This window comes from Leuciscus leuciscus (assembly GCF_965113295.1).
Source record: "Leuciscus leuciscus genome assembly, chromosome: 20".
Classification (NCBI taxonomy): domain Eukaryota; kingdom Metazoa; phylum Chordata; class Actinopteri; order Cypriniformes; family Leuciscidae; genus Leuciscus; species Leuciscus leuciscus.
This window is the reverse complement of record NC_138744.1, coordinates 24,697,803-24,986,160: the sequence shown is the minus strand read 5'-3', so window position 1 is coordinate 24,986,160 and position 288,358 is coordinate 24,697,803. Positions and strand designations below refer to the sequence as shown.

At 41.1% G+C, this 288,358-nt stretch overlaps 4 protein-coding genes and 3 long non-coding RNA genes across 13 annotated transcripts; 3 read left to right on the top strand and 4 right to left on the bottom strand.

Moving 5' to 3' along the window:
• Positions 1 to 27,888: 27,888 nt before the first annotated feature.
• On the bottom strand, positions 27,889 to 29,769 carry LOC309484630. The gene is made up of 3 exons (XR_014200930.1): positions 29,658 to 29,769; positions 29,325 to 29,404; positions 27,889 to 29,128 (listed from the first exon to the last, which is right to left on the bottom strand). It is a non-coding gene; the product is annotated as an uncharacterized lncRNA (long non-coding RNA).
• A 16,046-nt stretch (positions 29,770 to 45,815) lies between these two features.
• colec10 (collectin sub-family member 10 (C-type lectin)) lies at positions 45,816 to 58,280 on the top strand. The gene is made up of 6 exons (XM_082150474.1): positions 45,816 to 46,078; positions 52,581 to 52,652; positions 54,997 to 55,068; positions 55,687 to 55,740; positions 55,906 to 56,001; positions 56,615 to 58,280. Exons 1-6 carry the CDS (start codon positions 45,964 to 45,966, stop codon positions 57,010 to 57,012), a joined length of 807 nt encoding a protein of 268 aa, XP_082006600.1. The 5' UTR covers positions 45,816 to 45,963; the 3' UTR covers positions 57,013 to 58,280.
• A 217-nt stretch (positions 58,281 to 58,497) lies between these two features.
• Positions 58,498 to 65,715, top strand: mal2 (mal, T cell differentiation protein 2). The gene is made up of 4 exons (XM_082150502.1): positions 58,498 to 58,635; positions 58,924 to 59,094; positions 62,208 to 62,378; positions 65,238 to 65,715. Exons 1-4 carry the CDS (start codon positions 58,516 to 58,518, stop codon positions 65,307 to 65,309), a joined length of 534 nt encoding a protein of 177 aa, XP_082006628.1. The 5' UTR covers positions 58,498 to 58,515; the 3' UTR covers positions 65,310 to 65,715.
• An 8,718-nt stretch (positions 65,716 to 74,433) lies between these two features.
• Positions 74,434 to 109,065, bottom strand: enpp2 (ectonucleotide pyrophosphatase/phosphodiesterase 2). 2 transcript variants are annotated; one of them, XM_082150290.1, is made up of 25 exons: positions 108,961 to 109,065; positions 108,340 to 108,442; positions 104,420 to 104,575; positions 103,172 to 103,297; positions 101,709 to 101,769; positions 101,172 to 101,269; positions 97,243 to 97,322; positions 96,228 to 96,347; positions 92,972 to 93,027; positions 91,894 to 91,959; positions 91,523 to 91,595; positions 91,134 to 91,242; positions 90,913 to 91,038; positions 90,345 to 90,376; positions 89,793 to 89,920; positions 87,485 to 87,569; positions 87,290 to 87,377; positions 86,472 to 86,641; positions 85,209 to 85,344; positions 83,869 to 84,008; positions 83,624 to 83,759; positions 83,204 to 83,281; positions 78,982 to 79,114; positions 76,115 to 76,268; positions 74,434 to 75,294 (listed from the first exon to the last, which is right to left on the bottom strand). In XM_082150290.1, the coding sequence occupies exons 1-25, from the start codon at positions 108,976 to 108,978 to the stop codon at positions 75,124 to 75,126; spliced, it is 2,643 nt and encodes an 880-aa protein (XP_082006416.1). In that variant the 5' UTR covers positions 108,979 to 109,065; the 3' UTR covers positions 74,434 to 75,123. The 2 variants fall into 2 exon arrangements, with proteins under 2 accessions (XP_082006416.1, XP_082006417.1); XM_082150291.1 differs by having other exon boundaries at positions 85,209 to 85,254.
• A 3,895-nt stretch (positions 109,066 to 112,960) lies between these two features.
• taf2 (TAF2 RNA polymerase II, TATA box binding protein (TBP)-associated factor) lies at positions 112,961 to 176,373 on the bottom strand. Of its 2 annotated transcripts, XM_082149493.1 has the most exons (26): positions 176,063 to 176,372; positions 175,839 to 175,893; positions 175,278 to 175,438; positions 174,436 to 174,554; positions 166,965 to 167,106; positions 162,320 to 162,551; positions 156,915 to 157,099; positions 151,651 to 151,764; positions 149,067 to 149,166; positions 148,887 to 148,972; positions 148,641 to 148,776; positions 148,294 to 148,448; positions 147,178 to 147,292; positions 146,922 to 147,031; positions 146,674 to 146,739; positions 136,083 to 136,335; positions 135,150 to 135,290; positions 132,756 to 132,866; positions 132,347 to 132,540; positions 125,912 to 126,051; positions 123,817 to 123,886; positions 121,428 to 121,537; positions 118,702 to 118,910; positions 115,611 to 115,769; positions 115,303 to 115,393; positions 112,961 to 113,831 (listed from the first exon to the last, which is right to left on the bottom strand). In XM_082149493.1, the coding sequence occupies exons 1-26, from the start codon at positions 176,110 to 176,112 to the stop codon at positions 113,554 to 113,556; spliced, it is 3,582 nt and encodes a 1,193-aa protein (XP_082005619.1). In that variant the 5' UTR covers positions 176,113 to 176,372; the 3' UTR covers positions 112,961 to 113,553. The 2 variants fall into 2 exon arrangements, with proteins under 2 accessions (XP_082005619.1, XP_082005620.1); XM_082149494.1 differs by lacking the exons at positions 115,303 to 115,393; positions 115,611 to 115,769 and having other exon boundaries at positions 113,646 to 113,831; positions 176,063 to 176,373.
• Positions 176,374 to 180,232: 3,859 nt separating this feature from the next.
• On the bottom strand, positions 180,233 to 188,857 carry LOC309484237. Its single transcript, XR_014200762.1, has 3 exons — positions 188,292 to 188,857; positions 181,651 to 181,738; positions 180,233 to 180,725 (listed from the first exon to the last, which is right to left on the bottom strand). It is a non-coding gene; the product is annotated as an uncharacterized lncRNA (long non-coding RNA).
• Positions 188,858 to 222,246: 33,389 nt separating this feature from the next.
• On the top strand, positions 222,247 to 227,647 carry LOC309484233. 5 transcript variants are annotated; one of them, XR_014200754.1, is made up of 11 exons: positions 222,247 to 222,470; positions 222,987 to 224,144; positions 224,782 to 224,811; positions 224,900 to 224,983; positions 225,069 to 225,122; positions 225,609 to 225,695; positions 226,562 to 226,600; positions 226,755 to 226,815; positions 226,983 to 227,076; positions 227,167 to 227,285; positions 227,393 to 227,647. It is a non-coding gene; the product is annotated as an uncharacterized lncRNA (long non-coding RNA). The 5 variants fall into 5 exon arrangements; XR_014200756.1 differs by having other exon boundaries at positions 222,987 to 224,685; positions 227,393 to 227,646; XR_014200755.1 differs by lacking the exon at positions 224,782 to 224,811 and having other exon boundaries at positions 227,393 to 227,646.
• The last annotated feature ends 60,711 nt before the right edge of the window (positions 227,648 to 288,358 follow it).

Here is a 288,358-nt window from a genome sequence, read left to right as displayed (position 1 = left end):
ATTAGTTAATTAGTTATTAAATTTAAGTTAATTAGTTTATAAGTGTATGAGATTAGAGTTTATTAGTTTAAATGAGTTTCATTGGCTAATATATATAGAATGGCAGTTTGATTTAGTTTTCAAGGGATTTAGATTTGAATTTTTGTCGGTTAGTGAGTTTGAATTTTTTTAGAATGCCCAATGTTAAGTCAATGGGAGTTTTTCCGAGTTTTGATCGTCATTTGTAGGAAAACCGTAAGTCCGATCAGTCTGAAAAGATATAGCAACTAACTTCAGATCAGTTTGATTGTCTGAGCCGAGTTTGGAGTATGTAGAGTTAAAGCTCTAGGGCGAGTTTGAGTCAACGGTTTCCACAGAAGAATAATAATAATAATATTAATAATAAGTTTAAATAGGATTTCAATATGTTGGCTTTCTCAAGCCAACTTAACTAGATGCGAAAGTTCGTCGAGACAAACTTTAAGTTGGCTTGAGAAAGTTTGGACCAGAACGTTTTTTGCTAGGCGGTTGCTAGGATATTTTGGGCGGTTGCTAGGGTGTTCTAGGTGGTTGCTAGGTGGTTGCTAGGCGGTTGCTAGGGTGTTCTGGGTGGTTGCTAGGGTGTTCTGGGTGGTTGCTAGGCGGTTGCTAGGGTGTTATGGGTGGTTACTAGGATGTTTTGTGTGGTTGCTATGGTGTTGCTAGGGTATTTTGGGTGGTTGCTAGGGTGTTTTGGGTGGTTGCTAGGGTGTTCTGGGTGGTTGCTAGGCGGTTGCTAGGGTGTTATGGGTGGTTACTAGGATGTTTTGGGTGGTTGCTAGGTGGTTGCTAGGGTGTTCTGGGTGGTTGCTAGGATATTTTGGGTGGTTGCTAGGGTCTTTTGGGTGGTTGCTAGGGTGTTCTGGGTGGTTGCTAGGGTATTCTGGGTGGTTGCTATGGTATTCAGAGCGGTAGATAGATAGATACACACACACACACACACACACACTCAAACAGACTACCTCGCTCGCACACTCACTCAGACACTCAGACACACACACACACACACACACACACTCAGAGTTTATGAGTTTAGAGTTTATAAGTGTATAAATTGATGATTTTATAAGTGTACAAGTTTTTGAGTTTAGAGTTTATAAGTTTAAATGAGTTTAGAGTTCAGAGTTTATTAATTTATGAGTTTAAGAGTTCATAAGTCTATGAATTCATGAGTTTATTAGTTAATTAGTTATTAAATTTAAGTTAATTAGTTTATAAGTGTATGAGATTAGAGTTTTTTAGTTTAAATGAGTTTCATTGGCTAATATATATAGAATGGCAGTTTGGTTTAGTTTTCAAGGGATTTAGATTTGAATTTTTGTCGGTTGGTGAGTTTGAAATTTTTTAGAATGCCCAATGTTAAGTCAATGGGAGTTTTTCCGAGTTTTGATCGTCATTTGTAGGAAAACCGTAAGTCCGATCAGTCTGAAAAGATATAGCATATAGCTGCAGATCAGTTTGAGTGTCTGAGCCGAGTTTGAAGTATGTAGAGTTAAAGCTCTAGGGCGAGTTTGAGTCAACAGTTTTAGTAAGAAGAATAATAATAATAACTAGATGCGAAAGTTCGTCGAGACAAACTTTAAGTTGGCTTGAGAAAGTTTGGACCAGAACGTTTTTTGCTAGGCGGTTGCTAGGATTTTATGGGTGGTTGCTATGGTGTTCCTAGGGTATTTTGGGAGGTTGCTAGGGTGTTCTGGGTGGTTGCTAGGTGGTTGCTAGGGTGTCCTGGGTGGTTGCTAGGGTCTTTTGGGTGGTTGCTAGGTGGTTGCTAGGGTCTTTTGGGTGGTTGCTAGGTGGTTGCTAGGGTGTTATGGGTGGTTGCTAGGGTTTTTTGTGTGGTTGCTAGGGTATTCTGGGTGGTTGCTAGGCGGTTGCTAGGATATTTTGGGTGGTTGCTAGGGTCTTTTGGGTGGTTGCTAGGGTCTTCTGGGTGGTTGCTAGGTGGTTGCTAGGGTGTCCTGGGTGGTTGCTAGGGTCTTTTGGGTGGTTGCTAGGCGGTTGCTAGGGTGTTCTGGGTGGTTGCTAGGGTGTTTTGGGTGGTTGCTAGGGTCTTTTGGGTGGTTGCTAGGGTCTTTTGGGTGGTTGCTAGGCGGTTGCTAGGGTGTTCTGGGTGGTTGCTAGGGTGTTTTGGGTGGTTGCTAGGATATTTTGGGTGGTTGCTAGGGTCTTTTGGGTGGTTGCTAGGGTCTTTTGGGTGGTTGCTAGGCGGTTGCTAGGGTGTTCTGGGTGGTTGCTAGGGTCTTTTGGGTGGTTGCTAGGCGGTTGCTAGGGTGTTTTGGGTGGTTGCTAGGGTGTTTTGGGTGGTTGCTAGGGCATTCTGGGTGGTTGCTATGCGGTTGCTAGGATATTTAGGGTGGTTGCTAGGGTCTTTTGGGTGGTTGCTAGGCGGTTGCTAGGGTATTTTGGGTGGTTGCTAGGCGGTTGCTAGGGTGTTCTGGGTGGTTGCTAGGGGATTTTTGGGTGGTTGCTAGGTGGTTGCTAGGGTCTTTTGGGTGGTTGCTAGGCGGTTGCTAGGGTGTTCTGGGTGGTTGCTAGGGTGTTTTGGGTGGTTGCTAGGGTATTCTGGGTGGTTGCTAGGCGGTTGCTATGGTGTTCTGGGTGGTTGCTAGGGGGTTTTGGGTGGTTGCTAGGGTATTCTGGGTGGTTGCTAGGCGGTTGCTAGGGTCTTTTGGGTGGTTGCTAGGGTCTTCTGGGTGGTTGCTAGGTGGTTGCTAGGGTGTCCTGGGTGGTTGCTAGGGTCTTTTGGGTGGTTGCTAGGCGGTTGCTAGGGTGTTCTGGGTGGTTGCTAGGGTGTTTTGGGTGGTTGCTAGGGTCTTTTGGGTGGTTGCTAGGTGGTTGCTAGGGTCTTTTGGGTGGTTGCTAGGCGGTTGCTAGGGTGTTCTGGGTGGTTGCTAGGGTGTTTTGGGTGGTTGCTAGGATATTTTGGGTGGTTGCTAGGGTCTTTTGGGTGGTTGCTAGGGTCTTTTGGGTGGTTGCTAGGCGGTTGCTAGGATGTTATGGGTGGTTACTAGGATGTTTTGTGTGGTTGCTATGGTGTTGCTAGGGTATTTTGGGTGGTTGCTAGGGTGTTTTGGGTGGTTGCTAGGGTGTTCTGGGTGGTTGCTAGGCGGTTGCTAGGGTGTTATGGGTGGTTACTAGGATGTTTTGGGTGGTTGCTAGGTGGTTGCTAGGGTGTTCTGGGTGGTTGCTAGGATATTTTGGGTGGTTGCTAGGGTCTTTTGGGTGGTTGCTAGGGTGTTCTGGGTGGTTGCTAGGGTATTCTGGGTGGTTGCTATGGTATTCAGAGCGGTAGATAGATAGATACACACACACACACACACACACACTCAAACAGACTACCTCGCTCGCACACTCACTCAGACACTCAGACACACACACACACACACACACACACTCAGAGTTTATGAGTTTAGAGTTTATAAGTGTATAAATTGATGATTTTATAAGTGTACAAGTTTTTGAGTTTAGAGTTTATAAGTTTAAATGAGTTTAGAGTTCAGAGTTTATTAATTTATGAGTTTAAGAGTTCATAAGTCTATGAATTCATGAGTTTATTAGTTAATTAGTTATTAAATTTAAGTTAATTAGTTTATAAGTGTATGAGATTAGAGTTTTTTAGTTTAAATGAGTTTCATTGGCTAATATATATAGAATGGCAGTTTGGTTTAGTTTTCAAGGGATTTAGATTTGAATTTTTGTCGGTTGGTGAGTTTGAATTTTTTTAGAATGCCCAATGTTAAGTCAATGGGAGTTTTTCCGAGTTTTGATCGTCATTTGTAGGAAAACCGTAAGTCCGATCAGTCTGAAAAGATATAGCATATAGCTGCAGATCAGTTTGAGTGTCTGAGCCGAGTTTGAAGTATGTAGAGTTAAAGCTCTAGGGCGAGTTTGAGTCAACAGTTTTAGTAAGAAGAATAATAATAATAACTAGATGCGAAAGTTCGTCGAGACAAACTTTAAGTTGGCTTGAGAAAGTTTGGACCGTAAAGTTTTTTGATAGGCGGTTGCTAGGATGTTATGGGTGGTCGCTATGGTGTTTCTAGGGTGTTTTGGGCAATTGCTAGGGTGTTCTGGGTGGTTGCTAGGTGGTTGCTAGGGTGTCCTGGGTGGTTGCTAGGGTCTTTTGGGTGGTTGCTAGGGTGTTTTGGGTGGTTGCTAGGATATTCTGGGTGGTTGCTAGGCGGTTGCTAGGGTCTTTTGGGTGGTTGCTAGGGTCTTTTGGGTGGTTGCTAGGGTATTCTGGGTGGTTGCTAGGGTGTTCTGGGTGGTTGCTAGGGTGTTTTGGGTGGTTGCTAGGGTATTCTGGGTGGTTGCTAGGTGGTTGCTAGGGTCTTTTGGGTGGTTGCTAGGGTCTTTTGGGTGGTTGCTAGGCGGTTGCTAGGGTGTTCTGGGTGGTTGCTAGGGTGATTTGGGTGGTTGCTAGGGTATTCTGGGTGGTTGCTAGGCGGTTGCTAGGGTCTTTTGGGTGGTTGCTATGGTATTCTGGGTGGTTGCTAGGGTCTTTTGGGTGGTTGCTAGGCGGTTGCTAGGGTGTTCTGGGTGGTTGCTAGGGTGTTTTGGGTGGTTGCTAAGGTATTCTGGGTGGTTGCTAGGCGGTTGCTAGGATATTTTGGGTGGTTGCTAGGGTGTTCTGGGTGGTTGCTAGGGTCTTTTGGGTGGTTGCTAGGCGGTTGCTAGGGTGTCCTGGGTGGTTGCTAGGGTGTTTTGGGTGGTTGCTAGGGTATTCTGGGTGGTTGCTAGGCGGTTGCTAGGGTCTTTTGGATGGTTGCTAGGGTCTTTTGGGTGGTTGCTAGGCGGTTGCGAGGGTATTTTGGGTTGTTGCTAGGGTGTAATAGGTGGTTACTAGGATGTTTTGGGTGGTTGCTAGGGTGTTTTGGGTGGTTGCTAGTGTCTTTTGGGTGGTTGCTAGGTGGTTGCTAGGGTCTTTTGTGTGGTTGCTAGGCGGTTGCTAGGGTGTTCTGGGTGGTTGCTAGGGTGTTTTGGGTGGTTGCTAGGGTATTATGGGTGGTTGCTAGGCGGTTGCTAAGATATTTTGGGTGGTTGCTAGGGTGTTTTGGGTGGTTGCTAGGGTGTTCTGGGTGGTTGCTAGGCGGTTGCTAGGGTGTTATGGGTGGTTACTAGGATGTTTTGTGTGGTTGCTATGGTGTTGCTAGGGTATTTTGGGTGGTTGCTAGGGTGTTTTGGGTGGTTGCTAGGGTCTTTTGGGTGGTTGCTAGGCGGTTGCTAGGGTGTTTTGGGTGGTTGCTAGGGTGTTTTGGGTGGTTGCTAGGATATTTTGGGTGGTTGCTAGGGTCTTTTGGGTGGTTGCTAGGGTGTTCTGGGTGGTTGCTAGTTGGTTGCTAGGGTGTTCTGGGTGGTTGCTATGGTATTCAGAGCGGTAGATAGATAGATACACACACACACACACACACACACACACACACACTCAGAGTTTATGAGTTTAGAGTTTATAAGTGTATAAATTGATGAGTTTATAAGTGTACAAGTTTTTGAGTTTAGAGTTTATAAGTTTAAATGAGTTTAGAGTTCAGAGTTTATTAATTTATGAGTTTAAGAGTTCATAAGTCTATGAATTCATGAGTTTATTAGTTAATTAGTTATTAAATTTAAGTTAATTAGTTTATAAGTGTCTGAGATTAGAGTTTATTAGTTTAAATGAGTTTCATTGGCTAATATATATAGAATGGCAGTTTGATTTAGTTTTCAAGGGATTTAGATTTGAATTTTTGTCGGTTGGTGAGTTTGAATTTTTTTAGAATGCCCAATGTTAAGTCAATGGGAGTTTTTCCGAGTTTTGATCGTCATTTGTAGGAAAACCGTAAGTCCGATCAGTCTGAAAAGATATAGCAACTAACTTCAGATCAGTTTGAGTGTCTGAGCCGAGTTTGGAGTATGTAGAGTTAAAGCTCTAGGGCGAGTTTGAGTCAACAGTTTCCACAGAAGAATAATAATAATATTAATAATAATAAGTTTAAATAGGATTTCAATATGTTGGCTTTCTCAAGCCAACTTAACTAGATGCGAAAGTTCGTCGAGACAAACTTTAAGTTGGCTTGAGAAAGTTTGGACCGGAACGTTTTTTGCTAGGCGGTTGTTAGGATGTTATGGGTGGTCGCTATGGTGTTGCTAGGCGGTTGCTAAGGTATTCTGGGTGGTTGCTAGGCGGTTGCTAGGGTATTTTGGGTGGTTGCTAGGGTGTTTTGGGTGGTTGCTAGGTGGTTGCTAGGGTGTTTTGGGTGGTTGCTAGGCGGTTGCTAGGATATTTTTGGTGGTTGCTAGGGTCTTTTGGGTGGTTGCTAGGCGGTTGCTAGGGTATTTTGGGTGGTTGCTAGGGTCTTTTGGGTGGTTGCTAGGGTGTTCTGGGTGGTTGCTAGGTGGTTGCTAGGGTGTTCTGGGTGGTTGCTATGGTATTCAGAGCGGTAGATAGATACACACACACACACACACACACACACACACACTCAGAGTTTATGAGTTTAGAGTTTATAAGTGTATAAATTGATGAGTTTATAAGTGTACAAGTTTTTGAGTTTAGAGTTTATAAGTTTAAATGAGTTTAGAGTTCAGAGTTTATTAATTTATGAGTTTAAGAGTTCATAAGTCTATGAATTCATGAGTTTATTAGTTAATTAGTTATTCAATTTAAGTTAATTAGTTTATAAGTGTATGAAATTAGAGTTTATTAGTTTAAATGAGTTTCATTGGCTAATATATATAGAATGGCAGTTTGATTTAGTTTTCAAGGGATTTAGATTTGAATTTTTGTCGGTTGGTGAGTTTGAATTTTTTTAGAATGCCCAATGTTAAGTCAATGGGAGTTTTTCCGAGTTTTGATCGTCATTTGTAGGAAAACCGTAAGTCCGATCAGTCTGAAAAGATATAGCATAAAACTTCAGATCAGTTTGAGTGTCTGAGCCGAGTTTGGAGTATGTAGAGTTAAAGCTCTAGGGCGAGTTTGAGTCAATAGTTTTGTACAGAAGAATAATAATAATAATAAGTTTAAATAGGATTTCAATATATTGGCTTTCTCAAGCCAACATAACTAGATGCGAAAGTTCGTCGAGACAAACTTTAAGTTGGCTTGAGAAAGTTTGGACCGGAAAGTTTTTTGCTAGGCGGTTGCTAGGATGTTATGGGTGGTTGCTATGATGTTGCTAGGGTATTTAGGGCGGTTGCTCGGGTGTTCTGGGTGGTTGCTATGGTATTCTGGGTGGTTGCTAGGGTATTCTGGGTGGTTGCTAGGCGGTTGCTAGGATATTTTGGGTGGTTGCTAGGGTCTTTTGGGTGGTTGCTAGGCGGTTGCTAGGGTGTTCTGGGTGGTTGCTAGGGTGTTTTGGGTGGTTGCTAGGGCATTCTGGGTGGTTGCTATGCGGTTGCTAGGATATTTAGGGTGGTTGCTAGGGTCTTTTGGGTGGTTGCTAGGTGGTTGCTAGGGTATTTTGGGTGGTTGCTAGGCGGTTGCTAGGGTGTTCTGGGTGGTTGCTAGGGGATTTTTGGCTGGTTGCTAGGGTCTTTTGGGTGGTTGCTAGGCGGTTGCTAGGGTGTTCTGGGTGGTTGCTAGGGTGTTTTGGGTGGTTGCTAGGGTATTCTGGGTGGTTGCTAGGATATTTTGGGTGGTTGCTAGGGTCTTTTGGGTGGTTGCTAGGGTCTTTTGGGTGGTTGCTAGGCGGTTGCTAGGGTGTTCTGGGTGGTTGCTAGGGTCTTTTGGGTGGTTGCTAGGCGGTTGCTAGGGTGTTTTGGGTGGTTGCTAGGGTCTTTTGGGTGGTTGCTAGGCGGTTGCTAGGGTCTTTTGGGTGGTTGCTAGGGTGTTTTGGGTGGTTGCTAGGGTATTCTGGGTGGTTGCTAGGCGGTTGCTAGGGTCTTTTGGGTGGTTGCTAGGCGGTTGCTATGGTGTTCTGGGTGGTTGCTAGGGTGTTTTGGGTGGTTGCTAGGGTATTCTGGGTGGTTGCTAGGCGGTTGCTAGGGTGTTTTGGGTGGTTGCTAGGGTGTTTTGGGTGGTTGCTAGGGTATTCTGGGTGGTTGCTAGGCGGTTGCTAGGGTCTTTTGGGTGGTTGCTAGGGTCTTTTGGGTGGTTGCTAGGGTGTTCTGGGTGGTTGCTAGGCGGTTGCTAGGGTGTTATGGGTGGTTACTAGGATGTTTTGTGTGGTTGCTATGGTGTTGCTAGGGTATTTTGGGTGGTTGCTAGGGTGTTTTGGGTGGTTGCTAGGGTGTTCTGGGTGGTTGCTAGGCGGTTGCTAGGGTGTTTTGGGTGGTTGCTAGGGTCTTTTGGGTGGTTGCTAGGGTCTTTTGGGTGGTTGCTAGGGTGTTCTGGGTGGTTGCTAGGTGGTTGCTAGGGTGTTCTGGGTGGTTGCTATGGTATTCAGAGCGGTAGATAGATAGATACACACACACACACACACACTCAGAGTTTAGAGTTTATAAGTGTATAAATTGATAAGTTTATAAGTGTACAAGTTTTTGAGTTTAGAGTTTATAAGTTTAAATGAGTTTAGAGTTCAGAGTTTATTAATTTATGAGTTTAAGAGTTCATAAGTCTATGAATTCATGAGTTTATTAGTTAATTAGTTATTAAATTTAAGTTAATTAGTTTATAAGTGTATGAGATTAGAGTTTATTAGTTTAAATGAGTTTCATTGGCTAATATATATAGAATGGCAGTTTGATTTAGTTTTCAAGGGATTTAGATTTGAATTTTTGTCGGTTGGTGAGTTTGAATTTTTTTAGAATGCCCAATGTTAAGTCAATGGGAGTTTTTCCGAGTTTTGATCGTCATTTGTAGGAAAACCGTAAGTCCGATCAGTCTGAAAAGATATAGCATAAAACTTCAGATCAGTTTGAGTGTCTGAGCCGAGTTTGGAGTATGTAGAGTTAAAGCTCTAGGGCGAGTTTGAGTCAACAGTTATTTACAGAAGAATAATAATAAGTTTAAATAGGATTTCAATATGTTGGCTTTCTCAAGCCAACTTAACTAGATGCGAAAGTTCGTCGAGACAAACTTTAAGTTGGCTTGAGAAAGTTTGGACCAGAACGTTTTTTGCTAGGCGGTTGCTAGGATGTTATGGGTGGTTGCTATGGTGTTGCTAGGGTGTTTTGGGTGGTTGCTAGGGTGTTTTGGGTGGTTGCTAGGGTGTTTTGGGTGGTTGCTAGGGTATTCTGGGTGGTTGCTAGGCGGTTGCTAGGATATTTTGGGTGGTTGCAAGGGTCTTTTGGGTGGTTGCTAGGCGGTTGCTAGGGTGTTCTGGGTGGTTGCTAGGGTGTTTTGGGTGGTTGCTAGGGTATTCTGGGTGGTTGCTATGCGGTTGCTAGGATATTTAGGGTGGTTGCTAGGGTCTTTTGGGTGGTTGCTAGGGTCTTTTGGGTGGTTGCTAGGCGGTTGCTAGGGTATTTTGGGTGGTTGCTAGGGTCTTTTGGTTGGTTGCTAGGCGGTTGCTAGGGTGTTTTGGGTGGTTGCTAGGGTCTTTTGGGTGGTTGCTAGGCGGTTGCTAGGGTGTTCTGGGTGGTTGCTAGGGTGTTTTGGGTGGTTGCTAGGGTGTTATGGGTGGTTACTAGGATGTTTTGTGTGGTTGCTATGGTGTTGCTAGGGTATTTTGGGTGGTTGCTAGGGTGTTTTGGGTGGTTGCTAGGGTCTTTTGGGTGGTTGCTAGGCGGTTGCTAGGGTGTTTTTGGTGGTTGCTAGGGTCTTTTGGGTGGTTGCTAGGATATTTTGGGTGGTTGCTAGGGTCTTTTGGGTGGTTGCTAGGCGGTTGCTAGGGTGTTTTGGGTGGTTGCTAGGGTCTTTTGGGTGGTTGCTAGGCGGTTGCTAGGGTGTTTTGGGTGGTTGCTAGGGTCTTTTGGGTGGTTGCTAGGCGGTTGCTAGGGTGTTTTGGGTGGTTGCTAGGGTCTTTTGGGTGGTTGCTATGGTCATTTGGGTGGTTGCTAGGGTGTTTTGGGTGGTTGCTAGGGTCTTTTGGGTGGTTGCTAGGATATTTTGGGTGGTTGCTAGGGTCTTTTGGGTGGTTGCTAGGGTGTTCTGGGTGGTTGCTAGGTTGTTGCTAGGGTGTTCTGGGTGGTTGCTATGGTATTCAGAGCGGTGGATAGATAGATACACACACACACACACACACACACACACACACACACACACACACACAAACAGACTACCTCCCTCACACACTCACTCAGACACACACACACTCAGAGTTTATGAGTTTAGAGTTTATAAGTGTATAAATGTATGAGTTTATAAGTGTACAAGATTTTGAGTTTAGAGTTTATAAGTTTAAATGAGTTTAGAGTTCAGAGTTTATTAATTTATGAGTTTAAGAGTTCATAAGTCTATGAATTCATGAGTTTATTAGTTAATTAGTTATTAAATTTAAGTTAATTAGTTTATAAGTGTATGAGATTAGAGTTTATTAGTTTAAATGAGTTTCATTGGCTAATATATATAGAATGGCAGTTTGATTTAGTTTTCAAGGGATTTAGATTTGAATTTTTGTCGGTTAGTGAGTTTGAATTTTTTTAGAATGCCCAATGTTAAGTCAATGGGAGTTTTTCCGAGTTTTGATCGTCATTTGTAGGAAAACCGTAAGTCCGATCAGTCTGAAAAGATATAGCAACTAACTTCAGATCAGTTTGATTGTCTGAGCCGAGTTTGGAGTATGTAGAGTTAAAGCTCTAGGGCGAGTTTGAGTCAACGGTTTCCACAGAAGAATAATAATAATAATATTAATAATAAGTTTAAATAGGATTTCAATATGTTGGCTTTCTCAAGCCAACTTAACTAGATGCGAAAGTTCGTCGAGACAAACTTTAAGTTGGCTTGAGAAAGTTTGGACCAGAACGTTTTTTGCTAGGCGGTTGCTAGGATATTTTGGGCGGTTGCTAGGGTGTTCTAGGTGGTTGCTAGGTGGTTGCTAGGCGGTTGCTAGGGTGTTCTGGGTGGTTGCTAGGGTGTTCTGGGTGGTTGCTAGGCGGTTGCTAGGGTGTTATGGGTGGTTACTAGGATGTTTTGTGTGGTTGCTATGGTGTTGCTAGGGTATTTTGGGTGGTTGCTAGGGTGTTTTGGGTGGTTGCTAGGGTGTTCTGGGTGGTTGCTAGGCGGTTGCTAGGGTGTTATGGGTGGTTACTAGGATGTTTTGGGTGGTTGCTAGGTGGTTGCTAGGGTGTTCTGGGTGGTTGCTAGGATATTTTGGGTGGTTGCTAGGGTCTTTTGGGTGGTTGCTAGGGTGTTCTGGGTGGTTGCTAGGGTATTCTGGGTGGTTGCTATGGTATTCAGAGCGGTAGATAGATAGATACACACACACACACACACACACACTCAAACAGACTACCTCGCTCGCACACTCACTCAGACACTCAGACACACACACACACACACACACACACTCAGAGTTTATGAGTTTAGAGTTTATAAGTGTATAAATTGATGATTTTATAAGTGTACAAGTTTTTGAGTTTAGAGTTTATAAGTTTAAATGAGTTTAGAGTTCAGAGTTTATTAATTTATGAGTTTAAGAGTTCATAAGTCTATGAATTCATGAGTTTATTAGTTAATTAGTTATTAAATTTAAGTTAATTAGTTTATAAGTGTATGAGATTAGAGTTTTTTAGTTTAAATGAGTTTCATTGGCTAATATATATAGAATGGCAGTTTGGTTTAGTTTTCAAGGGATTTAGATTTGAATTTTTGTCGGTTGGTGAGTTTGAAATTTTTTAGAATGCCCAATGTTAAGTCAATGGGAGTTTTTCCGAGTTTTGATCGTCATTTGTAGGAAAACCGTAAGTCCGATCAGTCTGAAAAGATATAGCATATAGCTGCAGATCAGTTTGAGTGTCTGAGCCGAGTTTGAAGTATGTAGAGTTAAAGCTCTAGGGCGAGTTTGAGTCAACAGTTTTAGTAAGAAGAATAATAATAATAACTAGATGCGAAAGTTCGTCGAGACAAACTTTAAGTTGGCTTGAGAAAGTTTGGACCAGAACGTTTTTTGCTAGGCGGTTGCTAGGATTTTATGGGTGGTTGCTATGGTGTTCCTAGGGTATTTTGGGAGGTTGCTAGGGTGTTCTGGGTGGTTGCTAGGTGGTTGCTAGGGTGTCCTGGGTGGTTGCTAGGGTCTTTTGGGTGGTTGCTAGGTGGTTGCTAGGGTCTTTTGGGTGGTTGCTAGGTGGTTGCTAGGGTGTTATGGGTGGTTGCTAGGGTTTTTTGTGTGGTTGCTAGGGTATTCTGGGTGGTTGCTAGGCGGTTGCTAGGATATTTTGGGTGGTTGCTAGGGTCTTTTGGGTGGTTGCTAGGGTCTTCTGGGTGGTTGCTAGGTGGTTGCTAGGGTGTCCTGGGTGGTTGCTAGGGTCTTTTGGGTGGTTGCTAGGCGGTTGCTAGGGTGTTCTGGGTGGTTGCTAGGGTGTTTTGGGTGGTTGCTAGGGTCTTTTGGGTGGTTGCTAGGGTCTTTTGGGTGGTTGCTAGGCGGTTGCTAGGGTGTTCTGGGTGGTTGCTAGGGTGTTTTGGGTGGTTGCTAGGATATTTTGGGTGGTTGCTAGGGTCTTTTGGGTGGTTGCTAGGGTCTTTTGGGTGGTTGCTAGGCGGTTGCTAGGGTGTTCTGGGTGGTTGCTAGGGTCTTTTGGGTGGTTGCTAGGCGGTTGCTAGGGTGTTTTGGGTGGTTGCTAGGGTGTTTTGGGTGGTTGCTAGGGCATTCTGGGTGGTTGCTATGCGGTTGCTAGGATATTTAGGGTGGTTGCTAGGGTCTTTTGGGTGGTTGCTAGGCGGTTGCTAGGGTATTTTGGGTGGTTGCTAGGCGGTTGCTAGGGTGTTCTGGGTGGTTGCTAGGGGATTTTTGGGTGGTTGCTAGGTGGTTGCTAGGGTCTTTTGGGTGGTTGCTAGGCGGTTGCTAGGGTGTTCTGGGTGGTTGCTAGGGTGTTTTGGGTGGTTGCTAGGGTATTCTGGGTGGTTGCTAGGATATTTTGGGTGGTTGCTAGGGTCTTTTGGGTGGTTGCTAGGGTCTTTTGGGTGGTTGCTAGGCGGTTGCTAGGATGTTCTGGGTGGTTGCTAGGGTGTTCTGGGTGGTTGCTAGGGTCTTTTGGGTGGTTGCTAGGCGGTTGCTAGGGTGTTTTGGGTGGTTGCTAGGGTCTTTTGGGTGGTTGCTAGGCGGTTGCTAGGGTCTTTTGGGTGGTTGCTAGGGTGTTTTGGGTGGTTGCTAGGGTATTCTGGGTGGTTGCTAGGCGGTTGCTAGGGTCTTTTGGGTGGTTGCTAGGCGGTTGCTATGGTGTTCTGGGTGGTTGCTAGGGGGTTTTGGGTGGTTGCTAGGGTATTCTGGGTGGTTGCTAGGCGGTTGCTAGGGTCTTTTGGGTGGTTGCTAGGGTCTTCTGGGTGGTTGCTAGGTGGTTGCTAGGGTGTCCTGGGTGGTTGCTAGGGTCTTTTGGGTGGTTGCTAGGCGGTTGCTAGGGTGTTCTGGGTGGTTGCTAGGGTGTTTTGGGTGGTTGCTAGGGTCTTTTGGGTGGTTGCTAGGTGGTTGCTAGGGTCTTTTGGGTGGTTGCTAGGCGGTTGCTAGGGTGTTCTGGGTGGTTGCTAGGGTGTTTTGGGTGGTTGCTAGGATATTTTGGGTGGTTGCTAGGGTCTTTTGGGTGGTTGCTAGGGTCTTTTGGGTGGTTGCTAGGCGGTTGCTAGGGTGTTCTGGGTGGTTGCTAGGGTCTTTTGGGTGGTTGCTAGGCGGTTGCTAGGGTGTTTTGGGTGGTTGCTAGGGTGTTTTGGGTGGTTGCTAGGGCATTCTGGGTGGTTGCTATGCGGTTGCTAGGATATTTAGGGTGGTTGCTAGGGTCTTTTGGGTGGTTGCTAGGCGGTTGCTAGGGTATTTTGGGTGGTTGCTAGGCGGTTGCTAGGGTGTTCTGGGTGGTTGCTAGGGGATTTTTGGGTGGTTGCTAGGTGGTTGCTAGGGTCTTTTGGGTGGTTGCTAGGCGGTTGCTAGGGTGTTCTGGGTGGTTGCTAGGGTGTTTTGGATGGTTGCTAGGGTATTCTGGGTGGTTGCTAGGATATTTTGGGTGGTTGCTAGGGTCTTTTGGGTGGTTGCTAGGGTCTTTTGGGTGGTTGCTAGGCGGTTGCTAGGGTGTTCTGGGTGGTTGCTAGGGTCTTTTGGGTGGTTGCTAGGCGGTTGCTAGGGTGTTTTGGGTGGTTGCTAGGGTCTTTTGGGTGGTTGCTAGGCGGTTGCTAGGGTCTTTTGGGTGGTTGCTAGGGTGTTTTGGGTGGTTGCTAGGGTATTCTGGGTGGTTGCTAGGCGGTTGCTAGGGTCTTTTGGGTGGTTGCTAGGCGGTTGCTATGGTGTTCTGGGTGGTTGCTAGGGTGTTTTGGGTGGTTGCTAGGGTATTCTGGGTGGTTGCTAGGCGGTTGCTAGGGTGTTTTGGGTGGTTGCTAGGGTGTTTTGGGTGGTTGCTAGGGTATTCTGGGTGGTTGCTAGGCGGTTGCTAGGGTCTTTTGGGTGGTTGCTAGGGTCTTTTAGGTGGTTGCTAGGGTGTTCTGGGTGGTTGCTAGGCGGTTGCTAGGGTGTTATGGGTGGTTACTAGGATGTTTTGTGTGGTTGCTATGGTGTTGCTAGGGTATTTTGGGTGGTTGCTAGGGTGTTTTGGGTGGTTGCTAGGGTGTTCTGGGTAGTTGCTAGGCGGTTGCTAGGGTGTTTTGGGTGGTTGCTAGGGTCTTTTGGGTGGTTGCTAGGGTGCTCTGGGTGGTTGCTAGGTGGTTGCTAGGGTGTTCTGGGTGGTTGCTATGGTATTCAGAGCGGTAGATAGATAGATACACACACACACACACACACTCAGAGTTTAGAGTTTATAAGTGTATAAATTGATAAGTTTATAAGTGTACAAGGTTTAGAGTTTATAAGTTTAAATGAGTTTAGAGTTCAGAGTTTATTAATTTATGAGTTTAAGAGTTCATAAGTCTATGAATTCATGAGTTTATTAGTTAATTAGTTATTCAATTTAAGTTAATTAGTTTCTAAGTGTATGAGATTAGAGTTTTTTAGTTTAAATGAGTTTCATTGGCTAATATATATAGAATGGCAGTTTGAATTAGTTTTCAAGGGATTTAGATTTAAATTTTTGTCGGTTAGTGAGTTTGAATTTTTTTAGAATGCCCAATGTTAAGTCAATGGGAGTTTTTCCGAGTTTTGATCGTCATTTGTAGGAAAACCGTAAGTCCGATCAGTCTGAAAAGATATAGCAACTAACTTCAGATCAGTTTGATTGTCTGAGCCGAGTTTGGAGTATGTAGAGTTAAAGCTCTAGGGCGAGTTTGAGTCAACGGTTTCCACAGAAGAATAATAATAATAATATTAATAATAATAAGTTTAAATAGGATTTCAATATGTTGGCTTTCTCAAGCCAACTTAACTAGATGCGAAAGTTCGTCGAGACAAACTTTAAGTTGGCTTGAGAAAGTTTGGACCAGAACGTTTTTTGCTAGGCGGTTGCTAGGATATTTTGGGCGGTTGCTAGGGTGTTCTAGGTGGTTGCTAGGTGGTTGCTAGGCGGTTGCTAGGGTGTTCTGGGTGGTTGCTAGGGTTTTTTGGGTGGTTGCTAGGGTATTCTGGGTGGTTGCTAGGCGGTTGCTAGGATATTTTGGGTGGTTGCTAGGGTCTTCTGGGTGGTTGCTAGGCAGTTGCTAGGGTGTCCTGGGTGGTTGCTAGGGTCTTTTGGGTGGTTGCTAGGCGGTTGCTAGGGTGTTCTGGGTGGTTGCTAGGGTGTTTTGGGTGGTTGCTAGGGTATTCTGGGTGGTTGCTAGGCGGTTGCTAGGGTCTTTTGGGTGGTTGCTATAGATACACACACACACACACACACACACACACACACACTCAGAGTTTATGAGTTTAGAGTTTATAAGTGTATAAATTGATGAGTTTATAAGTGTACAAGTTTTTTGAGTTTAGAGTTTATAAGTTTAAATGAGTTTAGAGTTCAGAGTTTATTAATTTATGAGTTTAAGAGTTCATAAGTCTATGAATTCATGAGTTTATTAGTTAATTAGTTATTCAATTTAAGTTAATTAGTTTATAAGTGTATGAAATTAGAGTTTATTAGTTTAAATGAGTTTCATTGGCTAATATATATAGAATGGCAGTTTGATTTAGTTTTCAAGGGATTTAGATTTGAATTTTTGTCGGTTGGTGAGTTTGAATTTTTTTAGAATGCCCAATGTTAAGTCAATGGGAGTTTTTCCGAGTTTTGATCGTCATTTGTAGGAAAACCGTAAGTCCGATCAGTCTGAAAAGATATAGCATAAAACTTCAGATCAGTTTGAGTGTCTGAGCCGAGTTTGGAGTATGTAGAGTTAAAGCTCTAGGGCGAGTTTGAGTCAATAGTTTTGTACAGAAGAATAATAATAATAACTAGATGCGAAAGTTCGTCGAGACAAACTTTAAGTTGGCTTGAGAAAGTTTGGACCAGAACGTTTTTTGTGTGGCTATGAAGATTTTAGGCCATTACTTATTGGCTGCTTGATAATATAAATCCTCTGAGGGAGAGAGAGAGGCAGAGAAACGCAGGGGTGTCAGGCCCTTTGGAGTGGTGTGTGTGAAAACGGCAGTTGGGATTCAAATGTTTTTAGAACTCCCCATGTTAAGTCAATGGGACTTTTTTGGCCGCTTTTTCGTCCGCTGTGTGAACATCGTACACCCGATCGCTTAGAAAAGATATAGCACACCTCTCCTCAATGAGCCGCTCGATTTGACACCTCACTCAGGGGTCTGTGACAAACGGTGCGGGGCGCATTACGCGCCAAACTTTGTGTGGAATAATAAGAATAAGAATAATAAGTATGAGCGACAATAACAATAGTGTTGCTTTGAAAAAGCACCACTAATAATAATAATAAGTTTAAATAGGATTTCAATATGTTGGCTTTCTCAAGCCAACTTAACTAGATGCGAAAGTTCGTCGAGACAAACTTTAAGTTGGCTTGAGAAAGTTTGGAGCAGAAAGTTTTTTGCTAGGCGGTTGCTAGGATGTTGCTATGGTGTTGCTAGGGTATTTTGGGAGGTTGCTAGGGTGCTCTGGGTTGTTGCTAGGGTGTCCTGGGTGGTTGCTAGGGTCTTTTGGGTGGTTGCTAGGCGGTTGCAAGGGTCTTTTGGGTGGCTGCTAGGCGGTTGCTAGGGTGTTCTGGGTGGTTGCTAGGGTCTTTTGGGTGGTTGCTAGGTGGTTGCTAGGGTCTTTTGGGTGGTTGCTAGGCGGTTGCTAGGGTGTTCTGGGTGGTTGCTAGGGTCTTTTGGGTGGTTACTAGGCGGTTGCTAGGGTATTTTGGGTGGTTGCTATGGTATTCTGGGTGGTTGCTAGGGTCTTTTGGGTGGTTGCTAGGGTATTCTGGGTGGTTGCTAGGCGGTTGCTAGGATATTTTGGGTGGTTGCTAGGGTCTTTTGGGTGGTTGCTAGGCGGTTGCTAGGGTATTTTGGGTGGTTGCTAGGGTATTTTGGGTGGTTGCTAGGCTATTTTGGGTGGTTGCTAGGGTCTTTTGGGTGGTTGCTAGGCGGTTGCTAGGGTATTTTGGGTGGTTCTATGGTATTCTGGGTGGTTGCTAGGGTCTTTTGGGTGGTTGCTAGGCGGTTGCTAGGGTGTTCTGGGTGGTTGCTAGGGTGTTTTGGGTGGTTGCTAGGTGGTTGCTAGGGTATTCTGGGTGGTTGCTAGGCGGTTGCTAGGGTCTTTTTGGTGGTTGCTAGGGTCTTTTGGGTGGTTGCTAGGCGGTTGCTAGGGTGTTCTGGGTGGTTGCTAGGGTCTTTTGGGTGGTTGCTAGGCGGTTGCTAGGGTGTTTTGGGTGGTTGCTAGGGTCTTTTGGGTGGTTGCTAGGCGGTTGCTAGGGTCTTTTGGGTGTTTGCTAGGGTGTTTTGGGTGGTTGCTAGGGTATTCTGGGTGGTTGCTAGGCGGTTGCTAGGGTCTTTTGGGTGGTTGCTAGGCGGTTGCTATGGTGTTCTGGGTGGTTGCTAGGGTGTTTTGGGTGGTTGCTAGGGTATTCTGGGTGGTTGCTAGGTGGTTGCTAGGGTGTTTTGGGTGGTTGCTAGGGTATTCTGGGTGGTTGCTAGGCGGTTGCTAGGGTCTTTTGGGTGGTTGCTAGGGTCTTTTGGGTGGTTGCTAGGGTGTTCTGGGTGGTTGCTAGGCGGTTGCTAGGGTGTTATGGGTGGTTACTAGGATGTTTTGTGTGGTTGCTATGGTGTTGCTAGGGTATTTTGGGTGGTTGCTAGGGTGTTTTGGGTGGTTGCTAGGGTGTTTTGGGTGGTTGCTAGGGTGTTCTGGGTGGTTGCTAGGCGGTTGCTAGGGTGTTTTGTGTGGTTGCTAGGGTCTTTTGGGTGGTTGCTAGGGTGTTCTGGGTGGTTGCTAGGTGGTTGCTAGGGTGTTCTGGGTGGTTGCTATGGTATTCAGAGCGGTAGATAGATAGATACACACACACACACACACACACACACACACACACACACACTCAGAGTTTAGAGTTTATAAGTGTATAAATTGATGAGTTTATAAGTGTACAAGTTTTTGAGTTTAGAGTTTATAAGTTTAAATGAGTTTAGAGTTCAGAGTTTATTAATTTATGAGTTTAAGAGTTCATAAGTATATGAATTCATGAGTTTATTAGTTAATTAGTTATTAAATTTAAGTTAATTAGTTTATAAGTGTATGAGATTAGAGTTTATTAGTTTAAATGAGTTTCATTGGCTAATATATATAGAATGGCAGTTTGATTTAGTTTTCAAGGGATTTAGATTTGAATTTTTGTCGGTTGGTGAGTTTGAATTTTTTTAGAATGCCCAATGTTAAGTCAATGGGAGTTTTTCCGAGTTTTGATCGTCATTTGTAGGAAAACCGTAAGTCCGATCAGTCTGAAAAGATATAGCATATAACTTCAGATCAGTTTGAGTGTCTGAGCCGAGTTTGGAGTATGTAGAGTTAAAGCTCTAGGGCGAGTTTGAGTCAACAGTTATTTACAGAAGAAGAATAATAATATTAATTAACTAGATGCGAAAGTTCGTCGAGACAAACTTTAAGTTGGCTTGAGAAAGTTTGGACCAGAACGTTTTTTGCTAGGCGGTTGCTAGGATGTTGCTATGGTGTTGCTATGGTGTTGCTAGGGTATTTTGGGAGGTTGCCAGGGTGTTCTGGGTGGTTGCTAGGTGGTTGCTAGGGTGTCCTGGGTGGTGGCTAGGGTGTTTTGGGTGGTTGCTAGGCAGTTGCTAGGGTCTTTTGGGTGGTTGCTAGGCGGTTGCTAGGGTGTTTTGGGTGGTTTCTAGGGTATTCTGGGTGGTTGCTAGGCGGTTGCTAGGATATTTAGGGTGGTTGCTAGGGTGTTTTGGGTGGTTGCTAGGGTATTCTGGGTGGTTGCTTTGCGGTTGCTAGGATATTTAGGGTGGTTGCTAGGGTCTTTTGGGTGGTTGCTAGGCGGTTGCTAGGGTATTTTGGGTGGTTGCTAGGCGGTTGCTAGGGTCTTTTGGGTGGTTGCTAGGGTGTTTTGGGTGGTTGCTAGGGTATTCTGGGCGGTTGCTAGGGTGTTCTGGGTGGTTGCTAGGGTGTTTTGGGTGGTTGCTAGGGTATTCTGGGTGGTTGCTAGGCGGTTGCTAGGGTCTTTTTGGTGGTTGCTAGGGTCTTTTGGGTGGTTGCTAGGCGGTTGCTAGGGTGTTCTGGGTGGTTGCTAGGATGTTTTGTGTGGTTGCTATGGTGTTGCTAGGGTCTTTTGGGTGGTTGCTAGGGTCTTTTGGGTGGTTGCTAGGCGGTTGCTAGGGTGTTTTGGGTGGTTGCTAGGTGGTTGCTAGGGTTTTTTGGGTGGTTACTAGGGTGTTCTGGGTGGTTGCTAGGCGGTTGCTAGGTTGTTTTGGGTGGTTACTAGGATGTTTTGTGTGGTTGCTAGGGTATTCTGGGTGGTTGCTAGGCGGTTGCTAGGGTCTTTTGGGTGGTTGCTAGGGTCTTTTGGGTGGTTGCTAGGCGGTTGATAGGGTGTTCTGGGTGGTTGCTAGGGTGTTTTGGGTGGTTGCTAGGGTATTTTGGGTGGTTGCTTGGCTATTTTGGGTGGTTGCTAGGGTCTTTTGGGTGGTTGCTAGGCGGTTGCTAGGATATTTTGGGTGGTTGCTAGGGTGTTTTGGGTGGTTGCTAGGGTGTTCTGGGTGGTTGCTAGGCGGTTGCTAGGGTGTTCTGGGTGGTTGCTATGGTATTCAGAGCGGTAGATAGATAGATACACACACACACACACACACACTCAGAGTTTATGAGTTTAGAGTTTATAAGTGTATAAATTGATGAGTTTATAAGTGTACAAATTTTTGAGTTTAGAGTTTATAAGTTTAAATGAGTTTAGAGTTCAGAGTTTATTAATTTATGAGTTTAAGAGTTCATAAGTCTATGAATTCATGAGTTTATTAGTTAATTAGTTATTCAATTTAAGTTAATTAGTTTATAAGTGTATGAAATTAGAGTTTATTAGTTTAAATGAGTTTCATTGGCTAATATATATAGAATGGCAGTTTGATTTAGTTTTCAAGGGATTTAGATTTGAATTTTTGTCGGTTGGTGAGTTAGAATTTTTTTAGAATGCCCAATGTTAAGTCAATGGGAGTTTTTCCGAGTTTTGATCGTCATTTGTAGGAAAACCGTAAGTCCGATCAGTCTGAAAAGATATAGCATAAAACTTCAGATCAGTTTGAGTGTCTGAGCCGAGTTTGGAGTATGTAGAGTTAAAGCTCTAGGGCGAGTTTGAGTCAATAGTTTTTTACAGAAGAATAATAATAATAAGTTTAAATAGGATTTCAATATGTTGGCTTTCTCAAGCCAACTTAATAATAAGTTTAAATAGGATTTCAATATGTTGGCTTTCTCAAGCCAACTTAATAATAAGTTTAAATAGGATTTCAATATGTTGGCTTTCTCAAGCCAACTTAATAATAATAAGTTTAAATAGGATTTCAATATGTTGGCTTTCTCAAGCCAACTTAATAATAAGTTTAAGTACAATATCAGTAAGTTGGCTTTCTCAGCCAACTTAATTACAGTAACAGATTGTTTTGGCTTTACAGCAGCTCTAGGATAAATTTATTGTCCAGCTAAAGTTAGTTTGATTGATTCACTTCCGTTGCGAAGATCATTAGTTATTAATTTAGGGGCCGCTAACATGACACTATTCTATCAGAAAACCCTCAACGCGCTCCGGCCGCCCATCTGCACAAAACACTCCCGGAAATAGGTTCCAAGGTGCAAACGATTATCAGTTATTTTTATTTTTTATTGCTTTAAACAACAAAACAATACAACATACAATTTTAGAGCCAGGGGAGCAAAGAAAACACATATAAAAATAAAATAAACAATAAACAATAATAAATCACAAGAATACAAGACCTTTGCATCAATCTAAGATTTTGAAGACAGTATATAAATTGACAGTCTTAATAGCTTTTCCATTAGTACTAGAATGAATGATTATCAGTTATCTCTGCACAAACACCGTCGTCGCGCACATGCGCATCACGTGTTCAGTGCGCGTTTGAATGTGTGCAGGCCTGTAGTCCTACTTTACAAATCAACCCTCAACTACTTGTCTGGCCTTAAAAATGTATAATACAGAATTATTTATCGTGTCCGCGTAGCCACGTGGGGACTCTGTACAGATCCTTCATCAGATCTGGATACAGCCTGGATCCGGCGGACTGCGGTAAACCTCGGGATAAACAGAGAGACTAATATTAGCGTAGACGCCATCCTTCTTATGATGTAACATTGTTCCCGGTTCCGGCTGACCTAAACTATGCTGCCTAACATTGAATTATTGAAGTTTATAATGTGTTATGTGTATACTAGGCCAAAGATATGTGTTTTTAGTCTAGATTTGAACTGAACTTGATCTGCTTCCCGTACAATGTTGGGAAAACTGTTCCAAAATTTTGATGCTAAATAGGAAAAGGATCTACCGCCAGCAGTCGATTTTGATATTCTAGGTATTATCAACTGGCCGGTATTTTGAGATCGCAATAGACGTGAAGGACTATAATGTGTTAAGAGCTCACTCAAGTACTGGAGACCTAAACCATTTAGTGCTTTGTAAGTAATCAGCAATATTTTAAAAGCTATATGATTTTTAATAGGGGGCCAATGTAGTGTTGACAGAACCGGGCTAATATGGTAATACTTCCTGGTTCTGGTAAGAACTATAGCTGCTGCATTTTGGACCAGCTGGAGTTTATTTATTAAGCGTGCAGGGCAACCACCCATAATATCATTACAATAATCTAGCTCTGATGTCATGAACGCATTAACTAATTGTTCCGCATTTGTCATTGAGAGCATATGACGTAATTTACATATATTTTTAAGATGGAAAAATGCGGTTTTACAGATACTAGACACGTGACTTTCAAACGAAAGATTGCTATCAAAGAGCACACCCAGGTTCCTAACCGATGAGGAAGACTTGACAGAGCAGCCATCAAAGTGTTAGACAGTATTCTAGGTTATTACGTGAGGAAGTTTTTTGTCCAGTAATTAGAATATCTGTTTTTCAGAATTAAGTAGTAGGAAATTACTAGTCATCCAGTTCTTTATATTAGCTAAACATTCCGTTAATTTTGTGAATTGCTAATGTGGCGATATAATGGGCAAGGCGTTTAGAATCACACTTTAATTTATACCCGACTACGCCACCCTGGTGGAGGGCCAGGGAAATACTCCAAAAAAAAGACACACAGGTAAGTATTACCACTGAGGGCAAAGATATAAACCAGTGAGAACAATACAAAACATACTTTATTTTATTAAAACATCATAAACATCACTAAAAACTCACACCATAGAAAAATACTTCTCCAGGGCCAGTCTTCACAGGAACAAGGCAGGCCGGGCGCACTCGAGAGGTCGTCCAAACCCACTTAAATTCACCCCAAATCAGACTGCAAGGCACTGCAAGGCAATTGTGTCAACACACATCACACACTGTGAAGCACACGCCTCTAGACAAAGGCAGCCGACCTCCCCCGTTCCACATCGAATCCCTACCGGCTCCTGGAGACACAGAAAAAGGATTAGCTACTAATTATATTATACTATATACTATATATAAAAAAATTATACTACACAAAAACCACCAACCCAAATAAAATATACAAACACAAAAATGGCACGTCGAGTGAGTCCCAGCCTCCTGACCAAGTATGGCCAAGCAGAGGGCAGTGCCTGTATGGTCACCAACAGGGTCCAACTCAAAAAAACTTTTACAATATTAACATAATAAATTGCACAAAAGAAAACCATAAATTAATATGTAGTAATATTGAAGAAAAAAAGAACCCCAAAACCATAAAAAAAAACTAAAAACAAATAACCAACGAGCAGTAGTTGCAAAAGAAATCCAACACGACAAAACAAGAAAAAAAAGGTAGCAAAAATCCCCAAATCAAAGAAAACCCCAAAGAATACACACTTAGACAATCGAGTCAACCATAATACGCCATATAGCAGTAGCACGAAGCACGTACTGGTTGACCCCAAAAGCAACCAACCTGCTAAGCTTTACGCTCAGCACAGCTGTACGAACCCACAGGAATTGACAATAAGTAAACCCAATAAGCCTCCTGCAACATCTTCACACTGGATAGGATTTTACAGATGGGGAAGTTCCTTCTCTCTTTAACAACAAAACACTGAACGTTAAAGCAGGGCTCAGTAGTTTCGGGATTTCTTCGCTGTATTCTCGCTATTTGCTCGCAGGTTTCTCTCTAGAGCTCCCCCCACAGCTTCGGAATAGATATTTGACAACACTGTTGTAAAAACTCGTTGGCGATTCTCAGACACCATGGCTAGTAGATCAACGACATCAAAGCAGATGGGACATTCTTTAAAACGTCTTCTTCATTCGGGTTCGAACAGCGTGAGGGAGCGCAATAATGACAGCATTTTAGCAGATTTCTTTTGGCCGTAAAGCAATTGTTTACATCGCGAGACCTGGTATCACGCGATACTTCCTGACGCGGCGGCCGGCGGCCCGCCGGCTTAAAGTTGCAAGTGCGGATTTTCCGCTCACGGGCACCACCCCGCCAACATTTGTATATGGGGACCATGTGGGTTTGAAATGGGCTGAAAAATGGGCTCTGTATGGGATTGTCCGCGGGTTCCATAATGGCCCCATGTTAATTGCCCAGATGGATTTCATGTAGGATTGCACTTGGTACTAGGTGGGACCTAAGTGGGCAACATGCACAATACCCATCTCGGTCCCAGCTTAAACCCACCAACATTTGTATATGGGGCCCATGTGGGTTTGAAATGGGCTTAAAAATGGGCTCTGTATGGGATTGTCCGCGGGTTCCATAATGGCCCCATACCAACTGCCCACATGGATTTCATAAAGGATGGTACTTATAAACAGGTGGGCCCCAACTGGGCTACATGCACAAGACCCATCTTGGTCCCAGATTTAGTTTTTTAGTGGGTACTACAAGGTTACTATATGGGCAGAAATACGGGCTGTAAGTGGGTTTGTCCATGGGTTCCATGTTGGCCCCAGCAACTTACTCATTTAGGTTTTATGCAGGATTTCACAGGGCTTTAGGTGGGGCCCAGCTAGGAATCAAATGCATGTGGCCCAACTAGGGATCATCTGGGTTCCATCTAAATGAGTAGCAACACCACACAAACAAGTTTTAAAGGGTTACTTCACCGTTTTTTCATATTAAACTATGTTATTCCCTTAACTTAGACGAGTTGATACATACCTCTCTCGTCTCAGTGCGTGCACTAAATCGCTGTCTTGCGGCGAAACTTTGTTAGCACTTAGCTTAGTCCAGTTCATTCAATATGGGCCAAGCAGAGAAGCTACCAAACACCTCCACGTTTTCCCTATTTAAATACAGTTACTCGCGTAGTGTAACTCGACCTAGGACGGTGACACAAAACAAAACATTGCGCTTTTCTAAGCGTGTAAAATGGATAACTATATTGTATGGCGGAATACCATAGCAAGTGCTTGGAAGCACTTCGACTTCGGCGTAGTAATATCTTCACTAGAGGGAGCGGGGGCCGGTGAGAGGATTTTTCACGAGTGAAGATATTACTGCGCCGAAGTCGAAGTGCTTCCAAGCACTTGCTATGGTATTCCGCCATACAATATAGTTATCCATTTTACACGCTTAGAAAAGCGCAACGTTTTGTTTTGTGTCACCGTCCTAGGTCGAGTTACACTAAGCGAGTAACTGTATTTAAATAGGGAAAACGTGGAGATGTTTGGTAGCTTCTCTGCTTGGCCCATATTGAATGAACTGGACTAAGCTAAGTGCTAACAAAGTTTCGCCGCAAGACAGAGCGATTTAGTGCACGCACTGAGACGAGAGAGGTATGTATCAACTCGTTTTAGTTAAGGGAATAACATAGTTTAATATGAAAAAACGGTGAAGTATCCCTTTAAAGCATTAGAGCACACAGTGAGATTGAAATCTTTTCAAATTTAAATTTTATTGAAATTACCCATCATATTATGCTATATTCTGAAATTCCAGAGACAATATTTAAAGAAGCAGATTTATGTCAGATTAAAGAGTATGTCTTTAAAAGTTATATACCTAATTGTTAAAATACATACTTTTAACCTGTATTTGACCCAGTCTTTACTGAAAGCTTTGAACGTTTGAACAGGAAATAAATTGGGGACAGTTAGAAGAAGCAGAAATTATACATTTATCAGTACAGCTTACACTGCAGACAGTCATTTGTGCATTCTGGACACTGTCCTCCATCTCTTGTCCCAGACTATTTTGAGAGTTCCCTCTCAGTTTCTTGCCAGTTGATCTGTGCAGTCTTCTTAGGAGCCTCTGCAAAACAAATTCGTTTTTTTAGAGATTATGATTTTAGAGAAGTCATGTTACTTACACATGTCACAATACCTTATGAAAGAATAACAACTTTTACTCAGGATAAAAAACAAAAACAGCATTAAACTTCAATTGGAATGGTCATGGAATTGGAATGTCACTTGAAGGGCATTTGGGAAAATCAGAGAATTACTGTTTATTTATTCAGAATATTCTGATTTAATTTTGTATTAATAAAACCAGTTTATAAAGTATGAATATGCGATGTGTTTGAAAGCATCAATTCATTCATTGATACAAGTTAACCATTAAAAAAAATATAAACAAAAATAATAAGAATACATTATTTGTCTCAAGTCATTTTATATTAGGTAGTTTCTCACAATCAGATTTTCAGTCCATGATAGAATGGGCCGACAAAATGATGCATAATTAAAGTATTTAAATTAGTTTTTATTGCTAATGATTTATGATTGCTTTTAAAGTAAAAATATAAAAATATTATTCTTTGTGTCTTTGGAAAATAATTGAGGTGATCACAGGTGTGGATGATTATTACATTTCCAGGATGGCTCCACTTAAGAGTCACAGTTTTAATAAGTCAGAATTAAGTTAAAATGAGAATCCCAATTCTTTTAGTGTTTCAGACAGAGATCACGATTCTGAACAGATAAAATAACATGTAATTGACTAGAGGTTCTGACAAATGTTAATTTCTGCAGTCGATTTAAAATGTTTAATCAAAAAAAAAAAAAAAGTTTGAATGAATGATTTAATGACTAAAATACGCATTTCATTACTGGATGAATCAGCGTTTTTGAACGAATCTCTAGAATTAATTATTAAAGTTTCAAGTGTCAAGTTTCTTGCAAAAGTTTTTTTAAAACAACGGAGGAGGGTTAGTTTGTGACAACAGCAGGATGACGACGAATGGGGTTTCGCTTAGAAAGCCTGTCATCTTCGAGTATATAAAACGAGCCTATGGCAATGAAATGCCATGGGTCTGCGGAATTTGCATTGCGTAACTCCGCCCCACCCTGGGGGTATATAAGGAAGTACGCTGCAACATACAGATATGTCTTCGCTGAGGAGCCGAGACTGAACTCAGGCGTTCCAGCGTTCCAGCGGAAGTGGCAGGGAGACGTAACGTCTCCGTTCCCTACTCAGGGAACGAGGGTTACATACATAACCGAGACGTTCCCTTTCGTTGTCACTCCGAGTTACGTGCTGCTTAGCCTGGTGTCTGGCCAGCTAAGGGGCGGAGACGGGCAGTGCCGCCCTCCTGCATCCCCCTCCAGCCCGGGGCCGGTGAAGGCTCGAGGGGAGGAGCCAGTAAATACACGGGCGAACCGTCTTGAAAAAGACGTGCCGCGTGCAGCTCTTTTAGAGAGAGGAAAAGCTCAGCAGAGTGCTGAAGCGCCCAGGGAGAAACACACACACTGTCGGCAGATCACTGCACAGATCAGCAGCAGGCAATGCGATCTCGCTGGAACACGCCGTCACACAAACACACTGAAGAGCCGCTCGTCTCGTAGAGTGAAGATGATACAGAATGGCTTGTAGGAGTGAAGAAAACTCTTGGCTCCGAAGCGAAAACATATCTGCATGTTGCAGCGTACTTCCTCCAGGGTGGGGCGGAGTTACGCAATGCAAATTCCGCAGACCCATGGCATTTCATTGCCATAGGCTCGTTTTATATACTCGAAGATGACAGGCTTTCTAAGCGAAACCCCATTCATCGTCATCCGACGTAACTCGGAGTGACAACGAAAGGGAACTGCATATTACGTTCACATCAAAAGATTAAATCAGATTTGAAGATTGTGACTTATAAATGCACATTAACCCGATGACTTACCATTCAAACAAAACATTTCCATGTAAATGTGGGTACTGACAGCAACAACGCAGATATAAATGTTCACTAAAATTACACGGAGAATACACGGTATAAAAATAAATAAAACTTGCGTGCAAATTAATTAATGTAATGCGGAACTAGATACGCGGGTTCTTTAGGGACACTTAATCTGTGTAGCCCCGCCTTAGCTCTGAAGCAGGCTGCGATGTAAAGATTGCAATGCTGGAATATGTTGTGTGTGTGAGAGAGAGAGAGAGAGAGAGAGAGAGAGAGAGAGAGAGAGAGAGGGGCGCGGGCACGATCAAAAAGTCACAAAGTGCTTACTTAAATTTGTGTGTGTGAGAGAGGTGCGATCGAACAGTGTAAACATACTCCATAATTTTGTTTATATAGGACATTATTCAAACTGCAAAGTGTTTAAGTTATTGTTAATGAAAATTTTAAGGAAAACAAAAATATTAAAGGTCCCGTTTTTCCTGTGTTTTTGAAGCTTTGATTGTGTTTACAGTGTGCAGTATAAGGCCCCGTTCACACCGCAAGTCTTAATGCTCAATTCTGATTTTTTGCTCAGATCCGATTTTTTGATTGGCTGTTCACATTACCTTTTAAAATGTGACCTATATCTGATTGCAGTGTGAACTGTTTGAGGTTTCAAACTAACCCGCATGCGCAAAAGAACAATAACAATGACATCAGACGCAGCACGCGGTTGCACTAAAGTTCGGGAGGTTATGGAGGAAGTAAGCATATTCACATTTACAGTGCTATCCATAAGTTTAGACACCCATGCTAAAGTTGACTAAAAAGAGGAATAAAAAAAACATCTTTTGGAAATTGAACCTAATGCCTTAATTTAAGAAATTAGGAAAAATCCAACCTTTAAGGACACCAATTTTCTTTGTGAATGAATAATGTATCGTAAATAAATAAATAAATAAATGTTCTTCCTTAAAATATAGGGTGCATAAGTTTGGACACCCCTATGTTAAATTCCCATAGAGGCAGGCAGATTTTTATTTTTAAAGGCCAGTTACTTCATGGATCCAGGATACTATGCATCCTGATAAAGTTCCCTTGGCCTTTGGAATTAAAATAGCCCCACATCATCACATAGCCTTCACCATACCTAGAGATTGGCATGGTTTTATTTCAGTTAGCCTAATAGCTGGTTTGATTTGCATTGAGAGATGATCTTATGGAAAGTACTCCATGCCAATCTCTAGGTATGGTGAAGGCTATGTGATGATGTGGGGCTATTTTAATTCCAAAGGCCAAGGGAACTTTATCAGGATGCATAGTATCCTGGATCCATGGATTCTTTCAGATGAATACAATTGGAGTTATATTAATAAACACATTGACGCTTCCAAGCTGCATAATGGCAGTGGATCGAAACTCATGGCCTTGCTCCAGAAGGGCTTTATTAACCCAACCCCATAGTTAATATAACTCCAATTGTATTCATCTGAAAGAAGAAAGTCATATACACTAACGATGGCTTGAGGGTGAGTAAATCATGTGGTAAATCATGGGGTAATTTTCATTTTAGTGAAAATTACTACTACTCTAAGTCAATTATGTAAAATCAAATTTTGTAAATTTGATTAAATTAAGTCACATCAAAACACCTCACACATAACAAAAGGTTAATGGATCCATACCAGAAGTGACAGTGCAATCCTCCACCAAATTGCCAGTACTCATCTGGATCCTTGGTCAATCTGGGGTGGGCTGATAAGTCCTTAAAAAGAAAGATTTAATTTGTACCGTTCCTTTAAACAATATTAAATAAAATTTAAATAAAACACACACACACACACACACACACACACACACACACACACACACACACACACACACACACACTGTGAACACACACCCGGAGCAGTGGACAGACGTTTTTGCACATACATGTCATGTCACATCACACAATTGTAGCTTTGAAAAAAGCAAATTGGTACACCAAAATCAAACAGACCATCTAATATTTTTACCTGTAGCCACATTTATCCTGTTATGACACGTCTGAGGGTCTTTCCCTTGATGTTCTTTAGTGAACTAAATAAAGGACTGATGATGGTGGTGACATGTTCTCCTTTTTTTTCACTTTAGACAAAAGACAAAAGGATAAAAAAAGTTACTCAGATTTGTCACTGGTAGATGAAATGACTTTTGATGATGAGAATAGCCTAACACTTTTAACTACATAATATATTAATCCCAATGTAAGGGTTAGAAGCAATGGTTAAAATTGACTTGCATCTTACTGAAGTTGATAATCGTGGTGGATTTGTCTCTCTGTTGGGTGCCTGTTGTCCCCAAAAAATCTTCTTCCAGTGCTTGAGATATATATCTATATGTAAATGACTGTTTTATCAGTCACTTACTCGTTCCACTTTAGCAGAATCAAATACACTTAACCTCAGCACTACTTCCAGATAACTAAAGTGCATTAAATACAACATTTGTTGTTCTTATTGACTTTAAGTATATGTTTTAGGATACCAAAGTACAATTGCAGGGTATTTATATTAAGTACATATATCTAAATGCATTTGTAGTAAACTTAGCATAAAATAAATGTTTCAAATATATTTTAGTATTTTTTTCCAATAGGGTTTTCATGTGTTTGAGTTTTAAACTAGCTGACAACACTGACATCAGAGGCTTCAGTGCTAATACGCTAATCGCGATTAGCATCTTACTGTAATCAAATCAATGGTACACACGTAGGTACACACACACACACACACACACACACAGCTGCAGGTTGTAGTACGTCCGTTTTCCGTGAAAGTTAACTTACACAGAACATTTCTGGGAAGTTAATGAACTCCATTAACACACGATTTGTTTACCTGCATATTATACCATGAACTATATTAACATTCTTATCTACTTATTTTAATGTAATACCTAAACGTTTAAATATATATTAATTGATCTCTGTTTTTCTAAAATGATAGTGGATATAACTTATAGGACATGAACACGAAACATAACTTTACATAACGTTAGGCCTGTAATAGAGACTGAAAAATGTTCTCTTACCTGATATCGCCAAAATGTTTGCAGGACTCACACATCCAGACCGACCTTCCTCTGTGTTCACATATCAGCTTCTGTTCTTCTCCGTTTCCATGCCACAACGCAAATTACATTTACATTTACATTTATTCATTTAGCTGACGCTTTTATACAAAGCGACTTACAATTGCTATATATGTCAGAGGTCGCACGCCTCTGGAGCAACTAGGGGTTAAGTGTCTTGCTCAGGGACACATTGGTGTCTCACAGTGGATTCGAACCCGGGTCTCTCACGCCAAAGGCATGTGTCTTATCCATTGCGCCACCACCCCTAAATTAGTTTAAAATAATAATTTAACAGGCATAAGGAAAGACCGTAATCTTGCCGAGCAGTAGCACACACACGTCGTCATCAACACAAACTGACGTATTTTCAAACTTGACCAGTAAAAAGGCGCGCACGGTTGTCATTGGCCAGTCATATTAACCAATCATGATCAAAGAAGCTGGAACAACCAATAGCAATTGTTCTCTTACGAGAGGTCTCTCGTACTTGCGTAAGTATCTTACGCTAGGGGAAAACCTCTTTTCCTCGAGATATTGAAGCCAAAAATTATCCTTAATTTTGCAATAATGTAAAACGCATTGCAGCAGCATGCAGACATGGGCGAGACAGCTCGCGCGCCCATTGGCTGCTCTGCGGCAACTGCACCAGCCTATCGATAGAGGCCCCTCATGACGTCAGAACCAATGAGGGCGCTTCGCGCCCATTACGTCATGTCCCGCCGAAAGCGGGTGGGGCCAGGGCTATAAATACGGCCCAGAGAGGCTGGTTTGGTCAGTTTTTCATCTCTTCAGCGGACTTCGCATCGCTGGATCCCGAGAGGAAGCCGCGCCGTCTGAGTCAAGCACCCAGCGGGATTAGTGCATCTGAAGCTGCTGGTCGACATCTCGCCGCCTTCAGTCGCCGTTTCTGCTGACGCTTTCCGGCGTACTATATCCTTTTATTGCTGTGTGTGTGTTCGCCGCTGCGACACGCACATTCTCTCCTTCTAAAAGAGCACGAAGCGTCTTTTTCAAGATGCCTCGTTCTTCCTGCGGCTCTTGCCGAGCTCCACTCAGCGACGGGGACCACCACGTCATCTGTGTTTCCTGCCTGGGTGAGGATCACGCAGCTATCGCGCTCGCCGAGGGCGGCTGCCCTCACTGCGAATTAATGCCTATTAACTTTGACTCTGTGACTCTGCGGACTCGCCGAGCATTTTTCCTCGAAGCTGCGCCCGCGCCTTCGCCCGCTGAACTGCCACGCCGTAAAAAGCGCCGCGCTCAGCGGGTCCCTGAAGCTCCTCCATCCCGCAAAAGCTCGCCGGTGCGCCTGCTAGCTTCGCCGCCTGCTTCACCCGAGTCTCTCACCGCCGGTCAGCGGCCGCTGTCTGCCGCCGCATCCGCCATTGAGGATTACGAGGAAGCTGTACGAGTGGAGGACGACAGTTGCTCTCTCCTAGCGTCGGGCAGTGAGGACTGGTCGAGCTCCGTGGACCTCGCACCATCTTCTCACCGGCCCTCTGGGAAAAGAGCCAGTATCGAGGCGGAGCTGATGCGTCTGCTCGAGCAGGCCGTCGAGAGCCTCAGCCTTGAGTGGTCGACGCCCCAGCAGCCTGCACTCAACCGCCTGGACGGTTGTTTTCTACAAAGGGAACGCGCTTCACATCCTTCAAGACCAGCTCCCTTCCTTCCTGAGCTTCACGAAGAGGTAGCTAAGTCTTGGAGCGCTCCCTTTTCAGCCAGAGTGCGTGCTCCCGTGTCCACAGCATTCTCCGTAGTTGACGGTGCTAAGGACAAAGGGTACCACTCTCTTCCTCCCGTCGAGGAAGCGGTAGCCGCCCATCTTTGCCCGCCCTCTGCTGGACGGCGTGCTAAGACGGCGCTGCCATCTAAAGCCTGCCGCTCTACCTCAGCTCTGCACGGTCGCGCTTACACCGCCGCCGGGCAAGCTGTCTCGGCGCTTCATTCAATGGCCATACTCCAGATCTTCCAGGCCAACCTTCTCCGCAAAATGGATGAGGAAGGACCGCGCCACTAAATCGCAGACAGATTCGCCGAGGTTCAGAAGACATCGCAGGCCATGAAACATTTCCTGCCCAAGCGCTCAAGCTCCGCAGCAGGTCGCTCAAAACAGCCGTCTGCTCGCAGCTCCCAGCCGCAACCCTCAGCTGCCGCCACCCCACAGTGCCGACAGACCAAGGATCAGAGACCGCGCTCTCGCTCCGCCGGCCGCCGCCCCCCGCCGCAGGGGCCACGGCCGAAGATTGAGGTAAAGCCTGAGGCCTCTAAGCCTTCCTAGCCAGTCTACGGAAGCGACGGTGTTCAAGTCTCGCTGCGGACGGATTTCCACCAAAAATTTTCGCTCGCTCAGTTCCAGAAATTGCGACTGTTCCAGCGTATTTCGCAGTAAACAAGTCGGCAGTACAGCCCGCTTGCCTGCACATAAACGCCGTTTTTACGGCGACCCAGATAAATCCCAAAAAGAGTGTATTTTCTGGTATTCCGGCCACGGCCGATGGTGTTATGAGTGTAGTACACATGCCCACTGCCCAGTGCCCATTCCTACACACAGACACGGCCCGCCACACACGGCCCGCACAAATAAAACCGACTCATGTCGGTTGTGCACCAAATGTAGTGATTGTGCCCACTCCCCAGTGCCCGCAAACACTACACGCTACATGTCTCACGGTTTCTGTAAAAACGAAACCAACGCACATACAGTCTGCACAAGCAGACGGTGTTCTCAGCGTCATGCATGGGCCCGTTGTCCCATGCCCTCATTCGCTCACAGACATATTAAACCCCACGGGGCTCACCACGCTGTGATCAGCGCGCCACCAGTCTCGCACGCTGCAAACGCGGCGCTCAGGTTACAGCACACTGTTGCTCTCCGCTCGCCACTAGATCGCGACCAGAGCCCAGATATCATTCTACCCCTAGCCACTCACGCGAAAGCGTGGGCAGAGCTCCCTGGGGTATCAGAGTGGGTGCTGAACATTATAGAAAGAGGCTATTCTCTACAGTTCGGTCGACGCCCGCAACGCAAAGCGGCGCGAATCGAAACTACGGTGAAAGAGGAAGTAGCACACCTACTTCGAGCCGAAATAGCGAAGCTACTGAGCAAAGGGGCTATAGAACCCTTATCACAAGCTCAGAGCGAAGGGGGCATGTACAGCAGATATTTTCTGGTACCCAAGAAAGACGGGGGTCTCAGACCCATTCTAGATCTAAGACGACTAAACAAAGCACTTCTGAAACGACGGTTCAGAATGCTCACGACCAAGAAAATCCTCTCGCAAATTTGCCAAGGGGACTGGTTCATGTCGATAGATCTGAAAGACGCTTATTTTCAAATACAAATAGCGTCACGTCACAGGCGATTTTTGAGATTCGCCTTCGAGGGTCAGGCATATCAGTACACAGTCCTGCCGTTTGGCCTATCCCTAGCACCTCGCGTATTCACGATGTGCATGGATGCAGCGCTCGCACCCCTCAGACTCCGAGGCATACGAGTGCTGAATTATCTGGACGATTGGCTGGTTCTAGCTCGATCACAGTCGGAGCTCATAGAACACAGGACCGTATTACTCGATCACCTCGAGAATTTGGGTCTCACAGTCAATTGGGTGAAGAGTTCGCTGTCTCCCAGTCAGAAAATATATTTTCTGGGCACAGATTTGGACTCGCTGTCTATGACAGCACAACTGTCGCCGCAGCGCAGACTAAGTATTCAGCGCATGACAGAGATTTTTCGCCACAACGCTTTGGTCCCGCTCAAAAAGTTTCAGAGGATGCTGGGTCTCATGGCTTCAGCATCCTCAGTGCTTCAGCTGGGTCTGCTTCGCATGCGCCCGCTGCAGTATTGGTTGAAAGCGCGCGCGCCGCGCAGAGCTTGGACCTCCGGTCTCGCGCGCCTCAAGGTCGATCAGAAATGCGTTGCAGCTCTGAAACCTTGGACAGTGACCGACTGGTACCGGTTAGGTGTAAGCCTGGGGACTTCCTCGAGTGTGAAGGTGGTGTCTACGGACGCCTCAACCTCGGGATGGGGAGCGCTGCTCGAGGGCAGACTGTTATTCGGCCAGTGGTCGGAACGGGAGAAGCTTCTGCATATAAACTGCCTGGAAATGATGGCAGTCGACAACGCGCTGAGGCGCTTTTGTCCCCAGATAAGAGGACACCACGTCTTGGTCCATTCGGACAACATGTCAGTGGTGGCTTACATAAATCACCAAGGAGGTATCAGATCCAGAATCCTTCACAGGCTGACGGAACGCCTCCTGATCTGGGCTCAGCACAATCTGCGCTAGCTCAGGGCAGCGCATGTGCCCGGCCTTCTGAATGTGGGGCCAGACAGACTGTCCAGAAACAATCTTCCAGCAGGAGAATGGTCTTTGCACCCGCAGACAGTCGAACTGCTGTGGAAGACGTTTGGCAGAGCGAAAATAGACCTATTTGCGTCTCAAGAGAACGCTCATTGTCAGGAATTTTTCTCCAAGAGCAGGGACGCGCTGGCTCACGTCTGGCCCCGCTGCCCGCTCTATGCGTTTCCCCCTGTCACGCTCCTACCTCAGGTGTTAGAGTGAATCAGGGAGAGCGGATGCCCAGTGCTGCTTGTCGCCCCATTCTGGACAAACCAAGCCTGGTTTCCAGTCCTGATGCAGCTGACGAGTACCGCCCCGTGGCCGATACCGGTGAGGAGGGATCTCCTCGCGCAGGCGAACGGCTCGATCTTGCATCCTTACCCGGAGCGTTGGTCCCTACACGTGTGGGCCATCAACGGGTACCCGTTAACCTCCCAGCGGGAGTGTTAAACACGATCACACAGGCTAGAGCTCCATCTACGAGGCGGCTCTATGCCTCAAAATGGTCTGTGTTCACTAGCTGGTGTACAGCGAGTGGTACTCCGCCCTCACGCTGTGGGGTTACGGAGGTCCTCTCTTTTTTACAAGAGCTTCTGGATAAGGGCAGAACCCCATCCACGCTCAAAGTTTATGTGGCGGCCATAGCAGCATTCGCTGAACCACCGCTCGGCCAGTCATTAGGGAGGAACGATCTGGTCATTCGCTTCCTGAGAGGAGCTAAGAGGCTGAACCCTCCCAGACCCCCCTCAGTTCCCGTTTGGGACCTTTCCACGGTTCTGGAAGCCATGAAAGGTGCCCCATTCGAGCCAATACAGTCAATAGACCTGAAACTCTTGTCTTTCAAAACAGTGTTTCTTCTGGCTCTCGCTTCAGTGAAGCGCATAGGGGATTTGCAAGCGCTCTCAGTGAGCGCGACGTGTATGGAGTTTGGGCCTAATGACTCGAGAGTCATACTCAAACCAAAGCACGGATATGTTCCTAAATCCCCCAATACACCGTTTAGGGCACAGGTTATCTCCCTGTCGGCCCTGCCGGTATCTGCAGAGGAAGGGGACGCAGGCTTCCTTTGCCCGGTCAGGGCGTTAAGGGCCTATGTGTCTCGCTCATCTGTTTTCAGACAGACGGAGCAGCTCTTTGTTTTGTTCAGCGGACGTTCTAAGGGACTGGCTGCGTCAAAACAGAGTCTATCCAGATGGATAGTTGATGCTATTGCGCTAGCTTACACATCCAGGGGCCTGCAATGCCCGATAGGTGTCAAAGCGCACTCCACAAGAGGCATGGCCTCGTCGTGGGCTTGGTCCAGTGGGATTGCCTTGCAAGATATCTGTATGGCGGCAGGCTGGGCCTCCCCATCTACATTTATAAGGTTTTATAACCTCGAGGTTCCCGCTTTGCAAGCCAGGTTGCTCGCGGTTTAATTTTTCAGTATTTCCCGCCCGATGCTATCGGCCCAGAATGCTGAAACTGCTAGAGCGTCGATCACTGATCGTCTGTATACTTCGGTGGGCAGTGCGTAAGTCCCCCATATTTATCAGTCCAGGCCGAGTTCGCCCTGGCTGTGTGGAACACTTGATATAATATGCTCTTATCAGAGCTCTATATTACAGGAATGATGCTATTCTAGCCCCTCTTCCCGGATTCTCTGTGAGTCCCTTGTGATTAGGCACTGTATGAGCCCCGGGCACCTGCCCTTGGGACTTTAGTGTTACGTCTCAAGCAAGCACGGCGTTTTACATTGTGTTCCCCTAGCGTAAGATACTTATGCAAGTACGAGAGACCTCTCGTAAGAGAACGTACTCGGTTACTAACGTAACCTCGGTTCTCTCTAGAAGAGGGAACGAGTACTTGCGTATCTTGCCGTGCATGCGTCATGTTCTGATTCGCTTCAGCGATGAAAAACTGACCAAACCAGCCTCTCTGGGCCGTATTTATAGCCCTGGCCCCACCCGCTTTCGGCGGGACATGACGTAATGGGCGCGAAGCGCCCTCATTGGTTCTGACGTCATGAGGGGCCTCTATCGATAGGCTGGTGCAGTTGCCGCAGAGCAGCCAATGGGCGCGCGAGCTGTCTCGCCCATGTCTGCATGCTGCTGCAATGCGTTTTACATTATTGCAAAATTAAGGATAATTTTTGGCTTCAATATCTCGAGGAAAAGAGGTTTTCCCCTAGCGTAAGATACTTACGCAAGTACTCGTTCCCTCTTCTAGAGAGAACTGAGGTTACGTTAGTAACCGAGTACGTTTCAGCGTGGTAATTGAAAATATTACTTTTCTTTCTTTCTTTCTTTCTTTCTTTCTTTTTTTTTTTTTTAAAGAAATGTGTGTTTAGTTTTATTTGTAGACTATATTATTTAATTAGTTAAAATAGTGTTTTGATGACAGTGTGAATAAAAATGCAATCCTGCATGGTAAGCTTTAGGCAAACACAAAATTGTAAGTCCAAACAAAATCACACAAAGCAAACAAGTTTCTGCTGCACTTGAAATTATATCCATTATTATTATTATTGTTAATAATATGATTATATTTTACATAAATTTAGATTTGTGAAGTGGTGTTTGGATCAAAATATCATACTAAAATAAAATAATAATTAGAAATAATAATAATTCAAAGATTATGTATTCCTTGAAGACATGACATTGATTCAACATACAGATTTAGTAAAAAAAACAAAAAACTTTTCAACTGTTTAGTATTAAACGTTTCATTGTGACAACATTAAAACAACAACTGACATTGTTTCAACCATATTTCAACTTTGAGGGTCAGTAATGTGCCAACTATGACTGAAAAGAAAAGTCTGTACTGTTGGCCTCAAAAGAAAACTGAACACAAAACACAATATGCTAAATTACCACCTTGATGGTTGATGTACGCTACTGTCGCGGTATTGTCTGATCGGACTAGTGTGTGCTGACCCCTGAGCAATGCACGGAAGCGGTGCAGGGCGAGACGTACAGTCAGCAACTCGAAGCAATTGACATGCCAAAGGCGCTGGGGTCCTGTCCAGGAGCCCGCGGCAGCATGTCCATTGCACATGGCGCCCCAGCCCGTGGTGGAGGCATCTGTTGATACAACAACATGCCGGGAAACTCATTCTAAGGGCACTTCGGCCCGTAGATAACTGAGGTTCGTCCACTGGGTGAAGGTCTGACGGCAGGCCGGAGTCACTGGGACTTGGAGCGTGCCGTGTTGCCATGCCCAACTCGGGACTCGATCGCAAAGCCAAAGCTGAAGCGGTCTCATATGAGCCGTTACTGTGGCTGCGGATGCCATATGTCATATGCTCGCTCGTAAGCTGCGCGCACATGGCGACCGAGTCGATCTCCATACCGAGAAAAGAGATCCTCTGCACGGGCAGAGTTCGCTCTTCTCCCAGTTGACCCGAAGGCCCAGACGAGCTAGGTGCCGGAGCACTAGGTCCCTGTGTTCGCAAAACCTGATCTTGAGAGTGAGCTAGGATCAGCCAGTCGTCGAGATAGTTCAGGATGCGAACCCCGTGTTCCCGGAGGGGAACAAGGGCTGCCTCGACGACTTTCGTGAAGACGCGAGGAGACAGGGTTAGCCCGAATGGGAGAACCGCGTACTGGTATGCCCGCCCCTCGAAAGCAAACCGAAGAAACGGTCTGTGTCGAGGTAAAATGGAGACATGGAAGTAGGCATCCTTCAGGTCGATCGCTGCAAACCAATCCTGCGGCCGCACACACTGGAGGATGCGTTTGGCCGTGAGCATCTTGAACGGCAGCCTGAGAAGGGAGCGGTTCAAGACGCGCAGATCGAAGATTGGCCATAACCCACCGGATTTCTTCGGTACAATGAAGTAGGGGCTGTAGAAGCCGGACTTCATTTCGGCTGGAGGGACAGTCTCGATCGCACCCTTCGCCAGTAGGGTGGCGACCTCTGCTCTCATGACAGGGGCATTGCCACCGACCATAGTAAAGCGGACTCCCCTGAAGCGGGGAGGAGACCATGCGAACTGAAATCACGTAGCCGAGCCTGATGGCTCTCGTGATCCAGCAGGACAGCCTGGGAAGCTCTAACCAGGCTCACAGAACTATACCAGTGGGGTCACGTGAACCACAGACGTACCATCGGTGGTGCAGCGAGGCGGAATGACCGGCCCAGGCGTGGGTGACATAGCGGCCCGGTGCGGGGGCACGGTCATTAGCCGCATCCTGCCAGAGGAGGCCAGGGAAGGACCAGCGTTCCACGGGGGCATGCTCTGGCAGGGGTCTGGCAACAGAGGGGGACGAGAGTGGCAAGGCTCGTGAGCGGCGCGCACTGTCATCCACAGCCTCTTGGGGCTTGGAGGAAGGGGCATCAGTTCTTGAAACAAGAGATTCTCCCCCGGCCCTCTACCGGGGGAAGGAGTGGCCCTGCTACCAGCTCCTGAGAAGAACTGAGCCCTAACTCCAAGCTGCCCGTCTCGAGAGTGCTGCTTAGCCCGGCGTTTGGCCAGCTAAGGGGCAGAGACGGGCAGTGCCACCCTCCTGCAACCCTCTCCTGTTCGGGGCCAGTGAAGGCTCGAGGGGAGGGGCCGCAGGGAGGCGGCCTCGACGGGAAGCAGACTAAGAAGACCGCACGGACGGATGACCCTTGGTGCAGAAGGCCTCAGTCTGCTTCTGGGGGTCGAAGACTGTAGGGTACAGTCCTCAACCACACCGCCGAGGAGCCCAGCCTGGGACATGGGGGAGCTGAGAAAATGAATTCTCAGACCCCTCACATCAACCTGGCTGAGCCCATTCTTGGACCACACCTGTGGACATCACCTGGCCCGAGATCACGCAGGTACCGATGTCGCCCGTGGAGCGAGGTCAGTAGTGTGCGTGGCGGATCGACCAGCCCGGACATGGGAGGCATAGCGTCCCTGCGTGGGGGCGTGGTCGAGTTTCCGCGTTCTGTCAGTGTTGGCCAGGGAAGGACCAGCGTTCCACGGCGGCCTGGTCTGACAGAACTCCCGAGTCAGCACTGCCTCGAAGGCGAAGGCGACACACAGCACTGCATGCCTGTGCCACGATAGTGACAGAGAACATACAGCCCATGATCGCCATGCGATCGAGTGCAGCGAAGGCGGAGGACGCCCGCAGGCCGCGAAAAGTCACGGGGACCCTCGCGAGCCGGAGGCGTCCTGATGCACATCCGGGAGAAAGGCACTGGGAGCGAGTGCTGTAGAGCAACACGCGCCCAGGAACCAATCGTAAGCCTACAGCGCTCAGGGGGAGGGCACCACTCCAACCGATGCTTTCAGCTGCCCGGGAAAGCATGGCCATCAGCTCTGGATCTGACTCGACTAACGCCGACACTCCCGAAGGAGGCAACGCAGTCGAATCCTCATTTCCAGAGGAATCAAGCCCGCCTTGTGATGCTGTGAGTGACATGACACCATCTGCTGGAGCCCCAAATGAAACCACTGGGTCCCCGAGAGGAACCAGGCACACACGGAAGCCCCACGGTTTGTGATGTGGAGGGGGGCGTGGCCCGAGGAATGCTCGTCGGTATTGTGCCACACCGTAACCCTCAGATCACCCTGGCCACCAGCCAAAGTATCCCCTCTCGAGAAAGAGATAGATTGGGGTGTGGCAGAGGGGACTCTCACACAGAGATCATTGGGTCTCGATCTATAAACATCGCGATGGTCATGTTTCCGCAATGAAAACATGAATCATCCACGAGCGCTGCCGAGCGTGATTAAGCCCAACACGCGAAACAACGCTTGTGACCGTTAGGCAGATGAATCACGTGCCCACATCCAGTAAATACACGGGCGAGCCGTCTTGAAAAAGACGTGCCGCATACAGCTCTTTTAGAGAGAGGAAAAAGCTCAGCAGAGTGCTGAAGCGCCCAGGGAGAAACACACACACTGTCGGCAGATCACTGCACAGATCAGTAGGCAATGCGATCTCTCTGGAACGCGCCGTAACACCAACACACTGAAGAGCCGCTCGTCTCGTAGAGTGAAGATGATTCAGAATGGCTTGCAGGAGTGAAGAGAACTCTTGGCTCCGAAGCGAAAACATATCTGCATGTTGCCAGCGTACTTCCTTATATACCCACGACGTGGGGCAGACTTACACTATGCAAATTCCGCAGACCCATGGCATTTTCTTGCCATTGGCTCGTTTTGTATACTCGAAGGTGAGAGGATGTCTAAGCGAAACCCCATTCGTCGTCATCCGACGTAACTCGGAGTGACCACGAAAGGGAACTAGAGTTTTTTTGCATTTTGTGGAACGACATCACTATTTTTATTAAGAAAGGCCTTAAAAACTGCGAGATCTAATTATTTTTCGCCCCTCTTAGAAGAAAACAAACACAACCCTTGCTATTTATTTGATACAGTGGATAAATTAACGAGAAATAAAGCTTCAATCCCAGATGTTTCCAAACACCACAGCAGTAATGACTTTATGAACTTCTTTACTTGCAAGATTTATAATATTAGAGATAAAATTATAACCATACTAGAGTCTACTTACATCAGACCATGCATTGTAGTGTCCCTGAGGAAAAATGATATTCATGTATTGCTTTATGAAAGGAAGAATTGCCTAAACTCGTTAAAACATCTGAATCAACAACTTGTATGTTAGACCCTATACCAACTAAGCTGGTGGTAAATGGGGTGGTAGTGGCGCAATGGATAAGACACATGCCTTTGGTGTGAGAGACCCGGGTTCGAATCCACTGTGAGACACCAATGTGTCCCTGAGCAAGACACTTAACCCCTAGTTGCTCCAGAGGCGTGCGACCTCTGACATATATAGCAATTGTAAGTCGCTTTGGATAAAAGCGTCAGCTAAATGAATAACTGTAAATGTAAAATGTAAATGTAAGCTACTGAAAGAGGTGCTTCCTGTGGTCTTAGATCCTCTTCTTAATACCATTAATTAATCTTTGTCATCAGGATGGATACATACTGAAAACTTTTAAGCTGGCTATTATTAAACCTCTTATTTAAAAACCCAACTTGATCCTAGAGAATGTCAATTACAGGCCGATCTTGAAAGATACTAACTGTCCTGTGAAAGATACTAGAAAAGGCAGTATCCTATGTTCCTTTTTAGAAAGAAATGATGTCTGTGAGGATTTCCAGTCAGGATTTAGACTGTATAATAGTACTAAGACTGCTCTCATTATAGTTATGAATGATTTGCTCTTAGATATCTATTTGTGTTACTGGATCTTAGTGCTGCATTTGATACCATAAACCACAATATTGTTTTAAATATTGTTTTGACTCGAAAATGATGTTGGCATTAATTGTACTGCATTGACATGGTCCAAATCATACCTATCTGACCGTTATCAATTTGAAGCAGTAAATGAAGAGGTGTCATATCGATCACAAGTTCAGTATGGTTCAGCACGCAATAACCTAGAATACTGTCTAACACTTGATGCCTGCTCTGTCAAGTCGTCTTCGTCAGTTAAGAACGAATGTGCTATTTGATACCAACCTTTGTTTTGAAAGTCACATTTCCAGCATATGTAAAAAAACGCATTCTTCCATCTTAAAAATATATTTAAATTATGACATATGCTATCAATGACTACGTTTACAAGCTGTCAATATTCGGGTTATGGTCGGGTTAAGGTCACTATTTGGGTTTCTGAAACATTCGGAATAACCCGTTTACTGGCGTCTCGCCATGTTTACCTCTACTTCTTGTTTACTTCCGGTATACTGCACGCGGGTGTTTGTATGCGCCGTCTCTACTCAAAAGACCAAGATTCCTTGCGAATAGAACATGCGCAGAACACAAATCAATGTTCCTTTTGATGGGGATATGCCGATACGCGTTTACATGACCAAATATTCGGGTTAGAAAAGGGGTACCCCAGGGATCATATTCGGGTTTTTAAAAACCGGGATATGAGCATATCCGGGTTTTTGCCGGTGTTTACATGGCCGTGCGCGACCGGGTTATTGCTAATATTCCGGTTTTGAACGGGTTATTGGCTGCATGTAAACGTAGTGAATGACAAATGCAGAACAGTTAGTTAATGTTTTCATGACCTCAAGGCTAGATTATTGTAATGTTTTACTGGGTGGTTGCCCTGCATACTTAATAAACAAACTCCGGCTGGTCCAAAACATAGCAGCTTGAATTCTTACTAGAATCAGGATCTTAAATACACAGAGATGATTAACTAAAAGATGAAATGCAGTGATGATGAGTGTTAGTCCATGGTGACTGATGAGTGGCGGGAAACTAGAACAAAGGATAGCATGTGACTAGTGAAAACCAAAACAAACTGGACATGACTGTGACCGGTATGCTAACGTGAATCCTGTTTTCAAAAGTTTGCATTTTCAGTCCCCCAAAACGCTGTTGTAAATGAATGGCTCAGAAGCATAAAAAGTTTTCCATTTTTAGTTGATATAGTTGATTTTTTAGTTGATTTTGTTGAATAAATGGCCCCTCAGACACTTCCTGTTTCATTGTAAAGTCTGTCCTGCAAATAACTAGTGGCATGACATAACGTCTAGGTTACTAATGTAACGTCAACATCAGTGACTGACAAATTGGGATCTCGCCTGAGAGCCCAATCACCTTCAGGTGGTAACAGAACAAGCCAATGCACGTTAGTGAGTGAGATTTCCATTGCAAGCCGCTCCCCGCTTCCTGGTATATAAGGCAGCGTGCAAATATTCACATTAAGTTTTTTTCGCTGAGGAGACGAGATCATTCTCTTGACTTCAGGCCTTGCATTATGTCACCATTTTCACAAATTTGTGTTTTTGTAGTTTACACTGAGATGATCGCAGTATCGTTTTCAAAAACTTACACTTTGAATCCCGTTTTTAAAAGTTTCCGCTTTCAGGCCCTCAAAATGCATTTTCATGTAAATGAACGGCCAAAACACATAAAAAGTTTTCCATTTACAGTTTGAAACAGTATAGTATAAAAACGGCCCCTGAAGGGGGAATAAAAATTTATGAGGAAAATCTGCCCTGTCAAGACATTTTGCTGTGTGTTACCTCACAAGGAATTAAGGCCCTAAAAAAAAGTTTTTAGGCCCTAAAAACAATATTAGCTTGCTTATTTTTCACAGACCAGGTCAAAAGATTGGATATGATAACAACCATCCCAAAATGTGCTATTAGACTATAATTTGACATTAAGTGGTACTGTATGTGTTTTTAAATATTGTCATTAAGATATGCAAAAGCAGTATGATTAATTCAAATATCCAGAAAGTGTTTGGGTGAAAGATGGAAGGCAATTCTTAAAAATAAACAAAAAGGCAAACTCCAAAACATACTCACTACGAGAATTTTGCACATTTTCTATATGGATCATAGAGCTAGGTGTGAGAACCAACCATTTGAAAAAAAAAAAATTGTGGAAGCTCTTACAAGCTATTCTGGATATTTTTTACCCTGAGACCCTGGACAATAAAATGTGATTTTGTAAAAAAAATACAAATAAAATAAAAAATCCCTCACTTTATCAATGTTTTTACTCTACATTTGTGCAGTGTTGGGGGATTTAAGATTGTTTTTAAATTAATCTAAATAAATTGAAAAACTTTTTTTCATAGACATAAATGGAAGACTATAAAAAAAATGTGTTACATAATTTGTCGAATATATATATATATATATATATATATATATATATATATATATATACAGTATATACACTACTGGTCAAAAGTTTTAGATCGGTAAGATTTTTTGTTTTTAAAATAAGTCTCTTCTGCTCACCAAGGCTGCACTTATTTGATAAAAAACAATAAAAAAACCCAGTAATATTGTGAAATATTATGACAATTTAAAACATCTGTTTTCTATGTGAATATATAGTTAAGTGTCATTTATTCCTTCGATCAAAGCTGAATTTTCATCATCATTACTCCAGTCTTCAGTGTCACATGATCCTTCAGAAACCATTCTAATACCATTCATCACTTAGATGATTTGATGCTCAAGAAACATTTATGATTATTATCAATGTTGAAAACAGTTTTTTACATTTTTATTTCATGATGCTATGATTAATAGAAAGTTCAAAAGAACAGCATTTATCTGAAATGGGAAGCTTTTGTAACATTAAACACTACCCTTCAAAGATTTTTTGGGGGAAAGAAATAAAATAAATCAATACTTTTATTCATCAAGGATGAGTTAAACTGATCAAAAGTTACAGTAAAGACATTTATAATGTTAGAAAATATTCTATTTTAAATAAATGCTGTTCTTTTGAACTTTCTATTCATCAAAGAATTTTGAAAAACAACTATATATTCACATAGAAAACAGATGTTTTAAATTGTAATAATATTTCACAATATGACTGTTTTTGTTTGTATTTTTAATCAAATAAATGCAGCCTTGGTGAGAAGAAGAAACTTCTTTTAAAAACATTAAAAATCTTACCGATCTAAAACTTTTGACCGGTAGATATATAGATATAATAATAATAATAATGTAAAAAAAAAAAATTATTGTCTGGGGTCTCTGTGGTCTCTGGAGTGTACATCCCAATTTAATAGCTTATAAGGGTTAAAGCATATATTTAAACAATAAATTAGTTTTAAATCACAGTTTGAACACACTAGATTCATTAAACTTAATAAACTATTGTGAAAATTAGTTAAACATTTCAACATATGATAAACAAGACATCTTTTTAAAATTCTTATACATTTGCCACAATACTATCAGAAAATATCTTCATGGTGGCAACACTTTTTTACACAACCAAATTCCTCACTTGCAGTGCAAGGACATAGTCTGCGTTCTGGACAGTGTTGTTTGAAAGCTAAACACAGATTTGATAAGGTCTGGTAAACATATGTTAAACTCCCTTTTCACTCTCCTCTTGAGAACAGAACGAAGTTTCCTATTCAAGTCATGGATGTACACACTTTTAGCAGGAAACTTTTTTTATTTCTATTTCTTTGTAATGTATACCTTTATTGTACTACAACTGAAATTTGCTCCAACAGTATTCTCCCTGGATCAAAAGGTATTTGTGTTTATTTATTTATTATTATTTTATTATATTTTAATAGTTTTTAACAGGTTTTTAATAGTATAGATTTCAGAACAGCCAGTTTGTAATTTATTATTATTATGATTATTATTTTCTCTAGGCAAGGCAAGGCAAGGCAAGGCAAGTTTATTTATATAGCACATTTCATACACAATGGCAATTCAAAGTGCTTTACATAGAAGAAATTAAAATAATGAAAAGAAATAAGAATAATTAAAACAGTTTAGAAAAATAAAATAAAATACAGTACTTTTAAAAAATAAAAAAGAATATTTATTATAGATCTTTCTTTCAAAGGATTCCCTTAAGACTTAAATCTTTCAACCTTCTTTTAACCTTCAATCTTCTTACGACTTCCATCTATCAACTTTCCTTTAACTTTCTTTTCTCCCTAATTTACTCACACGTTCTTTTCACTTTCTTTAGCACTTTAGCACTGCGTTCACATTCTTTCTCAGACGAAAACTTTAATATCGTCATTTAAATACTGTTCTACTTTCAAACCCACATTAATCACTTTCACATTATCACCTTCTGAGTGGGCATTTACAGTTTCGGGCTAAATGCCCTGCTGACATAGGAGAAATTAAAATAATTAAAAGAAATAAGAATAATTAAAACAGTTTAGAAAAATAGAGTAAAATACAGTACAGTACAAACAGTCGGACGAACAGCGGCACAGTGCTCATTCAGTAAATGCACAGCTAAACAGAAGTGTTTTGAGTCTGGATTTGAATGTGACTACTGTAGGAGCACCTCTGATCTCTTCTGGAAGCTGGTTCCAGCTGTGGCTGGCATAATAGCTAAAAGCAGACTCACCATGTTTAGAATGAACCCTTGGTATTTCTAGCTGATATGATCCTAATGATCTGAGTGATCTGTTGGGTTTATATTCAGTGAGCATATCTGCAATGTATTGAGGTCCTAGGCCATTGAATGATTTATATACCAGTAATAATACTTTAAAATCAATCCTAAATCTAACTGGGAGCCAGTGTAAAGACCTGAGGACTGGTGTGATATGTTCATATTTTCTGGTTCTGCTCAGAATCCTGGCGGCAGCGTTCTGTATGAGCTGCAACTGTCTTATGGTCTTTTTGGGAAGGCCAGTGAGGAGTCCATTACAATAATCCACCCTGCTGGTGATGAAAGCATGCACAAGTTTCTCTAAGTCTTGTCTGGAAACAAAGCATCTAATTCTTGCAATATTTTTCAGATGATAGTATGCTGATTTAGTTATTGCTTTGACATGACTACTGAAACTAAGGTCTGACTCTAGTGTCACACCAAGATTCCTGACTTGATGTTTAGTTGTTTGACCCCTAGAGTGAAGGTATGCGTTCACTTTGAGAACTTCATCTTTGTTTCCAAACGCAATAACTTCAGTTTTGTCTTTGTTTAATTGAAGAAAGTTTTGACACATCCAACTGTTGACTTCGTCAATGCATTGGCACAGGGAGTCAATGGGGCTGTAATCGTTAGGCGATAGGGCTAAGTACAGCTGTGTGTCGTCTGCATAGCTGTGGTAAGCAATTTGGTTATTTCTCATTATTTGGCTCATTGGGAGCATAACAGGAGGTTGAACAGGAGTGGCGCAAGAATTGAGCCTTGAGGGACTCCGCATGTCATGGATGTCCACTCAGACTTATGGTCTCCTATACTCACATAATAACCTCTCCCATCTAAGTATGACCTGAACCATTTTAGGACTATCCCAGAAAGCCCCACCCAGTTTTCCAGCCTGTCAAGAAGTATGTTATGATCGACAGTGTCAAATGCAGCACTGAGGTCGAGTAGTACCAGCACTGATAATTTGCCTGAATCAGTATTTAAGCGAATATCGTTTATTATCTTTATGAGCGCTGTCTCTGTGCTGTGGTGCGGTCGGAAACCAGATTGAAAATTGTCAAAGTATCCATTCGAGCTTAAGAATTTGTTCAGCTGATTGAAGACAACTTTTTCAATGATCTTGCCTATGAAAGGAAGATTTGAGATCGGTCTATAGTTGCTTAATATGGTCTTATCCAGATTGCTCTTTTTCAGGAGGGGCTTGACAACTGCAGTTTTCAGGGAGTTTGGAAAACTCCCAGATAGAAGTGAGGCATTTACCACTTCTAGAAGATCTGCTTCTAAACTGTTTAGCACAATTTTGAAGAAAGATGTGGGAAGTGTGTCAAGGGCGCATGTTGATGTTTTAAGGTGTTGTACGGTTTCTTCCAAAATTTTGCCATCAATTTCTTTGAAGTCAGACATAGTAACTACTTTCTCAGGTGGTCTGATCTGTCTGACCCCAGTGCAACTCAAGGATGTGCTGATCACCTTTCTGATATTATTGATTTTCTCAGAGAAGAAAGAAGCAAACTCACTGCACTTGCTGTTTGAGAGCATTTCACTAGGAATCTGGCTTGGGGGGTTTGTCAGTCTCTCTACAGTAGCAAAAAGAGTGCGTGTGTTGTTTAAATTGCTGTTTATAATATTTGAGAAGAAAGTCTGTCTAGCTTTGCCTAGTTCCATATTGAAAGCATGCAGGCTGTCTTTGTAGATGTTATAATGGACTACAAGTTTTGTCTTCCGCCACATGCGCTCTGCTTTTCTGCATTGTCTTTTCATATGTTGCACTGCTGTTGAGTTTCTCCAAGGTGCTTTTTGTCTGCCACTCTTCTTCCTGACTTTAACAGGAGCAATATCATCAATTATATTTTTAACTTTTGAGTTAAAAGAATCAAGGAGAAAATCAACAGAGTCAGCAGATATGCTTGGTGTTAAGGATATAGCCTTCATAAATAGTACACTAGTGTTCTCATTTAAGCATCTCTTCTTGACAGACACAGATCCAGCTTCAGTGGCAGGAGAGATCAATATATCAAAGAAAATACAGAAATGATCAGACAGTGCTACATCCTTAATAAAAATCGATGAAATGTTTAGACCCTTACTGATAAGTAAATCTAGAGTGTGTCCATGATTGTGTGTGGGTCCATGTACATGCTGAGTCAGATCAAAAGTTTTTAAAACAGTTTTGATTTCTTTTGCCATATTGTTTTCTGCATTATCTATGTGAATGTTAAAATCTCCAGCAATGGCAAAACAGTCAAACTCTGAGGTAATTGTTGATAACAGTTCTGTAAAGTCCTCAGCAAAGGCTGGAGAATATTTTGGAGGCCTGTAAATAATGATAAGTAAAATGCGAGGAGCACCTTTTAACACAGTACCCAGATATTCGAAAGACGGGTAATTCCCAAATGATATTTGCTTACATTGATAAATATCTTTAAAAAGAGCAGCTAGACCCCCACCTCTCTTAACAGCTCTGCAGACACTCATAAAAGTAAAGTTAGGAGGGGCTGTTTCATTGAGGATTGTTGCACTGCAGTTGTCTTCTAGCCAGGTTTCATTTAGAAACATAAAGTCCAGGTTGTTTGTGGTTATTAAGTCGTTGACTAGAAGTGATTTATTTTTAAGTGAGCGAATGTTTAAAAGTGCTAACTTAACAGTCTTACTTTTTGTCCCCACAGCAATCTTAGTTTGACATGTAATAGGCACCAGATTAGTTGGGTTTGCTGTACGGCTATTGAAGGCCTTAGACTTTCTATCTTGTAATAGAACAGCAATAGAGAAAGATACAGGCACACTGGGTTCCCGCTTGTTCTGTAAACATTTGAGAAAGTTACTGTTATCATAACAGGAACCCAAAACAAATCACTGAGAGCTGGTATCAGTTGTTTTTGGTTCACCTCGAGCAGATGGAGGAGGGTGTGGGCCCTGGCGTTTTGGCCGAAGAGGCCGAAGAGCTTTCACAGGAGGAGGGGGCGGGCGAGCTCGGCGCGCAGGCTTCGGTGTTTGAGGTGCCTGACGATTTTTGGTTGGTATCTGGGGGCTTGCAGCAAAAGAGTGGGATAGTCTGGTTCCAGCATGCACTAGTTGTTCCATTTTCTGTGAGAAGCACAGGAGTGGAGTCGCTGGCGAGAGTGAGAAAGTATCTGGTGAAAGGGGCTGTTGCTCAGGTGTTATAGGAGGCTGTGATATGCTGTCCTGGCTTCCCTGGCTGTTTTCCAGGAAGTCGTCCTTGGGTGCTGAATCTTGGAGCAGTTCTAATATGTCTGTCTGTGGTGAGCTCTGTGGGCATGGCTCAGCTGAGATTGTGTCCGTGAGCAGAGGTTGTTGTGGCTCAGTGGTGTTATCATTGTCCTTGTGTGATATGTCAACCGCATGTCCATCTTGTTGCTGAAGTGAAGTCCCGTGTTCATTCATACTGTTTCCAGGTGTGTGTGTGTCGTTCAGATTGACACACACTGCAGAAGGATGATTGAGGGAGAAGTCGATATTGTCCTTTAACACTCTTGAACCAAGTTTGTTTGGGTGATGGCCATCCCGATGAAATAGTTGTCTCTGACTCCAGAAAAGATTGAAGTTGTCAATGAAGTTTACTCCTTTTATATTGCAGGTTTTTTGCAGCCATGTATTAATCCCAAGCAGCCGTGAAAACCTGTTTGTTCCTCTTGCTGGGAGTGGTCCACTGATGAATGTTTGAACTTTCAGTCTTTTAAGTGTTTCAAAAAGTTCATTGAAATCCTTCTTAAGGAGTTCTGACTGCTCTTTATGAATATCATTCTTCCCCACATGAATTATGAGTCGATTTGCAGTCTTATGTTTCATTAGAATGTTCTGAAGTTCCCTGTTTATATCAGAAATTGTTGCTTGTGGAAGGCAGCACGTAGTTGTATCCCTGCTGCTAATGTTTCTGATTATGGAGTCCCCCACTATCAGAGTCCTGGGCTCGGCTGCGCTCTGAGCTGAGTGCCGCTGTCTGCTCGACCTTGAGCGCCAGTTAGCATCAGTGTTAGCTACTGGCTGATACAGTCTGTGTTCGATCACATTCATCACGTTTGGGGATTCCTCATTTACATTCATTAGTACTTCAAATCTGTTCTCAAGATGTATAGGTGTTGGTGGGAGACCAGTGTTTGACATCCTTGTCAGAGCTGTATCTGGGGTAGAGGATGCTACTGCGGTAATATGTGGGGCTCGTGACAATCTGATGTCTCGAGTGCCTTTGGGTCTCGCTCCCTGTTTGTGCCATCGATTTGTAAGTCGATCGGCTTGTTTCTCTACCTGTCGAGGAGCACTAGTTTCATGGGACTCACCGGCTATATGCTGAGGGTGTCCATGACGAAGCTCTGTTGTGTGTTCCGTCTGGTTTGGTGGTCCCGTAAATAACTTTGTTTCAAGAACTGCAATCCTTTGTAAAAGTCTGTGGCAGTTAGTGCAGCAAGTAGATTCCAGAAGAGGCATTTTCTCTCTTATCCTTGTAGGCAGTTGTGTTTTCCTTTCCCCGGAATGTAAGCTGGTCGGGTAGAAGAATTCTGCGTTTTTGTGGTAATCCAAACTTTGTCGTTTGAGCACTGTGCTGATTTGCTGAAGTTAAAATTAGGTGATAAAAGGAGCTAAAATATAAAAATATAGAAGATAAAATATAAAAGCGATAGAGCAAAGCGCGGAGCAGTAAGCAAGAGCGTCCGAACGGTAGCTGAGCTGAGCAGGAAGTCTAGTCAAACATTATCATTAAATATTAGTTTGGAAAAATAACCTTCACTTTTTTTGCGAATTTCTATGATAATTCATGAGGTAACATCTAAAACATTCATGTGGTAAGCATCAAACTGCTTGTCCTAAGCAGGGTTCCAATGATGCTGGAGCCTATTTCGGAGTCTCAGGCCAAAGGCAAGGAAACACCCTGGATGGATGGCCTGTCCATGGCAAGGCATTACTGTATCAACCTGAATAACTTAGGTTACACTTACAAATTTAAATTTAAGGGCAAGATCAGTTAGAAATAGCTCTTTAAGGTAACAATATTGCAGATGACCACTTTTGACATTGTTGGCTCCCTGCTGGTTTGTTGTTGTCATAGATGAAATCATCAATTGAATGTGCTACAGTAGCTTCTCATATGACAGGAAACCTGCTGGTAAACACAACAGTGTGCCTTTGTTAAAAAGTGGTTCTGTCATTGAAAGGATCACAGTGTCAGTGTCGGCAAAGGAAATTTTCTGGAACATTAACGTGTCAGTGATTATTCCATTACGGTAAACAGCAAGTATTTAAGAGCTGATTCTATTTCTGGAAATGAGGTGTGTGTGTGTGTGTGTGTGTGTGTGTGTGTGTGTGTGTGTGTGTGTGTGTGTGTGTGTGTGTGTGTGTGTGTGTGTGTGTGTGTGTGTGTGTGTGTGTGTGTGTGTGTGTGTGTAATGATATATACAGTTTGTTTGTTTCATTAACAAAACAAAAAAACTGTTAAGAGGAAATGTCTCTCCCCGCAGCTCATACTTTTGGCAATGCCAATAAACGTACCCTTCTTGATATTGAATAACTGTCTGTATTTAAACAGCTGCGATGTAACTGAGAAGCGTGTTTGGGTAAGACCTGTCTTTACATTTTCTGTTGAGAGGCCTCTAACTTTGTCTTCATCTAACAGGTGATCCAGGTGACGTGGGAACAAACGGTGAAGGGGGCAGACTGGGGAAAACCGGTCCACCTGGCCAGCGAGGTCTCTGAGACGTTGTTGGTTTGTTATTTAATGAATCAGTGATAGATTAAAGGGAAGTTGGTTAAAGCATGTCTGTTTACTGTTCATAGCCAAACATATCCAGTAAACTCTAATCAGCTACTTTTATAAAACTTTCTAATGCGGTTGCTCATTCTGTGCTGTTAATTGATTTGTTTTTAATTAATATTTATTTTGTATAGCACTTTTTCAAACAGATTGTTTCAGGTAAATGCATGTTGGCCATAATGAACAGGGAATATAGCATTAAATAAAGAATTTTCCGTTTATCTCTTTTAGTCCCAAATGAGCAGCCAAAGGGGGGAAAAAACACATATGTGGTGAGGTGTTGGAGAAAATATCTTGAAACAAATCAGTCTCATCTGTGTCACATACTCCTCTCGCAACAAAATAATGTCATAATAACAATACATATTTTAAGATTCAAGTCACATGTTCAGTTAAACAGATGTAAAATTATGCTGCCTTTCGACACATTATTAAGGCAGTAAATACAGCTTTTGAACATAATGATTGCAATATAAGGAAAATATTATAGAGTCCATCCTTCCATTTTTGACTAGTATCCTCAGTATGGGAATCCCAAAATAGGAAAGCAAAGAAGAAGGATTAGCGTAGCTGCTAATCATATTATTTCAGACACTTCACACTTTCATGAGACATAACTGTAATACTAGGTTATGTGATGTGTTATGTGAATGCTTGGCTAAAAGTTGTGTTTCTAATCTAGATTTAAACTGAGAGAATATTATCTGAACCCCACATATTTTCAACCAAATGCAAAAAAAAACCTCTCCTTTTTTACTTTAAAATCCTATTGGAACAATAAGTAGTCCAGAGTTTTGTGAACTTGTATGAGTTTTGTGGAATATGTATTTTTATAAAATTGAGCTGCATTACACTGATCAAGCTGTTTTCCTAAATGCTAGACAGTAGCTTCTTATGTACCACTCTAAAGAAGTGGTAGCATATGTACTACTCTACTAAGTTTGACCTGAAGTTAGCTGTTTGATGTGTCCTTGCCCTCACTGGGCATCAGAGTGTAGCTGGAAGACTCTCTGTTTCTGCCAGACCACATCTTCCCTTGAGGGAAGTCACGTCAGGGGCAGGCAGACATGTTAATTTAGGCCAGGGGCAGCGGTGTCGCCATGTGTTCAAAGATGGTAGTGTAGAGCTCTGCAGCAGACAAGCCTCTTCCAGGCTGTTAATCGAACCAGTACAAGAACGCCTGCAATTGCAATCACAGGAAGACATGACCTCTTTTCCACACATAAACGTACTTTACTAAAAATAAAATGAAAAAAGCCAAAATGCCAGGAAGGCTCTTAGCCTGTTTTTTCACTCTACAGAGTGACCACAGAGGCATTAGGTTTTTCAATGGCTGTTTACTGCAAAATTTTGTTGTATTTTTAGCTATGCATCTAAATGTAACACATCTGCAAAATGCTATACATGACAACTAAATGTTCATCAGAAAAAAAAGGAAACTCAGAACTGATGGGTTTGACTGGCAAAACCATGCTAGACTCTGCTTTAATTCATTTTAAACAAGTAGGAAATTATCATTCCAGTTTTGAATCAACCTCACACCCTCAAAGCATAGAAAGAGAAAAAGTTCCAAAGAATAAAAACTAAGTATTGCAGGATGTCACTTTGAGACATTTGGATGGTTCAGTTCCTCTTCTCCACTTAATTTTGTTTAGACACAAGGATGGTTCCTGTACTCCACAAATCATTTCATAAATGCTGTCTGAGGTTTTCCAGCATAGTTTGCCGTATAACTGAAATATTTTAATAAATGGAGCAATCACTGCTGATGGCAGACAGCAACTGAAATGCTTTATTCTGTAAAAAAAGATATGAGAACATATGGGAATGTCAGTGCCACTCAGCCAAAATGATTAATCACAGAGATGATATTAAATGACAGTACAGAAATGAAAGCAATTGTATCCTATTAATGCTTTGGCAGTTGTATCCTATTATTGCTTTGCAAAACTCAGGAATGTCTATTAACCATTTCCAGATGGATATTTAATTAGGAACTTTGGTCCAAGGCTGTCACAAGCAGTCCCAAAAACAGCTGTCTCAAACCTTTTAACGAGCTGGAAAATGTAATTTAATCAGTTTTATATCAAAGCATACTGACACAATATAATTTCGCCACACACAAAATGCAATGATTGAGGCTAAAAGAGTATGCACATAACAAGACTTATTGGGGCTTTGATAGTGTGCTTGATTCCATTGGAAAAGCTTTGTGAGGCAATTTTCATGAAATTTGGCAGAGTCAGATAACCAGTAACCTTGTTTTCTTCTTCCATAGGCTTGACCGGTGAATATGGAGAAAAGGGAGAGAAGGGCCAAATGGGAAAGATGGGCCCTAGGGGAACGAGAGGTTAGACTCTAAACAGAGATTTAATGCTGTTTTTTTTTTATGTATGCTATGTTAACATATTATGTATGCTATATTGATACTTGGTGACTGAAGGCTAAAATGCAGTGCTCATTGATCTAATTACGTAATGTGGATGTCCTAATGCCCTTCTAGAAAGTGAAGGTATTTACTGTCCTACATCAATATTTTACACAATACTGTACCAGTAAAATTCCAGAAAATTTGGCACTCCAGGAAAAGAAACAACTGATACATAATTTGCAATAATTCTCTACTCAATCTGAACAAAATTGCATAATCAAAAAAAGAAAAAAAAAGTGTTGAATTCCCAAGTGTTTATTATTTTATAACAGGACACAAAACACTAATGTTTCAAAAGAAAAATCATGGTCAGTTGGAGACAGACATTATTTGCTTTGCAGATAAGGGGGAAACCAGTGTGAAGTACTGTATGTGCACTGCTGCCATCTACTGGTTATTCACTCTTATTACTGGATTCTATAAATCATTGATATGTGCTTGCAATACTAATAATTAGAGGATGTTTAGTTATTAGACAGTATGTTTAAATGAAATGTCAGAGGTTAAATTGTAACTGTTAATCTGTTACTGTGACAGGTGACAAGGGACAACAAGGAATTGATGGTCTCCCAGGGTTAAAAGGAAAGCCTGGTAAATGTCAAAGCATCTGTGTGTTTTCCGCTCTGTCTGAATACATTTCATATAAGAAAAAAATACTTGTATCTGTCTCTGAATAAACAGTAAGCATTAGATTTTCTTCATATTTATTATTGTTTATGATAACACCACCTAAAGGCTGCACAATTTGTGTAACAGGTACGACCTGTGACTGTGGGAGGTACAGAAAGGTTGTCAGACAGATGGAAATCAATATAAGCAAACTGAGAAATGCTGTCAAGTTTCTTAAGAACGGTGAGGCTTGTGTGTTTAATTAATCGAATTTGCTTGTGTGATCTTGATATTGTTTTAATGTTATCCATTGTGATAATCATGCCATTTCCATGATATTAGACAACATAAGAAACAGTACACAAAGTTTTAACCCTTGTAAACCTTCACACAAATGGTGCAAAAAAAACAACAAAAAAAACATTGATTTCATTAAATAATAATACTAACTCTAACAAATGCATTATAATTTGTTGATAGGCCTAACTTCATGAATATTTTTTTATTCACAACACCTGCCAAATAGTGAGAGTTAAAAATGCTTAATAAATATATTTATTGACTCAAAACCATAGACTTTTTATAACTGTCAGCATAATTTTTAGTAGTTGTATGAAGTCAACTTCTTTTATTTTTGTTGTTGTTGCTCTCTTGCAAAATGAATACTAGATGAGCTGAGACAACAGCTCCATTCCATATTGCATGTCACAATTATTTCCACTGAAAACACGGACAAATGTTTACTAGACACTAACCAGTACTATGTTTTGTCAATTTCTTTAAAGTGGTTCTAGGTATCAGGGAGACTGAAAACATGTTTTATCTGCTGGTGAATGTTTTGTCAATTTCTTTAAAGTGGTTCTAGGTATCAGGGAGACTGAAAACATGTTTTATCTGCTGGTGACAGAGGCACGGAGGTATGAAGACTCACTTCTTAACTGCAAGTTGCGTGGGGGGTCTCTTGCTATGCCCAGAACCACAGAGACAAACACCTTGCTGGCCAACTATATCAGAGAAGCTGATCTTACTCATGTGTTCATAGGACTACAGGTAGGGGTGACAGAGGTGGGGTATGTGTATGTTGATGGTAACCCCCTCTTGAATACCACAGTCTGGGCTCTGCAGGGGCCACACAGCAGTAAAGGTGCCTGTATGCAGCTAAGTATTACCGGAGGCTGGAGCCAGGTAGATTGTGGAGCCACACAGTACTACATATGTGAGTTTGTCAAAAACAAAAACACTTCAGCAACTTAAGGCTTGTGATGGTTTAATGGCCACAGAGGAAAAGAGTTTATATTTGTATATCATCATTTTAAATATACTATGCTAATGTATGAGTATATATCATATATCTTGTATCATGTTGGCTAATGTATTTAGATTTTTGGTAAAAATGTTTTGATGTTTCTGATTTTATGAAAATGATCCACCACCCTTTAAATCACTTAAATAAAATAAAAAGTAAATAGGATAACAAGGGGTCTGTGAGTGTGTCTATGCCTTTCTTTAAATAACGGTGAGGGAACTTTTCACTCTAAATCCTTCACTGTTAGATCTCACTGTTTTTTACAGCAAAATACTGCCAGCAAGTGATTATAAAAACTAATTACAATAATCTACTGCAATTGCTGAATATGGTTATTTTCTGATTACTGTACAATGTAAAATATAAAATTATGTTTTATTATTATTAATTTGCAGAATCAAGACTCACTTCTTAATCACTTCACTTATACTGTTGCTTCATCATAAAAAAAAGAAAAAAGAAAAAAAAGTGATTTATTATTGACAAGGTAATCAGTATCTGTACAGATAACACTTATTTGCCCTGCAGATAAATAGAATTACATGTTTCTATCTGTTCATCATGTCTACATTGAACGCACATGGCACCCTTTAGCGTCAATATGACACGCACAGAGCTTTGTTCGGTTATGGGTAGGTTTAGGTCTGGGGTAGGGTTAGGATTAGACCGCTAGGAGGCGCCTTGGGCGCCCATGCACTTCACCTCTATTCATGGATGGTGAATGTTTTCTATCAACAATTACCTTTTTAGAAAGCCTTTTACCCCTTTCAATATGATTCCACTTCAACTGTTTGTATGGATTTCATTCAGTACCTGAATTCAAATAAAACAAATCATTTTTAAACTCCATTAATGAATTTTATAACTCCACAAAGCACTGGAAGAAATGTACATTATTTATTTATAGTTTATTTGGTAGGGTAAGATACAGTGAACATAGATTATATTCTCGAAGCAATCCCATGTCAGTATCATATTTATAGCCAAGGCTAATTCACAACTCCGCACATTCATGTTTATCTGGGCTTTTTTCTAGGCTTTTCTTTATAATCATTTTAGGGTGTAACATAATATTTACTCAGGTATGTTGAACCTAAGCATATGCATTAATCATTAACCAAAGTTGTGAAACCATTCAGTTATTTTTGTACGTGGCCAAACAGAAGAAGAAAAATCATATGGTGCAAGGAAAATATAAATTGAGAGGCATATTTTAAATACCCTCATTTTAAATAGGAATTTAGATACCTCCTTTTTTAAAGGAGGTATTCATTCACAGTAAATGAAACAGCCTGCCCTCAGTCCCAGGGATTTGGCTGAACTGTGGGAGTGAGAAAGGACCGAACAAAATGGGAGTGGCCACACACCTGTCAGACCTGTTCCTGATACATGACTCCAGCAGAATTCTCCTATGGATTAGTCTTTTGTTCAACCTGTGCTTGTCGAGCTGAATGAGGATGGCGGAAACACCGAACCCAGCCACTACCTCCTTCCCAGCACCGACTATTTCTCTACCCCTTGGAGTGGAAATACTGAGGACGTATTCCGGGGCCCTGATATGTTTGGAAATTGTAAGTGTTGTTGTTTGTAGCTATTTCAAGACTTACTGGGTTAAACTTCTGTAACTCCACAAAGGTGTGTCCCTTGTAGTATTATGGCAATACACACCTTGATAACTAAAACATGGGCAAAAAATGGAAGTCATAATAATATGGCTGTTATGATTATTTATACTTGATAGTCTGAGAGAGAATACAGTAATACTACATTAATTATGTCTGTACACAATTATGCAATTATGCAAAATCTTTGAGGCCTCTGAATTCAGAAATGTCTTCTTCTTTTTTTTCAAACACTAGGTGTTTGGAGGATTGGTGTGGATATTAGTAGCATCGACGAATGTGTCCGTGCCATTGTTGCAGGGATGGGTGATGTTTGTATCAGTAACCATGTTCATCTGTTCATCTTTATACCTCGCCCTGTTTCTGCTGGGCCTGGCTGACAAGATTAACACTGACTGGAATTTCATGGTGAGTGTGTATTTCTATACAAATGCACAGTGCTCAGACTAGCTCTAACACATACATGGAGTTGACACTTTAGTGTAGATTATTGTACACAAATTTCCAGGACAATCCTCCGAGTAGAGTTTGGGTTAAGCACCTGCCTCAAGGTCACTGGGTTGGTAGAGCAGGAAATAGTACTTGCAAGATTTAAGGTCATTTTTCAGGTTATTTTAAATGCAAGGAATTCACTTTTAATAAAACTACATCTTTATTTGTGTAATATAAAGGTCACTTTAAAAACATATCAGAATTTTTTGTTATTACATAGTTATTACACTACATTAAAATAATGATTTGATCCTGATTTCTGGGTTCACCACAACTAACAAATTTGCCCCAATTATCTTTTTTTAACTTTTTTTTTTTTTTTTGGTAAGTTGCAGTAACAAGAAATACCTGTGAATAAACAACGCATTCTCATCCTAGGGCGTCATATACTGTCGCTTTTGACATTTCGTCTACATCGAATGCACATGGCACCCTTTAGCGTCAATATGACACGCACAGAGCTTTGTTCGGTTATGGGTAGGTTTAGGTCTGGGGTAGGGTTAGGGTTAGACCGCTAGGAGGCGCCTTCTGGCCCATATCTAGCTGCGTCTCATATTGACGCTAAAGGGTGCCATGTGCGTTCGATGTAGACGAAATGTCGAAAGCGTCAGTATATGACGCCTTGGGATGAGAACGGCCTGGAATAAAACATCAAATTAGACCCCCTTTGCCAGTGTCCACACATTATAATGTTTTTTCTTTGTTGTGCTCAAAAATCAACATACATTATGTTTAATTTCATTAAATGTGAGAAAGACAAATGGCAAGAAAATAAAAATCACAGTTCAAACAAGTACCATTGTACAATCTCAATGTACAAGTACAATGTCAGTTAAATTTTGAAAAGTGAAAAAGTGGGAGATTTTCAAACTCTAATCTTACATTTAGTGTTTTAAGATGGCCCCCAGAAACAAGGATGAGGAGGAAGAAGAAAAAGAAGAAATAAAAGAAGTTTAAATATAGTCCTGCTTTGCAAGCTGTAGAATAGGCATTTGGCTCAGATTAATCTAATAGCAAGACTTAGGTGTCAAAGAATAAGCATTGTGCCAGTTTTCAATTGGCCATGGCCTCAACTCCAGTGCTGAGTAATGTCTACTCTATAACCATGATTAATGTTCATGGTCTACCACACTTATGTAACAATTAGTTCACTGAAGGCGAGTTGAATGTGGAACCACTGTGCAGTTTATTAAATTAAACAAACCAAACTAACAAAAATAAACCATGACATAAACATTAGCAAACTTGGCATTAACAAACTTGACAAACTCACAGACAGAGGGATTACAAAAACAAAGCTAGACAAGAAACAAAGTAACATGAGAGCCATAAATACACATGGATTTATCACATAACACCTGAGAGTAATCAGCCAATGACCAAACAGAAAAGAGAACATGACTAGAATAAACTAATAGGTATGTTCGACTTCATGCGGTGCTGCGCAGACTGTTCAGCGAGATTTGCTGTTATAAAAACGGGAATTTGTGAGTATTAGCAGAATTGGTGTCATAATAAACACAAAACACACGTCATTATTGTCATTGGTGAACGCCCTGGCGAAACACCCACACAAAAAAAACACAGAACAGTCCAGGAGGGTGGTGGATTGGAGGAGGTCCAGGGGGAGGGATGGAGGGCCAGGCCCGTGAAGAGGAAGAGGGCGTGGACCATGGCTTGGATCATGGAGAATGGGCAGACCAGGGATGTGAGCAAAAGGCTGGCCTGGATCATGGATCAATAGCATGCATGAAACATCCGGCAGATGACTACACTATGTAGGATCTGGTGGCCACGGTGGATCCAGCAGGGATAGGTACCACCAGAGTGGAGCTGGTGGTTGTGATTTTCACCAAAGCAGTACATATTACCTTGTGGACTCAGGGGGCCATGGTGGAACAAAGGCCAGGGCAGTCCTCCTGAAAGTCTGTGAAAGGACTTTGTGGTCGTGACATGGGACATAGACAGTCCTTGTACGGCCCAGGTAGATGACTCAGAAAAAGCTGTAGCCGTCGCCACCGCCTCGGAAGGAGTGAGCCCCATACACACACAGCATAGCGGTGGTCATTACAGGAAGTACTGTGGACAGAGGTATGATCTCAGGAACTACCGAACCTAGAATTGGAACCACTGGACTTGGACTTGATTGCTGCTCGACCTGACCTCAACCGTGGATCCATTACACTAGTGTTCAGTCTCGTCCATCCCGAGCCTGGTCCATTAGCTAAGAAGGTTCGTGGTGAACCAAGCTCCATGGCTGTTGGAGCTTGGGATGTATAGCACCCCACCCTGCCAATCGACTTTTTGTCCCTCTCCCCTCAGGCAGGAGGCTGTGCAGCATCAGAACCAGAACAACCAGGTTAAAGAACAGCTTCTTTCCAGTGGGGGCCAATAAATCTTTCCTCCAGGAAGCCTTAGTTATAGTACAATAGTAGTACATTTATCTCTCCACACGTGTCCTGCAATGTCCCTCAAAATCACATTTACTACAGATGTGATGATGAACAGAGCAATAACCAGGTGGTCGCCCTACCTTAGAGAATTCAAACAATGACCCAATGATCAAACATAACTAGGGCTGCACGATTAATCGCAATGACTATGACTAAACAAATGACTAGAATAAACCAATAACAACATAATACATAGGAACAGGGGAATCACATGACATAGCCAGGAACATGACAAAACTAGGAACATATTGTTATGACAATTACAAAGTAAAAGGCATGAACACCTAAGTGATTCAAGGTCCAAAACCAAATGTGACAACTTACATAAACCATAGTAATAATAGAGGTTAGAGGATAATAATAGTTAATAGATAGAGGTTAATAATAGTGCAGTGATGTATATATAATTATGTTGCTCAATTTAGTCTGTGAATACATTTAAAACTGATTTTAAAAAGCTATTTTAAGTTATTATAACTAAGTAATTATTAATCTGACAGGATTCTCTGAAATGCAGTCTTTTGATCTGGTGATCTGTACACATCATAAGCATTTTAAATTGTCTTCCATTCACAGGATATGTTCTACCATTTCATCGCTTTGCTGTTTTATTTTGGTGCATTCTTGCTGGAGGCTACAGTTTCATCTGCGGGTACATATGTAAACAGCACCTGTATACGCAGACCCCGTGGCAATATAATGACATTTCTGGACTATCGGGAATACAGCATTAATGTTGCTGCCGCGGTGAGTTGTTAACACTACCTTTATTTTCCCTTGCTTTTTCATTGTACCTCTTTAGCATAATTTTTTGATGAGCAGGTTGCACCATTGCTTTCAGTTACCATATGCGTCAGATCAAGACACATTCAATTCTTTAGATATTTCAAAATTATCCAACCCCTACCCTTAACCTTAACCATTTCTCAACAATATAATATAATAACAATAGAAACGGGCAGGGAACATCATCACAGACCCCTCCCACCCCGGCCAAAACCTGTTTGCACTTCTGCCGTCAGGCAGACGTTACAGATCTTTGCGCACTAGAACATCTAGGCACAAAAACAGTTTTTTCCCCCATGCTATCTCCAGCTTAAACAGCTAAAACAGCAATTAACACCTGCTGTATAATTCATTCAGTACTTGAGAGAGAAGCTAGAGGTTTTTTTTGTGTAAATATACAAATTTTATTTATAGAGCTGTACACACAATGCACAAATCTGTACATAAGTCTTCTGTTTCAGATGTATACTAGACCTATTATTATTGTTTATTCTATTTATTTATGTTCTCATTTAAATGCCTGTTCTAATGTCATATATGTATGTATGTACCAAGAGCTCCTGTAAAAACCACAAAAAATTCCTTGTGTGTTTGTGCACACTTGGCGAATAAAGCTCATTCTGATTCTGATTCTGATAAAACACATAACAGGCAAATAAAAGTACATTAATTTGTATTGTCAAGTATTTTGTTATAACGTGGATGCAGCAGAGATGAAACAGGATTTAAGTGCAGCAGCTTTATTCAAAAACAAACTCAAAACTTCACAAAACAGGAACATGAACAGAACAACCACGAACATGGAACGTAGAATGGACAAATAACTGATAGAAACACATGGCTTAATTAGACAGCAACTGAGGAGCATATTTACAAGACACCTGAACTGAAAGTAAAATCAAATCAGTTACCATGGAAACAAACAGGCAGGGGGACTGAACTAGACAGAACTGAACTAATTAACAGATTCACTGACAAGAACAGAAATCAAAACAAACTGACAACTGACATATTTATAGCAAAAACGGACCAAAAATAGGATAAAAGTATTACAAACAACTGATGTTGCATACCAAGTCTTCTGAAGTCATACGATATACACCCGAACCTTAGCATGACGCAATCAATCACGAGACAGACGAAAGTTGATACCATTTTACAGTCAAAGCTGATGTAACATTTTTTCTAGCAGCAATTGTTGAATGTATGCACAGGATGAGGATCTTTACGGCAGATGGTGATCGCTTTGGTACTGTTCCTAACACAAACCAATTGTTTGGTACATGTACTTTTTGAAATATATTGTGACAGCATTTGAATCTGAATCATTTCTACAGTTTGGGGATTATATGTTCCCATTAAACAATACTGCATAATTTACATAAAATGTTTTCTCCCTTTGACAAGACAAGACAAGAAAAAAAAAAAAAAAAAAAAAAAAGCCTGCATGTCAAAAAGTTACACTAAAGGGGTACACAGTGCTTTAAAAAGTGATAATCCAGTTTGTAATCTTATGTTTAGTTCTACTCACGGTCCAGTATTGTCTTTGTTTTTGCAAAGCTGTTATGTTTTGCTATGGGCAATGGTTTTGGATATTCTTCTTTGTTTTGCCTTTTTTTTTTTTTTTATTAAAGGGAGAGTTCACCCGAAAATGAAAATTCTGTCATCATTTACTCACCTTCAAGTTGTTCCTCTATGTTTTTCTTTCTTCTGCTAAACCCAGAAGAAGAGATTTTGAAGAATATGGGTAACCAAACAGTTGACAGTAGCTATTGACTTCAATAGTATGTATAAAAAATAAAAAATAAAACACTAAAAAAAAACTATCATTGGCTACTGTCAACTGTTTGTTTACCCATATTCTTTGGGTGAACTATCTCTTTAATAATAAAATGGCTGATTTTAAGATCCACCTCTCCATGCTCCATATTCCTTTACCTGCTCGAGGAGTTGCTGTTTTGGACTGGTAAGGATACTTATGCAGAGTAATGATTTGGACACACCACTGAGTCACAGTGTTTACAACTTTACTTACCAGTGGCTACTTATACCTGCTAAAAAAAAAAATTAAACATTGAAGGGAACCCTTAAATTACACATTGGATCTGAATGAATGAAATATTCAATTCGAAAATCTTTATTTATCATTCTGTAATTTGTTAAGAACAAAATTATGTGACAACAGTCATTGGAAACCAAATCATCAACTCACTGGATTAAAAATCATACAAAAAATCAATGTTAAACACTGAACTTACATCATGAGTTGCTGTAATTAACTTCATGCAAGTTGGATCAGCCTGTAAGTCAGTAGTGTGTATGGCCCCCATGTGCCTGTATAAACTCACAACAGCGTCTGGGCATGCTCCTGATGAGATGACGGGTGGTGTCCTGGGGGATCTCCTCCCAGACCTGGATCAGGGCATCTGTGAGCTCCTGGACACTCTGGTGTGCTACTTGGCAGCTTCGGATGCTCCGATACATAATGTCCCAGAGGTTCTCAATTGGATTTAGGTCTGGGGAACGTGAGGGCCAGTCAGTGGCATCAATGTCTTTCGTCAATGCCTTTCGTCATTCGTCACTTAGTTAAGCTCTACTTTGTGCCAAAATAACATTTGATACTCTATCTGTTTGAGTTTGAACAGTGTTCAATAAGGAATATATAATTATATAATTATATATGCAACCTTCACCATTCACATTCTAAAGCAGAAACAAAATCGTAATATTTATGAGAGCCATGTTTGCATTTACTTTCAAACTATTAAAATTCTAAACACTTACAGTATGTAAATAATTCTGTTATTTCTCTCTCCACAGATATTTGCCTTTATAGTGACTTTGTGTTATGGCTGCAGTATGTTCATGGGCTTCAGGAGATGGAGAAAATAGCACACAAAAAGTGGAGCATATGTGACCCATTCATAACACGGATGTCTTCAAATGTCAACTGCACTATTATGGACATTACACAAGGTGATAATGGTACCACTGGTTTACCACAATGTTTCCAAGTTCTTTATTCACATAAAAGTAAAGAGTCATTTTAAAAGCTGTAAAATATTTAAATTTCTTGGTGATTTGGCCAAAAAGATCATATTTAAATTGTACTTGTTTTAAGATGTTATCCTTAAACTTCACAGGTGCTCAGAGAGGTACAATATTTCACCAGTCAGTGCTAGATTTTGATTTTACCTTATTGGTAATATTTCTAGATATATTATCAGTCCCAAAAACAAATTGTAAATCCTTTTTCACCTGTATTACCCTAGTGAAAAATAAATATACTGAAAATTTATGTTTTTGAAATGCATTTATTTTATGCTAAGTATACAACAAATACATTTACATATTTATATATTTAATATAAATACCCTGCAATTGTACTTTTGGTATACTAAATGGGTATACTTAAAGTCTTCTAAATCAGAAACAAATAATTTTGTACTTAATGCACTTTAGTTATCCAGAAAGAGTGCTGAGGACCAACTGAAGATACTTGATATAAGTATATTTGATTGTGCTAAAGTGAAACTATTGCAAGTATACTTTAGGGACACTTTAAATAGTCAAGTCATGTCAACTCACCTTCATTTACAGACCCTTTCCAAAATTTTTTATATCATGGAAAAGTTTATTTATTTCCATAATTCCATTCAAAACGTTAAACTTCCATAGATTATAGATTCAGGGCCCACAACTTAAACGATTTCAAGTATTTAGTTGTTTATTTGTACATAATTTGGGCTTCCAGCTCATAAAACCCACGAAAACAGGATTTCAAAAAATTAGAATATTACATGAAATCACACAGTAATTACACAGTGATTGTGTAACACACTTCATTTTCCAGCAGGATTTGCACCTGCCCACACTGCCAAAAGAACCAAAACCTGGTTCAATGACCATGGTATCACTGTGTTATTACTGTGTGATTTCATGTAATATTCAAATCTTTTGAAATCCTGTTTTCGTGGGTTTTATGAGCTGGAAGCCCAAATTATGTACAAATAAACAACTAAATGCTTGAAATCGTTTAAGTTGTGGCCCCTGAATCTATAATCTATGGAAGTTTAACGTTTTGAATGAAATTATGGAAATAAATAAACTTTTCCATGATTTTCAAATTTTTTGGAAAGGGTTGTATATAGCACTTTTTATTTACAAAACCGATTGTTTCAAATCAGCTTTACAGTGATTGTTGTGGTTGTACAGCATCTCCTAGAAGAAAATCATTGTCCAGCTTAGTAAGTTTTTGATTGATTCATTTCCTTTGTAAAAATCCTTAGTTATTAACTTAGGGGCCACTTACACGACACCGTTTTCAATTGAAAATAGAAAACGTTTAATGTGTTCTGACCGTTCATTTACACGACAACAGTGTTTTGGTGACCTGAGAATGTAAACTATGAAGTAGGTTTTTTGAAAACGAGTTTTGAAAACAATGCCGTTAATCATCTCTGTGTAAACTTCTAAAACGTGAATCTGTGAAAATGGTGAAGGCATGCCAATGCGTATTACGTGTGTTAAGTCTATAGGCATGTGGGTAACATTTTAGAATACTGTTCCTTCATTAATTAATAACTACACAGGAACAAATGAGTTACACACTATTAACATTCTACTAACAACAAGAAACTCTGCTTAACCAATTAGTTTGTTAGCGATCAGTTGAATGTGGTAGTTCACTATTAGCTAATCAGTAACTACTCTTTTTTTTATACCTTTCATAGGTATATAATTATTATATATTATTTATAATAAAAGGTAACATTGCTAATAGTGAACTACCACATTCGTCTGAGCGCTGTAACTTATTAAATTGTTAATCAGAGTTTCTTGTTAGTTAATAGTAGTTACTAGAATGTTAATAGTGCGTTACTCATTTGTTCCTGTATTATTTATCAATGAAGGAACAGTATATTCTAAAGTGTCACCGGCATGTGCATAAAGATTGGTATCAAAGAGCACACCCAGGTTCCTAACTGACGACGAAGACATGACAGAGCAGCCATCAAGTGTTAGACAGTTTTCTAGGTTTTTGCAGAGGTTTTTTGTCCAACAATTAGAAACTCGTTTTTTTTTTAGTTTTTTTTTTTAGAATTAAGTAATAGTAAATTACTAGTCATCCAATTTTTTTACACAGTATCAGCTATGTATTCCGTTAATTTTGTGAATCATGCCAATGCTATTCCACTAATGCCAACATCATTTTTGAGTCTATTCAATGTTGTGGTCGATAGTATCAAATGCAGCACTAAGATCGAGTAACACTAATAGAGAGATGCAGCTACGATCGGATGATAAGAGCAAATCATTTGTGACTATAATGAGAGCTGTCTCAGTACTATGATACGGTCTGATAGGAATTCCTCGAAGATACCATTTCTTTCTAAAAAGGAACATAGTTGTGAGGATACTGCCTTTTCTAGTTTCTTTGACAGAAAAGGTGGATCTGAGATCTCTAGAATCAAGTTGCAGTTTTTTAATAAGAGGTTTAATCTAGGCATCTTAAAAGTTTTCTGTACATATCCTAGTTGTGTTTGTTTTCTTCTAAGAGAGTAAAAAAAATATTAAAGTCTGATATTATACAGAGATCATACTATCCTTACTAATAGTGATATTAAATACATTTTAGGCTTAATATTAAGAAATGTGCATTGTGCAATAAAGAACTCCAAATAAAGTTAATAAATTACATAAATATAACATTTATGTCAGTAAGTGTCAAGCGATATGCCAGTAAATATTTTAATGGATTTGTAGTATGAAATAAATGTATTTGAAATATATTTTGGTATAAAGGTTGTTTTTTTTTTCACTAGGGTAGCCATTACTGTAACAACAGCTATTTTTATGACAAATGTGCTTAAGTTAGATGCAACTGTATATATATTTAATATAACTTTTTTTGTTTTTGTTTTGTTTTGTTTACATAACTCATGTTAAATTTTATAATAGCTTTTATAAACCATACATTTTTTTGTAATAGCCTGTGGAATTTTCTGTTTTGGTGAAATGTTGCCACCAGAGGGCATCCTTTTCATGAATTATAAAAACTAAAATGCAACTGCCTGGTTCCTTCATTTAAATGTTTTTTTTTAGAGCAAGCTCAGTGTAGATACTATCAGTACCCACAAAATACTGTTAAAGTCATCGCAAAATGCAAGTTAAGTTTTTAAACCTTCATATGTTTAAAAAGTCTGTAATTTCCCACACCAGTAAAACCTTTGACCCTGACAGTGTAATGTCGGCTTGCTTGATTGGAAATCATGACTGCAAAGGGTTATCTGTCATGCTGTCTAAATTATTCTAACATAGCAAAATTTGGGTGACCTAAGAATTGTTTTTTGGCAGGACAATAATATTGAACAAACACAGGAAACTCCAGGAAAAAAGTGTAGTTTATACATTTGTATGCTTTTTAAAACTATAAATATATTCAGGTAGTATACTCATCACAGTGTTTAAACAGAGGTTGTTATGTAATGTTATGCAAGTGTCTTAACAATTTAATCAAATTGTTGGTGGTAGTTGGGTCTGTATCTGTTGAATCTTAAGAAAATATGGTCGTGTTTCAAAAGATGTATTTTATACAACAATTCTTACTGTTATTGTATTTTGTAGTCGTTAAAATTTAATTAGATTTACAATTTACCAAAATAACTGCATTGAATGTAAGTGAATAAACCCAAAAGTGAACCATTGTATTGTATTGTAATAACAGCAGTTTGGGAAGAAATTGAATTGTAAAACTCTGATCATGTTAATATAATCTATACCTTGCCCAAAGTATTCCAGTACTGTCCAGAGGTATTGTTTCTTCAGCCTGTCAATGGCTTTTTCAACATCTAAAGACAATGTAGCACATGGTGAACCAATTTCCAGCAGCGTGAATAAACAGCGTACATTATTAGCTATATACATAACCAGTATGATCACTGTGCACCAGTTTAGTCATAAAAAAGGCCAAATGGGAGGCTAACATTAAATTGAACTTCTCTATTTAAAAGAGACAGCGGTTTATGATTCCCACAAAGAGTTAAGTCTTGTCATGTCACAGGCCTCCCCAGTCTAGGGTCAGGGAGGGGAAACAAGGAAATTTATGAACAGAAAAATAAAAAAATAAAACAGGCAACCAAGAGCTCTCCTGTCCCAGCACTCCAAAAAAAATAAAAATAAAAATAAAAAGGAAAAAAAAGAAGAAAAAAAAAAGAAAAGAAAAGAAACCCTCAAGAGTAACATTTATTGGGAAGTTCAAAAGACAAAAAGAAGCTTCAAAAAGACATCAGGAGGGGACCAGCTCTCTAGGACTACAAACTGACAGGTCAGACCAGGAGTATTAAGAATAGGAGCCGATGGTTTTAACTTCCCGAAAGCCTGACCACTTAAACCTCTGTTTTTTGGGGCCCTGGAGAGGTTTTGACATGTAAAGTAAAATCGGTTCGGAGTAAAATCAACCTAGGGTCCTTTGCACCATTACATCGAGCCATTTACTCCGAACCATCCCTTTAAAAATGTATGAGTAATAAATTCCTACCTGGTTTCACAGACAAGGCTTAGATTAAGCCAGTAGCCTTTCTTAGAGGAAAAATGTATGGCTCAGTGGTTGCTTTTCCTAAGCTTAGGATGCTTAGTAGTGATTCTCAAATATCTCACATTTTAGTATCAACGGGTGTCTCAGATGCTTCTCCTAAAATTTCTAAGGAGAAATAAAAGTAGACACAAGGCTGTAAGAAACATGGGAGATCTCTTTTTTTGTCATGATTTGGTTTTGTTTCATGTTCCTGTTTCATATCTGTCATGTAATCCCCTGTTCTAATCATGTGATCCAGCCATGTTTTCTGTGTTGTCATGTTGTCATTGTTTTATTGTTTTATTGTTCACAGGTGTCCCTTGTCTTGTCATTAGTCCTTGTGTATTTAAACCCTCATGTTTGCCTTGTTCCTTGTCAAGTATTGTTTCCTGTAACCTCTGTTGGTAAGTGTTATGTCCATGTCCATGTCCATGTCCATGTCATTATGTTTGATCACGTTTGGTTAATAAACTGCAGTTGGGTTCTCTACAAACTTGCCTTCAGTGGACCATTACAGAATACTTGACCTTAACAATGAACCCAGCAGTTTGCCTCTTGCGCCTGTGTCAAGGCAATCGCGCCATAGAGGATTATGTAGAAGATTTGTCAACTCTGTTACTTGGTGAACTTTAATGATGTGGTGCTCAAAAAATTTTTTCCGAGCCAGAGACTGTTCACGCCATGCCTGCCGAGCCAGATACTGTTCTCACCAAGCCTGTCGAGCCAGAGATTGTTCACGCCATGCCTGCCGAGCCAGAGATTCCCATAACCACCCGGGCTGCAATCCGCTTGGGCTGCAATCCGCTTGGCCTGCCAGTACCCATCAGTTGCCTCAGGAGTCAGCTAGGCCTGATAGGACTCCTTCTTCCTCCCAATCACGCCCACAGGTGTCACCACGTGGGCGTTGAAGTCCCCTGTAGAACGACAGAGTCCCCAGTCGGAGCACTTTCCAGCACCCCTCCTAGAGACTCCAAGAGGGCTGGATACTGTAGCCGACCCGAAGGCACAGGGAAGCGACCCTCTTGTTCACCGGGGTGAACTCAAACACATGGCGGCTGAGCTGGGGGGCTATAAGAAAACCCACACCAGCTCTCTCACCATGGGCAACTCCAGAGTGGTAGAGAGTCCAGCCTCTCTCAAGGAGTGTGGTTCCAGAGCCCAAGCTGTGCGTGGAGGTGAGCCCGACTATCTCTAGTCGGTATCTCTCAACCTCCCGCACAAGCTCAGGCTCCGTCACCTCCCAGCGAGGTAACGTTCCACGTCCCTAAAGCCAGTTTCCGTGTCCAGAGATCGGGTCCTCGGGGCCCTCGCCTTCGACTGCCACACGATCCACTATGCACCGGCCCCTTACGGTCCCTCCTGCAGTTGGTGAGCCCACGGGAGGGTGGCCCCACGTCACTCCTTCGTGCTGGGCCCCATGGGGGGAGGCCCGGCCACCAGGCGCTCGCATGCGAGCCCCAACCCCGGGCCTGGCTCCAGGGAGTTCAAGGAGGTGTAACACATAATACATATTAATAATCAAATTGGTCAAGGATTGAGTTGTAAGACATTTAATGTACCTTTCAGCGAAGTGCTCCAGGGTTATTGTTCCTGTGGTAAGACTTCTGTAAGTTAGTTTTGATAAAGGCATCAGGAACATTACTATTTCCAAGAACAAATGATGTGCCCTACATTATATATATATATATAATGTAAATATATACGACGACAGTTTCCGATAAGCAGGTGAAGGTTTACTGCGTGTTATTGTCTTTTCAGGGTGGCAAATTAATTTAATTACTTCTTTGTTTCATTTAACTCAAAAAATTAAATAGGTTTAATTGATGTTTGTTAATCATTCAATTTTGGTGAATGTTTGATTATTCTATTTAACTCTTTATTGAAATTACACCTGTTCATCCGGATTCCTATAACACTTTGAGTCTCGCACCGGCAGGGTATACAATCTCATAATCACAAGCTCATCAGTCTCTGTCATTAGACAGAGGTGATTAACTAATATCGGCCGTACTCCACTCGGCTGTGCTCATTCTAGAATATATTATTTAGTCCCCATAGATCTGAACACATAGCCTGGTTAAAACCAGACCATTCTCAGTAGTAACTGAGTTATGGTCTGGCAAAGCTTCATTAATAACTCATTTCCAACGGACGTCGCTCAAATTCCTCTGGGCGCAATTGGATAGACCTAAAACCAACCAACGTCATCGTGTAAAGCCATATGCTGCGTCCCAATTCGCCTAAGTTACACTACGCCATAAAAGTATGTAGTCTTTTTGTGAAGAAAAGGTATTTACTTTGGAATGTGTAGCAAAAAAGTAGGCAAGCTTTGGGACATACTACTTCGTCATCTTTATCGGACGGATCTGTCGCGTGCGGCGTGCATCCTGTCACGTAAACTGCCCTGTCAATCATCTTGTCATAGTTAAAATCCTCTATTAAATCTAATTTAATTTCCTACCGTTTCGGAGAGAAATGTAGTAGCACGTTCATCTGCCAGTGGATCTTTCATGGAGACTGTCCTCATGTGTTTGCAATTTGGATATAATAATGCATTTAAAAGTTGATGCGCTTCACCAACGGACGTCGCTCAAATGCCTCTGGGCGCAATTGGATAGACCTAAAACCAATCAGAGCGATCATCATTGTGTAAAGCCCGCCTCAACGTTTCTGATTGGTGCCGCGATTTCGACGGATTAGAAATAGGCTTGAATGAGCTCTTTGCCAGACTACTTGCAGAGCAAATCTAAATTTGCCGGAAGTTGTCTGGGTTTTCCCAGGCTACTGAACACACTTAATTAAGGTAAGATTATATCTAACCAGAGGCCACGACCATTACCATAGAACCAAGCTAACCAAGCTCACCCTATTCAGATTGGTCTAACAACATTCTGTTATTCTAAACAGAAAACCCATTATTAGCCTCTACAGTCTAAGTAGCCTATACATTGACTAATGCCGATGTTTTAGTCGGATCTCTAAAACTTCAGTCTGTGTGCTCCACCTAAGATGGATTTCAGTCCATTTACTAACCTGAGCATAGATTTGTGGTGTTATAAACTTATATTACCATATAACAGATATTGTCTAATATTGCCTATCACATTAATCTGACATCGCTAGCTTTTATCTAAATCGTTATTTCGCTAGCCTGTTAACCTGCCATCCGTGCTTGCCGTCTTTTACGAGTCCATCAAACAACTGTAGTGAGTAGGATCAGTAAACAAACGCGGTGAGTCATGTAACTAAGTTCATACTAACATTATAACACATGATCTGTTTTGCACAAATTTTAACACCAGTTATGTGGGTGTCACTGTGTATTGTTTAGTGTTGTTCCTGTCCTCACCATCCCCTTTTTCTTTAGTTTAACATTTACAAACTTTAATCGAGGATAGTAAGAATGCATGGGCTTTAGATACTGCTTTGGATGCGATTAGCTTAGTGAACTCTGTACATTGTCCGGTTCCGGCTGTAGCAGCAGGGCAACTGGGTAACCGTGAGACGCTGTAGTCGCGGGACAAAAACCGCCCTTCCGTTCCGATTACCATTACAAATACAGTGTGTGCAGAATTATTAGGCATGTTGATTTTCTGATCATATTTTATTCCCAGCCACATTTTGCCAATTCCAAACCATTAGTCTTAATTACTACTATTAATTTTGTATTTAATAATTTATAAGTGATATATAATTGTTCATGAAGGCTGGAAATGAAAAACGCCTTATATTCAGGTGTGCAGAATTATTAGGCAAGTTTTACAAATGGCGGTCCCCTCAAATAACGCCCTATTTGAAGGTATAGGGGGTGATTTCGGATTCAACCATTGTATCTAAATACACAATCTCACAGGTCCGAAATTGCTTGAGACTGCCTGGATAAAGATGTCAATCAAACTCACGCATTATACTAAAACACATTTCATTTATTTTAGGATTTGAGATGTTATAATAATGTTTGTAATTATATTAAAACAAATGAAACAAAAATACTTTAATAAATATAATATTTGTACAATAACTGGGGCCTCGTCATAGTGAGGCCTATACCCATCAGGCCCGTCTGTTGGCTAAGCCCCTGGATTTATCTAATTTAATTTGTTTGTAACTTTTTCAGTCTTGGTGTTCCTTTGTTAAGATAAACATCCTGGGAATTGCCTGTTCTCTTGTGGCCCATGCCTGGATTTATTTGAAAAACTCTTTTGACTTGTTTATACAGTATTTCTACTTTTTTTCCATTTAAAGATTTATTGATTCATTGTTGCCTTTATCAAGTCTACTGTGGATCTGTATCCTCTTCAGCCCCTGCATTGGATTCTTGTACTTTCTGCCTGTGTTTATTCAAGAGGATTCTAAAGACTCAAGTCCTGCCTGCCTTCATTATTTTAATGTACCAAAATAAGTTCGAATGTAATGAACTCTGGTTGAAAGAGACAAACATTTAACACAAGTCTGCTGTATGTTTATTGATGATTTATAAAATAAAACATTGTGAACAACAAAAGTAACATATACTGTACAAGAAATAATCTCTTGTTGGACAATAACCTGCAAACTGCCATATAACCACCAGTCGGAGCTATTCTCTTTAAAACGAGCATGTTAATGGCCTAAAATCTTTAATGGCCTGAAACAAAACATTTTGAAAATGTTAAAACTGAACAATTTGTACGACATAAAAAAAAAAGGGTTACTTTGAGCACATAAACATCACCAGTCAACACATTAAATACAGTATTACAAAATTCATAAAAAAAAAAAAAAATGTAATGGTTATAATTTACAGTCAAAAAGTGGGAGAATGTAAAAACACACTTAAGGACTAGCAATAAAAAAATAGGTAACACTTTATTTTACAGTGTCCTTGTTACATGTAGTTACTATAGTAATTACAATAAATTGTGCATAACTACATGCAACTAACCCTAAACCAACCCCATTCCTAACCCTATAGTACATGTAGCTTATTATTACTACTCAGTACTTAAATGTATAACTATACTACAACACGGACACCTTAAAATAAAGTGCAACCAAAAATAAATATGATAGATTCTATAAAAATATACACCTTACTTCTGCATTCTGACAGTTAAGATGTAGGGAATGCTAATGCAGGGATGCAGTGGTTTATATCTCACTCTCGTATGTGTGTAAGTACACTTTTAGAGAGAGAATCTCCTCATAGGTCCTGCTGGTGCGACGATAAAAGTCTAGTCCTGTGAGTAACTCCACGTCCCGTAGGCGCGCTGTGTGTGTCTTCATTAGTTCCTCCACCCACTTTGAGTCGTCTTCTGAACTCTGGATGACAAAAAGTGTGTTTAATGCTGTTAGACTCCTTAGTTTTTAGTTGAAAACGGTGAGGGGCCATTTACACGACACCGTTTTAACTAAAAACTTTGCCCATTAATTTACACGACAACGGTGTTTTGGTGGACTTAAAAAGTGAACTTTTGAAAACGGGTTCTAAGTGCATGTTTTTGAAAACGATAAAGTTATTGTGTAGACGTCTACATGTATTGTGTAGACATTATACGTGTAGACTAAAAAAACATGAATTTGTGAAAACGGTGACTTTATGCACGCATGCTGCATGCATATTACATGTTAGTAGTATATAGGCATGTCGTTTTTCTTCTCATAAAAAAAAAAAAAACTTTTCTTTGCATGCATAATACAGCGTTTTTAATTGTTTTTGCGGATCCGTGGGAACAGGGATCGTTTTGACAACGTCGTCTGTATGCGAAAAACACAAAGGAAAAACTTTTCCGTTTTTAGTACATCGTTGTCGTGTAAACGGCTATATGTAGAATTCAGAAACCGACACTGATGGCCCTTAAGTAAACTGCAAACAACAAACAAGCTTGTTGCTTTTACTCGTGCACACCTAATGTAAAATAATGTGATTTAAGGCACCGATATACTCACAGCTAAGTTATTTTTTGTTCTTTGCTTAGAAGTAAAAAGGGGAGGGGAGGGGAGGGGAGGGGAGGGGAGGGGAGAGGAGAGGAGAGGAGGGGAGGGGAGAGGAGAGGAGAGGAGAGGAGAGGAGAGGAGAGGAGAGGAGAGGAGAGGAGAGGAGAGGAGAGGAGAGGAGAGGAGAGGAGAGGAGAGGACTTACATTACAGGTTTCATCATTATCTGATCGGTGTGGAAGAATGAAAGAGAATGCACTTAGAGGGCCAGCACAGGAGTCAGGAGTCTGTGTGTAATCCAGACAACTTGTTACAACAATGTAGTAATGAGTTGGGATTTGCACAGAGCCACTGACATATCTGTAAACAAAGAAAGAGTTACATACTCAGACTGAAGGATTATATCAAATTAAATTATGTACATATTAGGGCTTGTAAAATGCTAGTTTTGTGTCAACAGTTGCATTATGAATCTGGTAATGGAGATATGCATACTTTTATTTGTCACCCCACATCATCTCAAATGCACAGACATTCTTTCCACTCACATACTGTGTCAACACAGTATTGCTTTTGCCAGAAAGAGCAAAAACCGCTGATGCTGCTGCTGCATGTGGAGTCATTTACACAAGATAAACTCTGACCCACAGACCAGTCAACTACTGGTCATTTTTTGGGGATAACTAGTAAAATCATAATGTATGCATACAGTATGTCTACACACCCCTGTTTAAATAGCTGTATTTTTATGATGGAAAAAATGAAACCAAGATAAATCATATAAGAACTATATATATGGCCTTGGAAATGTTTTTGTAGCCCACACCTGAGTGATACCTTTCAACAATGAGATCCTATTGATGCTTCATAAGCTCTTTGTGGTCCATGGCTCTTGTATTAGCATACAATTAAGAAGATGTCAGAAAAATCTTTAGGTGAAGACAGGTGTGTACAGTTTCACATGAACTTAATGCTTAGCTAATTCAATTAGCTATTTTAGCTAAGAAAAACACAGTCACAAACCCAATTATCACACTCATGCAGGTTATTTTTTTTATTTTTATTATTTTTCTGGAATGTATACCTTTGGATTTCAGTGGCACTGCATAGGTTTTTACATCAAAGGTGCATACGTTTAGAGGCCTTATCACAAAACCCAGAAGGGGACTTTCAACATCATATGGCTAACCCAATACTGCTTCATTCCAAAGAGGTTTGGAAAATAGTCCACAAAAAGTGTAAGATTTCTCACATGTGTCAACATTACTCATCAATATGGAATAACCCTTATGTTAAGGTAGGGAAAAAGCCCTTGTTTTGGGGACAATGGTTTAGAAGTGGAATACGTACCCTAAAGGATTTATTTAGTAATGATAAGCTTTTATCTTATAATAGTTTAAAAGAAAAAATTAATTTGGTAGGCCGGGATCATTTCTGGAAATATTTGCAGATTAGAAATTGTTTGGTGGCAAAGGTTTCCATGGGACAAGACAAGAATGTTTTAGAAAAATTTTGTGAACTACCAAGACCCCTTCAAAAATCATCAAAATTTTATCAACTCAGTTTAAGGATTGGTGATAAGAACTGTGAAAACTTGAGATTGATTTGGCAAAGAGACATTAATAGTGACATAGACAAGGATATCTGGAACAGAGTTTTGTCCTACAGTGGAAGGTACATAAGGGAAGCAAGAGGTACATTTATCCAGTATAAGGTATTACATAGGTATTATTATACGCCAGTTCGACTTTTTAGAATGGGTTGTTTGAATGATAATAAATGCTGGAAATGTAAACAAGAAACTGGCACATATATTCATGTTCTTTGGCACTGTTCTAAGATTTATCCTTTTTGGGAAATTGTGTTGAAATATCTTGGAGAATGTTTGTGATTTGACCTTCCATTTTCATCAAGGATTTGCCTTTTAGGAGATAAATCTGAGATTCCTCAGATTAAAAATAATGAGTTTTCCCTTGTTACTGTGGGTGTAATTACGGCAATACGATTGATACTCCGATTTTGGAAAGATATTCAATGTCCTTCATTAAAAATGTGGATTGAATTTATGATTGAGAATGTATCATATGAAAGAATGTTAGCTAAGGTGAACGGAAATCAAATAGATGTTGAGATGTGGGAGAACTTTATTCAGATGGTTGCCTCGAAGGATGACTGATACTGGACATATGATTGAGTTGAGACTTGTCTACACTGTTGTGCATTGAAATGTAAATTCTATAATTATTATTTGTTATTATTTTGTTTGTTTTATATAATTTATTTTATTGTATTTCTATTTATTTATTTTATTTTACTTTTCTATTTATTATTATTGCTTGTTTTGATATGTTTTGTTATGCATTAAGAAAACCAATAAAAACTTCATTTACAAAAAAAAAAAAGGTGCATAAGTTCTGATATGATTTATCTTCATTTAATTTTTTATATAACAAAAATCAGCTGTTTTAACGGGGTGTGTAGACTTTTTATATACACTGTATGTGCACTTAAATTTGTCAGGGTTCTCATCTGTCTGTTCTGTCTGTCTTATCTTGGTTTAATGTTTCCTTGTTTGTTTTGTGCTGCCTTGGGCACATGGCTCTCCTCCAACCTCCATATTTCCTGTTACCACGCCCCCTTGTTTAAGCCCTCTTTAAGTCATTGTTCTGAGTGTGCTCACCTGTTCCTCATATGATCTCTGCTCCCTATTTATTGTGTTCTCTCTCACTAATTTTGCCAGGTTGTTGTAATTGAGTGTGTTGTGCTACTTATTGCCTCATTTGCTTTCTTTCCCATTGTTCCAGTTGTGGATTTCGTTGTATGTTGTTCCTGTCTACGTTTCCTGTTGTGTGGGTCAAGTCAAAGTCAAGTCAAGTTGGTCTTTGTGCTTCGTTCCTTGCTTTCTGTTGGATTATGTTCACCTCCTCTCCTACCATCTCTTGTCCTGCCTGCTGTGTATCTCAATAAACTGTTTAAAACTCATTCTGTGCTTGAGTCCTCTCTCACTGTTCCGTGACAAAATTAATGAATGTACTGTATATGTGATAAGTATAAGACTGTGAAGACAACTTACTGTTTTATTGTCTCTGCTGAATCTCTAAGACCATTGTAGTCATAGTCGAAGATGGGCCCAACGACCACATTCACTCCATTTCTCTCACTAGCATAACGTTTCACAAGTGATTTCTGGAAATAACCCCACACACCTGAGAGAGAGAGAGAGAGAGAGAGAGAGAGAGAGAGAGAGAGAGAGAGAGAGAGAGAGAGAGAGAGAGAGAGAGAGAGAGAGAGAGAGAGAGAGAGAGAGAGAGAGAGAGAGAGAGAGAGAGAGAGAGAGAGAGAGAGAGAGAATTGTTAAAAGTTAGGATGAGAAATGTATCTTTAAAGGACAGAACAGAGATTAAACTTTAGCATAATGATTTTGAGTGAAATATTTAATTGAATGCATATTTCAGAATTTCTTAGTACTGTGAATTCTAGAAGTTTGCTGGAAATCTGAAAAAGAGCATCTTGTGCTTCAATGAAAGCAAAAAATAATAAAATCTAACTTCTTGTACATGAGTACGATACAATACAATAGCCTACTATATGATAATACTTCAGTGTCAGACAAAGTGTGACATTTTTCTTGCATCACAGTATCTATGTTCAGAATGATTCAAACCATGACACAAAAAATTAATACACTCAGTCCTCATGTTACACCTTACAGTCACATAATACATGGTGTCACAAGTCACAACACAAGATGTAACCCTAAAAAGGACAGAATGATCAAGCAAATCTGGTTTTCCTCATCATAGGAACGTCTTTACCCATTACAGTTTGGTACAGGCATTACCCTGCAGCAGATCTTTAGTTGTTTAAAATCTTCATTTTTACAAGCTCTTCATAAATTCAAATTGTATGCACATACAATGATTGGATCCTCCTTCACTGTATGTGCGGCAGAGGAGGAGGAACCCTTCAGCCCCGCACCCGCCATGGGCCCAGTGATGAAGCCCGTGCCCACCACGGAACTAGAGCCAAAGCCTGAGCCTGCCACAGACCCCACACTAGAGCCCACTCCAACAATGGAGCCAGAGCCAGCCACCGGATCTGGCCACAATATCAGTCCCAAGACTGGATCTTACTGCCAGGTCAGCCTAAGAATCATCGCCTACTGCTCAGACCATTCCAGAGCCAGAAGCAGAGCTTCCAGGCTTATGACTTCACATCGAACTGTCAGCCTGTTAGTTGGAAAATAATTGGAAAGGAGACCAGAGGCCGTTTTTATAGATAGATGTCAATGGAGAAGAGATTTCACTACACTGAATAAACTGCTTTTATGGGAAAATTTGCCACTTAAATATTTGTTTTGGATTTATCTATTTTAAGAGAAATCATGGACAATTTTGCATCAAGGCTGTAATGTGATTGGTTATCAAGGCACACGTGATACAAGTGGGCCATTACATTTTCTCCACTGGTAGAGCCACAGACCCCGGTATCTCCCAATCATAAGACCATTTCTGCCCCAGGTTTGGCCTGGATCATCAGCAAAACCTTAGCTCCTCCCTCAGTCAGCTCCACCGGGAGGGGGTGTTATGTCATGATTATATTCCGTTTATGTTTTTTCCTGTTCCTTCACTCTTTTTAGGTTTCTGATTATGTGCCCATTTGTTTCTATTGTTAACCATTATGTTATCCCATGTCTTGTCTAGTTCCCTTGTTTGTCATGTGTATTTAGTCTGTATTTGCATGTTTACAGTCTGTTGGTTATTGTCATTGTTTTGAGTCATTGTGTTCTATGATTAATATTACTCCTGTAATCACCTGGGTGTTCCTGGTTCAAATAGAAATAAAGTTTTTGTTTTGGATGCTCCATTGTCTTTGAGCGATTACTACAACCACTCATATGACAAATACATTAATTTATACCAAAAAAACAATTTGAATGAGTTAAATACTTCAGAAATAGCTCTTTAAATTTAGTACAGAGTAGTAAGAGAGGATTTTTTAAAACATGTTTTGAAAAAAGACTGAGAACACATTCTGCTGTAAGCTATGGAATGGGTTGTGTCCCTCTGTGGGTGGCAGCTCAGTTAACTGCCTGAGCCCAGCACAGCTAATCTAAAGCAGACACACCATTCATCACTGCACTCTCCTTTCACCTCTGCTGCCAAACCCCTCTAAATACACATTTACAGATTCCAGAGAGAGGCATATTACATGTGGGGAATTTGTTTGTAAACCTGAACTAGTATAAAGGAAATTTTATTTACATCTAAATGATGTTTTCTGTAAATATTTGAGTAAGCATTTTGTTTGGGTGTCTTTGTGGGGACTCATTTCCTTTGAGGGGATGCAACGTGTGTGTACAGTTCCTTCTTCTGAAACAGAGGTGGCTCTTAAGTGGCTTGTTTTCAAAGTGCTACTACAGGCCACACACACATATGCTTCTAATTCACAGACAGATGTACAAATTAATTCACTCTCGCACACACAGTTAATTTCCTTTTCACCTTTTTTTTGTTTTTTTTGTAGGGTTTCCTGGGGGCCATAATGGTTAAGTAAAACTTGTGATTTCCTAAAAGATACAAACCATCCCAGCAAACCTTATAGCAAACATAAAATGAGGGTGTTTCTTTAGATTTGTGGCTCAATAATATTTGTAAACACTTTATCATAAACGATAAGACTAAAACAGCTTGCTGTTTACATTCTTGTGATATGAAAAGTGCAGATGGGAGTAAAAATTCCTGCAGGTGATCTTTTAAAATGCACAAATTAAAGAACACAGGCAGAGCCTGCTCATTTATAACACAATCTACAAAGAGCAGCGCAAAGAAGTGTTTGGTCACAAACAAGCAGAGCCAGTGATATTCAGGTACAGGGAATCTACGAACAACACAGGGACAGCAAAACAATATGTTCGGATAATGTCTGAACTGGCATTTCACAATAATTACCCTGAGTGGAGAAAATTCTCTCCCTTTTACCACATGCTCTCTGCAGTGCCTCCACTAAGCAGCAACAATTGCAGCCATCCAAGTGCAAAATGGGTTAAGATGTGTTTTTTGGCCCGTTAAATAATGCAGCAAATACCAGTAAATTGACCACGGCATACCTTAGTAAATCATGTTGCAGGATTTATTTAAATACTCTCCTGCTATAAAGTTTGAATCTGAAAGGGGGAAATCCTACAAATGCATATACAATAAGGTCAGCCTTAAAAATGACTGTGTCTATGCCTTTTCATCACAAAATATTTCACTGCAAGTCTTTTGTAAACCCTGACAGTAGTTTTTAATGCCAAAGGAGGGTTTGCGCTGGCACAAACTGTTAGTAAATCTGGCACCAAGTGCTTTTAAAAAAAAGAATTAACTAATTAATTCTTAAAATTCAGTAAATGACAGCACCTGTTTTTTTATTATTATTTAATTTAATTTGTAGGTGTAGTGGGTGGATTTAATTTTATTAACATTACCTCTGAGGGGCCTCCATGGTTTATCGGCCCATGGGCCTATCAGTCAATTCATACCTCCTACATAACAATACAGGACTTATGTTTAAAGCTAAGGTGTGTAATCTGCCCAACTATTTAAGTCTTGATGAAGTGGAAGTAGCAACCGATCTTTTGTTCCATATTGTGACATCCATCCGAGTGAAACAGATTATCGGAAAATAAAAAAATGTAGGACGGGGACTTGCTTCTATCTATCAGTTGTTGTTGATTATATTTTGAGATTTGGGTGTGGCACTCAAAAAGGGAGACAGATGAATGCAAGCTTGCAGGGGCAGGGTTTAAGCACACTAAAAGATGTTCAGATGAGGAGCTTGTTCGTTTAATCCCATCAATCATGTTACAAGGGTATATAAGCAGTAACTTAGCCTACCTCCCTCTGATGGTGTTTCTCAAGCATCCCTCCTCCTACCCTTCTCCACCTTTAGGCTTATATTTGTCACTTTAGGTATTTTCCAACAGATGTTGGGTAATCTGAGAGATCAGTCTCAATTCAAGATCAAACCTTTAGATATAGACAGCACATCAAATATGTTTTCCCCCTTGATCTTTAATTATATGATCAAGTGTCATTTTCCCAGAAGGTCCAGTCATGACACTTTGATTAATGGTCAAAATGTAAAAAATTTAAAGAAACATGCACGGATGAATTGTTCACAAAAGCCTATAACATGCACTCACAAAAAAAGATTTTAAGACTTTAAGAGCTTTAAATTATTGCGGAAAAAATGTGGTTATAATCTTGGCTGACTCAATGAGGAATCGATGCAAGCATTAAAGGAACACTTACGTTTGAATGCTGGATACATTGGTACAGTATTGGTAATGAGAACAGCATCATATCTCGGTTCCAGGGTGGAGGAAAGCTCTGTCAATTGTAAGATCATACATTTATTTTTTTGTTTTTTTACAGACATCGAATAATAAAGTCAAAATTCTTGCAGTCTTTATACCAATTTTGTGTGAAAGCACAAAACTAAAAACACTAAAAACTGTGTACTAAAAAATATGCTCTGACCCAATTCTATCAATTGAGATATCAATTTTAATTTTATCCTTTGACACAGTTTTGGGTCCTATAAACTTGATTTTCAGGACATAAGCCCAATGCTGTACTGATTCTGTCTTGCTGGTTTCTGGAATTGGCTTATATTTAGTACATAACATTACTGAGGCTAGGGTGTATACTATAGAGAGAAGGGTGCCTCACGAGGTGGATAGAGAAAGCTGTAGGATATCTGTTTGTCTGCGCGGTAGCTTGAGCATGACTGACTGTAGGCTGGAAGAACTCTAATATCAGGCCGAACACAGTTACTCAGATCCTCAGTCAGAGGGGTGAAATCTACCTGCAACACAAAAGCCACACAAGTTTAGACTCTAATACAACAGTCAACAGTTTACCTATTTTATTTTTTGTGAATTGACAACAAACTAACATAATTTTGTAAATTGTACCTGCTTAGATACAGTATAAGATGTCCAGAGAGGCATAGACAAAGCTTCACTGTAGCCGCTAATGTATTCACTATGATGAAGGATGCAGTATTTGGTGCGGAACATGACCGCTGGACGACCATAAGGAAGATTCTTGTTGTCTAAAAATGAAAAAGAAAAAGTAATCTCTTAATATGAAAAAAACTGAATAACAAAATAGTACTCCATCAATTAGTACATAAGTTAAAAGTCCACAAAACCAAACATTTTCAAAAAGCGATAATGTCTGTTCAGAAAACTTGGATCAAAGTGCTTGTTTCATATGGATTACAATGTCTTTATGTACATTTTGAAGTTTGAAAGTATTGCTTGTATGGACTTTAAGTGGATGGGCAAAAATTATGTTAGATTATAAAAAATGTATTTGTGTTCTTAAAATGAATACAAGTTTTTGGCTGAATAATCCCTTTAAGCCAGACAAGGGTTAGTTCACCCAAAAATAAAAACACTGTCAATAAATTGCCAGCACGTTATTGTCACGTGTATGTTCTGTTTTAGTTTAATTCTAGTTTCTGTTTCCTTTGTTCTCATTTTCCTGTCACTAGCAATTTCTGTGAAATTTCTGTGAATACATATGTGTCTCATTACAAATCTAGTGAAATGCTGTAATCATCTGTCCATAAAAATGTTGGAAATTATGCAAATGTAAAAATAAATCGTAACTGGGTGCCCGTTGCGTTAATATTATTAATATATCTTCGGTTAATTATAAAACTGTGGGGGGACATAGTTAATGAATGGGAAACACTGTTCCATATGACTTACTTTCTTCTGAGGAACACAAAGTGAAAAAAAATTCTGCAATATCATGATCTTTTCTACACAATTAAATTGATGGGGGCTCCAAAAAGGACCTTTAGCCATTGCATACTTGCAAGTCGTTTTGAATAAAAGTCTGTTAAATGCATGACATGTAATTATCATTTAATAACTTATATTTCAGACATATAACGACTCTGGAAGACTTCAAATATAGCACAGAAGTCATATCAACTACCTGATACATCATGTTTTTTTAAAACCTGTGGTCAATATGTAGTGACATTTTATGAAACAGATTAAGTGTGAAAGAGTGTGTACTACAATTTTTGTCCTTCAGTGTTTTTTGGAAACAGCATGAAAAGTAAATGAGAATGACTAAATTCTGACAGAGTTGTATAATTGGGTCAGCTATTCCCTTTCAATAGGCAAATAATATTATGATAACACTCAAAATGAACCATAGCAGCTAACTGTTAGCTGTACATCAAAAAGCTGTTCAGCATCACTAAAGCAGTCCAGAGAGAAGGGAAAGGAGTTACCATCAATAACTTGTCTCAGTCGTTGATTGAGCTCTTCCACTTTGTTCTGTAACAGACAGAGCCACAGTGACTCCAGGTTATAGCCTCTTACAAGGGTCACTTTCATTGCCCTCTGCCCCCTATTTTTTGAACGCAACTGCAAAAGATTAAAGGTGAAAATCTCCAGCAAGAGATCTACATCTGAGCAGAAGGCAATAGCACTTTCAGAGGCAAGAGGATGAATCACCTTGATCCGATACAAGGAAATGTCAAAATAATCTAGGCCAGGGGTTTTCAAACCGTTCCTGGAGCCTCCCCAGCACTACAGATTTTTGGATGTCTCCCTTCTCTAACCCAAGTGAATTAAGTCATCAGCTGAATAGCAGAGTACTCCATGACCTGAGTTGGTGTGTCCAATAAGAAAAACATCCAAAATGTGCAGTGCTGGGGAGGCTTCAAGAAACTTTGAAAACTCATGATCTAGGCAGTTCAAGAAAGAAAAGCAATGGCAGCCAACTATCATTTCTGAGCAGGACTCGAGGGAAAAACTTACAGACATTAAAGCATGCAACAATGATAACTGATAAAAGCATGGGTACATGCACACAAAGCACTTTACAAGATTTTATGAGGGTTTCTGCAAATAAAAATAAACTGTGATAGTATATGAAATGCAACAGTAAATACTGCTTTAGAATCTGGTCATCTACCTCATTACATTGCAATCATAAAATGTAGCACGGTAATCCTGAACTGTATGTTTTAAAATAGAAACAAACAGAAGGAACTAAATCTACTAAACTATAATTACTAAAATAGAAATAATCAGACATAACTAAATCTTCTAAACTATAATTTCTCAGGATTTGTGAGTAATGCTTGCAATGTGAGTGCAGTGATGTTCTGGGTGGTTGCCAGCACATTGCTGAGTTGTTGCTTACTAGCCAAAAAAACAAAAACAAAAAACAAAAACCCATTGCCAAGTGTCTATGATATTCTGGTCCCAAAATATGATATGGGTCCCTACTTCAGTGAAAGTTCATGAGATGTGTTTTGCTTGTTTTATTACCTGCCAGATCAAAAAGAAAAAGTCAAATTGCATAGAAAAGTAATAGCACAATGGGGACAAATTTCCACAGTTCGATATCATGGTAATTAAAATCAACAGTAATATCGATGCTTCAAACAACAATAATAACCTATCTTTTAAGTGTTTAGAATCAACATTTCTTAACAAAAGTTTAAGAAGATTAATAAAGATCTGAAAAGTACTCTATTGCTGACCTTGTCTTCACAGGTGCAGCCCAGATCATCATTAACAGCTGTGACTAGTCCTGCAGGGTTTGGCTTGGACACTTCTTCAGGCATGCTGGGTGCGTACAGAGGGGTCCTTAGGAGCTGGTTAAGGCTACCATGGGTACCATTGTTAGGGGCTGGTTTCAAGCCAAGGAGATCTGGGAAGATCATGGAGGCAAAAGATCTGATGTGCTGATGTGCTTGTAAAGCATTAAACAATCAAGTGTTATTAGAGTTGCCAAGTATGCAGTTTTTATGGTACTGAGCAACTTTTACATGTTTGCTGTGTGGGTATTTTTTTATTTATTTAAATGTATTTAAAAAAAAAATATTGTTTGAATTGTATACATTTATTAAATGAATTTATGAATGAATTTCAATTAATTTCAATTACATTTATATGAAATAATCTACTTTTAATCAATTCTTAGATCCTAACTGATCTCTGATGCAAGACAGAAGAGGGCACTCACAGACTTTACTCACTATAATGCCACTAATGCATTATTATATTGATTAATATAGAAAAATAGTGCAAGAACTTGGGGAAATGTTTAACTTTTCAAAGATTTTATGCTGCTTATATCGGGGAAATACATTTTTTTGTATTTGCTTTGTGAGTGGATATATTTTGAGCTTGCCTAATTTTGGTTACATTTACATGTCCTTGTCATGCAGACCTGGCAACCTTGATCATTATGCAAATGCTATGAATAGAGATCAGTGCTTTTGTATTGAAACTCAAAATGATTGTGGTAGTCAGGATCAAGTCAAGAGAATGAAAAATGAAAGGCACTTTTCCTCACCGCACATGACATTGTAAAGCTCAATATTCTCAAATGGTGGGATTTTTGTCTTGAATTTAAAAGCAGGTCCATATCCAAGGAAAATGGTCTAAAGAAAGAAAGAAAAAAAAAGGCCAACATAAGTAACTAATGTACCACAAATTTAATATAACACTTTCAGCAGTAGCCATTAAAAAAGCAATTCAAACAACAAACCTGCATGCTGTTGATCTTATTGTCATATCCGTGATCACCAGCAAACCCACATTTCCCATGATTCCTTTTTGTTTCATAGAACTTTCTGTATCAAACAAGACACAACCAGAGTAGGTCATTGCAGATTCTATCTCAAGAAAAACATTAGGAGGAGACATGCAGCAATAGTTAAAAGTCAACATTCCTAACCTGTTGTATTTTTTCTATGACAATAGAAAAAAAAGTATGGGAGGACTTAATTTTATCAGTCACAATAAAGTAATTTCATATGTGATCCAAAAAAACATCTAATCGTGTCCTACATTTTGGTTCTTGTTAAATGGATCACTCTCACTCACACACAAATCACAATTTTGATTTCATGCTATCCATAAGAATAAAGGTGTGAATCTTCACTGGCTTGCTTTAATAACGTTTCAAAGGTTAACAATTTGGTTACAAAGCGATTCTCAATGCATCACGATGGGGTAGGAGTCAGTATTGTCAGTATCCCTGACCAATACCAGTGAAATACAAACGATTCTTCAAGCTAATTTTGATACCAATGATGAAAAGAAATGCTAGTGAACACCTCTAAACAACTGTTTAACTACTTTAAGTATTTAATTTGGTTACACTTTATTTTAAGGTGTCATTGTTGCAGTGTAATTATATACAGTATTTAAGAACTGAGTAATATTAAGCAACTACATGTACTTACTATATGGTTAGAGAAGGATTAGGATTTGGTTGAGGGTTAGTTGCATGTAATTATGTATAATTTACTGTTATTACTATGGTAAGTACATGTAACATATGTAACAAGGACACTGTAAAATAAAGTGTAACCTTTAATTTTTTATTTTAACATTTTTGAATTACTAACTTTGTGTAATCACGAGTAGGCATTTAAAAATTTTTTTTTTACAAATTAATAATAATTTAAAACACTTTTTTCAGCTAAATAAATATAGTTTCAAAACATACAAGCAAATAGTCAGTAATAAAGAGGAAAAAATAAACACAAGTCAATCACGTGGTAATGTTGCAGATGTCATGCTTAAATACTGAACATAAATGTAACATTTAAATTCCCTAGCATAAATCAGTATTTAGAAGTCACTGAACATGCTGAGTGAAGCTGTGTCCCAGAGCCAAATGGCTCGTATGAAGCACACTTAACCTCAGTCATCACTGTGCTGTAAACTGTCCGTTTTAAATCAGTGGAAAGCAGACAATTTAATCCAGATATTCCAGCAATATGTCTTAGCCCCAAAAGCATTCAGCATCTGCTCATAAATATTCTATTTCATTTCATAAAACCTGAGTAGTTGATTTAACTGTCTGCTTCATGCAAGGACCTACAGGCCAGGTGAGACAACCCTAACTATGAAGTAGTTCACTTCATGAGCCTGGTGCCACCGATTAGACAGGACTATATCTCTACCAGTGTGCCTGAAAGCTTTCTTTCATTAGGTATCTAGTGTCAGCCAAAGCAAACAAAGGAGGGTGTCCCAACCCGGCTGTGAGGAACCGTCTCTGGACCTGCCTCTCTTTTTCTGCATCCTCATCTATGGTGGATGTGTTGTAAACCAATGGCTAATTTCAGTGACCTCACTGATTTTCCTTTTTGGAGATTACAGCTTTCCATTTCAGTTGGAAATGAGCATACTAGGGATTACAGTGTGGTTTTAAGCATCTAAAGAAAAGCTAAAAACTAAAAAGGTACTTCAACTGAGCAGCATACACTGCAAAAAATAAATAAAAAAATAAAAATAATTCCTTTATCAGTATTTTTGTCTTGTTTTCCACTAGTGAAATATTTGTATCTTCATGACAGTCAAAACTGAAAGATATTAATACTTGTTTTCAGAGAATATAATTTGAATTAAGCCTATTTTATAGTATAATTCTAAGAACATTTAGTAAGGTTAATGTTTAAAATAAGAGAAAATGGCAACACTTTACAATAAGGCTCAATTGGTTAATGCATTAGGCATCATGAACAAACAATGAACAATAGTATTTATCGATCCAGGTTAATGTTATTTCTACATATGCTTTTAACATTTCAAGATGTGTAAATTGATATTAATGAATGTATTATGAACTAACATGAATAAACAATGAACATTAGTATATTTATATATTTTTATCCAACATAATTTTGCCTCTCGAGTAAATGTATCTAGTTTTATAGATGATTGCATATTTTTATTGGAAAATAAAACAAAGTACTCCTAAAGATTTTCTTTTTGTAGGTTTGAGCATCTTTTAAGAAACATTCACAAACTCAGTAATTTTAACAAAGAAGGCTTAGATTATTTACCGTGCTATGTGCCATTTCCTCTCAACCATCAAGTGAATCTCCTCGATTCTGTGGTTGTTGGCATAGTGCAAACGTTTGGGAAGGTGCTGCTTCAAATATGGTTTGAAGTGCTGGTCTGGCTTTTTACACTGTAGGAGAACAAAGTTTGGTGAAGTAGAAAAGTGCATTCTGTACTGAAACATTCAAAGTACATTTTAAATTAAACCATTAAAATAATCAATATACAGTGGTCCCAAAAGTATTTAGAGACTACTGAAGACCACAGTCACACAAATAATACTAGACTTTCCTCAGAACTATCTTCACTTTTCTGAGCCATTTTTACCATTTAAAAGAGTTTTAACCAACTTTTTAGTGGTTGAATAAAGTAAGTTCCCCTCAAGTTCAGAGATTTTTACTATGTTTGACAACCAGAAAGTGTCACATTTTGGGCCCACTGTAAAGCTTGTCTAAAATGTTACAGTTTCTTATAAAAGGCTTAGTAAAATATTAATATGATGTAAAGTTACAGTAAGTATATCATTACAAAGAATTTTAAAGAATGTCACTTACTGTAAGGTTTGCTACAACTGCTTTTGCATCATCTAGAGAAAAAAAGAGAAAAATGTAATTTTTTTGATGCCAGATGCTTTTAAAACAATATAATTCCTAGAAATAGTGCATTATACTCTATTCTAGTTTCCTCACTAAGTCACATGCTCTCAACCCAATTTTCAATTGTAATGTGACATTTCATTAACACCAACCAATAGCCCACACAGCCTAGGTGACATCAGCAAAAAGAGAAAGTAATTTAGGTACAGTAAGCTATTACACAAATTAGGGAAACATATTTTTTTTTTCTAAGGACTAATGTGCAGATAAATTGTGAGAAAGAATTAGGGAAAAAACATTGAAGTAAATTTTGGTTACAAGTTGACTTAAAAAATAAAACTGCACAAATTTAAAACTTTAACAAAGTGTGTAAAAAAGGAAAAAAATCTTTTTCTTTCAGACTGTTGATCTGATTGTTCTCGATTTGTTCGAACACTAAGGATATATTTACAAAAAAATCCTGTGATTTCTAATGCAACTAGACAAGGACAGGCTAAAATTCTCCTTCTGCTTTTTAATAACTAACATTTAGAGTTGTTTGGATTTCGGGCTCTGATCCTTCCCAGAGATCCAGGTATTAGGATGATGTCATCTGTGTTGGACATGTAAGAGCTTAGGAACTCTGTGCGGTCACAATGAGCTTCCTCCATGCCTGAAGAAGAAAAGACATTTATAATTGATTTGCAAAAAAGAAAGAAAGAGGCATCATCCCTAGAAACCCTAAACCAGGACTTCTAAATGTAGTACCATGGTCTCCAACCAGGATGATATTGACACAACGGTGCAGTTTCATCTGTTTCAGGCCATTCATCAGCTGTCCAATCACCTTATCAATCTCCCTCAGAGCACTGTCAAGCTGTAGAATGAAACAACATTTGTATAATGCTCAAGGTGAAACATCAATACACTTCAAATTTACTTGAGGCAAGTTTGAATTGACACATTATGGTTAGTGAATGTGAGCAGTGTTTGCAGCGAGTCTGTATTTGTGCTGAGAAGTTTGTTTTCATTACTGCTACATTTGCAACATGACCATATATGATTAGATGAGTAATGTGTGTGACTGAAGCCGGTGTGAGAGACAAGGTCAGCCAACTGATTTCATGAACTACATGATTCCTGTACAGTCTGCTTACCTCTGTGCTGTGGGGTCCTAATTTGTGGCCATAGGAATCCAGCTGTTCAGAATGCATTGCATAAACATATGGCCTGCAAAAACACAAATGTTACCAAAAAAAACCCCTCAAAAATACAAAAAACAAATAGTATCTATTACTAGTAAATAGTACTATCTACAAAGCCACAGTAACCACATAGTGAACCCGAAGAGAAATATGTCAATGTCCCATTCACTATAAAATACAGAATATTGAACTTAGTTGAGTAAAAATGTATGCTTGGAGGGAGTTTTTAGGAGATTAAGAACATTTTAAATGAAATGCTCAACCAAAAATGTATGTTCACAATGCATTTAGGGGGGTGTTTACAATAAATAATACACACTGACCTCTCTGCATCCGGAAGGTGAAGCCATTGCAACATAGTCAGAACTCTCCTTTCCAATGGAATGCCACTGTTAATATACCACACATCAGAATTAGTGCATACACATAAATACTACGTAAATACAGAACATGCACAAAAATGGCCCTTTAAAATTATTTAGTCACCATATTCAGGCAAATTTAAAGCATATATAGCTGAAGATTTCTCAAAGAGCTGTCGGCTGGGCAGTTAATTTGGCAAACCTTTGTATCTGAGTTTGAGGCTATAGTGTTTATGTAGGGTATCATGGGTCAAGGGAGCAAGAAAGATTTCAATCAATCTCTACAGGAAACCCTTTCCCCACTACCACTTCCACTCATCCTGACCTGCTGTCCAGTTGTATCAACATTAGGTCAATGTATGCACTAGCTAGAGCTCCCTAAACATACTGGCTTAGAAAAGAATATGTGATTTAATTTCCTCCAGCTTTGGAAGTAGCTCTGAAAAGCACTTTGCCCTTTCAATTTGCTTATTTCAGTGTGCAGTTGATCTAAAGTATGCAGGGCCTTGATTTCACTATATAGGACCTTTTCTCACAAATTGCACGCAAAACAGTTCAAGCTGTCTCTTCCTATGCCTGAGTGAAAAAAATACAGTCTGAAAGCCCTCAGTGAGTGCAGATGAGGAGACCTTTGTGTTACAGTCCTAGGAAAGCCTAGGACTTGCCAGAGAGCACATAGAACAAAAACATGTGATTTCCTCTGTCATATGAAATTTCACTTGTGCAGTTCAGTTGTAATTTTCATGTCCTTTTAAGAAAATGTGAGTGGTGCTTGCCTGTGAAAAACTCTACATGCCATAGCTTTGTGGTTTCTAGAGTGATGTTTGATGTTTGTTTTACTGGCCCACAACATGCCCACCTAGGTCCACCTAGAAAATTGTGAGATTGCACACCTCTACTCAACAAGCCACATGATCTGAGGTATCACTCATGTCCGTAACATAAACAGTATGGAATGAGTTATTTAATTAGCCATGTAACAGAATAAAGACATTAAATATACATTGTTTGCATTTGAGTTTGGATCATGTTGACTTACACTGGCCAGAAAAATGTACCAGCCTTTACTCCCTGTTTCACTGCTGTTATCCAGATCTAGAAATGGAAGAAAATGTGTTATCAGAGAAAACATATGTTGTACTACTGTGGAAAAAGACTTTTTCCTTTCATGTTTCTAAGAACAATCTGTCTCTCATTTTACACATCAGACAACCTGATAGATCCTTGGACAAAAAAAAAACAATTCACAATCACAATTCATAAATGAGAGACATCTGTTCTATATGTTGGGTAATTTTCACAAGTGTTTATCAGAACTTTTCAATCTGGAGTGACGAGGCTGTGTAAGTTCCATTTGTGATGGCCTCATTTACCGTCACAGCTCTGTCAGTGGGGTCCAGAAACAGCCAGAAGAAATAAAGTTCAGTGAAAACTAAGAATTGATTCCAGCTGCTGGGCTAATAGCTGACATGTGTGTTGGAGATGTCTCCTTGTTTTCATGTAGCTTGCACATGATCACAGATCTAAAAAGCTCACTGACATTATGCTTTATGATTCCACCGCTTGGAGTTTCATAAAACTGTGCCGGTGAGGTATGTACATGACTGGATTGACCTTTGATAGTTAAAATTTGAGTAGCCTATTATTCCTGGATAGAGCTATCTGTCATGGAAATATATATGTGTCATGAACTTGGGTTGAACCTCTCTCTCTCTCACTTTTTTCCACCTCTCTCCTCCAGCTCCCGCACTGATTGCCACCTCACCTGTTTTATCTTTGGCCTAATTTTCTCTGCTACTTCTAGTTACCATTCCCCCTGCTTCTTTGCCAGATTATTGTTTGCAAAGGATTTGCTCTCGTACCTTCTACGTTGACCATCCTCTCGCTATCGCCTTTGGTAACCTCCTGTCTTGTCTTGTCCTGTCCCGTCTCTCTATATCCTCTGGTATGTTAATTCTGTTCTCTGCCCAGCTATCCTGCTGCCCATTATCTTCACCTTATCGCACCTGTGAGTCTCCGCTACTGGTCTGGGGATTGAGTCTCCCTTGCTGTCTACCATTTCCTACCCTGGGACCACCGCTGTTGCCAAGTTTTTGACTTTTGTTTTCTCCAGTACTGCGTCCGCGTGACGGCAGACTCCTGTGTTACCTTTTCAAGTCAAGTCAAGTCAAGTCAAGTATATTTGTATAGCGCTTTTCACAATACAGATTGTATCAAAGCAGCTTCACAGTATTAAATTAAAATAATACAACAAGGTTTGTTTCAAGTGGAATTTATTGATTGATAAAATTAAATTAAATATCCCCCAAATATCCCCAACTGAGCAAGCCAAAGGCAACAGTGGCAAGGAACCGAAAAACTCCATCAAGTGACCTAATGGTGTCCTAAAACTCCATCAGGTGACCTAATGGAGAAAAAAAAACCTTGGGAGAACCCAGGCTCAGTCGGGGGCCAGTTCTCCTCTGGCATTTATGAGCTAAAGACCGGATTGTATTTTGAACTGTAAGATTAAAAATATTATATGAATGCCTGGCTGAAGAGATGCGACTTTAATCTAGTTTTAAACTGGGAGAGCGAGTCTGAGCAACGAACAGTATCAGGAAGACTATTCCAGAGTTTTGGAGCCAAATGTGAAAATGCTCTTCCTCCTTTAGTGGTTCTGGATATCCTAGGTATGACCAAAAGCCTTGAATTTAGTGATCTTAAAGAGCGCGATGGATTATAGGGTGATAGAAGATCCGTTAAATAGACTGGAGCTAAGCCGTTTAGGGCTTTATAAGTCAGTAGCAATACCTTGTAATTAATACAGAACTTTATAGGTAACCAATGCAATGATGATAAAATCGGTGTTATATGATCATATTTTCTTGATCTCGTAAGAACTCTAGCGGCGACATTTTGGACTAACTGTAGCTTGTTTATTGAGGATGCAGGACAACCAGCTAATAAAGCATTACAGTAATCTAGTCTCGAGGTCATGAATGCATGAACTAACTTTTCTGCATCAGAAACTGATAGCATATTACGTAGCTTAGAAATGTTTCTAAGGTGGAAAAAGGCAGTTTTTGTAACATATGAAATATGTTTTTCAAAAGACAGGTTGCAATCAAGTATAACACCCAGGTCTTTTACTGTAGAGGATAAAGTAACAGGACATTCTATGATGTTAAAGTTGTATTGTGCAAGGTTTTGTGGGCGGTTTTTTGAACCGATAAGTATTACCTCTGTCTTGTCTGGATTTAATAAAAGAAAATTACGCGTCATCCAATCTTTTATATCTTTAACACACTCTGTCAATTTGGAAAATTTAGCGTTTTCATCCGGCCGTGATGAAATATATATTTGAGTGTCATCAGCATAACAATGGAAACTAATTCCATGTTTCCTTATAATATTTCCAAGTGGCATCATATATATTGAGAATAACAGAGGGCCTAACACAGATCCCTGCGGCACTCCATAGTTTACTGGAGTTATGATCGATTTTTCTCCATTTAAATAGACAAAATGGTAGCGGTCAGATAGGTATGATTTGAACCAGCTTAATGCTTGTCCTTGAACACCAGTATAATTTTGTAGTCGATCTAAGAGTATTGTGTGATCTATAGTATCGAACGCAGCACTAAGATCAAGTAAAACTAGTATTGAGATACAGCCTTGGTCAGAAGCTAAAAGTAAATCATTTGTGATTTTAACGAGCGCAGTTTCAGTGCTATGATGCGGTCTGAATCCAGACTGAAACTTTTCATAGATATCATTTTGTTGCAAGAAAGAGCCCAGTTGAGCGGACACCACTTTTTCTAATATTTTAGACATAAATGGAAGATTTGAAATGGGTCTATAATTTGCTAGGTTATTATGATCTAATTGTGGTTTCTTAATTAGAGGTTTTATAACTGACAGTTTAAATGTTCTTGGAACATGACCTAAAGATAAATACGAGTTAATAATATTGAGGAGAGGCTCTTCCACTACAGGTAACACTTCTTTCCATAGTTTAGTTGGTATAGGATCTAATAAACATGTTGTTGTTTTAGATGAAGTGATACGTTTATTTAACTCTTTTTGTTCTATAGTTGTAAAGCACTGTACTTATTCTTGCGGGGTGATAATTGAATAAACTTTGTTTCTCTATCAGCCTCTGCCCTTGGGTCCTCTGTTATCACTGACATATGCCTATTAATTTCACACTTTTTAGAGCCCTTACTTCATTTGTGAGTAAATGAAGACAGAAATAAATTTTTGGATGAACTATCCCTTTAAAAAAAAAAAAAAAGAATGGAATAGCAACTCACAGGTTGTCCTCCCCACCATCGATGGTTGAGCTTTTCTTTCCCGCGGAAGTTAAAGTTAGCATCAAAGCCAGGGTCATGCATGGAGTTACCCACAATTCCATGTGACTCAGGATAAAGACCCTAAAGCAAAGAAAAAACAAAAGAAAAATGTTCAAATCAAACTGTTTAAGATGTGTGGTAGATTTTGCCATTTGCACCTGACTTAAGTTTACCTGGGGCATCAACACTACAGTTGACACTTATTAATATTTATACTCTAGCACTGCGTCCTACAGTGGACAACTGGGACTTGGGAATAAGGTCTTTATTGTTCCACTAACCTGCTCCACTAAACACTATCATTTGAGAATAGAAGTAAGATCTCTAGTGTCTTGCCGGCTGCACAGCAATAGTCAAACAGACTCCAGACAATGCCTTTGGTGTGCTTTAATCACGGCCGGAGGACCGCAGACCAATTTCAGAGAGAATCCCACCAGCAAAAAGAATACAACAGTTTTTATAGAATAGGAGCATGGCAAAGCTGACATGATTCATTACATAATTTTTCTACAATATGATTGGTTCTTCATATGTAATTCAGCAAACCCTTCTGTTACTAGGTAAAAGCAAATCCTGATTTCTTGATTACTTCACCTTGTTATTCAAAGTCAAGAGTTTATATATTTAGATAACTGTCTAGTTTAAATTCCCCTTTTTGTTATATTCAGATATAATTTAGACACACACTGACTTTGGCCCAAGGTTTGGGGACATTTAGGTTTCAAAAGCACATAATTGTTAATCCTGCAAGAAAAATACAGAAATAATATTATAATATAAAGTTGTAATTGTAAGTTTACATTCCCCTTGTAGAATCTAAATCCTATCATTAAAAAAGTACCATAGATATTGTATTTTTTCCCCACTAAGTAAAAAAAAGAAAGAAAAAAAAGAAAAAAAAAGAAAGATAAACATCTTGCAGATTCTGCAAACTTATGAGCAAAAATAACAGAAGGTACACACAATTAATACATACTGTTGCAATTGTATACAAATTCGGGTAGGTTTTGGTGGGGTACATAGGTCTCATGTATGGTGCATGGGTTCCACATGATCCTACAAGAGAAATGACAAGTCATTTTTAGGACTGTTAATCGAAGGCATTCATTTAGTACAAAATATATATATTGCAAACTTCCCTTGCAATTTTGAGGTTGTGAGGGATAGACTGACAGCCTTTACAATGACATGAAGGTCCTAGTTCAAATGTAAATTTCAGAGCTCACAACTTTCACAACTGTTTTGTGAAGTATGTGTCTGCTAAAAGTTTTGGAAAGATGTTTCATCAGCTGAAAATTATACTTCTATCTCTTGAGATAAGCTTGTTTTCAGAAATTAAATATGGTGCTACCCTAACAAAGGTCTTAGTAGACCTAAGGTCTATTAGCACATATAGAATACATGTTCTGTGAACAAGAATGTGTCCTAGGTTGACTGTGCTTACTTTGTATATTTTCTTGCCTGTTTTTACTTCAGAAAAGCTCAACTGCAAAATGGATTGCTGTAGGCTGCAGGCCTATAAGTGGCCTGCAGCCTACAGCAGGCCACTAAGTGGGGGAAAAGTCAGCAAAGTTTTCTCTGAATCAAACCACACAAATTCAGAATCGATTCTTGGGTTTAATTTTAAACCCCTGCTGCGCGTGATGGCAGTTTTGTGTTTGCTAAAGACAGAGTCTATTTGCTAATTCCACAAGGAAAAAGAAAAAGTTGGATATATAGTACAACAAAACTTACCAGCATAAAAACAGTACACTCATATAAAGCAATATATACTATATAACAAATAGTAAATATACAGTGTGATTTTTTTTATATCGTAGTAGTAACATGTAAACCACATTATCGAGCAGCTCTCTATATAAAGTTGGATGTTTAAGGATACTGACACTATTGGATGAGAACTGAATTTAGCTGGACCATGAGCTGGACAATGAATTCACTTTTTTCTGCAGAAACTGCTTTATGTATTAAATGAACTCTGTTTGCATCATTGAATCATTTTCCTGTTATCACTGTAAAGCTGCTTTTAAACAATATGTTTTGCCCTAGTGAAATAATATACCTATACCAAAATATATTTAAAATACATTTATTTCATACTAAGTATACAACAAATCTATTAACATATTTACTGACATATCGCTTGAGACTTACTGATATAAATATTATAATTAAACTTTATTTGGAGTACTTCTTTATTGCACATTTCTTAATATTAAGCCTAAAATGTGTTTTAATATCCCTATTAGTAAGGATAGTATGATTTCTAATATCACTCTTTAAATGCAAGATATTTAATGTGTACATAAAATTAAATTAAAATAAAATCACTAGGGTGTATAAAGCGCTATATAAATAAAGGTGACTTGACTATATCCAACTGTATCCGCATATATATACAAAAAAATATATATATATATATATATATATATATATATATATATATTTGTGAGCATATCCCAGGGTCTTATGTTCCCCAGATTTACAGTATATGGTACATATTAAACACATTAGGTTCAAAGGTCAGTTAACACATTAAGTAAACTTTTTAAAAGGCCAGGACTCACTTTCCCAGGGTCCTATCAACTTTATAAACGTCTACCCCTAAACCTTACCTGAAGAAGCTATGACCTTTTGTGATTCTAATAATCTGACCATATGTTTAGTTCTCTCAAGTCAAGGCCTGTTATATAGTACACCAGTGCTGGGGAAAAGAAAACCCCTTTGACAAGTTCCCACATTAACCCATGTCATATTAAGCAAAAACAGTGCTTGAAATAAAAAAAAATTCAGGTTCCCACAGTGTAAAAATAAACCTGTAAAATTGACAGTAAAAAGGCAGCTGTTGCCAGCAAAAAAAAAAAAAAAAAAAAAAACTGATTTTATGGAACTGAATTTACAGTAGGGTTCATCACAAGATGCCTTTCCACAAGCTGAGGTATATACTAATTTCAATCATGGCAACATTCAAAACAGTTTTAGCATGTTATTGAATTATTGCTGCAGCAGCAGAGCAAGTATAATGCAATAAACATTATTGGTAACACTTTACAATAAGTATACGGTAATAAAGTGCTTACAAATCATTTGCAAACTATTAGTTTATAGTTAACTCATAGTTAATTGTGTTAATTACAATGACAAAGAATGAATAACTTACTATTTGTATACAGCCTATTAATATATTAACAATATAGAGACTACAATATATTAACTATGAATTAACTATAAATTAATAGTCTGTTAATGATATACTATTGTATATTTATTATAAAGTGTTACGAGTAATTACACTATTTACACAACATAAGATGTACCATAAAATCCTAATGTATGGAATTAGTAAAAAAAATGTACGAGAAACAATAATTTAAACAAAATACCATAAAATGTAGTGTCACACATGGAATTGTGGGAATGTCAGTTTACTTTTTTTTTTTTACTGTAGATAATAAGATTACTTACAAAATCTGTACATTTAACAATATTTTATTACGTAAAATGTCCTGTAAGATCTAGTAAAATTTTTCACCATATAGTAAGGGAACTTGCCGTTAACCAATTAACAGGTTTTACCGTAGCATTTTTACAGTGTTTTACCATTACATTTGTAATTTTTTTTTTTTTTTTTTACAGTTATGTGTCATATAAAGCTGGGGAACATATGACCTTGGGAACATAGGATCCTTTTTCATGAGTTTTTTATGTGCCATATAAATCTGGGGAGCACCCATCTGTTGTGGATAACATGCTTTAGCTTGATGTTGCTTGATCTTTGGTCTCAGTTTCAAGCAGAAAGAGTGACCTGTGCAATGGCCTGTGATGCATGTTTATTACTACACGCTAGATCACCAGTGAGTGGCAGCTCACGTAAGTTAAGAAAAATAAAATAAAATAGACATATCATTGGGTCATTTTGGAATTGTAATGTGCCTTAGAATCTGATATGAATCAGAACCAATTCGGATTAAATCGTGTGGTGCTTAAGTTTCAAAGATGTAAAAAGAAAAGAAAAAAAAGCAATATATTACCTTTATAATTATTTTCATTTGGAGGCCTTTCTTAAATTTTAATACATACAATTAATTGGGATTTATTTGATCAGTTAATCTGTATATAATGTACTTAATCTGTATATAATCTACTGCAATGCCCTTCTGGCTGGACTCCCAGCATGTGCGACCAAACCCCTACAGATGATCCAGAATGCTGCAGCTCGTCTTGTCTTCAACGAGCCCAAGAGGGCCCACGTCACTCCTCTGTTCATCTCTCTGCACTGGCTACCTCTAGCTGCTCGCATCAAGTTCAAGGCACTGACGCTTGCTTACAGAACTATCACAGGCTCAGCTCCCTCCTACTTTCACTCACTCCTACGAGTCTACATCCCTACCAGACACCTACGATCGGTCAACGAGCGACGTCTCGTGGTTCCATCACAGAAAGCCACAAAATCACTTTCCAGAACATTCTCATTTACAGTTCCATGCTGGTGGAACGCTCTCCCCACCCTCATCCGGAATGCAGAATCCCTGACAACATTCAAAAAACAGCTGAAAACCAATCTCTTCCGTGAGCACTTAACCTTATAGAAAAAAAAAAAAAAAGAAAAAAAAAAAATCCTTTCCCTTTGAAACATCACTTATCAGGCTTAGGCTACTCTGAATAATACCTGAACTTCGTATTTTGAGCACTTCCTGCGTTGTTGTTGCTTTTGCCTCTTTATGATGACTCGCTGAACTTAGTCCTAATTTGTAAGTCGCTTTGGATAAGGGCGTCTGCTAAATGACTAAATGTAAATGTAAATGTAAAATGTAATACACTTCATAATTTTTAATTGATTGACAGCTTAGTCAATATTCATTCAAATTCAGTTTGTTGATTTTAATGAAAAGACATAGTTCTTACTGAGTTTCTCGATATTGGGGATCACCGTGTTTCCTCTTTTCATGTAAGATGCACGAAAGCCATCAACAGACAACATGATGACAGGGGGCCGAATGAACCTAGATAAGCAGAAGCATAAGTACACCAAATACAAACAAAATGAAATTAGGATTTGTTGCTAAAATGTGTCCTTATTTCTAGTGGACAAGTGGTCTTTTATTTGAATTATCTTTTTATACCAGGCTTCCTTAGGCATATGTTTAGGCTCAAAATCTCACACTTAATGTGCATGCATTAACATTAATTGTCATGCAATCCACCCAGCAGTCCTCCTGGATAGGTGTTGTCACACATAAACCCAATATCCATCTCCTAACCCCACTGTGTTTGCTGTCATTCAGCACTTCACAGCATTCAATAAATAAATAATTCCCTTTCTTCTAGTATGTAAAGCATAGTTGTGAAAATATGAGTTTCGTTGACCTAGTGTTGAATATAAAAGGGGGGATGGATGGGGAGTGTGATGTTTGTCACTGAAATCACAACTGTGTCTCTCACCCGGAAGGACACTCATGGTTTTTAATCTCTTCACACTCGTCCTGTAACCAGGGAACATCACCTAGACAGAGAGAGGAAGTCAGTCAGTGATGCACCAGGTGACAGTCATACATATGCAAACACGTCTAATGTCCAGGCAATACAGTGATTTTGTTTTACAGTTGCACTAGAAATACACCCATCGCCACCTTTTTTTAAATTGTAGTTGGTTTGACAAATATCAAATCATTATTAGAGCAAATCTTGATAACGCCCTGGCAGCTACTTTCGGTAACACTTTAGAATTCTGTTCAATCATTAATGAATACATACAGAGGAACAAAAAACTAATGCATTATTAACACTCAAGTAACTACTATTAACAAACAAGAAATTCTGATAAACAAATTAGTAAGTAATAGCACTCAGTTGAATGTGGTAGTTCACTATAAGCTAATCAGTAGCTACTATTTTTTCATACCTCCCAGAGAATTACTAAACTGCAATATACAGGTTAATAATTAACATGAATAATGTATAATGTATAATATAAGGTAATGGTTACCCACTAGCAATGACTAGTATTACCAAATCCTTCATAAGGAATTAGGCTACAAATTATTTAGATCAGTGAAGTGAAAAACTTGATAACTCTCTAGTAATTACTGAAATCATTGTAAACTTTTGAGATTTTTGTTAGATTTTGAATAGTAATTCCTTCCGATGGATTTGGTAACACTTTAGTCATTACTAGTGTGTTCCCATGATCTTCAATTTAGAATACTGATCCAAATAATTAGTTCCTTTAGAAGGATGTAGTAACACTTGAGTTATTACTATCCAAAACCTTACAAAAACCTCAAAAGCTTACAATGTCTTCAGTCAATATTAGGGAGTTAACATGCTTTTCAGTTTAGAATACTGATCTAAATTTTGAGTAGTTCCTTTAGAAGGATATAGTAATACTTGAGTCATTACTAGTGGGTTACCATTACCTTATATTATACATTATGCATTATTCATGTTAATTATGAACCTTTATATAGTAGTTCTATAGTAGTCTTCAGTGAGGTATGAAAAATAGTAGTTACTGATTAGCTATTGGTGAACTACCACATTCGACTGAGCGCTATTACTTACTAACTCGTTAATTAGAGTTTCTTGTTAGTTAATAGTAGTTACTGGAGTGTTAATAATTCGTTACTCATTTGTTCATGTGTAGTTATTCATTAATAAAGGAACAGTATTCTAAAGTGTTACCCTATTTTCTAGTTACGCAAGTACTGTGCCTAAGAGCTTGATGGGAATTGACTAAACATGATGGGCGTTCTAGAGCAAAAAGTACAGCAATGTATTTGCCAATATGTGGTAGGCACTTTTAAATTAAAATATTTTCTAAGAGCTGTCTGTCTCCTCCACCTTAAACCAGGTTTGCTAAACTTTCTGCAAATTACATAAAAATTAAATACATGAAAGCCTCCCACCTTTGCAGAGAGACCTGTAGTTGGAGCAGCAGTCTCCTTTGGCCATGCAGTCCTCTGAGCAGTGACAGGCATGCTGCTCATTACGAGTTTCACCACAGCGCTCTTTACTGCACTCAAACCCTCCCGCTGAAGGCACAATATAATGAAACATCTCTCGTAGACAAAATCAACATAATGCAAAATTAAAGGAAACTGTTACAATATCCTGACACAAACAATTTAAGGTAAGCCTGTCCTTTGACAAAGACAAAAAGTACAGAGGGGTCCAAAAGTAAAAATACTTTAATTTGAGAATCATGAATTTGAGAACTTCTTAGTATTTGGTAGAAAAACATTTGTGCAAAACCTGATTAATCCATGTTATCCAGCATGATTTGAGAATGTTCCAAAATAGCATTGTGTGCTTCAATGGATGCAATTAAACGTGACCATTTGTACAAATGAGTTGTCAATGTAAAAAATTTGCTTATTTCATTATTGACCTAACATTGCAAAATTTTTACATTTTCCTTCACTTCATAAAGTCTCAGGTCCCTATTTTAACGCACATGGTCTAAAGCGCACGGCACAAGTGCACTTAGGACGTGTCCGAATCCACTTTTGCTAGTTTAACGAAATGGTCTAAAAGGGTTGTCCTTATTCTCTTAATGATTAATGGCTGTGTTTTGGCCGTAACGTGCAATAAACCAATCAGAGTCTCATCTCCCATTCCCTTTAAAAGCCAGTTGCGCTCGTGCTATGGCGGATTCTCTATTTACATGGCGGAATTTGCAAGCGGAAAAACCGAACACTTATCTAGCGAGGAAACAGATCTACTCATGCACGAGGTTAAAGCACGCAAGCAGACCATCTACGGGACAAAGCGTAAGAGCGTTGTGGACCCGCTTAAAGGCGCACATTACTAACGAGCTCTTTAAATAACAACAAAAAATAATTAAAAATACAACAGCATTGACTTTAGACCAGGTTTTTGTTGGTCAACGGCGCAGTCTATTTCTGTTGCCTCAAAATAGCAACGTGCCAACAATGTGCCTGAACACACCTCGTTTTCAGACCAGCACGCCCATGGGCGCACAAATGGGCGCAAATGCATTTGCTATTAAAACAACATGACGCAGGACACGAAAATGATAACTGCATCGAACTGAAACTAGCAAAAAACACTGGGTGTATGATAGGGCCCTCAGACTTTGGACCCCACTGTCTACCTCGTAACTGAAAAGAAAAACAGATGTAGATAGGGCTTACCTGTTTTCAGGCAGTGCTCATCAAAGTCTGAGCAACACGTATTGTATGTTTTACACAGGTTGTCACAGCGACAGTTTGGGGGTTCTGCTTCCACTAGTTCAAAGCACCTGTTTTTGCAGGAACCTGATAGGCTGTTAAGAGGATGGTCAGAGAGAACTTGGGGGGGATAAAGATCAATAAAGAGAAAAAAGAAGATAGAACATAAAGATTAAAGAGAAATTTTAGATCTAAAAGCACATACCACCAAAATCAAACGTTTGTCATGCATGTGCAAAGACTGCTCTGCTTTGAAGCCAATGAAGCCTTGACAAGCATATGCAGTTCAATTACTTCCACCTGTAAAATCTCAAAAATGGGTCAAGGAGCTGAAATGTTCTCTGTACATCTCAATATTGACTTAAGGGTAGAGCAAAGCAAATATTTCTTTAATTTTCGATCACCAGCTGAGAGAGCAACAGAAAGTGGCTGTTTCATTAAATGTTCCTGGCTCATTACTACTAACCTACGTGAACTGACTGACATGAAGGCTTGATTAAAAAAAAAGCGGACCATTTAAACAAACAAATGACGCTATGAAGTTAAATTGTAGAATGAACAATGAATCATTGAATACTGGATAATGCAAGGTCAAATTATTTCCTTTCGTTCAAACTCGATTAAATTCTCAAAGCTAGGCTACAGAAACAGTCTTGACATGTTTAGAATGGCTTCAGTTGAATTGGCCTGGTACATAAACAGACCAAATACACAGTGATGCTGTCCAACATACACAGCAAAACCAACTTGAGTGAAACCTCTCTAATATCACACGGGCTGGACTCACAAAGCTATTACATGCATGCATTTAACACATCAACATAAATGTACATTTCATTACATTTCTAACTAAATTTCTAACATTTCTATTATCTGAATGTACGTTAACTGATCTTTTAATCATTATACTTTGTAACTAAATTTCAAAGGAAATACTTGCAATTTGCAAGGAAAGTGTTAATAATCTGGGTAAAGGAGGTAAAGGTCATTTTAAAGGCAGTTGATGGCTACTTTGTTCATGCAACAGTTTGTGTAAAACTGTTAAATAATAAAAGTAGTCAACAGAGCTGCTCAGTCATGATGTTAATTTTTAGGTCAACCAATTTTAGGTTGCCATGGGTTCTGTCAGGAATTTCCTGAGTTTACATAATAGTTGTGATAAAAATAAGGTTCACATTACTTAAAGAGACTTTCACATTTAGTTGTACAACATAAATTACGCCATCATACGAAAAAAAAAAAAAAGATCAAAGAACTTATTTTACTGACGCCTCTTATTTTATTATTTTCCTCTTATTTTATTCTCGTATTCCTTTCCAGATATTAGCACTACAAATGGTGGTGCAACTAAGAAAGAAAGAAACCAATGACCGTTCAGTCTACAAAATATTATAAACACGTAATTACAGTTGATTATATTTTGAATTTCTATCAATTTAAAAGAGGTCTCTGTAAGTTTTCTTTACGTTTAGCTATCCGTAAAAGTCCAAATAGCATCGATAGTCTTGGACTTTACACTGACACTTAGTTTGTTTATTAACGGCTGCCACTTCGCAGTGAAGCTGTTTGTTCATGTTTAGTTTTGTTCCTTTTCATCCATGCTTTTCAAATAATATACACACTCATACTGAATGTAGTTGGACTAAATAATGATTGTTTTTAGTGCACTGTTGGTGGCTTGTGTTTTTACAAGGCTGGCTCATTCATTGCCTTGGACTATGAGCTCTCTCCCTGCAGCTGAATTCTTAATCTATGTATGTGTGTATGAATCTGCGTATCCAATATGGCAGACAACTTGTGTATAGCAGCCCATAGACATAGCTGCTAATGCAGTATATATGTAGGTTATAGATATCTATGGAAGTAGTTCTAGTAGTAATTCCATATGACACGCCTGGTCCTGTTATGTCAATATGACAGCACCTTTGAGTGGGTGACACACTCAATAGAAACAGATTTTTCTTCATTAGAACTCTTTTTTTTTTTTTTACATTTTCTTTATCTCACGTGACTGAACATCAAGTTTAGCTTATTTCTTCATATTTCACATTTTAAATTTTTTTAAATGAAAAAAATTAATAAAAAAATAATACTGAGTATACAATTACAAATTGAAGCTATATATGGGCTATTCCTAGTTTTCTGTGCCTTTTGGACATCATAAAGTTTAGAAAATCAAACTTTGATTTGATGAACTTTGAGTGCCAATTTTAAATAAATTTGTCCCCTCGTTAGGGACAAATGAACAACAGTTTAAAATACTTATGATTCTAATCATAAGTATGTGTATCATTGTGTAGATTATATTAACAACTCGTGTCCCTTTAAAAGAATATCAGTTAATAAATTATCGGTAACACTTTACAATAAGGTTTCATTAGTTGACATTAGTTAACACAAACTAATAATGAACTGCACTTAATTAATCTTTGATAATGTTAATAATAATAATTTGTTAAATTTATATAGCACTTTTCAGGTACTCAAAGCACTTTACATATCGAAGGGGGATCTCCTCAACCAACACCAACATGAACACCAACAGTTAATGTTAATTTCAACATTTACTAATACATTATTACAATCAAATGTTATATTTGTTAACATTAGTAAAAGCACTGTGAGTCCTACTGAAAAAAAACGATACCAAAATGTATTTTAAATACATTTATTTCATACGAAGCATACTACAAATCCATTAACATATTTATTGACGTATCGCTTGAGACTTACTGATATACATATTATAATTAAACTTTATTTGGAGTACTTTACTGCACACTTCTTGATATTAAGCCTTAAAATGTGTTAAATATCACTATTAGTAAGGATAGTATGATCTCTGTATAATATCAGTCTTTAAATGTATTTCAATATTTAAAGTGTATCTAGAGATTGGACATTCTGACTTAAAATCAGCCTGAGCAAAAATAAGCTAACATAAAATATTTATCAAATAAAGAACTGCTTGGTTTAAAAAAAAATTAAAAAAAAATTCAAACTTTTTTCATATTTTCCTCAACGAAGTGGACGTATTGAGGTTGACCACATCATATATAAATATGTTTATAATATTCAAATATAGACAATTAAAATAGAGGATCTCACTCATTTTTCCAAGTTGTTATCCCTCCTAAGAAGTGATGACTGCTTAATGATATGACATCATTTAATTTTCCCAAATTTCAGTAGAAGGGAAAGTAGTCCAAAGTAGTCTACTTGCGTGTACTAAATGACAATAAATTGAGGGACAAGCTAAAAACATTTAATATAATTGTTCAAATAAATGTAATAATAAAAAATAAAAAAACTCTATATTAGAGAGAATCATTACTGATATATCAAACAATGCAATAAAAATGGGGGAACAAATTCACAGAAAGTGTTGTTTTTATCATAAAAATGGAGAACACACCATTTGCTTTTTTACAACTTCAAAATGCTAAGAGTTCAAATGGTGTTATTTAGGGCAAAAATTGCTTTATATTACAAAGCAATTTATATTACAATTTATATTGTTCAATATTTTAAGTAAGAACATGATGGCCTGGTTTCACAGACAGGGTTTAGATTAAGCCAGGATTAGGCCTTAGTTCAATTAGTATATTTAAGTAGCTTTAATAAACGTGCCTTAGAAAAAACATTACTGGTGTGCATCTTAAAACAAAACCATGGCATTGACGTGTTTTAGATATGCCAGTGCAAGTTAATTTCAGATAAAACAGCTCAAACATGCATTTTAGTCTGGGACTAGGCTTAAACCTTGTCTGTGAAACTGGGGGGATATTTCCTGCATGAGGACACAAAAGCCACATAATCTATATAGGCCTATATTATATAGTATATGAAGCCTATATAAAACAAATTCTGAAGTATAAACCTACATCCAGAGAAAGACTCATCTGATGATCCTGCCTTGTCGGACCGCCTGACCACATAAGCCTCACACACAGTGCACCGCGAGAGAAGATACATGACGGAGAATACCTGCGTACAAACACACCGTTAAAGAAGACATAACGGAGTATACCTGCGTACAGACCATAGGGTACAGACACACCGTTAGAGAAGACATAACGGAGAACACATGGGTAGCCTAAAGATATAGCAGTAAAACACACTCATTCAACTATGAAGTAGAGGTTGTAATAATGAAAATTTAAAGCGCCCGTCAGTTTTTCACATTTCTATCAACATATAGGACGGTAGAGAAGACATAATGTAATAGTATTTTTATTAGACTTCTTGCATTGCGAAAAATATAATTGAGGTTTGCAAACAGCAAATCCAAGCAGTCTAATATATTTATTAGACTGCTGAAAAATAAACTGCCTTTTAAAAGTTTTCATGCGACTATGTTAAAAGAAAAGACCTATGTGCAATAAAATGGCGTTATAATGCCTTTGGGTCAAGGCATATTATTTAACCACATCTATAAAATGCAATAGAAAAGTCAGCTAAATGTATAACTCTCATTATAAAGAGAACACAAAAACGTACCGTACCCATTTCAGTTGCAGCATGGTTGATGTGTGTCTGGTCCCTGACTCGCTGTAGCACTGAGTGAGATTCACGTTTACTTTACCCTCAACCAATACACACAAGGAAACATGAACTAACGTCAACGTCACATCTGGCAAACCTGTGACGAACTACACTGAGACTTTTAAAAGCCCCCACAACACTTAGCATTGATATCAAGCAGACATTTGACTTATTAAAAAAACAACAACAACAACAACAAAAAAAACACACGAATAAATGCAATTAATGTTAACATTAAGATTCCCTTATTGGTTCTCAAACTGTAGCAGTTCTAGTTATCTGTTTGGATTTGTATTTAAGAATGAGTTATTTTTGGGCCCAAATTAATTTGTAGTTAGGTCTAAAAAGATTGGAAACATTAGAAGGAATAATAAAAGTTTTAGTAAAATAACATCATAGTGGCCTGTAGGCCCCTAAACAATCATGAAAGTAAATCATAACATGGAACTTTTTTTGTGTGTGTAAGTGTACTTTGTAATTATCTGGGATACTGACTGACAGCGCCGTGCACAGACATTTTGAGGGGCAGTGGCCTAAACCCCCAAAAAAGTGGCACTAAGGGGGTGGTTGCTTGTTAACACAAATTATCCAGTTATTCCAGTTATCCACAATTTTTTTACATTTTTATATTTACCTGTTCCATTTACAGCAACACTTTTTTTATTTGGTACCATGTCCTGAAAGATCTTGATAACCTATTTTTTTTATGATTAACAATTACACATTGGTGACAATAACATACACTATATTTACCATTTTACATTTTGGTATTTACCTTTTCCTTTAACAGCAAAACCTTTATATTTGGTATGTCCTGAAAGATCTTAAAGGTCCCATTGCATGGATTATTTTATTATTTTAGAATGTTTCCTGGGGTGCCCTTATAATGTTAGTATGTTTTTTAGATCAAAAGTTGTCATAATTTAGAAATAAAAGGCATATTTCCTAGCCTGATTTTAGCCTCTGATTTGAACGCTCTGTTTGAAGGGGCGTGTCTGCTGTGAGACTTCAGTGTAAACGCCCACTGCTGTGATTGGCTGACATACTTGCATATGAAATAGCTAGCATTACATGTGGAACTCTCTCAAAAACTTTTACTATTACAGCTATTATACGTTTGTACTATTACAGCTATCGAGATTAACGAATCGTGAGAAGTTTTTTAAGTATTTAGATCTATTCCCATCACATAAAAGGTTGCAGTGATGAGCATTGAGCAGATGACAGCCTGTTGATCGCGTGAATGAAGATCTTATCATTGCAACACAGTTTCTGTACTCTCACTAATGATTTCACCAATGCAAACATGAGGTAAGTACAGCAAGAGCTTCGTTGTGCAGTGTAACACCGTCACTGATTTCATAACGAGTTTTGGCAAGTGTCCAGATAAACTCGCGCTGTGTGATTGACAGCTTGGGCGATTGGAAAGGGATTGTTTTTTGATCGCTTTCTGTAAATATATTAATCACAGTTTAAATAAGATTATTTTCATCCTACTAAGAGAAACGACGTGAAGTTGATTGTTTAGTCACTGGCTTGATTTACTGATGCATAAACAGTATTGAACGACTTTGAAAGAAAGATTATCTGTCTGAACTTGAACAACTGAAGAGTTCAGATGCAAAAGCCTCTAAGTGCCATCTGAAATTTTCTTCTAGAATGATGTGAAATTGCTGACCTTAAATATACAAGCTTGATAAAAATGATCATTCTAGAAGAAAATTTCAGATGGCACTTGGAGGCTTTTGCATCTGAACTCTTCAATTACACATCAGAAATTCACATGAAGATCTTATCATTGCAACACAGTTTCTGTACTCTCACTAATGATCACTGGTTCTTCAGAGGCTCGGATGAAGGAACTAAAAAAATACTTTTGTGTTCATTTGTACATCCAAACACTGAGCAACTGCCATGCTCTGCTCGTTTGCAAGCCATGATGTCTCTCGAGGAAAAACCAATATCGCGCTCGCGAAACTCATTTTCTCATGGACGGGCCAAGGCAAAGAAGAGAAAGGGGAGGAAACCTTTCCCCTTATGATGACATAAGGGGAAGATTTCTAGATTCGCCCGTCTGAGCTTTCATTTTTTCAAAAATACCCAGGGCTTGGTTTACAGCCATCAAAACGTCTAGCCACTGGGGGACCATAGGTTTGTCTACAAAGTGTGCCAACAACAGAAAATTTTGTTATTTGTATTAGATCTGATCGAGAGTACTATAATTTGATTAGACCATAGACAGTAAAAGAAATGGACACGGCGACCCCATAGATTTCAAAGAGAAAAGTGAAGCAAATTAGAAGCACTCACTTCCTGATGGCTGAGCGTACTGCGCAGACTCAAACTGAGCTTGACGACGTAGACGTGACGTGAGCAACCTGTCTGACAGTTGTAAGTCTTCTAGTAGCTGTGCCAAGAGAAATCTGAATCATTCCCTTCCGAATCTTGCAGAGACGGAGAGCGTGAGTAGGAGGTGTCCATGAGCTAGGAGCATGAGCAACTTTATGACTCTCAATGGGCTTCTCCCTTGACTTTATCGGACTTTATGCCTCCACGTCCCCCCGATTAACTGCAAGCTTCTCTTCCTGTCTATACAGTAATTTCCAGAGAGTCGCGTGGTTATGACGCAATCATTAGCCTATTTTTACAAAAACTGCTTCTACGGGGCCATAACGTAAGACACAAGGTAATGGAGCCTTTTATACATTGTCATGTTTCTTTAGAAATAAACAATGGACAAATGGAGTCTTTAAACGCCTCAGATGTAAAGTTATTTGCTGTCAAAGTGATGCCAAAATGAATGGGAGTCAATGGAATGCTAACAGCAGGTGATGGCTTGTTAGCCAATGGCGCCCCCGGGGAGCGATATTTTTTTTCCCAGGATGGTAGGGGAAGACTCATGAATATTCATTAGGGAAGTCATCCCTGATTGGTCTGATGACCTACCCCTAACCCCACCCGTCACTGGGGGTATTATGACCTCCCTAACCCCGCCCCTAAACCTACCCATCACTGGGGTTAAGACCAATCAGGGATGACTTCCCTAATGAATATTCATGAGTCTTCCCCTACCATCCTGGGAAAAAAAATATCGCCCCTGGCGATGGTACTCTTTCTGGATGCTGGATTACCCCCCTGGATTAGACAAGCAGCTAATTCTAAGAACGTGGATATTTTGTACAAATTGTAAGTAGAAAACCAAGAGCAAAACTATACCGACAAAAATACAAAAAAAACAAATGACTAATTTCGCAGATTCAAACACTGTCTTGCATAGCCTACACTTTTAATGCGACAGCTTTCGTGAACTGCCGTGTTCACTCTCAGTTTCAAGAGAGCGCCGCAGACACATACTGTGAGTGATGCTGCGGAGCGAGCGGGAAAACCCGGAGCGGAATCAGCGGAATGCTTTGAGCGGAGCGGTGGGGGTGGGGAAGAGGGGCACCTCAGTCACCGGGCCACCCCCCTGTGCACGGCCCATGTTTCGATAAACATAGTGAAACTCCACAATGAATACAAAAAATGGAACTGACTATGAACTGCATTTTGTATGGAGACATTGATCATAGAGGGATCAACACATAGCAGGAAATTAGCTAGGAATTTAAGCTTTGCTAAATTTGTATTTTGTTCTTAATATCAGGCTACTCCAAGCGTGCATCCCAAACACTAATTCCAATAAGTTTACAGTTCCTCACCACATGTATAGATTTACATGCCTGAGAAATAATAAGACAATTTTTTTTTTTTTTTTACCTACAGTATTTATCAAAACAGAGTTCCAGTTTAAGATTTTTTTTTTGGTACACACACACACACACACACACACACACACACACACACACACACACACACATTTATACAATATAAAAAGGAAACAAGTGAACAAAAAAAAAACCTTAATTATAGTACTGAATTATAAAATTCCTACAATAATGAAACAAAAACTGGGCTGGTGTGTAGATGTGAAACTGGTAAAAATGACTTATGGCTTTAATTATTACACTTTCCAATTAACAGTAAGTTCAGTGAAAAGTACTACTTACATTTACTGTATTAAAATAACCCATGAATATATTTCCTATTTAAAAAATTGCTCACCTTAAGTAAACCATAGAGACCACAGTGTGAAATGTTCCCTCATAAAAGTACTTTCATAATGTTGACATTTATCTTGAGATACAGTGGCTGGATTTAACCCTAGTGGTCCTGGGTGGTGAGAGTCAGTGGATCTGTGTGTGCGCGGTTAAGAGGGCATAAACCAGTCAGCTTTAAGTGTGGTCAGATGACACTGCAGAACAAATTTTTCCTTCTCATGTACTGCATGTTAGGTTGTTACAGAGATGGGAAACAAGCCGAGATTAGTTAACTCAACATGAAAATTCTGATTTACATGAATTACAAAGAATTTCCATTTTTGCATGAACTATTGACCTATTGCATGTTGGTTTATATGGCAATCCAGCCTTTAGAGCACTGAAAATGGGTGAAAAAATAATTATCAAAAATGTATACAAAAATGTGTATTTTAATGTTAGTCAGGACTAGGACTATCAGTCAGACAGAGATGGAGAACGAATGGAGCGGCCACTGGCAGGGCTGTTACTAAAAGCGTGAGAATCTCTGTCTTTATCTTTGTCCTTACTCTCATGCTTGTGTTTGTGTTTATGTTTGTGTTTGTGCTTTTTCTTCTTCTTCTTGTGCTCATGATGATGATGATGGTGGTGGTGGTGATCTCCATATTTGGCAGATGTGCTCTCTTTGCTCAGTGTGGGCATGGGTGTTCCTGGCATAGACAGAATGGCTTGTTCTACTGAAGATGGTTCCTTCCCTATGAAACAGTGAGAGAAAAGTTGAAGCAACATAAAACACATTAAAACTAAACTACCAGATTTTTTAATTTTCCAGTAAATTCACAAATGTGCTTTTCACACAGGCAAAAGTATTCACATCGGCACCATGATGTCAATAATCACAATGTCTGAAAGGGGCTAATATACACTCACCTAAAGGATAATTAGGAACACCATACTAATACTGTGTTTGACCCCCTTTCGCCTTCAGAACTGCCTTAATTCTACGTGGCATTGATTCAACAAGGTGCTGAAAGCATTCTTTAGAAATGTTGGCCCATACTGATAGGATAGCATCTTGCAGTTGATGGAGATTTGTGGGATGCACATCCAGGGCACGAAGCTCCCGTTCCACCACATCCCAAAGATGCTCTATTGGGTTGAGATCTGGTGACTGTGGGGGCCATTTTAGTACAGTGAACTCATTGTCATGTTCAAGAAACCAATTTGAAATGATTCGAGCTTTGTGACATGGTGCATTATCCTGCTGGAAGTAGCCATCAGAGGATGGGTACATGGTGGTCATAAAGGGATGGACATGGTCAGAAACAATGCTCAGGTAGGCCGTGGCATTTAAACGATGCCCAATTGGCACTAAGGGGCCTAAAGTGTGCCAAGAAAACATCCCCCACACCATTACACCACCACCACCAGCCTGCACAGTGGTAACAAGGCATGATGGATCCATGTTCTCATTCTGTTTACGCCAAATTCTGACTCTACCATCTGAATGTCTCAACAGAAATCGAGACTCATCAGACCAGGCAACATTTTTCCAGTCTTCAACTGTCCAATTTTGGTGAGCTCGTGCAAATTGTAGCCTCTTTTTCCTATTTGTAGTGGAGATGAGTGGTACCCGGTGGGGTCTTCTGCTGTTGTAGCCCATCCGCCTCAAGGTTGTGCGTGTTGTGGCTTCACAAATGCTTTGCTGCATACCTCGGTTGTAACGAGTGGTTATTTCAGTCAAAGTTGCTCTTCTATCAGCTTGAATCAGTCGGCCCATTCTCCTGACCTCTAGCATCAACAAGGCATTTTCGCCCACAGGACTGCCGCATACTGGATGTTTTTCCCTTTTGTAAACCCTAGAAATGGTTGTGCGTAAAAATCCCAGTAACTGAGCAGATTGTGAAATACTCAGACCGGCCCATCTGGCACCAACAACCATGCCACGCTCAAAATTGCTTAAATCACCTTTCTTTCCCATTCTGACATTCAGTTTGGAGTTCAGGAGATTGTCTTGACCAGGACCACACCCCTAAATGCATTGAAGCAACTGCCATGTGATTGGTTGATTAGATAATTGCATTAATGAGAAATTGAACAGGTGTTCCTAATAATCCTTTAGGTGAGTGTATATAGGCATAGATACATTTAAAGATCAGACTTATTCAAGCTAATAGCTATCTCCAAAAATGTGTCTGTTGAGTGTGTTGTGTATTTCTGTCATGCCTGGAGTGGAAGGTCTCTCCAACATGTTCAGATGGTGGTAGATGAATGCCTGGCTGTCATGAACTGTGTCCATATCAATATCTTCCTCCTCCTGGGTGAGAAGAGAGTAGTTGAGAAACATTACAGTGCAAAATGAAGCCATATATTTTCAGTTTTTCTTTTTTTAGCCAAAGAGTGACTGAGTGAGCAGTTATATTTAGAACATTTGACAATATACACAATTCAAATATTTAGGGGTTTCTTATTTAAGGTAACATGGATCTAATTGTAACTGTGTAACATAAGCATATTCATTGCTGATTACTCACTTTGCTCTTCACTGGTGCTTTAGCACTGGGCTCCTCTTGCATAACTTGTCCAGGTTCAGGAGATGAACCTAACAGAGTCTCTGCCTTCCTCTTTAAACCCTGTGGGGCCATGGCCACCCCACTCAATGCTGGCTCCATGACAACATGCTCCTCCTTCAGCTGAGGATGATTAATGAAAAAAAAAAAGAAAAAGAAAAGATTAATAAGCACCTCAGGGGTTTTTAAGGTTATTAACATTCCTCAAGCATTCTGGTTTGTGTTTCTTTTAAACTACCTAAGACAGGGGTGTCCAGTCCTGCTCCTGGAGGGCCACTGTCCTGCAAAGTTTAGCTCCAACCCCAATTAAACACACCTGAACCAGCTCATCAAGCTCTTACTAGGCAAACTAAAAATATTTAATGTCTATTGACATTTTATTTTTAACCTTTAATAATCACTTGATACAATACAGTTATGCATACGTTTTTCTAGTGCTATCAATCAATTAAAAAACCAACTAATTAATCTCACATTTTTTATCTCACCTATTCTAACATTAAAATGTTAATTAAAACGATATTTTTATATTGAAAAAAAATGCACATTGAAATGTAGAAACAACATAAATATGGTATATTTTAAATATATGCTTAATGGCATCCTTATGAATGAAGGCCAAAATCACAGCTACTGATGCAAATTGATATCTCAAAATGAAATGAGTAATTACACTCACCTAAAGGATTATTAGGAACACCTGTTCAATTTCTCATTCATGCAATTATCTAATCAACCAATCACATGGCAGTTGCTTCAATGCATTTAGGGGTGTGGTCCTGGTCAAGACAATCTCCTGAACTCCAAACTGAATGTCAGAATGGGAAAGAAAGGTGATAAGCAATTTTGAGCGTGGCATTGTTGTTGGTGCCAGACGGGCCGGTCTGAGTATTTCACAATCTGCTCAGTTACTGGGATTTTCACGCACAACCATTTCTAGGGTTTACAAAGAATGGTGTGAAAAGGGAAAAACATCCAGTATGCGGCAGTCCTGTGGGCGAAAATGCCTTGTTGATGCTAGAGGTCAGAGGAGAATGGGCCGACTGATTCAAGCTGATAGAAGAGCAACTTTGACTGAAATAACCACTCGTTACAACCGAGGTATGCAGCAAAGCATTTGTGAAGCCACAACACGCACAACCTTGAGGCGGATGGGCAACAACAGCAGAAGACCCCACCGGGTACCACTCATCTCCACTACAAATAGGAAAAAGAGGCTACAATTTGCACGAGCTCACCAAAATTGGACAGTTGAAGACTGGAAAAATGTTGCCTGGTCTGATGAGTCTCGATTTCTGTTGAGACATTCAGATGGTAGAGTCAGAATTTGGTGTAAACAGAATGAGAACATGGATCCATCATGCCTTGTTACCACTGTGCAGGCTGGTGGTGGTGTAATGGTGTGGGGGATGTTTTCTTGGCACACTTTAGGCCCCTTAGTGCCAATTGGGCATCGTTTAAATGCCACGGCCTACCTGGGCATTGTTTCTGACCATGTCCATCCCTTTATGACCACTATGTACCCATCCTCTGATGGCTACTTCCAGCAGGATAATGCACCATGTCACAAAGCTCAAATCATTTCAAATTGGTTTCTTGAACATGACAATGAGTTCACTGTACTAAAATGGCCCCCACAGTCTCCAGATCTCAACCCAATAGAGCATCTTTGGGATGTGGTGGAACGGGAGCTTCGTGCCCTGGATGTGCATCCCACAAATCTCCATCAACTGCAAAATGCTATCCTATCAATATGGGCCAACATTTGAATGCTTTCAGCACCTTGTTGAATCAATGCCACGTAGAATTAAGGCAGTTCTGAAGGCGAAAGGGGGTCAAACACAGTATTAGTATGGTGTTCCTAATAATCCTTTAGGTGAGTGTATATATATAGATATATATATATATATATATTTATTAGAGATGCACCGATTGATCGGCTGGTGACCGGAATTGGCCGATTTTCACGTGATCGGCCGTGACCGGCGACCGGCCGGTCAGTCTGACAAATACCGATTTTATGCCGGTCAAATGCACTCGGGCGCCGCATGATTAACATCGCGCAACATCAGCATCACACGTGCACACGGAACACACATGTAGGAAACCTCGTGAATTACGTCCGTTCAGACCGCAAGCGCGTATTTTTTTTCGGCGTGCATGTTACGTGCATGCATGTTCGGAGTGCATTCACAAAAGGAGCAGCGCGTGAGCGTCAAGCAGGAGCGTCGCGAGCAGTGAAGCGCGTGTTTCGGCGCCGAGTCCATTTGCTGCACTGCTCATGCTCAATTAAAGGGAAAGCACACTTTTGATGGACAAAATAGCTTAAATAGGGTTTCACAAAAAAGTGCCCAAAATGCACAGAATTTGCGTGTTTTAACAAGAACTGGAGTAGGCTATGTAAGAAAAGGAAACGAAGACTAATATTTATATAGAAAATGTACCCATTTAAACTTGTTTTATTATTCAGTTTGTACAAGTGATTGCAATAGGCCTGTGTGTGTGTGCTTTGAGAAATATATTTATACTGCAAGGCTACATTTATTTAATTTATTTATATATTATTGTATCGCCATTCCCTGTTTTCATACAGACGTTTAGTTTGCTAAATATAAAAAAAATATGGATATTGAATGTGAAAAGGAAATGGTTCTTCCATAACACTGCACTTTAGATGTGTGTGAATTACCCACACCTGGAGTAATTTATATAGTTCTATTTTATAGCGTTTATCTGTAAAAAAAAAAAAAATACTACCCTGGATGAAGACAAACGGCACCTAACTGCATACCCGTCCAAAAGATCAAACTATTAGAAGTGCATGGCTGAAGTTTATTTTTAATGAAGTGCCTTACGAATGAATGAGTTTAAGTTTGTTCATCTTAATTATTCTCAACCTGCTGCCAGTTTTTCAAAATATCTTGTATTAAGCATCAAAACACAGGTAACAGACTGTGGGGGAGGATGTGGATACGGTGCGATGAAGTTCACCAATCACAGCATAAGGAAATTCAATTGTAACAGAGAAATGTAAGAATTTAAGTGATATGTTTACAGTGCTGGTGAAGGTCACGTTCGGGGTAACCTCTGGGCCACCAGGGCCCTGCTCAGATTTGATGGTGGGGTTGAGAACAGCTTTTTTCTCCTTCAGGTTCAGCACGAGACCCAACTCTGGCAACGGCAGACAGGAGGGTCGGGTCGGCCCAAACAGAGTGTAGTACAGATTTACGGCATCACATCGCAAACGCCAGTCATGACAGGTACCTGAGACACATAAAAGACATTTGAAGATGTCAACAAACCAGATTTGAAAGCAAAGACTGTCAGACTTGATTTTATGAAAACTAACTCAAAACTATCATAATAAAGCGAGCATGATGTGTACATTAAATTGTCTATAATTCAGTGGTCTGGAATCAAGTATTCTGTATATTTGCATATATATTGTGTGATCTTTCAGGTTTTTGTTCCTAAATTATTCTTGTGTTTATATCTACTTCTTTACACCCCTGATTGCGCATAGAAGCCCATTTATTACAGGGGACCTATTATGGCCCTTTTTACAAGATGTAAAATAGGTCTCTGATGTCCCCAGTGTGTGAATGTGAAGTTTTAGCTCAAAATACCCCACAGATCATTTTTTATAAGGTGGTTGTTTATGCACACTGTCAAACACCATGTAAAAGTGAACTTTGCATAATAGGTTTAAGTTTCTTGCTTCCAATTTTAGAAAAATGATATGGCATTGAACTGTAATCTAACCAACAAACCTGGAACTACTACATAACCTGCAGTTATAGAAAATTAATCAACACCTTAGGAATGTCTGTCAACCAATCAAAATCACGAATTCAGCAATGCCATGGAATAAGAAATTTACATATTCTCAAAGTGTGAGGAAATTCAGTCAAGTCCCTTATCTTGGGAAATCCTTCTCTCTCTCTCTCTCTCTCTCTCTCTCTCTCTCTCTGTGGCAATGCACCACTCTGAAGAAGCACTTTCTACAGACAGAAATGTTTGTGGTAATTAATCCCAATATGCAGAGTACACAATTGGATTTAAAGCAAATTATGCACAGAACTTTATGCAACAGCAAGGGCTGACTACAAAGATAAAGATCATCATATGAACCTGCAGTTCATTGTTTTATTCTAGCACAATTTTTGTGTGCCGTTTTTGAAATTAAAGAAGAAAAAAAGAAAGAGATGAAGCCATGCATTTTAGAGAAAATACTTAAGATTGTTCTTGGATCAGTCATGTATATTAAACAAAATGATAGACTGTGCAACTTCAAAATCACTGGAGGAATCACAGGGTACGAACTGAGAAAGAAGATCATGGGATAAAATATTAAAGTCCTATAACAGTCTACAAACTCTTCATCCAATTTTACGAGAACTGACTTTCATCAGAGCTGGCAATGACTCAGCACTTGTACTGCCAAGAGTGGCTACAAACCCTGAATGAACAGAAGTGTGTTTTAACACAATGAGAGCAGAACAAGACCTCCCTGTCAGAATATAAACCAATAAACTGCTCACTACAGCAGCAGCTCTTTAAGAGACTTTGGTTTAAGAACCAATGCCAAGGGTTGAAAAAAAGAAAGAAAAAAGATTTATGTCAGTTCCTAAGAAGAACCGCCAATAATCAAAAGCAGGTTATAATGCGCTGTGGTTTCAATAGTATTGAATAGCTGCTTTCAGTCAAAACTTACTTTTGTGTTTCAGGCCAATAGTGCCTTACTGGTAGAGAACCAGAATTTAAATGTATCATCTGCACATAAATATGTTCTGAGGATGATTACATGTACAAACTCAAGAGTTCTTTTTAAAACAAACCACCTTGAGGGTTGCATAACAGATCAGTATATTAAATGATTATTGGCAGAGGGGTTTGGTAAATGTCAGGACATATTCACTAAATGTTGTCTAAAAACAGGGACTGTTTAGGTTTTAGCCCAGTCAACAATGGTAAATAGATGGATTAAATCCAGGGTCCAGTTGTTCAAAAATTGTAATCTGGATCAGAATTATCTAGATTTGAAAATCCCATGTTTTGCTATAAAGGATCAGGCAATCCATCAATCCAGCCGGTTTTTCAAAACAAAGTAAGATTGGATCACCCTGATCCAGATACACACTTTTTCAGATTATCAGTGTTCCAAACAGGGTTACATTTCACAATGTAGGCTGTTAGCTACTGTATGCACAGAACAACAGGTAGAAGAGTCAGTAATCTGAATGGATTTTGGCTATTGGATTGGATTAATGTGAATGCTTTTGGGTTCTCTTGCAAATGTTTTGCATTCATTCAACTTTTTTTAAAAATGTGAATGTAACGTTTCTTGGGAGAACGCAAAAAACATTAAAATATATTATTTTTCTTCCCATCACCATGTACCTTTAGTGCCTCGATAGAGGTCTGATTGTTTCAAGGAAATTTAAATGGAAGGAGATGATTGTTTATTTAGTTTTCTTTCTCTTCAAATAAAACAAAGTGACCCCACATTGACTCTACCTGTTGTCCTTTACATAGCTAATAGCCAACATTGTGAAAAGTAACCCCATTTGGAGCACTGGTAATTCATATTTGGTTCATATTAATTCATATAATCCGAAAAAAGTGTGTATCTGGATCAAAGTGATCCAATCCTTTTTGCTTTGAAAAACTGAGATGTAAGATGGATAGAAAACCATGGGATTTCCAAATCTAGATAGTTCTGAACAACTGGGCCCAGATGTTAAATCTTACGAGACGAAAAAGTCAATGTGTGTATTCTACCTGAGTTCATCAGCTTCCATAGTTGGTCCACTAAAGCTTCGTTACACAATGAAGAATCCACTGCTTTGGTGAAAGGTGGATTCTTGGCAAGCATGCTGAGAATCTCATGCCTAAAGAGGGTAGAAAATTATGAAAATCTAAAATAAATATACAGCACTTAATAAACAATAAAAATTAATATCCACCATAAACTGTTATATCTGTTCCAATCTCCCTCTTGCTTCTTACCCAGTTCCATTTTAAAGATTTTTTTTTCTTAAATTCATGGAACAGTAAAATGACTTTCTTAAACTTTCTAAATGAATGAAACCAAAAGATAAGAGGTGTCACTTTTACCAATTTTTCGACTGTAGTATTGGTCAGCGCAGGTAAAGCATACAGTAAAAGTATCAACTCCATGTGGTTAAATATGGAATTAGTGTTCTATACTCCACTCCCAATAACATTTTTGCCCTTGATAATACATTTGAAGAAGCCCAAATGTATTTCAGAAAATTTAAGAATCTCAAAAATGTTCTTGGCTTGGAGAAATGTAAAGTCATTTAGAATAGGCCTCTCACGATACCTACTTTTTGTTGGGCGATATATATTGTAAAGTAACGTAATGGTGCACACAAGAGGAAGAGCGAATTATACAGGTTTGTCTACAATTCAGTGTATAATGGCAAAATACTTGATTTTCACCACAGGGGGTCTTTAAAAGTTCTTTTAACTTGAGCACTGTGCGTTTACAATGCCGCCGCGTCATGCATGAGATGCTGCAAAAGACGTGAGCGCAAAGGTCAAACACGTCTGTCCAGCGAACGTTTACATTAAAAAACAATGGAAAAACAGTGCAGTGAAATGCAAAACTGTTCTCTGTGAAAATGAACTAGACACTCGTGACTGCTGCGTCCCGTGTGAAACGGCCTTAACGTTAGCTGTGAACGCGCACCATTTTGCGCCGTCACATTTATATTTGCATTGGAACAGTGGATTGCGGTCATGTCCATATATCGTGCGATAAGTCGATATATTGTTTATCATTCAAGCATGCCAAGGCGCATGAGAACTGTGATTGGAAGTATCAGGGTTATTCCACCAAATGGCAATTTATTTATATAGCACAATTAAATACAACCCACATTGTCCAATGTGCTTTACAATAACTAAAAATACAAAAAAATAACAATACAAAACAGTACAAATAAAAATTTAAGTAAAATACCACAAAATAAGTGCTTCAACATTTTAAAATAACAATGAAGTACAATGGAAGGGTGCTTCAACGTATTAAATGCTTTATCAAAGAAAAGTGTTTTTAACTTAGATTTAAAAACAGATAAAGATGAGGCCAGTCTAAGCGAAATGGGCAAGTCATTCCAGAGTCTGGGGGCAACTACAGAAAAGGCACGGTCCCCCCTACACTTCAATCTTGACTTGGGGATAGACAGGAGTCTCTGATTGGATGGTGCCCAGTCAATAGGACGGACAGGTAGGGTGGAGCCATACCATTTAAAGATATGTACACGAGAAGTAAAAGTTTAAAATCCACTCTGTAGCGCACTGGCAACCAGTGTAAGGAACGTAAGATAGGAGTAATATGATCCCGTTTTTTGTGCACCCATCAGAAGTCTAGCTGCCGCATTTTGGACTAATTGTAATCGTGAAATAGCTGAATGGCTAAACCCAATGTAAAGAGAATTGCAGTAATCCAGCCTTAAAGAAATAAGTTCAATTACTTTTTTGAAATTTTTAAAACAAAGAAATCTCTTTACTTTTGATAGCAGTCAGAGCTTGAAAAAGCAGGATTTCACTACTAAATTTATCTGCCTATCAAATTTCAGAGATTCATCAAACACCATGCCCAAATTTCTCACCCAGGGCTTCACACAAGAGAACAAACCACCAAAATTTTGTTTAGGACTGATAAAGGAATCGGAGGGTCCAAATATAATAATTTCCGTTTTACTCTCATTAAAATTCAGAAAGTTGAAAGACAACCAGGGCTTTACATCAGTCAAACAGGGCATAAGAGTGTCCAGACCATCTGAAAACCGTTTTAACGGCAGATAAATTTGAGTGCCGTCCGGGTTATTAGTTAGTCAGAAATATTGATTTCTGAATTCTTCCTAAGTTGAAACATTAGTATGGTGTTGTTTAAAACATTATTTTGACCAGTTGTCATTTTCTGCAAATAAATGCACTAAATGACAATATTTTTACTTGAAATGTGGAAGAAATGTTGTCAATAGATCATAAATTTTACTCAAACACATACATATAAATAATAAATCCAGAGAAACTGCAAATTTCTCTGCAATGGTCAGTGTAAAAACAAACAAACAAACAAAAACAAAAAAACAAAAACAACACGGTGAAAGACACAGTGTTTGAAATCATTACTGACCTTATGTAATGGACTGGGTCATTCTGTACCAGATCCAGAAGCCACTGCAGTTCACTGGAACTCCTATCAACTGCCAATATACAGAACATAAAATGCACGTTTTACAAGATGTTGACAGACTATTCATGGATTTCATCCGGTCCCTTTCCAAAGGTGTATTAATCAAGCACAATGCAGTCTGCATTCATAATCTAGGTGCTTGATTTTATACACCTGTGGAAAGGGACCGGATGAAACTCATGAATAAAGCTCTTCTTCACCGGCCAAACAATCAGGCCACCAAGGGCTAAATGAATAAAGTTCACTTCATGTTTCAGAGCATAGATAGAGGAATATTTGTCTTGACAACTAATATATTCAGCTCGCACGCTTCAAAATATGGTCAGAGAAGAGCCTTTTGTTAGATTTTCAATCTCTTAAAGAAAAATTTGGTTTAAATTCAAAAGGACTTCTATAGATAGCTCTAATTTAAACAACATTTTTATCAGAAAATTAAACAGTCTGATGAAGATCCACAATAATGCAATCATCAAAATACCTTGGCCCACAAGGCTCAACCAATGGAGAAGAATTTTAGAATAATTTTGTAGGTAACTCAAGATGTTGGATGCAATGTGGTTCTCTTGATGCTAACCATTAGCACATATTTTGGGATTGTCCTAATATCAACATGTTTTTGGGAAGACATCCACACTGTTTTAGAAAAGGTTCTAGGCACTTCAATTGATTTCAGGTTTGATGTACTCTACCTAGCAAGGTCTCAATGGTCTCCTGGGAAAGTAGAAGCAAATACATGTGTAGTATACTCCTTGCATCAAGCAAGAAAGTTATAACTAGATGTTGGTACAAACCTAACCCTCCACTAATACAGGATTGGATTGAAGATAAAAAAAAAATAAAAAAAGATTTACCATGGAGGAAATGACATTTTGTGTGCAATTTCAGAAAGATACATTTGTGGATTACTGGTCTAAATGGATTTAATATAATGTAAATCTCCAATTGAACCAAATACATTTTGGTTATAACAATATATGTTTTTTTTTGTTTTTTTTTACACATTCTTTACGGCTGGGAGTTCTTCCCCCTCCTCTATATATAATTTCTTTTTTCATTTTTTTTAGAGGTATTTTTTTTTTTTTTTTTTTTAAAGATAATTTGAAGAGATACATTGACCCGTTTTCTTATGCGAGGATTCTGTCAATGTAATAATAATTAGTTACATTTATATAGCACTTTTTTTTGACATCCAAAGCACTTTACATGGCAGGGTAAATCTCCTCAACCAACATCATGATGATGGACATGGACACATTTGGCCAAGATGCCAAGGTTAAACCCCTACTCTTTTTTTCGAAGAACATCCATGGATTTTTAATGACCACAGAGAGTCAGGACCACGGTTTAACGTCTCATTCGAAGGACGGTGCTTTTTGACAGTATTGTGTCCCTGTCACTATACTATGGCATTAGGACCCACACAGACCACAGGGTGAGCACCCCCTGCTGGCCTCACTAACACCTCTTCCAGCAGCAACCTGGTTTTCCCAGGAAGTCTCATATCCAAGTACTGACCAGGCTCAGCCCTGCTTAGTTTCAGTCTTTCTGTAGAAGTCTGTTACCCTTGTTTTTTGAGACAAGGGATTTCTGTTTTAGATGCTTGTTTACAGTAAAGAATTTGCATGTTCAGAAAGATGTAAAAGTGACCATAAAATAATAATAATAATAATAATAAATTCATCACTGATTTTTTATATTTATTTACTTTGCTTTCTATTGCTTTACTGGAAAGCCTCGAACAGACTCACCCATAACAATCATGGTTGGCTTTTCAACACCATTTTCCACATAAAACTTTAACTGGCAATTTGTCACTAACTATACAAAGAGAAATAAACATTCTTTCAAGGTTTCATGTATAAAGTTCAATACCTACTATGTGGGAAGAACAGTTGCTATACAGCCTCCACAATGCAGAAAAAAAAAAAAAAAACTAAGTAATTCCAGACCAACTAAATTATCCCAGTCTTCATAACAAGAAAAAAGAAAGAGAAGGGTGGAAAGAAAATGAGTGGTTAAAGAAAAGAGTGTGTACCTCTTGTATAGTCTATAACAGCCTCCAGTGCTGCAATCCTCACATCCACAAAGTGGCCATACTCAGCATAGGCCTTGAACAGGCTGGGGTCACTGGGGATGTGGCCGTTCCTCTGTAGCATGCGAATGGCCCGTAAGCAACTACAGTACAGAATTATAAAAAAAATAAGCCTGGACTCAATATATAAAAGCTTCTGTTTAAAGGGGTCATATAATGGTACATGCACTTTTACAAGTTGATTGTACTGAAATGTGTGTTGGCAGTGCCAGTACACAACCATCATAAAATGATAAAAATCCATCGAGTGTTTTTTTTTTAATCTCCTTATATGTCCCCCCCCCCTCTCAAATCAAGCCGTTCGACCTAGTGACGTCACACGGTCGGACGCCCCTTCCACGATTGTTGATTGACAGCAGCGTTTCAACACAGACCTGCTCAATCATAGCCCGCACTGTCATAGACTGCATTGTTGATACTGGAGCACTGTCTATGAGAAGAATGGCGTCTATAGAAAATCTAAGCGATTGTGGTGTCCTGTTCTTGGGTGCAATAACGAACACATCAGTCATTTTGATGTTCATAAATCCGAACCGCTGAAGTGGCTGAGTTTGTTTTCGAAGGAATATTCCCAACGATCAATGTCAATGCTTTCATGTTTGCGCGAATCATTTCACACACCAGACTGCTCGAGGGTCAGTATAAAGCTGGTTTTGCTTAGAAGCTGCTCCTGAAAAAAGGATCGGTACCAACTATTCGTGTTCCTGCTGCACCTCCAGAAGAAGAAGTGAGTGTAACGTTTTATTAACCTTTATATTAATATTTATATTAATCTTTGCAAATCGCTAGCACGCTTCATGATGAATGTGGCTGCTTACACTCAGGGTACATTACAGCATGTTTTCTATGTACAACGTTCTCGATATAATTCATAATCCCACGTTTATAATGAACAACCTATGGTTTTCGCATTAACGCATTAAATTTATTAACGCATTAAATTTTTAACGCATGTGATTTAACGCATTAAACTTTCGTTTACAAAGACGTGAAACTCATCGAGTGGTCAGGGGTGTTCACTGATATGCTCACACAAAAATCGCTGCAAAAGATGCTTTCCAACATGTGTTTTACCATTAGTTGTAGACCTATTTTTCCAAACGCCTCACACCCGTACATTCTTCCGTTGAGAGCTTGAATGACACTCCAGCCCACAAACAACCCCATTTCCGTTTCCGGCGGCGGAGTAATACCGTACCTCACAGCACATCCAATACAAGTCAATGGAGTTGGACAAAAACTACGATAAAACCTGTTGGAAAGCATCTTTTGCACACTGGTGGTGGTTGAGGAGAGATCCCCTGATATGATTGTAAAGCGCTTTGGGTGTACAGTAGTACATATGAAAGCGCTATATAAATGCCTCATTCATTCATTCATTCATTCATTCATTCATTCATTCATTCATCTTTCGCAGCGATTTTTGTGTGAGCATATCAGTGAACACCCCTGACCACTCGGTGAGTTTTACGTCTTTGTAAACGAAAGTTTAATGCGTTTTAGGAAGGATGGTTCCAGTGCACCTATGCAACCATTGTGGAGGTGGGGGGGTGCTACCACAGAAACCGAAAACTCTCGGGCCAGCAGCATGTGTCCAAATTTCTATTTTAACCGTTCTATTTCATCAGAAACGATCTGAAAACAGGGCTTTAAGTGTAAAATACCGAACTTGTCCTTTAAGTGGCAACAAATTAATATTGATGCATTATTTTTTAATGGACAATTGTCCAGCAAAGATTAAAACTTCTGCATCTCCAGATTGTGGTTGAGAGAGTGCCCAGAGTGTGCAGAGATTGAATCTAGGCAAGGGGTGGCTATTTTGAAAAACCTGAAATATACGTTTGATTTGTTTTTCATTTGTCACTTCCAAAGACTCCAGGTTTAACTGGTTAGCATGACCTATTAGCTTACATGCCATACATAAACAATTATACTGCCAAACATCACAAGCATTGTTTTCCTAAAGATTATTAGGGCTGAAACACTGAAAGTGTGGATTAGGATTAGGATTTTTTCCCCCAAGGTTTCAGATCTCTCTTATTTTTTATAGACGCTGTCTGCCATTTGGTCTATAGTTTAAATTGCTTAAAATCTAATTAAATAAATTACAAAATAGGGAAACAGTAAGAATCTCAGTGGTTGATTTGGAGTAATCAAAAAATAAATAAGTCAAGGGTCAAAAATGGTGTGGTCAAAAATGTCTTTGGTTTAAAGTGGGGTTAGGGATTGTGGCACCTATATAGCTAGGCTTACACAATGACTACAAAATTTGTCTGCTCATTAAATACCTTCCACAGTGGTTCATAGCCATGAACTTATTCACATAAGAATGACTGTAGTCATATGTAATTCTATATTATATAATTGTAGTCATGTATACTAATTATACATACAATTTAAGTATAAGCAGTGCTGCTTATTTGTTAAAAAAAGAAGAGAGTTCTAGTTTTGGCAAATGTAAAGGCCCTTTCACACCATAAGTGAATGAATAAGCCTCAAACTGGAGGAAATGCAAATTCACACCTGTACAGTTGAGGGCGCAGCACAAACCTTTCAGCTGTGCTGCCATTCTAGGACTCAGGAGATAAAAGTTCACCACTCTTACTTAAAGGAGACTAAAGAAGAAACAAATGTGTTTGTTTAACTACAGTAATTGTTGCTTAAAAGTATGGCTGAATTGGATCATCGAAGGTCAGCAGCAAACACATTGGTTAATAAAGTGAGTTTAAATATACACTACCGTTCAAAAGTTTGGGGTCAGTAAGATTTTTTTATGTTTTTAAAAGAAGTATCTTCTGCTCACCAAGGCTGCATTTATTTGATAAAAAAAACAAAACAAAAAAAAACAGTAATATTGTGAAATATTATGACAATTTAAAATGACTTTTCTATTTATATACTCTCTATTTTTTAAACTAATTTATTCCTGTGATCAAAGCTGAATATTCAGCATCATTACTCCAGTCATAAGTGTCACATGATCCTTCAGAAATCATTCTAATATGATGATTTGATGCTCAAGAAACATTCATTATTATTAGCAATGTTGAAAACAGTGTACAATTTTTTTTCCCAAAATTCTTTGATGAATAGAGAGTTCAAAAGAACAGCATTTATTTAAAATAGAATATTTTCTAACATTATAAGGCCCTGTCCACACGGAGACGCGTTTCGCTGTATACGTATAAATTTTTTATCGTATTGGCGTTTCGTCCACACGGATCCGGCGTTTTCGGAGACTGAAACCGCTATTTTTTGAAACCGGGTCCCAAGGTGGATAAATCTGAAAACGCCGCCCTTGCGTTTTCGTGTGTACGGCCAATCCGTATATTTTGCGAAACGATGATGTCATCACACCAAGTGTCAACTAGTCAGACACCGTTAAGTTACAGCAACTACATTTATGGTTTTTCATATTGTTCAACAAAGTTCTTGATTAAAAAAGAAAAAAGAAAAAAAGAAGCTGCTGTGCCTAATATTATTGTTGTATACAGCGCGCAAGGTTTATGTGCGAGCTCCAAGTCTTCTTCTCCGTTTTTAGTGTATGTCTGAGGCAGAATTACAGCGCCACATACTGGTCTGGCATGTATACTACATCGTTTTGAGTCGGTTTCAGTGGTTTCGTGTGTACGCAGATATTTCTTGAGACGACGCCGTGTTTACGGAATTTTTTTTTTGAACGGTAAAAAAAAAATATCGGATAGGGAAAGCTCTGGCTTCGTGTGGATGTGGCCTAAATGTCTTTACTGTAACCTTTGATCAGTTTAACTCATCCTTGATGAATAAAAGTATTGATTTATTTTATTTATTTCCCCCCAAAATAAAAATGTAATTCTTACTCACCCCAAACTTTTGAACGGTAGTGTTTAATGTTACAAAAGCTTTAGATTTCAGATAAATGCTGTTCTTTTGAACTTTCTATTCATCATAGCATCATGAAATAAAAATGTAAATAACTGTTTTCAACATTGATAATAATCATAAATGTTTCTTGAGCATCAAATCATCATATTAGAATGATTTCTGAAGGATCATGTGACACTGAAGACTGGAGTAATGATGCTGAAAACTCAGCTTTGATCACAGGAATAAATTACACTTTACTGTATATTCACATAGAAAACTGGAACTTAAATTCACATTTAAATTGGAATAATATTTCACAATATTACTGTTTTTGTTTGTATTTTTAATCAAATAAATGCAACATTGGTGAGCAGAAGATACTTCTTTTAAAAACATAAAAAATCTTACTGACCCCAAACTTTTGAACGGTAGTGTATATTTGTGTTATTAAACATTTAATTAGTGCAGGTTTGCGTAATAATCTGAGTTTGCATGTCACAGTTTTTATTCATTTAGAAAAATACAGTAAATGCATGCTCACATTTGGTCTAGAATTACAATAACCATGTTTACACAGCGCACAGTCAACATGAGTCAATAAATGGGAAAGCAAAGTAACTTGCATTACTTGTTTTAAATTTAAAAAGTAACTGATATTTATACCCTATACCCTTCAAAAAATACCCTTGCGGTTTTTTGAATATTCCCTTTCATGCAAGTGGGTAATATAGCCATTTGTGAATGTAAACGTTCTGCAAAGTTGTAAAGTCTAAAGTGCACAATAAAGAAAGTTATTTTCTCTTAAAAGAAAAAATCGACTCTAAACCGCCTTTACGAGTCGTTTTTGTTTCGAATCCTACTGCTTTACGGTTCTACGTCACTAGAAGATACATTTGCATAATGCTCGCCTATGTTGTACGTTGTCCACCCAGAAACAACTTGACACGCCCACAAACTGACGACGTAATTTTACTGACGACTGCTTTTCAAATCTCGGTTCAAAGAGGGATTCGCAAAACGCGTGTCATTTGAGAATCATTGAACAATGTGGTGATGTGCAATGTATATTATGAGAAAATGTAAGTGTTTTTTTTACTTTTGATGCATAATAGAGGCACTTTAAAAGCAATGCGTTACTTTACTAGTTACTAAAGTAATCTGGTTATGCAATTCACTCTGTGTAAGTATAATACTTATGATGCCAAGACATTGAGGATGCTAAATTGCAAACAGATTTTTGATATCTCAAATGGTTTCGATGTGCTGGTGTTATGACAAATTGGGTCCTCCCTCGAAATTGGGTCTCTATCAATTAATTAATAATAATAGCCTACTAAACGAATAATTGAACATCATTACATTCTTTTTATAACTGAAATATTTGGACATTTAACACTTACATTAAAGATGATTTTAAAGATGTCATTAAAGATGATGTATGGTAAGAGCAAATGCGTGTATAAACTAAGCTATCAGGCTATTTGGGTATTTGTAATGCATGTTATGCTAGTACATAAGTTACCTAATGAAGATATTAATGGTCATAATGTAGTTCACACAGCATTTATCATAACATGATTTTGTAGGAATTGTAATCAGGCACTAAAAAGAGTACCTATTAAAAGTAATTTGAACCAATGGGATCGCTTGGGGACCTAACAGAGACCCAATTTCGAGGGAGGACCTGATTTGTCACCACACCGGGGGAATAAATTGATGGTGAAAAAGGACAACAGACAGTGTCTATTATATTTTGCATGCATTGAGTGATTTAGATCAAACTATATCTAGCTGCATGTTTGGTGAAGGAGGATTATCACACGGATGTAACTGTTTTGAGTCATAATCACAGCGCCACCACCTGGTACCGGTAACTAAAGCGAAAGGCCTACTAAAAACATTATAAACACTACTATCATTTTCATCGAGACATCAGAAGCTACTGTCTTTATATTGTCTCTACATTAATTTGGAGATTAACAGTGAAATTATTACATTGTAAAATGTATACAAATCGTAATCATAATTAAATCACATAATTTTTTTATTTTATTAATCTAGTTAATTTTTTTAATCGATTGACAGCACTAGTACACTCACAATAAAACAGAACATTGTGCTTTTTAAAAATAAATAAATCAAACAGGATGCGCTTTCTGTCGTCTCGTTTCCTTTCAGTCAACTTGTTTGTGGAGCGCAAAAATGAACCAAACTCAGCAGCATACTGGCGCACAGTTTTTTTTTTTTCTTGTTTTTTTTTTATCTGTTAATTATTTAAGTCAAATATATTTCACATATCTATTCCTTTTATATAGGCCTCTAGACTATGATTTTAATTTTTTATTTTTTATAAAATAATATTATAAAATTTATTTTGAATACAATATTTTTATTTTCAATGTAACTCAATGTAACATTTTTCTTAAATCATCCTGGCGACTCATTTAAGTCTCGCGACCTACCCGAGGGTTACAACCCAGGGTTTGAAAACCTGTGCTTAGGCCCTCAAGGTGATGTGAAAGGAAGACACACCTGACTGTTACGGTGTTACGGTAGCTTGGCAACAGCTTTTCCATGTTAAGGTAGCGTGTGATTTCCTCCAAGATCAGGCGAACATCTGCATTCAAGTTGTCCACTGTGCGCACCTCATTATTAATGCTGATGGCAGGAGTCAGTGAATTTGTCAGGGCATCAATCAGCTCAGCACGATAGAAATTATCAGAAAACTGCAGTGGGGAAAGCGCATAATTACAACTGTTCTGTGATGTTTCAACTGATACAAGTAATTTATGTCAATAATTACAGCAATTTATAGAAAAACCATGAACTTTCAGCATTAGCTCCATTGGAACACTTGCATTTAGCCATATACCTTTCACAAAAATGCTCACATACTTTCACACATATGCTTTCTACAAATTGCTTTTCTTTGCTCTATTACCTTGTTCTTCCGGTTGTCATTGTACTTGATGAGGTCCAGTATAAAACTCAGGACCTCTCTGGGACAAAGGTTCTGAACATCTCTGAGCAGAGCCATGGCCACAGGCATAGTCTACAAGAAAAGAATAGTCAAGTCTACTTTAGTGTCAATCTAGCAATATACAGTATACAGCTGAGGGAAATAGTTTCACCAGCACTGCAGCTCAATACACACAACAATAAAGAGTAAAACATCCACACTGTAAACTGCAAAAAAGACTAACTATGACAACAGGTAAGTACCAAGGTCAAGAGACAATGGGATTAGGGGTCACTATACATATACTGTAGTGCATCGGTTCCCAACAGGGGGGTCGCGGCCCACAAGGGGGCCTCAACGAACTCTGTGGGGGGTCGCGTCATATTTTGAAAAGTTTTGAGCAATGAGCATCAAATAAAATCATTAACTTTTTTCTGTTAAAAATGTACAAAATGTATATAATGAGCGAGTTCATCATGAATCCATTTTTCCAATCCGTGTTTTTGTCTTATCCTGAACCTCTATGGTACACCTATAATAAGTGTTTACATTGGGACTATTTAACACTGGTTCGGATCGCTGCCGCTGCGGAGTAGCACAGTACCTGCGTGACTCGTCATAGATGTACACAGAGAGAAGTAGTTCCGGCTACAATGTTCTTCCGAAAGACGCATTATTCTGTTAATAAACGCAAGTTTACTATCGCTCGCTATAGCGCCAAAAGCGTCAAAAATAAAGCCTCACATTGATAAAGCCTCACAAATAACATGCAAGAATTGAGGTCCCAGACAGCAGTCATTTAGTAATAGCCTATATATATATATTTTTTACCTACACACCAGTATGAATATTTTTGTTATTGCATTTCAAATAGGGCCAATTTATAGGCTACTCCTAAGCCTACGTTTTTAAATTACAAAGGGCCTACTGATGTTTTTGTTATTGTATTTTCAATATTATAGGCTATTATTTGTGCATAAACATCTGGTTATAGTAAACATACCGTTTGTTTGAAAACAACATTTTGTCATCCTTGCTGCAAGCTTACAAGAGCGATAATATCATTAAATGTGAAGGGGGGCCCTAAAATATTTTCTTGGGGAAAAGGGGGTCTCAGACAAAAAAAGGTTGGGAACCACTGCTGTAGTGTACACACAGTTGTGGTTGTATACATCAGTGAAGTTAAAATAAAAAAGGTGATTGGTGCACCATGTGACAACTGAAGAAATGCAAATAAATAACAGTAATAACATTTGAAAATAATAAACTGATACAATAGTACACAGTAGAGAACCGCACAAAATATACAACTGAACAAAGATACGATTGAAATAAACAGTGTATTAAGATTTTTTCGGGTTCAGAAACTGTAATCAAATGTAAAATAACACTGCACTTTATAAATAAAATATACATTACAAATATAGTTACAATATTATTTAGTAAAAAACAGTGACTGAATTTTCTCTTTGTCTATTGTTGTTTGATAAAAGTTATTATAGAGATGACAGCAGGAATTTTAGGCTGCTGTCACTTTAAGAGCTGCACGGATCCAATATACTGTTATGAGTTTTCTTTGTCAACTATTTATGTTCCCTTCAGACATAACCGACTGTATTAAAGAGAATTTCTTGACACAAATTTGTGTGTATTCAAGAGCAAAAAGAAGCAGAAGAGAACTCAGTTCAGTATCGCGCACTGTTCAGTAAGAGAGGCGGCTTTCTGTGCGCGCGTTTTGGATATGTGCACAGCACAGAAAATAGCAAGTGAGTCTTCTTGCGCTTGAATGGTTTAAATTACATAAAAAAATGTGAAGGAAAGGAAGCTGCACTGGAAGGAATGAGGCCGCGGCACAATAATAGTTTTACCTGGATTATCTTGTTTTCATAATCGTTGGTAGTCAAAATCGAAAATAAATTAAGAATAATCGCACAGCCCTACTAACTATCTATGGACACTAAATGGCTTTTCTGAGGTAAATGTAATATTACATGACATTGTTTGCAAGCTGTTTTACTGATGCCTTTCTATGGTTGAAACACTAATTGCACGATTACATGAGACATTCGTATGATGTTCAAGTTCATGTGAAATCGAGAAATCAATATTTTCAACCCACCCCTAGTAAATTATATGGCAGGGAATGAGTTTGCAATAATTATCTAGCACAAAATAAGTAAACACTAATTGCTAATTAAGAAAAACATATTTATCAGCCACTGAAGTACCACTGGGAACCACCCTCTAGCATCTTTCCTGTGGAAGAGCTTCCTTATCTTCATCAGTGATATTTCATCCCTGCCATGAATGACTGGGTTCGCAAGGACCAACTGTTCTCCATGATACTTTTGGTTGAGGACAAGAATCAGGTGTTACCTTTTGCAGGAAGTAGGTCTGAAAATTAATGAAGTTGTTGGTCTTGACGATATTTGGGCAGCTTTTGCAGCAGAACATGCGTGTAAAGATAGACTTCATGGCTGGGGGCCCATTCCAGGTGCTCATCATGGAATTAGCAATCTAACAAAGGTAAACAAAGTTAATTTCAAACAGAAGACATTTCAAACATTATGGATACTGTTTGAAATCTATCATTTCAAACATCATGGGAATTCAACTGCACAACAAGGAAACAATACAGTGCTAATAAGGGATGTTGTCAGTCTGACTGACCTTAACAGTAATGTATACTGGTTAATTGCCACATTTATGTTTAGACATTTTCAATTACTGTCACGTTAAAGTTATAAACAAATGATTAATAGTTAGTAAGGTAGTCGTTAAGTTAAGGTATTGGGTAGGAATTGGGTGTGATTAAGGGATGTAGAATATGGTCATGCAAAATTAGGCATTATTATATGCTTTATAATTACTAATAAACAAGCCAATATCCTAGTAATATGCATGCTAATAAGCAACTAGTTAATAGTGCGAATTGGACCCTAAACTTAAGTGTTACCATCTCTCGCAATACAAGCAAAGTATGGTATGTTGTGCATCATTATTCTGCTATAATTTAGGCCTATATAATTTGCCTGCTGTAGTCTGCGTTTGGCAGTAAAAAGTCTGTATTTATTTGATCACAAATAGAGTAAATACAGTAAAACTGTGAAATATCATTACAATTTAAATACCTTTCCTATTTTTTTTTATTTATTTATTTTTTATATTATTTATTCCTGTGTCATTACTTGCCCATTTTTGTCACATGATCCTTCAGAAATCCTTCTAATATGCTCATTAGGTGCAAAATAAACATTGTTTATCATCATCACAGTTGTAAGTGGTTGTGTTGCTTAATACTTGTTTTACCTTAGCAAGACAGAAGCAGGCCTGCATGCGGACTTTATAAAAGCACTGGTCTTGTTCTAGGATATCTGTAAGAGCAAGTCGTGACGCAGGAGTGGGAAATTTTTCCAACGCTGAAATAGCCTCCTCCTGGGCCACTACATCCCTCTCAAACCGTAGTTGGTACTGCCACATGAAATCGGCCTGTTCAAACTCTACCTTCCGCAGGATGGACATGTCTGGATCAATTCGGATCCACAGCAGAGGAGAGTCAGCACTGTGACGTCAAAACAGAGGAAAATGGTTTATTGCAGGTATGATGCTGAAATTAATCAAGCTTTCTTTGACTTGGACTAAAAATAATCTGAAGGACCTTCCTATAGCCTGGAAGTGCCATGGATTCTAAATTCTGACTAAGGATATTATTTGAAAAATGTAGGCTAGAATGAAAGAAGGATAAAAAGGTAGATTCTGTATGAACCTGTTTAACCAGTGCCTGAGTTCACAGTACTGTGTACAGTGGTTGTAACCTTCTTCTCTCCTCATCCTCACCCTATGTTGTTGAGAATGGCTGATCTCTCTAGCTCCCTGTCTGAGAGACAACACTAGTCATCACAAATCTCTCTCTCACATCTCCATAATATTATGCACAGACAATCAATGTGTCAGATGTATGAATTACTTAATCACAAATGTTTGTGCTTTGAAGCAAGAATATTATCTCCCAGCTAAATTTTCAAAACGATGCGAGTTTCACCAATCATGTTGTCATTAAAAACCCACAACGAAATACAACCCCATTTCCAGAAATGTTGGGACATTTTGTAAAGTGCAATAAAATAAAGAATCTGTGATTTGTACATTTTCTTAAACCTTTATTTAACTGACATAAGTACAAAGAAAATATTTCCAATGTTTTCACTGACCAAATTAATTCTATTCTGTAAAGATAAATAATTTTGATTTGGATGGCTGCAACACACTCCAAAAATGTTGAGACGGGCAAAATAAAAGTTAAAAGATTATAGAAAACTGTTAAACTGTTTAGAAACAGCCCACAATAAGCAGGTGAATTGGCAATATGTGAGAGTATCTTGATTGCGTATAAAAGGAGCATCTCAGTCTTTGCTTGCAAAGATGGGTCATGGCTCACCACTCTGTGCCAAGTTTCATAAGAATTGTCTAACAATAAAAAATAAAAATAAAATAAATTGTTTGCAATCTTGCAGTGAGAATCTTATGTCTTTCACCATCTACCATTCATAATACTGTGAAAAGATTTGGGGAATCCAGAGAATCTCAGGCTGTGTAGGGTAAGACAAGAAGGCATCACACCTTCAAGCCCTCAGATGGCACTGCATGAGAAACCATAATGCTACTCTGTTAAATACAGCCACATGGGCTTGGGAGTATTTTGGAAAACCATCGTCACTTTACACAGTCTGCTGCTGCATCAAAAAATGCCACTTGAATCTCTGTTATGAAAGGAGAAAGCTATACATCAGTTCTATTCAGAGATGACACTGAATTACCTGGGCCCGAGCTCATCTCAGATGGTCTAGAAGTCAGTGGAAATGTGTGCTGTGGTCAGATGAGTTCATGTTTCAGCTTGTTTTAGGGAAAAACAGACATTGAGTTCTCAGTCCCAAGGACAAAAGGGACCATCCAGACTTTCATCAGCGACAGGTGCAAAAGCAAACATCTGTCATGGTATGGAGGTGCATCAGTGCAAACGGCAGGGGTAACTTGCATGTGTGTGAAGGTATCACTGACATGGAGGCATATATTCAGATTGAACAGAGACTTCTAATGGCATCAAGATCACATCTTTCCTGGGAAGCAAGACAAAGCCAGGCCTCATTCAGCATGTGCTACATCAGAGTAGTTTATAGACACTACACCACAGAGTGGATGTGCCTGCCTGCAGTCCAGATCTGTCTTTTATGTAAAATGTATGGCCCATCATGAAAAGGAGAATCAGACAATGATGACCACAGACTGTTAAGCAGCTGTCTTCTATCAAGCCAGATTGGGTAAAAATTCTACTTGAAGTTAGTATCCTCAGTTCCCGAACAATTAAAAAAGTGTAATTAAAAGGAAAGATGGTGGGACACCGTGGTAAACATGCCACTGTCCCAACTTATTTGGAGTGTGTTGCAGCCATCAAAATCCAAATGTGTTTATCTTTACAAAATCCAAATAAGTTGATCAGTGAAAACATTGGAAATCTTTTCTTTGTGCATTTGTCAGTTAAATAAAGGTTAAAGATAATTAACAAATCACAGATTCTTTATTTTATTGCATTAAACAAAATGTCCAAACCTTTCTGGAAATGGGGTTGTATAAAGGGACAATCATCAAAAGACAGAGTTACAAAGGTAAAAAGCCATGGTAGTTTGTATGTCTAAAAATGACTTAAAGGTGCTCTAAGCGATGTCACGCGTTTTTTAGGCTGAAACATTTTTTGTCACACACAGCAAACATCTCCTCACTATCCACAAGTTGCCTGTTCCCTGAACACACTGTAAAAAAAACATGGTCTCTGTAGACAGCCCAGGCTCCACAAACAGCAACAAAAACAAACTGCGCCAACCTGCACCACGAAACATAACAAACAGTGTTCCAGCCAATAACCGACAAGAATGATTTGGGGGTGGGGGTTGGGGGGTTTAGTGCGCATGCACATGAAGGGGGGTGTGTGGGAGTGGAGGAGAGAGAAGCATGAAGAGGGAAGTTAGCTAGAGGAGCTAACTGTCTAGGACATCTCTGTCCTAGACAACGACTAACGTTAGAATTATATTCTCTTGAATTTTGATATGGCCGACACACGACCAAAGAGACGACGTTCCGATGAACAAATAGAAGAGGGAAAAGGAGAAGGAACGCGCGAAGTCCCGAATTTACATCGGAAAAGCCTGTTTCAGGAAGCACGGAAGGGAGGGGGAGGGGACGGGATGAGGAAGAGGGAGGGTCGAGCTAGCCTCTGTTTTGTTTGACAATACTTCGAACGTCAACAAGAAGTGACGTCACCCAACATCGCTTAGAGCACATTTAACTCAGCCATGGTGGTTTGTATTTACCGTATTTTCCGCACTATAAGGCGCACTTAAAAGCCTTTAATTTTTTCAAAAAACGACAGTGCGCCTTATATATGGATCTGGCGCCTTATATTAATGTCTGTAAAACAACCGCTGACTTAAACCTTTTGTTTATACTTTCGTCTGGCACCGGAGCGCGATCGAGCCTCCGCTGACTGCGCGCGCACCTCCCCAAACAGACGAGGCATTTATACTTGACGCAACTGTTTTGTTTTAGACTGAACACCAGACCATACAACTGATTTAGACGCGCAAACTGGGTGCCGGTGTAATGAGAATGAGATGTACTAATATCCGTCTGCTCGGGCAGATTCGGCTCAAAGTCGTGCATCTTCGGATGCGGAGGCGCGCGCGCTGTCACAATGACGTCATTTTGCCGCGCGCGCGCCTCCGCATCCGAAGATGCACGACTTTGAGCCGAATCTGCCCGAGCAGACGGATATTAGTTTTTTATTACCTTCGCGCTCATGCGGATGCGTCGAGTATAAACAAGGTTTTACAGCTCAGCCACTTGTTTTTTCATATTTTTTTGCAAGTGGTAGATCTTGGTTTACATTTGGACTTTGGATGTGATCTTAGGCTTGAAAAGGTTGGTGACCACTGCATAACGCAAACCCAGTCAAACGTTTGACTGCAGTATCTTCTATTCTATGCGCCTTATAATCCGGTGCACCCTATTTATGAAAACAGTTCTAAAATAGGCCATTCATTGAAGGTGCGCCTTATAATCCGGTGCGCCTTATAGTGCGGAAAATACGGTAACATCACACTCTAACATGGCTTTTAAAGATCTGACACCCAGGGGTGGAAAGAGTACTGAAATATATACTGAAGTAAAAGTATAATTAATTTCCAAAATTTTTTGTGTGAGTAGAACAAGTACTTGTCCAAAAAACTACTTGAGTAAAAATAAAAGAGTAGCTTATTTAAAAGTATGCATGATTAGTGAGTACTGAGCTGTGGCTCCTGTTTGTCAGAAAGAATTAAGAATATCTATATCCTGCAACAGTTTTGACAGCCAACTTTTTTAAATACATAACTTATCAGTGATACAATGTATCTACTTCCAAAAAAACAGGGAAAGACTATTACAGAGTGGAAAGATGATAGTTATTTTCATTATGCACTTATCACCATTTTATATTATAATGTATGACAAAAATAGATTTAAAATCAGTAGTAAGGCCTTAATAAACACTGAACGAGCTATAGCTGCACATAAAATATTAATGTTCAGAACAGTGCAAAGAATACAAAAACCTCTAGAAACTCTTATGTGAGTTCAGCATCTCACACAGAGATTGGTTAAAAAGACATGGCGGCAGTTTTATTGTTTTGTGATAAAGAAATGAGAATCACTAATAATATCAAACAGTTTATCTCACCTACTGCAATGAAATAGTGAAGATAGTGAGCTAACATGAACTAGATTGTAATTCCATTCCACTGAACAACAAACAATTTAAACCTAAAGGCACATTGTTCTAAAAGGGGGGCATCATCCCCCACCCTTTACACAGCTACATTTACTCCAATTGTTAGCCTGATAATATCATTTGTAATGAAAATTTTGCATTATATATAGAAGTATTGTCACCGGGGAAAACTTTTCCCAAAAAATAAAAATAATTTTGAATAAAAATACATTTAAATTCAAAGAGCCGCCGCGGCTCCACTCTGGCTGGAACAAAAAAATTTTTACTTGAAAAATGTTTTGCACAAGTGCACTCACTAAATGAAGGTGGATTGTATGAAATGAATAAAAACAAAACATTATAAACGAGCTGTAGTTTTATCACATCTCACGCTGAAAGAGATGCAGTATAATGCCACTGGAATAAAGAGCCTAAATTCAATCGGTTTATCATAAAAAGTGATTGTGTCTCTTCAGAAAATTTGGACTAAACCACTCAATTCATATGGATTAGTTTTACGATTACTTTATGAACTTTTTGAAGCGTCAAAGTGGTAGTTGTGTAGCTGTCAATGAAGGAACAAAAAACTCTCAGGTTTCATTAAAAATATCTTCATTTGAGTTGAACGAAAGTCTGACGGGTTTGGAACAACATGAGGGTGAGTAATTGATCACAGAATAAAACATTTGGGGTGAACTATCCCTTTAATTACAGCAACATGAATATTTGTAATTCATTACTTCACACCGCTACTGACACCAGTGTTGTGGGCATTAGCGGGTTAAATTAAGAGCTAATTCATTATTACTTACAGTGGTATTTGACAAGTATTTGATACACTGCCGATTTTGCAGGTTTTCCCATTTACAAAGCATGTAGAAGTCTGTAGTTTTTATCATAGGTACTCTTCAACTGTGAGTGACGGAATCTAAAACAAAAATCCAGAAAATCGCATTGTATGATTATTAAGTAATTAATTTGCAGGCCTGGCTAGGCCACTCCAGGACCTTGAGATGCTTCTTACGGAGCCACTCCTTAGTTTCGTAAAACCCAGCCACGACCCATCTTCAATGCTCTTACTGAGGGAAGGAGATTGTTGGCCAAGATCTCACGATACATGGCCCCATCCTCCCCTCAATAAGGTGCAGTCGTCCTGTCCCCTTTACAGAAAAGCATCCCCAAAGAATGTTTCCACCTCCATGCTTCACGGCTGGGATGGTGTTCTTGGGGTTGTACTCATCCTTCTTCCTCCAAACACGGCGAGTGGAGTTTAGACCAAAAAGCTCTATTTTTGTCCCACATGACCTTCTCCCATTCCTCCTCTGGATCATCCAGATAGATGGACCATGCGCTGGCTTGAGCAGGGGGAACTTGCGTGCGCTGCAGGATTTTAATCCATGACGGCGTAGTGTTACTAATGGTTTTCTTTGAGACTGGTCCCAGCTCTCTTCAGGTCATTGACCAGGTCCTGCCGTGTAGTTCTGGGCTGATCCCTCACCTTCCTCACGATCATTGATGCCCCACAAGGTGAGATCTTGCATGGTGCCCCAGACCGAGGGAGATTGACCGTCATCTTGAACTTCTTCCCATTTTCTAATAATTGCGCCAACAGTTGTTGCCTTCTCACCAAGCTGCTTGCCTATTGTCCTGTAGCCCATCCCAGCTTTGTGCAGGTCTACAATTTTATCCCTGATGTCCTTACACAGCTCTCTGGTGTTGGCCATTGTGGAGAGGTTGGAGTCTGTTTGATTGAGTGTGTGGACAGGTGTCTTTTATACAGGTAACGAGTTCAAACAGGTGCAGTTAATACAGGTAATGGGTCTCATTCATGAAACATTTGTAAATATATGAGTAAATATGTGAGTGATTTGCGCGTAAAGAGACCTTCCCGAAAACTCTTCCCCGATTCACAAATACTTCGCAAACATCAGATGTGATAGTGAAATGTGTGTGTGTTAATGAATTCCAATCAGACGCGCGTGCACGCTCATTCTCAATTACCATAAATCCCGCCCATTAAATCCAACTGACAACTATATATGGGCATCATATTATGACACCAAACGAAGGATTTCAACATGTCTTCTCAAAAGCGAATGAAAAAGAGAAATTTCTCAGATGCAGAAATTTAAGTTTTATTATCAGAAGTTCATTCAAAACACCACATTTTATTTTCGAGCATACATAGTGGCGTATCAGGTCCTAAAAAAAGGAAGCTTGGCAGCATATTACAGATGCAGTTAATGGAGTTTCATCTGTTAATCGAACAGTCCCAGAAGTGAAAAGAAAATGGGTCGACATGAAGCTTGACTGCAACACTTGTGACTTGTGTTCCGTTTGCAGATGCTATTACTGGCTCTCATAATAAAAGTAAAAAGAAAAACCGTATGTAATTACTATATATAATATTTTTTTCAAAATGCTGTGTAAATATGTACCCGATTAAGGTGAATTAAAATGCAGCCTTATTAATGAGCAAAACGTTCAGATTTTAAACACACTATTTAAATGCGTGGCTGGGAGCAGGTGTAGATTTCTTTCGTACCAACTAACATTTGGAAAATACGAACATTTTAATGAATCCGAAAATTTACGCCAGAACCACTTTACACACGATTTACACAAAAATTCATTCTGCTCGTGTTTCATGAATGAGACACAATGAGTGGAGAACAGGAGGGCTTCTTAACCCTCTGAGGTCTGAGCTGTTTTCTGGGCCCTGGAGGTGTTCTGACATGCTCTGACATTTGTGTTTTTTTCTGTTACTAGTGACATTTTCATGGCTAAAGTCTAATTACACTGTATTCAGCACAAACTCTGCTACAATAATATATCAGCAGCATGTATGTAAAAGTTTGTAGTTTTGAGATAATGGCATTTATGCGTGGTTTGTGAAAATACAAAAAAAAATTCTCACTGAAATAAGGCCATGAAACCCATACTGATTATTTCTTCACAAGACTTTTGAAAATTGTATGACATAGCCTAGAATATTTGCTCCAAAACTATGTGAAAATCACCCTGACTGCTCATTCAGATAAGACAATATATTGATTTAAAATTTCTAAGACGTGTTTTGTGTGACAAAGCCATATGCGAAGAGGCGTGATCATCTCATGAATATGTAAGCCTTCAACACCTGAGAAGGACAAAAACACTCCCCTAACTGCCCTATTAGGAGCGATCAGGCCCTGTCATTCAGAGCAACCTTGCACAAAGAATGAGGAGATTTAAAAAAGAATGGCTTTTAGATTGTTTGGATTTATTTACAACACAACACAATCCAAAAATACAAATGACAAAAGAGCACATTGAAAACAATGATCCAAAGACAGAGACCTTTGTGCCATTCCTAAAAACATTGTACATACCTTTCATTTCCAAGGTGTTTGATTTTCACTTTACCATGTTCATGTACAGAGACTCATGTGAATGTTGAAGTCAGCAGGACTCAGTTGCATCTGGTCCCTGAAAGAAAAAAAAAAAAGAAAAAACTGTGAACATACTGATATCAAGAGAAACTATAGGGCTGCACGATTTTGGGAATAGATTTTAGATTTTTCTGGTTAAAATTTCTTTTTAAAATTCACAGAATACACACACACACACGTTTCCAACAATATATAATGAACACCAGGTTTGTTGTGCCTTGTAGGCATAGGCTACGCAGTGCTGCATAAAATAATAATAACAATACATTAAATCTTCCAAAAGATTTCAAGAACAACTACGCTAGAGAAAAATATATTGATTATCATGTGTTACTTCAAATGTTTCCATTCGTTATGATGATATGAAATGAGATAATAGTAAAAACATAAAGCCTAATGTTTGGTGCATTTTTCCTTTCAAACGCAATCGCGCTCCAAAATATGATACATTAAAACCCACAGCGCGCTCCAAAATATGATACATTCAAACCCACAGCGCGCTCCAAAATATGATACATTCAAACGCCATCGCGCTCCAAAATATTAAACATTATGGTTATACATATCTATGTTTGAGCAGATATCCACAAACAGTATTTAACAGGAAACACGGGTCTAAATAGTATAATATTCACCATATATCTAGCAACAGATCAACTGCAATGTGAAGTTTATGCAACAATACCATAAACTAATAAGTAAGAATTTCTTACCTTACATCTTTCTTGTCTTCAAATAGCGTTCTTCTTCTTCTTAGGTAAATCCAATGTAAGCTCAGACGTGTCTTCCAAACTCGACGAAAAGCAGAGACTTGTGAAGTTTTTTGGTGTTTTGTGTTTGAGGTAACGAGGGCGTTCGCGTCCCATGTGGAGATTTGCATGTGAATCTCTTTTGCGCGAGTGGGCGTGTCGAATTAAAAAGTAATTAGCAAGCGTTTGAGATACTGGACATCCTGTTGGTTTTATACAAATGACTTAAACAGAGAATATTTGTTTTCAGTTTGAATCCGATCATTTAAAAGTACACACTTAAATGTGTATAAAGGTATATGGCTCATAAATGTGTGAGAAGTATTCGCTGAGTTTTGTTTCAGTTTATAGACGTGCTCAAGAAAAAAAAGTTCACCGCGACAGAGAGGCAGAACGCACACCCGGTTTATTTTCTTTATTTTACAAAAGCACAATGTTTTGATTTGATTGTAAGTGGACACATACAAAAGTAGAAATATCACAGATTATTTTTTTTATATTTCTTTTTTCTGTATAACCATAAATGACGGAGTAATTTAAGATTATGTTGCTGCTATGTGAAAAAAAATCCAGCAAAACGCGTCGGCGCGTTTCTCGACCTCAGAGGGTTAAAAGAAAAACGAACAGGTCTGAGAGAGCCGGAATTCGTACTGGTTGGTAGGTGATCAAATACTTATGTCATGCAATAAAATGCTATTTTTTTATTATTTTTTTATCATACAATGTGATTTTCTGGATTTTTGTTTTAGATTCTGTCTCTCACAGTTGAAGTGTACCTATGATAAAAATTACAGACCTCTACATGCTTTGTAAGTAGGAAAACCTGCAAAATCGGCAGTGTATCAAATACCCACTGTATGTACAGCAATTCTCTATTGGAATTATAAAATTGGTTTAGTTTTAAGATTACGATGCTTATATTTCACATTTATAATCATATTTTAACAGTTTAGCTATGCAAAATTTAGCATTTAAGAGAAACTAAGCTCTTATAAATTTTGTGTGTGCATGTTGAACAGAAAGATACATTCCATAATTAGACAAATATGTAGAAAGGCATTAATCTAACTATGGCTGCCTCCTAATAGTCGACTAAATGTTAAAAAGAGAAGGCTTAGTCCACCAAAATTGTATTAGTCGGTAAGTCGCAGAATCAGATAAGTTCTGATACATTTTTACTATTTTACTGTAGACACACAATAACAACAAAACGTTGTGCTTTTGTAAAATAAAGAAACCAAACAAGATTCGCTTTCTGCCGTCTCCGTGAACTGAAGCGCGTCACAATAATGAACTGAAACTCAGAGTATAAGGCTACTTGCCTCACAGACATGTGAAATATATCTATAGAAAGCTTGAAATGTCCACTTAAATTTTTTTTTTTTAAACTCTTGATTATGTAACTCGTATGAAAGCTGCATTTCTCTCTAAAGGCGTTTAGTCAACTAATGGCTTAAATGAACTAGTAGACTACTAGTAGACTAGAAAAATCTTTAGTCGGGGGCAACTCTTAATCTAACTACTGGCTCATTTCCATCGAGCGGTACGGTACAGTACAAAACGCGAATATTTCCGTTTCCATTGTCAAAATTTGTGAATGGTACAAAAATCCCAAACTGTACCACTTTTTTGGGACGCTTCCGTTGGGCTACTAGCACAGTAGCCCAGTACCTAAGGTGGCGCTAGACTCACTGCAGAACGTTGATTGGTTGACAGAGAATCGTTACTTGCAAATGCTTTTTCAGCTGTGTTTTTGTGAACAAGAACAAGATCTGCTGTCCTCCATTGTTGTTTACTGTGTCGCTTTGTGAGCATAAAATGAGCATAAAATGTTCTTGCAGTTCCTAAGTGTTGCCCACTTAAATGTTGGAACATTCATTGATCTGCATGGGATGGAAGCATAAATCATAAAAACAGCTTACTCCATGGCTGACAAGTCCATGTCTACTTCCTCTCCATTCATTAGAGGGATTTTCTTCTTCTTGTTCCTGGCAGAGAGAAAATGTAAGAGGACATATAGAAAATAAATAAAATAAAGATAATGACCTATATCTTATTTCAAAGTGCTGGACTTGGAAGATTTAAAACACCACCAATAACCTGCTATTATATATAGGCATATACTCTGATTAGATTTAGGCATGATCTTTGTTCTGGAAGCAAGTCCTACCTTCTGCTTTTGGAGTGGCAGGGAATGTCATGTTTGAGACTGTTCTCCTCTATCTGCAATGTGTGGTTAAATGACCCATCCAATTCTTGCACTGTCACTTTAATAGGGCCCTGATGAAAATCAAAAGCATACACATGATGACCACTTTTTAAGACCATTTTTGTGCTTTCACTACCTGTTTGAAACACTTTCTTTTATACATCTATACATTCTATCACACAATTTTCCTTATGGTATTCTCTCTGCAGTCACTCACCACATATTTCTGTGTGCCAGACGAAGTGTAGTCCTGACGGATCTCTAGTTCCAAAACATTTCTTTTCCTGTTGAAGGCAAAACTTCCAAAGAATTTTACCACCCCACTCTGGTCTCTGAGGTTGATGAGTCAACGGTAATAATATATTGAAGAACTACAATACTTAACAACTTGAACTCAACATTTTTCAAGTTAAAAGCAACTGAAACATTTGTGTTTTCACAGATGAATTTGCCAGGAAAGATCACCAAATGTTGTGCTGTTCGTGGATGCGAGTGGCGCGTCACTATAAAAGCAAATAAAACTTATAATCAATGAGCCAGGTATGGAAGCATGTTTCAGCCATGGAATAAAAAAAAAAAAAAGGTAATTGCAACTTTTAATTTCTCACAATTGGGAGTTCATATCCCGCAATTCTGACTTTAAACAATGTTACGGTTCAAATACAGGTTTTTACAAAGTTTTATAAAATGATAAACTACACATTTCAAGTCAAAATTATAACTGGTTAAATTTATATTCTGATGATAATGCAAATTTGCTTATTTTTTATCCATAGGTTAATGTGTGTGTACGCTGCATACAAATATGGGCTGATGTATTTACTGTGAAATATGCAGCACTCACATGTATTTAAATCATATCGCCCTTTGAAGTTTAATATTCACAATAAGCCATGTCGCGATTCCTGTTATTCTGTCCCCATATTTAAGACCTCTTGAGAAATTAAGACTTTTCTTATGCCATATAAGATATTAAAGACTTTTTTATGGCCTTAAATTTGCTAAAACTAAATGTAAGACTTTTTTACCCACAGGGACCCTGATGAGCTACTCCTGACAACATGGCAAATTGATAAGGAAAGAGTAACCTTTTTTGGAACGTTTGTTTTGATGAATTCTCTTCATCATATTCACAGCATATTTACATCTCTGACATTAACCAATCATAACATTGGTCATTTACTGACAAGTCTTAAAGGAGCTGAATGCTGAAATATGTTTTGATGGCAGAATGCAGAAACTGACCAATCAGAATTAAGTATTCTTAGGAGCCACAAAAGAAATCAAGAAACATAACTTCAATCCACATAAAGGCTGAGCATTTGAAGGATACACCCATTGTTTGATGAGGGGTCCGATGTCCTTCCCTGAGACGTTGGAAATGGATTTGAGGAATCCAGAGGTGGATACCAGCATCTGGCTCCACATGTGAGACTGATATTTCTGGGATGAGGCTGTGCTGGCGAGACTCAAGAGCTTGTTAAACACCTGAAGAGAGATTTGATTGCCTTAGAACAGTTAATAAATCAGCCACAAGGACAATGAAAATTTTATATAAAGAATTAGTTGCAAATCGATGTGTGTGGGTGGTCTAAAACTGAGGATTTGAGAGGAACCTATTCAAGATTTATCCACCATGAAATATACCACTTCCTTTCTGAAATGTTTCAGTTCCTATACCTGTAACATGAACTCCATGCTAATTCGGTTTTCGATGAGCCTCATGACCAGGTGGGCTTTGCACTGGAACATCTTGTAATATTCCCAGGACAATGTGTGGGGGTGTTTGATGGAAAAGTGCAGGTGGGGTGTTGGACTGAAAGGAAAAAAGACATAACTTTCTCACTCTGTGTGAAACAAAATATTTTGTGCAAGTTTGGATGAGTGTGTATAATTTATAAACAATGATAGAGGTGATGTTATTACTTGTCTTTTTCTTTTCCACCAGAGAAGGTGGGATGTAGCAGGACTCCACCCATCTTTAGCTCATACTCCACGATCTTGTCCAGTTCCTGAAGGTTAAGTGAGTAACAGACAAACAGTTCAGCATTTAAAAAGTAGATGTTTGGGCAATATCTCTCCTTTGACGACCACTGTACTTTATACCTCCTTAATCCAGTGACGATACTCATTGACTCCAAATGTTTTCTTCAGGTAGAGGCCATAAATGTATCCTGAAATTCCCTTCAAAACCCACTCATCAGACCTGCAATTCAAAATACACATTGTATATAAAATACACCGTCATTTAGATTTTTTATAGTAATAAATATAATTTAGTTCAGTTAGAGAACAGACACTACAATTAAAAACTGAACGTGTCTGCTCAATTCAGCATGAGCGTCACAGGAGTCAGATTTCACCTCACTTTGCCCATTTAAAATGCACACAGCCGCACGGTCATTCATAACATAGTATTCACATTCATAAGTGAGGTGCAAAGAGGGGGGAAAAAACTGTTTTATTTATTTATAATGAAGTAGTACATTCCATATTCAGGCCTTTTACCTCTTTATTGGATGAACAGACACTTCAAGAATGAGATGCAAGGCTAGATTTAAACTTGTGGCACACATTTTCAAGGAAATCTTAATTCCACTGTCATTAGGATATATATATATTTTTTTTTATTATAAAAAAAAGAATAAAAAAGAAAGAACAACAATCTGACATATATTGATTTAAATCTAGGCCCTATAGACCTTATGTAGCCCCGCCCCTTTCCAGTGCTGCGCTGTATTCTGTATTTTCACAGTGATATTGCATATTTATGAATGAACGGCTCGTCTTACAATCTTCCCGGTCTACTGACATTTGTTAAGACATCTGCTTTAAACATTACAATCCTCATGATTACTTTCGTTAACTTTACATTAAGTAAATCCACTTCAAAAGCTAATTACTCCTGGACAGCAATGCCATAGGAATATACAGAGCGACCGCAAAAACGGATGTTCAAAGACAATATTCTAAAGATGGCGGCGCCCTCGTTTCTCTTGCGCATAAGGTCTATATCCTAAAAAAACAACAACAGTATATTCAAAATAATAAAATCATCCAAGACACATTTCACTTTGCAATTGCTATGACATCACTCTAAACCCAACACTGTCTTCAATTACAGGGTTAAACAGCATCAAACACCACCATTAATTGCAGGCAGGTGACTGTTCTCCATTTCAAAGCAACTTCAGTTCTACAGCTGGGGCTCGTACAAGCTCAAAACAATAAATAAATAAATAAATAAATAAATAAAAGTCTGCTATAGAAACCTCCACATCTGATTTTGATTTTAGACACTTACCACACAAGGGAGTTTATTGTAAGTAGTAATCAAAGCTTTGGACAAAGAACTACAGCATCGGACAAAATGGACTCACAATCTCTCGGAGACACACATACACACAAAGAGTTAGAAAGCCAGCACGATGGGAGAAACCATCTTTATGATGCAGAACAGAAAAACAGAGAGGGATCTACCAAGCTTGACAATGAAACAATGAAGGACAAAAAAGTAGTCCAAAACTAGAGCAGTGAAAAGGAAAAGTGAAATCAGGCTAAAGGAGACTCTGCGATGATCATACTTCCTTCATGGGTAATTTCTACATCAAAGACCTAACACATTTTTAACTAAATAAGCAAAGTCTGACATATAACTATTTTGTCCGATTTTTTTAAAGCAATAGTACACATATTACAGGCTCAAGTAACCTTGGGTAAAATGTTTTGCTCAGGGACAACGGTAATGTTCATAGACTATGTGGAGTTTGAATGTAAAGCCAGGGACCAAAATTAACCCCTTTAAAGACAAAGATCACCGACATACCCAGATTTGTTGTTGATATTGTTGTTCAACATTCACTGCACTTTAAAACATCACACTCTTACTTGATCAGGACAAACTAAGTATCATTAGAAATATTTAAGACTCCAGCTTCGATATTTGACCACTGTTTATGATAAAACTAGGTTGCAGTGACAATTTCTTAATTTATGTTAGGAGTGCAAAATCTATCTGTAATTTTTTATATTTTGAATAGAATAACATGCATATGAATTCTGTCACGTCTGCTCCAGTTTATTTCTGTTCACATAGATGCACTAGACCGCGTTCATTAAGGCTCTTAGTCCAATAGTGTGCATATTTGGAGAAATATTGATTTATTCTCACGTTTGCAAAATATGTCGTCATACAAAACATAATTTCTATACATTTCCCAATGAATTATGCAATCTGAAGAGCTGAAAGAGCGTTCAGAGCGAGCTCTGTCTCTCCTGCTCCAGGTTTGCATCAGTTATGATTCCTAGTGCTCATTTGGCCAAGAGCTGTCAATCATCTTGCATGACCATATTCTATTTAATATATCTATTAAAAACCTGCCAAATAATCCCATTGTCATAAGGATAAAAAAAAAAAAAAAAATTTTTTTTTTTAAATATTACAAAGAGAAAAATAATAAACCTGGCTTGGCAGAATCAAATGCTTACTGAAACAAAAAACAATCTGTCATGTAACCAGGAGTTACTCGTTCAATAAATACTGGATATCTTGCAAGCTCAAAGTACCTTCCTGCAACCTTCATGTATGAAACGTATATACTATTCTATATAACAAAAATGCTGCAATATGCAGTTTTGTGGCTGGCAACAAACATTAAACTACTATGGTTTCCCCATTCCCCCTACTTACCAGGACATCCTAGAGATGAAGCAACCAAAAAATTGCTGGGCCAGAGCATAAGCCAGAAAGCGCCTGGTCATAGGTGTCTGGTCTATGATCATACCACTGTGCAGGAGGTTGGTACTGAGAAGAACAAAGAAAAACACAGACACAAAATCAAACAGTGCATCAAATCACATTGTAGCTTCTGTTAAAGCTACAATATGTAAGAATTTTGTAATAAAATATCCAAAAATCACTTACACAGTGTGATATATTTACTGCAGTTGTTTACTTACAATATCCCAAAAGTTCCCAAAGATATTTAATTTCAGAGAAATTTCTATTTTAAATTAAAGCTGCAAGCAGCATTTACCGAGGTTCAAGCGTTTAAGGCCTTTAAGCACATGCGTAAAAAGATATGAAGTTTTATTTAGCAAGCATGTGAACACTTAGAAAACTTAGGAAACCAAAAGTAATTTCTAAAAGATGATATAAGAGATTCAGTCAATAATCATTTTGTACAGACGTAAATAATGTATGTTGGATTGATGTTTATAAGGAAGTTCATCCTGATAATGCATTGTCAGCATTTTAAAGATTATTTTACCCTTTGGTGGACAAACATGCACCTATGAAAAAATGTACAGTGAAGAATGTTAGGGTACCATGGATTGTTAATGAGTTGAAAAACATTATGTTTGAGAGAGATGTGGCAAAGGGTACAGCAAACAGAACTGGGAACAAGGAGGATTCCTTCTAAACTCACTTTAAACTGTAATAGAAGGGCTAATATAATAAGAATGCACTGGTGAAGGATTGTCTCTCTGCTTTGTTTTATAAGAAATATTTCTGTGTCTAGAATTCCTAATGTGGAATGGAATCCTGAAGAGGAATGAAAATATGGAATGATTTACCATTGATTTTTTTTAACAAGAAAAATTAGTTTGAAAAAACATATTTAAAGGAACATTTAATGGCACAATATATAGTAAATTGTTGATTTTGATATTTGGAATGAATGTTGGGTTAGTATGTTTCATTGACTTGACTTTTTATTGTTGTTGATTTCCTGTAGCTCTAAGAGTAGAGTGTTGGCGCTTGCAACGCCATGGTCTTGGCTTCGATTCCCAGGGAAAGCAAGAACTGATAAGAATGTAAATGTGTACCTTGAAATGTAATGTAAGTCGCTTTGGATAAAAGCGTCTGCCTAATGCGTAAATGTAAATGTAGTTTTGTATTTTTCACTTGTTGGGACCCCAGGAAGAGTAGCCACTGCCTAGGTAGTGGCTAATGGGGATCCAAATAAACTTAGATCATAGATGGAAAAGACAATTTACAGCCAATATAGGCAGTTTACTAAGGAGAAATATGCGTTTTAAAGTTTTTTTGACAGTTATAGCACCACGTCTTGCCTGATCTCCACCACTTTTATTAGGTGTCCTCAAAGTGTGCCCATACATATGTGTGTCAAATTTGTTGTAAATATTTCATTTCGTTTTGAAGTTTAGACACTTATATACTTATTACTTAATACTTGTGAGAGCATAAAAATGATCCATTGGTGACATTGATTGGATTATAATTTTGACATTTGGGCGTTATTGTTTAGCTATTGACCTATGTTTTCAAATTTCCTGTGGTGTTTTTGTCTCGATCGGACTAACAGTTTTTTTTTCATGTGACCTCAGATTGAGCTCATGAACATGTGTCCCAAGCTTAGCGAAAATATCTCTTACCGTTCACAAGTTATATACCAGTACCAGCAGCCCTCAAACTTTCAAGTCTCTACGACTTACGGTTCGGTCTGCCCGATCAGTTTTAAATGGAGAATGCTGCATCATGGGAAAATTAACAATAACAATAGGGTTTCAGCGCTACGCACTTGAACCCCTAATAATGGCTCGTCCCTGACTCCCTGTTCACTTGTCGCCTGACAATGACGTAATATCCACGTTATCCCTGGTTTCCGCTCGTACTGCCATTGTAACCATGGTGACAGACGTGGACAACTGCGTTACGTCTAGTGGCCTGCTCAGACTGTTGTTGTTTCGTTCAAACATTATGGACCACGGTAAGCAGACTTTGGGACAAAAGGAGAACTAAAACGAGGATCAATATCAGCGTGGCGTTTTCGAAATGCCGAAAGCTCCACGTCCGTGACAAACTTCAACTTGACCGAGCTTCACGAGTCACGAATTGACGCTCTTGCACGTAGCCTACTTTATTAGACAGGTGAGCAAATGTACATAAAACTTATCAATGTTATATAGCTCAACATGATGAAATGTTAGAATATTATCAGCAGTATATTACCTATTCTAATGTTGATCTAGCTTACTGTTAGTCTCATACAGACAAACTAACACATAGAATAACATTATAACTTTAAACACACTCAAATGCAGTTTAGTGTGATAGTGTAGACCAAGTGAAACAGCGCTGCGTTAACTCAAGTTTCATTCTTCTAATAAACTGTCCTGTGCGTGTATTAATTCGACACTTGCGGGTAGTTCGGTAGAATGAAATGCCCTTCCTTTATATCCGCGGGACTCGCGTGTGGCGCTGATAACTGTCTCTCATTAGCAATCGCGACCTGCTTCATACCAGTCATGTTAAAAACATCAATGTATCCATAAACATTATTAGATCCTTCAGCATGACGACAAATCCCATCATTTCGCTTATCACTGCGTCATCAACCTACGCCTTTGTTATTGTAAGAGGTTAGCAACCCCTAGCGGCGAAAAAAATTACATATTGTAGTTTTAACAAAACCTTTGAAATTCACACACGCAAAAATTTTTAAAAATAAAACATCTAATGCAAGGGTTTTTCCTGTAATTAAAATATCTTTGCAGCCACCAAAATGAATCTTTGTCCCTCCAAAGATTTATGTGATAGTTTAAAGTGACGATACCTGCCATTCTGCAGTACCCGCTGATAGCCGGCTGCTTTTAAACGCTTTAACACACTCCAGTGAGGGTTTGTGTAAGAGAAAGGTTTTTGTGAAAGTCAAAGGTTTCCAATTGCAACGTTTCTACAGCGTTGAGCTTTGTAGCCAATCACAGACACGTCTGTTGAGTGTGTTAATACAATGGATCTGATTAACTGTTTAAGTTAGTAAGAATCCGCTCAACAAACGGCTGAGTTTTTGTTCAGCACGAGTTCTGCACGCTTGTGAATCCTTTCATTATAATCCTATATAAAGTATAACAAAATGTCAATAAGAGATTCATCGCACAAAGTAGACAGTTTAATTGATAATAACAGGAGTTTTCGCAAGGGTGCAGCTTTGTGTACCTAACGTTGAACTGAAATAATTGTCAGCTTCAATGATTATAATGAGAGTGATCTTTGCTCGCTTTCTGTTGACTATGTAATGCATATTTTTCATGCTGCTAACAACACATTGCAAAGTTTCTGGATTGACAACGGTATATTAATGTGCGATTGAATCCGATTGACAGTGATAACCATAGCATTGGACGGAACAAAATTTCATACTGTATGTCAAATGATCTGTGCATTAACCGGACACATTTTCTATGTAATGTGTTATTTTGTTGATCATTTTATTACTAACTTTTCAAATCAGTTAGTCAGTCAATTTTACATAGAACTATTTAATATTAAGAAATATGTAAATTGTGTTATCTGTCCTGATCGTGAATATTTTTTATTTCATGAATAAATAGGATAAGTAAATATTAGGGATGGGCATTTCTCATTTCAATCATTGACAGGTCTCAAAAAACAAGTACTCAGTGGGGGTGGGGCGTGTCACATAAAAAAATATTTTAAGACTGTTACGAAAATGTATGTTGACAAATAAAAATATGACACGAAAACATGTCAATGAAAACATGAATGTTTGACAAGAAAAAAATAACACTGCTAGATTATGATGCATCAATGTTATCGAAAAAGAAACATCTAAAAGAAATAGTTGCTTGAGTTAAAGCTGAAGAGTAAATGATCTCCAGTAAACTCAAGCCTGTTCTATGACACATCGAGTGAGATTATTTATAATCAAATATCCTAGATATATAACAAACGTAACATTACAACTTCCATCTGCACAAAAGGACGTGAATGCGCATGTGAACTTGAGCATGCTAGTTTTTTTTACAGTCTGAGGTTTGAAAGGGAAACTCTGGATGCGCTCTTCCCTTAACAGCGCACTGATACACGAGAAACTAAAGCACATCATTTACAACATTCCATCAAAATCCTGTTCAAATTATAATGCTAAATATGGCATGTATATTGGCGCTGCACATCTTGCACTTCATTTTATTTTTAATGATAGAAAGTCATCAAAACAGTGTTTCTGTCATAACAAGAAACAACTTTAAAAAAAAAACATAGGTTTACTGTTAAAAAATGAGAACTAAATAAAACAGGTTTACTGTTAAAAAATGAGAACAAATTAACACTGCTGCATTATTAATAACATCAATGATTTTGAAAAAGAAATAGCCTATCTAAAAGGAATATGACCGTCTCAAATAACCCAATGATAGTCAATAATACATTTGCAATGTGTAAACACTGCATTTGAGCTGAAACTGAAGAGTGAATGAACGTTTGGTAAACTGCAGCGTTTTGCTAGCTGGTTATTAAACTCAAACAAACATTTCTTATATTTGAGATTAATCAGATATAGACTATATAAAAGTAATCTTACAACTTCTGCACAAAAGGATGCACACATGAACTTGATTATGCTAGTCTAATGTGTAACTCACACGCTCTTCCTTTAACAGCGCGCTGAAAAACTAAAGAACAAATTTACAACATTCTATTACAATCGTGTTCTCATTATAATGTGCTGTATCTGAGAGATTGGCGCTGCACATCTTGAACTTAAATGCATTTCATGATCAAAGTGATTCCAGCAGCTCGCTTTCTAATCCAGTTTCACTTTATTTCGCCGGTCTGGAAGACTGTCTAACGCTAACAAATCAGACCTCAGGAAATGCCCCAAATGCCGCAATAATCAATCAGAAAAAAGAGAGCAATATATTTACTAATTTATAAGTCTAATTTAACATTTTAGATCATCGTTTTAATGATCGATCGTCGCTGTCACGTACGAGTACTCGCGTACTCTTGCCCATCCCTAGTTAATATTACAAACTGTTTCTTTGAATTTATTTTGGATTTATCGTCAGTACTGGGCTTGCAGTTCACATGGATAGGGTATATTGGACTGCGTGTGTGGATGACCATGTTCGACTGAAGACCATTTTGGACCCAGGAAAAACCCTGTAATGTCATTATAAACATACCTGAAAATACTCATTGATGCATATGATGAGACCTGCACATAAGCCTCGTCCACAAAGACGGTCTTGAAGCAAGCATACGGGTAGCGACAGGTGAGGATCTCCTCATAGAACTCAAAAATCTCATGCAGGTAGGACATGGTGTGCTTCAGCAGGGGCAGAAGCTGAGGCAAGCAAAAATGAGTCACCTGTGAAATCACAACATATTTGATTTAGAATAATTTAGTGAATAAAGCAAGCAACAATAATTGTACTGGAAAACATTTACATTTGAAAAAGTTTATTACAAATAATATATAAGCATTATATAAGTATGTACCTAATCATCTCAATCTGGGAAATCTGGATGATCTAATGTATCTAGCCTGTGACTCACCTACAGTTAGGACATTAAACATTCTGACAGTCCATATCACATATTTATAAATAAAAAAAGCACACCACCATCTAGTGGACAACTGCAAAAGGGAAACTTGTTTGAGTCAATAACAATGCCAGGCAGGCATGTCTATGCTGAGTATCTGCAGGAAGTTTAATACTTCTTAATACCATTTTAAGGAATTTTAATAGTGTACATACATAAACTACATAATAAATTGTGTTCATATGTATATATTAAATAACTTAATACTAATTGCTTATATAAAAATCTACAAAATCTACAAAAGTATAGAGATGGATTACAGCACTCAGAAGATAGAAAGACATAAAATGTACCATCACTACCTCAACAGCTTTATTAGAAACACCCTTGCAGCAGTGTTCAGTTTTTTTTTTTGTAATTTAATGCTATGTTAATATAATGTTAATAACGAGCAATGCACTTTGTCTCCTGTTTTGTCCACATCATGTGTTACTATTACACTGTAAAAAACACAAAATAATATTGAAGTAGTAGTATTACTCCGTTTTAGTTTTATTTAACGACAATAACCCTATTAAAAACATTTTATATGATACTGATACCCGATACTGCGCTCCTGTACTCGAACTCATTAAAGGCACACTATGCAAGATTTGTACCTTAATACAGGGTTCCTACACATTTTCCATTTCAAAATTCCATACTTTTCCAGACTCAAATTTTCAAACCTCTCAGTAGATTTTCAGACCATATTTAAAGGAACACTCCGACTTTTTGGGACTTTAGCTTATTCACAGTATCCCCCAGAGTTAGATAAGTCCATACATACCTTTTTCATTTCTGTGCGTTCTGTAAGTGTTATTTGACGCACCCACCGCTAGCCTAGCTTAGCACAAAGACTGGATGTAAATGGATAAGGTAGCATACTAATCCCAATAAGTGACAAAATAATGCAAACATTTTCCTATTTATGTGTTGTGATCTGTATAGTCACAGCGTGTACAAATAACAAGGCTATATGAGACAGAGACCATTTTTCATCGTATAAATACTGGGAACTATATTCTCACTAGGCGTAGGAGCACAGCTACTTGGGCGGAGTGGCAACTTGGGCGGAGTGATTAGCGCAGCACACGAGACACCCTGTTGATGGTTCCGTAAACAAAACAAACGAACTCTCTGCTCCTCAACGCAGAGCGTCTCGTGTGCTGCGCTAATCACTCCGCCCAAGTAGCCACTCCGCCCAAGTAGCTGTGCTCCTACGCCTAGTGAGGACTTATGGACTTATGGACTTGACCTAGATGGACTTATCTAACTCTGGGGGATACTGTGAATAAGCTAAAGTCCCAAAAAGTCGGAGTGTTCCTTTAAAGTGCCCCTATTATGCTTTTTCGAATATTCCCTTTCATGCAATGTGTAATGCAGCTTTCTGCAAAGTTATGAAGACGAAAGAGCACGCGATAAAAAGTTGTTTCACAAAAGAAAGAACCGACTCTGAACCGCCTAAAAGAGTCATCAGGAATTCGAATCTTACTTCAGTGACGACTACACGTCACTGGGTAACACATTTGCCTAATGCCCACCTATGTTTTATGTTGTCTGCCCGGAAACAACTTGGCATGCCTTCAAATACTGTAGCTGGTTTGTGTTTTGTATGTCGAGAAGACGTTGTTTTCTGTTCTGCAAAAGCAAATTCTCTTTGTAAACCCTTTCAAATGTAGAGTCTGGTTAAAATTACAACAGCAGTATAACCTTTTGATGAATGCTTCTAAAATCTCCATGAGGTCTAAATGAGGTTTACAAAACGCTTATCCATTAAAGACAGGACAGTGTCCACTTTATAAGTATGATTATTTATTGATGTATATATTTTCTACCAGGTGTTCAAAATATGTAGTTTTGTGTTTTAAATTGTGTAGTTCTCCAGCTAACCGGCTAACTCACGTTAATGTTACATCAGTCATTTGGCTAACATATGCACTTATTATTAATACAGTTCCCATATGTGAACCACAATAAATTAGAAATATAATGGGTTTATTGATGGACATACACTTGTTAATGCTGATGGTGAGGAATTACAGCTGTAACATCTCAATGTTCCTGAAACTGAGTAGTGTATCACTGTGAAACACTGAGTCCTTGCGATGGAGGTTCGGGTTGAATAACTAGTTCTTCCAATGTTTCATCATCGGACTCGCGCTCGGATTGATATGGTAAAATCAACGTCTTTTCTGTGTGCAAACATTCGAAACGTACACAGAATAGCCAGTTGAATTGAATTCTCTTTCATGTCTTCATGCAAAAGAATGGACAAATTCACACAATTTTCAAAATGCCAGTACAGGCAAGTATCCTTGTGAAACAGTCGGTTATGTCTTCAGTGAAAGTAAACAGTTGTAAAGAAAACGCATGTAACAGTATGTTGGATACATGCAACTCTTAAAGTGACAGCAGCCTCTGTATCGGCAAGTACTAAAAATAAGTCTCGGTATCAGACTCATTCTGGAAAAAGTGGTATCGGTGCATCCCTAGTTAATTGAAATAAAGCTGAAATAAAACAAACTATAATTATTAGTTGAAAAACAGACTAAATGAAAATTGGAAATGTTGCCTTGGCAATGAACTGAAATAATTGTAAGTTATTTCAAATTATTAACTGGAAATAAATAAAAACTAAAACTGAAATGAAAAAATTAAACCTAAATAGTAATATATAAAAAAAAAAAAAACATTAATAAAATGACAAAAGCACTAGAGGTCGCGTCAGGCCAAAATTCTGGCATAATCTATTATTACCCGTCATTTTGATTTTCATATTTTAATAAGACTTCTTTAGCCTTTGTTTTCATTCACATTTTAATCATGAACTTGTAGGACGAGCATATAGGCTAGATTATTAATTTATTTATGTATGAACAGAACAGATGACACAAACTGAGTGAAATTTCATGTTCAACACGAAGCAGATGAATGGTTGTTTTTTTTCGCACTGACAGCGGGGACAATTAAAACAACCTTTTGTGCCTTAACAGGCAGTTATAAACAGCACAATATATTACAAAATATAATTTCGACTATAATAAGAACATAATGTAAAAAAATTTACTGAACTAAACCCAATCGATGCTCTGTAGGCCTATCTGCCTGAACTCAAATCTTCCTCCTGGTCCGCATAGACTTAAAATGGATGCTCGTCTGTGCGTAATCAAACGCATCAAGGGAGACTGATGCAGAGGCAATTTTCCTTAAACTTTGCGTCTCAACATGTCGTGTTCCGCCATTTCGTTTTGGAGCTTGTTTAATCGGTTTGTTCGAATGGGGGAATTCTTGTAATATGTGTATATGTTATTAATAGTGGTGAGCCAGTGCCGTTCTGTGGCCACCACAGTGAATATTTATGAGGTAGGGACAGTCATTCTGACGAAGATGTTGCACAACTCTGGCCCATCACTCCATCACTTCCCAGTCCAACTTACCTAATCCATAGCTACACCATGGCCCGACAACACATTATTTTTGCTGTGATGCATTCTGCTGTGCCAGAGGGTATTACATGTTTTACAATGAACACAGTTTCAGGCTCCTCTCTGCTGAAGTGTCAGGTATGTTATCAGCATTTTCTCAACCGTGATATTAGTCGCTTCATCAACTATTATCCTGACGTATCTGCTGTTGGCGATACGATCATCAACAGAGCTATTTATGGTCATTGCTATAGCCTCCTCCATGTGATTGACAAGTGTCTTGGTGGGTGTACGCGTGTGCACTGTTCAGGTGTGGACACCCAGCAGACTGTAATGGGTGAATTAGGTAGGATATAGGTGGCTCGGGGTGTTAGTATTTGCCATGCAACACTGTGCAAAACTGTGTTTTTAATGCCTCATTATAGGCAGCCTGTGATTTTTTGACATGCTTGACCATTAATGAAGTTTCGATGTGGCTATGGCTACTTTTGTGATCCTTCAAAGCTGATTTCTGCATCGTCGTGCACCCTCTGACAAATCCGCTACTCATGTTAGCTTTTCTACAGATGTCGAAGAACATTTTGCCACCTTCCTTTCTCAGCCACGTGAATTCTTGCTCCCACTGAACCTGGTACTCCCTCCTGACCTCCTTGCTGCCGCTTGGTTGCCCCGTAACTGCTGTTAGTGACTGCTAAATGTTGTCTATTTGTCCTTCATCCTCCATTGCATCAGTTCCTCTTTTTTCATATTTATTAACAATATCACAACTATTTGGCCATTTGAAGAAACTTCTCACACTCAGCTGCCGTGATATTTTTGTAACTGTACGCAGCAGTGACAAAGACGAGACAATAGAAGCTAACTGCCAATTAATATGTGCAATCGCCATCAACTGGACAGGAGTAGGTTACAGTTACAAGTTACAATAGATCACCCTCAGTGTGATCTGTAAAAATTATGGATGGCCTTCAGATTTTTCCGTCACTGCTAAAAAAATCTGTCAATGATGGGAAATATTCGGTTAACGCAACCTCTGAATAGCACATAACGAAATTACAAAAAAAAATTGTAAAATTAACGTGAAACTAAAAATATACAAATAAAAGCTATTCAAACTATTAATAAAACTATAGAAAAACTAAAATAACACTGGTATTTCTATGGAGGCCTAAACCTGCATAAATAAATGAATAAATAAATAAATAATAGGAGAATAAATCAAAATGACCTGATAAAACAAATATAATTATTTTTAATAAAATTGTATCCTGAATTATTTTTTTCTTTTACTATTACTATTATTATTATTATTAGTAGTATTATACATGTGCCATTTGGGGTACATTTAAAGTAATTTAACAATATTAATATATTCCTGTTTTAATTGATTTTTAAGTATTATTTTGAAGGAAAACCACTTGAAGACCTTTCCGCATTGTTGACAACTACGACAGATCAGGTGAAAGCTGTAATCCTCTGCCCACAACAATCTTTGAAAATTACCTTAGTCTTACCCTCCAAATTTATAAACTATGGATTCAAAACTAAAAATGACATTTATATTTTCTCACACACACCTCATGCATGTAGGGGTCCACCAGAATCTCGAAGGGCCCCACAGCCAGGGAAATGTTAGGGGCCGCAGTGGGGATGGGCAGCATGTAGTGGTAGGTCTTCTTGCGCATATCGTTGGTGTAGACTGTCTCCACTAGGTCCCCACAGGACACTGCCACCATGGAGGCATCCACTGTGAACTCAAGCTTCCATGTGCACAGCTCAGAGTACGAGTCTACACATGGAAACCAGAACCTAGTGAAGAAGATTAGGAAATATATAATAATCAATAGTACTATTACATTCATACAGACAAGTTGGTGTGTATGTACATTAGGGGTGTGCTATATATATATATATATATATATATTGCCTGCATGATGTGTGTGTGCATTTAGAGTGCATGCTTTCTCTGCATGATTTAACATATTAAAATGCAAAATTCAAGATATGGGGGCAAAACATTTTTCTGTCTTTTATATTTATATAATTTGATATAGTTAAACAATATCACGTGAAGAGCGACATATCGACACAATTGCAAATTTGATATTGATTTTATGCAACTGTTCAATAAACAAGAAGTTAATATTAAGTGACTTACACTGTAGATACCATATTACTGCTCCACATAGTAGGCATTTTTCGTGTACTACATAGTATGGAAATATGAGATTTTGGATGTAATTACTTTGTTCAGAAAATTAATCAGCCGTTTGAACGATTCGGCTGAATGAATGACTAAATTGCTCACTCATTAAGAGTGACTTGCAACAACCTACTGCCGGTTTTAGTTTCATAAAAGTATCATTAAAGTATCGTTTAATTTTTTAATAATCATATTTCAATAATCAAAATTTATTTTTAATACATTAATCTCAAAACATTATGTCATTGTAACTACAGGTTAAATTAATTAATGTCCCCTTTGAGTTGCATTAAACAGTTTGTGTAAATAAATATAAATGCCACTTCAGATGCAGCTTTGTGCTTCCTCTGCACTGCAAAACAAATTTAATTTGTTTGGTAAAAATATTGTCTTATTATTCTAATTGTCTAGTGTCTAAATAATTCTATTGATTAAATGTAATAATTTGCAAAAGATAAAGCAATACATTTAATTAGGTTAGAAAAAAATGCCCTTATATAGGTAAAATTGCCTATAAAAATAAAATCAATTTACAATATCACACTGAGGTTTTTCCTGCATTTAAAATATCTTTGCAGCCACCAAAATATACCTGCCGTTCTGCAGTATAGTGTTGTCACGATACTAGAATTTCTAACTTCGATACGATAACTTGAAAAATATCGATATTCGATACCACGGAGAAAAAAACTGCCACAATATTAAGTTTTTTTTTTTTTTAAGCTAAATATAACAAGTCTAGAACATGACAATGAGGTATATTTTACATGAACAAAAATGTCCTGAAGTAGTGCACTTGTTCAAAAGCATTAATGCTGGTTAATACATTAACGTTATTTGATGAACAGATTTAAACGCAAACGTGTGTGCATTACACGCGAAAACAATGCTATTAGTGCTTTTAACAATACAGATTGTGTCAAAGCACTTAACAGCATCAAATTGGAGGATAGAGTGTCAGTAATGTATAATAATAAGATAAAACATAAAATTTTCAGTTAAAGGCATTTCATTATTGAATTCAAAGATGTCATTCAATAGCTCAGTTTAGTTTAATTAGTATCTGTGTAATCAAATTGATGATAAGATATGAAGGCAAATTGCAGAATTAAATACTAATTTTTGAATAAAGTTAAATAAGCACAAGTTAATTTACATTTGACCACAGTTAAAATATTTAATGTTACTTGTCTAAGATTTGGCAGTCAGATTATATTAACTTTAAGAATTACGGTGAAAAAACGAGACAACACACACTCATATCAACAACAATACTAGGCCATCTTGGTTAATGTTTCAGAAATGTTAAAATGAGAAGAGCTACCAACCTCTCGAAATTATTTATATAGATCAAGGTGTCGGTCTTTCAGGTGCTTTGCTATATTAGGCCCCGATCACACTAACGCGTTTTTCAGGTTCGATCACGCGCCTACACAGCACTCATCACACAGAACGAGCAGTGTGCTGCGTTTGTTATGTTGCTCGGCAACCACTGAAACAGCTGTCCTGTCAGTCAAGTAAACGTCAAATCAGCCTTTTATTAACTTTATTTACTTTGTTAACATTGTGGTAGTTACGGTTCGTGAAGTCGTTAAGCTCCTGGTAACCCACGAGAGCACCACAAAAGTTTATCCTCCATCATCGCACTCTCCGGGCGTTCAAGCAACTAGCTTTCATCATTAAAACGGAAGGCCCGCGAGGCGCAGCAGCGCATAAACAGCGCGCAGAACGCTCGCTGGAAACCAATTGAAAATAGGCGCCTCTCACTGCAAAAAATGCGTCAAGTGTGATCGGCCCCATTCACTTCACTTTTGCTATTTAACCAGAGCGAATGAGACGAGTGCGCGTGTGGTGTTTGTCAACGCGCCTTTGGAGAGACGTGAAAGTGACAGCTCGGCTAGTATCGATACTTCAGGAAATTAGAATTGGTACCGTTCAGATATTTCAGTTTTTATCGAAATATCGATATTTTTGACAACACTACTGCAGTACCAATACCCGCTGATAGCCGGCTGCTTTAAAATGCTCCCGTGAGTGTTTGTGTAAGCGCTCTGTGATGAGCGTCAAAGGTTTCTATTTACAACTTGTTTTTGCAGCGATGAGCTTTGTAGCCATTGGCTGGCCAATCACAGACATATCTGTTGAGCAGGGATAGGAATAACAGGGTACCTTATGATACACGGTTCTTTACTCATGGTACCGATAATATCACAATACAGCAATTCTGCGATAATCGATATATTGCTAGACAATCCTGTAATGATACATCACGATATCTACTGTCTAACTATGAAAAAGAAATGCCTGTGAAAAGGTTAAGTGCAGGTTCTCTCTTTATTCAAGTCCAAACTGTTAGCACAAAAAGTTGACCTGTAATCTGATCTGTAAATTAAATTGAACATTTTAAGTAAATTAAACATTTTATGCTTATACTTTTTAAAAGCTTAAACTTTTCTTTGTGTGTAAATTGACACATTTAGCTCCTTATCGACTTATTAAACCTGGAAACATCCTAGTGTTTACCAGCTTCCTTAAAATAAACCTGGGAAGTGTTGTCAAAGGTACCGACTTCGGTATTTTAAAAATTTTAAAATGTGGGGACACCAGCATTTCCCCCTACAATTTTGAGCGCTGTTGAACAGATTCTTAAACACCTCTGATTTGCCATTGTGTTCATGCGCTCAACATTTATATCTGTGATTGGCTACAATGATCAAAGCTTCAAAAACATGTTATAAATAGACATCTTTGACGCTGTTCACCGAGCGCCAACAGCGTTTAAAAGGCGGCGTCAATCAGCGGATCTGTCTGTCAGAGAATATATTAGGTATCCGCTGATAAACGCCTACTTTTAAACGCTCCCATGTGTATCTGTGTGTGTATATTTATATAGCACTTTTTACAAAACAGATTGTTTCAAAGCAGCTTTACAGAGATAACAGGCGTCACAGAAAATAGCGTCACAGTCCAGGTTAAGTAAGTTCTGAGCGATTCCACAGTTTAGGCCTAACTGCAAGGACAAACAGCCTGCAAAATCAATCTTCATGGAGAAAGCCATTGTCCTCAGGTTAACATCCTGAGAAAACCTGGGGTACAGCTGTGTGAAAGGCAGGATAAATCTGGCAATGGTAAACTAGTAAACTTTGATCAAAGTTGAGTTGATGTAATATTTAACGTATGTAACATGGACAGAAACATGGCTCATCCAGCTGAGAAACAGTTTGCATATCATCTGGCCATACAGTGTTGAGATGTTTTGATGTTCTGTTCAGTCTGTTTCTCACACACCGCGATGCGTGAGGGCTAGCGGTCTTCAGAAACAATGACAAAATATGACAGCTCGTGTTTTAAAGCTAAACAGAAATAATATGAATAATTCACTGAAAACTGGTTGTGAGTCACTGTTCTCTCTGCCATCTCTGATGTAATAAGCCTAGATTTTCTTTATTAGCGCTGTTTTGGACTGATTGTTTGAATGCATTCACTTACTGGGTAATTGCACTGTAAAATATCCTGTAGTTTAGCGGCTTAATTATCTGATAGCAAACAGAGAAGCAAGATCAGGTTAAGAGGTTAGAATAGAAATTTCCTCCTACCAGGGTTACAGGTCCTTGAGTTATTGTAGATGCCCATTGTGATAAACTCCCAAGATAATCAATTTTGCATGCTTCATTGAGTAATTTTAACGCGTTAATGATTTTAAATTAATTGCATGCGTTAACTTGCAATTAATATAAAAAGATTTAGCTGAAAGTATCTTAATGAAGCTATATATATATATATATATATATATAGCTTCATTAAGATACTTTCATCTAAATCTTTTGTACACAAGTATAACAAGGACACTCAACTTTGAGCCTTCCTAAAGAGCCCAATAATAATGCTGAGGATGTAATTTATGTAGGGTTGTAATCTTAGTAATTCTAAATCACTATGTGGAAGTAGCCTAAAATCTTTAACCATAACTACCATGACAATGATCTTCCTTTTCATGCATATGAATGTCTGCAGCTTACCGTGAGGAATTCTGGTTGCCGAAGGAGAAAACATGGGCTGCTCTTTCTGCCATACTTCCTTCCACATCAGGTACTACAAAATGCAACCCTCCTTTCGGTTGATCCAATGAGAATTCAATGTACACCTTCATAACTTTCATCTCTGCACACAAACGGATTATTATTACGGATATTATTCTGTGCCTTAAAATTGAGGCATTATTAAGGGACATAGTGAGCACTACTGACGTCAAAAGTTCAGCCACTTCGATAGAAAATTAAAATACCATATTTTTTTTATCTTCCAGTGAAAACGACAGAATTCTATCAGGTGACAAGCTCACACATGTTTCTCCATTTTTTAAGTGCAACCACCAGAACTCAAAATATTATCAACAACAAATCCCCAACCTACATTTTTGTCTTCTTCAATAATCAGTTACACTCGAATGTACGTCACAGTATGAAAAAAAAAGGATCTATCAAAGCTTCCATTTCATTGGTTACATTCAGTTGTTAAAACCATCAGATTACAAAAGACTCAAACCTCAAGAACAGACATTAAAATTTAATTAAAATGTCATATATGGAGCTAATTATATGACAAAATGATTTGAATTTGAATTGTGTAAATTTGAATTATTTACAAGTGTAATCTAACAAATTTGAATTTTATGTGGTATTTTAAATAGTTCTGAATTTGATTTCTTTAAACGAATATTGAACATTTGAAATTTAACGAATTGAAATGTTTTTATGGCTGAATTTTATAGACATGTATTTTCAAACAGCTATTTTTTTGTTCTGATTTCTTAGACTGCAAATATTCAGTTTTAAAAAATACAGATTCAAGTTTTCAAGATGAAGAAGAAATTCAGAACTTCAAATTCAGTTTTCTAAAATTCAAACCACGGAAAATTCAGATCTTACAGAAAGTAGGTCACAGATCATCCACAGGGAAGAGTAAAGGATCTCAGAAAAGTCGAACATAGCATTTTGGCTGCACTGCAGTAGTTTTCTGCCGCAAACGCGGTGGTGGTTCAAGAGGATCCGTGTATCTTGCGTTCAGTCGTTTTTTTATTTTTATATTAAGAGTAGAAAAATGAGAAAACAGCTTGAGTATTAGATTTCTAATATTCTAGTAATAATAGTGCTCCGCTGCTGCAGTTGCACGGATTATTAACGCGCTCATTGCAACTAGCCTACGTAGCAAAAATGTTTAGGCTACATTTAATATTTTTCTCATCAAACAACCAGACTAACCAATGGCTCGACACAACCCGTACCGAGGAAGAGACAGGGCTTTCTCTCAGTGCAGATATAAATTAACCTACACTTTGCATCAGCTGGATGTGGCAGGGTAAATTACGGCTGTCATAGCCTGCATAGTCGTCCGGTAAGTTAAAAAAAGAAAAGAAATTAAGATATAAATCAATATAATTAGTAGTAAATTAAATGATTTAAACACACACTAATACAAAAAGGAAAGAATAATGCATTGATTGGGTATATAATAGGCCTAACGTTCACGCATGAACTGTCATTCAGACTGACTATCAGAGATATTAAAATACATAATCTTCGGAGTTTTATGATGTAGGCCTTGTGTTTTATTTTAATTCAAATGTATTATAATTTACATCTCAAAAGGATGCACTTTGTGCATTCTCTGACATTACATTTATTTGTATATATATATACATAAATAAATAAATAAATAAATAAATAAATAACTTCCAAAGCAAAGCCATTGTGCGTTCTCTCCGCACTCCGCAGCTTTTCCACACAGATTTTGAGAATTAGCCAGCTAAACAAAATAGGCCAAAGAAGTAGACTAATGGCTAGTGTCCGGGAGATGCGAGGTACGTTCATATTTATGAAATAAACATAACTGATTTTGTCTACACCTAAATACATTTCCAAGGACCCCCTAATAATAACAGTGTTTAAGCCCAAATGTGGGTGGAGGTAATGAACACAATATGTTTGTTTGTTTTTTGCCCCATATGGTCTCCACTCTATGCATTTTGTAATAATACAGCAACATTTTTTAACTGACCGTATTTGCCAGAAAATAAGTCACATGCACCTGAGTGCAAGTCACACCGGATCATGTTGAGAGAGAAACGCGCACGCGTCAAATCGTCATAAAAAACGCATTTTAATATTAGCCTATTCAGCAATAGTGTAAAAGACCTGTAAATAAAATACAACATTTACATGATAAACACTATTAACATGTAGGCTATGTGTAGCCTATTTTACTTTCCCTTACTGTATGACAAATCCTTAAATGAATGCAGAACAACAAGAATGAAAAATAAGTAGCCATGTATAATAAAATAATATATAGGCTACATAGCCTATAAAAATTGCATATATTGTGCCCTTTATTACAAACAAACCTTTATTTTAAACACCAAGCCTAAACAAATGTTTTTAAATCGAAACGGTCGCGCATCTCTCATTCAGTCAAAAGTTTTCATATTTGCAATGTAACATTTGGATGCTAACTATTAAAGGTGCTCTAAGCGATGCCGGGAGTCGTAACTTCTTGTTGACATTCGAATTGTTGTCAAGCAAAACGGAGGCTAGCTAGACCCTCCCTCCTCCTCATCCCGTCTCCTCCCTCCTCCCCTCCCTTCCGGCATAAAGGAAAGTCAAAGTAGTCACTACAAACAAAGTTAAGTTTTACTGATACTTCATTCAATGTGTAATGTCGCCAAGTTAGATAAATACTTTTATATATTGCAGAACAGAATGCAGAAAAAGAAACATTATTTTAAAATCGTTTTGCCACCTGAGGTTATAACTATAGCTCCCATACAAGGACGCAATAATAGCAAGATAACGTAGCTTCGCGTTTCCCAGTGAGCATAAACAACGGCGGCGTCGTAAACAAATTTAGTCAAAGTTGTCGATAGCCTATAAATGAACATTCAAATTCATAACAAACAGTGGATGAAAACAATCATTCACACAAATTGTCGCCCTACTGTTAATTTGCTTGATCATTTACAATAGAGATTGAGCGCTGCTAGAAACATACATGTTGTTTTCACCAAAGCTAACGCTGACTGCATAGTTCTAGCTAATTACATCCTTGTGTTGGTTTGGCGAACATTAACGTCAGTTTAGAAAGAAATATGGATTTACCTGTTCTGCAAAAACAGAGCAACTGAATGTGGATTGGAAGCCCTTCTGCCGGCGGAGTTCTCGCCACCTTTAAAAGGTTTTTCCGATGTAAATTCGGTATTTCGCGCGTTCCTTATCCTTGTCCCTCTTCTTTGCAATTTGTTCATCAGAATGTCGTGTTTCGGCCATAATTCAAACTTCCCTCTTCATGCTTCTCTCTCCTCCACACACCCACTTCATGTGCACGCGCACTAACCCCCCAAACCCCACCCTCAAATACTTCTAGTCGGTGATTTGCTAGAGCACTATTTGTTGTGTTTCGTGGTTCGGGTGAGCCCAGTTTGTTTTTGTTGCCGTTTGTGGAGCCTGTGGTGTCTACAGAGACCGTGTTTTTTTACAGTGTGTTCAGAGGACAGGCAGCTAGCGGATAGTGAGGAGATGTTTGCTGTATGTGACAAAAAATGTTTTGGCCTAAAAAACGCGTGGCATCGCTTACAGCACCTTTAATATAAAGAAGGCTTCATACTTCAGTCGAGTCCCAATATACACGTATAGGCTAAATCAGCGTCTTCACAGCAAGGGAAATGTTTGGAATAACAAGTAGGACTGTGCGGCACAGCTTGCCCTTTACAGGGATTAAAGTTCTCCGTCGCTACGACGGATTTCCGTTAATTGCAGCAAGTCTATGACGGATTTCCGTCAATTGCAGGGTTCCAGTCTGTCCTTAATGTCTTAAATTCACTTTTCATAAATTTAAGGCCGTAAATAGGCTTTCATTTCTCAAATAGTGTAATAAATGTCTTAATTTTAGTTTGAATAGGTCTTAAATTAAGGAAAGACGAGGTGTATTCACCCTTCTGAGGGGGATGTGATCAAAGCCTGGAGTGGAGCAAAAGCACGTTCCTCTCTCCACTCTAAGCACTCTGTAATCACTTCGCTCATGGTCCACTCCGGGTTTTCAATTACCGCTCACGGAAAGTGCATGTCAGGCTACAGCTGAGCACACACTTATAATGCAGGTAGGGCTGGGCGATATATTTTTTAAATGCGATATGGAATTAGACCATATCGCATATATATCGCTGAAATAAAGTTTTTCACCTCAGAAAGATGGACTTTCTTGTCCTGTCAGCCGTTATCCTGTTCTCGTAGCGCACACTCTTCTATTGCACGCGCAAATGCGGCGGCGCGCGCTGTATATCGCCTCACTGTATAAAGTGCAAAAGAAACTACGAGCATGCAACGCCGTTACGTTGTAAATTACACGAAATAAAAGTAATGCAGGTATGATTTTCATTCTATTCACCAGGAGCAGTTTCCATGTTTCATTAACAGTTATTGTTAATATTGTGTATTCACCAAGGTAACTGTCGTTTCCATATTAACCCCAAAATGCCACTATTTTTCTTTGTGTTATTTTTTATATTTTTAAATGACTGTAGTGGCTCATACCAACATTGTATTAAAGGGGTCATATAATGCCATTTTTGTACAAGCTAATATGATTCTTTAGGGTCTAAATTAAAAGTTTGTAATATACTTTAATTAAAAATTCTCATTAGTATTGTAAGAAAACACTAATTTTACCTGGTCAAAAACAGCTCTGTTTTCAGCACGCCGTTTCAGTGCATGTGTCTTTAAATGATAATGAGCTTTGCTCACCCCGCCCCTCTGTTCTGTGCGTACACCGTTTGTAACACAATAACCACGCGTTGTTCATTATAAACGTGGGATTATGAATTATATTGAGAACGTCGTACATAGAAAACATGCCGTAATGTACCCTGAGTGTAAACCTTAGATGCATTCATCGTGAAGCCTGCAGCAAGGTTTGCAAATTTCGCAAAGATTAATATAAATACTAATATAAAGGTTAATAAAACATTACACTCACATCTTCTGGAGGTTCAGCAGTAACACGTTGGTACCGATCCGTTTTTTCTCGTTTGTAAAGCTGTCTGGTGTGAAATGATTCGCGTAAACATGAAAGCATGGACGATCGTGGGGAATCCCCGTGAGGGAATCCCCGCGTCAATCCTTTGGGCATATCGCTTCAAAAACAAAACTCAGCCACTGCATCTATAACGGATCAGATTTAGGAACATCCAAATGACTGCTGTGTTCCTTATTACATCTAAGAACAAAACACCACAATCGTGTAGACGCCATTCTACTCCAGCATATCAACAATGGCGGACTACTATGACGACGGCTGTCACAGCTTGCTCAGGGCGGGTCTTGTGTTGAAGCACGGCTGTCAATCACAATCGCGGGAGGGGCGTACGATCTTATGACGTCACAATATCGAACGGCTTGATTTCATAGATGGTCAAACATATAAGGAGATTAAAACAAAACCACTGGATGGATTTTAATCATGATAGGATGGTTGTGTACAGGCACTGCCAACAGACATTTCAGTGCAATCAACTTGTAAAAGTGCATGTACCATTATATGACCCCTTTAACAAAAACTATATTGGAACTGCTATTTAATAGCTTTAGCATAGTTTATTTATTAGTAGGCTACTAGTCTTTACTATTAATCATATTCTTACAATTTATGTTAAATAAAGGGGAAAAGTACTTGTGTGTGTTAACAAATTTTGTGTAAACGTGTTATAATTTGCCTATATAATATATACGTGTATATGTATGTATATATATGTATGTATATATATATATATATATATATATAGGCAAATTAGAACATGTTTAAACAAAATTTGTTTATATACAGTATATATTCAATGTAAACTTTGATAATCATAATTAATAAATCGCAATTACAATTCGAAGGGAATAATCGGCAATTATGATGTTTGTAATAATCGTGCAGCCCTAACTTAGGTGAAGAAACCTGTTTATTATTTATTCATTTGATTTTGCAACTGTTCACTGATACGCCTACTGGCAATATTAAAGCAGTTTAAAACGTATCCCCTTAAAACGCTATTGGTCTCGACTATTTAAAAGGTATATGACTTGGCCTAAAAAAAAAATTCAGTCAGAAGAATTTTTTTCACTTTAATCCCTGCCTTTATATTATACAACAGACCAATTAAATTAGGCAGAATAACTTTTTATATGTTTGGTTGACTATGTTTTATTTTGATAATGAACAGTCTGCGATATGAAGCAACGCCAGAACTGATACTATGTTGTGTGAGAGCGCGATGCGCCTGCGCCATCACTTGGATTTGTTCCACTGCTGGGAAATAACTTAATACTCTGTTATTTATAGTCATTCAGATATGACATCAGATAATATGACATCATTCGAAACAGTAAAATGTATATTTTTATTTGTGTACATTCAAAATGACTACAAAATATGCCATTGAAAAATAAATAAAACAACATGATGCGCTGCTTTAGCGCGTCTCGGTCTCCTTTAAGATCTTTCTGGCGCACACCAAAAATTTACCAAAATACAGCGAATAGCCTTCTTGGCGCGCCTACTTTTTGAAAGTCAACATTTAGATTATTTAACGTTAAATGCATTATATATGCCTGAGTCACTTTGGAATAAATCACAGCGTGTTTCATGATAAAACGTGACTTAGCCTACAGTCCGGAAAATAGGCTACAGTATAGGTTATAGCAAATTCAGACCAACTGCTGGTCTACACAGAGAGAAAGCCCTGTCTAGGCTGTTCTGTTATGTTGAGCCATTCGTTAGTCTAGTTGTTTGATGAGAAAATGAAATGTAGCCTAGTTGCAACTCACGCGTTAGGTTTTGTAAGCTCCATGCAACTGCAGCAGCGGAGCACTATTATTACTAGAATATTATAAATCTAACACTCAAGCTGTTTTCTCATTTTTCTACTCTTAATATAAAATAAAAAAAATGACTGAACGAAAGATACACGGATTCTCTTGAACCACCACCACGTTTGCGGCAGAAAACTACTGCAGGGCAGCCAAAATGCTCTGTTCGACTTCTCTGAGATCCTTTACTGTGGATGACCTGTGATTTACTTTCTGTAAGATCTGAATTTTCCACGGTTTGAATTTTAGAAAACTGAATTTGAAGTTCTGAATTTCTTCTTCATCTTGAAAACTTGAATCTGTATTTTTTAAAACTGAATATTTGCAGTCTAAGAGTTCAGAACCAAAAAAAAATAGCTGTTTGAAAATACATGTCTATAAAATTCAGCCATAAAAACATTTCAATTCGTTAAATTTCAAATGTTCAATATTCGTTTAAAGAAATCAAATTCAGAACTATTTAAAATACCACATAAAATTCAAATTTGTTAGATTACACTTGTAAATAATTCAAATTTACACAATTCAAATTCAAATCATTTTGTCATATTATTAGCTCCATAGTCATACTGCTTGGTCTACTCACCATCTCCCTGTTTCCAGAGCTCAGAAGGAACTTTAATGGAAAGCTCCCCATTCCCAGCATCTGGATCCACAGCACTAACCGCTGCTGTGTAAGCACTGGAGAAATAGTTCAGGTTCCTCCTGTTAACCAGAGGAAAACATGCACCAAGATGAAGACAAGAACACACTTGAAAACCAATACATTATTACCCATTAGAAATTAAGATACTGACAGAAATTCCCAGGTAAATAATAATATTATAATGATAATGATCATTAAATGATAATAATAATAAAATTAGAAAAATTAATTATATTTTACATAAAGAAAAGCCCATAGGAACATTAAAGGACCAAAAAGATTTTTGCATTGTGACTTCGCCCCAAAATTCTACTTTCTGAAATACAGTAATGCAAATCATCCTATTAAAGAGAGCATAAAGGCAGAACAGCAAATTATATGAAAATACTATACCATTTAAAAATATTTTTTCACCTTACAGTAATGAGAACTGGAGGAAGAAATATACTAAATTGTATTTAAAAAAATATGCCAACAAACTGTTAATGCAAAACTGTGTAATTTAAATATTTTTAGAGGGTTGTTGGAAAGATGAAACATTATGCATTTCATGACAGTTTTAGTGAGATTCATAATTCATCTTTATGTTAGTTATTTTACATCTTTCTGCACAATCCCAGGCTGGGTGACTCCTCTCACTTCATATTACGTAGTGTGTGTGAGTGTGTGTGTGTGTGTGTGTGTGTGTGTGTGTGTGTGTGTGTGTGTGTGTGTGTGTGTGTGTGTGTGTGTGTGTGTGTGTGTGTTCTAATTAGAGAGTTCATAAATAAATCTGAGCTTACTGCTTGGATTCATGATGGCAGACCTCCAGCGTAGGGTCATTGTAAATGAATGGAGCCTCAAGATCATTCACTCTCACTCTGTAGATACGGCACTGTTTGCTGTTCAGTTTAATACGGTTCAGGTTCATCACTGTTGGAAAGATGGTCAGCTCCACATAACCCTACTCAGAGCAAAACAATTATAAAAAAATCCAAACAAAAGTGCTTAAAAAAAAATCCTGGCACATTTACCAATACCATAAGCAAAAATAGCTTTAACTGTAAAATGATAGGTTATAATTTATCAACAAGCTATTTGCCAAGTTATCAGAAAATACTTCAAACGCTTAAGCAACAAAAAATCTGCATTAAATCTTTGAATTAAAGGTTAATGACCCATCTAATTATTTGACTGTCCATTATAATGTATTGTTCAGTTTTTCATAATGTTAAAAGGTAAAGGTTTTTTCAGTCTTGTCTCAATCTTCACAAATTTTAATCTGACATTTTTAGTCTGTCTACTTCACATTTTCTGCTTCGTACACACATAATATTCAAAATCAAATATACATGATTACTCACAATGACAGACTTCCTCTGAAAATGTATGTTGTTAATGCAGACAACCTGGTGGGTTGTAAAGAGATAAACAAAAAATAATGCATTAAATGCATGCGGCGGTTGAGATGTTGATTATTTATTTAAGATACGATGTTGATTATTTAGGCTATACTCCTGTTTTGACATGTAAACAACTGCAATCATAACCATGCATGAGGTGAGAAAGAGTGCATTTTGATACTTATAGTTTATATGGTCGTGGGCTCTCAAAGCCCTTGTCTTTCTTGCGGTTCATGCTGCTCCTCGGTTTATTCACACAAACCCTCTCAAACAGATGATAGGCGATGTTATTTCTACTTGTTTCAAATACTAAAGGCAAGTTCTTTCTTGCTCAAACATCGCTATAGTCCATCTCGTCATGTTTTAATTTGTGGAATAGCTGTGAAGTGTTAAAAAATCAGCAACATCCTTCTCTATTTTGCCGAAAAGCAACAAAACGATTCTCCTTCTGCGTGTCTTCAGCCATGTTGTTTGTAACCTTCGCCCTCCCGCGCTAAGGGTTCCCGGATGGTTCAACCAACATTTAAGGTGCATTACTGCCACCTACTGAGTATGGGCCACAGTAGAGGATACCCATTATGAATGAATTCCCGCGTCTCGCAAGGAGATGGCGCCGCAGCTGAATAAATCATGCATCCATTTCCCAAACCGAGCTGGTCCAGCGTGATATCAATATCATACAGGTATACATTCCTTTTTAATTGATTATTAAATTGTTTAATTATGGTTTATAAATGCTAGTTTCCATAGCAAAGTTCAGGATAGATCTTTTTATTACTACTGGAGCTGCCAGTTTCCTACGTTTCAATTAATTATTAAAACAGCAAGCACAAACAGCCTACAAAAGCGGCAGCCCTTCCGGCGCAGGCCATGTCCACAATACGTTTGAAAACGTATATTTTTCTCTCCGTTTTGGCCTTCCGTTCACACTGAGACGGCGTTTTTATTAATGAAAACGAAGCTTTTTTTGAAAACGCACTCCAAAGTGGATACATTAAAACGCCGTTTTTTCACGTTGTAGTATGGACTGTGAAACCGGTGGTATTTAAAAACGATGACGTAAATTTAGTCATGTGACGCATATTGTACCAATAGATATTTGTTTATTCCAGTATTGTGCCTGTTATGTGCTATTCACTTTCACACTGTTATTAAACATATTATTCATTGCACACTCTTCATATCACAGTCCTGCAAAGATGACAGAATTTACTCACATATGCTGTCCTGCGGCAATACATGACTGTTGCCACGGATCATGTGAAAAACAACGATAGCAAAAAATAGTTTTGTAAAAATTATTTCACACTCCACATTTAGGGGGGCCACAAGGGGGTCCAATCTTGTTGTCACAGCACTGTTTTCTCAGTTATTTTGCTTTATTACCAGACTCAATATTTGGCTCGTTCTTACATAGTAGAGCACGTTCGCACATGCGCAGTCTTCAAAAACGGTGCTTTAAATCTCTTGACAAACTAAAAGACGTAAATTACATTTGTATGTATTCTAAATAAATAACACGGGTTGAATGTCAGCTTGCTTATTTTGCTAAAGATAAGGATTTATTCAGTCTACATCTCATGTAAACTAGAAAATATGCTTAACCACAGCTCGAGAGCTGTCGTTCCAACCACACAAGTTTGCGATGCTGTTTTTGAACGTTCGTTGGAAGGATGGTTTCGGGAAACACCAAATCGTTGAACTATGCTGATAACGACGGAACTTGCGACCATAGTTGGCTAACGATGCTTTCGGGAAACGCACCCCTGAGCGACAACTGATGACGTCACGTCACACGCTCAGATTTGCTTGACCAATCGGCAGAAGGGGGCGTGTCAGGCCGCCCACATGTGGAAAACGAATTTTGAAGTCTTCTTCTTCTTCTTCTTTTCCATTTTATTGGCAACCGCACTTTACAGTGCATTACTGCCATCATCTGGTAGCTTGGAGCTCGGATCAGAAACATTCCTAGCTCTTAATATTTCTAAGCAAAAAAAAAAAAAAAAAAAAAAAAAAAAAAAAAAAACACCCACTGGCGCTGCGTGTTCAGCTCCTCCAGCTTCCACCCCATTTCCCTTTAACTCCCGCTTCCCATCCGTAACCTTATTTACCTCCAAATTGACTTACCCTATCTCATACTATACTTCTATACATCTTCTACCTCTCTCTATAAACCTATATACATATTTATCCTACAATCTCTTCATTAAACCAGTATTATTCAAAAACTGAAACAACACAATAACCATACTATTTCCTATATCTGAATCTAATATATTCTTTAATGTTAACTCTTTCCCTTCATTCTTCCATAATTCTTCTCTTAGCACTTCTCTTTCTTCCTCATAACCATTACAATTAATAAACACATGTTCTACAGTTTCACTCTGCCCACATTTCTCACACAAACCCGTTGGATGCTTAGAAATTAAATGTAATGTTTTATTCAAACCAGTATGTCCCACCCTTAGTCTCGTAATTATACTTTCCTCCCTTCTATTTCTCCCTCTTTTCCTACCTTTTCCTACTTTCTTTTGTATTGCATATAAATGTCTCCCTTTACTCTCATTATCCCAATATTGTTGCCACTTTTTAATCATTTTCTCTTTTATTACTGCTTTAATTTCTTTTAAACTATGTGGTAACTCAATTTCTACCATCTCTTCATCTACTGCCTGTTTAGCTAATTTATCTGCTTCCTCATTGCCTTTAATTCCCACATGAGCTGGGACCCACATAAACTGTACTTCTATTTTAATTTGATTCAACTCAAAGAGATTTTGAAGAATTTCCATAATTAAATCTGGTCTTGATTCTGATTTTTGATTATCGATACTAACAATTGCTGAATAAGAATCTGAACATATGACTGCATTTTTTATTTTCCTTTCCTTAATAATTGAATTTTGAAGTCATTAGGCTTGTTCGACTTCATACAGCTCTGCGCAGACCGATCGGCGGTTGACTTGAAGCAGTGCATGCCGGTTAGAAATGTTGTCCGACTTGATACAGCGAAGACGCCACGTGACTGTGACATATGACATCAAAGTACCGCGAGAGCATTTCGAGAGTAGCCAGAGAACTCAGCCAGCGCAGCTTCTCAAGAGCGGCTGCACTGGGCTGCAGGAGGGCTGATGACGACACAGCTGTCCCACGATTGGCCGGATTCACCGCATGACAACGATCACGTGTGTTTCGTGTTTTTTCGAACACCCTTTAGTTCCTCTAAAGCTCACAAATCAGTTTTTTATAACAGTAAACACTCTTTTCATGTCGTATGTTATATTGTGTCATCCCAGCTAACACAAATACGTGACTGTTACGTAACTGCAACGTAATCTGGTGACCAAACTTTCGTCGTGGAGACGTAACTAGTTACGTTGTGGCAACCGGAAAAGTGAATTTTTTTTAATTTTTTTTATTATTTTTTTTTATTAAACAATGTCATGTACAAACAACATGGCAAAAAAAAGATATATACAATTACATAATGACAGTAGAATCAGGTGCAAAATTGTATTACCCCCCAAAAAAAAAAAAATTTAATAAAAGTAAAAAAAAAAAAAAAAAAAAAAACGGAAAAGTGAAATTCCTGGATTCGTTGTCACGACGTAACTTTGTAACGTTGTCAGTTAGTACCGGCGACGTCGTGGCAACGTTGTGGATCGGCAGTCGTAACCAGTTGGTCATTTTAGTTTTTAATAATATGGGCGGACATGCAGTGGCTTAATTTAACTTGTCCTCATTGGCCCAAAACGATTTTAGAGATTTTTTCAACGACATATGAACGATACAGACTCAAAAAGGTTTTCCCCAAAAGCTTGAACATCGAACTACTCCTACACGTCTTCATTTTGGTGGCCCTAATAACAAAGCAAGAATAAGAAAAGAAAAATGCTAGAAAAAAGAACAGTTGAGTGTTTTCCCATTTAACATTTAAATACACAAAGCAATTAGCACTGAAAGATAGAATCTGTATAAGCAGACAGTTTTGTTTAAAAATCACGCATATATTTTTCTAAACATTGTCACAAAGTTATGTTGTGGCAAGTGCTTTATTTCCTTTTAAAATAATTTGATAACTTCATGACATGTATCACTATATTCTATAAAACCTTAGTTTGAAATCATTTCTTTTTTACATTTAATAATACATATTATTTTGTTTTTCTTCTTCTGAAGTCGTGATTATGATGTACGATGATTTTTTTTTAAACTAGGAAACTAGGCCTATTTATGATTATTCCTGAAGGCAGCATTAAACCCCCAAATTGTCAGGTGACGGTGCAACTGTTCGAACAAATGAACTGACTAAGAAATCAATTTAAAATGGTGTCTTAATAATAATTTTTAAAAAAAACCTATGCCATCATTTTAGGTTTGAAGCCTTTCATATAATTGTTTTTTATAAATATCAGTAGTTTTAAAGCTGTTGAGATAATTGAGAAACTTTTGTCCGGCCATTTGTATATTCTCAAATGTTATTATGAATTTACAAGGTAATAACAGTAAACATGATAATGCATCGTCCAGAGGAGCTTAACTGATCTCTTTGACAGAGTGAAAAAGTTTGTAGAGCTCTCTCAAATACTGATAGAAACTGCTCATTTCAGTTGGTGGTACACTTTTCATGTCAGGTGGTACAATTACAATACATAATATTTTTGTTGTACCACCTGACATAAAAACTTAAATTAGTTTCAACACTTTAAAATGTCATTTATTTAACATCTAAAAAATGTTTAAACACATTGTCTTCAAGAGTGTTGATGTCATTAGAAGTCTTCCCAAGTGAGGCTGGATCCAAACTGGAGCTGCTGTAATCTCTAGTAAAATATGCTGAGCATCCTGAGATAGAAACAAGGAGACAACAGGAGAAAGATTAGCATTGCTGCTGTTCATATTATTTCAGGCAAAAGATGGTCATGTGCACTTTTTACTATTTCATCACATAGTGCAAGATTATGAGATGTGTTAAATGAATGCTTGGCTAAAGAGATGTGTCTTTAATCCAGATTTAAATTAGGATAGTGTTTCTGGGCCCCAAACATTATCAGGAAGGTTATTCTAGAGTTATTCCCTTACATTCTATTGAATTAATAGGACATCTTCTGATTTTAATGAGAAAACATGGCCTAACGAGTCAGCATTTTGATACTTGAATACAATACATTCTTACAATGCAAACGTCCTAAACATTTCTGAGTATTATCAATGTTGAAAACAGTTGTGCTGATTAATCTTTTTGTGTAAACCAATGTAACAGTTTAATCCATTTTCTTTTCACTCTCTCCAGGATTCATTGTTAAATAGACCCAATATATAAAAAGTAGTTTACACTACTGTTCAAAAGTTTGGGTTCAATAGAGTAAAAACAAAACAAAAAATCATATTTTATTCAGCAAGGATGCATTAAATTGACCAGAAGAGAGTAAAGATTTCTGTTTCAAATAAATGCTGTTTTTTTTCTTTCATTCATCAAATAACCCTGAAAAACACAAAAATATGAAGCAGCACAACTGTTTTCAAGACTGATAATAATCATAAATGTTTCATCTATGGTTTTAGTTTTACTTATTCAATTATTCATATTACTCATACAGTGTCACTTACTTTTGGATGTCAAAACTCTCTTAAAATAAATGAAACAAATAAATGTAAATATGAGAATTAAAAAAATAAGAAAATAACAGATGCATGGTGATATACAGTAGGTGACAAAATATTGTGAGAAAATGGATATGCAGTTATTTAATGAGCTTCCTCACATCACCTGTTTCCAACTTCTCTGGCAGCAGCTTTCTTCAGAAATGTTGAAGTCGTGGAGCTTCCCCTGTTGTAGAAGGATTATTTTGTTGCTGCTGAAATCACAGAACTATTTTGATCAATTTGTGTTAAACATTGAGCTAGTTTCAGCCAATTTTCACACTCCATGTAAGTGACGTCATCGAGTAAGTTACGTTTATGTTAAATAAATACGTTTGTTAAATAAATTAGCTCACTTCCAAGCTAAATTATTTTTTTTACAAAACTATCAAAACCTATCATCTACCCATAAGATGTGATTAAAAGCCTAAACGTTCATATCAAAAGCTCAAGCTATGAAGTTAGCATAACGTACTCGGTTACTAACGTAACCTCGGTTCTCTCTAGAAGAGGGAACGAGTACTTGCGTAAGATATCTTACGCTAGGGGAAAACCTCTTTTCCTCGAGATATTGAAGCCAAAAATTATCCTTAATTTTGCAATAATGTAAAACGCATTGCAGCAGCATGCAGACATGGGCGAGACAGCTCGCGCGCCCATTGGCTGCTCTGCGGCAACTGCACCAGCCTATCGATAGAGGCTCCTCATGACGTCAGAACCAATGAGGGCGCTTCGCGCCCATTACGTCATGTCCCGCCGAAATCGGGTGGGGCCAGGGCTATAAATACGGCCCAGAGAGGCTGGTTTGGTCAGTTTTTCATCGCTGAAGCGAATCAGAACATGACGCATGCACGGCAAGATACGCAAGTACTCGTTCCCTCTTCTAGAGAGAACCGAGGTTACGTTAGTAACCGAGTACGTTCTCTTACGAGAGGTCTCTCGTACTTGCGTAAGATATCTTACGCTAGGGGAACACAATGTAAAACGCCGTGCGTGCTTGAGACATAACACTAAAGTCCCAAGGGCAGGTGCCCGGGGCTCATACAGTGCCTAATCACAAGGGACTCACAGAGAATCCGGGAAGAGGGGCTAGAATAGCATCATTCCTGTAATATTGAGCTCTGATAAGAGCATGTTATATCAAGTGTTCCACACAGCCAGGGCGAACTCAGCCTGGACTGGTAAATATGGGGGACTTACGTACTGCCCACAGAAGTATATAGGCGATCAGTGATCGACGCTCTAGCAGTTTCAGCATCCCGAGCCGATAGCATCGGGCGGGCAATACTGAAAAATTAAACCGAGAGCAACCTAGCTTGCAAAGCGGGAACCTTGAGGTTATAAAACCTTATAAATGTAGACGGGGAGGCCCAGCCTGCCGCCATACAGATATCTTGCAAGGCAATCCCACTGGACCAAGCCCACGACGAGGCCATGCCTCTTGTGGAGTGCGCTTTGACACCTATCGGGCATTGCAGGCCCTTGGATGTGTAAGCTAGCGCTAACTATCCATCTGGATAGACTCTGTTTTGACGCAGCTAGTCCCTTAGAACGTCAGCTGAACAAAACAGAGAGCTGCTCCGTCTGTCTGAAAACAGACGAGCGAGACACATAGGCTCTTAACGCCCTGACCGGGCAAAGGAAGCCTGCGTCCCCTTCCTCCTCAGATACCAGCAGGGCCGACAGGGAGATAACCTGTGCCCTAAACGGTGTGTTGAGGGATTTAGGAACATATCCGTGCTTTGGTTTGAGTATGACTCTCGAGTCATTCGGCCCAAACTCCATACACGTCATGCTCACTGAGAGCGCTTGCAAATCCCCTATGCGCTTCACTGAAGCGAGAGCCAGAAGAAACACTGTTTTGAAAGACAAGGGTTTCAGGTCTATTGACTGTATTGGCTCGAATGGGGCACCTTTCATGGCTTCCAGAACCGTGGAAAGGTCCCAAACGGGAACTGAGGGTGGTCTGGGAGGGTTCAGCCTCTTAGCTCCTCTAAGGAAGCGAATGACCAGATTGTTCCTTCCTAATGACTGGCCAAGCGGTGGTTCAGCGAACGCTGCTATGGCCGCCACATACACTTTGAGCGTGGATGGGGTTCTGCCCTTATCCAGAAGCTCTTGTAAAAAAAGGAGAGAACCTCCGGCACCCCACAGCGTGAGGGTGAGGTGCCACTCGCTGTACACCAGCTAGTGAACACAGACCATTTTGAGGAATAGAGCCGCCTCGTAGATGGAGCTCTAGCCTGCGTGATCGTGTTTAACACTCCCGCTGGGAGGTTAACGGGTACCCGTTGATGGCCCACACATGTAGGGACCAAAGCTCCGGGCGAGGAGATCCCTCCTCACCGGTATCGGCCACGGGGCGGGACTCGTCAGCTGCATCAGGACTGGAAACCAGACTTGGTTTGTCCAAAATGGGGCGACGAGTAGCACTGGGCATCTGCTCTCCCTGATTCGCCCTAACACCTGGGGTAGGAGCGTGACAGGGGGAAACGCATAGAGCGGGCAGCGGGGCCAGCGTGAGCCAGTGCATCCCTGCTCTTGGAGAAGAATTCCTGACAATGAGCGTTCTCTTGAGACGCAAATAGGTCTATTTCCGCTCTGCCAAATGTCCTTCATAGCATTTTGACTGTCTGTGGATGAAAAGACCATTCTCCTGTCGGCAGATTGTTTCTGGACAGTCTGTCTGGTCCCACATTCAGATGGCCGGGCACATGCGCTGCCCTGAGCGAGCGCAGGTTGTGCTGAGCCCAGACCAGGAGGCGTTCCGTCAGCCTGTGAAGGATTCTGGATCTGATACCTCCTTTGTGATTTATATAAGCCACCACTGACATGTTGTCCGAACGGACCAAGACGTGGTGTCTTTTTTATCTGGGGACAAAAAACGCCTCAGCGCGTTGTCGACTGCCATCATTTCCAGGCAGTTTATATGCAGAAGCTTTTCCCGTTCCGACCACTGGCCGAATAACGGTCTGCCCTCGAGCAGCGCTCCCCATCCCGAGGTTGAGGCGACCGTAGACACCAACTTCACACTCGAGGAAGTCCCCAGGCTTACACCTGACCGGTACCAGTCGGTCACTGTCCAAGGTTTCAGAGCTGCGACGCATTTCTGATCGACCTTGAGGCGCGCGAGACCGGAGGTCCAAGCTCTGTGCGGCGCGCGCTTTCAACCAATACTGCGGCGGGCGCATGCGAAGCAGACCCAGCTGAAGCACTGAGGATGCTGAAGCCATGAGACCCAGCATCCTTTGAATCTTCTTGAGCGGGACTAAAGTGCCGTGGCGAAAAATCTCTGTCATGCGCTGAATACTTAGTCTGCGCTGCGGCGACAGCTGTGCTGTCATAGACAGCGAGTCCAGATCTGTGCCCAGAAAAGATATTTTCTGACTGGGAGACAGTGAACTCTTTGCCCAATTGACTGTGAGACCTAAATTCTCGAGGTGATCGAGTAATATGGTCCTGTGTTCTATGAGCTCCGCTGTGATCGAGCTAGAACCAGCCAATCGTCCAAATAATTCAGCACTCGTATGCCTCGGAGCCTGAGGGGTGCGAGCGCTGCATCCATGCACATCGTGAATACGCGAGGTGCCAGGGATAGGCCGAATGGCAGGACTGTGAACTGATATGCCTGGCCCTCGAAGGCGAATCTCAAAAATCGCCTGTGACGTGACGCTATTTGTATTTGAAAATAAGCGTCTTTCAGATCTATCGACATGAACCAGTCCCCTTGGCAAATTTGCGAGAGGATTTTCTTGGTCGTGAGCATTCTGAACCGTCGTTTCAGAAGTGCTTTGTTTAGTCGTCTTAGATCTAAAATGGGTCTGAGACCCCCGTCTTCTTTTTTTGGTACCAGAAGATATCTGCTGTACATGCCCCCTTCGCTCTGAGCTTGTGATAGGGGTTCTATAGCCCCTTTGCTCAGTAACTTCGCTATTTCGGCCCGAAGTAGGTGTGCTACTTCCTTTTTCACCGTAGTATCGATTCGCGCCGCTTTGCGTTGCGGGCGTGGACCGAACTGTAGCGAATAGCCTCTTTCTATAATGTCTAGCACCCACTTCGAAACCCCGGGTAGCCTTGCCCATGCGTTTGCACGAATGGCTAGGGGTTGAATGCGAAGCGCGCTCTGGTCGCTCAGCGACAGAGGGGCTTCAGTGTGCTGCAACATAAGCTTATGACATTTGAGGCAGGGGGCGCGCTGATAACAGCGGGCAGATTGCCCGCGCTCGACTCCTCTGCGGTGGTCAATCGAGAGGGGGAGGGCTGGGCGAGTCCCGTAAGACCTGTTATATCTATGTGTGAATGTGGGCGTGGGATAGCGGGCACATTTACAACACTGAGAGCATTGTCTGCCTGAGCAGAGCGAATGCATGTTGGTTTCGTTTTACAGAAACCTTGAGACATGCAGAACGTAGTGTTTGTGGGCACTGGGCAGTGGGCACATTTACCACATTTAATGCGCAATCGATCTGGGTCGATTTCATGTGCGCAAGCCCTGTGTGACGGGCTGTGTTTCTGTGTAGGAATGAGCACTGGGCATTTTGTCTACACTCATAACACCATCGGCCGTGGTCGGAACACCAGAAAATACACTCTATGGGATTTATCTGGGTAGCCGTAAAGCGGCGTTTGTGTGCAGGCAAGCGGGCTGTGTCGCCGACGTGTTTACTGCAGAATACACTGGAACAGTCGCATTTACTGGAACTGAACGAGCGAGAAGTTGCCATAGAAACAGAGAGCGTCAACACGCTGGCGTTTGTTTGCAGGTGTGCGTGTATTACAATAGACTCGTCCACTGCAATATTGACATTTTCCAGAGAAATGTGTGAGAATGGAGGTAGTGACGCACGGAAACCATAGAAACGGTGCTTGGGTGCAGGCGAGCGGGTTGTACAACGCGCTCGTTGGCTGCAAAAATACACATCTGCAGTCGCCTTTTCAGGGAACTGACAGAGCGAGCATTGACGGCAAAAATTATTTATTTTTTTTGCCGGTAGACCCGGGGATCGAACACGGGTCTCTCGCGTGAAAATCTGAGAATCTGCCACTGGGCCACAGGGAAAGACACAAAGGCTTTTATATAGCGCGAATATTATCAGAGAAACCTGTGTTTCTGTGTAGGAATGAGCACTGGGCAGGCAGTGGGCATTTTGTCTACACTCATAACACCATCGGCCGTGGCCGGAACACCAGAAAATACACTCTAGGGGATTTATCTGGGTAGCCGTAAAGCGGCGTTTGTGAGCAGGCAAGCGGGCTGTGTCGCCGACTAGTTTACTGCAGAATACACTGGAACAGTCGCATTTACTGGAACTGAACGAGCGAGAAGTTGCCATAGAAACAGAGAGCGTCAACATGCTGGTGCGTGCATTACAACAGGCTCGCTCACTGCAGTATGACATTTCCAGTCACCCGAACTTCAGAGGGGAATGAGAAATAGAATTCGGCCCGGCCGCAGCGGGGCATTAACACTCTTTTCTCCTTTCGCCAGTGACGCACGGGAACCATAGAAACGGTGTTTGGGTGCAGGCGAGCGGGTTGTACAACGCGCTCGTTGGCTGCAAAATGCACATCTGCAGTCGCCTTTCAGGGAACTGACAGAGCGAAGCATTGGAGGCATAATTAATCTGCCGTTAGACCGAGATTCGAACTCCGGTCTCTCGTGTGAAAAACCAAAGATTCCGCCACTGAGCCACAGGGGGGAACACAAAGGCTTTCAGATGCACGAGCATATAATAGCGTCAATATGTTTATTGACGCGTGAATGGGGCGCAGAGGCAGGGTAGCTTTCTTGTACGTAAAGAAAAACTAACCCCGACCGTCCGCTTCTAGCCTCCCCTGTGAACGGCGCATTTTGCGCGGCTCGAACAGAGGGAGAGAGAAAGCTAGCCCCGTGACCGTCCGCTCCTGACATCCCCTGTGAACGGCGCGGTTTGCGCGGCTCGAACAGAGAGAGAGCAGGTATCATCCTCCAAGCAGGCAAGGCAAGCGGGCGCACCGGCGAGCTTTGCGGGTTGGGGGGGAAAGGGGGCGTCTTGAAAAAGACGCCCGGCTCTTTTAGTGCAATGAGAGTGTGTGTCGCGGCGGCGAACACACACACATACACAAAACACAGTAGAAGAGAAAAGGATATGTACGCCGGAAAGCGTCAGCAGAAACGGCGACTGAAGGCGGCGAGTTGTCGACCAGCAGCTTCAGATGCACTAATCCCGCTGGGTGCTTGACTCAGACGGCGCGGCTTCCTCTCAGGATCCAGCGATGCGAAGGCCCGCTGAAGAGATGAAAAACTGACCAAACCAGCCTCTCTGGGCCGTATTTATAGCCCTGGCCCCACCCGATTTCGGCGGGACATGACGTAATGGGCGCGAAGCGCCCTCATTGGTTCTGACGTCATGAGGAGCCTCTATCGATAGGCTGGTGCAGTTGCCGCAGAGCAGCCAATGGGCGCGCGAGCTGTCTCGCCCATGTCTGCATGCTGCTGCAATGCGTTTTACATTATTGCAAAATTAAGGATAATTTTTGGCTTCAATATCTCGAGGAAAAGAGGTTTTCCCCTAGCGTAAGATATCTTACGCAAGTACGAGAGACCTCTCGTAAGAGAACGTTAAGTTACCTCTTCTGAAAACGGTTGAGATGCTAACGGACTTTTTCCAAAGACACTAAACCATTTATATAAAGCAAATATTCAACAGAAGCGCGTCAATTACAAGTAAGAGAAGTGTCAAGAACAGTTGTGTGTATTATTTGTGTGATTTTAGAGACTAAACTCACCTGAAAGCAGTGAAAACAACAGCGAGAGAGGGAGTTCAGCTGCTTTGTCAGTTGCAGTCAGTGGGGCGGTCTGTCGGTTTCCATGGCAACTCATCTCCGCTCCAGTGTTTGAGGGCGACTCGAAGGTTCACGCGCACGGCGCACGCCCATTAAACGTCAAAGCCACGCAACATTTACAACCATAAACATCTAACCTTAATTATTTGAATAAAATGAACGTCTTTCAAACGTACGGAATACTAACAAACAATTGAAACAAATAAAATATTTCATAGAAATGCAGTCTGATAAGATGGTAATGAAATTACGGCCCCGTGACGTTGCAGTTCCGTTGCCAGTAAGTCATGAAATTACCAAGTTATTACGAATAGAGTACGTATCTGGGACGTTGTTGGTTATCTTATAACCTTAGGAGGACGTACTGACGACGTTGTGGTTTGGTAATATGATGGTAATGAAATTCCGAGCATGCGACGTTGTAGTTACGTTGTCAGTTAGTAAGGTCATGACGTGGCCAAAAAGTACGAATACATTACGTAACGGTTACGTCGTGTGTTAGCTGGGATGTTTATCAAATTAAAACTGATTAAAAAACGTATAGACTCCACTTCATTAATAGTAGCAATTATGTTGAACTGTATTCTTGTTCAAACAGACGCTGTATGAAGCAGTACATAAAGTAGGCCTATTGAATGAAAATGTCTCTGAAAATCTGTGTATTATTTGGCCAATATTACATTTATTTCACTTCAGCTGTGGTAAAGTCAAGGGGCAACATTCTGATCTGAAAAATGAAGCCTACCCGGAAGTGCGAAAAACTGCAATACATCGAAAATCCGCTAGGGGAAGGTCCCAAAAGGGAGCAAATGTCCATAGCCCCCATGTTAAAATGTCCGTTTTCACAGCATAAAATCATGTTTTTACAGGTTGGTCCCATGGACTTTTATTGGATTTTTCGATAGGTTCCGAGTGCCTGACAACGGCGAGGGTAGTGAATTTTTTTCTAACTCGTTAGTTTAGATAGTATTTAGATATAAAATGTATGACAATAAGGGCGTGGTTAACTTTGATTGACAGCTTGATTGACAGCTGAAAGGCAGAATGACAACATAAGAAGCGCCATTTTTTAATACAGTTGACATATAATACTACTGTTTCTGTATCATGAAATGTAGTTTTAAGAGTTTTTCAGGCGAGAATGTAGTTGTTTAAAGCTCAAATCTGTGGTTTATTTATAAAGATTTATGAAAATTGTATCCAGTTGTGAGATCCAGCGATGACCGGGCGCTCGGCGCGATGTACCCCGCCTGGAGCAGCCTTTCATCGGCTAGACGTTTTGAGGTTTGCCGCTGACTCTGGCGTCTCTGTAGTGGTTAAACATGAGATATAATTCGTCTTGTCTATATCTAACGGGCGATTTTTGGTCTCGTGGGCAATCGTTTTGGCTGAGGGGAAGTTTCATAACTTTATAAGCTATATTTAACTTGTACCGTTGTATGGTTAGACTAGATCGAGCGCATGACTTTTTATGTTTGACTGAATTGTTTGCTTTATTTGTATAGCTTATTGTAACTTTACCTTTTACTTATACTTTTATAATAGCTAATATTGATAAAACTGAAATTTAACAAAAAGAGACTGGGTTGAGTTTTGTCATTTTAAATTTTAATACAACGAAGATGATCTGTAATGTTGTTTACTGCAACATCTGTTGTTTAGTACAAATGCACATATTGCCTGGACCATATTAAAATGTTTAATATTTTTATATTATATTTAAAACGAAAAGAGGCAGGTTTGTGTTTTATATTTCGTTTTGTTATAAATAGGCAAATGTTATGTGCAGTGAATATAATCAATACGCGTTGCCTGAACCACATTTGTGTGGCTATAATGTTTAAGATTTCTTTAAATGAAAACGAAAAGAGTTAGTATGGTGTTTTATAACATATTTCGTTGCCTAAAATATACACAGAGATAACCGGAGTAGCAGAGCGAGCTGAGTGACGCGCGCTGCGTCAGAAGGTGGGCGGGGTTAGGGTTTCCCAAGATTTTCCAAGATGGCGCCGCCCATACCCCCCATAAACGGCTTCAAACCCGTTCTTCAGAAAGTCTATGGGTGACGTCACAGACGCTTTGTCCATATTTTTTACAGTCTATGGGTAAAGTACGCGAACACCACGTGAGCGGTTACTACGGGAACCAGAAAGTGTCCGACTTCACGTCTCCGTTTGCAGCTCCTCCCCGCCTGCACGCGGCTACTCTCGCCGATCGGTTACATCCAGCCGCAGCGCCGATGTCGAACACACCTATTTATTCGTTTTTTGCCTGTGAACTAAAAAACGAAAAATCAAGCCGAAATCTCGTTTTTTCGTGTTTTTTTTAAAAAACGAAAAAACGAATAAAGGGGCCGTTTTCTCGTTTATGCTTATTTCATTTCAAATTGGAAAACAAACTATCAAAACGTACACGGACCGTTCGTTCATTTGTTTTTGCTTTCACACTGTTCTCGAAGTGGGGCGGTGTTCTGACGGAACACCATACCCATCAGAATGGGATACCTTCGGTTAATGCGCATGCGCAGGAGTGAAATTTGTGGAATTGCGCATGCGCTAAATTTAAACCATCATTTCAGCATACCTTACCTCAGCGGTAAGTGTTGGTGTATTATATCGCATATTATATACACATTACCTAATTGCATGCCTTGTACAATCACAAGAAATGTTTACAGACGTTTTTAATATATTATTTTTAGCAAGTGGAGTCGTAAAGTCGCGTAATGTCGTGTTAAAACGTTAAATCTGGTGTTAACTCGGGGTTCTAGCGTTTGGCGCCATCTGACCGAGATTAACAGCGCGCTTTTCGGCGCCTCCGCTTTTTCACGTCAGTTTGGGTGACAATTAGTCATCTGAAGCCATTCCATAGCTTAATGTGAGGGATAGAAGTCTATTTAACTTACATAATTAAAGTATACGGAAACTCGTTTTCCCTCCTCTGCGGCTGTCAATCATTCTCCATTCAGTAGGCTATTCAAACAGCGCGCGCGCCTCTTCCGGTTGGATGCACGGTAAAACTCTCTCCAATATGATATATTCACATTAAAATGTATGATCTGTTGATAAAAGGCTGTGGATTTGCATAAAATGACTTTATTTTGTTGGAGTTTGTTGCTGTTTTTAAACAACTCACTACCGTGTGCTTGTTAGATCACACACATCACAAGGACTACGAATCAGCATCAAACACACAATAACTGGCATTTAAAACTGTGTAACAAATGATCAATAAACTGTTGGAAAGATATACACTAGGATTTGTGCGCTCGACATTTCTTCGCTTTGTGCCATGAACTTTTAAATGCGCACTTGTGCAGTGCTGCACACTGTGACTCCATGTTGCTTTGAGCACATCATTCTGCACCCACGATGCGCATACGCGCGTTGTGTGCTCTGTTTTGAAGCGTTTCATATTATCATGGTTTTACGCACTGAAAGATTATTAAAAGCCTATATTTTTTATACCTAGCCTGCTCAATACATTTAAAATAAGCATAATTTAATTGTATATTATTTCTGTAGCGTAGGCTATATAAATATATACACTTCTGAATCCTTGACATTAAAATATAAATATACAATTGTGAAATGTATGATTGCCTGATTGAATTTAAGAATACTAATAGTAATTTGTTTTTATTAACATGTTTAGATTTTAGTAATTGTCAAGAATTACTTTTTGCTGCTGATTTATACACTCATTAAGTTTAATAAAAATACATAAATTACATTTTATGTAATATTTAAAGGTGTTGTTAATCTTACACTGCAAAATAATAACTTAAAAAGGATTAAATTCATCACAATTATGTAAGTGTAACATAGTTAAGATTCATGTTAAATCCTACTAAATGGGATTATTGTGCCACCTGCTGTCATAAAAGTGTAACTGCAGCGAACGCTAGTAATGACAAAGGATTATGGGTAATCCTCAAAGCAACGGAGGATTTCCCCGGAGGTAACGTGTCTGTGAATGTCCGTGGACTAAACAATGTTAACTCACTTGAAAAGCATGTAAAAGTTAAGCTAGATTTTTTTGATTGAATAATATGTGTTGTAGATGAAGTCAACCATCTGGTTATGTGTTTTATAGCCGATAGAAAGTCTCTCCAGTATAGCTAGCTAACTTTAATATGATGCCGTCTTTCCAGATAGAGCATGCGCTGTTTGTCCACATGAGATGACTACGATTGTTATCCTTTGTCATGAATTCAGGTATGTTATTATCATATGTTGTTATAAAACGTTGTAATGTTTGAACATGAGATTGAGGTATTTTCTGCTGTTTATCTGCCTCTTGTATGTTGAATTGTAATGAAGTTACATAATTGTTTACACATAACTGTTAACATAAAATGGAAAGGTAACTGTAGGAAATCTGTATAATTACATAATTTTATGTTATTTCCTCATTGTAAGATTAAGAGGGACAATTTGGTTTGTTTTAATTATTTTGTTTATATGAGTTAAAATCCACTATACGATCAAATCAATGTGTCAAACTGTACTTTACTTTTGTGTAAAGCTTACATATGGGTAATCCAAAAAGCAACGGAGGATTTCCCCGGAGATAGAGCATGCGCTGTTTGTCCACATGAGATGACTACGATTGTTATCCTTTGTCATGAATTCAGATGCAGATGTGGAATAAACCTGCTGTTACCACAAACCTGACGGTGTCTGGGAGATTCTATCAGGCAGGAGACATTACACAGAGGTCACATTGGTGCCGTGATCCGTCCATGACTACGCCGGACCGGGACTGATGTCTTCTTGCCGCTGCATCATTGTGGAGCTGAACTTCCTCCGTTAGTGTATTTGATTGGCAGGTTTATTTAGTTATTAACAGCCATATTTACTTAAAAACTGTCATTTTGTTTGAGTAAGGGTCCCATTATGAGTTTCAGTAAATTCACTACCTCTGAAATGACTCCCCTAGGTATTGGTAGAGGTAGAGGGCTACATAGCACACCTGTTCCATTCTCATTGGGTGACCATCAAGGGGGGGATAAGACATATTTTGGTGAAGATTCTGTTCACTGTCCTTTTAGACATAGGGAAGTAATGGCAACCCAAAGTCAGCCTATGATTGAGTTACAACCACCACAGTGCACTAGTACATCAGTTCCTAACCCTCCCCCTGATGATGTGAGACTGGCTGATCAAATGAGCACCATTGTGCAGCAGATAGGGAAGCAGCTGGCTGATAGCATTATGTCACATCTCAACACAACTAGCCCTATAGCTACTGTGCATGAAAGCCATGAAGAAACATGCAATACAAAAGCCTCTTTACCTGTCAACACGCTAGATCTCTCCCAAGTCCAGCTTGTCACTCGGAGAGAAGTCAAAGACCCACCAGTTTTCCGAGGAGAGAGCTCAGATGCACTGGCTGTCGATGAATGGGAGGAATTAATGAAAAATTACGTAAAAAAAAGCAATGTTCAGCTGGAAAATCAAGCTGAGGAAATCATTGTTCACTTGAGAGGCAGAGCAAAGGATATTGTAAGATTTGGGATAAGAAATGGTGAAATTGATGTCCAGAATAACCCACAGGCCATCTATGGGCTCCTGCGCAAACATTTTGGCTCAAGCCATTGCTCCTCAATGCCCCTAGCTGACTTTTATTCTACACTGCCAAATGACCAGGAAGACCCCTATGAGTACTGGCTCAGACTGAACAGAGCTGCTGATGATACTGCTAGCTGCCTTAGAGAGCAGGGTAAAACGTTTGACAACCCCAGTGTTGAAGTCACACGTATGTTCATCAGACATTGCCCCAGTAGAGATTTAGCTCTTACCTTTAGGTCCAAGACGATTGATAAATGGTCAGCTCGTGAGGTTCAGGAAGTGCTAGATGAATACCACCTGGAGAAGGGACTCAGGTCTTCTACTGGAAGGAGTAGACAAATCAGCATGAACAAAGTCGAGGTTAGCCCTAACACTCCATTAGTTTCAGACGTCCCAGAACAGAAACCAGCTATAAGTCAAGACACCTCCACTCTAGAGAGGTTGATTGGAATGTTAGAGAAAGTTTTGCTTCAGGGCCCAGGTTATGCTCGAGCCAATAAAAAATCAAATACCAACAGCAGACTTCCACAGATTGAGGGCTTAAGAGACATGCCATGTTCCATATGTAATGACAGCTCACACTCTGCCCTCACACACTGCCGGGAGAACGGACTGTGTTTCCTTTGTCACTTACCTGGCCATTCAAGACGCAACTGCCCGGAGGGGAGACGTCCTTCTCCACATTTGCAGCAGGGAAACTGAATGATCTGCGCACAAGGGAGGACAGCGCAGATCAAGTGAGTGAGCCTCCCACCTTGGATTTGTCAGACATTAATGATTATGAAACATTGTGTCACGCCTACAGCAGCGTAGTGCCGCCGCAAAAAACACTGATTGTGCAAGGCTTGCAAAGGCTTTCAAAAACTGATAGCCTATTCTACACAGAGGTGTCTACTGATAGTGGTCAGGTTCTTCGAGCACTGCTGGATAGTGGCTCTATGGCGTGCACTCTAAGTGAAACAGCCAACAAAAAACTTTCGCAATCTATTCCTAACATTGAAGTGAAAACTGCTGAGGACTTTGTTATTGTTGGCTGTGGGGGTCATCTGGTCACACCTTCTGCCATGTATGACCTCACTGCATCAGTTTATGGCTATAAGGTGATAATTCCTGTTCTAGTGGTGCCAGGCCAAACCGATGACATGATCCTTGGCAGTAACGCCATCAAGTGGCTAATTTCACAGATGAAAGACACTGTTGAGAGCCAAAATATCACGTCCCCAGTAAGTAGTGCCCATGCTGATAACTTGCCCAATTTGATATCTCTGTTGTCCTGCTCAGACAAATGTGGAGCAACGCCGCTTAAAATTGGCACAGCAAAGCTCAAGAGATGTGTCACACTACAACCTATGTCTGAACATTTGGTGTGGGCTAAACTCCCTGCATCTGATGTTTCTGCAGTGGGAAGTACAGTCACCATCGAGCCCACTCAGTCCAAAGCCAGACCTGCTCAAATTCTAGTGGGGAGAATTGTCACCTCATTATGGGGAGATGGCTGGGTTCCTGTCAAAATAGTAAATCCTACTGAAAAGCCACTCATCCTTAAAAGAAATGCAAAAGTTGCAGATGTGTCACCCTGTCTTTCTGTGCAGGACTTTCCTGAGCCAAATCACATCCAATCCAGTGCACAGTTCACACAGAGCTCATCACCGGCACCTAGGTCAGAGGATGAAATATCACAAATTTTGACTGACATGGGCTTGCAGGATTTGAACCTTTCTTCTTGTGAAGTTTCCCCTGAGTGGAAGGATAAACTGCTGCGGATCATTGAGCAGTATGAGTCCATCTTTTCGAGGCACAAAATGGATTGTGGTGATGCAACAGATTTTGTACACAGAATCCGCCTAGTGGATGACAAGCCCTTCAGATTTCCATACAGGCGGGTTCCTCCATGCCATTATGACAAGCTTCGGACTGCTCTAAATGAAATGGAGGAATTGGGGATAATCCGAAAGTCTCAGAGCGAGTATTCATCTCCTCTCGTCCTAGTTGTCAAGCCAAGTGGTGATCTTCGCATCTGTAATGACTTCAGGTGGTTGAATGCAAGAACAGTGAAAGACGCACATCCCTTGCCTCATCAGACAGATGCCCTCGCTGCACTTGGTGGCAATGTGTTCTTTTCAACAATGGACCTCACGTCAGGGTTCTACAACGTCAGAATGCATGAAGACGACAAAAAGTTCACAGCGTATTCCTCCCCATTTGGCCTCCATGAATATAATAGGATGCCCCAGGGCCTGACAAACAGTCCTGCGACCTTTATGCGAATGATGATGGCCATCTTTGGTGATGAGAACTTTACAAGCCTGTTATGTTATCTGGATGACCTTATGGTCTTTGCGCCGTCTGAACAGATTGCACTTGACCGTCTGCAAATGATTTTCTCACGTCTTGCTGCCAACAATTTGAAGCTCTCACCTAAGAAGTGCTACTTCCTTCACCGGTCTGTTAAGTTCTTAGGACACATTATATGTGGAGATGGTGTTAAGACAGACCCGAGTAAAGTGCAAGCTATAAATGATGTGCAGGAAGCTGATCTGATGGAATCTGATATGAAGACACCAAGTGCTAAGAAAATCAGATCTTTCTTGGGAATGGTTCTTTACTATCACCATTTCATCGAGGGATGTTCTGCTAAAGCTAAGCCATTGTTCAACCTTGTGGCTGAGCCTGCTACACCACACAAAAGAGGGAGAGGTCATAAACCAAAATTCAAGAAGGGCAATGTTAGACTGTCTCCAGCTGACTGGACTGTTGAGTGCAGGGAAGCATTCAAAACTTTAAAACATGAGCTTGTGCATAGTGTCACCTTGGCCCATCCAGACTTTAATGCACCATTCATCCTCGCTGTCGATGCCTCCTTTGATGGCCTAGGAGCCGTCCTCTCACAGTTGCCTCCTGATGGTAATGTTGCCAGACCAGTGGCGTTCGCCAGCAAAACTCTATCGCACTCCCAGCTGAACTATCCAGCACATCGCCTGGAGTTTCTCGCTCTTAAATGGGCGGTCTGCGACAAGTTTAGCCACTGGCTGAAAGGACGACGGTTCACAGTCTGGACGGATAATAATCCGTTAACACACATCTTGACCAAACCTAGGTTAGATGCATGTGAACAGAGATGGGTCTCAAAGCTCGCAGCATACAGTTTTGATCTGCGCTATGTCCCTGGCCCAAAGAATGTGGTTGCAGACGCACTAAGTAGAGAGCCATTTGTCCAGTCATGCATAGGCCATCGTCTTGTAAGTGAACCTTATGCATCATTGCTGAACCAAGTGGGTGGAATGGTGGATGAGACAGTACAAGATGCATTTAGATATACTGCTGCTAACTGCCAGTTTGTTGTTGATCAGCCCATAGATGATGCTGTCACCCCGCCCCCCCCTCAAGGGTCCCTCTCCCTGCAGGATGTGTCAGCTGTGCTAGAGGCGCATGACTCTGGAGGTGTTAGCCGAGTGAGAGGCACGGGACCAGCTATTCCTCAACTAGTCAGTGTCGACCAGAATGCCTCTCTACCAAGGAGTGAACTGGTTAATCTTCAAGAACAGGATGACATCTTGGGCAGAGTTCTCTTTTACATCCAGCGTCACAGGAGGCCCACTCGACGTGAACGTGCCAGTGAGTCTCGTGGAGTGATGAAAATGTTGAGACACTGGGCAAAGCTCTCCATCAAAAACGGCATGTTGTACAAAGTAAAGAAAGACAGGCAAATGAACATGGCAATCCACCAGTTTGTTGTTCCAGACTCCCTCAAGGGCCAGGTTCTCTCCGGCCTTCACGATTCAGCTGGTCATCAGGGACAGGCTCGCACACTCTCTCTTGCCAGGCAGAGATTCTTTTGGACAGGGATGGAACATGACATCATCAACCATGTGAGGAACTGCTTTCGCTGTGTGGTTGGAAAGACCCCAGAGCCCAATGACCGTGCCCCTCTTGAAAGCATTTGCACCTCTGAGCCAATGGAACTTGTGTGCATCGACTTTTGGACTGCTGAGCAGTCAGACAAGAAGTGTGTGGATGTTTTAGTTGTTACGGACCACTTTTCGAAACTGTCGCATGCATTCCCCTGTAAGAATCAGTCAGCAAAGCAGGTTGCCCGTCGTCTGTGGAATGACTTCTTTTGTATATATGGCTTCCCAAAACGCATCCACTCGGACCAGGGAGCCAATTTTGAGAGCCAACTCATTAAAGAGCTCCTGGAGATGGCTGGTATCCAGAAATCGCATACCACCCCATACCATCCGATGGGAAATGGAGTTGTTGAGCGGTACAACAGGACTCTTGGGAACATGATAAGGGCCCTGCCTGCCCATTCCAAAGCCAGGTGGCCACAAATGCTTCAGATGCTGACATTCTGCTACAATTGCACTGAGCATGAGACAACAGGTTTTGCCCCCTTCTTTCTCATGTTTGGGAGGATTCCACGTCTGCCTGTGGATGTTTTGTTCCAGCACACCCTCCCCAGCGATGCTGTCGTTAGCCACCGTGAGTTTGTCTCTAACTTGAAACGTGACCTGTCTGAAGCGGCACGCATTGCCTATGAAAACAGTCGGACAGAGCAGGCTCGACAGGCAAAGAACTACAACCGCAAAGCAAAAGGGTCTCCCCTCACTGTTGGTGACAGAGTCTTGCTTGCAAATCGTGGTGAGAGAGGGAAGAGGAAAATTGCAGACAAGTGGGAATCCACAGTTTATGAAGTTAAGTCTGTGAAACCTGGAATCAATGTCTACTGTATCAGTGACCCAGTGACATCCAGAGAAAAAGTTGTTCACAGAAACCTCCTACTCCCAGTGAATTTCCTCCCAGCAGGAGGTCACGACGTTCTAGAGTCAAGCTGTTCATCAGATAATGAAAGTGGACAAAGTGACCCTGTGGTTCCTGTTGACGTGCAGGACAGTGAGACAAAGACACTTGAGTGGTTACTGCAAATGGATGAGGCTAATGGTGAGGATGCTACAACTAGCCATCCCAATTGCTCACTTGTTGTAGCTGTGAGTGCCTCTCCCTCAGAGACTGAAGTGAATGTAGTCCCACATGCTGTGAGTGAGATTTTGCAAACCCCTGTTTCATCAAAATCTGCTGAGCAATCACTTTCCCCTGGCCCCCCTGTAGAATCTGTGGTGTCTGAGGTAGGACCCTCCCCACCCTCAGTAGAAAGAGCTCATTGTGTCTCCTCCCCTGAATATGCAAGTGACGCACAGCCAGGTGCATTCACACAGGACCACGTAGTTTGCAAACAGCCACCTCCACTCTGCACTAGGGCAGGTAGATCTGTTAAGCCTCCAGTTCGACTAATTTGTGAAATGAATGAACAGGTTGTAGATGACTCAGCTTCAACAGTTGATTCTTTGTTTTCTTTTGTGAGGAACATGTTTTCTGGATAGATACACAAGCAATATGTCATAAGAGTTTTTGCACTAGTTTATCTGAGGTATTTGACAAGAATCTGCTATTGAGCAATGTTTACAATATGAGAGGTGTACACGGCATCTTTTATGTCTTTGTTGGTATGGGGCTTAGCTACCCCCTTATTGACATATTCCCAGGTGGAAAGTTTCTAACTGACTTGAAACGCATTATGCTCCTAGTACGTAACAACTGTTTGGTATCTAATGAAAAAGAAAATTTTGTTTCATTTCTTTTTATTTATTTATTTTTTATTATTTTTATTATTGTGCCCCAATTTAGCAGGATTTAAGGGGGGTGTATGTAACATAGTTAAGATTCATGTTAAATCCTACTAAATGGGATTATTGTGCCACCTGCTGTCATAAAAGTGTAACTGCAGCGAACGCTAGTAATGACAAAGGATTATGGGTAATCCTCAAAGCAACGGAGGATTTCCCCGGAGGTAACGTGTCTGTGAATGTCCGTGGACTAAACAATGTTAACTCACTTGAAAAGCATGTAAAAGTTAAGCTAGATTTTTTTGATTGAATAATATGTGTTGTAGATGAAGTCAACCATCTGGTTATGTGTTTTATAGCCGATAGAAAGTCTCTCCAGTATAGCTAGCTAACTTTAATATGATGCCGTCTTTCCAGATAGAGCATGCGCTGTTTGTCCACATGAGATGACTACGATTGTTATCCTTTGTCATGAATTCAGGTATGTTATTATCATATGTTGTTATAAAACGTTGTAATGTTTGAACATGAGATTGAGGTATTTTCTGCTGTTTATCTGCCTCTTGTATGTTGAATTGTAATGAAGTTACATAATTGTTTACACATAACTGTTAACATAAAATGGAAAGGTAACTGTAGGAAATCTGTATAATTACATAATTTTATGTTATTTCCTCATTGTAAGATTAAGAGGGACAATTTGGTTTGTTTTAATTATTTTGTTTATATGAGTTAAAATCCACTATACGATCAAATCAATGTGTCAAACTGTACTTTACTTTTGTGTAAAGCTTACATATGGGTAATCCAAAAAGCAACGGAGGATTTCCCCGGAGATAGAGCATGCGCTGTTTGTCCACATGAGATGACTACGATTGTTATCCTTTGTCATGAATTCAGATGCAGATGTGGAATAAACCTGCTGTTACCACAAACCTGACGGTGTCTGGGAGATTCTATCAGGCAGGAGACATTACACAGAGGTCACATAAGTATCTGGAAATTTGCCTCGGGGCGGGGGATAATCTCTCTTTTTTGACATTTTACACTTCTACATTTTACTATGCGTACCTGCACTTTTTCTTGCGTACCGCTACTTCTCGCATGTAGCCGGTACTCTACCACTGACAGAAAAAGCGTCAGTGTCACGCCCGTTTCACATATACTCCGTTTGCAGTGCGTATTTTTTTCCGCACCCATGTTAACAGCTTTCACACTGCATGCAGATGCGGTCCGGCGATCCGTTCCAGGTGCGGTTCGTATACAGTAATGCAGCGTTCATTTCCGCACAAATCTATTTCTGCTGTGCTGCACGCGCTGAATTAAAGTGACAGCACATGGTTCGTGGTCAAAATTAACACAGAATGACATGAAAGTATAATAATTTCACCATAATGCATTTAAATTAAATAAAATGTAGTAATCTCACCATAATTGTATTTTTGGACTTGCAGACTTGGAGGAGTTCCGTTTGCACGCACGACTTGTTTAAATATGTTGTTAATAAATAACAAACAATAAATTGATGTTGTACCTGCAATATCTCCAAGTTTAGTTTTTCACTGTAGAAATTTCAAATGTCATGATTTGCCAATGCAAAAGTGCAGGCCAGCTGACAGTCTTGCCTGGGCCCTGGACGAGATAATCTTAGATGCGCACAATTCATTTCACACCCCGCGTTAATTGAAGAGAAAAAAATCTCCAAATGCTCCACGTGAAACTGCGGTCTTCCAACCTTTTACTATCATGTCAAAAATGATTTTGATTAATATATGCGCGAGGAAGAGAGAGCAAGACAGCGCTCGACGTGTTGTTTGAAGACATGAGTGCGCGCGCGCGGCTGGGGCTCTCTCTCTCTCTCTCTCTCTCTCTCTCTCTCTCTCTCTCTCTCTCTCTCTCTCTCTCTCTATATATATATATATATATATATATATATATATATATGCTCGTTATGCGCCTTGTCAGGCGATCAGCACTCATTCTATTCTATCACTCGCCGATCAAATAAGGCTTTGACGGGACAAAAATTTGCTTTGGCGGCGACCAAAAAAATTTCAATGCAGGAAAACCGCTGACAAGGCTCGGGAACATTGTATTGGCTGCGCTGTTTTGTACCTTGCTCTAAGTTGACTTTACTAGTTCCAGCTTCACCGTCACCACCTTTTTTTAAATATTTGTTTAGAAAATCTCCCAGGCCTCTATTTTCCTTTTCTCTTCTTCTCTTTTCTGAGCACCGGACATTTTGAGCGTACTGAACTTCAAATCAAATGACATCAAATTTTGATCAGTGGCCAAACCATTTTTGTGTTGGGGGTGTTTTTGTTGTTGTTGTTGTTTTTTGTTTTTACCACTATTTCAAGGACAATTAGGAAGAAAACAAATAAAAAGCTTTTATGTAACTCAAATATTACATATTTTCCACAAATAGGACTATTTTAAAATGTTTTAAAAAAAAAATCCATAATTTAATGAGGGCCCAGCTGCCCCCTCTCCGCCCCCCTCCTTACTAGAGAGTACCGGCACCTTTCCCCCCCCACTTCAAGCACTGCTTTCACATATAAAAACGAGAAAACAGGTCCTTTTCCCGTTTTTTTTAGAAAAACGAAATTATGACTTGATTTTTGGTTTTCCCGTTCTTGCACGGAAATTAAATAAGCAGAAACGAGAAAACGGCCCCTTTATTCGTTTTTTCAAAAAAAACGAAAAAAACGAGATTTCGGCTTGAGTTTTCGTTTTTTAGTTCACAGGCAAAAAACGAATAAATGACTTCAAAATTCGTTTTCCACATGTGGGCGGCCTGACACGCCCCCTTCCACCGATTGGTCAAGCAAATCTGAGCATGTGACGTCATCAGTTGTCGCTCAGGTCAGGTCTGCTCAACAAAATAATAGTCCTCTACTATGGCTACAGATTCTTAAACTGTACAGGGCAGGTCCTATTGGGCTTTCTTCTGTGCAACTTTACACGTTTCACAGAAATATTTACATCAGAAATATTAATTATTAGTCTGCCACCAGCCTGTTTTATTTAGCTGTGCGGAGTTAAATCTGCTGACAGCGCCGAGCGGGAGACGCTCACTGACCAATGTTCAGTCAGCAGTCAGAACTTTTCTGTTAGACGCTCCGTTTTGCCACGGGATGGTGATTACAAATACTGTAATGCCAATCGGCTGAGGGTGGGTACCGATGATGGTGAAATACATTTTTACTGAAGCTGTAATCATAGCCGCGACCCGCGAGAATGAGACAGATGATTGACAGGACGATAGCGGAGGCAATTAAAGGCGCAAGATAACTTCTGTTAACAAAAACATAAATAAATAAAAAGTTTAATAAGTGACTTTGTCTTTGTTTTATTGTTTTTGTTGGTTTTAATCAAATCATTGTGAACCACAAATTGAGCCTTCGTTTTAAAGGGCAATTTCCAAATATATGTTATTTATTTGTTATAATATGGGTATTTTATAATACAGCATAAATAAAAACAAACACACGTAATATGTATGCCTATAGGCAAAACACCACAGTTTTTTGGTTTTGTTTGTGTGAACTTTTATCCCCAACCATATTTCTTCATGGGCTCCACGCCAGGGGTCACGCTCAGCACCCCTACTTCCCATATGGTACTAACTGTAATTATGCTGACCCAGTTTATATGTAAAATCTTTGGTATATGTAATATCTAAAAACACTTTACAGTGTGATGGAAATAAACTTTTCTTAAAGCGTGTTGTATATCACCACAGATTTATTGACACCCTTCTATCTGTGTTGTATACTGTAATAGACAATTGTCCTGCAGAATGATGAGGTTTTTTGTAAGAAAAACATTGCGAGCAAATGTTGAATTGTTGTTTGAAATATAAATCAACAACGTAAGAGGCTTTAGGCTGTCTGATTAACTCTGTATGAACAAACTCCCAGCTTTGCAGTATAGGTGGCACAGAAGCAGCATCTGACCCTGCATTTAGAGGTACATTACACACTGTCTAATGCAGCTCAAAGGAGGCACTGTGAATTTGCATAGCAATTTCATTCTAAGAGGCTATTAAATGTGAAGTGACAACATGAAACACTACTTTCAATATATAAAAAAACACCAGTAGTTGGTGGCAAGTCAGCCTGATAATGATTGAATACCAATTTACTCATTTAGGCTCACAATAAGCAGATTACATAATTATACCATGAAAAAATAAAATAATAATTATATATATATATATATATATATATATATATATATATATATATGTGTGTGTGTGTGTGTGTGTGTGTGTGTGTGTGTAAAGGCAGGATCACCTACTGGTGGAACCCAAACGGAAGTCCAGTCCTGGCTGTATAAAAACGAGAAACAATGCATGCCATCAAGAACATTTATTGATTCCACAGGAACTTGATCCAGTTTCCCCCATTTTTACTAATAACTACTTTGTGTTAATTAACTACTTTCCGTTTGGGTTCCACCAGTAGGTGATCCTGCCTTTACACACACACACACACACACACACACACACACACACACACACACACACACACACACACACACACACACACACACACACATATATATATAGTACCAGTCAAAAGTTTGGAAACATTACTATTTGTAATGTTTTTGAAAGAAGTCTCTTATGCTCATCAAGCCTGCAGTTAAAAACAAAAAACAAAACAAAAAAACAGTAATATTATGAAATATTATTACAATTTAAAATAATGGTTCTCTTTTTTAATATACTTTAAAATGTAATTTATTTTTGTGATGCAAAGCTGAATTTTCATCAGCAAGTACTCCAGTCTTTGGTGTCTTATGATCCTTCAGAAATCATTCTAATATGCTGATTTATGATCAATGTTGGAAACAATTGTGCTGCTTAATTTTTTTTTTATAACCTGAGATACTTTTTTCAGGATTATTTGATGAATAAAAAGTTAAAAAGAACTGTATTTATTTAGAATAGAAATCTTTTGTAACAATATACACTACCGTTCAAAAGTTTGGGAACAATAACTTTTTTTTTTTAAGAAATTAGTACTTTAATTCAACAAGGATGCGTTAAAATGATAAAAGGTGATGGTAACGATTTATATTGTTAGAAATGTTTTTATTTTGAATAAATGCTGTTTTAATGAATAAATGCTGTTAACGTTTTACTCATCAATGAATCCTGAAAAAATATATTAAACAGCACAACTGTTTCCATCATTGATAATAACTGAGTATCAAATCATCATATTAGAATGATTTCTGAAGGATCATAAGACAGCAAAGACTGGAGTACTTGCTGATGAAAATTCAGCTTTGCATCACAAAAATAAATTACATTTTAAAGTATATTAAAAAAGAGAACCATTATTTTAAATTGTAATAATATTTCATAATATTACTGTTTTTTGTTTTGTTTTTTGTTTTTAACTGCAGGCTTGATGAGCATAAGAGACTTCTTTCATAAACATTACAAATAGTAATGTTTCCAAACTTTTGACTGGTACTATATATATATGTGTGTGTGCGTGTGTGCGTGCGTGCGTGCGTGCGTGCGTGCGTGCGTGCGTGCGTGCGTGCGTGCGTGCGTGCGTGCGTGCGTGCGTGCGTGCGTGCGTGCGTGTGTGTAAATGAAGCATAGCATCATTTACAAAGCAGTTATTTAGGAGTTGTCAGTGGTTCATAAGATCCCTTAGAAAGTGTGAGTAAATGATTAAACTATTTCAATGTACATTCATACATCATACACTTATTATTCAGACATTTAGTAATAGTTACTTAGTGTGTTAATAAATGCTTTATTAACATGTATTTCTACTGTTTTCAGGTAGTTATAAAGCATTTAGTAGAGGTCAGTTCACTATTTTTTGTGAGCTCATCTAAAGTGAGGACTAGTTATGCTAGTTATGTAGGAGATTTAAAGGCTGTTAATATTTCTATGTTCTCTATCACTGTGTTGTGTTGTGTTTGTTTCCTTTTTCTGATTAGAAGATAAATGAGTCTTTAAATCTCCTTTATAAATGCTTTACTAGGCATAACTAGTCCTCACTTTTGCTCACAAAATAGTGAACTGACCACTACTAAATGCTTTATAACTCCCTGAATCTACTACATTTAATCACACTTTCTAAGTGATCTTATTAATCACTGACAACTCCTAAATAACTGCTTTGTAAATAATGCTATACTTCATTTAGAAATGATAAATTGATAATTAATAAAGTATGAAAATACAATTATTAAACACATTATAGATATCCTTCTAAATCAATAATACAGCATTTAAAGCTGTATTTATAAACGGCTTATTAATGTCTGCTTTATGAATTATGATTTAACTGTTTACTAATGCTTAACTAATGATCAATTAGATGCAGTTATTATAAAGGGATACCATATATATATTATATTATATTTTTCATAATATAACTTCAAATATGCATTTTTTTTATAAAAAAAAAAAAAAAACATGCCAAGAGGGGATCTGCAACTCAATGTTATAATTATAATGTAATTATTATTATATTATAAAGGTATTAATAATGTGACAGATAGTATTGGCTGCCTATTAATTAAAACATAATTTCTACAAAAAAAATTATTTTTCTGTTTCCTTTGTTTCTAGGATGTTGATGTACAGAGATATTCAGTGTTTGAAATATTGCTAAATTTAAATGCAACCAAACATATGTCGTTTGTTACCATCCAACAGTGGACCTTTCTTTAAGATCTAATTCAAAACTTTTGAGTTGACTTGCTGCATCTGGTCATTTTGAAGAAACAAAAATGAAATACACAATTTTCTTTTAAGGTCTTTTTTCATAATATAACTTCAAATATGCAAAAAATAATAATATTTTAAACATGCCAAGATGGAATATCAACTCTGAACGATTTCTACCTATACAAGTGGGGACTCGCAATAGCCTGCAATGGAACTGTGTGTGTGTGAACAGTTAAGTCTGTCTTTATTTTGTAACTATAGTTACATAATAAAGACAGACTTAATTGAATTGAATTGCTTGAGGAAATACCATTTAAATCTACAACGGGGTAAAAAATACAGACGGCCCGGCAGCAACAGTTCAAAAGCAGAGGCGAGAATATCCTCTTATCATTCATAATATAATGTTTTTACTTTCTATGCTTGGTTATGCAGTCCCTAACAATTTACTTGCCATTGTTATGTGTCATTGCACACACACATACATATCTATATTACTAACAGACCAATGTCGCTCTACACTGGCCGAGTGGGGACTTTCGGAACAATGTCTATCTATACAAGTGAGGACTTGGCTACAATGGAGCTGTGTGTGTGTGTGTGTGTGTGTGTGTGTGTGTGTGTGTGTGTGTGTGTGTGTGTGTGTGTGTGTGTGTGTGTGTGTGTGTGTGTGTGTGTGTGTGTGTGTGTGTGTGTGTGAACAGTGAAGTGAAATGGCAGTGAAGTCTGTCTTCATTATGTAACTATATATATATAGTATATTATATAGTATATTATATATTACGCCTTTTATCATTCATAACATTTTTCTTATTTAACGCTTATTTTCTCTCTTCATAGATACTTTCTATGCTTGGTTATGCAGTCTACAGGTTTATAGGATTAATCAAACAGAAATAGCTCTTTAATGTAACGATTTCAGGTCACTATAGTGACCTATATTTAGTATAGCGTAAAGCATACTTTATACAGTGAATAATGATTTTATTAATCAAAATGAACTTCACGTCCCCAGTTGGATGGTAAAGAACGATACGTGTTTGGCTGCTTTGTACATTTCTTGCCATCACAAACACACTGTAAAGATTTTAACTGACATGATTTGAAGGTTAGATTAGAATTAAATGGAATTAGAATAGATAGGTGTCTGTGACCAATTCAAAAACCTCAAAAATGTAGATTTACATGTACAAATAGCAGCATAAACAACAGAACATGAGGATTCACACATCAAGCACCCGCAGTGCTTCTGTGAACACAGTAAACCAGAATAAAACTGTATATAACTGTATATATAATGAATAGGCCAACTTAAATGAACAATTAACAAAACTAAAGTGCAATAAATAATGGACACTTTAGGGTCTGTTTACACGACATCATTTTCAATTTTCACCTGACAATGCAAGCTTTTGAAAACGATTTTCAAAGTGCAAGGTTTTGAAAACGATGCCTTTACCATCTGATGTGAACAACATAAACGTGAATTTGTGAAATTGGTACGTCATTCCAACGGTCACACTAAATGTGTCTCTATAGCCTGCGTTGTGTTTATTGTGCAATTTATACGCGAAAAGGAGTTTCTGTGTGCATATGATACGCATGGGTGGGTTTAGGGTAGGTTTAGTAATGGTGTGTAATATGTAATATGTATTATATGTTTGGTTAGGATTAGTGTTGTAGGGTGCGTGACGTGTGTATTCACCTTATTTTCCACGAGGGTGACGCCATTACGTTCCTTTTGTTATCTTACTTCCGGCTGAGAGGGACCTCAACTTCCGTCTGAAAGGACGCTAGTTTCTAGACGTAATTCTATTGTTCTAACGGTAAAATATGTCAAGTATTATATGCTCAGTTAGGGGCTGCCATAACAATTGGATTAAGAGGATAGAACAATTTAACCAACAGTGTTACGAACACAATGTAAAGCGATGGGAATGTTGTGGTGTACTTTACGATTTACACCCACCACTACCGGATGTGCCGTGTCAGTTTAGCGGAAGTCGGATGACAAAATGCGGAAGCTCAAAGTATTAAAAGTGGGTAGGGCGGAATAAGGTGAATTACACGCAATAAAGTGCTATCATATGCATGTATTAAATGCATGAATAAGCCTTTCTGCATCTGACAGGGATAAAGAAGTTCGAATTCTGGCAATATTTTTAAGATGGAAAAATGCAGATTTTGAAACCATTTTGATATGGGCATCAAATGACAAATGCGGATCAAAGATAACACCTAGATTTCGCACTTGTGTTGCTGGAGACAATAATTCAGAATCAGAAAACAGACTTAGACAGTTATGTTTGTGCAAATCTGTCAGCATACCAAAAAGTAACAGTTCCATTTTTTATTTGTTAAGCTTAAGATAGTTGTCATGCATCTATACCTTTATTTCTTAGTGAGCTAACATAGATCTGCATGTCATCAGCATAACAAGGAAAAACCCCGTACCGTACTTTCTAATAATGTCACCAAGCGGCAACATATAGATGCAGAACAAAGTAGGTCCTAGTACTGACCGCTGCGGGACGCCCTGCTGTACTAATGTTGCCTCCGATTTGTTCTTCCCCAAATAAATATACTGCAAAGAGATGCCAGAGGTGCCTAACAAAACACACAACCTGTCAAGGAGGATGATATGACATATAGTGTCAAAAGCAGCGCTAATGTCTAGCAGAACCAAAATGCTGCAAGCACCCATATCAGCAGAAACAAGAAGGTCATTTGTGACCCGTACAAGAGCAGTCTCCGTGCTGTGTCCAGATCTGTATCCAGACTGGAGCGGTTCCAATAAGTTGTTATTGGATAGATAATGCTGTAACTGGCCAACAACAACTCGTTCGAGGACTTTTGACACAAAAGGCAGGTTCGCAATAGGCCTATAGTTAGATAAGTTGCCAACATCACAACCAGTTTTTTTTAGAACTGGTGTGATAGTAGACATCTTAAGGGCTGAAAGAACCTGGTTGGTGTCTCACATTACTCCAATTCTAAGAGATCTTCACTGGCTGCCTATTCAGTATAGAATTAATTTTAAAATTATGAATGGTTATGAAACAACCTGCCCTTATGGCTCGTTTCCACTGCGGTACAGTACAGTACGGTACGGTTCGGGTCGGTAAACCACGAATCGGCTAGCATTTCCACTGCCAACAGTACCCTTACTTGATAGGCGTGGTGTAGCCTATGCCGGAAAGAAGCGATCAACGTCATTTTCGCGTGAAGAAAGCGACATAAACAACAATGGATGACATACAGCAGATCTTGTTCTTGCTTCTCAGCATGTTTGTCACAAGAAGCCAAGCACAGACATTAGGCATTTCTCAATAGCAAGTACGCACAGTTTGGACTTGCCAAGTCCAGCTCAGGAGAATGACTCCCGAGGACGCGAATCCGGTTATTCTGCTAATGGAACAGCGCATTCTTCAAAGCGTCACTCAGCTCGCTCTGCTACTCCGGTTATCTCTGTATGTACATTTTAGGCAACAATAAAACAAAATATGTTATAAAACACCACACTGCCTCTTTACGTTTTCATTTAAAGAAATCTTAAACATTATAGCCACACAAATGTGGTTCAGGCAACGCGTATTGATTATATTCACTGCATGTAACGTTAGCCTATTTATAACAAAAAAATTACAAAAAACTATTTAACACAACTCTCCCTCTTTTCGCTTAAATAAAAAAAAAAAATTTTACTTAAATATGGTTCAGGCAATATGTGCATTTGTACTCTGATCATCTTCACTGTAATACAATAAAAAATTACAAAACTAAACAATGGGCCCTATTTTAACGATCTGAAATGTAAGTATCAAGCGCGAAATGCAAGTAACTTTGTGGGCGGGTCTTGGGCGCTGTTGCTATTATACCGGCGGGATAAATTACTCTTGCGCCCGACGCAAATCTAAAATGTGTTGGTCTGAAGTAGCTTCATTACTCATAGGTGTGGTTTGGGCATAACGTGAAATAAACCAATCAGAGCGACATCTCACATTCCCTTTAAGAGCAGGCGCGCTTGTTCTATGGCGGTTTGATATTATAACGGCGGATTTGCCAGACGCACGCCAGGAGTGGTTCACAGCCGAGGAGACCGACGTTCTCGTCAGGGCCGTAAAACACAGAGAAATGACATTGGGGATGGAGAAACACACCCAAATTAGCTTTGGTTAAACAGGCGTATGATAATTTGGGTAAATGTGTAAGCTAGATTTATGCTTTTATAATAAACTGTCTATCTATCTATCTATCTATCTATTGTAATAATGTATGATTTGCAAAAATGAAAATGGCTGCTTCTGTGTAGATGAGAGAAGCAAAGTGTATGTGCACACGCTACATTGATTATGGCCAAGCATGCGCCCTTAAAATAGCATATGAATATCTTGCGCAACGCGCCACTGACTTTAGACTAGGTTTCTCCTGGTCAGTGGAGGAATTGTTTTCTAAACCTGCAAAATAGCATCAGGGAACGTTTGCGCCGAAACACGCCTTCTCTTTTCGCTGAAGCGCAAGTGTATTTCCTAGTTTACCGGCGTGCGTCTGTGGAGGGAAAAGTCCGCTGTGCGCGGGTGCAAAATAGGAATGATACATGCTTCAGTGTACAAAGTCTATTGCGCTGGGTGCAAGATAGGGCCCCCTGTCTCTTTTTGTTAAATTTCAGTTTTATCAATAATAGCCATTATAAAAGTATAAGTACAAGAAGCTATCAATAAGAAATAAAGCAAACAATTCAGTCAGACATACAAAGTCAGCGCTCTAGTCTAACGTTACAACGGTAAAGTTAAATAGCCTAAATATAAAGTTATGAAATTTCACTTTGCCCTCAGTTTGGCCACGGAACAAATTATAGACTCACAAGACCAAAGATCGCCCGTTAGGTATACACAAAACAAATTATATCTCATGTTTAACCACTACAGAGACGTTAAAGTCGGCGGCAAACGTCAGAACGACTAGCCGAGGAAAGGCTGTTCCAGGCGGGGTACATGAGCGCCGAGCGCCCGGTGATTGCCTGGATCTCACAACCTGGATAAAATTTTCATAAATCTTTATAAATAAACCATAGATTTGAGCTTTAAACAACTACATTCTCGCCTGAAAAACTCTTAAATTTACATTTCGTGACACAGTAACAGTAGTATTATATTCCAACTGTAAATTAAAAGATGGCGCTTCTTATGTTGTCATTCCCCTTGTAGCACGCGCAAGTGACGATTATCTGTCAACCAATCAACGTCCTGCAGTGAGTCTAGCTCCACCCTTTAGTACCATACCACTGTGCTGGTACCACAACGAAAGGGTACCCAAAAAGTGGTACAGTACGGTTCGGCTTTTTGGTACCATTCACAACTTTTGACAGTGGAAACGGAAATAAATGCGTACCGTACCGCTCAGTGAAAACAAGCCATTAGAGATCTTCCCTAACAATTTTTAAGTCTCTTCTAAAAAGGTATTTGTTTTCTCTGGCATATTGATATTTTTTTATTTTTAAATGTATATATTATATTTTTGTGCATTAGAGTGTGTATATTTAGGATACGTATTTAGTTGTCTTGTACAGCACTTTAGCCAGTCTTGTGGCTGTTTTAAATGTACTTTATAAATTAATTAAACTTGAAACTACTGATTGTAATAATAGATCAAAATTCTTAGTGTCAGTTAACCGGTTAGTCATAGTATTCTCAATGTATTTTAACACTGGCACTTTAGTTGAACCATCTGAATATTTTAAATGCAACAATCAACATAAAATTGAGTTTTGACCTTTGTGTATTTTTTTTACAGTGAATTTTTTAGGGCAATAAACCCAGACAGCAACATAGTGTTGGCCCAGATCCGGCCCACATCCGGGCTGTGTGGATTCCAGATGTGGAGCAGATCCGGGCCGATACTATGTAGCTGTCTGAGACTGGTGTTTTAGTGTTATTATGAACATCGCCATCACATTCAGAGATACTGCTAAATGTAAAAGCAATCAAACGTGTCATTCTTTATTATCAAACAGTGGACAAAATAAGTCAATTTGTGTAATGAAATGAATATAACATGTGCATGCATACTGCTGCTGCTTATCTTTAGCATGTACACTTTAACTTGTGTGGAAATGGGCATGGAATGGTGAAAAATGGTGACCTAAAAATTGTGACACTTAATTTAAGTGATATTACTTAACATTAATGAACCAACATACAATAAAACTACCAAAACACTTCATTCATGTCTCAAATTAAGTCATTCTTTCAGAACTCTAGTGAAGGTTTCAGCCAACAAACATAAATTAAATATACAAAACAAAAAAAACACACAAACAACAGGCAGCAATATACACTATTTTCTGCTGTTCAGAATTCAATGCAGTTTATGTTACATGGTTCATGTTTACATTAATGTACAAACCTTTTGTATAGATGGTGATGAAAATGAAAGACTAAGACTTGTGTACGTGTTTAGCTACATCTTAATTTTTCTGATTTAAAAAAAATAATATTTCAGAATAATATATATCAATGTGGTATACGGTAGAAATATTACACATTTCAGTCTAGCTTAGGTTTTTAAATTAAATAACACAGTCTTGGAAATAATATGTAAGCATGTGCAAATAAGCCTGTATAGTAAATCAAGTTCTGTTGGTCTTTGTGTTTAAGTGAGAAATTAATTCATTTAAATTGAAAGATCTCAATGTTTATAAGATCTTTCAATTATGTTTAACAGTTTTGAGCGTATAAAAGAGTGTATAAAAATGGGCTCTGAGTTTTGGCAGTGGTTGTGTCTAAGTGAAATATGCAGTTTGGAAGATGTAGTCACTGAATGCATTAATACAACATTGAATGACACAGACATTTGCAACACTTCTACAGTAATACCGTAGTAAAATATTTTCAGAATCTAAAAAATTAAATACTATCAAAACAATTAGATGTAGCTGAACACATACAGGTATTAATCTTTCAGTTTCATCACCATCTATAAAAAGGGGAAACTTGGGGGAAATGTGTACTGTACTGTAAACAATGACCATGTGACATAAAATGCTGTGAATTCTGAACAACAGAAAACAGCAGAAATATTTTATAATGCTTCCTGTTATTTGTGTTTTTTTTATTTAACGTGTGTTTTTTGGGGTAAAACCTTTTCTAGTGTTCTGGAAGAATGAGTTGATCTGAGAATGAAGTTTCAGTGCATTTTGAATGTGAAATGAACTGCTGTCAAGCTGTAAGTTGGTTAGGAGAACTGAGTGAAGAGTTTTGAAAATGTACCTAAATATTGAGAAATGTGTCTTAGCGATTGTAAAAACCTGTAATTTAATTTAATTTGGCAGGGTAAATCCCAGCGTTTTCTCTAGTTTATTCTAGTGTATTTGAGAAGTTGCACAGATATTGGTAACAGTACTCTGGGGGTTGTTGGCCAGTTCTCTTACGAGAGGTTCTCTCGTATTGCGTAAGCTAGCTTACGCTGCGGGAAAGTCTCCTTTCTCGAGATACTGAAGCCAAAAATTATCCTTAATTTTTTTAAACTTTGTCAACGCAGTGCGGCAGCCTGCAGACCTAGGGCAAGCGAATCGCGTGCCCATTGGCTGCCCTGCGGCAACTGCAGCAGCCTATGGCTGAGCCTTGCGCGTGACGTCACGTCCAATGAGCGCGCTTGGCGCGCTTAATGCGTCACAGCCCGTCATTAGGGGTGTGGCTTAGCGTATATAAGCAAGGAACAGAGGCTGCTTCACTGATTTCTGTCTCTTCAGCGAAGCTCTTCGCATCGCTGATCTTCGAGGAAGCCGCCGTCGAATCAAGCGACCAGCACGCCGAGGATTTCAGCCTGAGGACGCCGGCCGCTCGCCGCCTTCAGCCTTCCCTGCCTGCTGCGCCATCCGGCATACATATCCTTTCTTTGCTCTGTGTTGTGTGTTTGTGTGTCCGCCGCGACACACCTGCATCTAAAAGAGCGCGAGGCGTTGTTGCAAATGCCTCGCTCATCCTGTGGCTCGTGCAGAGCCGCGCTCAGCGACGGAGACTGCCACGTGCTGTGCACTCTCTGCCTGGGCTTCGACCACGCAGCCCGCGCTCTCTCCGAGGGCGGCTGCGATCAGTGTGAGGAGTTACCGATGTCGACCCTACGGGCTCGACTCGCTAAATTCGAGGAACCTCCACCTTCTCCGGCCACTTCTTCTGGGCCACGTAAGAAGAAACGTCGCTCCCAAAGGCCGCCGGAACTGGACGCTACAGCTGAGCGCTCGCCGGAACCTCTCCCGCGAGTCTCGCTCTCTCCTTCCCCCCCACCCTTCACCGACGCTCAGCTGCCGGCCTCTGCCCGCACTGCCGTCGTCCTGGGGGATGATGCAGATGATGCCGCTGACAGCTGCTCTCTGCTCGCGTCTGACAGCGAGGACTGGTCGGGCTCTCACCGCTCCGCCCCCTCGACTTTGGAGTCTACCAGGTCACGTGCCAGTGTTGACGCGGAGCTTCTCCGCCTCCTCACTCAAGCGGTCGAGAGAATGGGACTGGATTGGTCCCCACCTAAGGAGCCGGAGCCCAATCGCCTGGACGGGTGCTTTCTACCTAGCCGCCGCCCTGCGCCTGCCTCTAGGTCAGCACCCTTCCTGCCTGAGCTCCACACCGAGCTTTCTAAATCCTGGAACGCTCCGTTCTCCACCAGACTCCGCTCACCAGTCTCCTCGGCTCTCTCTCAGGTGGACAGAGCCGCCGAGAACGGCTATAACGCTATCCCCGCCGTTGAGGAAGCTGTGGCAACGCACCTTTGCCCGCCGTCTGCTAGATGGCGCTCAAAGTCTGCCCTGCCGTCTAAAGCCTGCAGGACCACCTCAGCTCTCGCCGGCCGCGCTTTCGCCGCCTCCGGCCAGGCTGCTTCCGCCCTGCACTCAATGGCCGTCCTTCAGATCCTTCAAGCCGACCTCCTCCGTGAGCTGGATGAGAAGGGCTCGGGTCCGTCCGCCTTAACTGATCTGCGCAGCGCTACGGATCTTGCGCTACGCGCCACCAAGACCGCTGCTCAAGCCATCGGCAGATCCATGGCCGCGCTCACCGTCATCGACAGACACCTCTGGCTGACTCTCGCTGACATGAGTGACTCAGAGTGCGCCGTTTCCCTGAACGCACCACTTTCGCCCACCGGCCTCTTTGGCCCTGCGGTCAGCGGAATCGTGGATCGGTTCTCCGAAGTTCAGAAGGCGTCACAGGCGATGAACCTTTTCCTGCCCCGCCGTTCGAGCCCAGCCACAGGCCGCCCTCAAACTCAGCCTCCTGTGCGCAGCTCTAACCAGCGCTCTTCCAGGCCTCCCAGCGCTTCGCAGCGACGCCAGGGCAGTCGCCCCAGGTCACGCTCGACCAGCCGTCACAGACCGCCGCCCCCACGGGGCCCGCGGCCCAAGATCGCTTTGAAGCCTGAGCCCGCGAAGTCCTCCTAGCATCCGCAAGGAGGAAAAGATGGTTGGGTCCCGCTACGGCCGGACCGCCATCGAAACGCACAGCTCTGTCAGTCCCCTATGTTCAGGCTACTGCAGCAGCACACACCGCAGCCAACGAGCCAGTAATGACAATCGCTCGCCTGCACACAAACGCCGTTTTCACGGCGACTCAGATAAATCTCAAAAAGAGTATAAGTGCTTTAAGTGTAGAAAATGTGCCCACACCCACGTGTTCACTGCTTCACACATGTACAATCCCCATGGTAACGCGCCCAGAGCGATCTCTCATAAAGCGGCCTCACACCGCTCGAGTACTAAATGTAGGAAATGTGCCCACACTTCCGTGCCCACACCTACTCGCTGCTCGCTCTGTCACTCAGTTACCTCAAGTTGCTACGGCCCAAGCCGCAGGGATATTAAGTGTAGGAAAAGTGCCCACTCCCGTGTATTCACTGCCTCACACAGACCAGGTTCCCATGGCAACGCGTCCAGAACGCTATCTCTTAAAGCGGAAACTTTCCGCTCGAGCATCAAGTGCAGAAAATGTGCCCACAGCATTGTGCTCACACCTGCCCACTACCAGCTCTGCCAGACAGGCTGCAAACCTCATAAAGCTCCCAAACACTGGCCGTGTCATAAGTGCAAATCCCGCGCCAGCTCACGAGCACGCGCACCCACTTTCAGACACCATTATCCCCACGCCGCTCTCGCGCCTGGGTTATTTGACAGCAGCTCACGCTCCATCGTCCGAGATCGAGCTTCTAAAATCTGCACAGTCGGCCAGCCCTGTTCTTCTGCCCTCGTGTCCGAGCATCGGCGGCGCGCGCGCCGCCCCACCCTCTCTGATACAGGTTCCCCACCCCGCGCAACGCGGCGATCTGAACCCAGAGACCATTCGACCCCTAGCTATGCATGCAAAAGCATGGGAAGCTATTCAGGGCGCGTCAGAATGGGTGCTCAACACCATAAGACACGGCTATTCGCTCCAATTTGCTCGTCGCCCTCCGCGCTTTCTAGCGCAGACGGAAACGAAAGTGAGTTTGGAGACAGCGCACCTGCTTCAAGCAGAAATAAGCAAAGCTGCTGCGAAAAGGGGCCATAGAACAAGTTCATCCTTCCTCGAGCGAGTCAGGCTTTTACAGCCGTTACTTCCTCGTTCCCAAGAAGGACGGAGCATTAAGACCTATTTTAGATCTGAGACATCTGAACAAGGCTCTCATGAGACGGCCGTTCAGGATGATTACAACCAGACAGATCCTTGCGCAAGTTCGCCCAGGAGACTGGTTTATCTCTCTCGATCTGAAAGACGCGTATTTCCAGATCCAAATAACTCCCCGTCACAGGCCATTCTTGAGATTCGCCTTCGACGGTCGAGCTTATCAATACACAGTCCTGCCGTTCGGCCTGTCTTTAGCACCCCGTACATTTACGAAATGCATGGACACGGCTCTCGCTCCCCTGAGGAGTCAGGGAATGCGAATTCTGAACTATCTGGACGATTGGCTCGTTCTAGCGCAGTCAGAGACAGAACTTGTGTCTCACAGAACAGCGCTACTCGACCACCTGGAGGGTCTGGGTCTAGCGGTCAACTGGACCAAGAGCTCGCTCTCGCCCCGGCAGTCAATTTCCTTTCTCGGAATAGAACTGGACTCGGTGGCAATGACGGCCAGATTGTCGGAGCAGCGCGCGCGCCGCATTCAGCGCCTCGCCGCATCCTTCAAAGAAGGCACACAGGTTCCCCTGAAAGCATTTCAGCGCATTCTGGGGCATATGGCCTCAGCTGCAGCAGTGCTTCAGCTGGGTTTACTGCGCATGCGCCCGCTTCAACGCTGGCTGAAAGCGCGCGTTTCCCATCGAGCCTGGGCGACCGGCGGCTCGCTAATCAGAGTGACTCAGGTCTGTGTCTCAGCCCTGCAGCCCTGGCTAGCAGCCGAATGGTATCACACTGGAGTGACTATGGGAGTGGTTTCACACCGGAAAGTTGTCTCAACAGACGCATCCAACCTAGGTTGGGGAGCGCTCTTCGAAGGCAGACCGGTCTATGGCCACTGGTCAGACCAGGAGAATCTCCTACACATAAACTGTCTAGAGATGCTCGCGGTCGAGAAAGCGCTCATGCACTTCCTCCCATTCCTCCATGGTCACCATGTTCTAGTCCGCACGGACAACACTTCAGTAGTGGCCTATGTGAACCGCCAGGGCGGTGTCAGATCAAAGCAACTCTGCGCCCTGACGGAACGCCTCCTCGTATGGGCTCAGCACTCTCTGCGCTCTCTGAGAGCATCGCATGTGCCTGGCCATCTGAACGAGGGCCCCGACAGACTGTCCAGGGACAACGTTCCCCCTGGGGAGTGGTCTCTACACCCCCAAACAGTCCAGTCGCTGTGGCGCCGCTTTGGCAGAGCGAAAGTCGACCTCTTTGCGTCAAAAGACAACGCCCACTGCCCAGTGTTCTTTTCAAAGAGCGAGGACGCGCTGGCCCAGACATGGCCCAGCGGCCCGCTATATGCGTTTCCACCAGTCTCTCTGCTGCCTCAGGTCATCGAGAGAGTCAGGAAAGCGCGCCACACAGTGCTCCTCATAGCCCCGTTCTGGGAGAACCAAGCTTGGTTCCCGGAACTCATACAATTGGCAGACTCAGCCCCCTGGCCGATTCCGGTGCGGAGAGACCTTCTCTCTCAAGCCCACGGCTCGATTTGGCATCCCCATCCAGAGCACTGGTCTCTGCATGCGTGGAGCCTCAACAATTACACGCTGATCTACCAGAAGGGGTGATGAATACGATCATACAAGCTAGAGCCCCCTCCACGAGGCGGCTCTACACGTCTAAATGGTCGGTGTTTAACAAATGGTGCACTGCCAAAGGGCTTAATCCACAGACATGTGGGGTCTCACACGTTTTGTGCTTCCTTCAAGAGCTACTGGACGCGGGCAGGTCCCCCTCCACGCTCAAAGTCTATGTCGCGGCTATTTCAGCGCTCTCTGTCTCAGAGCCGGGCCGCGCATTAGGAAGGAACGAGTTTGTCATCCGCTTCCTTAGAGGAGCGAGGAGGATGAACCCCCCGCGACCCCCGTCGGTTCCTATGTGGGATCTTTCACTGGTCTTAGACGCACTGAAAGCACATCCCTTTGAACCCTTAGAGACTGTGGATATGAAATACCTCACGTTCAAAACCGTTTTTCTGATAGCTCTGTCCTCAGTAAAACGTGTGGGAGACCTTCACGCGTTATCCACTAACGCTGCGTGCCTCGAGTTCGGACCCAATAACTCTAAAGTTATTCTCAGACCGAGGCATGGGTACGTCCCCAAAATTCTGGGCACTCCCTTCAGAGCGCAGGTCATTTCCCTGTCAGCCCTGCCAAATGATGGCTGCGAAGCGGATAGTAATCTCCTCTGCCCAGTTAGAGCGCTAAAAAGCTATATTTCACGCTCCGCCGCCTTCAGGCGTTCAGAGCAGCTCTTTGTTTCGTTTGGTGGGCGCACCAAGGGTCTCGCCGCCTCGAAACACACCCTGTCCAGATGGATAGTTGACGCTATCGCAGCTGCTTACGCATCTAAAAACCTGCAGTGCCCTTTGGGCATTCGGGCACACTCCACCAGAGGCATGGCCTCATCGTGGGCGTGGTCCAGTGGGATTCCCATTCATGACATTTGTGCGGCGGCAGGCTGGGCCTCCCCCTCCACATTTGTTAGGTTTTACAACCTGGAAGTCCCCGCTTTGCAGGCCAAAGTGCTATCAGTCTAGGTCTCGCGTAAGCCAGCCCACTGTCTGTGCGCGGGCTATGTTGTGGATTTAGCTCTACTGGTTGAGCTACACTATGTGGGAAGTGTTAGTTGGACCGGCTGTGCCGCTCCCTGCCCCATATTATGTGCTTGTGTACTGTGGTATCTTGGTCGCCCAGCTCCGCTTCGCGTTCCCTGGGCCCCCCCCCATGGGATTCATTCAGGCTGCTGGGCGCGCGCACGGCGTTGACAAGGGTGTTCCCGCAGCGTAAGCTAGCTTACGCAATACGAGAGAACCTCTCGTAAGAGAACGTACTCGGTTACAAACGTAACCTCTGTTCTCTCTAGAGAGGGAACGAGTATTGCGTAACCCGCCGTGCTCTCGCCACGAGCTCATTTCGCTTCATGCGACAGAAACCAGTGAAGCAGCCTCTGTTCCTTGCTTATATACGCTAAGCCACACCCCTAATGACGGGCTGTGACGCATTAAGCGCGCCAAGCGCGCTCATTGGACGTGACGTCACGCGCAAGGCTCAGCCATAGGCTGCTGCAGTTGCCGCAGGGCAGCCAATGGGCACGCGATTCGCTTGCCCTAGGTCTGCAGGCTGCCGCACTGCGTTGACAAAGTTTAAAAAAATTAAGGATAATTTTTGGCTTCAGTATCTCGAGAAAGGAGACTTTCCCGCAGCGTAAGCTAGCTTACGCAATACTCGTTCCCTCTCTAGAGAGAACAGAGGTTACGTTAGTAACCGAGTACGTTTTCTCACCTAAGAAAAACACTGGCCTTTAAGGCCTTCCTGCATTGATATGTAAATTGCGAGTGGGGGGGAAGTGCAACAACTCAATTCACACATCCTAGTCTACATACACATGAAAAATACCTATTTTAGAATATCAAGGATAGTAATGAGTTATGGTTAAATCATTCAATCATTTATACCACAGTCTTAAATGATGTCTTAAATGATATCAGGTTAAAAGACCATGATATCTTCTCCAAACCAACTTACAGCTTGACAGCAGTTCATTTCGCATTCAAAATGCACTGAAACTTCATTCTCAGATCAACTCATTCTTCTAGAACACTAGAAAAGGTTTTACCCCCAAAAAACACACGTTAAATAAAAAAACACACAAATAACGGGTAGAATTCTAACATATTTCTGCTGTTTTCTGTTGTTCAGAATTCACAGCATTTTATGTCACATGGTCATTGTTTACAGTACAGTACACATTTCCCCCAAGTTTCCCCTTTTTATAGATGGTGATGAAACTGAAAGATTAATACCTGTATGTGTTCAGCTACATCTAATTGTTTTGATAGTATTTAATTTTTTAGATTCTGAAAATATTTTACTACGGTATTACTGTAGAAGTGTTGCAAATGTCTGTGTCATTCAATGTTGTATTAATGCATTCAGTGACTACATCTTCCAAACTACATATTTCACTTAGACACAACCACTGCCAAAACTCAGAGCCCATTTTTATACACTCTTTTATACGCTCAAAACTGTTAAACATAATTGAAAGATCTTATAAACATTGAGATCTTTCAATTTAAATGAATTAATTTCTCACTTAAACACAAAGACCAACAGAACTTGATTTACTATACAGGCTTATTTGCACATGCTTACATATTATTTCCAAGACTGTGTTATTTATTTAAAAAACCTAAGCTAGACTGAAATGTGCAATATTTCTACCGTATACCACATTGATATATATTATTCTGAAATATATATATTTTTAAATCAGAAAAATTAAGATGTAGCTAAACACGTACACAAAGTCTTAGTCTTTCATTTTCATCACCATCTATACAAAAGGTTTGTACATTAATGTAAACATGAACCATGTAACATAAACTGCATTGAATTCTGAACAGCAGAAAATAGTGCACATTGCTGCCTGTTGTTTGTGTGTTTTTTGTTTTGTATATTTAATTTATGTTTGTTGGCTGAAACCTTCACTAGAGTTCTGAAAGAATGACTTAATTTGAGACATGAATGATGTGTTTTGGTAGTTTTAATGCGTTTTGAATGTGAAATAAACTGCAGTGAACCTGAAAGTTGGTTAAGACAACGGAGTGAAGAGCTTTGAAAAAAGTGATAAGTATTGAGAAATACATACATTCTAATTTAATTTAATTAGAATATAACATTCTTATCTTGTCGGATAACAGATTATGATTGGGTTACAAGCATCACCTGTCAGTCAGGGGAAAAATGTAATGATGCCCAGTATCAAGTGTAATTTAAGTCCAAAGGGAAACTATGTTTTTATTGTATTTTTATTACTGCCAATGTCTGAGAGACCACAACCCATAAGATTGCTAAAGTAAAAAATGTGTAGGCTACCGTTGGTTCATTAATGTTAAGTAATATTTTTGACTCGAACAAAATCACTTAATTGTCAATTTTTAGGTATTTGAAATGTACTATCATTAACTTTTGTAATGTTAATTTATATTATGTTATATATATGCACGGTAAAACTCTCTCCAATATGATATATACACATTATAATGCTTGATCTGTAGATAAAAGGCTGTGGATTTGCATAAAATGACTTTATTTTGTGTATTTGTATTTTATGTTTGTTGCTGTTTTAAAAACGACTCGCTACCGTGTGCCTGTTCACACCACAAGGACTATGAATCGGCATCAAACGCACAATAACTGGAATTTAAAACTTCACTATGTGAAGAAACAAATGATCAATAAACTGTTGGACAGATATAGGCTACACTAGGATTTGTGCGCTCGAAATTTCTTCGCTTTGTGCCGTGAACTTTTAAATGCGCACTTGTGCAGCGCAGCGCTGAACACTCACTGCATGAAAAGTGGGATTTTCGACAGTTACCGGCGCTGTAGATTGTTGTGGAAGTTCAGGTTTACGACTGCAAACGGCAATTTACAGGCAACACTGCAAACTGTCGGAAATTGACGTGGGACTTGCTTGCCCCGTGACCCCCCTCCCTCTAATGCTTTAACATGTAAATGAGACTGCTGTGAGCTTTACAAATGCAAATGAGGGTAGCAGGGGGAGTTTTATCCCAGGTGACTAAAGCCCCTTTCACACAGAGATTCCGGAAAATACACGGATAAAGTGACCCGGGATTTGACCCGGGTTCGTTTGATTTTGGTCATTCACACTGCCAGTGATTTTCCGGAATCAGAGAGTGCGTTCACACACAACCCGTAAAAATGCCGTAAAGACACGTGACATCGATGTGACTTGTAATCTCAGCAGCGTCTTAAGTTTGCTTATGAGCTGCGATCTCTCTCTCGAGAAACCACGCCTGTGCATTTGTTTCTCTGATTCGATCATAAACTTGCGCATTACGTACCGTTTCACAGCTGGAGAATGAGCCCGGCTTCAGCGTTATCACTACGACACGGCATTATTACGGCTTTTGTTCACACAGCGCGCGTTCCGGGACTGAACACGGCAATGTTACTAGGTCCCGACCCGGCATCGATCCCGGCATAAATCCCGGGTCGAGTTTGCGTTCACACAGAAGGCGCTCTGGCAATTTGCCGGCAATTTGCCGGGTTCAAAGCGCTGTGTGAAAGGGGCTTAAAAGGTATTAACTTAATTCTAAAAAAAATACAATACAATACAATATTTATTTATAACGCACAATTAAAAACAGCCAAGGCTGACCAAAGTGCTGTACAGGGCAATAGATAAAATGCAGGGCAGAAACAGGACAATAAAAAAATAAAAAATAAAAAAGCCAATAGTTGTATCATAGTCAAGGGGTATTAAAAGCAACAGAAAATAAATAAGTTTTCAAGGATGTTTTGAAGATGGAAATTGAGGGAGCTAGTCTGATATAGAGGGGTAGACTGTTCCAAAGTTTTGGGCCTGCAGTCGCAAAAGTGCAGTCGCCTCGTTTTTTAAGTCTGGATCTGGGCACGATAAGAAGACAGTGATCACTGGATCTCAAAGTACGAGATGGAGTGTACGGGCAGAGGAGATTGGTCAGATATTGGGGGGCCGGTTTGTTAAGAGCTTTATACACAAATAGTAAAATTTTAAAATCAATCCTGAATGTGACAGGTAGCCAGTGGAGTTTGAATAGCGCTACCACTTTTGGAGCAATGCACAACATGTTGCAGAAATTTCCACTGCCCTTTTTGTGATAGCAGTATTATTAAACAGACAAAATGGGACAAATTGAATAACCACATTCAAATCCACTTTAAAAGGCTGTTGTTCATGAAGGAACATCTGGACTTACAGTGTACAGTGGCAATATATATTATTTTACATTTATCCATTTGTCAGACGCTTTTATCCAAAGATAGATGGTTTTCTGCATGATTTAGACAAAATATTAAATTATCTTCATTAATGTCTAAAGGTTACACAAACAATCCACACTGAAACTTAAGCTAACAAAACACAAACAATTATATATTCCTGTATTTTCTGTATTGTTTCTCACAGTAAACTGCCATGCAGGCTAGAATTGCGAAACATTATTGGATAAATCTTATAATTTACATTTCTCTGGGCCAATCGGAATCTTAGCACTTTTTCTCTTGGCCAATCGGAATCTTAGCACTTGCGTCATAATCTTGAAGCACACACACCATGACACACACAGCGTCAACAACAGCTGAGCTCGCCATTTGCCTGGCTACCGTGCGAGTCTAATGGAAACTCACGCATGAATTTTCCTGCATTGAACTTGTTTTAGCGCCCGCCAAAGTCTTATTTGATCGGTGAGTAATGTAGATGAACGGCTGCGTTTGTGACAGGGCGCATGTTTTAACTAAAAGAACGACCAGAGAGAGAGAGAGAGCCGGTCGCGCGCGCGCACTCTCTGTGTAAACAACTTCTCGTTAGCTTTTGGCGCTTTTTTTTTTTTTTAGAGTTAGCTTGCTGCTCATGGTTCATGTTCAGTCTCCATGTTATTTTAGCTGTACACGAGAGAATATGTCAATTTGGGATACTAAACTGCACGTAAACCGATAGCAGCATGGCATAGAGTTCTGAGTCTGACTGGCTAACTTAGCTCTTTGCTAACTAAGTTAGCTTGTCCATGTAGCAGCTTGCTACGGGGTTCACAGATGATGCAAGGTGGGTTTAAAGGTGAATTGTCTAATTTATAAATGTGCGTCGTGAATGTGACACCTAACGTAACAACGTTACCAGGCAGAGGAGAAGGACGATGAGGTGATTAGATCTAACGTTAACTTAACGTTACGAGGAAGCACACTAAAAAAAAAAAAAAAAAAAAATCGGAGGGTTCTGTTAGAAATGGTATTCTCATTTTCAGATATTTTATACATTTGAAATATAAAATCGGTTGATACAAATTGGGCCTGAAATTTTATACAAATGATTTTTATTTTGCAGTATTATTGGATTCGGATGAGAATATCAGGGGTAATCGTTTTCTCTTAATTTATAATTGCAGTTTAAAAATGTAATTCTTTACCTTTATATATTTTATTTTACATTACCTCTGTATAAGCGTCAAGATATAACGTTACCCCCTTCAATAATGTACGAAGGAAGCTGCAGCCCATTGAGGACACCAGCATGTTGCACAATACTGGTGAGTACTGATGACAACTTAAACATAATATTGTGTTGTGTACAACATAAGTCACAGGCTTATTCATGTGTTTTATCTAATAAAGATTGTGCCATGTCTAGCCAAGTGGAGCGTCCTGGCAGTGAAATGTCCACTCCTGGTAAGTACTTTTCCCCCATGCACAAAACATTGCTCTGCACAAAGTCACACTCCATTCAAGACAAGTAGTTTTTTACTGCTTGTGAATAATCTATTTTAAATATATACAGTGCTGGTCAGAGTCATTTAAGCCGCTTAATTAAGAGTGAGAACCTACTCATCTTGAATGGACAAAAAAAAGCGAATGTTTTTGTCTCATCTTTCCATAGAACGTTTGAAAAGTAACTGACACTACTGGAACTTCACACGGGCAGCGTTCTATGGTCAGAGTCTGGTCGTCCCTCTGCCCGTTTGAAGTTCCAGGAGTGTCAGTTACTTTTCAAACGTTCTATGGAAAGATGAGACAAAAACATTCGCTTTTTTTGGTCCATTCAAGATGAGTAGGTTCTTCTCACTCTTAATTAAGCGTAGTAATGACTCCAGTATTTCATTATTAATTTAGTATAGGCAACATGACCGTACTTACTGGCTGACTCATGTGTTTCAGACTCTAAGTCAAACTTTGAATGTCTTGTGGAAGCCTTCTCTGACCCGGAGAAATGTGCAGCCAGATTTCATCGCAAGGAAATTTCCAGTGAGTATTCACTTTATCTGTTGCCCCAACCTTTATTTCTTTTTTCAGTGGAAAATAAATTTAGTTTTGAGGAATAACATTTCAGTATTTTTCTACAGAGATTGGACTTTAATGGCAACCAACAATCCCAATGTTCAAAGAAGGTTCAAATGTCTGTAATGCCAGCAGACTAGCACAAGACAAACAATTGTTTAAAAATACACAAATGTGTATATATAATTTTAGAAAATGACAGATGGTTTTGCTAGATAAGAACCTGATTTCTCGACTGGGATTGTGTAGAGACTCTGAAGCTGCATTGAGACGGACATTTGAATCGTCTTGGAACATTGAGATCTTTGGTTGCCATTAAAAATATGGAAATGTTTTCCTTAAACTTAATTTATTTTCCACTGAGGAAAGACAGACATGGATATCTTGTCACTCAGTGTGAGTAAATTATCAGGAAATGTTCATTTTGAGGTGAACTAATCCTTTAAGGCTGATTTATACTTTTGCGTCAGACCGAAGCCCGAGCCTCTACGCTATAGGCTACACTGTTTCATTTATACTTCTGCATTGTTGTCCCTGTTGACGCACAATTACACATGCAGAAAGAAGCCTGTGAAACCCGAGGGAGGCGTTCTAGACCAATCACAGCGCTTCCGTCCACGTAAAATTGACGCATTGTTACATTTTGGGAGAGGTGCACGTCAGGGTGTGCTAAAGGGTACGCTATGTACACAGCCTACTCTGTAGCTACAGCGGGAGGTCGACGCATAACTATAAATTGGTCTTTACTTACTGCTTGAGAATCAAGTTTGGTAACAGTTTATTTTATTGGCTTAATGACATGTTTCAGACAGTCTTGCTTAGAAGACCTTAAGATGCTAGCGCACCTCTGAGCAAAGACCTGTTGACACCCAGTAAGTATTCATCTCATCGGTCACTTTTGTATTTTGTCAGGCCTTGTGAAATGTAAGAATATTCTGTTTTTCATGATTTCATCATAAAGCAAGAGGTCATGGGAGTGATGGCTATTATTTGTTTAATAATTGTAAATAATCCTGTAATTTACAGGAAGCAGTATGCCATCTTCACAACTCTGAGACAAATTGTGGGCGCTACGAACTGGAGCAAGGTAAAAAAAAAAAAAAAAAAGAATCTTACATTCTTTTATTTTTTTACTTTCATAAAAACTTACAAACATTTTAAAGGTAAGATTCAAAGAATATGCTTTCATTCTCTTGTATAAGAAAATAGATCCGTTATAGTTTACGATCTTAATCATACATTTTGTTTCCATAGAGTAACCTCGCCTCATAACGAGGGCGTAACCTCACATTTACTCAGAGCTATGTCTGCAAGTCCAGATTTTCATGACGCTGATCATGACGACATTGTAAGTAACTTTTACTATTTTCTCCTTGTTTCATTTTACTGTGACTTGCGTTGTTTTTATTCATATCACTCTCATTTAATTGTTTTCCAGCTGCCTGTAAGACGTACTACGAGACAGTACGCAGGAGCTTCAGGTACAAACAACCAGATCTGGCATTGCTGGCCGAAGCTGTGAAGAGTTCAGCTCGGAGTCGAGCGAGAAGAAAGTGGGTAAGATTTTTAGTCAATGTGACTATTTTTCACGTGCATTAATAGATGTTTTGTGTCCATACACAGTGCATCACAGTACTGATTGTCTGTATTGGTTGTTTTTACAGCTGCTAGAAGCGAGACGGTGTGCTAGGTGAGGATGACGTGGGAATTTGGAAGTGCGCCACCATAGATCTGATGTCCGATGAAGTTCAACCACCAGCCAGGAGCTCACAGAGCTCTGTGCTACGCTGCAGTCGAGATTAGAGGCGACTCCTAAATACAGGGCAACGCACCACAGACGTTTTCAAAGTGGATCGAATTCAGAGAGAACTCCGCTAGTCACCTACAGCTCCGAAGATGAAAACAGAAACTGAGCTTCCAATTTATTGTGTGTGCAGATGATCTATGCTTTGTACATAGGTGTATATTGTTTTGTGTTTGTGCTAATAAAGCTCTTTCTTTGAATAAACAGCATGTCCCTGGTAAATTTTCCTTTCCTTTATAAATTCATGTCCTTGATGGTAATAATAGTGTAGTCCATAGGTTAACAATGACATGAATATACCACAGAATAGCGTATTATGAATATAAAAAAATAATTTATATATCATAATTTATATAAATATAATTTTTTTAATTTATAATGAGCGAGGGTGACCAATAGTAACAGATCTGCCAACCAATCACGAGTGATTTTTCTTGTTTAAACCACGTGGGTTCAACCAATAGTCAGTGAGGAAATTCAAGCCTTTCTCTGGCGGGAGCTGCTATTCATATGGTAATTAGAGCCATTCACACCTCCGGCGCGAGCCTCTGCATACGTCATGGTTCGTTTCAGACAATATTCGGCACAGACGAACGTTCACAGGCTGTAAATGGTCGTTAACTGCCGAAAATTAGGGAGATTTACGGCCGTTTACGGGGTCGGAAATCCCAATTTTCATGCAGTGACTGTGACTCCATGTTGCTTTGAGCACATCATTCTGCACCCGCGATGCGCATACGCGCTTTGTGCGCTCTGTTTTGAAGCGTTTCATATTATCATCTCAGGTCCACAATGTCAGATGACAGATTAAGCAATTTAGGTGTTCTAAGTATTGAGTCAAGGAGGGCAAAGGCCTTAAATCTAGATGAATTTGCTGATCTTTTTGCAAAAAAACACAAAAATCGTAGAATGCAGTTAATGTGACTGCAAATCTAAAAAATATAATGGAAATGCAAATACATTGTTGAATGATTGGTAATCATGGTATTTTGCCTGTTAATGCCTATAGTGCAGTGCAGAAAATGATATGACAACAATAAGGTCTAAACTGGCCCCTCTAACAGTACAACTGGCCCCAGCTTGCCCCCAGCTTGAATGTGAGGCTATATGTAAAGCAGAAAAGCGCAATATAAATAAAATGTATCATCATCATCATGTGATTATATTTACTACTTTTGTGAATAAATCTTGCTGCAGCATTTTGGACTTGGAAATACCGCAATACAATGAGTTGCTGTAGTCTAAATGGGAAGTAATAAAAGCATGAACAGCCATCTCTAGTGTTTTGTCAGTTAGGAAGTGTTTAATTTTAGACAAAAGACGGAGTTGATAGAAACTAGATCCAATTACTGAAGATATTTGTTTGTCAAATTTTAAAGGCCCATCTAAAAGCACACCCCAATTCCGCACATGTGTAGATCTGAATGCAGATAAGCTCCTCAAATCGATGCTGGGGGTCTTAAAATGATCAGTGGGGCGAAAACTATCACCTCAGTTTTGTCTTCATTTAAAGAGAAAAAGTTTTGAGCAAGCCAAGATTTAACCTCATCTAAGCATAATGAAAGAGAAATTAATGAGAATTTAACAGTTAAAAAGATAATGCAAGAAGTCATTTTCAAACTAAAGTAATACACTGCACACCTGTGTGCAAAATTAAAAATATTGTTAAATACAACTATAACATTGTTTACAAACAAACCCTATAAACACTAAAAGGGCTGTATTATGCAAGCCAGGCCAGTAGTTCACTTTGTCAAAAAAAAAAAAAAAAAAAAATACTCATGAACATGTGAACACGTGATGATAAGTACGCATGTGACCATGTTATATACTTGTGCATGACCTGCCTGATCTCATGAAAATGCATCTCTATGGCACGCATTGTGTTTATCGTGCAATTTTTACGCGAAAATATATTTTTTTACATGCATATAATACGCACTTTATTGAGTGTAATACACACACATCCTACAAAACTAATCCTAACCAAACATATAATACATATTACATATTACACACCACTACTAAACCTACCCTAAACCCACCCATGCCTATCATATGCACGTATAAATTGCACAATAAACACAGTGGGTCTCATTCATGAAACACGAGCAGAACGCATTTTTGTGTAAATCGTATGTAAAGTGGTTCTGGCGTAAATTTTCGGATTCATTTAAATGTTTGTATTTTCCAAATGTTAGTTGGTACGAAAAGAAATCTACACCTGCTCCCAGCCACGCGTAAATAGTGCGTTTAACATCCGAACGTTTTGCTCATTAAAAAGGCTGCATTTTAATTCACCTTAATCGGGTACATATTTACACAGCATTTTGAAAAAATATTATATATAGTAATTACATACGGGTTTTCTTTTTACTTTTATTACGAGAGCCAGTAAAAGCATCTGCAAACAGAACACAAGTCCGCAAGTCTTTTTTAATTTTTTTATATTCAAGCTGTTTATTCATTTTTAAGTCCGCAAGTCACAAGTGTTGCAGTCAAGCTTCATGTCGAACCATTTTCTTTTCACTTCTGGGACTGTTCGATTAACAGATGAAACTCCATTAACTGCATCTGCCAAGCATTTTTACCTAAAGCATTTAGGTAAAAGCATTATTACCTAAAAAAACATTTTTTTAGGACCTGATATGCCACTATGTACGCTTGAAAATAAAATGTGGCGTTTTGAATGAACTTCTGATAATAAAACTTCAATTTCTGCATCTGAGAAATTTATCTTCTTCATTCGCTTTTGAGAAGACATATGAAATCCTTCGTTTCGTGTCATAATATAATGCCCATATATAGTTGTCAGTCGGTTTTAATGGGCGGGATTTATGGTAATTGAGAGAATGAACGTGCACGCGCGTCCCATTTACGACTGATTGGAATTCATTAACCCACACACATTTCACTATCAAATATGACGTTTACGAAGTATTTGTGAATCAGGAGAAGAATTTTCGGGAATGTCTCTTTACGCGCAAATCACTCACATATTTACTCGTATATTTACGAATGTTTCATGAATGAGACCCAATGTGTGCTATAGAGACGCATTTAGTGTGACCGGGTTGGAATGACGTAACAATTTCACAAATTCACGTTTATGTTGTTTACATGCAGATGGTAAAGGCACCGTTTTCAAAACGAGTGATAAAAGGCATAATATATAATATACTATATAATATACTATATATATACATAATGAAGACAGACTTCACTGCCAGTTCACTTCACTGTTCACACACACACACACACACACACACACACACACACACACACACACACACACACACACACACACACACACACACAGCTCCATTGCAGCCAAGTCCTCACTTGTATAGATAGACATCGTTCAGTGAGTCCTCACTTGGCCAGTGTAGAGCGACATTGGTCTGTTAGTAATATAGACATGTATGTGTGAGTGCAATGGCACATAACAATGGAAAGTAAATTGTTAGGGACTGCATAACCAAGCATAGAAAGTATCTATGAAGGCCTATACATAAATATATATATAACTTATAGTTACAAAATAAAGACATACTTAACTGTTCACACACACACACACACAGTTCCATTGCAGGCTATTGTGAGTCCACTGTTGTATAGGTAGAGATCGTTCAGAGTTGAGATTCAATCTTGGCATGTTTAATTTTTTTAATTTTTAAATTTTAATTTTTTTTTAAAGTTATATTATGAAAAAAATGATTTCATTTTTGTTTCTTCAAAATGACCAGATGCAGCAAGTCAACTCAAAAGTTTTTAATTAGATCTTAAAGAAAGGTCCACTGTTGGATGGTAACGAACGACATATGTTTGGTTGCATTTAAAATGAGCAATATTTCAAACACTGACTTTCTCTGTACATCAACATCCTAGAAACAAAGGAAACAGAAAAATAAGGACATGTCTATTGATTTTTTTAATATCAAATTATATCAAAAGTTTTAATAAATAGGCAGCCAATACTATCAGTCGCATTATTAATATCTTAATATAATAATAATTACATTATAATTATAACATTTAGTTGCAGATCCCCTCTTGGCATGCTTTTTTTTTTATAAAAAAAAATGCAAATTTGAAGTTATATTTTGAGAAATATAATATAATATATATGGTAACCCTTTATAATAACTGCATCCTATTAATCATTAGTTAAGCATTGGTAAACAGATAAATCATAATTCATAAAGCAGACATTAGTAAGCAGTTTATAAATACATCTTTAAACGCTGTATTATTGAGTTAGAAGCATATCTATAATGTGTTTAATAATTGCATTTTCATACTTTATTAATTATCAATTTATCATTTCTAAATTAAGTATAGCATTATTTACAAATCAGTTATTTAGGTGTTTACAGTGATTAATAAGATCACTTAGAAAGTGTGAGTAAATGTAGTAGATTCAGGCAGTTATAAAGCATTTAGTAGTGGTCAGTTCACTATTTTGCGAACTCATCTAAAGTAAGGACTAGTTATGCTTTGTAAATAATTTATAAAGGAGATTTAAAGACTCAGTTATCTTCTAAACAGAAAAAGGAAACAAACACAACACGATAGAGAACATAGAAATATTAACAGCCTTTAAATCTCCTTTATAAATGCTTTACAAGGCATAACTAGTCCTCACTTTAGATGAGCTCACAAAAACTCGTTTTCAAAAGCTTTCATTGTCAGGCCCCCAAAATGGCATTTTCGTTGAAATGAACGGCCAAAACGTTTTCAGTTTTCAGTTGAAAATGATGTCGTGTAAACAGACCCTAAAGCGTGTATTATTTATTGCACTTTAGTTTTTCGACATAACATTTTGAGATTGACCTCCAAAATATTTTACAGTGTGTTTGTGATGGCAAGAAATGTACAAAGCAGCCAAACACGTATCGTTCTTTACCATCCAACTGGGGACGCGAAGTTCATTTTGATTAATAAAATCATTATTCACTGTATAAAGTATGGTTTACGCTATACTAAATATAGGTCACTATAGTGACCTGAAATCGTTACCTTAAAGAGCTATTTCTGTTTGATTAATCCTATAAACCCTAAAGGGACTGCATAACCAAACATAGAAAGTATCTATGAAGAGAGAAAATAAGTGTTAAATAAAATAAACAAATATTATGAATGATAAAAGGCATAATATATAATATACTATATATACATAATGAAGACAGACTTAACTGCCAGTTCACTTCACTGTTCACACACACACACACAGCTCCATTGCAGCCAAGTCCTCACTTGTATAGATAGACATCGTTCAGTGAGTCCTCACTTGGCCAGTGTAGAGCGACATTGGTCTGTTAGTAATATAGACATGTATGTGTGAGTGCAATGGCACATAACAATGGCAAGTAAATTGTTAGGGACTGCATAACCAAGCATAGAAAGTAACTATGAAGAGAGAGCGTTAAATATGAAAAATAATATTATGAATGATAAGAGGATATTCTCGCCTCTGCTTTTGAACTGTTGCCGTCGGGCCGTCTGTATTTTTTACCCCGTTGTAGATTTAAATGGTCTTTCCTCAAGCAATTACATTTTTGATAACTGATGATGTTCGTCATTCTTTTGTCTTTTTTTTTTTTAACTATGCATATTGTGATCTGTGGTGCCTAGGCCTATATATATATATATATATATATATATATATATATATATATATATATATATATATATATATATATATATATATATATATATATATATATCACACACACAAAGTTCTATTGCAGGCTATTGTGAGTCCCCACTTGTTGAATAGGTAGAGATCATTCAGAGTTGAGATTCAATCTTGGCATGTTTAATTTTATTTATTTTTAATTTTAATTTTAATTTTTGCATATTTGAAGTTATATTATGAAAAAATACCTTAAAAGAAAATTGTGTATTTCATTTTTGTTTCTTCAAAATGACCAGATGCAGCAAGTCAACTCAAAAGTTTTGAATTAGATCTTAAAGAAAGGTCCACTGTTGGATGGTAACGAACGACATATGTTTGGTTGCATTTAAATTGAGCAATATTTCAAACACTGACTATCTCTGTACATCAACATCCAAGAAACAAAGGAAACAGAAAAATAAGGACATGTCTATTGATTTTATTAGAGTAGAAATTATGTTTTAATTAATAGGCCACAACAGAGAATGAATTTCTTAAAGCAATAACTTTGCTGTAATGTCCACAACATAAAGCTTCTGATGTTTTATAGTGCTTTCATTGAAAGTGTTATGATATTCTGTATTATTTGTTGGTATGGAACTGCTACTGAGGTACAGAAGAAATTATTAAGAAAAGTAGTAACAAGTAAATTGTTAGGGACTGCATAACCAACCATAGAAAGTATCTATGAAGAGAGAGCGTTAAATAAGAAAAATAATATTATGAATGATAAGAGGATATTCTCGCCTCTGCTTTTGAACTGTTGCCGTCGGGCCGTCTGTATTTTTTACCCCGTTGTAGATTTAAATGGTCTTTCCTAAAAAAAATCGTATTTTTTTAATTTTTGATAACTGATGGGTTATATATATATATATATATATATATATATATATATATATAGAGAGAGAGAGAGAGAGAGAGAGAGTTACATAATGAAGGCAGACTTCACTGCCAGTTCACTTCACTGTTCACACACACACACACAGCTCCATTGCAGGCTATCAAGTCCCCACTAGTATAGATAGAGATCGTTCAGAGTTTCAGGTCCCCACTTGGCATGTTTTTTTTTTTATTAAAAAATGCATATTTGAAGTTATATTATGAAAAAAGAGCTTAAAAGAAAATTTTGTATGTCATTTTTCTGTAAAGCTGCTTTGAGACAATATGTATTGTGAAAAGCGCTATACAAATAAATTTGAATTGAATTGAATTGAATTTTTGTTTCTTCAAAATGACCAGAAACACTAGTCCCCTCTTGGCCAGTGTAGAGCGATAGTCCCCTGTTAGTAATATAGACGTGTATGTGTGTGTGTGTGTGTGTGTGTGTGTGTGTGTGTGTGTGTGTGTGTGTGTGTGTGTGTGTGTATGTATATGTGTAAAGGCAGGATCACCTACTGGTGGAACCCAAACGGAAAGTAGTTAATTAACACAAAGTAGTTATTAGTAAAAATGGGGGAAACTGGATCAAGTTCCTGTGGAATCAATAAATGTTCTTGATGGCATGCATTGTTTCTCGTTTTTATTGTTTTTATACAGCCAGGACTGGACTTCCGTTTGGGTTCCACCAGTAGGTGATCCTGCCTTTACACATATATACATACACACACACACACACACACACACACACACACACACACACACATATATATATATATATATATATATATATAATTATTATTTTATTTTTTCATGGTATAATTATGTAATCTGCTTATTGTGAGCCTAAATGAGTAAATTGGTATTCAATCATTATCAGGCTGACTTGCCACCAACTACTGGTGTTTTTTTTTATATATTGAAAGTAGTGTTTCATGTTGTCACTTCACATTTAATAGCCTCTTAGAATGAAATTGCTATGCAAATTCACAGTGCCTCCTTTGAGCTGCATTAGACAGTGTGTAATGTACCTCTAAATGCAGGGTCAGATGCTGCATCTGTGCCACCTATACTGCAAAGCTGGGAGTTTGTTCATACAGAGTTAATCAGACAGCCTAAAGCCTCTTACGTTGTTGATTTATATTTCAAACAACAATTCAACATTTGCTCGCAATGTTTTTCTTACAAAAAACCTCATCATTCTGCAGGACAATTGTCTATTACAGTATACAACACAGATAGAAGGGTGTCAATAAATCTGTGGTGATATACAACACGCTTTAAGAAAAGTTTATTTCCATCACAATGTAAAGTGTTTTTAGATATTACATATACCAAAGATTTTACATATAAACTGGGTCAGCATAATTACAGTTAGTACCATATGGGAAGTAGGGGTGCTGAGCGTGACCCCTGGCGTGGAGCCCATGAAGAAATATGGTTGGGGATAAAAGTTCACACAAACAAAACCAAAAAACTGTGGTGTTTTGCCTATAGGCATACATATTACGTGTGTTTGTTTTTATTTATGCTGTATTATAAAATACCCATATTATAACAAATAAATAACATATATTTGGAAATTGCCCTTTAAAACGAAGGCTCAGTTTGTGGTTCACAATGATTTGATTAAAACCAACAAAAACAATAAAACAAAGACAAAGTCACTTATTAAACTTTTTATTTATTTATGTTTTTGTTAACAGAAGTTATCTTGCGCCTTTAATTGCCTTTAATTGTCTCATTCTCGCGGGTCACGGCTATGATTACAGCTTCAGTAAAAATGTATTTCACCATCATCGGTACCCACCCTCAGCCGATTGGCATTGCAAAAGCAATTTTCAGAGATTAATAAAAACAGCATCAAAGTGTAAGAAACTTTCAAGAGGCAAAACTGTTTTAAAGAGAAAAGGTTTATTCTTTGAGGATTCTTTTTACAACCGCAGCCACCCAGATGTGAAAAGAAATAACCTAGTGGACTTAATGAACATAGACATTTTATACAGGTTTCTGACATTCTTGACTCCTCCTTTCCCAGTTTCTGTAAATTTCCTTAAAGACATCTTATATCTCAAGCTGGTATGGACTGGTTTCTACTCCTCCAGGTATGATCCTGTTTTGTTTGTTCCTTTATAGTTATGTCTTAGCTTTTCCACTCAGTCATGTACACACACAGATTCACGCATCCATGCATTTTACATACACCTTACATTATGACATTCCCACACCTCATTTCCTTTTCTTTGTTTAAAGTTAATAGTTTTGATTTACAATAAAGACAACCTTTTTGATTGGCCTATACTTCTTGTTGGTGTCCCCTCATTTTTGCCACAGGCCATGAGCCAGCTTGTGACAAATGGCGTTGCTGACGTTGGTTGGTGTGGTTAAGGTCAGATGCTTGGACCCCGGTCTAACACCCTTTAATCATTTTCAAATCCTTACAAGATTTTCCCTTAGATCACGATCGCACCCCCACTGGAATGAGTCATTTACTGTCTGCTGTCACCTGCGAATGGAGACCTTAAGTGATTTTGTTAGTGACCGCTTGTCTTGTCGTCCCTTTGGTGTGACCTGTGAAATTTTCAACCTGAAACATATCACCGGATAATTTCTTGCTCATTGAATAGCACTCAGGGTCCTTGTTCCCCTAAAAAAACATTCAACCCATGTTGCTCATGTTAACAAAACAATACAGAATCAGTTCTGTTTGGTTCAATCCGTTCTGACATCCTGCAAAATGAAAATGTTAAGTTATGCGCTGCGCAAGGTGTGGCATCTTTCTGCCACAATAATGACCCAGGCCAGGATAACTAGTCAAATTCAGATATAGCTATTGTTTTCACTGGGCACAGTCTGCCCTGCCATTTCACTCCTGTGCTGGTTTTAGACAAATTCTTCTAACCCTCTGGGTTTTCCTGAATGCAAATGGTCCTTCTGCCCCCCCCCCCCCCCCCCTGAAGAGTTGAAAGGCTCTTATCTGACCATTTGTTCGTGTGTGTGTGTGTGTGTGTGTGTGTGTGTTTGTTTGCTCATGCCATGTGTGCAAAAGTCTGCATCTTCTGTAAAGAAAAACAAATGTTGAGGTTATTGTCACAGTTTTCTTTTGTCTGCTGTGCTGCCGCATCTGCCCTGGCGTTTCCTGTCGAAACAATTCTTGTTATTAGCACACTTAAAAATACAAACAATGCACACAGCAATTTTGTTCGGGGGAAGAATGGCTTCTTGCAGGGCTTTTACCCAAATAAACCCAGTGTCCTTCCAACATTTATCTTCCCACCTGTGCGATGGCTTTCAGCAAATGTGACCCCAACTGTTATCATCCTCCTCTTGACGCACGACTTATCAGTTCTTGCTTTCCCTCAGAAATCAAACCCATGACCTTGGCGTTACAGGTGTCAAACTCTAATGTTTGAGCTACAGGAAAACTGCAATATTTGTTCATATTTACTTGGTAACATTTGTTTGGACAAAGTTTGCTAACCCAAACATTGTCCTTCAGCCAAATTTCTTTTAGACATCTTTCTTTGCCTCTTAAACAAAAATATTACTTAAAGCCACAATTTCATCTTCTTATCAAATTGTTTTAAAGGGCAACGGCCCCGAGTCTCACCGCGTATCCTGCTTTTCAGGCCTGTCGTTGGTCTCGCAATTCAGTCATCTACAAACATTCTCCAGGTCATCAATTGGTCAGGTCAGGTTGTGGTTTCCACACTTTTGTCAACGTCAGTCGAATGACAATCTCTCCCTTTTTACAATACATAGCCTAACTGTTAAGGGCTTTCTGGATAGTCTGATATTTACTTAGCCTACGTGTTTGTTGCTGTCAAATCTATAACATTTTCTCAACACATGACTGACGGCTATCTACGACTTCACAATTCTAATTTACACATCAATACTTAAACCTGTCCAGAAGGTAATTCAAATTTACTGCACATCATAAATGACCAAAATAACAATTAACAGACAGAGCTTGATGATCACTCAACTTGAAGCTCGTCCTATGTTCTGTGTTGCCTTCTCATCAGATTGATTCACAATCCTCAGCTTACTTTCAAATTTGTCATGTGCCTTAACCAATCTATAATACTAAAACACTCTTTCCAGAGGTTAAATGACAAATTTATACACACTATTCAGACAGAATGGTTGTCCTTAACTAACACATACTGTTCAAAACATGAATTAACACTCACACTCATCCCTGACTATGAACCGCTCATATTTCTTATTTATATATTTTCTCTAAAAATATTTAAATTTTAAATGACAGTTTAACCTTACATTTTCCTGTATCTTTTATCTAATGTTTTTATTTATGGCCTCTTAACCAGTTTCAAAGCATGTCTGTTCATTATTCATTTGATTTTAGAAAAGTCAGCTGGATTGTTTTGGTTCTTTGCTTTCTTTGGCTGACTGATAACAGAAAGACAGACAGAGTATCAAGCAGTCTCTCAGTAGTCCACTCAAGCAGTCTCTTTCTCTCTCATTATAAGCAAATAATCTTTTCAACAGCCTCCTAGGACTGTAACTAAAATAATCATAGTCATAGTCAACCCTTAATAGTTCACAAATGTCAAAATACAAATGTTTGACTCAAATTAGAACCATTACAATAGTCTAAAATACATTATGCTATGATCTTTTTTTTTTTTTAAGGTTATTTTTAGTTTAAATACTCAATTCACATAACCTTCGTTTTCCAGAACTTTCTCTTGACTCATCACAAGCTGTCCTCATCTTTAGCCACCACCATGTCTAACGACCTTCAGAAGTTAAAACTAGTTCAATATCAAAAAATTTTCCTTGCCCATAAGGCGACCAACATCATGTTCCTTATATAAATTAATACGTTCTCTTACGAGAGGTCTCTCGTACTTGCGTAAGATATCTTACGCTAGGGGAAAACCTCTTTTCCTCGAGATATTGAAGCCAAAAATTATCCTTAATTTTGCAATAATGTAAAACGCATTGCAGCAGCATGCAGACATGAGCGAGACAGCTCGCGCGCCCATTGGCTGCTCTGCGGCAACTGCACCAGCCTATCGATAGAGGCTCCTCATGACGTCAGAACCAATGAGGGCGCTTCGCGCCCATTACGTCATGTCCCGCCGAAATCGGGTGGGGCCAGGGCTAAATCCGGTTTGATAAAATTGAAGGTCTTAAAATGATCATTTTAAGAGTTCTTAAATTTGGAGAAGGAAAAAAAAGTAAATTATTACACTTCAAAAGGCAATGGTTTAATTAAATGCGAGTGATTCACATTCAAAATCGAATCGTGGCGCTATTGCGCGTTCGTTCTACAGACTTGCAGTTTCGAGCAGTTGTTTTGATGAATTATGACAATGTTTACTTCATAGTGTTTATATTGTAATATGTTGTAATTGTGCATATTTGATCTCTCATGTCTTTATGAAGGAGCAGCTGGGAGTAGTAACGTAGACATCTCAAAATAAGAGTTTCAGAGTATTTCACATCTGCACAAACTACAATCCGTCCTCTAGCTCATAAATGCCAGAGGAGAACTGGCCCCCGACTGAGCCTGGGTTCTCCCAAGGTTTTTTTTTCTCCATTAGGTCACCTGATGGAGTTTTAGGACACCATTAGGTCACTTGATGAAGTTTTTCGGTTCCTTGCCACTGTTGCCTTTGGCTTGCTCAGTTGGGGATATTTTGGGGATATTTAATTTAATTTTATCAATCAATAAATTCCTCTTGAAACAAACTTTGTTGTATTATTTTAATTTAATACTGTGAAGCTGCTTTGATACAATCTGTATTGTGAAAAGCGCTATACAAATAAACTTGACTTGACTTGACTTGACTATAAATACGGCCCAGAGAGGCTGGTTTGGTCAGTTTTTCATCTCTTCAGCGGGCCTTCGCATCGCTGGATCCTGAGAGGACGCCGCGCCGTCTGAGTCAAGCACCCAGCGGGATTAGTGCATCTGAAGCTGCTGGTCGACATCTCGCCGCCTTCAGTCGCCGTTTCTGCTGACGCTTTCCGGCGTACATATCCTTTTCTCTTCTACTGTGTTTTGTGTATGTATGTGTGTTCGCCGCCGCGACACATACTCTCATTGCACTAAAAGAGCCGGGCGTCTTTTTCAAGACGCCCCCTTTCCCCCCCAACCCGCAAAGCTCGCCGGTGCGCCCGCTTGCCTTGCCTGCTTGGAGGATGATACCTGCTCTCCCTCTGTTCGAGCCGCGCAAACCGCGCCATTCACAGGGGATGTCAGGAGCGGACGGTCACGGGGCTAGCTTTCTCTCTCCCTCTGTTCGAGCCGCGCAAAATGCGCCGTTCACAGGGGAGGCTGGAAGCGGACGGTCGGGGTTAGTTTTTCTTTACGTACAAGAAAGCTACCCTGCCTCTGCGCCCCATTCACGCGTCAATCACCAGCGCCGAGGCTGGACTGACCTGAAACTTCTCACACATTTTTCAGTTCCCTGATCAGGCGACTGGAAATATAAATATTGCAGCGCCGGCAAGCAAACGCCGAAGAAAACATGTTGACGCTATTATATGCTCGTGCATCTGAAAGCCTTTGTGTTCCCCCCTGTGGCTCAGTGGTGGAATCTTTGGTTTTTCACACGAGAGACCGGAGTTCGAATCTCGGTCTAACGGCAGATTAATTATGCCTCCAATGCTTCGCTCTGTCAGTTCCCTGAAAGGCGACTGCAGATGTGCATTTTGCAGCCAACGAGCGCGTTGTACAACCCGCTCGCCTGCACCCAAACACCGTTTCTATGGTTCCCGTGCGTCACTGGCGAAAGGAGAAAAGAGTGTTAATGTCCCGCTGCGGCCGGGCCGAATTCTATTTCTCATTCCCCTCTGAAGTTCGGGCGACTGGAAATGTCATACTGCAGTGAGCGAGCCTGTTGTAATGCACGCACCAGCATGTTGACGCTCTCTGTTTCTATGGCAACTTCTCGCTCGTTCAGTTCCAGTAAATGCGACTGTTCCAGTGTATTCTGCAGTAAACAAGTCGGCGACACAGCCCGCTTGCCTGCTCACAAACGCCGCTTTACGGCTACCCAGATAAATCCCCTAGAGTGTATTTTCTGGTGTTCCGGCCACGGCCGATGGTGTTATGAGTGTAGACAAAATGCCCACTGCCTGCCCAGTGCTCATTCCTACACAGAAACACAGGTTTCTCTGATAATATTCGCGCTATATAAAAGCCTTTTTGTCTTCCCCTGTGGCCCAGTGGCAGATTCTCAGATTTTCACGCAAGAGACCCGTGTTCGATCCCCGGGTCTACCGGCAAAAAAAAAAAAACTGCAGATGTGTATTTTTGCAGCCAACGAGCGCGTTGTACAACCCGCTCGCCTGCACCCAAGCACCGTTTCTATGGTTTCCGTGCGTCACTACCTCCATTCTCACACATTCTCTGGAAAATGTCAATATTGCAGTGGACGAGTCTATTGTAATACACGCACACCTGCAAACAAACGCCAGCGTGTTGACGCTCTCTGTTTCTATGGCAACTTCTCGCTCATTCAGTTCCAGTAAATGCGACTGTTCCAGTGTATTCTGCAGTAAACAAGTCGGCGACACAGCCCGCTTGCCTGCACACAAACGCCGCTTTACGGCTACCCAGATAAATCCCATAGAGTGTATTTTCTGGTGTTCCGGCCACGGCCGATGGTGTTATGAGTGTAGACAAAATGCCCAGTGCTCATTCCTACACAGAAACACAGCCCGTCACACAGGGCTCGCGCACATGAAATCGACCCAGATCGATTGCGCATTAAATGTGGTAAATGTGCCCACTGCCCAGTGCCCACAAACACTACGTTCTGCATGTCTCAAGGTTTCTGTAAAACGAAACCAACATGCATTCGCTCTGCTCAGGCAGACAATGCTCTCAGTGTTGTAAATGTGCCCGCTATCCCACGCCCACATTCACACATAGACATGACAGGTCTTACGGGACTCGCCCAGCCCTCCCCCTCTCGATTGACCACCGCAGAGGAGTCGAGCGCGGGCAATCTGCCCGCTGTTATCAGCGCGCCCCCTGCCTCAAATGTCATAAGCGCGACGCTTATGTTGCAGCACACTGAAGCCCCTCTGTCGCTGAGCGACCAGAGCGCGCTTCGCATTCAACCCCTAGCCATTCGTGCAAACGCATGGGCAAGGCTACCTGGGGTTTCGAAGTGGGTGCTAGACATTATAGAAAGAGGCTATTCGCTACAGTTCGGTCGACGCCCGCAACGCAAAGCGGCGCGAATCGATACTACGGTGAAAAAGGAAGTAGCACACCTACTTCGGGCCGAAATAGCGAAGTTACTGAGCAAAGGGGCTATAGAACCCCTATCACAAGCTCAGAGCGAAGGGGGCATGTACAGCAGATATTTTCTGGTACCAAAAAAAAAAAAAAAAAAGACGGGGGTCTCAGACCCATTTTAGATCTAAGACGACTAAACAAAGCACTTCTGAAACGACGGTTCAGAATGCTCACGACCAAGAAAATCCTCTCGCAAATTTGCCAAGGGGACTGGTTCATGTCGATAGATCTGAAAGACGCTTATTTTCAAATACAAATAGCGTCACGTCACAGGCGATTTTTGAGATTCGCCTTCGAGGGCCAGGCATATCAGTTCACAGGCCTGCCATTCGGCCTATCCCTGGCACCTCGCGTATTCACGATGTGCATGGATGCAGCGCTCGCACCCCTCAGGCTCCGAGGCATACGAGTGCTGAATTATTTGGACGATTGGCTGGTTCTAGCTCGATCACAGTCGGAGCTCATAGAACACAGGACCATATTACTCGATCACCTCGAGAATTTAGGTCTCACAGTCAATTGGGCAAAGAGTTCACTGTCTCCCAGTCAGAAAATATCTTTTCTGGGCACAGATCTGGACTCGCTGTCTATGACAGCACAGCTGTCGCCGCAGCGCAGACTAAGTATTCAGCGCATGACAGAGATTTTTCGCCACGGCACTTAAGTCCTGCTCAAAAAGTTTCTAAGGATGCTGGGTCTCATGGCTTTAGCATCCATAGTGCTTCAGCTGGGTCTGCTTCGCATGCGCCCGCTGCAGTATTGGTTTAAAGCGCGCGCCGCGCAGAGCTTGGACCTCCGGTCTCGCGCGCCTCAAGGTCGATCAGAAATGCGTCGCAGCTCTGAAACCTTGGACAGTGACCGACTGGTACCGGTCAGGTGTAAGCCTGGGGACTTCCTCGAGTGTGAAGGTGGTGTCTACGGACGCCTCAACCTCGGGATGGGGAGCGCTGCTCGAGGGCAGACCGTTATTCGGCCAGTGGTCGGAACGGGAAAAGCTTCTGCATATAAAATGCCTGGAAATGATGGCAGTCGACAACGCGCTGAGGCGCTTTTGTCCCCAGATAAAAAGACACCACGTCTTGGTCCGTTCGGACAACATGTCAGTGGTGGCTTATATAAATCACCAAGGAGGTATCAGATCCAGAATCCTTCACAGGCTGACGGAACGCCTCCTGGTCTGGGCTCAGCACAACCTGCGCTCGCTCAGGGCAGCACATGTGCCCGGCCATCTGAATGTGGGACCAGACAGACTGTCCAGAAACAATCTGCCGACAGGAGAATGGTCTTTACATCCATAGACAGTCAAAATGCTATGGAGGACATTTGGCAGAGCGGAAATAGACCTATTTGCGTCTCAAGAGAACGCTCATTGTCAGGAATTCTTCTCCAAGAGCAGGGATGCGCTGGCTCACGCTGGCCCCGCTGCCCGCTCTATGCGTTTCCCCCTGTCACGCTCCTACCCCAGGTGCTAGAGCGAATCAGGGAGAGCGGATGCCCAGTGCTACTCGTCGCCCCATTTTGGACAAACCAAGTCTGGTTTCCAGTCCTGATGCAGCTGACGAGTACCGCCCCGTGGCCGATACCGGTGAGGAGGGATCTCCTCTCGCAGGCGAACGGCTCGATCTGGCATCCTCGCCCGGAGTTTTTGGTCCCTACACGTGTGGGCCATCAACGGGTACCCGTTAACCTCCCAGCGGGAGTGTTAAACACGATCACGCAGGCTAGAGCTCCATCTACGAGGCGGCTCTATTCCTCAAAATGGTCTGTGTTCACTAGCTGGTGTACAGCGAGTGGCACTTCACCCTCACGCTGTGGGGTGCCGGAGGTTCTCTCCTTTTTACAAGAGCTTCTGGATAAGGGCAGAACCCCATCCACGCTCAAAGTTTATGTGGCGGCCATAGCAGCGTTCGCTGAACCACCGCTTGGCCAGTCATTAGGAAGGAACGATCTGGTCATTCGCTTCCTTAGAGGAGCTAAGAGGCTGAACCCTCCCAGACCACCCTCAGTTCCCTTTTGGGACCTTTCCACGGTTCTGGAAGCCATGAAAGGTGCCCCATTCGAGCCAATACAGTCAATAGACCTGAAACCCTTGTCTTTCAAAACAGTGTTTCTTCTGGCTCTCGCTTCAGTGAAGCGCATAGGGGATTTGCAAGTGCTCTCAGTGAGCACGACGTGTATGGAGTTTGGGCCGAATGACTTGAGAGTCATACTCAAACCAAAGCACGGATATGTTCCTAAATCCCTCAACACACCGTTTAGGGCACAGGTTATCTCCCTGTCGGCCCTGCCGGTATCTGAGGAGGAAGGGGACGCAGGCTTCCTTTGCCCGGTCAGGGCGTTAAGAGCCTATGTGTCTCGCTCATCTGTTTTCAGACAGACGGAGCAGCTCTCTGTTTTGTTCAGCTGATGTTCTAAGGGACTAGCTGCGTCAAAACAGAGTCTATCCAGATGGATAGTTAGCGCTAGCTTACACATCCAAGGGCCTGCAATGCCCGATAGGTGTCAAAGCGCACTCCACAAGAGGCATGGCCTCGTCGTGGGCTTGGTCCAGTGGGATTGCCTTGCAAGATATCTGTATGGCGGCAGGCTGGGCCTCCCCGTCTACATTTATAAGGTTTTATAACCTCGAGGTTCCCGCTTTGCAAGCTAGGTTGCTCTCGGTTAAATTTTTTCAGTATTGCCCGCCCGATGCTATCGGCTCGGGATGCTGAAACTGCTAGAGCGTCGATCACTGATCGCCTATATACTTCTGTGGGCAGTACGTAAGTCCCCCATATTTACCAGTCCAGGCTGAGTTCGCCCTGGCTGTGTGGAACACTTGATATAACATGCTCTTATCAGAGCTCAATATTACAGGAATGATGCTATTCTAGCCCCTCTTCCCGGATTCTCTGTGAGTCCCTTGTGATTAGGCACTGTATGAGCCCCGGGCACCTGCCCTTGGGACTTTAGTGTTATGTCTCAAGCACGCACGGCGTTTTACATTGTGTTCCCCTAGCGTAAGATATCTTACGCAAGTACGAGAGACCTCTCGTAAGAGAACGTACTCGGTTACTAACGTAACCTCGGTTCTCTCTAGAAGAGGGAACGAGTACTTGCGTATCTTGCCGTGCATGCGTCATGTTCTGATTCGCTTCAGCGATGAAAAACTGACCAAACCAGCCTCTCTGGGCCGTATTTATAGCCCTGGCCCCACCCGATTTCGGCGGGACATGACGTAATGGGCGCGAAGCGCCCTCATTGGTTCTGACGTCATGAGGAGCCTCTATCGATAGGCTGGTGCAGTTGCCGCAGAGCAGCCAATGGGCGCGCGAGCTGTCTCGCCCATGTCTGCATGCTGCTGCAATGCGTTTTACATTATTGCAAAATTAAGGATAATTTTTGGCTTCAATATCTCGAGGAAAAGAGGTTTTCCCCTAGCGTAAGATATCTTACGCAAGTACTCGTTCCCTCTTCTAGAGAGAACGTCTCGGTTACGGATGTAACCCTCGTTCCCTGAGTGGGAACGGAGACGTTACGTCGGATGACGACGATTGGGGTTTCGCTTAGAAGCCTATCACCTTCGAGTATATAAAACGAGCCAATGGCAATGAAATGCCATGGGTCTGCGGAATTTGCATAGCGTAACTCCGCCCGCCGCAGGGGGTATATAAGGAAGTACGCTGGCACAATGCAGATATGTCTTCGCTGAGGAGCCGAGACTAGCCCCAGGCGTTTTTCAGCGGTACAGCGGAAGTGGCAGGGAGACGTAACGTCTCCGTTCCCACTCAGGGAACGAGGGTTACATCCGTAACCGAGACGTTCCCTTTCGTGGTCACTCCGAGTTACGTCGGATGACGACGATTGGGGTTCCAGTCTAATCACGCCACCTCGGCTGTCTTCCAGTGCCCTGCGTAAGTCTGAGCTCCCTGTTGTGAGACTAGCACGAACGAAGGAGTCCTACTTAACACAGGGATACCAAGGTACACTGGGAAGCATATCTCCAGAGAGAAATATGCAATTACGCCCAGCCAATGATGGGGGGGACTTAGAATACACATATGGCCCAGAGGGCTGCATATGGAAGATCACTGGGGTGTCCAGCCGCAGGTGGAATTTTAAACCCCAGGGGTGGCAAGGGTGGCTTGCCAAGGGAAAGACACACGCTCACAAGGAGACTTACAGCGGAATACACATGTGGGGGTCGCCCAGAGGGGGAACCATGCACATGGAGGCACCTAGTCAAGCGCAAAAGCTGCGTTATGGCAGACTGGCATAACTCAGGCGTTGACGTAACCAGTGCTGGAGGAAACTCAGAGCTTATCAGACTCACCTGAGAGAAATATCGCACGTATCCCGTCCGTGGAGAGGAATGGCGAGCAAGCGAAGACACCTGAGCAGAATCTAGCACCGGCTGGTTGAAGCGAGTACATGAGAAGAAACTGGCTCTACTCGGAGATTATAGAATCTCGCGAATGTGTTGGGTGTCGCCCAGCCTGCAGCTCTACAAATGTCTGTTAGCGAGGCGCCATGCGCTAGAGCCCAAGAGGAAGCCACACTACGTGTGGAGTGGGCTTTCACACCAAGGGGGCACGGACGACCTTGCTGCTGGTATGCCAAAGCAATGGTATCCACTATCCAGTGGGATAACCTTTGCTTTGAGAGAGCCTTTCCCTTCAGCTTCCCACCATGACAGACAAAGAGCTGGTCTGAGGTCCTGAAACACCGCGTTCTGTCTATGTAAGCACGGAGGGCGCGTACTGGACAGAGCAGTGCCAAGGCTGGGTCTGCCTCCTCCAAGGGCAGCGCTTGCAGGTTCACTACCTGGTCTCGAAAGGGTGTGGTAGGAACCTTGGGCACGTATCCAAGCCGGGGTCTCAGGATCACGTGAGAGTTAGCCGGCCCGAATTCCAGGCACGCTTCGTCAACCGAAAATGCCTGCAGGTCCCCTACCCTCTTGATGGAGGCCAATGCAACCAGGAGCGCTGTCTTCATAGACAGGAACTTAAGCTCCACTGATTGCAGAGGCTCAAAGGGAGCACTCTGCAGGGCAGTTAAAACCACTGAGAGGTCCCAAGAGGGAACGAGAGGAGGGCGAGGAGGATTCAGTCTCCTTGCTCCTCTCAGGAACCTGATGATCAGGTCGTGCTTTCCAACAGACTTACCTTCGACTGCGTCGTGATGTGCGGCAATGGCGGCAACATACACTTTCAGGGTGGAGGGAGACAGCCTTCGCTCCAACCCTTCTTGCAGGAAGGAAAGCACGACACTGATCGGGCATTTCGTGGGTTCTTGATGTTTAGAAGAACACCAGTTGACGAAGAGGTTCCACTTCAACGCATAGGCATGTCTCGTGGACGATGCTCTAGCGGAAGTGATGGTAGCCACCACCGCAGGTGGTAGGGTACTCAAACCTGCCTCGTCCCGTCCAGGAGCCACACATGGAGGTTCCAAAGATCGGGACGAGGGTGCCATAAGGTGCCCCGTCCCTGAGAAAGGAGGTCCTTCCTCAGAGGAATTGGCCAGGGAGGTGCTGTCGCGAGGAGTACTAGTTCGGAGAACCAGGTCCGGTTGGGCCAATACGGGGCAACCAAAATGACCTGCTCCTCGTCCTCCCTGATCTTGCGCAAGGTCTGCGCAAGAAGGCTCACTGGGGGAAACGCATACTTGCGTAGGCCCCGCGGCCAGCTGTGCGCCAGCGCATCCGTGCCGAGCGTGCCCTCGGTCAGGGAGTAAAACAGGTCGCAAATGGGACGAGTCGTGGGAGGCAAACAGGTCTACCTGTGCGTCGCCGAACTGATCCCAAATCAGCTGGGCCGTCTGGGGATGGAGTCGCCATTCTCCAGCGAGAGGCCGAACTCGAGACAGCTCGTCGGCCGCCTGGTTCAGGTGTCCCGGGATATAAATGGCTCGAAGCGACCTCAGATGCTTCTGACTCCATATGAGGAGGTGGCGAGCGAGTTGCGACATACGGCGGGAGCGTAGACCACCCTGGTGGTTGATGTACGCTACTGTTGCGGTATTGTCTGATCGGACTAGTACGTGCTGGCCCCTGAGCAGCGCATGGAAGCGGTGCAGGGCGAGACGTACAGCCAGCAACTCGAGGCAATTGACATGCCAAAGGCGCTGAGGTCCTGTCCAGGAGCCCGCGGCAGCATGACCATTGCACATGGCGCCCCAGCCCGTGTTGGAGGCATCTGTTGACACAACAACATGCCGGGAAACTCGTTCTAAGGGCACTCCGAGTTACGTCGGATGACGACGATTGGGGTTCCAGTCTAATCACGCCACCTCGGCTGTCTTCCAGTGCCCTGCGTAAGTCTGAGCTCCCTGTTGTGAGACTAGCATGAACGAAGGAGTCCTACTTAACACAGGGATACCAAGGTACACTGGGAAGCATATCTCCAGAGAGAAATATGCAATTACGCCCAGCCAATGATGGGGGGGACTTAGAATACACATATGGCCCAGAGGGCTGCATATGGAAGATCACTGGGGTGTCCAGCCGCAGGTGGAATTTTAAACCCCAGGGGTGGCAAGGGTGGCTTGCCAAGGGAAAGACACACGCTCACAAGGAGACTTACAGCGGAATACACATGTGGGGGTCGCCCAGAGGGGGAACCATGCACATGGAGGCACCTAGTCAAGCGCAAAAGCTGCGTTATGGCAGACTGGCATAACTCAGGCGTTGACGTAACCAGTGCTGGAGGAAACTCAGAGCTTATCAGACTCACCTGAGAGAAATATCGCACGTATCCCGTCCGTGGAGAGGAATGGCGAGCAAGCGAAGACACCTGAGCAGAATCTAGCACCGGCTGGTTGAAGCGAGTACATGAGAAGAAACTGGCTCTACTCGGAGATTATAGAATCTCGCGAATGTGTTGGGTGTCGCCCAGCCTGCAGCTCTACAAATGTCTGTTAGCGAGGCGCCATGCGCTAGAGCCCAAGAGGAAGCCACACTACGTGTGGAGTGGGCTTTCACACCAAGGGGGCACGGACGACCTTGCTGCTGGTATGCCAAAGCAATGGTATCCACTATCCAGTGGGATAACCTTTGCTTTGAGAGAGCCTTTCCCTTCAGCTTCCCACCATGACAGACAAAGAGCTGGTCTGAGGTCCTGAAACACCGCGTTCTGTCTATGTAAGCACGGAGGGCGCGTACTGGACAGAGCAGTGCCAAGGCTGGGTCTGCCTCCTCCAAGGGCAGCGCTTGCAGGTTCACTACCTGGTCTCGAAAGGGTGTGGTAGGAACCTTGGGCACGTATCCAAGCCGGGGTCTCAGGATCACGTGAGAGTTAGCCGGCCCGAATTCCAGGCACGCTTCGTCAACCGAAAATGCCTGCAGGTCCCCTACCCTCTTGATGGAGGCCAATGCAACCAGGAGCGCTGTCTTCATAGACAGGAACTTAAGCTCCACTGATTGCAGAGGCTCAAAGGGAGCACTCTGCAGGGCAGTTAAAACCACTGAGAGGTCCCAAGAGGGAACGAGAGGAGGGCGAGGAGGATTCAGTCTCCTTGCTCCTCTCAGGAACCTGATGATCAGGTCGTGCTTTCCAACAGACTTACCTTCGACTGCGTCGTGATGTGCGGCAATGGCGGCAACATACACTTTCAGGGTGGAGGGAGACAGCCTTCGCTCCAACCCTTCTTGCAGGAAGGAAAGCACGACACTGATCGGGCATTTCGTGGGTTCTTGATGTTTAGAAGAACACCAGTTGACGAAGAGGTTCCACTTCAACGCATAGGCATGTCTCGTGGACGATGCTCTAGCGGAAGTGATGGTAGCCACCACCGCAGGTGGTAGGGTACTCAAACCTGCCTCGTCCCGTCCAGGAGCCACACATGGAGGTTCCAAAGATCGGGACGAGGGTGCCATAAGGTGCCCCGTCCCTGAGAAAGGAGGTCCTTCCTCAGAAGAATTGGCCAGGGAGGTGCTGTCGCGAGGAGTACTAGTTCGGAGAACCAGGTCCGGTTGGGCCAATACGGGGCAACCAAAATGACCTGCTCCTCGTCCTCCCTGATCTTGCGCAAGGTCTGCGCAAGAAGGCTCACTGGGGGAAACGCATACTTGCGTAGGCCCCGCGGCCAGCTGTGCGCCAGCGCATCCGTGCCGAGCGTGCCCTCGGTCAGGGAGTAAAACAGGTCGCAAATGGGACGAGTCGTGGGAGGCAAACAGGTCTACCTGTGCGTCGCCGAACTGATCCCAAATCAGCTGGGCCGTCTGGGGATGGAGTCGCCATTCTCCAGCGAGAGGCCGAACTCGAGACAGCTCGTCGGCCGCCTGGTTCAGGTGTCCCGGGATATAAATGGCTCGAAGCGACCTCAGATGCTTCTGACTCCATATGAGGAGGTGGCGAGCGAGTTGCGACATACGGCGGGAGCGTAGACCACCCTGGTGGTTGATGTACGCTACTGTTGCGGTATTGTCTGATCGGACTAGTACGTGCTGGCCCCTGAGCAGCGCATGGAAGCGGTGCAGGGCGAGACGTACAGCCAGCAACTCGAGGCAATTGACATGCCAAAGGCGCTGAGGTCCTGTCCAGGAGCCCGCGGCAGCATGACCATTGCACATGGCGCCCCAGCCCGTGTTGGAGGCATCTGTTGACACAACAACATGCCGGGAAACTCGTTCTAAGGGCACTCCGGCCCGTAGAAAATTGAGGTTCGCCCACGGGGTGAAGGTCTGACGGCAGGCTGGAGTCACTGGGACTCGGAGCGTGCCGTGTTGCCATGCCCACCTCGGGACTCGATCGCGAAGCCAAAGCTGAAGCGGTCTCATATGAAGCAATCCCAGCGGCGTTACTGCGGCTGCGGATGCCATATGCCCCAGGAGCCTCTGAAAAAGTTTCAGTGGAACCGCACTCTTGTCCTCGAACTGACGAAGACAAGTCAGCAGTGACTGCGCGCGCTCGCTCGTAAGCTGCGCGCACATGGCGACCGAGTCGATCTCCATACCGAGAAAAGAGATCCTCTGCACGGGGCAGAGTTTGCTCTTCTCCCAGTTGACCCGAAGGCCCAGACGGACTAGGTGCCGGAGCACTAGGTCCCTGTGTTCGCAAACCTGGTCTCGAGAGTGAGCTAGGATAAGCCAGTCGTCGAGATAGTTCAGGATGCGAACCCCGTGTTCCCGAAGGGGAACAAGGGCTGCCTCGACGACCTTCGTAAAGACGCGAGGAGACAGGGCTAGCCCGAAAGGGAGAACCGCGTACTGGTATGCCTGCCCCTCGAAAGCAAACCGTAGAAACGGTCTGTGTCGAGGTAAAATGGAGACATGGAAGTAGGCGTCCTTCAGGTCGATCGCTGCAAACCAATCCTGCGGCCGCACACACTGGAGGATGTGTTTGGCCGTTAGCATCTTGAACGGCAGCCTGTGAAGGGAGCGGTTCAAGACGCGCAGGTCGAGGATTGGCCGTAACCCACCGGACTTCTTGGGTACAATGAAGTAAGGGCTGTAGAAGCCGGACTTCATTTCGGCTGGAGGGACAACCTCGATCGCACCCTTCGCCAGCAGGGTAGCGACCTCCGCTCTCATGACAGGGGCATTGCCACCGACCATAGTGAAGCGGACTCCGCCGAAGCGGGGAGGAGATCGCGCGAACTGAATCGCGTAGCCGAGCCTGATGGTTCTCGCGACCCAGCGGGACAGTCTGGGAAGCTCTAGCCAGGCCTCCAGAAAGTACACCAGCGGGGTCATACGAACCACAGACGTACCGTCGGTGGGGCAGCGAGGCGGAATGACCGGCACCGGCGAGGGTGGCATCGCGGCCCTGTGCGGGGGCACGGTCATTAACCGCGTCCTGCCAGAGGAGGCCAGGGGAGGGCGCGCGTCCCACGGGGGCGTGCTCTGGCAGGGGTCTGGCGACAGAGGGGGATGAGAGGAGCGTGGCCCGTGGGCGGCGCGTGCTGTCATCCCAGACCTCTGGGACAGAGGAGGGCGGCAGTGGCGGGACCCGAGGGTGGCGCGCACTGCGGCCCTCGGACTCTGTCGGCTCAGGATTGGGGAATTCAATTCTGTCTTCAACCACATCAGAGTACTGCTCGTCGTTGGACGAGCAGCGGGGAGTGGAGAACAAAAGATTCTCCCCCGGCCCTCCACCGGGGGAAGGAGTGGCCCTGCTACCAGCTCCTGGGACAGAATTGAAGCCAACCCTGAGCAGCCCGTCTCAGGAGCGCCGCTTGGCCTGGCGTTTAGCGGGCGGCGGGGCTGGAGAGGGCTGTGGCGCCTGCCTGCGGCTCCCTCCACAACGCGGCCCGGGTGAAGGTTGCTGCTGGGGCCGTGCGGGAGGGGCGGCCACGGGAGGGCGCCCTCGGCGGCGAGCAGGCTGAGGATTCTGTGCCGACGGCTGAGCAGCGGAGCGTCGGGGCAGAATGTGCTTGATAGCCTCAGTCTGCTTCTGGGCGGTCGAGAACTGTTGGGCAAAATCCTCGACCGCACCGCCGAAAAGGCCGGCCTGGGATATGGGAGCGTCAAGCAGACGAGTCCGCTCGGGCTCACACATATCAACCAAGTTCAGCCAGCTATGTCTCTCCTGGACCACAGCTGTGGACATCACCAAACCCAGGGAGCGCGCGGTCACCTTCGTCGCTCGGAGAGCGAGGTCGGTGGCGGCGCGCAGCTCATCAACGAGCCCTGGGTCCGTCCTGCCCTCGTGCATGTCACGAAGCATCTGGGCCTGGTAGACCTGCAGGATGGCCATGGCATGCAAAGAGGCAGCTGCCTGTCCCGCCGCACTGTAAGACTTCGCCACGAGAGTGGACGAGAATCCACAGGCTTTGGACGGGTGCTTAGGATCACCACGTGATGAAGCGCCTGCCGGACACAGCTGCATCGCGACAGAACGTTCAACCGTGGGAATCCCAGTGTACCCACAAGCATCGGCTCTATCGAGGGGAGGAAAGGCGGAGAAAGCCGACGAACGATCGCGGGAAGACATGGGAGCCTTCCAGGACCGCGTGACTTCCTCATGCACTTCCGGGAAGAATGGTATTGGGGTTGGGCGGCGACGAATGTCAGCGGCCGCTCCCAAAAACCAATCATCCAGCCGCGAGCGCACTGGATCGGGCGGCGAGGACCACTCGAGCCCAATGGCCGCGGCTGCCCGGGAAAGCATGGCAGTCAGCTCGGGATCAGACTCGGGCAATGCTGGCACACCCGAGGGCGGCAACACAGCCGAATCCTCACTTCCCGAGGACTCATGCCCACCTTGTGATGCAGTGATCGACATTGCATCCTCCTGTGGAACGCCAAACGAAACGCGCGGGGCCTCCGTAGAGGGACCAGCGGTTTCGGTTTGCACGCTCGCGGGTACCAATGCTGAAGAGGGGTGTGTGGACCGTGGACGTGTCGGCGGTTTGTCCCACACAGATACCCTCAGGTCACCCTGGCCACCAGCCGAAGTACAGCCTCTCGGGGAGACCGTAGATCGGGGTGTGGATGAGGGGACTCTCGCTCTGATGAGCTCATTGAGTCTCGACCGCAGCATGGAGATGGTCATGTTCCCGCAATGAGAACATGAATCATCCACAAACGCTGCTTCAGCGTGATCAACGCCCAAACACGCTAAGCAGAGATTGTGCCCATCAGGAGAAAATACATCGCGACCACAACCAGAAGTGCACGGGCGAGACATCTTTAAAAAGACGTGCCACATGCAATGCTCTTTTTGTGAGAGGAAAACTCCGCGGATGTTGAAGCGAACAGGGAGAAATCACACTAACTGTCAGATCACTGACAAGATCAGCAGGGAAGTGTGCACTCGCTGAAATCGCCGTCACACCAACACCGGAGAGCTCGCTCGTCTCGAAGGAATGAGAAGAAATAACTCAGAATTTTGGCTTACAAGGAGTGGAGAAGTTCTCGGCTCCGAAGCGAAAACATATCTGCATTGTGCCAGCGTACTTCCTTATATACCCCCTGCGGCGGGCGGAGTTACGCTATGCAAATTCCGCAGACCCATGGCATTTCATTGCCATTGGCTCGTTTTATATACTCGAAGGTGATAGGCTTCTAAGCGAAACCCCAATCGTCGTCATCCGACGTAACTCGGAGTGACCACGAAAGGGAACCGAGGTTACGTTAGTAACCGAGTACGTTTTGTTACGGTCTCCACAACAAATAATGACAATCACCTCACGGTCTGCACAGTTGGCTCTTGAAAGCCCATTTCCATTAGCTCTTAAGCAATAATTTTCTTTTCTTCAGGGTGTTGTCTCCCTGGCATGTATGCAGACACATGTCACAATGGAAGACAAGCCATACAATCAACGCGGTTTCTTGTGAGTGGTATAGGGGCTCACATTTTCTGGGGCAGACTGAACTTCTTACAGCTCATCTCGCCTCTCAATGATCTGCTGATGCTGGTCGCCACTCAGTCAATCAGCGCCACTCTCATATCCATCTCACATAAAAACACCTCCATCAGGAAATGCCCAGTGTTTTTGCGTGATTCTTCTGTCTTAGGTTGTCCTTTTGGCCTAAAAGATCTTACCCGTCTTTGAAGTAATCACTCGTACACACTGGTAACCGTTTTTCCCCATTACAGAATCTGTGACCGTTTTCTTCAACATAATGTGTTGTTTTCTGGAGCTTAGGAAAAGGCACATTCAAGAGTCATCAGAGCCATTCGGACTGCCTACTAGTGTTAAACATAGGGAGACAGATTAATAACAACAGTATTTAATCACTTAAATTCATTAATCATTTTTAAAGGCAGCAACCTAGCTGCTTAGATTATAGTCAGTGAATTTAGATCATAATCGTACATTCAGTGTACTGTTACTTCTGTAGCCGGAGCCATCAGCCCTGTTTTATGGTGGAGGCTAAAATGAGACAAAGTCACTGGTCCTAAAATAAACAAGTTCAAAACAGTATTATTTTAAAGACTTCTTTAAAGTCTTTCAGTTTTACTTTTAAAACGTTTTAAGTACAAATTGCTCTTTGAATGGCAATGATTTCCTTTAACATCTCTGTGTCTATGATTTTCAACTGAAACACTGTGTTTTACACAGGCTCAGAAAACAGCTTTCAGCTGACATTGAATGAGAGAGAGACTCTTGAGGCATTCAGGACTGGTACACTGCATTCTCATAAACTTTTAACTTCAGACTTTATCTACCATCTTTTATCTACTCTAGCTCATCTTAAGGCATCTTTTCCATAAATTACATGTATTGTAATTTAGACATTACAAATTTCCACTCAGAATGAGTCTCTGTTGCACTGAAACTGTGGCAGTTTCAGTCACAGCACATACCAGATTCAGATAAGCAAACCTGTTTTGGCCAAATCACAATCTTATCTTTTGAACCCAAAACATCAGCTGTTAGCTCTTTTCATAGTCAACAACAAGCTTTTGTTTAATCAAATGCCTTCTTACACATTTTACATTTTGCAACTGTTAATCCTATAACACTGCTTCTGCTTATTTTATCTTAAAGAAATAATAAGAATTATTCTAGTTCTTAATAACGTTTAAAATTTCATTTCAATTTTAGTTGTCAGGTTTTCAATTGCCATAATTTAATACCTGACTTCAATGTTTTCTCTAGGAGTTTATCAATCTGCTTCTATGATTCATACTAACTTTTGAGGCTGCGCTCTCTGCTTGTCATACATTTTATGATTATCACTATAAATCATTCGTTAGATTTGTCTCTCTATATCATCTAAAACCTTATCAAAGCGTTTCATTCAAAACACAATCATCCTTTTAGTGACCGGTACTTTTAAAATATTTTGCAACTCATTTAGCTCATCTGTAATTTTACGTCAACCGGTACTTTTTATAGTTCTTTTCCTTTCAAAAGGAATTCCTTACACTTAATATCTTTCAATCTTCTTAACAACTTTCAAAAGTTCCATCTATCAACTTTCTTTTCTCCCTCATTTACTTTTACAGTCATACAGTGGGCATTTTATAGTCACTGAATGACCTCGCTGACCGCAGTAAAACACTCTGTTATTCTACCTACAATCACTGTGATCTTTCTAACATCTCCACCCTACTTCACACCCCTGAAGCAGAGTGTTCTTATTCAGGAAATGCAAACAGAGCCACTGATAAGTTCTCTGCATTTTCCCCCACTGTCCCAGCTGCAAATTCAATTACAATAGCCGAATCATAATCTTCATCATATTAACACTGATCTACTTTCTAACCCATATCAACACAGACTTTTCTTTAAATTTGTGTTATTTTGGTACTTTCTTTGTTTGGAGCCAGTCAAGTTACTGTTTATCTTTCCAATCAGAATCAAACTTTTACAAAAACATAATCTGCAAATCTCTTTAAACTGAGAGCTTCAGAGCAGAGCTGCTTATGTCACAGGTCGGGATGGGCCGAACCAGACTACACCCACCCCTAGACCAAGAACACTCTGAGGAGCGTGCCAGAGACGAGACCAGAGACAGAGAATAAAAGTAACAATTTTATTGAGAATAAAATAATTGATAATCCTAATCTAAAAGTCTTCTCCTCTCCCTCGTCCAGGGAGGATCCAAAGCGGGGCAAAGCAGACACAACCTTCCCCACAGGCGGCGATTCCCAGTAAGGGGTACTGGACAGGTGAGTATTGGACAAGTGAGTTCCTCACCGGTAGGTAGATGATCCAAGCTTCCTCTCCTCTTTCACGTGGGGGACAGTTCACAGCAGTCAATAATGGGCAGGTAAGTTTCTTACGGTAAGTAGGTTGTCCGAGCTCCTTCGTCCACACTGGTATCAGGTGCACAGTGGGAGATGATGGACGGGTGAGTTCTCCGATGAGCGGATGGTCAAAGCTTCCTCTCCTCTTTCACGTGGGGGACAGTTCACAGCAGTCGATAATGGACAGGTAAGTTTCTTACGGTAAGTAGGTTGTCCGAGCTCCTTCGTCCACGCTGGTATCAGGTTCACAATGGGAGATGGTGAACAGGTGAGTTCTCCGATAAGCGGATGGTCAAAGCTTCCTCTCCTCTTTCACGTGGGGGACAGTTCACAGCAGTCGATAATGTGCAGGTAGGTATCTTATGGTAAGTAGATTGACTGAGCTCCTTCTTCCAAACTGGTATCAGATTCACAATGGAAGGTGATGAACAGGTAAGTTCTCCGATGAGCGGATGGTCCAAGCTTCCTCTCCTCTTTCACATGGAGGACAGTTCACAGCAGTCGATGATGTGCAGGTAGGTATCTTACGGTAAGTAGGTTGACCGAGCTCCTTCTTCCAAACTGGTATCAGATTCACAATGGAAGGTGATGAACAGGTAAGTTCTCCGATGAGCAGATGGTCCAAGCTTCCTCTCCTCTTTCACATGGAGGACAGTTCACAGCAGTCGATGATGTGCAGGTAGGTATCTTACGGTAAGTAGGTTGACCGAGCTCCTTCTTCCAAGCTGGTCTCAGGTTCACAATGGGAGGTGGTGAACAGGTGAGTTCTCCGATGAGCGGATGGTCAAAGCTTCTTCTCCTCTTTTACACCAAGGGCAATCACCACGGTAAGAAATGGACAGGTAGAACTACAGCAAGTCCTCCGCAAACACCGTACGAGACTTCCCCTAGGGCAGACGGGGGCAAGCTCAGGAGCGGTGTACAACTCCCCCGGGTGTCTTGGGAGGGCGAATGCTTCGCACCCTACAGGTGGACTTCAGGGCTATAGCGGACTCACGGTCACAGGTGGAACAGCTCACGTGTGTCGTAGGGAAGACAGGAACTTCACACCGTACAGGTGGGCTTCAAGGCTGTAGCGAACTCAGTCACAAACTGAACTGGGCTTTCTCTAGGACAGACAGAATCATAACTTCACACAGTAGTATAATGGTTCTCACATGTGTCGTGGGGAAGACAGGAACTTCACACCGTACAGGTGGGCTTCAAGGTTGTAACGAACTCACAGTCACAGACTGAACTGGGCTTTCTCTAGGACAGACAGAATCATAACTTCACACAGCAGTATAGTGTTTCTCACATGTGTCGTGGGGAAGACAGGAACTTCACACCGTACAGGTGGGCTTCAAGGCTGTAGTGAACTCACAGTCACAGACTGAACTGGGCTTTCTCTAGGACAGACAGAATCATAACTTCACACATCAGGATAGTGTTTCTCACATGTGTCGTGGGGAAGACAGGAACTTCACACCGTACAGGTGGGCTTCAAGGCTGTAGCGAACTCAGTCACAGACTGAACTGGGCTTTCTCTAGGACAGACAGAATCATAACTTCACACAGCAGTATAATGTTCTCACAAGTGTCGTGGGGAAGACAGGAACTTCACACCGTACAGGTGGGCTTCAAGGCTGCAGCGAACTCACAGTCACAGACTGAACTGGGCTTTCTCTAGGACAGACAGAATCATAACTTCACACAGCAGTATAATGTTCTCACAAGTGTCGTGGGGAAGACAGGAACTTCACACCGTACCGGTGGGCTTCAAGGCTGTAGCGGACTCAGTCACAGACTGAACTGGGTTTTCTCTAGGACAGACAGAATCATAACTTCACACAGCAATATAATGTTTCACAGGTGTCATGGGGACAACAGAGACTTCACACCAACTGTCCTTTCAAACCCCTTCCCCAGGTGGGCATACTCGATCTCTCCAGGCTCTGATGATATACAATATACCAGTCTGACTCTTGGGCGAGTGCACGGCAGTAAAGAGCAATCTTTCGCACACCCACAGCAATTTCACTCCAATATACAGTGCGAGGAAGGAGAAGGAACGTCAATTCAAACACTACAAGTCCACTCGTTAAAGTGTAATTAAGACCAGCACTCACCCTGGGTCTCGATCTAAAGAGCGAAGGATCGGCGGTGTGAGGAAGGAAGTTCTAAACACTTCTTCATAGGCATGAACTGGATTCGCTTCACCATCCGAGCGGAAGGAGGAGATAAGAACGGCAGAGAATCAGTTTAATTCACTCAGTGTTATTCATACGGCACACTCCAAGCACTTCAACCCACATCTATCTCAGTATCAAGCGTGCAATAGGAGATTCAATAATCAATTACTTATCTTCACTCTTCCATCCAGACGATGTACTTCCTCTTTCCCTCTCGCTCTCCGTCTCCAATTCCTCATACACACAATATTCCTTTTTCCTCGCAACAAGCCCTCAACGACACACTTCAGAGAACACTTCCCAATGGAAACAATCACATCCAAGCGGGGGAAAAAAAGCACCACAAGCAGGGGAAGAACAACCCTCACTTTCTCTTCCTCTGACTTTTTATACTCTCATGAGCTAGTGTGGCCCCATTCAAACGCTCAGCACAAATTACCCACACCTGCTGTCAATCCGCCACTAGGTTACCATAGCGACAGGCACTCACCCAGGCTTTGGGACGGTGTTTCGCTTCCCAAATCTCAGCGGGGACATTTCTCTAACAGGGATAGTCCCGGGCTTATTTGTCACCCCGTGACACTTACAGCATTTGCTCTCTTTTGTATCAGGACTATTCAGTTACTCTTCATACAGTATAAAGAAATTTAGCATGTCATTAATTTCATTAACACTGGTTTGATAGCTTATTCAAATGGTTAGTATGCAGATTCAACTTAATATTATCATTATTCAGTCCCACTTATCTCTACTGTTTCACAGAAATCACAAGATTCCTCAAATCTTGTTCTCAGTCTCTAAATTACACAGACAGCTATCCTAACCGCTTGCACCTTCAACTCTTGTTACAAAAATATGGCAATCTATTCTTCAATACTCTTGTTTTCATAACATTAATACAATAAAGCACATTCACATCATTATTATTGGCAGAACATTAATTTTCATAAGCGACATGGAAAATCTAAATATTCTAAGCAGGTTTCACAAAGTTTCTGATTAACTTTAGTCACACGTTGTTTAGGGAAATTATCTCCAACCCATAATTTCCTTTATAAAACAGACAATGTCCTTGTCTTTCAATGACTTAATTTCAACAAAATATCTGACTTTGTACATTATTGATTTCCAAAATCTTTGGACATAGATGTCTTTACATCTATCTAATTGTGTTATCAACAACACTGATTACAAATCAGGTACATATTAACATCCGGAAGCCAGCTTAATAAGCTAGCACTGTTGCTATACTCCCAGCATAGCTGGACCCTTTAGGTTCAAAAGACAATGGTTGTCAAAATAAACTTTTCAATAATTATTTTATCTCTAAAATATAGAATTTTTCCCGTTCTGCTTAATGAAACATTCCTTATCTTTATATCATGTTAATCCCAGTTAATCATACTCAATGCCTTATTTTTATCTAAAACTCACTTTTCATACCATTTCAACTTAATTTGACTTAATCAGGCGTTCATAAATATGAATTTTATCTTCCCCTACACGCCAGTTCCTTCTCCTACATACCAGTTCCTTCTCCTATCTGTTCAATCCAACAATTCACTGTTTGTATTTTCCATCAGGAAAAACATTCTCTCTTCCCTACATGCCAGTTCCTTCTCCTATCGACTCTGTTCTCTTTTATCTGCTTCTTTTCCATCCAACAATTCACTGTTTGTTCACATTTTTACACTCATGAACAAACTACACCAACTCTTTGACTAGTAACGGATAAATTGGCACTTCAGAAAAACCCTGTACCTTTGCACAATCTCATACGCTCATCATTTACAACACTGCTCAAATCATCAGTCATAGCTTTGCTCAAAGTTTCATCAGACACACAAAAAGATTTGCAAGCAGTTTCTTCATTGCAGATAGCAGAAAGAAAATCAGTGTATGTGTTTGTGTGTGCGTCGTGTGTGCGTTTGTTAGTAAAAACATTTCTGGCCGTAATTTTTCCATTTTACAGAAAACCGGTGTGTAAAAATGGTCTACTTTACTGTTAGATGACTCCATTTTGGCTGAATCTCCCTTCTGGATTTCACAACTTCGACACGTGTCTTACAATATCTGTCAAACGTCTTCGACAGATCCGATCTTTTTTCGTCACCCAAAATCGGTCGGGTTTCTGTAATTACGTTTTACTCAAAATCTTCCCATAGGCCTAAGCACTTTCTAGCGCTCTATTAATTCTGATTTGATGTGGCTCTTCCGTCCACTTGTAAAATAAATTTTCTCAGGTTACAGAGATTTTGAGTAAAACTAACTAATCAGCAATTGTGATTATCTGAATCACCTGTGATTATCTGAATCACCTGTGGCATTTCCGTCCACCTGTGGCACTCCCGTCCACCAACGAGCTAAGTGTGGAAAAAAACGATCCGAAGCTTCTTCAATTTCTTCCCCAAACAATTGTGATTATCTGAATCACCTCTCGCTCGTACCAAAGCAAAACTCAGCCAAAATGGTTCACGTTCACTCACAATTATCAAATTACACTTAACATCAATAAAACAATTCTGCCGTTTCTTACCCAGAGATGCTTTTCTGTTTTCTGTAATTGCCACGGATTCTTTTTGATCTTTGTGGGATTTCTTCAACTGGTCCTGAATGCGGGTATTGGCTCTCTCTCCCTTAACCTGTTGAGTTTCTATCTCAAATCGTCGAGGTATGAGACGGCTGCCTGATGCTGCCGGGTTGCACTTCCGTCAAATCCGTTTTCAGGACCAGGAGAAGAAGAGTCCGCACGAGATCCGACACTTCTGACACCAACTTGTAAAAGCAATTTTCAGAGATTAATAAAAACAGCATCAAAGTGTAAGAAACTTTCAAGAGGCAAAACTGTTTTAAAGAGAAAAGGTTTATTCTTTGAGGATTCTTTTTACAACCGCAGCCACCCAGATGTGAAAAGAAATAACCTAGTGGACTTAATGAACATAGACATTTTATACAGGTTTCTGACATTCTTGACTCCTCCTTTCCCAGTTTCTGTAAATTTCCTTAAAGACATCTTATATCTCAAGCTGGTATGGACTGGTTTCTCTCTGGTTTGTTCTCTCATGTCCCTTCAGCTGTAAGAGACCCTCACAGAAACACATGACTAAATGATATTAACAGTTTGGAAAACGATAAAAATTAAGTAATACGGAATTTTTTCCATCACAGGCATTACAGTATTTGTAATCACCATCCCGTGGCAAAACGGAGCGTCTAACAGAAAAGTTCTGACTGCAGACTGAACATTGGTCAGTGAGCGTCTCCCGCTCGGCGCTGTCAGCAGATTTAACTCCGCACAGCTAAATAAAACAGGCTGGTGGCAGACTAATAATTAATATTTCTGATGTAAATATTTCTGTGAAACGTGTAAAGTTGCACAGAAGAAAGCCCAATAGGACCTGCCCTGTACAGTTTAAGAATCTGTAGCCATAGTAGAGGACTATTATTTTGTTGAGCAGACCTGACCTGAGCGACAACTTATGACGTCACATGCTCAGATTTGCTTGACATTGGCGGAAGGGGGCGTGTCAGGCCGCCCACATGTGGAAAACGAATTTTGAAGTCATTTATTCGTTTTTTGCCTGTGAACTAAAAAACGAAAACTCAAGCCGAAATCTCGTTTTTTCGTTTTTTTTTTAAAAACGAAAAAACGAATAAAGGGGCCATTTTCTCGTTTCTGCTTATTTCATTTCAAATTGGAAAACAAACTATCAAAACGTACACGGACCGTGCTGCATTCCAGTCCACTTTTAGACGCACTTGCAAACTTCCCTAAGCACTTCCCCTCTGGGGAATCCCCACCGCCATTTTGAAGTGCGACGAGGTAAGTTTAGATGGAGAGACCCTTGTTCCCTCGATTTTGACCAGCGAGTCTGCTTCAAATGTACACTTCAGGCACCTATATGTCCCACAATGCAAAACGATTGTGACGTCACCGTATATCTCGTCTAATCACCACCACACAGTCAACTCTATGATATATTAATTATATTTTATTTTAATTTAAAACAACCCAAACACACCTATAAACATTTGGATGCTGCATTAAACAAATTCTTAAAGGGAAATTTTTTTTAAATAATAAATCAACTCCATAGCTGATTCCAAGTGATCAAGGGCTTAGGACGTTCCAATTCAGACCATTGCAGTTTCCGCCAGTAGTGGGCACTCGCAATGACGTACATCCGAGTGAACGAGACGGAGGGAAGTTAGCAAGTGAAGGGCATGACAATTTTGGACTGGAACGCAGCATTGATATACCGATTTCCCCCTGTGGGTGGTGCTATATCTGATTGGCAGGAAATGCATTCATTATTTTTTAAATTAAGAGTTTACCCACGCTGTGAGGCATTGCTGCCACATAGGCCTAACGTTACATATTATTTTTCCCCTAATTTTTTTCCGCAATAACGAGATCTTTTGTCGTTAATATATTTCTATGGAGTATTTTAAGTTGTTTCCACTGTTGATATAGGAAAATGCGAGTGATGGCACCGGCGCCTCCATCATGTCATGCAGTGCGCGCTCCACACTCCGCACAAACACTCGGATATGCGCTTAATATCGAACATTTATCTAGGTTAACGTTAGAGCGAGCGGCCATGCCAGACGGATAAGTCATTTTCATGTTTAACAAATCAAATTCTGTTGCATTTTCTTGCGCCAGTTTGAAAAGGGCGGCTAAAACACTTAGCCCCAGGTGTCTGTAAAAAACGAAAAAACGAATAAAGGGGCCGTTTTCTCGTTTCTGCTTATTTCATTTCAAATTGGAAAACAAACTATCAAAACGTACACGGACCGTGCTGCATTCCAGTCCACTTTTAGACGCACTTGCAAACTTCCCTAAGCACTTCCCCTCTGGGGAATCCCCGCCGCCATTTTGAAGTGCGACGAGGTAAGTTTAGATGGAGAGACCCTTGTTCCCTCGATTTTGACCAGCGAGTCTGCTTCAAATGTACACTTCAGGCACCTATATGTCCCACAATGCAAAACGATTGTGACGTCACCGTATATCTCGTCTAATCACCACCACACAGTCAACTCTATGATATATTAATTATATTTTATTTTAATTTAAAACAACCCAAACACACCTATAAACATTTGGATGCTGCATTAAACAAATTCTTAAAGGGAAAAAAAAATTAAATAATAAATCAACTCCATAGCTGATTCCAAGTGATCAAGGGCTTAGGACGTTCCAATTCAGACCATTGCAGTTTGAAAAGGGCGGCTAAAACACTTAGCCTATACAGATAAACGCCCAACGCTGGCGGTTTTCTTTAAATACATTTGTTTAGACTTTAAAATAAATATTGTTTGTGGGCTAATTAATGCCATAATAATTTGTTTATTTTATTGGCTACTTATATTTTTCATTTTTGTTTTGCATTGAATAGGCAACCATTTAAAGGATTTGCTTTGCTGTGCACCGCAATTTCATCCTCATAGAAATCCTGTCATCCTCACGTTAAGAGCCACCTTTATTTGCTTCGTAATAAAGTGTTTCTATAATGGGAGGAAAACGCTTAACGTTTCGTTATAAATGTGTTGCGTTCATATTCTGGTCTCATCTGCTTTTCTGTAGGATAGTATGGTTTATTAATAGGTGTGTGTAGCATTTGATCTTTATCACTGAAGTAGCCTAATAAGCCACATTTAGGTATTGGGCAGTTCCAGCGTTATGGACGTGACATTTGCAGTCAAAACTTGAAATATAAATGATCAGAAAATGCATTTAATACTAATATATTGAAACGTCTATCTATATCCATACTCCCTTAATAAAGGAGTTCAGACGTTAGAAAAATATCAGTTTACACATGCGTTTTATATTTAATATGAGGGAAATACACTTGCGTTACGGTCCGGACGTGACACAAAAAAAACGTAAACTTTTAGGTGGCAAAATATGTTTTAGTAATTCTATGAATTTTGTGCAAACCAAAAGTAATATACCCACCGGATGAAGAAGGGTCGACTCTCCACAAAACATAATAGAGCCTAGCCTATTCATTTTATTTTATTTTTCGTGTTTGCATTTATGAGGAAGAAACATTTAACGGACGTGACCGCTCTGAAAGCGGCACTAAAATACTGCTTTAAAACTTTCACAGAGACCTCAAACAGGCATTTAAAACACCAAATATTAAGGATTGGCATATCAAGCAAAATAATATTCGATTATTGATCGAAAATCGTATCTCTCCCCAGACTCCCCCTACATGCTCACCGGCAAGACGCTCCGACATTACATTTCTCTGTCCTGTAGGCTAATAGGCCTGTTTAAATAACATATTTAAAAAAAACAAATATTTGATTAAAACGTGAATATGAAACTAAATCGTTTTTAATGAATAGGCTACAACTATTCATTAAAAACGATTTAGTTTCATATTCATGTTTTAATAAAATAACATTTAAAAAAAAAAAAAATTCATGTTGATTATATGAAAAGTGAAAAGCATGAATAAGATGATTCCGAAAATATCGGGAGACAAATGGAGTGGGTAGGCTACTGCAGACATGATTTTGACCACTTCATTAAGTTTGTTTTTGTAGAAAGCCTTTCTTTAAAGTGAATTTCATTTTGTATTAATTGTATCTTAATTTAAATCAATGTTTCATCAACCAATTTCCTGGTTTTAATAAATGAGAAATAAGTAAATATAGCAGGCAATATAATCAGGACACGGAGGCGCCGGCGTGAACTGGAGCTCTCTTAAATGAACCGAAACTCAGCGTATAAGCTACTTGCCTCACAGACCTGAGAAATATATCTATAAAAAGCTTGGAATGAGTAGGCTACTTTTAAATAAAACAATTGAAAACGAAAGAAAACAGACTGCTCTCTGCTTATGTAATTCGTATGAAATGTGCATTTCTCTCTGGCGAGTTCACTACTGCGAAGATCGCAAGTCAGCATCGTCAACTTCATCTTTGCAGCCAACTGTGACAAAAAACCCCCCAAAAAAACACTTGTTTATTAATAAACAAAGGAAATGCCTCCTTGCTATAATCATTAGGCTACTTTTTCCAGTTCTTTGAGACAGCTTAGGTGCGTTATTGGCAGTGCCACCCTTAGGCTACATGTTATGAACACGTCACCATTGCTCAATAGGCTAGTTATTATTATTTGGTGTTCAGTTGCCTAATTGCCTAAGAAATAATTAATAAAAATACGTGACTTAGGCAATTATGCTATGAGGCTAATGAAATGTTATTTAATATTATATATATATATATATATATATATATATATATTTTTATTTTTATTTTTTTTTTTATCAAAATCTTTTTTTTTTCTCTCGACACCTCTTTAACTTGGAACGAAGTTCTGGAAAACTGTCAGTGAAGTCCCGATATGCAAATTTGTTAAAATTCATACCTACATAATCACCTTGACCAAATTTGTAATTTTTTTTTTACATTGAATCTTGAAAAAATATATATATACAGACGCCTTTTTTTTTTTGTTTTTGTTTTTGGCAAACCAAAATATTTTTAAGGATGGCCTGAGCAAGACTATATCGGGAAAATTTAAAGGGATAGCAAAATCTATTGGCAAGGGAAGGCAAAAGAAACGTACTCGGTTACTAACGTAACCTCGGTTCTCTCTAGAAGAGGGAACGAGTACTGCGTAAGATATCTTACGCTAGGGGAAAATCCTTTTTCCGCGAGATATTGAAGCCAAAAATTATCCTTAATTTTGTAATAATGCAAAACGCGTTGCGGCAGCATGCAGACATAGGCGAGGCAGCTCGCGCGCCTATTGGCTGCTCTGCGGCAACTGCAGCAGCCTATCGAGCGAGGCCTGGCGTGACGCCAGACCCAATCAGGGCACTTCGCGCCCGCTGCGTCACGTCCCGCCGAAATGGGCGTGGTCTAGGCCTATAAATACCGCTCGCAGGCAGCTATTATCTGGTTTTTGATCATCGAAGCAACCAGAGCGTGTGCATGCACGGCAAGATACACAGTACTCGTTCCCTCTTCTAGAGAGAACCAAGGTTACGTTAGTAACCGAGTACGTTCTCTTATGAGAGGTCTCTCGTACTGCGTAAGATATTTTACGCTAGGGGACCCAATGCAAAACGCCGTGCAAGCTGAGATCTGACACCAAAGACCCAAGGGCGAAAGCCCGGGGTACATATAGTGCACAATCACTCAGGGAACTCACAGGGAGTCCGGGAAGAGGGAGGGGCGAAGCCGCACTCTTCCACATATGGCAGCGTCGCTGAGACGCGAATTTCATCATACAGACAGGGCGGGGTGCGGCCTGAACTGATGGGGGAATGTGGGTCTTACACAGTTTGCCCAGGCACATCTCGTGCTGTTACTTTTTACTGTCGAACAATGAGCTGTGCTCAGTAGACGCAGCATTCTGAGCTGATCGCATCAGGTCAGATAATACTGGTAAACTTAGACCGACAGCAGCCTGGCCTGCAGGGCGGGAACCTCTAGGTTATAAAACCTTATAAATGTAGACGGGGAGGCCCAGCCTGCCGCCATACAAATATCTTGCAAGGCAATCCCACTTGACCAGGCCCACGAAGAGGCCATGCCTCTCGTGGAGTGCGCTCTGACACCCAACGGGCACTGCATGCCCTTGGAGGCGTATGCCAGCGCTATAGCATCAACTATCCATCTGGATAGGCTCTGTTTCAACGCGGCTAGTCCCTTAGAACGTCCGCTAAACGAAACAAAGAGCTGCTCCGTCTGTCTGAAACCAGACGAGCGAGACACATAAGCTCGTAATGCCCTGACTGGGCAAAGGAGGCTCGCAAACGCGAGCCTCCTTTGCCCAGTCAGGGCATTACGAGCTTATGTGTCTCGCTCGTCTCTTTCCTCATCAGGGACCGGTAGGGCTGACAGGGAGATAACCTGCGCCCTAAACGGTGTGTTGAGGGATTTTGGAACATAACCGTGCTTAGGTTTGAGTATAACTTTTGAGTCATTAGGCCCAAACTCCATGCACGCCGCGCTCACAGAGAGCGCGTGTAGATCCCCTACGCGCTTCACTGAAGCGAGAGCCAGCAAAAACACCGTCTTGAAAGACAGGTGTTTCAAATCGATTGACTGTAAAGGCTCAAATGGCGCACCTTTCATGGCTTCCAGAACCGTAGAAAGGTCCCATACGGGGACTGAGGGAGGTCTGGGAGGATTCAGTCTCTTAGCCCCTCTAAGGAAGCGGATGACTAAATCGTTCCTTCCTATTGACTGACCAAGCGTTGTTTCTGAGAACGCTGCTATAGCCGCCACATAAACTTTGAGCGTGGAGGGGGCCCTGCCCTCATCCAACAGCTCTTGTTGGAAGGAAAGCACCTCCGTCACACCACAGTCTGTGGGTGACACACCACGGGCTGTGCACCAGCCCGAAAACACTGACCATTTTGAGGAATAGAGTCGTCTCGTAGACGGAGCTCTAGCCTGCGTGATCGTGTTTAATACTCCTTTAGGGAGTCCAACATGTACCCGTTGATGGCCCAGACATGAAGGGACCATAGTTCCGGGTGAGGATGCCAGATCGAACCGTGGGCCTGTGAGAGGAGGTCTCTCCTCACTGGTACTGGCCATGGGGCAGTACTTGCTAACTGCATCACGACTGGGAACCAAGGTTGGTTTTTCCAGAACGGTGCCACCAGCAGTACTGAGCATCCTTCTTCCCTGATCCGTTCTATCACCTGAGGCAGGAGAGAGACGGGGGGAAAAGCATAGAGCGGGCGGCGGGGCCACACATGGGCCAGCGCGCTCCTGCTCTTGGAGAAAAATTCCTGACAGTGAGCGTTTTCTTGAGACGCAAACAGGTCTACTTCCGCTCTGCCGAATTTCTTCCACAGCAGTTGGACTGTCTGTGGGTGTAGAGACCACTCGCCTGCCGGAACATTGTTCCTGGACAGTCTGTCCGGTCCTATATTCAGGAGCCCTGGCACGTGCGCTGCTCTGAGCGAGCGCAGGTTGCACTGAGCCCATACCAGGAGGCGTTCTGCCAGCCTGTACAGGTTCTTGGACCTGAGGCCGCCCTGGCGATTTATGTAGGACACCACAGACATGTTGTCTGAACGGACCAAGACGTGGCGTCCTTTTATTTGGGGACAAAAACGCGTCAGCGCGTTGTCTACTGCCAGCATTTCGAGGCAGTTTATGTGCAGGAGCTTCTCCCATTCCGACCACTGGCCGAAGAACGGTCTGCCCTCGAGCAGCGCTCCCCATCCCGAGGTGGACACGTCCGTGGACACCACTTTCACCCTCGAGGAAGTCCCCAGGCTTACACCTGATTGGTACCAGTCGTTCGCTCTCCAAGGTTTCAGAGCTGTGACGCACTTTTGATTGACCCTGAGGCGAAGCGAACCGGATGCCCACGCTCTGCGTGGGACTCGCGCTTTCAGCCAAAACTGCAGCGGGCGCATGCGGAGCAGGCCCAGCTGGAGCACTGACGATGCTGAGGCCATGAGACCTAGCATCTTCTGAAATTTCTTGAGCGGGACAGACGCGCCGCAGCGAAACGAGTTCGCTGTGTGTTGAATGTCTACCGCGCGCTGTGGTGATAGTCGCGCTATCATGGACAGCGAGTCCAATTCTGTGCCCAGGAAAGATATCTTCTGACTGGGTGACAGAGAGCTCTTCGCCCAATTGACACTGAGACCCAAATCCTCGAGGTGATCGAGTAAAATGGTCGTGTGTTCTATGAGCACTGCGCGAGATTGCGCTAGAATCAGCCAATCGTCCAAATAGTTCAGCACTCGCATGCCTCTCATTCTGAGGGGTGCGAGCGCCGCATCCATGCACTTCGTAAATGTACGGGGTGCCAGGGACAAACCGAACGGCAGGACTGTGTACTGATATGCCTGGCCCTCGAAGGCGAATCTCAAATATCGCCTGTGACGTGACGCTATCTGTATTTGAAAATACGCGTCTTTCAGATCTATTGACACAAACCAATCTCCTTGGCGAATCTGCACAAGGATTTGTCTGGTCGTGAGCATCCTGAACTGTCGCTTCACAAGCACTTTGTTCAGTTGCCTTAGATCTAGTATGGGTCTGAGACCCCCGTCTTTTTTCGGTACCAGGAAGTATCTGCTGTATAGCCCTCCTTCGCTCTGAACTTGAGAGAGAGGCTCTATGGCCCCTTTGCTCAATAGTTTCGCCACTTCGGCTCGAAGTAAATGTGCTACTTCTGTTTTTACCGTGGTCTCGACGCGCGCCACATAGCGGCGAGGGCGTCGGCGAAACTGCAGCGAATAGCCTCTTTTTATAATGTTCAGCACCCACTTCGAAACCCCGGGCAGCTTTGCCCATGCGTCTGCTTGGATAGCTAGGGGTTGAAGACGAAGCGTGCTCCGCTCGCTCAGCGATGGAGAAGCTTCGGCGTGCTGCAACACAAGCATCGCGCTCGTGACATTTGAGGCATGGGGCGCGCTGATAACAGCGGGCAGATTGCCCGCGCTCGACTCCTCTGCGGTGGTCAACCGCGAGGGGGAGGGCTGGGCGATTCCCGTGGGAACTGTCATGTTTATGTGTGGATGTGGGCGCGGGACAGCGGGCACATTTATCACACCGAAAACATCGTTCGCTTGCGTGAAGCGAGTGCACGTTGGTTTCGTTTTTACAGAAACCGTGAGACATGCATAACGCGGTGTTAGTGGGCACTGGGTAGTGGGCACATTCACCATGTTTGAAGCGCAACCGATCTGAGTCGGTTTTATGTGCGCAAGCCCTGTGTGACAGGCTGTGCTTGTGTGTAGGGATGGGCACTGGGCAGTGGGCATTCTTACTACACATGAAACACCATCGGCCGTGGCCGGGACACCAGAAAATACACTCTTTTGGGGATTTATCTGGGTAGCCGTGAAAACGGCATTTGTGTGCAGGCAAGCGGGTGACAGAACCGACTTGTTGGCTGCAGAAAACACTGGAACAGTCACATTTGCTGGAACTGGACGAGCGAATAGCTTTGGTGTGAGTCTGGCCGCAGCGGGACTTAAACACCGTCGTTTTCCTAGCTGTGCTAGGACGACTTCGGGGCCTCGGGCTTCACCGTAATCCTAGGTCGCGAGCCACGTACGGCGGGGCGGCGACCGGATGAGCGGGAGCGCGGTCTCGCGCTTCGGGCCTAGCGGCGCTGTGAAGTGGAGGCAGTGGACGGTGGCTGTGGCTGTGAGCTCTGAGCAGACGGTTTCGCACGGCCTGCTGCAGAGCTGGAGCGCTTCGGGAGGAAGTGCTTCATAGCCTGTGACGCTTTTTGTACCTCTGCGAATCTCTCCGCGAAATCCTTGATGGAGGATCCAAAGAGGTCTGTGGCGGAAAGCGGGGCGTCGAGGAACGCGGTGCGCTCAGACTCGGCCATTTCCGAGAGCGTCAGCCAAAGATGTCTCTCAGTCACGGTGAGAGAGGCCATATTCCGTCCAATGGCTTGCGCTGCAGACTTAGTAGCACGGAGAGCGAGGTCCGTGGCACTCCTTAAGTCCGGCACGCAGATTGCGTCAGGTCCTTCCTCATCCAGCTTACGGAGGAGATCGGCCTGGAAGATCTGAAGCGTTGCCATGGTGTGCAGCGCTGACGCAGCTTGCCCGGCGGCGGAGAAAGCGCGGCGGAGAAAGCGCGGCGGAGCAGGCTTGACGTCGTGCGGCAAGCTTTAGAGGATAGGGCCGGCTTAGCACGCCGTCCAGCGGAGGGCGGGCATAAGTGGGCCGCTATCGCCTCTTCGACCGGCGGCAGCGAAAGGTATCCTTTGTTCTTGGCATCGTCAACAGCGGAGAATGCCAAAGAAACAGCAGGACGCACTCTAGCCGAATAGGGGGCGTTCCAGGACTTGGCGACTTCTTCGTGTAACTCAGGAAGAAAAGGCGCCGGTCTGGACGCAGGCGAAGCGCGTTCCCCAGGCAGGAAAAATCCATCCAGCCGGTTGTGAGCGGGCTGCTCAGGCGAAGACCACTCGAGGCCGAGGCTCGCCGCGGCCTGTGCGAGTACTCGCATGAGCTCCGTCTCGATGGACGCTCTCTTGCCTGACGACGTGCGGGCAGGGGGCGTGGGGTCCTCAGAGCCCGCCCAATCCTCACTGCCTGACGCCAGGATAGAGCAGGAATCATCCTCTCCCAGCAGGGCTTCCTCATCCACGATGTCAACGGAAGCGGCGGCAGACGGCGGCCGCTGTCCGTCAGGAAGCGAGGCTGACGAAGCCGGGGAAGCAAGCGGGCGAACCAGCGAGCTTTGGCGGCTGAGGGAGGGTTCCGGGGCCCGCTGGGCACGGCGCTTTTTACGGCGCGACGCCGCGGCGGGCGGGGTAGCAGTCTCGGTGAAGAAGGCTAGGCGAGTCCTCAGAGTCGCCATTGCCATCAGCTCGCAGTGAGGGCAGCCGCCGTCAGCGAGCGCGAGAACTGCATGTTCCTCACCCAGGCAGGAAACGCAAACCACGTGGCGGTCCCCGTCGCTGAGTGTGGCTCTGCACGAGCCGCAGGAAGGCATCTTTAAAAAGACGCTAGCTCTTTTAGAATGTGTGTCGCGGCGGCGACACACACACACAAATAGAGTACAGTGTAATCAGAAAGGATATAAGCGCCGGAAAGCGCAACAGGAAGGCAGGAAGGCGGCGCGGCCAGCGACTTCAGTGACTCGTCCCGCTGAAGGTGCTCTCTCTCAGACGGCGCGGCTTCTTCTCCAGCTCCAGCGATGCGTGTGCTTCGCTTGAAGGATGAAAAATCAGATAATAGCTGCCTGCGAGCGGTATTTATAGGCCTCGACCACGCCCATTTCGGCGGGACGTGACGCAGCGGGCGCGAAGTGCCCTGATTGGGTCTGGCGTCACGCCAGGCCTCGCTCGATAGGCTGCTGCAGTTGCCGCAGAGCAGCCAATAGGCGCGCGAGCTGCCTCGCCTATGTCTGCATGCTGCCGCAACGCGTTTTGCATTATTACAAAATTAAGGATAATTTTTGGCTTCAATATCTCGCGGAAAAAGGATTTTCCCCTAGCGTAAGATTACTTACGCAGTACGAGAGACCTCTCGTAAGAGAACCTATATTGCGAAGGAATGCACTAAGAAGGGCCTTCTCTCCATTCTGCCTTTTGTCTGATAACCACCCTGACCACTGTCAATGCGTGAACATGTTTACATTTAGGCTATTTCAATAGATTTTTTCAGTCAGTTAAGCCAAATAAATAGCATGCATATAGACTATTAATTTTAGAGGCTAACAAATACAGTGTGGGTAAACTCTTAATTTGAAAAATAATGAATGCATTCCCTGCCAATCAGATTTAGCACTAGCCTGGTAATACCATAGACATAATAAATACATAGACGCCCTATTGGCCGCTGGATCGTACGTCAACGGCGCCGCCATACTGCGGAGGGCAACTTTCCCATACCTCTCATAATGAGAATTGAGAAAAATGCCTATTTCGTGTGCTGCTTGGGGCTTTACAAATCGCCACACAATTGAAAACAGGTCTCAGGGATTTACCTTTCACAAGAAAAACTGAAAATTTGTTTCTGATTGTTTTTCATTTACTATTTTTATTTTCAGAGGAGAAAGGCCGCGAAATTTAAAATACTACTGTTATTGTGTCACGAAATGTAGTTCTCTTACGAGAGGTCTCTCGTACTGCGTAAGATATCTTACGCTAGGGGAAAATCCTTTTCCGCGAGATATTGAAGCCAAAAATTATCCTTAATTTTGTAATAATGCAAAACGCGTTGCAGCAGCAATGCAGACATAGGCGAGACAGCTCGCACGCCTATTGGCTGCTCTGCGGCAACTGCAGCAGCCTATCGAGCGAGGCCTGGCGTGACGTCAGACCCAATCAGGGCACTTCGCGCCCGCTGCGTCACGTCCCGCCGAAATGGGCGTGGTCTAGGCCTATAAATATCGCTCGCAGGCAGCTATTATCTGATTTTTCATCCTTCAAGCGAAGCACACGCATCGCTGGAGCTGGATTAGAAGCCGCGCCGTCGAGAGAGAGCACCTTCAGCGGGACGAGTCACTGAAGTCGCTGGCCGCGCCGCCTTCCTTGCCTTCCTGCTGCGCTTTCCGGCATTATATCCTTTCTCTGCTACTGTGTTTATGTATGTGTGTGTGCTCGCCGCCGCGACACACACTCCCATTGCACTAAAAGAGCTGGGCGTCTTTTTCAAGACGCCCCTTTTCCTGATCACGCAGCTCTCGCACTCGCTGACGGCGACTGCCCTCACTGCGAGTTAGGTACTGCCTATGGTGACTCTGAGGACTCACCTGGCATCCTTCTCCGAGACTGCTCCTCCGCCCCCCCCCCCCAACCCGCAAAGCTTGCCGGTTCGCCCGCTTGCCTTGCCTGCTTGGGGGACGATACCTGTTCTCCCTCTGTTCGAGCCGCGCACACCGCGCCGCTCACAGAGGATGTCAGGAGCGGGCGGTCACGGGGCTAGCTTTCTCTCTCCCTCTGTTCAAGCCGCGCAAACTGCGCCGCTCACAAGGGAGGCTGGAAGCGGACGGTCGGGGTTAGTTTTTCTTTACGTTATAAGAAAGCTACCCTGCCTTCTGCGCCCCATTCATGCGTCACTCACCGGCGAAAGGAGAAAGATGTGTTTTTTAGTCCCTCCGAGGATGGACTGACCTTCAATTTCTCATACATATTCCCAGTTCCCTGATCATGCGACTGGAAATATCAATATTGCAGCAGGCGAGCCTGTTTTAATACAAGCGCGCCTGCAAGCATACGCCGAAGAAAGCATGTGACGCTCTTATATGCTCGTGCATCCGAAAACCTTTGCGTTCCCCCCCTGTGGCTCAGTGGCGGAATCATTGGTTTTTCCCACGAGAGACCGGAGTTCGAATCCCGGTCTAGCGGCAGTTAAAATTATGCCGCCAATGCTTCGCTCTGTCAGTTCCCTGAAAAGCGACTGCAGACGTGCATTTTGCAGCCAACGAGCGCGTTGCACAACCCGCTCGCCTGCACCCAAACACCGTTTCTATGGTTTCCGTGCGTCACTGGCGAAAGGAGAAAAGAGCGTTTTCTGGTCCCCCCGCGGATGGACCGACCTCCTCTTTCTCGTACATTTCTCATTCCCCTCTGAAGTTCGGGCGACTGGAAATGTCTGTATTGCAGTGAGCAAGCCTGTTGTAATACACGCATGCCTGCAAACAAACGCCAGCACGTTGACGTATAATACTCGCGCTAACTGAGTTTCAATGTGTCTCCCCCTGTGGCCCAGTGGCAGACTCTCAGGTTTTTGCACGCGAGAGACCCGCGTTCGATCCCCGGGTCTACCGGCAGATAAAATTATGCCGTCAATGCTCGCTCTGTCAGTTCCCTGAAAAGGCGACTGCAGATGTGTATTTTGCAGCCAACGAGCGCGTTGTACAACCCGCTCGCCTGCACCCAAACACCGTTTCTATGGTGTTCCGTGCGTCACTGGCGTAAGGAAAAAAGGGAGTTTTTCTGGTCCCGCTGCGGACGGACCAACCTCCTTTTTCCTATACATTTCCCATTCCCCTCTGGAATTCAGGCGACTGGAAATGTCAATATTGCAGTGAACAAGCCTGTTGTAATGCACGCAGGCCTGCAATAAACGCCAGCATGTTGACGCTCTCTGTTTCTATGGCAACTTCTCGCTCGTTCAGTTCCAGTAAATGTGACTGTTCCAGTGTATCCTGCAGTAAACAAGTCGGTTCTGTCACCCGCTTGCCTGCACACAAACGCTGTTTTTACGGCTACCCAGATAAATCCCATAAGTGTGAATTTTTTCTGGTGTCCCGGCCACGGCCGATGGTGCTTTATGTGTAAGAAGAATGCCCACTGCCCAGTGCCCATCTCTACACACAAGCACAGCCCGTCACACAGGGCTCGCGCACATGAATCGGCTCAGACCGATTGCGCTTCAAACATGGTGAATGTGCCCACTAACACCACGTTATGCATGTCTCACGGTTTCTGTAAAAACGAAACCAACATGCACTCGCTTCACGCAAGCGAACGATGCTTTCGGTGTGATAAATGTGCCCGCTGTCCCGCGCCCACATCCACACATAGACATGACAGTTCCCACGGGAACCGCCCAGCCCTCCCCCTCGCGGTTAACCACCGCAGAGGAGTCGAGCGCGGGCAATCTGCCCGCTGTCATCAGCGCGCCCCATGCCTCAAATGTCACGAGCGACACGCTTGTGTTACAGCACACCGAAGCTTCTCCATCGCTGAGCGAGCGGAGCGCGCTTCGTATTCGACCCCTAGCTATCCATGCAGACGCATGGGCAAAGCTACCCGGGGTTTCGAAGTGGGTGCTGAACATTATAGAAAGAGGCTATTCGCTGCAGTTTCGCCGACGCCCTCGCCGCTATGTGGCGCGCGTCGAGACCACGGTAAAAGCAGAAGTAGCACATCTACTTCGAGCCGAGGTGACGAAACTATTGAGCAAAGGGGCCATAGAACCTCTCTCTCAAGATCAGAGCGAGGGAGGGCTATACAGCAGATACTTCCTGGTACCGAAAAAAGACGGGGGTCTCAGACCCATACTAGATCTAAGGCAACTGAACAAAGTGCTTGTGAAGCGACAGTTCAGGATGCTCACGACCAGGCAAATCCTTGTGCAGATTCGCCAAGGAGATTGGTTTGTGTCAATAGATCTGAAAGACGCGTGTTTTCAAATACAGATAGCGTCACGTCACAGGCGATATTTGAGATTCGCCTTCGAGGGCCAGGCATATCAGTACACAGTCCTGCCGTTCGGTTTGTCCCTAGCACCCCGTACATTTACGAAGTGCATGGATGCGGCGCTCGCACCCCTCAGAATGAGAGGCATGCGAGTGCTGAACTATTTGGACGATTGGCTGATTCTAGCGCAATCTCGCGCAGTGCTCATAGAACACACGACCATTTTACTCGATCACCTCGAGGATTTGGGTCTGAGTGTCAATTGGGCGAAGAGCTCCCTGTCTCCCAGTCAGAAAATATCTTTCCTGGGCACAGAACTGGACTCACTATCCATGATAGCGCGACTATCACAACAGCGCGCGGTAGACATTCGACGCACAGCGAACTCTTTTCGCTGCGGCGCGTCTGTCCCGCTCAAGAGATTTCAGAAGATGCTAGGTCTCATGGCCTCAGCATCGTCAGTGCTCCAGCTGGGTCTGCTCCGCATGCGCCCGCTGCAGTTTTGGCTGAAAGCGCGAGTCCCACGCGAAGCGTGGGCACCCGGTTTGCTTCGCCTCAGGGTCAATCAGAAATGCGTTACAGCTCTGAAACCCTGGAAAGCGAACGACTGGTACCAATCAGGTGTAAGCCTGGGGACTTCCTCGAGGGTGAAAGTGGTGTCCACGGACGCGTCCACCTCGGGATGGGGAGCGCTGCTCGAGGGCAGACCGTTCTTCGGCCAGTGGTCAGAACGGGAGAAGCTCCTGCACATAAACTGCCTCGAAATGCTGGCAGTAGACAACGCACTGACGCGTTTTTGTCCCCAAATAAAAGGTCACCACGTCTTGGTCCGTTCGGACAACATGTCTGTGGTGTCCTACATAAATCGCCAGGGCGGCATCAGATCCGAGAAACTGTACAGGCTGGCAGAACGCCTCCTGGTATGGGCTCAGTGCAACCTGCGCTCGCTCAGAGCAGCGCACGTGCCAGGGATCATGAATATAGGACCAGACAGACTGTCCAGGAACAATGTTCCGGCAGGCGAATGGTCTCTACACCCACAGACAGTCCAACTGCTGTGGAAGAAATTCGGCAGAGCGGAAGTGGACCTGTTTGCGTCTCAAGAAAACGCTCACTGTCAAGAATTTTTCTCCAAGAGCAGGAGCGCGCTGGCCCATGTGTGGCCCCGCCGCCCGCTCTATGTTTTTCCCCCCGTCTCTCTCCTGCCTCAGGTGATAGAACGGATCAGGGAAGAAGGATGCTCAGTACTGCTGGTAGCACCGTTCTGGAAAAACCAACCTTGGTTCCCAGCCGTGATGCAGTTAGCAAGTACTGCCCCGTGGCCAGTACCAGTGAGGAGATATTTCCTCTCACAGGCCCGCGGCTCGATCTGGCATCCTCACCCGGAACTATGGTCCCTTCATGTCTGGGCCATCAACGGGTACATGTTGGACTCCCTAAAGGAGTATTAAACACGATCACGCAGGCTAGAGCTCCGTCTACAAGACGACTCTATTCTTCGAAATGGTCAGTGTTTTCGGGCTGGTGCACAGCCCGTGGTGTGTCACCCACAAACTGTGATGTGACGGAGGTGTTTTCCTTCCTACAAGAGCTGTTGGATGGGGGCAGGGCCCCCTCCACGCTCAAAGTTTATGTGGCGGCTATAGCAGCGTTCTCAGAAACAACGCTTGGTCAGTCAATAGGAAGGAACGATTTAGTCATCCGCTTCCTTAGAGGAGCTAAGAGACTGAATCCTCCCAGACCTCCCTCAGTCCCCGTATGGGACCTTTCTACGGTTCTGGAAGCCATGAAAGGTGCGCCATTTGAGCCTTTACAGTCAATCGATTTGAAACACCTGTCTTTCAAAACGGTGTTTTTGCTGGCTCTCGCTTCAGTGAAGCGCATAGGGGATCTGCACGCGCTCTCTGTGAGCGCGGCGTGCATGGAGTTTGGGCCCAATGACTCAAAAGTTATACTCAAACCTAAGCACGGTTATGTTCCAAAATCCCTCAACACACCGTTTAGGGCGCAGATTATCTCTCTGTCAGCCCTACCGGTCCCTGATGAGGAAAGAGACGCGAGCCTCCTTTGCCCAGTCAGGGCATTACGAGCTTATGTGTCTCGCTCGTCTGTTTTCAGACAGACGGAACAGCTCTTTGTTTCGTTTAGCGGACGTTCTAAGGGACTAGCCACGTCGAAACAGAGCCTATCCAGATGGATAGTTGATGCTATAGCGCTGGCATACGCCTCCAAGGGCATGCAGTGCCCTTTGGGTGTCAGAGCGCATTCCACGAGAGGCATGGCCTCTTCGTGGGCCTGGTCAAGTGGGATTGCCTTGCAAGATATTTGTATGGCGGCAGGCTGGGCCTCCCCGTCTACATTTATAAGGTTTTATAACCTAGAGGTTCCCGCCCTGCAGGCCAGGCTGCTGTCGGTCTAAACTACCAGTATTATCTGACCTGATGCGTTCAGCTCAGAATGCTGCGTTTACTGAGCACAGCTCAATTTTCGACAGTTTAAAGCTGGGCAAACTGTGTAAGACCCACATTTTTTCCCATCAGTTCAGGCCGTACCCCGCCCTGTCTGTATGATGAAATTTGCGTCCCTTCGACGCTACTTTATGTGGAAAAGTGAGGCTGCACCCCTCCTTCTTCCCGGACTCTCTGTGAGTTCACTGAGTGATTGTGCACTATATGTACCCCGGGCTTTCGCCCTTGGGTCTTTGGTGTCAGATCTCAGCATGCACGGCGTTTTACACTGGGTCCCCTAGCGTAAGATATCTTACGCAGTACGAGAGACCTCTCGTAAGAGAACGTACTCGGTTACTAACGTAACCTCGGTTCTCTCTAGAAGAGGGAACGAGTACTGCGTATCTTGCCGTGCATGCACACGCTCTGGTTGCTTCGATGATGAAAAACCAGATAATAGCTGCCTGCGAGCGATATTTATAGGCCTAGACCACGCCCATTTCGGCGGGACGTGACGCAGCGGGCGCGAAGTGCCCTGATTGGGTCTGACGTCACGCCAGGCCTCGCTCGATAGGCTGCTGCAGTTGCCGCAGAGCAGCCAATAGGCGTGCGAGCTGTCTCGCCTATGTCTGCATTGCTGCTGCAACGCGTTTTGCATTATTACAAAATTAAGGATAATTTTTGGCTTCAATATCTCGCGGAAAAGGATTTTCCCCTAGCGTAAGATATCTTACGCAGTACTCGTTCCCTCTTCTAGAGAGAACCGAGGTTACGTTAGTAACCGAGTACGTTTTAAGAGTTTTTCAGTCGACAATGTAGTTGTTTAAAGCTCAAATCTGTGGTTTATTTATAAAGATAGCGCCTATTTAAAAATTTTATCTGACGGTTTCGGAGTTGTGAGATCCAGTGATCACCGGGCGCTCGCTCATGTACCCCGCCGAGAACAGCCTTACCTCGGCTAGAGCTTCTGACGTTCGCCGCTGGATCTGATGTCTTTAGTCTAGTGGTTAAACATGAGAATAATTCGTCTTGTGTATATCTAACGGGCGATCTTTGGTCTCATTAATCTATCATTTGTTCCTTGGCAAATCGTTTTGGCTGAGGGCAAAGTGAAGTTTCATTACTTTATATATTTAGGCTATTTAACTTTAACGTTGTAGCCTGCTGTATGTTTGACTGAATCGTTTACTTTATTTCTTGACTTGTATAGCTTCTTATACCTTTTAAAAACTGAAATTTAACAAAAAGAGACAGGGTTGCGTCATTTTATTTTATATAGCCTATGTAAGAATATTTTAAAATATATAAATTTACATGATTTATTATTGTTATTATAATAATATACCACTTACGATTATCAATCTATTATAGTTATGCTGTTAAATTATTGTACTATTCATAGTAACTATTTAACTTTTTTTTATTGTCTATATTCTGTAATTGATATTTCATATTCTATTGCTATTATTATAGTATTATACATAAACTATATGCTATTATCAATATATTATTATTATTATATTATAGTACTTATGATATTATATAATTATACTTTTCATTACTATTTTATTTGCTGAATACTGTTTGTTTATTTTATTGACTAAACTATTTACTATTAGCCTACTTCTCACTTTATCTTATATTTACTATTTGCATTGCACTGTAGTTGTACCATATCATATGTATTACCATAAAGGATCCATCAGTTATCTTTGTTATTGCTAAAATCGGGTCAATGACAGAATATGCTTTTTCCACAATAAGAAAACTTTATTTAATTTAATGTGAAAATTTAATTATATCTCAGTATGGGGGTGTTCATCATTCTTATCCAAGAATAAAAAGCCCAATACATGACAAGCCTGAGCTTTGGCCATTCCTTATTGGAACTTTTTTGTACAGCACATACAAACCACTGAAATCGGTTGATAAATGTATTTTTTTTTATTAGTTTTTATCCAGAAAAACCGCAGCTCACCTGTTTACTTGCATTTGATTATAGCGCAGTCTTGCCCTCCGCAAAATGGCGGACGCGTTGACGTATCGCAGCAACGTTCCAAAGCGGCCAATAGGGCGTCTATGTATTTATTATGTCTATGGGTAATACCAGAGCCATAGAGAGAGAGAGTTGCGACAACGGAATTTCGAAATGCTTAGTTGTCACGTGTTTCGCGTAGACCTCAGATAGTTCCAGGAAGTGCTTCAGCGCTAATTCAAATCGATGGAGTTAGAGAGCAGAACTTTGATTTTTGGTAGTTTGTAGTCAATAAATTAATTGATTTACAATATGTATATAATGCACTGATATGTGAATGTAGTATGTGTTTGTAGTTACAGTAATGTTATTTTTAAAAGATAAAAATCTGCTAGTATTTAATGTTTATAGTGGTCAACCAGCGTTGCCTGCCGTTTGTTAAAGGTGCTGTAAGCGATGCCACGCGTTTTTTAGGCCAAAACATTTTTTGTCACATACAGCAAACATCTCCTCACTATCCGCTAGCTGCCTGTCCCCTGAACACACTGTAAAAAAACGCGGTCTCTGTAGACACCACAGGCTCCACAAACGGCAACAAAAACAAACTGGGCTCACCCGCACCATGAAACACAACAAACAGTGCTCCAGCCAATCACCGACAAGACGTATTTGAGGGTGGGGTTTGGGGGGTTAGTGTGCGTGCACATGAAGTGGGTGTGGAGGAGAGAGAAGCATGAAGAGGGAAGTTTGAATTATGTCCGAAACACGACCAAAGAGGTGTCCGATGAACAAATTGCAAAGAAGAGGGACAAGGATAAGGGACGAGGATAAGGAACGCGCAAAATACCGAATTTACATCGGAAAAACCTTTTAAAGGTGGCGAGAACTCCGCCGGCAGAAGGGCTTCCAATCCACATTCAGTTGCTCTGTTTTTGCAGAACAGGTAAATCCATATTTCTTTCTAAACTGACGTTCATGTTCGCCAAAACAACACAAGGATGTAATTAGCTAGAACTATGCAGTCAGCGTTAACTTTGGTGAATACAACATATAACGTTATGTTTCTAGCAGCTAGCGATCAATCTCTATTGTAAATGATCAAGCAAATTCACAGTAGGGCAACAATTTGTGTGAATGATTGTTTTCATCCACTGTTTGTTATGAATTTGAATGTTCATTTATAGGCTATTGACAACTTTGACAAAATTTGTTTACGCCGCCGCCGTTGTTTATTCTCACTGGGAAACGCGAAGCTACGTTATCTTGCTATTATTGCGTCCTTGTATGGGAGCTATAGTTATAGCTTCAGGTGGCGAAACGATTTAAAAATAATGTTTCTCTTTTTCTGCATTCTGTTCTGCATTATATAAAACCCTTTATCTAACTTAGCGACATTACACATTGAATGAAGTATCAGTAAAACTTAACTTTGTTTGTAGTGACTACTACGGATAATATTGGAAGGGAGGGGAGGAGGGAGGAGACGGGATGAGGAGGAGGGAGGGTCTAGCTAGCCTCCGTTTTGTTTGACAACAATTCGAATGTCAACAAGAAGTTACGACTCCCAGCATCGCTTACAGCACCTTTAACATATTTCTGGCTACGTACGTTACCTTGGTTAAAGACCGTGTTGCAGTTGTTTTGAAGTATTTCAAGTATTTCATTTAGGTTCGCGTTTAAAGTCTGTAGAGAGAATGGTGTCGTCTTAGCGGCCCCTAATGTACTAACAAAATGATCGTTCCGACGGAAGCGAATCAATGAACAATAACTTTAGCTGGAAAATAACTTTATTAAAGAACCGCTATAAAGCCAAAACAATCTCTGTTACCATAAATTATACGTGTATCTCTGTAAAGCTGCTTTGAAACAATCTACATTGTTAAAAGCGCTATATAAATGAAGATGACTTAACTTTATTTTTTGTTCTTAAACTAGAATGTTATTTAAAGGTATCACGTAATGTTCACTATGGTTTCACAAGGACAGAGACTTGCAGGTAACAGGTGATTGAGAACATTATATTAATGTATAATATTACATTTTCAAACAAAACATGATTATATACACACACATTATTTCATTAGTGTCCATGTGCATTATTTACTTTTAACATAATTTGATAAATTCATGACCTACATCACTTTAATCTATAAAACGTACTCGGTTACTAACGTAACCTCGGTTCTCTCTAGAGAGGAAACGAGTACTGCGTAAATCTTACGCTAGGGGAAATCTCTTTTCCGCGAGATACTGAAGCCAAAAAATTATCCTTAATTTTGAAATAATGTAAAACGCGTTGCGGCAGCATGCAGACATAGGCGAGACAGCTCGCGCGCCTATTGGCTGCCCTGCGGCAACTGCAGCAGCCTATCGATAAGGCCCTATCGTGACGTCATCACCAATGGGGGCGCTTCGCGCCCCATACGTCACGTCCCGCCGAAACGGGCGTGGCCTGGGGCTATAAATATAGCATCGAAAGGCTAGCTTACCGGTTTTTCATCGCCGGAGCGAACCGGAGCGTGCGCAGGCACGGCAAGATACGCAGTACTCGTTTCCTCTCTAGAGAGAACCGAGGTTACGTTAGTAACCGAGTACGTTCTCTTACGAGAGGTACTCTCGTACTGCGTAAATCTTACGCTAGGGGAAACAGTGTAAAACGCCGTGCATGCTATGATCCAGCACCAAAGTCCCAAGGGCAGGTGCCCGGGCTCATGTAGTACATGATCATAAGTGACTCACAGAGAGCCCAGGAAGAGTGGCTAGAATAGCATCATTCCTGTAATGCAGCATCCTATAAGAACAGTTATAGTGATGGTATTTACTCAGTCAGGGCGACCCCGGCCTGGACTGATGAATATAGTGGGTCTTACACATTGCCCATAGAGCTGCGCGATCTAAACGAGCGTTGCTCGCGCTATTTCGGTATTCTGGGCCGGACGTACTCGGGGCAGACAGTACCGATTTTTAGACTGAAAGCAGCTTAGCTTGCAGAGCGGGAACCTCTAGGTTATAAAACCTTATAAATGTAGACGGGGAGGCCCAGCCTGCCGCCATACAGATATCTTGCAAGGCAATCCCACTAGACCAAGCCCACGACGAGGCCACGCCTCTCGTGGAGTGCGCTCTGACACCTAATGGGCACTGCAAGCCCTTAGAGGTGTAAGCCAGCGCTATAGCATCGACTATCCATCTGGATAGGCTCTGTTTCGAAACGGCGAGTCCCTTAGAACGTCCGTAGAGTGAAACAAAGAGCTGCTCCGTCTGTCTGAAAACAGACGTGCGGGACACATAAGCCCTTAGCGCCCTGACTGGGCAAAGGAAGCTGGCGTCCTTCTCCTCGTTAGAGACCGGCAGGGCAGACAGGGAAATTACCTGGGCCCTGAACGGTGTATTGAGGGATTTAGGGACGTACCCGTGCCTTGGTTTGAGTATGACTTTCGAGTCATTTGGCCCAAACTCCATACACGTCGCGCTCACTGAGAGCGCTTGTAAGTCCCCTATGCGCTTCACTGAAGCGAGAGCCAGAAGAAACACCGTTTTGAAAGACAAGTGTTTGATATCTACTGACTGGATAGGCTCAAATGGGGCACCCTTCATGGCCTCCAAGACCGTAGAAAGGTCCCATATGGGGACTGAGGGAGGTCTGGGAGGATTTAACCTCTTAGCTCCTCTAAGGAACCGAATGACCAGATCGTTCCTTCCTAGTGACTGACCAAGCGTTGGTTTGGAAAACGCTGCTATAGCCGCCACATAGACTTTGAGCGTGGATGGGGCTCTGCCTTCATCCAGTAGCTCTTGTAGGAAGGAGAGAACCTCCGTCACTCCACAGTCCAGGGGTGAAAAGCCGCGTGCTGTGCACCAGCTGGAGAACACTGACCATTTTGAGGAATAGAGCTGTCTCGTAGAGGGAGCTCTAGCCTGCATGATCGTGTTTAACACTCCCTCTGGGATATCAGAGGGTACCCGTTGATGGCCCACGCATGTAGGGACCAAAGCTCCGGGCGAGGATGCCAGATCGAGCCCCTGGCTTGAGAGAGGAGGTCCCTCCTCACTGGTATTGGCCATGGGGCAGTGCTCGTCCGCTGCATAAGAACTGGGAACCAAGCCTGGTTCTTCCAGAATGGAGCAACCAGTAACACTGAGCATCTGCTTTCCCTGATCCGCTCTAATACCTGAGGTAGGAGCGTGATGGGGGGAAAGGCATAGAGCGGGCAGCGGGGCCAGACGTGGGCCAGCGCATCCCTGCTCTTTGAGAAAAATTCCGGGCAGTGAGCGTTTTCTTGAGACGCAAACAGGTCTATCTTTGCTCTGCCGAATGTCTGCCACAGCAGTTGGACTGTCTGCGGATGCAGTGACCATTCTCCTGCTGGAACATTGTTCCTGGACAGTCTGTCTGGTCCCACATTCAGGTGGCCAGGCACATGCGCTGCTCTGAGCGAGCGCAAATTGTGCTGAGCCCATACCAGGAGGCGTTTCGCTAACCTGTATAGGTTTCGGGATGTGATGCCTCCCTGGCGATTTATGTAGGCTACCACTGACATGTTGTCCGAGCGGACCAAGACGTGGTGTCCTGCTATTTGGGGACGAAAGCGCCTCAGCGCGTTGTCGACTGCCATCATTTCCAGGCAGTTTATGTGCAGAAGCTTTTCCCGTTCTGACCACTGGCCGAAAAATGGTCTGCCCTCGAGCAGTGCTCCCCATCCCGAGGTGGAGGCGTCCGTGGACACCACCTTCACACTCGAGGAAGTCCCCAGGCTTACACCTGACTGGTACCAGTCGGTCGCTCTCCAGGGTATCAGTGCTGAGACGCATTTCTGATCGACCTTGAGACGAAAGAGACCTGAAGTCCATGCTCGACGCGGTACTCGCGCTTGTAGCCAGAAGTGCAGTGGGCGCATGCGAAGCAGACCCAGCTGGAGAACTGTGGATGCTGCTGCCATGAGACCGAGCATCCTTTGAAACTTCTTTAGCGGGACTATAGTGCCGCGGCGGAAGGTTTCTGTCATGCGCTGAATAGTCAATCTGCGCTGTAGCGATATTTGAGCTGTCATTGACAGCGAGTCCAGTTCTGTGCCCAGAAAAGATATTCTCTGACTGGGAGACAGTGAACTTTTCGCCCAGTTGACTTTGAGACCCAGATTCTCGAGATGTTCGAGTAAAATGGTTCTGTGTTCTATGAGCTCCGTATGTGACTGAGCTTGAACCAGCCAATCGTCCAAGTAGTTCAAAACTCGCATTCCCCGAAGTTTCAGGGGAGCGAGGGCTGCGTCCATGCACTTCGTGAATGTACGGGGTGCTAGGGGCAGGCCAAACGGTAGGACTGTGTATTGATAAGCCTGGCCCTCGAAGGCGAATCTCAAAAATCGCCTGTGACGTGACGCTATTTGTATTTGGAAATACGCGTCTTTCAGATCTATTGACACAAACCAGTCCCCGTGGCGAATTTGCGCGAGGATTTTCTTGGTTGTGAGCATTCTGAACCGGCGTTTTGAAAGCGCTACGTTCAGTTGTCTTAGATCTAGAATGGGTCTGAGACCCCCGTCTTTTTTCGGAACCAGAAAATATCTGCTGTATAGCCCCCCTTCGCTCTGAGCTTGAGATAAAGGCTCTATTGCCCCTTTGCTCAACAGTTTCGCAATTTCGGTACGAAGTACACTTGCTACTTCCTTTTCTACCGTGGTTTCGACTCGCACCGCACAACGGCGGGGACGTCGAGCGAACTGTAGCGAATAGCCTCTTTCTATAATGTTCAGCACCCATTCTGATACACCGGGAAGCTTTGCCCACGCATGTGCATGCATAGCTAAGGGTTGAATGAGATCGGAGCTCTGGTCGTGACATAGTGGCGACCGGGGAGCTTCGGTATGCTGTATTATAGACACCGCATTTGCAGCGCTCGAGGCGGGGAGTGTTTTGATCACAGCGGGCGGTTCGCCCGCGCTCGGCTCTCTCACGGCAGGTAGCTGAGAGACGGCGAGCGTGGGGGAAACCGAGGGATTCGTCATGTCTGTGAGTGAATGTGGGCGCAGGACAGCGGGCACATTTGCACTGAAAACACCATCGACCTGAGTCGGTTGTATGTGTGTTGGTTTCGTTTTTACAGAAACCGAGAGACATGCAGCGTGTAGTGTTTGTGGGCACTGGGACGTGGGCACGTTCACTACATTCTGTGCGCAATCGACATGAGTCGATTTTATGTGCGCGAGCCCTGTGGGGCGGGCTGTGTCTGTGTGTAGGAATGGGCACTGGGCAGTGGGCATTTTTACTACACTCATAACACCGTCGGCCGTGGCCGGAATACCAGAAAATACGCTCTTTACAGGATTTATCTGGGTCGCCGTGAAAACGGCGTTTGTGTACAGGCAAGCGGGTAATGTAACCGACTTGTTTACTGTAGAGTACACTGGAACAGTCGCATGTAATGGAACTGGACGAGCGGGAAGTTTTGGTGGAAACCCGGCCGCAGCGGGGCTTGAACACCGTCGTTTTCCTAAGCTGGCTAGGAAGACTTTGAGGCCTCGGGCTTCATCTCAACCTTCGGCCGAGTCCCACGCTGTGGGGGGCGGCGGCCGGCAGAGCGAGAGCGTGGTCTCTGGTCCCGGGCCTGTCGACGCTGTGAAGCGGCGGCGGGGGGCGGTGGCTGCGAGCTGCGAGCAGACGGCTGTTTAGAGCGGCCTGATGCGGAGCTAGAGCGCTTTGGCAAAAAGTGCTTCATGGCCTGCGACGTCTTTTGTACCTCAGCGAATCTGTCCGCGAAATCTTTGACGGACGATCCAAAGAGGCCAGTAGCAGAAACGGGGCCGTCGAGGAACACAGAGCGCTCCGAGTCCGGCATTTCTGAAAGCGTCAGCCAGAGGTGTCTCTCAGCAACGGTGAGAGAGGCCATGTTCCGCCCTATGGCCTGTGCAGCGGATTTCGTAGCGCGGAGAGCGAGGTCCGTAGCGCTCCTGAAATCCGCCACGTTGACTGCTTCCGTGCCTTCCTCGTCCAGCTTTCGGAGAAGGTTAGCTTGGAAGATCTGGAGAGTGGCCATAGTGTGTAGCGCTGATGCAGCCTGCCCAGCGGCGGTGTAAGCGCGACTGTGCAGGGTGGAAGTAGCGCGGCAGGCTTTTGAAGGTAGCGCCGTCTTAGTCCGCCGTCCAGCAGAGGGCG

What these genes read in the sequence shown, in the direction of transcription:
- colec10 (XM_082150474.1), top strand. Translation starts at nt 45,964, where the DNA reads ATGGATGTACACACTTTTAGCAGGAAACTTTTTTTATTTCTATTTCTT. An exon ending in TATTCTCCCTGGATCAAAAG is followed by an intron (nt 46,079 to 52,580) that starts GTATTTGTGTTT and finishes TTCATCTAACAG; the next exon opens with GTGATCCAGGTGACGTGGGA. An exon ending in GGGCCCTAGGGGAACGAGAG is followed by an intron (nt 55,069 to 55,686) that starts GTTAGACTCTAA and finishes TTACTGTGACAG; the next exon opens with GTGACAAGGGACAACAAGGA.
- mal2 (XM_082150502.1), top strand. Translation starts at nt 58,516, where the DNA reads ATGAGGATGGCGGAAACACCGAACCCAGCCACTACCTCCTTCCCAGCA. An exon ending in CCCTGATATGTTTGGAAATT is followed by an intron (nt 58,636 to 58,923) that starts GTAAGTGTTGTT and finishes TTCAAACACTAG; the next exon opens with GTGTTTGGAGGATTGGTGTG. An exon ending in ACACTGACTGGAATTTCATG is followed by an intron (nt 59,095 to 62,207) that starts GTGAGTGTGTAT and finishes TTCCATTCACAG; the next exon opens with GATATGTTCTACCATTTCAT.
- enpp2 (XM_082150290.1), bottom strand. An exon ending in GGTACATTTTTCTGGCCAGT is followed by an intron (nt 91,960 to 92,971) that starts GTAAGTCAACAT and finishes GTATATTAACAG; the next exon opens with TGGCATTCCATTGGAAAGGA. An exon ending in CAGCTTTCTCTATCCACCTC is followed by an intron (nt 83,282 to 83,623) that starts GTGAGGCACCCT and finishes TACAATTGACAG; the next exon opens with AGCTTTCCTCCACCCTGGAA.
- taf2 (XM_082149493.1), bottom strand. Translation starts at nt 176,112, where the DNA reads ATGAACCGCAAGAAAGACAAGGGCTTTGAGAGCCCACGACCATATAAA. An exon ending in AGCCCACGACCATATAAACT is followed by an intron (nt 175,894 to 176,062) that starts ATAAGTATCAAA and finishes TTATCTCTTTAC; the next exon opens with AACCCACCAGGTTGTCTGCA. An exon ending in TTCAGAGGAAGTCTGTCATT is followed by an intron (nt 175,439 to 175,838) that starts GTGAGTAATCAT and finishes TGCTCTGAGTAG; the next exon opens with GGTTATGTGGAGCTGACCAT.